General features: G+C 51.9%; 19 protein-coding genes, 1 long non-coding RNA gene and 1 pseudogene across 47 annotated transcripts; 12 read left to right on the top strand and 9 right to left on the bottom strand.

Moving 5' to 3' along the window:
* Positions 1-4,502: 4,502 nt before the first annotated feature.
* On the top strand, positions 4,503-7,424 carry NXNL1 (nucleoredoxin like 1). Its single transcript, XM_016157660.2, has 2 exons — positions 4,503-4,828; positions 7,106-7,424. The coding sequence occupies exons 1-2, from the start codon at positions 4,503-4,505 to the stop codon at positions 7,422-7,424; spliced, it is 645 nt and encodes a 214-aa protein (XP_016013146.2).
* A 4,346-nt stretch (positions 7,425-11,770) lies between these two features.
* On the top strand, positions 11,771-17,279 carry TMEM221 (transmembrane protein 221). 2 transcript variants are annotated; one of them, XM_036233911.1, is made up of 4 exons: positions 11,771-12,277; positions 13,383-13,468; positions 15,813-16,043; positions 16,707-17,279. In XM_036233911.1, the coding sequence occupies exons 1-4, from the start codon at positions 11,958-11,960 to the stop codon at positions 16,766-16,768; spliced, it is 699 nt and encodes a 232-aa protein (XP_036089804.1). In that variant the 5' UTR covers positions 11,771-11,957; the 3' UTR covers positions 16,769-17,279. The 2 variants fall into 2 exon arrangements, with proteins under 2 accessions (XP_036089804.1, XP_016013275.1); XM_016157789.2 differs by lacking the exon at positions 16,707-17,279 and having other exon boundaries at positions 15,813-16,700.
* A 3,477-nt stretch (positions 17,280-20,756) lies between these two features.
* On the bottom strand, positions 20,757-31,329 carry MVB12A (multivesicular body subunit 12A). 7 transcript variants are annotated; one of them, XM_016157792.2, is made up of 11 exons: positions 31,071-31,329; positions 27,432-27,554; positions 24,149-24,554; positions 23,960-24,058; positions 23,734-23,830; positions 22,616-22,742; positions 22,150-22,269; positions 21,971-22,077; positions 21,674-21,735; positions 21,283-21,339; positions 20,757-21,112 (listed from the first exon to the last, which is right to left on the bottom strand). In XM_016157792.2, the coding sequence occupies exons 3-11, from the start codon at positions 24,230-24,232 to the stop codon at positions 21,050-21,052; spliced, it is 816 nt and encodes a 271-aa protein (XP_016013278.2). In that variant the 5' UTR covers positions 24,233-24,554; positions 27,432-27,554; positions 31,071-31,329; the 3' UTR covers positions 20,757-21,049. The 7 variants fall into 7 exon arrangements, with proteins under 7 accessions (XP_016013278.2, XP_016013281.2, XP_016013284.2 ...); XM_016157795.2 differs by having other exon boundaries at positions 24,149-24,541; XM_016157798.2 differs by having other exon boundaries at positions 24,149-24,442.
* Positions 31,330-31,479: 150 nt separating this feature from the next.
* BST2 (bone marrow stromal cell antigen 2) lies at positions 31,480-33,968 on the top strand. Its single transcript, XM_016157800.2, has 5 exons — positions 31,480-31,846; positions 32,677-32,752; positions 32,965-33,025; positions 33,276-33,406; positions 33,619-33,968. The coding sequence occupies exons 1-4, from the start codon at positions 31,544-31,546 to the stop codon at positions 33,385-33,387; spliced, it is 552 nt and encodes a 183-aa protein (XP_016013286.2). The 5' UTR covers positions 31,480-31,543; the 3' UTR covers positions 33,388-33,406; positions 33,619-33,968.
* Positions 33,969-38,317: 4,349 nt separating this feature from the next.
* CCDC194 (coiled-coil domain containing 194) lies at positions 38,318-40,334 on the top strand. The gene is made up of 3 exons (XM_036233363.1): positions 38,318-38,647; positions 39,744-39,840; positions 40,198-40,334. The coding sequence occupies exons 1-3, from the start codon at positions 38,318-38,320 to the stop codon at positions 40,332-40,334; spliced, it is 564 nt and encodes a 187-aa protein (XP_036089256.1).
* Positions 40,335-40,411: 77 nt separating this feature from the next.
* Positions 40,412-41,279, top strand: LOC118612459. The gene is made up of 2 exons (XR_004954947.1): positions 40,412-40,481; positions 40,781-41,279. It is a non-coding gene; the product is annotated as an uncharacterized LOC118612459 (long non-coding RNA).
* Positions 41,280-47,972: 6,693 nt separating this feature from the next.
* LOC107517247 (plasmalemma vesicle associated protein) lies at positions 47,973-58,820 on the top strand. Of its 2 annotated transcripts, XM_016157779.2 has the most exons (7): positions 47,973-48,385; positions 50,891-50,987; positions 51,088-51,800; positions 53,693-53,750; positions 53,885-53,963; positions 54,309-54,351; positions 57,758-58,820. In XM_016157779.2, exons 1-6 carry the CDS (start codon positions 48,017-48,019, stop codon positions 54,310-54,312), a joined length of 1,320 nt encoding a protein of 439 aa, XP_016013265.2. In that variant the 5' UTR covers positions 47,973-48,016; the 3' UTR covers positions 54,313-54,351; positions 57,758-58,820. The 2 variants fall into 2 exon arrangements, with proteins under 2 accessions (XP_016013265.2, XP_016013264.2); XM_016157778.2 differs by lacking the exon at positions 54,309-54,351 and having other exon boundaries at positions 47,974-48,385.
* A 3,355-nt stretch (positions 58,821-62,175) lies between these two features.
* On the bottom strand, positions 62,176-65,672 carry GTPBP3 (GTP binding protein 3, mitochondrial). 3 transcript variants are annotated; one of them, XM_016157776.2, is made up of 9 exons: positions 65,560-65,672; positions 64,979-65,226; positions 64,801-64,887; positions 64,510-64,712; positions 64,296-64,368; positions 64,058-64,201; positions 63,699-63,864; positions 63,112-63,390; positions 62,176-62,923 (listed from the first exon to the last, which is right to left on the bottom strand). In XM_016157776.2, exons 1-9 carry the CDS (start codon positions 65,610-65,612, stop codon positions 62,698-62,700), a joined length of 1,479 nt encoding a protein of 492 aa, XP_016013262.2. In that variant the 5' UTR covers positions 65,613-65,672; the 3' UTR covers positions 62,176-62,697. The 3 variants fall into 3 exon arrangements, with proteins under 3 accessions (XP_016013262.2, XP_016013263.2, XP_036089802.1); XM_036233909.1 differs by having other exon boundaries at positions 62,700-62,923; positions 63,252-63,390; XM_016157777.2 differs by lacking the exon at positions 64,058-64,201.
* On the top strand, positions 65,668-78,031 carry ANO8 (anoctamin 8). The gene is made up of 18 exons (XM_016157774.2): positions 65,668-68,059; positions 68,809-68,919; positions 69,050-69,182; positions 69,361-69,499; positions 69,578-69,674; positions 70,276-70,392; positions 70,471-70,598; positions 70,685-70,846; positions 71,149-71,301; positions 71,413-71,539; positions 71,647-71,702; positions 71,786-71,860; positions 72,598-73,401; positions 73,643-73,834; positions 73,931-74,062; positions 74,156-74,266; positions 74,892-75,564; positions 76,360-78,031. The coding sequence occupies exons 1-18, from the start codon at positions 67,954-67,956 to the stop codon at positions 76,725-76,727; spliced, it is 3,684 nt and encodes a 1,227-aa protein (XP_016013260.1). The 5' UTR covers positions 65,668-67,953; the 3' UTR covers positions 76,728-78,031.
* Positions 78,032-78,958: 927 nt separating this feature from the next.
* DDA1 (DET1 and DDB1 associated 1) lies at positions 78,959-85,170 on the bottom strand. Its single transcript, XM_016157780.2, is given in 6 exon segments — positions 78,959-79,641; positions 80,605-80,666; positions 81,532-81,583; positions 81,801-81,881; positions 85,082-85,131; positions 85,134-85,170. Coding segments are annotated over 6 exon segments (378 nt in total). The 5' UTR covers positions 85,156-85,170; the 3' UTR covers positions 78,959-79,530.
* A 2,691-nt stretch (positions 85,171-87,861) lies between these two features.
* Positions 87,862-88,514, bottom strand: MRPL34 (mitochondrial ribosomal protein L34). Its single transcript, XM_016157674.2, has 2 exons — positions 88,359-88,514; positions 87,862-88,123 (listed from the first exon to the last, which is right to left on the bottom strand). Exons 1-2 carry the CDS (start codon positions 88,430-88,432, stop codon positions 87,910-87,912), a joined length of 288 nt encoding a protein of 95 aa, XP_016013160.1. The 5' UTR covers positions 88,433-88,514; the 3' UTR covers positions 87,862-87,909.
* Positions 88,515-90,326: 1,812 nt separating this feature from the next.
* ABHD8 (abhydrolase domain containing 8) lies at positions 90,327-96,259 on the top strand. The gene is made up of 5 exons (XM_016157807.2): positions 90,327-90,514; positions 91,704-92,454; positions 94,302-94,472; positions 94,614-94,830; positions 95,599-96,259. Exons 2-5 carry the CDS (start codon positions 91,712-91,714, stop codon positions 95,767-95,769), a joined length of 1,302 nt encoding a protein of 433 aa, XP_016013293.2. The 5' UTR covers positions 90,327-90,514; positions 91,704-91,711; the 3' UTR covers positions 95,770-96,259.
* On the top strand, positions 92,836-92,954 carry LOC118612554 (annotated as a pseudogene).
* Positions 96,260-97,522: 1,263 nt separating the features above from the next.
* ANKLE1 (ankyrin repeat and LEM domain containing 1) lies at positions 97,523-103,529 on the bottom strand. Of its 2 annotated transcripts, none has more exons than XM_016157805.2 (9): positions 101,871-103,529; positions 101,641-101,793; positions 101,107-101,212; positions 100,862-101,009; positions 99,800-100,573; positions 99,486-99,663; positions 98,950-99,109; positions 98,710-98,839; positions 97,523-98,462 (listed from the first exon to the last, which is right to left on the bottom strand). In XM_016157805.2, the coding sequence occupies exons 1-9, from the start codon at positions 101,930-101,932 to the stop codon at positions 98,290-98,292; spliced, it is 1,884 nt and encodes a 627-aa protein (XP_016013291.2). In that variant the 5' UTR covers positions 101,933-103,529; the 3' UTR covers positions 97,523-98,289. The 2 variants fall into 2 exon arrangements, with proteins under 2 accessions (XP_016013291.2, XP_016013292.2); XM_016157806.2 differs by having other exon boundaries at positions 98,710-98,764.
* Positions 103,530-103,657: 128 nt separating this feature from the next.
* On the bottom strand, positions 103,658-110,320 carry BABAM1 (BRISC and BRCA1 A complex member 1). Of its 2 annotated transcripts, none has more exons than XM_016157808.2 (9): positions 110,165-110,320; positions 108,911-109,223; positions 108,182-108,240; positions 107,372-107,492; positions 107,211-107,289; positions 106,396-106,420; positions 105,087-105,216; positions 104,831-104,917; positions 103,658-104,107 (listed from the first exon to the last, which is right to left on the bottom strand). In XM_016157808.2, the coding sequence occupies exons 2-9, from the start codon at positions 109,208-109,210 to the stop codon at positions 103,904-103,906; spliced, it is 1,005 nt and encodes a 334-aa protein (XP_016013294.1). In that variant the 5' UTR covers positions 109,211-109,223; positions 110,165-110,320; the 3' UTR covers positions 103,658-103,903. The 2 variants fall into 2 exon arrangements, with proteins under 2 accessions (XP_016013294.1, XP_036089801.1); XM_036233908.1 differs by lacking the exon at positions 110,165-110,320 and adding an exon at positions 109,816-109,893.
* A 1,748-nt stretch (positions 110,321-112,068) lies between these two features.
* USHBP1 (USH1 protein network component harmonin binding protein 1) lies at positions 112,069-119,914 on the top strand. Of its 2 annotated transcripts, none has more exons than XM_016157830.2 (12): positions 112,069-112,593; positions 112,688-112,833; positions 113,054-113,492; positions 115,120-115,245; positions 115,415-115,551; positions 115,721-115,861; positions 116,141-116,311; positions 116,889-117,138; positions 117,697-117,918; positions 118,679-118,782; positions 119,000-119,109; positions 119,367-119,914. In XM_016157830.2, exons 1-12 carry the CDS (start codon positions 112,540-112,542, stop codon positions 119,444-119,446), a joined length of 1,980 nt encoding a protein of 659 aa, XP_016013316.2. In that variant the 5' UTR covers positions 112,069-112,539; the 3' UTR covers positions 119,447-119,914. The 2 variants fall into 2 exon arrangements, with proteins under 2 accessions (XP_016013316.2, XP_016013315.2); XM_016157829.2 differs by having other exon boundaries at positions 119,000-119,122; positions 119,367-119,633.
* A 3,128-nt stretch (positions 119,915-123,042) lies between these two features.
* On the top strand, positions 123,043-132,842 carry NR2F6 (nuclear receptor subfamily 2 group F member 6). The gene is made up of 4 exons (XM_016157702.2): positions 123,043-124,016; positions 127,611-127,705; positions 130,335-130,901; positions 132,108-132,842. Exons 1-4 carry the CDS (start codon positions 123,733-123,735, stop codon positions 132,380-132,382), a joined length of 1,221 nt encoding a protein of 406 aa, XP_016013188.2. The 5' UTR covers positions 123,043-123,732; the 3' UTR covers positions 132,383-132,842.
* A 2,140-nt stretch (positions 132,843-134,982) lies between these two features.
* On the bottom strand, positions 134,983-137,934 carry OCEL1 (occludin/ELL domain containing 1). Of its 5 annotated transcripts, none has more exons than XM_016157705.2 (5): positions 136,647-137,926; positions 136,341-136,531; positions 135,963-136,128; positions 135,663-135,716; positions 134,983-135,486 (listed from the first exon to the last, which is right to left on the bottom strand). In XM_016157705.2, exons 1-5 carry the CDS (start codon positions 136,908-136,910, stop codon positions 135,364-135,366), a joined length of 798 nt encoding a protein of 265 aa, XP_016013191.2. In that variant the 5' UTR covers positions 136,911-137,926; the 3' UTR covers positions 134,983-135,363. The 5 variants fall into 5 exon arrangements, with proteins under 5 accessions (XP_016013191.2, XP_016013193.2, XP_036089798.1 ...); XM_016157707.2 differs by having other exon boundaries at positions 136,341-136,483; positions 136,647-137,267; XM_036233905.1 differs by having other exon boundaries at positions 134,983-135,716; positions 136,341-136,528; positions 136,647-137,934.
* A 1,690-nt stretch (positions 137,935-139,624) lies between these two features.
* On the bottom strand, positions 139,625-143,670 carry USE1 (unconventional SNARE in the ER 1). Its single transcript, XM_016157704.2, has 8 exons — positions 142,344-143,670; positions 142,008-142,057; positions 141,770-141,848; positions 141,521-141,673; positions 140,978-140,990; positions 140,517-140,544; positions 140,070-140,244; positions 139,625-139,829 (listed from the first exon to the last, which is right to left on the bottom strand). Exons 1-8 carry the CDS (start codon positions 142,644-142,646, stop codon positions 139,647-139,649), a joined length of 984 nt encoding a protein of 327 aa, XP_016013190.2. The 5' UTR covers positions 142,647-143,670; the 3' UTR covers positions 139,625-139,646.
* A 122-nt stretch (positions 143,671-143,792) lies between these two features.
* On the bottom strand, positions 143,793-219,929 carry MYO9B (myosin IXB). 9 transcript variants are annotated; one of them, XM_016157699.2, is made up of 42 exons: positions 219,837-219,929; positions 206,424-207,319; positions 183,074-183,168; positions 178,301-178,363; positions 177,681-177,780; positions 177,317-177,417; positions 175,700-175,829; positions 174,596-174,685; positions 173,178-173,294; positions 172,709-172,843; positions 171,498-171,619; positions 169,561-169,702; positions 169,065-169,269; positions 168,460-168,538; positions 167,307-167,396; positions 165,889-166,002; positions 164,497-164,536; positions 163,428-163,550; positions 162,484-162,564; positions 160,729-160,839; positions 159,461-159,583; positions 158,203-158,352; positions 157,957-158,123; positions 156,374-157,240; positions 155,651-155,723; positions 155,360-155,484; positions 153,662-153,795; positions 153,239-153,429; positions 151,883-151,981; positions 151,601-151,774; positions 151,447-151,488; positions 151,145-151,256; positions 149,998-150,071; positions 149,265-149,457; positions 149,014-149,142; positions 148,658-148,763; positions 148,372-148,503; positions 147,124-147,247; positions 146,608-146,655; positions 146,130-146,269; positions 145,322-145,461; positions 143,793-145,213 (listed from the first exon to the last, which is right to left on the bottom strand). In XM_016157699.2, the coding sequence occupies exons 2-41, from the start codon at positions 207,261-207,263 to the stop codon at positions 145,323-145,325; spliced, it is 6,120 nt and encodes a 2,039-aa protein (XP_016013185.2). In that variant the 5' UTR covers positions 207,264-207,319; positions 219,837-219,929; the 3' UTR covers positions 143,793-145,213; position 145,322. The 9 variants fall into 9 exon arrangements, with proteins under 9 accessions (XP_016013185.2, XP_016013177.2, XP_016013179.2 ...); XM_016157691.2 differs by having other exon boundaries at positions 145,334-145,461; XM_016157693.2 differs by having other exon boundaries at positions 145,334-145,461; positions 151,447-151,485.
* A 287-nt stretch (positions 219,930-220,216) lies between these two features.
* On the top strand, positions 220,217-239,976 carry HAUS8 (HAUS augmin like complex subunit 8). Of its 3 annotated transcripts, none has more exons than XM_016157817.2 (11): positions 220,234-220,361; positions 224,659-224,723; positions 227,661-227,716; positions 231,357-231,441; positions 233,705-233,800; positions 233,907-234,001; positions 234,602-234,667; positions 234,774-234,932; positions 236,193-236,334; positions 238,455-238,596; positions 239,636-239,976. In XM_016157817.2, the coding sequence occupies exons 1-11, from the start codon at positions 220,333-220,335 to the stop codon at positions 239,832-239,834; spliced, it is 1,134 nt and encodes a 377-aa protein (XP_016013303.2). In that variant the 5' UTR covers positions 220,234-220,332; the 3' UTR covers positions 239,835-239,976. The 3 variants fall into 3 exon arrangements, with proteins under 3 accessions (XP_036089791.1, XP_016013303.2, XP_016013304.2); XM_016157818.2 differs by having other exon boundaries at positions 220,235-220,361; positions 231,360-231,441; positions 239,636-239,834; XM_036233898.1 differs by lacking the exon at positions 233,705-233,800 and having other exon boundaries at positions 220,217-220,361; positions 233,835-234,001.
* Positions 239,977-254,933: the final 14,957 nt, after the last annotated feature.

Here is a 254,933-nt window from a genome sequence, read left to right as displayed (position 1 = left end):
GACCTCCTCCTCCACTGTCTCCACCACTTTCTCTGCCCCAGCCTACAGGCTTCCTCCCCTCCCCCTTTCTTCTCTCTCCTCCTTTCCCTTATCTCATTAACTTCACTGAGCCCAACCGAATGGTACACTACAATCTCTTCCAACTCTCCGTACTGACACTGAAGATATGAGTCCTCCATAAGAGATCCAAATGGCTCTGGAAACTCAGCTTTTACTTAAGGTGATGTCAGAACTCCAGTGAACGGACCACATACCTTGTGCTGACCCAGGCTGTTTCCAGTGAGCAATTGTCCCTTTTTATCCCTGTTTATCCCTTATTTATCCCTTTACATAAGGGCTACTCCCACACCCCCAGGGACATCACACAACACATGACAGCTTTTGTCCTCAGTTACTTCTTGAGATTCAAAAAATTCCTAATTACAAAACACATGTCGACCTTAAAAATAAAACAGCTATTTTACTAGTGAAAATTGATTTATTTGGCAACAGCAAAGAATTGCAATGTGGGACAAACAAGTTATAGCAAAAGCCATAGGCAGGTCCCACAAACAAAGGAAAGAAACTTCATTTTATGAAAAAGACATTGTGAAGGGTTGTTTTGTAAGGGCACTGGAGAAAAGTGAGAATTCAGGGAGATGACAGTTTCTCATTGGCTGGGTTACTGTGGATTTCTTGTGAGAGATGCAATGTACCTCTTTCCTGTTGGGGGTCTGTAATTGACATTAACTCCTGTAATTGACAATGCGTTGTACTGTGTGAAAGCGCCCCCTTATGGCTTCCCCACTCCTCACCACTCCATTTTTTTTTTTATCTCAGTGTTTATAACAGTACACATACAAATATGCATACATTGTGAGAAACTGATATACAGAAAGTCATCAATCAGACCATATGTAAAAATAGAATTTTGACCCACAGCCTGGTAACAAGGAGTTCAGAAGACAAGTTTTCCACATTTTTGCCAAGACTTATTATTTTCTCTGTCTTTTTAAAATTATTAGTTTCATAAAGTACATCGGTTAGACATTTATGTAGTTTACAAAATGCTCCCCCTAATTGTTCTTTCTCTCCTCTGGCTCTCGACCTAGCCATTCCATTAATACTAACTGCATTCTCTCTGTCGTGCTCCCCATCCTCGTGAGCATCTGTCAACTACTAATTGGTACTTCTTTAACCCTTCACTGCATTCTCCCAGCCCCTCAACTCCCCTCCCCTCTGTCCATCACCAGTTTGTCCTCTATATTTGTGAGTCTGTTTTTGATTCGTTTTGTTCTTTTTGTCCCTTAGATTCTGCACATAAGTGAAATCATATGGTATTTATCTTTCCATCTGACTTATTTCATTCAGCGTAATAACCTCTAGGTCCATCCATGTCATTGCAAATGGTAGGATTTTGTTTTTGTTGATGGCTGAGTAATCTCCCTACTCCACTTTAGTGAGGTTTCCCTTTACAGATTTTCATACACAACTGTCCCCAGGGATTCCAGATGAACAATTAAGGAATAATACTATTCTTACTTCGCAGAGGAGGAAACTGAGACCTGGATAAGGGGACAGAACACAGGCTTCAGCGATAAACCAGGTTCTGCTCCTCTCCAGCTGGGTGGCATTGGGCGAGTCACCTGTTCTCTCTACCTTGCTTGCCCCGTGGGTGATAACACAGGGAGCTGTGTATCAAATATTTATTGCTTACCCACTGTACAAAGGCTAACAGACAAGGGTCTTCTCATCTGGAGAATAAAGGGGCCAGGCACACAGTAGGTGTGGGCCACAGCCTGATAGGCATCTCCCTCTATGGTGTGACCCCAGAGGCCAGTAGGCCTCAGCAAAGAGAATTCCTCAAACTTTCCAGAAGGAGAGAAATTAAACATACATTGAAATAAAATACCAAAAGATCATAGCATGGAAATATCACTATAAGTAGAACATGAGTATCATGCGGGAATGAGCAATTTCTCTGCCATAGTCAAATACCACCACAGTAGGGGTATGAGCTTCCTGAGGCTTCCGTAACAAAGTACCACAAACTGGGTGGCTTAAAACAACACGAATTTCTCCTCTCACAGTTCTGGAGGCTGGAAGTCCAAAACCAAAGTGTCAACAGCTGCACTCCCTCTGGAAGTTCTAGGAGAGGATCCTTCCTGCCTCTGTCTTCACTCGGCCTTCTCCTTTCATGCCTGTCTTCTCCTCTTCTGTTGTCACTGAATTTAGTGCCTATCTAGATAATCCAAGATGATCTCATCTTGAGATCCTTACTTTAATTACATCTTCGAAAGCCCTTTTCCCAAATAAGGTCAGTCACAGGTTCTGCGGGTTAGGACTTGGTCATAGCTCTCTGGGAGCCATCATTCAACCCTCTACAGATGGATAAAGGGTTAGAGGAGTGGTTTTCAACTGCCCCCTGCAGACACTTGACAACATTTGTAGACATTTTAATTGTCACAACTGGGGAAGGGGAGAGTATGCTACTAGCATCTAATAGATTGAGGCCAGGGGTGATGCTAAACATCCTACGATGTACAGGACAGCTCACACACAAAGAACGTTCTGGCCCCAAATGGCAAGGGTGCTGCAGTTTGGAGGTTCTGGGGTAGATAACAGCCTCAGTCAGGTTGGAATTGGCTCTACAGCTCGACACACATCATTCACTAGGTGATTGGGCCAGGCGAGTCAGTTTCTCCAAGGCTCTGTGCTTCGCCTGTAAAATGGGATAAAATTACATGACACCTCATTAACATCATAGAATAGGTCCTCCACCATTGAGATGATTTTACTCTCAGTGACTTCTTGACTTCACAACAGGCTAGACTTCCCAGGATTCCAGCAAAGTGAGACAAATCTGACCGGGAAATTGTTTCTAAATGGAGTGAAACAGAGACTCATCTGGAATGGACCCATTCATGAAGCCTTGGCAACATGAACTATACTCTTGGGAATGAAGAATTTGCAGTTTTCTTTTCATCGTTTAAAGCCAATACTAAGTTCCTTTTAGAGTCTTTCATATTTTCCTGGACTCTGAAAAATTCTCTAGACCAGGTGTTCTGGTTAGCTACTGCTGCGTAACAAATTACTCCAAACTCAGTTGATCAACTATTTCTCAGGGTCCCATGGGTTGCCTGGGTGATCAGTCCTCTGCTGGTCTCACCTGATTCGCTCACTCTGTGACGTTCTGTGGGTGGCTGAGCTGGAGGATGACATATGTGGCAGTGGGACTGGATGTTGGCTGGTTCTCCATGTGAACTCTCATCCAAAAGCCTATAACGAGAATCTGCAAACCATAGCTCACAGGCCAAATCTGGCTCACCACGAGCTAAGAATGGTTCCCACATTTTTGAATGGTTGGAAAAAGTCAAAAGACTACTATTTCATGACACATGAAAATTCTATGAAGTTCAAATTTTGCATCCATAAACAGTATTTTATTTGAACCCAGAAAGGTAAATTCATTTACATATTGTCTAGAGCTGCTTTGCATGACGGTGGCAGAATTTAAAGTTGCAACAGACCGCAGGGGCCTACAAAGACCAAAATGTTTACTACCCAACCCTTTACAGAAAAGGCCTGCCAACTTCTGGGCTACATCAGCTTCCTTACTGGGAGCATCTAGAGGCAGCATTCCAAGAGAGTGAGAGTGGGAGGTGAAATAAGTTTTATCCTGTAAACTCACACCTTCTGCCACATTCTGTTGGTCAAAGCAAGTCACAAGCCAGCCTGAATTCAAGGAGAGGAGAACTAGTTTCCATCTCTTGATGGGAGGGGGCTGCAAAATACTGTGGCTATGATTTTCAACCTCGCATGCCAGGGTATCTTAAAGTGGGCTGTCCAGACAGAATTAGGGGGGAAAAATTCATCTTTACTTCCATTACTTTCATTAATTTCTCACTGAAATTTAGCATGCCCTCTCACATCCTGCCAAAGGAGGCATCGGTGGGCCCTGTGACTTTGCCACCAGTAGAAATTGAAGATAATTCCATATCACATCCTGGTTATGGTGGACACCTCAAAACACCACTCACACCTATCTCAACTTGGAAATCAATCATTGGTAGAGCCTTTGTGAATCAGGATTACTTAATCCATTCATGAAGAAGTGTATATTTTTACATCACATATTTTCACACCTGTATGTCAGTCTGACAGGTTTCCTTTGCAATCCTGTGTATTCTTTTATCTTGAATTTATTATTATTATTATTATTATTATTAGTGACATTGGTTAATGAAATCCAGTAAGTTTCAGGTGTACAATTTAATAGTAAGGCATATATATCTTGCATTGTGTCGGTGTATTTTTTTTTTTTAAATGCATTTGCATCTGCCCCTTCTGGGAGCCCCCGCAGAATCAGGTCAGAATCAGGTGGTGGTTTAGGCAGATTAGCGAGGTTCTAAATTGGCCTCCTAAGGATTTCTAATCCTGGGATAGCAGCCAGCCAGCCAGCCAGCACACCCAGGACCACACAAGGTCCCTCCACCCTGTCCCCAGCCCCCAACCAGGGTGCTATGGCCTCCCTGTTCTCCGGCCGTGTCTTGATCCGCAACAACAGTGACCAAGATGAGCTGGACACGGAGGAGGAGCTCAGCCGCAGGCTGGACAACCGGCTGGTGCTGCTGTTCTTTGGCGCCGGGTCGTGCCCGCAGTGCCAGGCCTTTGCACCAGTCCTCAGGGACTTCTTCGTGCAGCTCACAGATGAGTTCTATGTGCTGCGGGCTGCCCAGCTGGCCCTGGTGTATGTGTCCCAGGACTCTACAGAGGAGCAGCAGGACCTGTTCCTTAGGGACATGCCCAAGAAGTGGCTCTTCCTCCCCTTCGAGGATGATCTGAGGAGGTGAGGCGGGAGGGGAGGTCAGGGAGGGCTTCCTGGAGGAGGGGCTGTTTCTGCTGAGAGGGAAGTATTATTGATGCATCTGCTCCATCTGGAGTTGATGAGGAGCCCCTGTGTGCCAGGCCATGTACCAAGAACTGGAGGGTACACAGGAAGGTGCACATGCCCACGTCCATCAAGTCTCTGGGGAGCTTACAAGCTAGTAGGTGGACAGACATGAAACAAAGCCTCAAATATATAACAGCAAACTATAGTAGTGTTCTGGAAGACAAAGGAGGATGCCATGGGAGGCCCTGCTGAGACTTGGGTATCAGAGGATGCTCTCTAAGGAAGTGGCTTTAAAAAGAGACCCCTAAGGAGAGGGAGGTGGGAGGGTAAAGCATGAGGAAAGGGGAAGATTTCCAGGCAGAGGCCACAGCACAGAAAAAGGCTTAGAGGCTATCAGAGAAAGAACAGCCAATTCCGGTAACTTCAAGTAATTCCAGATGTGAGCAGTCAGCAGGCACCATGTGGAGCAGTGCCCCAAATGCCACCTTAATGGGTATAGATGTGATCCTCAGCGTAGATGGGAACCACGGAGGGCACTGGAGCTGAGTGAGAGATGGCTGGATTTAAGCTTTACAATGAGCAGCCCAATACACAGTGTTTTAGTTTGTGATCATTTCAGAACGTTCCCCTTTCCTGCAGTAAGACTTTCATTCTTTTTAATCCCCAATTTTTTGTGTAATTTTTCAAAGATACCAAGAAGCTGGAAGAAGTACACAAGGAAACCCACAGCCATTGTCAACAGTTTGCCATATTTGCTTTTTCTACATATGTGTGGAGTTTATGCTAAACCTCTTGAAAGTGAATTGTAGATTTCATGACTTTCTGATTTCATTTATGTTGTTACATAAGTCAGAAGTTTCTGGTCATGGAGACCTTCATTCTCCACCAAAGATTATCAGAGTTGAGATACTGGCTCACTCTCACTGCCCTTTGCAGCTGACAGGGTTCCTTCCCCAGAACTGGCAACATTGCTCTCCCCAGGGCAAAAATGTCAGCTGCCAGAGCATTGTAGCCCAATGCTGACCTTGTTTAAGGCAAGGTCCTCTCAACAAAACATTCACCCAGGCTGGTATGTGGACAAAGAGTGAGCCAGTCCTAACCCACCCCCAATCCCACCCACCCACATGGTTGCTAGATAAAATACAGGATGCCAATAGAATACAAATTTCACAAAACTATGAATAATTTTTTAGTATAAGTTTGTCCTACATACTTATACTAAAAATTATTTGTTTATGTGAGATTCAAACTTCACTGGGTGTTTTATATTTCTATTTGCTAAGTCTGGCAACCTACTTCTGTGAGACTTTGCAAGTGTCCTGTGTTCTCTGTGCGGAGGCCTGGAAAAGGGCCACCCAAGAACCCAGTGGGCAGAAATTAAGAACTGTGTGTGATGGACCCAGTCTGACAGTCCTCTTTATTCCATAACTGTGTGGGATTCTGGTCTAGATAGGGGGTTTGGTCTGGGGTCTTCTTGAGCTGTCTATGGCTTCTCACTGGCTTTTCCTTCATACTGAGAACAAAATTCATACTCTTGACCATGATCCTGGAAGACCTGTACCTCAGTCTCCCTCCCAACTCAGGGCCCCTGCATGGGCTGTGCCCTCTGCCTACTTCATCTCCTCCCCCCCCCCCAGTTCTCCCCCTCCTTCTCCAGCAGATATCAGCTCAAAGGTCACCTCCTTGGAGAGGCCTTCCCTTTTTGCCAGTCCCTCACCCAGATTAAAAAAAATTTTTTATGGCACTTATCAGTATTCATTCATTCCACCCACACACATTTCCTGAGCACCTACTCTGTGCCCTGCACTGTTTCAGGAACCGAGGACACCAGTGAATGGAGAAAGAAATCCATGCCCTGGCAAAGCTACATTCTATCGTGGGAGAAAATGACAAAAAGGAGAAATAAATAAAGTATGCAGTGTGTTGTTTGCTGAAAGGTGCTGCACAGCAGAAGGAAAGGGAGGTGTTTCAATTTGAGGTTGGGTCTCAACCAGCAGAAGTTTGTGGAGAATGCTCCAGGCAGAGGTCATGGCCAGTGCAAAGGCCCTGAAGTGGGAGCAAGTCTGGTATGTCGGAGGCACAGCGCAAAGGCCAGTGTGGCTTGGCCTGTCCAGGTCCCCAGGAGTCCCCAGATCCCAGCAAGGGCAGTGTACAGGGAAGGCGCTCAGTAAGTACTGGGAGGAGGGATATGGTGTTCCCCAGCTTGGGGTCACTGATCTGCCCACCGTGCAGGGACCTCGGATGCCAGTTTTCTGTGGAGCGACTGCCAGCTGTCGTGGTGCTAAAGCCCAGCGGGGACGTGCTCACGCTTGACGCGGCCGACGAGATCCGGCGCCTGGGCCCTGCCTGCTTTGCCAACTGGCAGGAGGCAGCAGAGGTGCTTGACCGCAGCTTCCTGCAGCCTGAGGACCTAGACGACCCCGCCCCACGCAGCCTCACCGAGCCACTGCGTCGCCGCAAGTACCGCGTGGAGCCTGTGGCGCGGGGCGCACGCGGGCCGCGGGGAGGAGACGGCCCTGAGGTGGAGGGCGGGGACGAGGAGCTATTCTGACCCCAGGGATGGGGAGGACCAGAATGGAGGTTCTGGGATGACACCCCTCGAGGAGGACCGGGAGGTGAGGGGGCCTGTTCTGACGCCCTGGTGGGCGAGAATAGACGGACAAGGCGCGGGTCTACCATACGCCCTTCCTCGCTTCTCTGATGGGCGGAGCCCGGGGCAGTTCTGAGCCCCCAGTGATGGAGCGCTGGCGGGCGGAGGGAAATCGTTGATGAGCCCCACCGGATTGGGAGGGGAGGAAATGGGACGAGGGGAGGAGACCATTCTGACTTCCAGCCAGGAGGTTGGTACCCCAGCACAAGGCCAGAGTAGGGGGAGGGTGCTGTTCTGAGTTCCCAGAATGCGGGGAAAGGCTGAGCGGTAGGGAATAGGGAGGATTTTCCTGAAACCCACCCCCAGAAGGGGATGGGGCTGTGATGAGATCCTGGGAGAAGCAAGGCGGAACCTGGGGGAGTGTGTTCTGATCTCCACGCAGTTGGCGTGTAGGACCTAGGACGGCACCGGTGGCGGAGGTTCCTATGTGAGACAACCCCTGCTTCCCCCAGGAGAGGGCGGGCCCAGGGCTTGTCCCGGTCCTCCAGCTGCACGTCTGAGACTTCCGGCCGGGGTCTCCAGAAATATTTTTAAGACCTAGGGGAGGTGGGACGGTTAATGGTTCCAAAATGGAAAACGCGAATAAAGTCGAATAACCTGGCTGAGAACGCCCAGTCCATCGTACATTAAATAGATTGCCCACATATTTCATACACAAAATTACAACAATTCTTTAATAACAGATTTATAGTTTATATGGTACGCATTTCAAGATCTGGTACCATGTATGCTGGGGTCCCGGACCGCCAGCAGGACCAGGAATCTCCCCGTCTCCGGTGAACCTGAAATATTCCGGAGGAGAGACAGCAGACTAAAAAAATCAAAAACTCCAGTCTGGAACAAATTCCTGGCTGAGTGGCTGTTCTCTCCCACAGGTTACCTTCCCTATCTAAGCCTTCTTTCTTTCTTCCGGAAAATGGCAGTAAGGCCAGGTCCTACCTGGCAAGTCATCCAAGAAGCCCGAGCTGGAGCGCTCTCCATTTCAAAAGCCCTTCGCTTTGCCTCGGGCGCTGCCTGGCAGCAAGACGTGTAGGGGCAGAGTCAAATATGTAAATGAGATGTAAAACTCTCCCTTTGTGCCCAGTATCAGAAAAGGGTGAGATGATGTTTCTCTGGGGCTGGGAGAGCTGAAGACCGGACAAGTGCTTCATTTCATGCTCACACTTAACCCCCAAGCTCTGGGTGAGGACACTGAGGATCGGATGGATGATCCCATCTGCTTCAGGTTCCAGCCACAGTTTTCCCTCTGTGGACCTCAGTCACCTGTGTATTGGACCCTGTGTGATAATGGCTCTTAAAATCTGTGTAGCTAATACTAGGTCACAGGCTTGCTGCTAGCTTTTAGAAGAGTTTTAAAACGTCCTTCTAGAGCAGACTACCCATCAATATCTTTACTATTATTCCTGCCAGCATCCAGCGGCCAGCCTTCCCCACCTGGGCAGTGAGGCGGGGAAACCACTCCCTGTCCTGTCAGGCTGTGTGAGTGGGCAAGTCGCTGGCTTCTCCGGGCCTCATCCTCCCTAGTAAACAAGAGTCATACCACCCCATCCCCACCCCCTACCTATCTGGGCTGTAGTAAGGAAGGGACAGCTTGGTGCCTGGCCAAGGCAGACGAAATCATCCTCAGACTGTCACCCACATGTGGGGTTAACTTTCCAAATTGAGTCCATACATCCCTAAACTAGAAAGTTACCCCCACATACAAAAGGAAAGGCCAGGTCTTGGTATTTGTGACCTTGCCCCCAAGCCTTCAACAAATAGTGATAAAATCTAAGACAGTGCTATAATGTCCTTTGGCTGTTGTATGGAGTTGTACCTTTACTTGTCTGGTTTAACGTGTGTTTCCAACTCCCTACCAGGCCATGAGTCCCAGAAGGGCAAGCTAGGCCTGCCTTAGTCACCACTGGGTCTCCAGAGCCTGGGAACTGATACAGTATGGGCTCCCTGTCAATGTTTGTCAAATGAATAAATGCAACTTTCTTACATCTGTGTGTCTCCAACACCTGGAACAGAGCTGGAGTTTTGTTCCAAATGAGTCGCTGACTCCAATTGGGGACTTCCTTACCTGAAAACATGGAAAATTCCTCCTAATTTTGGTGATGGAGAAAGAAGCCAAAGTCTGGTGAATAGATGAATGAGCGAATGAATGAATGATGAATGAATGAATGAATTTTGTTACAGATGAGGAAACCCAGAGAGGTTAAGGGACTTGCCCAAAGCTACACAGCAAAGGAGGATGCCACCTGAAAGTGTAGGGTCACCCCATAGTCTCCTCTAGGGTCATTTTATACATAAGGCACTGGGCTCAGGGCCTTCATACTCTTCCCAGAAGACCTAAAAAATTTGAAACTTGAAAAAGAAGACCCCCAAAATCAGAAAAGAGACCTGGAAATTCAAAACTAGTGTGTCTGTTAAATTGTATAGAGCAGTGGATTAGAGCCAGGCTGCTGGGTTCGAATACCACTCTGCCTGTGCTAAGCTGTGAGACCTAAGGAGACAGCGCACTTCTCTGCCTCAGCTTCCTCATCTGTAAAGCCCAGGTGAAGACCGTACTGTTTTTTCAGGACCGAATGCATTAAGACAGGGCCCTGCTTGCAGGAGGTCACATCAACTCATTCACCTCTATTTGAATCTATCATGAATATGTTACCTGTGAAACCATTTTCAGATTTGATATTTCATACTTTGCAAGAATTCCAGAGCAGAACTACAAGGTGATTCATTCATTCATGTGTGCAGCAACCATTGATTGAGGACCTGCTGTGTGCTGGGTGCAGTCCTGGACACTAAGGGAACATGTTCGTGGACCCTTGGGCAGATATCTTGCTCTCCTAGAACGGTCCTCAGCAGGGATCCTCAGACAGTGGGAAACCATAGGGATTCAATTAGGGAGATACAAAGTGCTTCCAGGAAGCAAGACAAACAACTGGATTCAAAAATAAGTAAAGAATGTGAACAGACATCTCTCCGAAGAAGATATATAACAAGCCCATGAAAAGATGCTCACAATCAGAACCATTAGGGAAATGTGAATCAAAACTGCAGTGAGATAACACCTCACACCCAGTAGGATTGCTTTAAAAATATATATGTGTGTGTGTGTGCGTGCGTGTGTGTGTGTGTATCTCAAGCAAAAAGAAAAAGATAATAACAAGTATTAGTGGGGGAATAAGGAAATTGGAACCCTTCTGCACTGCTGGTGGTAATGTAAAATGGTGCAGCCACTGTGGAAAATCGGCTGCCCAGGCAGTTGCTCAATAAGTTAAATATAGAATGACCATATGACTCAGCCATTCCAGTCCTGGTATATACCCAACATAAATGAAAAGAGGGACTCAAACATATCATGGTTCAAGAACATTCATAGCAGCACTAGTCACAAAAGGTGGAAACAACCCAAATGTGAACATAATGTGGTCTATCCATACAATAAAATATTACTCGGCCATGAAAAGGAATGAAACACTGACACACCACGACATGGATGAACCTCGAAAATGCTCTACTGAGTGAAGGAAGCCAGACACTATGGCCATATCGTATATAAATCCACTAATGTGAAATGTCCAGCACAAGCAAAAGCATAGAGACAGAAAATAGATTAGTGGTTGACAAAGGCTGAGGGAGGGAAATGGGAGTGACTGCTACTTGAGGACAAGGTCTCCTTTTGGGGTGATGAAAATATACCAAAACCAGAGGTGATGGCTGCACAACATTGTGAGTGCACTAAATGCTGCTGAATTGTTCACTCTAAAATGGTGAATTTATGTCATGTAAATTTCACCTCCATTTTTAAAACTTAAAAAAAAATAATGATGACCAAAAAAGTGCCTGTGGTTAGAACAAAGCCTAGCAGCGAAGGACAGGGATTCCTGTTGGGGATGGGTTTCCAAGAAGACCTCACATAGGAGGGGACATTTCTGAAAATCCTTGAAAGAAGGTGACCAATGGAAATTACTATTGCAAGGTCTACAGGTAGAACCAAATATCAAAGTGAATTAAAAACTTGTTCAAGATTCTTTTTTAAAAAAACAACAATAAAACAGATGAAAAAAGAAGGCAGCAGTGGGGAATAATTTAATGAGTTTAGGGACCTGTGGGGCTCCTAGATGGGGCCACCAAACACTTGCCCCTCTAGGGGCTCCTCCGCCCCTTCTCGGCCCCGCCCCGCGCCGGCCCCGCCCCCAGCACCTGGAGGCCGGGAGGGGGCGCCCTCAGGGTCCAGTGTGGGAGGAAAAAAGACTTTGTCCTAAGTTTTCGCGGAGTTTCATCCTTCCCACTGCGACTGGCACCCCGAGACCCCTGCAGCTCCCAACTTTCAGACACCCCTGCGACCCCGCCTCCCTCTGGACTACCGGAGTTCCCCCAACCTCCTTGCTCCTCGAAAATCTCACAGACTCCTCCACTGCCCCCAGGCTCCGCAGGACCCCTGACATGGCTCGCTCGTACGGCAGCCGGGTGCTGGCCGCGATGATCCTGCTGGGCGTCCCAGCAGCCGTGCTGGCGGCGCTGGGCGCGCAGCTGCTGTTCCAGCTTCAGGCGGGCCGCGCGGAGCTGCGGGGACCGCGGGCCGACGGGCTGGACCCAGAGCTGGGCGCTGGCCCGGGGCTGCCTGAGGACGCGGCTGGGGCACTGTTGCCTCTGGCCGCCGCGCTCGCCGCGCTCGCCCTGGTGCTGGGCCTCACTTGCCTGCTGCTTGCTGCACTCTGCGGCCACCTGGGCGCCGAGCTGGCCAGGGGGCCCGGTCCAGGCAGGTAGGAGGACTGGCCCCTCCGCCGGGCCGGCGGCTGGGCGAGCCCTGGCGAGCCGCTGCCCTTCTCTGGGCGCCAGGTTGAAAAAGAACTTCCCTCCCTCCCTTCCATCCGTTCCTCCCATCTCTTTATCTTCTCTCCATGCCTCCCTCCCTCCATCCTTCCTTCCCTCTCTCCCCTTTTCTTCCATCCTTGCCTCCCATCCTCTGTTCCATATTAGTTGAAAATTTACAGCAGGTGCCACCACTCCTGCATCCGACCCCCACCCCCCGCCCCCATTTTACAGATGTAGCAAGCAAAGTTCAGAGAGGGCCTGGGGTCAGCTAGCTCTAGTGTTAAAAGCGCTTGTCATTTATGGAACATTAAGCTCTAATTGCAGAGACCCGGGAGGAGGTCGCTGCACTGGTGGGAAGTGACTGACGTTGGCAGCTCTCAGAGCCTCCATTTTCTGATCTCACGGGTCTGGAGAAGGGACAGTGCAGAACACTGAAGGATATGGCACCGTGACAGACCCAAAACTAGGTCCTCAGTCAGTGTCAGCTCTTGGGAATCTGTTTCTATTATCATTGGTAGCAAGTAAACCACAGTTTCTCCCAAATAAGATTATGGCCTGTAAAATAATGGAAGTGAGGTATCTAGCAAGTGTCTGTACATAACAACTACTTCATGAGTGTTGGATGTTTGAATGGACGGATGTATATGGATGGGTTATAGGAGAGAGGAATGGATGGTGGATGGATGGGTGGACAGGTGGATGGTTAGTTGGATCAGTGGATGGTGAATGGGGGATGGACAATGGGTGGATGGACGGGTAGGTGGGTGATGAATGGATGGATTAATGGATGGATAGATTCATAGGGTTAAATGGATGGGTGGCTGTTGCTTGAATAATCAATGGATGGATGGTAAATGGTGGTAGACATTTACCTGGAAGGATGGATGAGTGGGTAGATGGACTAAGAGATGGACATTTGGGTGGATGGATGGTTGGATCCTCACGTAGATCTCATTTTCCCCAGAGCCACGCCACTCCGTCCTTCTTCTCCGTGGCCTTCCCCAACCAGCTTACTTCCTGAGCCCTTTTTCTTCCTGCCCCCCTCTTTCCCAGGTCTGACTGGTTTCTCTATGACTGCCGCCTCCTCAGACACGTGGCCCTCGGCCTCTTCTGCTGCGGGGTCTCAGTCTACTTAGCAGGTTTGTGCTGGGGAATAGGACATGGAGTATAGGGCCTTGGGTTGAGGTGGCCAGGGGTAATGGCCCTATAATTGGGATGGGCTCTGGAGTCACCCTGCCTGTGTTGCACTCTTGACATTTTATTGCTCTAAGACCTTGGGAAAATTCTCCTGTGACTCAGTTTCCTCATCGGTACAATGGGATAACTGTTTGTTACCTTATAGAATTGCTGAGAGGATTCTGAGTTAATCCCCCCAAAAGCCCACGGATGGTATCTAGTGGGGGGGTTCCATAAATGGTACTTATCTTCAGAACACTTCTGATTCATCAGTTTTCTACATTTGGTTTGAACAAAAGTTTCTATGTCCTTGGTGATTTCTAGAGATAGTATTTTGGAGGTCGGCCTTAGCAAAAACTGTTTGGGTTGCAAATATCAGAACTTCCAGCTCAAGAATGACTTAAGGGGGGAAAAATGCTTTATAAACTAGAAATGCAAGTTTAATCCCAAAACATAAGTGGAGTAAAAATAATCAGCTGAGTGCCAGAGGACACTCCACACTGTCTTTCCTTCCCTGACTTATAATAACTTTTCTTAGATCAATATTCTCTCACCCACACCTGCTGGTAAAAGCATCAAATCATCAAGTTTCTTTAAAGAGATTCCTGACATCTTATAGTTTGTTGTTGTCTTGAAAAATGTGATGATGGTATTCGACCCCATGCTGAGTCATATCAGATCCTTGGCAGCCCAATAAACAACTGTTTTACTGGAAGAAAAAATATTCAACTGAATGAAAAACAGGAATTTACTATCCCTTTTTTTTTCTTAGTCTCATAGAAATAGAAGTTTAAAAGATCTATTTAAAATATGTATTTATGAGATGTGAGCCTAGGGCTCATTGTAGGAATTTGTATATAAAATTCAGAGAACTCTGCATAACTTTTGTTGTTTGACTTAATAAAATGCTCCAGATGTAGGGTTTTGGTTTTTTTTTTTTTTCTTAGAGAGTGGGTGGGGTGACTCATGTATCTGGAAAGGTCAGGGGTTGTTGGCCTCAGGTGTAGCTGGTTCCAGGTGCTCAGATGAGGTCATCAGAAATCCTCTTGCTTCACCTCTTCACCTACTGTCCCCTGAGAAAGATGCCTCATTTTTGACATAATACCTACAACTTTCAGCCTTTTCACTAGATGACAAAAATGTTGGCGACTTGGAGAATAAAATGTCCTCATTCTAAAATAGGAGGAAACTCACAAAGGGCAGGAAAAGGTAATCATGTCAGCCTCATTAAGTGTTAAATTAAGAATTCATTCAACTCCCATTTAGATTTTTTTTGAGGTTAGGTGACCTCACTCAGCAAGAATTCCCCAGCATGTCCAGCCAATCCTCCATTCATTGCCAACCAGATCCAAAAGAATAATTATAAAGACCTTTTCAAAAATGTTTAGAGCAAAAAAAAGTCCTTGGCTTCACTTTAATGTCAGACATGATGCAGTGTGGATCTTTAAAAGCAAGTGTGCAGAGCCAGAGAAAATAATAAAAACAGTCCACATAGAGCCAAGAAGACCTCTGTCAGCTCCAGGCTTTTCTCCTACCAGTCCCCCAGGGGCTGCAGTAAGAAAATTCTTCCATCCCCCAAGCAAAAGTCCCAGGGTTGAATCTGATTGGCTGAGCTTTGGGTCATGCTATAGCCCTGAACCAATTGCTACAGTCAGGGGAAGCAATTATCTGATTGGCTAATCCTGTACCATACACTGTACCATCACTGATGCCACAGGGGTGGGTCAGAGCTCCTAGACTGGCTACAAGGGTAGGGGTAGGGACTGGACTAGCCGACCTCAATGGGGGCTGATTCTGCACCCCAGGGGACATTTGGCACTATCTGGAGACTTTTTTGGTTGCCAAAACAGGGCAAGAAGAAGGTACTACTGGTATCTAGTGGGTAGACACTGCTAAATGTCTTATAATGCATAGGACAGTACCTAGTAAAGAATGATGCTAACTAGATGCTGGGCAGAATGACAAGTACAAGTCTTCAAGGACAGGTCACCAACCATCTTGTTCAGATCAGCAAACCAAAACCAGAAAGGGCTGTGATTCACTGAAGGCCAATCACAGGAATTCAGAAAGCCTGAGATCTCAGTTGTTTTCATTGTGGTAAAATACACATAAATATAAAATTTAACCTTTTATAGTAAAATTGACGTCATGATGATGTATTTGTAAGGTGTGAGAGGGTTGTAAGGCAATCCATGTGCCTAGTAAGTTAACCATTTTGAATGCCTGTCCCCTGTTTGGGGAGCTCTCCCAGGGCTTGGGGAACAAGCATTTGTTGACTGAATAAATGAGAAACATTTCCTTCCCCAGCACTGTCTATCTACGCCCTGCTGCTCTTCGAGATTGAGACAGGAGCAGCAACCGCCTCCATCCTCGGCTTGGGCGCCCTGACCCTGGTGGCTGCACTGACCCACACTCTGCTCCGGGCTGCCCGGGCCACCCGCCGTGGCCTGCATGAACTGTCCCCACCACATTTTGAAGATGACCCTGTCCGCCCCGCTGAAGTCTCAAAGGCCAGCCCCAGGGCTCAGCCCCAGCAGGGTACTCACCACCGAACCCCCTATTCATTCCACCTAGAACCTGGGGACACCCTCAGAGCCACAGTCACTTCCACAGCACCTGCAGCCATGGGGGGAGGCTGGGAGAGCAGTCTGCCTGAATCCCGAATGCACCGGATGCTGTCAACTGGTGGGGGTCACTGGGAAGGGGTCACCCACGAGATGCGCAGTATGCTGAGCCACAAGCCAGGGGGTTCGGGGAAGGACTCCACACTGGTGTAAGCCTAGGGATAAAGGATAGAGAACTGGTATCAGGCAGCAGGAAGAGGACTCTATAGAGATAGGTCCAGGATCAGCCACAGTAGGAGTATAAATTGATTCCTCTTTCAGTTCACAGCATCCCTGGATTTGTCCTCAAGTTTGCCACATGGCACAAGATGGCTGCCAGGGCTCCAGCCTTCATCTCCTCACTTGGAGGGAAGGGCGTAAACCAGGGCTGGTTCAGTATCTTTTGGAAGCCTTCCTAGGAGGTCTTGGGACCCTTCTGCTTATACCTCACTGACCAGAACAAAGTTATATGGCCACACTTTGCTGCAGGGGAGGCTGGGAAATATAGCTGTGCAGATGAAATGAAGTTCTATGATAGGCATGAGGGGAGGGTGGGGCTTAGGCAGTAGCTTTCTAAATGTCTCCGTCCGTTTTACAGATGAGGAAACCGAGACCCAGAGAGGGGCAGTGACTCACCAGGGGTCCCCCGGCCAGTACTGAGCATCAGAATCAGGATTCGAACCTGGGTCCCGTAACCCCCATGCTGCTGACAGTGCAAGTCTCTGCGACTTCTTCCAGGCTGTGAGCATTTGAAACCTGTGTGTGCAGAGCTCAGAGCAGCCCGGGGCCACAGCATCCCTGGAGGGCTGCACCCAGACTCCCGGCTGTGAGTCCAGGGCTAAAATCTTCACCACTCTGTATCTCAGTTTCCTTGTCTATAAAATGGAGATGGAAGGGGTCCCTCTGCCTAGGGTTCTCATGAGATTCCGTGTAAGCCATTCTGGGAGCCTGTGTACAATTCATGTCCTCAATTCATGTCGGCTTGTGCTGCTGTCAGTTGAGATGCCTGGTGGCAGGAAAAGGAGGGGTTGATGGCCAGCTTCTGGGGCTCATGGAACTGACAGAGCTGTGGAGAGAATAGCTGGGAGCCTCAGAGGTCTCCAGAGGCCCTGGCCCCACTCCCTTCTGGCAGAACCCACAAATAAACTCCAACCTTCACTATGTCCTGTCACTTGGGCCACACCTGAATGTGCGGCGTGGTCAAACCCACTTGAGGTGAGAGGATGGGGTGACAGAAATGGAGGTGGGGAAGGCAGGAGTTGGGGGCAGAGGAAATACCCCTTGTAGACCTCAGTCTGGGACCTATCTCCCACAAATCTTCATGCTTATCAATTTCACTGGGGATGGAGATGGCCTTACCCTCCACCCCTACCCCAAATGGACACATGTCCCCTAAAATCTTCCAGCCTGTGTCTTCCCGGGCCACATAGGGACTCTGGGGCCCAGGGGGCAGAAGAGGCTCAGCCACACAGTGGCTTGAAGCCCCCCTGGGACCCTTCCCAATGAGCGGAGAAATGACACAACCCAGAAGGGGCGCTGGTTCCCAAGCCTGACCATGGGTAGTGACCCAGGTGATCACAGACCTGGGTGCCCCAACAACCTTGAATGCCTGGGAAGCTGCACAAACTTCCTCCTTGCTTGTGAAGTGGGATCAAGATTATGTACATGAGAGTCCCACGTGGTACCTGACATGTGGGTTCCCAATAAGCATGGGCTCGTGGAGAGCATGATTAATATCAATGAAAAGGATCAGATAAGAATAAATATCATATTCTTATCAAATGCCTGGTACCGTAGGCACGGGCTAGGTGTTTTCCTGACCTCAGCTAATCTTCGGGACAACCCCACTCACAGATAAGGAAACTGAGGTCCAAGAAGTGAGGCCATGTGGCAGCAATGGCTGGAACCCCATCACACAGGGACCCAGAAGGAGCAAGTACCTGAGGAACACTGGAGACTGCAGTTTCTGAGAACTCCCTGAGACGGGGCAGGTCTTGGGGACTCAGGGTGAGGGAGAGGGGAGAGCGAAGAGGAAGCACCCCTGTCTGGCTGCCATTGCAGAGGGCCTCATCTCCTGGACTGGTCAGGGAAGCTGGATCCCTTGGGCTCCTCCCGAGGGCCTGGATCCCTTGGGCTCCTCCCGAGGGCCAGGACTAGGGTGGAGATACAAAATTCGGGAAGCCTAAAAGAATTGAAAACAGATATTCAAACAAATCCTTATACATGTAATGTTCACAGCAGCACTAGTCACAATCGCCAAAAACCTGTGTCCACCAACTGATAAACGGATGATTAAAATGTGGTCCATCCACACAATAGAATATGACTCAGCCATAAAAAGGAAAGAAGCTCTGACACACACCACGGATGTGGATGAACATTGAAACCATCACACTGAGTGAAAAGCTACACACAAAAGGTCACAAGAGACAGAAAGCAGATTGGCAGTTACCAGGGGCTGGGGGGCAGGGATCGGGGAATGATGGGGTCTCCTTTTGGGGCGATAAAATGTTCTGAAAGTACAGAGATGTTAAATCACTGCTCAGGGGCACTAGGTAGTAAGCAATCGAGCTGAGACCACATCTCTCTAGAAATATCCCTCTCATACCTAGGTCTTTGAGATGCCTGGCTCTCAGCACCCAGGAGTAAGCAAAAGAAAGGAAAACTAAGGCTTCGGCTCCCTCCTCTGTATCCTGAGACCGAGGTCAGCTCAGCCTGGGACTGTTAGGGTTGTTGTGGCCCTAGCCCCTTCTGGAAGCTGTGAGGGTCGCGTCCCAGCAGGGCTCAGAGGGTTGGGATTTTAGTCATACGATGATGCCTGGTCCAGTTAGGTCCCCCGAGAGCCCCAGTCATACATAGATGCCCTGGAAAGTGATCCAGGGCTGGTTTCGGGGTGGCTGAGGTGACCAGGGAAAACAAACGGCCTTTGCTTCCCTGCCGCGTTGGATTCCCAGGCTGGCGCCAGAGCAGCCTGAGTGGAACCTGGCAGAGGCCGGCTGTGCCCAGAGGGGTAGATGAGGGAGATAGCACCAGAGGCCTAGTTTTCCCAAGGCAGCTGAGTGTGTGGGGGAGGGGGTATCTTTTGCATGATCCCCCACCCGCTCCAGGACATCTGCCTCCCCAGTCAGATTCCCAGAGCAGAGGCTTGCCTCCTCCCTCAGATCACAAAGGAACCCGCTTCCCTCAGACACCTGCGCAGGGAAGTCTGCCCCTCAGACCCCACAAGGGCCCAGGTTGGAGGCCTGTCTCTTCCAGACCCCGTGGGCCCCATTCTGGCCAATGAGCCATGAACAGAACTTGGACAAGATACTCACGGCCTGGGGGTTTAACTGACAGTGCAAGACCTTTCCGAGTCTGTCCCTGCTGTCAGGGTGAGATGGTGGCCACTCTCTCAAGTGTGTTTCCGGACAACTATGACCAGCAGTCTGCTGTCACCTCTCCGTGGGCCCATGATATGGATAAGAAATAAGTCTTAGGCTTTCTGAGCCAGAGATCTGGGTATGTTCCTAATGGCAGCAGAACCTTGGTCCCCCTGATGCTACAGGGACATGGGGGAGACCAGAGAAGGTCGAAGCACACACGTGGCAGGACAGCCCCGGCCTGGGGCAGTTAATTTCACAAATACAGTTGACCCTCATGATTCACAGGTTCTGCTATTTATAAGTTCTCCTACTTGACAAAATCAAGACTCCTGGTACTTCCATGGTCATTGGAGGACACGCACAGAGCAGGGAAAATTTTGAGTCACAGCAAGCGCAGGTTCCCAGCTGAGGTAGAACAAGGTGATGCTCTGCCTTCTCGTCCCTGTAAACGCAGCCTTTCGTAGTCTATTTAGTGGCATGTTTTTCAAGTTTTTGTACTTTTCCTTGGTATTTTGCTGTTTTAAAAGGCCCCAGAGCATAGTGCTGAAGTGCTGTCTGGTGTCCCTAAGCTCAAGAAGGCTGTGATGTCCCTTCCAGAGAAAATGCCTGTGAGATGAGCTTTGGTCAGGCCTGAGTTAATGCTGTGGCAGTGAGTTCAATGTTAACAGATCAGCAGCATGTATAACAAACAAAGTGTCCCAAAACACACAAAACAAAGTTATGTATTGATCACTTGACAAAAATGTGACCAGACTCATGGGAACCTACCCGTTTTCCCAAGGAATTCGATTCAGTTTTCACAACGACTTTATAAAACATAACTACTGTGAATAAGCGTCGACCGTCTGTATCCACAGCACAGAGGAAGAAAAGGAACGCAGAGGAGGAAAGCCTGCTGGTCGAGGGCAGGCTCTGATCTTAGCCGCCCCCTGCCTCAGTTTCCCTATCCGTAAAATAGTGACAAAGCAGGGGTTCCCCATGGGGCCGTAGGAGGACTGAGTGAGAGACCATACCACAGGTGCTTGGGACATGGTCCCTGTAATAAACGGTAGCTGTTACTACTATTACCGTTATGCACAAGAATAGAGGGGCAGGACCTGTCTTCTCCGTGATCTAGAATCCTGGATCAGGGCTTCACTGAGCCTGTTTCCCATTCTGTAGAATGGAAGTGGCAACAGGACCACCTCTCCTGCAGGATTTCACCCACTTGCCGGCCCAGCTAGTGATCCATGTGCAAGGTAAAGACCAGGAGCCACAGAGGACCCAGGGCCAGGAACAGGACTCTGGACAGCAGACAGCGCAGCATTTATTGCCAGGAGGATGCCACTCTGAGTTTTGACACAAATAACTTCAAGGCACTGGTTTCCGTCCAGCCCCCAACCCCTGCCCTGCAGGGCTCAGGACAGGAGACCCCATCACCGAGCAGCCAGGTCCATCCCCTCGTTCAGGGGCAGCAGCTCCACATAGCTGACAGTCCAGAATGCCTTGTGCCACCAAGGTCCCCGACATGAGGTGGGGTGGACAGCTGCCGGTCCAGGGTGTGTCAGGCAAGGGGCTCTTCCCTGGGGCTGGCAAGCGACTATGACACACTGGGAGGCAGGCGTGCGGCCGCTGTTTTCTCCACCACGAAGCCGTAGTTGTACTGGGGGAGGGGAGAATGCACAGTGAGGGAGGCTATGGAGGGTGCCCAAGAAATGGGGGGGTCACTTAGGGACTGAGCAACCTCTAGCCTTGGAGAGGTGGGGTGAGGCTGGGAGAGACTGGGGTAGTGTGGCGGTGGTCACAGGACCCCCTCCCCACCCCTGCACCCACCTCCTCCTCGATGTCCGCCAGCGACTTGATAGTAAGATCAGCAAAGGCAGAGAAGGCCTGTGGGAAGGGGCAGATTAGTTTTGGGTCTAGACCCCCACTTGGAACCCACATTTCCTTATCTTCAAGGGGGGCGCCCCTCAGTATTTGCCTGCATATCTCCTCCCTCTTCCTGCCACACCTCTACCCACCAGCATTCAGCTACCCTACCTGACTCCTCCATTCCGGACAGAGACCCTCCGTCCCCCACCCCCACTGGCTTCCAGCCTCCCCTAACACAGGAATGTGGGCCTCTGTGCTAGGGAGCTAAGTGAATGGATGACGCTCACTGCACTCCAGCACTGGAAAGGTGATGGGCGAGGCCAGACCCAGGCTCCCCAGGACCCAGACTCACCAGGGGGCCACAGCTCTTGCCCTCGAAACGGGGATGCAGCGTGAAGGGAACCCCATCCATGGCTGAGGAAAGCATGGTGCAGAGGGTAAGGAGCTGAGGGGCAGGAGGCTTGGAGCCTGGCCTCTGCCCATCCATCCCAGAGGCCATCCTGGAAAGCTCCCTTCCCCCTGCCCAGTTTTTATAAAATGGGGGTGGAATCAAGCCTGGTTCCAGTCTTAGCCCTGCCTCTTCCAGGCTGTATAAATTTCAGCCAGTCTCACCCTACCCTTGTGCCTCAGTTTCTCACTCTGCACTCACCTGAGATGCCATAGAGGTTGGAGGCCTCATATATGGAGTCACTTCTCCGCAGGGTGGAAGCCCGCGAGCCCAGTCTTGACAGCGTCCGCTCCGGGAGGCCACCCTTGCTGGTGGGGACCGGACAACCCAGGTCAAGACTGACCCCCATTACCACCTCCATCCCCAAGCCCAGGACTCACCTGGGTTTGCTGGGTGGGTCCAGGGAGAGGCCCTGCATATCCCGGCTGAGAGCTCGGGGCTTGGGTACTGGCCGGGGGGCCTTTGCCTTCTTGCACCAAATGGCAAAGCCACCCATATCCCTAGAAGAGGGAGGAGAGGAGGAGTTCTGGTGCAGCCAGGGATGAGAAAAGGAGAAGGAAAGAACCCGGACCTCTGAGCGACCCTGCCTTTTGGGGAATTTTCCTTTCGGCATCTCAGCCCACATCCTAAGCAACTTCCGGGTCCCATGGCTGTAGTGTGCACTTCAGACATATCAATTCATTTATTTCTCATGCTGGCCCTATGATCCTGTTTTAAGATATGGAAACTGAGGCACGGAGAGGTGGCAGAAGAAACGGGAGGCCTCAGAGGAGTCCCTAAGGGTCAGAGGTGTATATGTGGAAGCATAGGGCAAAGAAGGAGGCCAGAGGCAGGGGACAATCCTACCCTACTCGTAGGTATCCAGGCACAGTCTTGGTCTTCCCACTCAGCCGAATGTCAAACACAGCTGTGTCCGCGGCACCCAGGGGCACCAACTTCACACACATGCGCTTCTTCTTGGACATGGAGGCCTCTGGGAGTGAGGGGGCAGGGGAGTGAGAAAAAGAAAAAGCAGGGAAGGGAACCAAAGATGGCTCCGAGACGACACTGGCCAAGGTGCTGTTTAACGCAATCACCTGGATGGTGTTAGTGTGGTGGTTAAATCATAAACGGTACAGCCAAGGGGACTCCATGAAGCCTTTAGGAGTCATTGGGACAGGCTCATCTTTGGTGACATGGAGGAGCATTCACTGGGTGACCGTGTGTACCACAGCGAGAGTGGATAACTGTGGAATCAAACAGAACTGGGTGCCTATGAGCCAAATCCCACCCAATGTCCATTTTTGTAGGGCTTACAAGCTAAGAATTGGCTTTTAGATTTTTAAAGGATTATGGAGGGGAAAAAAAAAACAAAGAATATGCAACAGACACCACCTGGCCTACAAAACTAAAATATTTACTAACTAGCCCTTTACAGAAAAAGTTTGCTAACTCCACTATCAATAAATCTACCGTAAAAATCAAATATAAATGACAAGACACCGTGGGAGGCGGGGAGAGCTGGGTGATTAGAAAGCAATGCCGTGGGCGCCGCGAACACAGCACCGAGAGTACAGTGAACAGAAGGGGAAGAGTGTGGAGTATTAGCTAAAGTATTAGCTAATCCAAAGAGTAGGGAAAGGATGCTTCAATCAGAGGAATCGGGGTGTGCAAAAGCCTAGAAATGAAAAAAGAGAACTACGCGTGGTTCAGAGGACGTAGCAGTAACAACAATAAAACAGGTCGCAATTGTTACTCTAGTACAGACTGTCAATTGCACATTTTTACGCAGGGCAGGGTCCATCACTCCGCCCTAGAAAAGGGCTCTCTCTGAGTTCTCAGCGAACCCTGTCATCACCCAGTGCATTGAGGGAGCGGCCGAGACTCAGAAATCGCGCGCCTGTTGTCCCTCCACCCCCCTTCCAGATCCTCCATGCAGGGACTCAAACGCGCCCTCCGCCCCCAGCTTTCGACGCGGGCCTCACTGGAGTCCAAGGGGTCGCAGACCGGGGAGAAGCCCGGCGGGAGGGGGCTCTTGTCTACCAGGATCTGGATATCAGCCACCACGTTCTCCTGCGGATTCTGGGGGAGTGGGGTGGGGAATACAGGGAGAGTCACTCAGCGGCGGGGACGGCGCGCCTGGCATAGGGCCCGGCGAATGAACAGGGGAGTGGGCGGACCCTGGGGATCCCGGAGATGGGCGCTCCTTACCTCCAGATTGCCCAAGGTACTGAGACACAGGAAGTAGCCAGATTTCTGTGCGAAGCTCTTGCCGAAGCTGGCGGGCGCTCCCTCCACGGTACAAGATATCTACAGCGGGGCGCGAGTCAGAGCCAGGCTCCTGCCCTGCCGCAGCAGCCCCTGTCCCCATTCAATCCCCGCCCCCTCGATGCCGCTCACCGCACTGAATCCCCGCGGCGGAGCCGCCGAGGCTGACGACCAGGCCAGGCCAGCCAAGGGAGCTGCGTCGTGCCCGGAATCCATAGTCCGAGCCAAGCGCCAAAGTAGGTGAAACGCCTTGGATTTCTGAAACGCCTGTCAGACGACCGAGTTCGGACAGGAGTTCGAACTACAACTCCCAGATAGCTTTGCGAGGGCGGGGCCCATTAAGTGCCGTTTGCGCATGCCTGGAAAGCCGCTGGCCAATCGTGTGGGGATGCGGAGCCACGCCCTTCGTGCGTCACCCAGGTTGGTCTGGAAGCAGAGACGTTTGCGGAAATCTTACTCCCGTCCTTCTGATGTCCAGCAATTTCCGCCGGAAACGTAGCTTCTCAGAACCAGGGTACCGGCTCGCTGCAAAACAGAACTACGTTCCCCAGAATTCCTTGCGTTATCAGCGTGTCCTGTGGAGCCCGGTTCCGGGGTTCCTCAGAAATTTGAAAAATATGAAAAACCCACAAATCTCGTTCCGGAAAGTCATATCAAAGGAAACTTTCATGGGTTACACAGCGATTAGTTTAAATAAAGAAAATTACGGACCTCCATAAGCCATGAAATCTTGATATAACTTAAGGACTTGTTCAGATACAATTAATATTTTAAAATGAGATATAAGAGTATTTAATATGGAAACATGCTTGTACACCCTTCGGAGGGGAAATATGGAAAACTAGGGAACATGATATTATCTACTCTTCTATATTTTCCAAATTTCTACAATATCATGGGTTGGCCTGCTCCCTCTTTTTTGTCTGACCTGTAAGTTAGAAATGTTATATTTGTAAATGATTGGGATCAAAGAAGGAGAATATTTAGTGACATGTGAAAATTACATGAAATTCAAATCTCAGTGCCCAAAGGAAAAATCCCAGAAAAGATGACCTAATAATGAGATACAGACACGAACATCCCAGGGGTTCCCATTGGTCTCACGGCTTAGGAGAAATGTTGGCTGGCAACCTCAGGAATCCCAGGGTGAAATCTGAAACTGGGCACCATAAACAAAGGGCAAAAAGAGATAGAAGAAAGAGGCAGACCACTCCAGATTGGTAAGTGGCAGTTTAATAAGAATGGAAACTTAACAGACGAGGCTTGTCTTGGGCACCACAAGACAAGTACATCTCACACCACCTACCAGAATTTTAAAACTTTATATAGAAGCTTTAACTGGGCTGAGTCACATATACCACCCACGTGGGCTCAACAATGCATTACCCTCAAGGTTGTACTTTGAAGTGGCTCCTAGTGTGAAAAAAATTGGCAGAATGTACATTCCAAGGACAGAAAAGGGGAAGGAGCCTCTGATCGCCCTGGTCCACCTCCAAGATTAACTGGCAATCACATCCTCTTTATGACCTCCTCTAACACTGCACCTCTTGTGACCATCTCTTATAATCTTCCACATTCTCCTTCTTCTATGTGCCCTGAGTGGTCAACAAGGAGTTTCAGTAGCATGGAGGTGGCTTGTTTGGCAGCTATGGAGGCAGATACAATAGCAAGAATATAGGCACAAGCAAGAGAAAACATGGATTAAGATGATTCCAAAAATACTTCTTCAACCAAGAGCCCCATTATCTGAATCACTGATTCATTAAGTCGCCTAAGCTGGGGATTGGATCACTCAGAACTTTTATTCACTCGTGTCCTCATGCGATTTAATAACAATCATGTATTAGCAGACTCATCAGATATAAACACACAACACTCTGCTCAAATAATGGCAGAGGTGCCTCCTTGCGAGGCAGTAATAATGTCCAAAGCCATCCTATTTTGGAGGATAGCTTTGCTCATTAGAGATATTTCAGTATTCAGTAAAGACAGGCTTTGTCGGCTATCGTTTAAGGCTTGTTGGGTGAATGAACTAAGGGTTTCTGTGTGTGCTATAATATCCTCCAGGCCAATGGAGGGAACAGACACGGCAGCCAAATGACCATACCAGTGGGAAACAGAACGTGGCCACCTGGCCTTGAGGAAAGGGAGACTGGCAACTTTTTAATGCCAAGGGGAGGGACTCTTCCTGTGCCCAAGGAAAACCGTGTTTTCAACCTGCCCTTACCACAAAATGCTGTTCCTTTGTGAGGGGCTCCACCTACAGGAATGTCACGTACACTGCTAGGAGCCGATGCTCTATGGGGTATATCAGCTTTCTGCCCCTTTCCAGGCCTAGGACCAAAATCCTACGAGCACTCCCTCCTTCTGTTGTCTGTGCCACAGCACACAAATTTTATCTTTCCGAGTCACAGACACATCTAACTCAAGTGGTAGCCCTGCTTGAGAGATGCCCAGAGTTCCAATCTGCTTCACCAGTATTTTTTTTTCTTCTCAAAAGCAGCTTGCTGCTCTGATCCCTAGTCTCACATGTCTTTTTTTTTTTTTTTAAATCTGGCAGTATAAGGGGCAGAGGCACTGTGCCAGGTGGGAAATAAAAGTCTTCTAAAACCCCAAAATTCCTACAAAGACACGCATCTCTTACACATTCTTAGGGGTTGGATAAGCCTGTACCTTGTCAATTACAGACTCTGGGACAATGGGCACCTTACCCAACCATGTGACTTCCAGAAAATTTACGGCAGTGCCTGGGCTTTGAATTTTCTGTGGGTTCACCACGCACCCTCTCACTTGCAGATGCTTCAGCAAAGTCTGCAGAGTGTCCTGCACCAAAAGCAAGTCTTCAATATCAGCATTATCTCATCAATATAGTGGGCCAATTTTACTGATGTGGGGAAGGAGAACAGGGACGGGTCTCAGGCTACCGTCTCATGACATCTTGTGGAGCTGTGCAGGTAGCCCTGGAGAAGCACTTGAAAGGTCTGTTAATGTGCCTCCCATGTGAAGGCAAATTGATCTTGTGACTCATCGGCTAGGGATACACTTAAAAAAGTATTTGCTAAGTCTAATACAAGCTGGTACACTCCTAGGACTGTGAACAAGGAATCTAAGATAGTGGCAATAGATGGGAGGACACCACCTCGTTCAATTTTTGGTAGTTCACAGTCATCTGCCATGGGCCATCTGGTTTTTTCCCCTCAGCATACCAGGCTGGTAAAAGCACTACGGGCAGGGTGTACAATACCCACTCAGGCAGTCCTCACATAGTTTCTTTTATTTCCTTATGCCCTTCCCCCAAGACATTTTATACTATTTGACAGTTACCACTCTTTGCAGAGGTGGTAGACTTACTGGTTCCCAGTTGGCATTTCCCCTGAGCAATGGTTTTATCATTCTAACTGAAGGCAGAATTCACCTGTAGAGAAGTCGGGTAGGCTTACAGAGTTTGACCTTGAAGGATATCAATGTTCTCTGGTGTTGGAGATATGAAAACCTCATATTTTCAGTGCAGCTACTATGAAAAACAGTGTGGAGCTTCCTAAAAATGAAAAATAAAAAATAGAGCTACCATACGATTCGTCAATCCCACTTCTGAGTATTTATCTGAAGAAAAAAAAACACTAATTTGAAAAGTTATCTGCACTCCCATGTTCATTGCAGCATTACTTACAATAGCCAAGATATGGAAGCAACCTAGGTGTCCACTGATGGATGAATGGGTAAAGAAAATGTGCTGTGCAACTCAGCTATAAAATATATGTATATGCGAAATCCTGACATTTGCCACAACATGGATGGACCTGGAGGGCATTATGTTAAGTGAAATAAGTCAGACAGAGAAAGACAAATACCACACGATTTCACTTATTTGCAGAATCTTTTTTAAAAGTTAATAATTAAAACAAAGGAGAAACAAACACCAGGAGTAGAAAACAACCTAATGGTTGCTAAATGGGGGTAGAGGGGGAAAGATGGGTAATAAAATAACTTCATGTTCTCAGGGAGGAGAACGCCCAATTTGCAGTGTCAAAGGGATCTTCTTGGCCATAACCACTTGCTGAGCGGGCCAGGAAACTTCTGATGGTCACCATATATTAAACTACACTGAGCTCCAAGAGCCGTCATCTTGGTTTATTTCTTGTGGACTAGTGAATAGTGAGCTCTATTCACTCTGAATGACTCTCCCCCTGGAAGTGATCTTGGCCGTCATCCTATACCCGGGGTATAGAAGGCATCCATCCTGTATAGGATGGGAGCAGGCAGGGCATCAGGGATGGTAGGAAAGTGGGGCAGGTCTGAACTGTTGCTCAGGCTTTAAGGCTTCTACAGGCTGACTGACACAGGATTGTGTTGTTGGTTTATCTTTTCAGGTGCGGTCCCGACAGCAAGGAGGTCAAACCACATTTGCTTCCTGGTTACTGTTACCAATTCCTTTACAGCCCATTGGGATATCCTTTTGACTTCTAGAGCTCCCTCTCTGTCTTGGGGCTTCGCCCCAGATCAACAACAGATTGCTCAAAATCATAAATGTTTTGTCCCACAACTGGGCTCAGCATGGATATTCATATCCCTTACCAGGTGCTGAGATTGGACTGGAGTATCTTGGCTTTCATTCCTGCAGTGAATGTGGCCCAATTAGGGCCTTCAGAGACAGGGGCATAGATAGCCTGTTTCATTCCCAGCTCCCTATGAATTCGTTGTTCTCCCTCTATAGATTTCCAGGGTCCCACATGCCCAGGGAGGTCCCCCACATTCGGGTAAGCCTTCCTGCAGAATAAAATAATGCCATCTTTGAGAGAGTGAAGACCTTGAACCCCATGAGCGCCATGCAGGCACTGCCAGGGGTCAAGGTGACTGGTGACATTGCTCATTTTCTCTGCCTCCTGCTGGTCAGAGAAAGGCCATCAACCCCATACATCCCACAGCCACAGTAACGATTCCTGGATACTTCCCCAGGCCTTTTGCCAGAAGTTGGCCGCTATATCAACAAGCTCAGCTTGAATATATCCTCTCCTCAGGAATGTTTCCTGAATTGGGAGCTGCCCCACTGGCTGGGGTGCCGTTACTATTGACAGGAGCAGACTTTGCCACTCCCAAACTATATCTTAGGAGATACTATTTTAAGCTGGTTATTCTCAAGAAACAAAAGACTTGAGAAAAACCTAACAACTAACTGCCTAAAAGGAATTTAGAAGAGGACCTGCTCCTGGAAGAGAGAGATCATGGCAGATAACAATAGTTTAATAAACTAGGTGTGATAGGGAAGAAGCGAGCAAGGCCCTTTTGATCAAAGTTTCATTGCTAAAGACGGCCCAGCAAATATTTGTTCACCAAACATTTACTTTTACATGTCCACTTGAATTGCCTTCCTTCCCTTTGAAGTCTCAAACCACAACGCACCCCCCCACCCTTCTCCTTATCCCAGTGGCATCTGAGCCTCAATTGCTGATCTGTCCTGGGGTATCATATTCTTATGGCACCCCTGTGTATCGTGAGTAATAATGCTGGTTATTTTCACCTGTTTGTCTTGTACTAATTTGATTAGTAGTCTAGCCAGAAGAACTTAGAAATGTGGGAGGAAAATGTATTTTTCCACCTCTCGCTTTCCTTGGTATTAAGGGGTCCGGCGGCACAGATGCTGCATACATTCCATCATCAACGATCACAACACCCTCCTCTTCACAATCATCACTTTCCCAGGGATTCCACCTCTTAGCCTTCCAATCAGGCTTTGCCGAAAGCAGTCCGACCTCAATCTAAGCTAAACCCAGAATTGTGATACAACTGTTTTAGAGGGAAAACTCACAAAGTTTCTGTTTGCACAGCTGAGACTAGAGTGAGGGAAGTATGGCATTCGCTTTGGTTGCAAAATTTAGGGGAGCACCAAAAGGTTCTGTTATTATCATCCCCATTTTACAGCTATGGAAACTGAGGGCAAGAAGAATTTGCTTGCCTAGAGTCCCACAGGGAGGCAGCGCTGCTCACATACAGCCTTGGCCTCTGACCCACAATTGTGGCCCCAAGGTGACCCTACAATTTGAAGGCCAGCACAGTGCAGGTTGCATAAGTCGGCTTTACCCAGGGTTGTGTCCTTGCATCCGGGGTTCTGGTCAGGAAGGGAGGCCCCAGCTTACGGGACACGTAAGCTCTCCCAGACTTCTTCAGCAAGATAGTCCTCCCTCCCTTGTCATTTGGCTGCTGAGAGGCTTTATGGGGGAGTGTCCAGGTAGAGGGATGTCCAACTTGGGGCCCTGGGAGTGCTTTTCCAGGCCTTCTAGGAGTCCTGGACCCCAGGCCTTGACCCAGCCACCCACAAACACTAAAATGGCCCACCTAACAGAATCTGGGTCTCAATCAGCCAGCAGCAGGAAGCCTGCACTGCTCCCTTGGCCACATGGAGAGGAGGTCAATGTGGCCTGAGTCCCCTCCAACCTCCCTCTAGGGTCCAGCCCTCTTTTGGGGCTTCTCCCAGGATACGCCCCTAGGCATGTCCCAATTATCTTTCCTCAAAATGTGCTCCTTGCTCTGTGGCCATATTTCTGTGTTTTCCACCTCTCCTCCTCCCCTGAGCCATAGGCCCTGCCTGCTTATCCACTGAACTCCTACTGAATGCAATGTGTTTTACTCTCAACTCCTCATTGACCCTCCTCATGAGGCTGCTCTTGTTATTGCCCCACTTTACAGATGAGGAAACTGAGGTTCCAAGGGTTTACTTGGCCTCTTGGGATGGCAGAGGCAGCAGATTCTAGAAGAAGGAGGCTGTTTCTGCTGTAGGTAGAGGACAGATGCCTCAGTGACCCTGTCTGTTGGCTGGTGCAGCCCCTGATGGCCAAATGGTGAACTGCAGCCTAGGTCACATGGGCCCATCCAGGGACTCTGAGATTGAGCAGCCTCCAGTCCCTCCTCTAATACCCTCAATGGCTCCCTATGGTTTGCTCCACTATGGCAGGGATACTTAGTGAACCCCTGCTGCATCGCCATGGAGACCTCTGAACACAAAACCCAGCCTCTTAGGTCAGACCCAGGCCCTGTAGGTCCGTAGTCTACCACTTACCTCTCAGCCTCAGTCTTCCCAGCTGAGGACTGGACCAGTGACAGCCTCTGCCTCTTCAGATCGCAGTACAGAGGAACACAAGGCTGTCATGCTCTAGGTGTTCAGTAACTGCAATTGCCACCCTCAGGAACACAGGAGAAGGGCAGGGACTTGTGCTGGATCGTCCCAGGCATCTCCCCTCCCAAAGGAATTCTCCTGGCAGCACCCAGCCCAGAAAGGCTAAGACCTTAACTTGGCAGAAACTACACAGCTCTACTCTGGGAAACTGAAACTGAAAGCTTCACTGCCCTCTTCCTGCAAATGCCCCCTTCAGGAAACTTCACGTCAAGAGATTCTCTCAGAGCTTGTCATTGGTCAGGATGGCTCCTATGCTAATGAGGAGGGAATGGGGCCAGCCCTAACTTGTAGTAAGTGCTAGCTCCTTCCCCTGACTCCTCCTCAAGCTCCATATATCTATCTCAGTGCAGATCTGGATGGCACCCGCTTTGTATCACTATTTTCCTGTGCCCATGGATGACCACTCAGAGAAGGTAGTGCTGAGGAACCGAAAGATGCTGAAATGGCTGTGGATCCTGCCGGTCCTGGCGTTGGTGCTGAGTCTGCTTGTGGCCCTGATTGTCTTCGCCATCAAGGCCAACAGCAAGGCCTGCAAGGATGGCCTCCTAGCAGAGCAGAAGTGTCTAAATAAAACCCGCCTCCTGGAGCTCCAGCTGACCCAGGCCCAGGAAAGCTTAGTGGTGGCCGAGGCCCAGGCTTACTTGTGCAACCAGACTGTGGTAAGCTGCTGCCACTCCTAAAGAGGGCCCTGTGCTTGGGAGTTGGGGGAAAAGGGGGGACAAAGACTAGATACTTGGGGGGCCCACAGGATCTAGGTGGAGATGGAGATAAACCCTGAAACTTTTCCTGGGCACCTATATCTGGAGCTTGAATTTCCCATCAGGGTTTTGGGACCTCTAAACTCTCTCTGGAGTGCTGATGTGGGGGTGTGGCCTTAGAGCTCCCCAGAGCACCCAAATCAGGGTCCTCAGTATCCCCACTAGAATGTAGACGAATCTCCAACTCTAGAGTGTTGGTCCAGGGCAGCAGAAATCTCCTCTGGGAGTTGGGATGGGGACCTCACCAGACCATGAAGAAGGCAGGAGCTCTGATACTTCTACTGCATCCCTAAGAGACTAAAACTTTTACTTGGACCTTGATGAGGGGGTCCTTAAAACTCCTCCTGGACATCTAATTTGGGTTCGGAAATTTCCCTGTGTTCTGGGTTTGCAGAGACTTCTAAATCTTCTTGGGTAATAGCCCAGGGGATTTGAAAACTTCTCCTAGGGTATGGGCATGGGGAGCCTCCAAATTCCCATGTGGGAGGCCTTGAAACTCCCATTTCAAGGCTCACACCATTATTGGTGGTCCTGGGAGGGTGGGAGATTATGGCCATTCTTCAAGATGGGAGACTGAGATGGAGAGACAGTTGGAGAGAACCCTGAAAGGGGTTTGGACCTGAACCCCTCCGACCCCAGGGCCTAGGGAGGAGGTCCAGGGCACAGGGGTAGCAGCTAACTCCACAAGGGACAGAACCCATTTCAAGTGTCCCACCCCCTTTACCTCCCAGGGGACTCTGAAGTCTTCCCTGGAGATGGAGAAGGATGAGAGCCAAAAGCAACGGGAACTAGCACAAAAGCTTCAAGGTGAGAAAAACACAAGGGAGGAGGGGGAGGAGGGCCCAGGGATGGGATCAGGAGGAATGGGGCCGGAATCCAGTGGAGGTGAGGAGAAAGCACCCTAGGTTTCCAAGGTGGGCCCGGGTGAGGACAGGACTAGCCACGAGGTCCTATCCAAGAGTGGGGCCAGGCGAGGGGCGAGCCACGGTGCCATAGCCCCTGATTCTGTCCCGCCTTAGGAGAGAACGGAAATTTGAAACAGGAACTGGAGAACATGATGGCGGAACTGGAACAGCTAAGGTCAGGACTTCTCCCCCTTCATCCCTCCCCAAACCACTGAACCCACTCCCCTCGGAAAATTCCCATTGCTCTGGGGACAAAGTTTGGGTCTCTGTTTTGTCTTTCGTGTCACCCAAGCGTGGGTGGCAGCTACCCACTCTCCTCCCCAGCTACCTGGTAGGAGAGGAGAGGAGATTCTGAGGGGCGACGGGCGCAGCGCTCGGGGAGCCAGGCCCAGCAGCTGCCCGAATCGTCCCCATCTCCACCCCAGGAAAGAGCACGCGTCCGACGAGAAAAATGGCTCCACCAGCTCCAGGAACGCCAGAAGCTTCCTGGTAGTTGCTGTGCTCTTGAGTCTGAGCTTCGGAGCTCTGCTGGCCTGAGGTCTCAGAAAGTCGGCTGGTAAGGAGGGGGCACCGAGGAGTCAGGGCCTGGGGAGGTGGCGTAGCTGCGGGGTAGAGAGCGGGGCTCAGGGAAAGGCCTTGGGGAGCGACAGTAGAGAAACTCCAGTGAGGAAGGAGGGTCTCTGGAGCCGGACTAGGTTTAGGAAGGGAGCGGGGCCTTGTTCTGTCTGCGTTGAGTCTACCCTGAGTCCCTCTTACCATGTCTCTTAGGCCACAACCTGGACTGGTCCAGTTCCGGCTTGGCTTCCCTGACCTGACCAATTCTGAGGGGGCCACAAGGCAGCAAGTTTGGGGGAAGGGACATTTTGGGGGAGGGGAGATGACTGGGTGGCAGGGGTGGTTCATGGGGTAGCTCTGAGGTGTCCATGGGGCAGTCTTAGGGGTGGAGAAGCATCAGAGTTAGCCCATGGTTGTCTCTCCGACACCCTACTCCACCAGTTGGGCAGCTCATGCAGTGGGGGGTCATCTGCTTCTTGCTGTCACAGTTCCTGGAAGGTCACTTCCTTCTGGGATTTTTGAGCTCCAAAAATTAAACACCCCTTTTGGGAGGAAAGACCTTACTCTGAGGTTCCTGGAGTGTCGTTGTGTCAACCCTCGAGCGTCTGGGACCCGTTAACTTCTATACTCAGCTTTCCCCACTCCGGAGTGTTTTCAGGAACCCAAGGGGTTTGGGCAGGCACCACCCTGCTGCCGACACCGCCCTCTTCTCCACTGAGATCGTTTTAAAGGACTGTACGCTTTCGTCAGTGCTCACTGATGCATAGCCTCCTGCTCTGGTCTCCTCACTAATTTCCTGATGCCCATGGTTCCAATGAAAAAAACAGAATATGTAATCAGAAGGACACCTTATCCTGGTTCCTGATCTCCCCCCCCCCCACCGCCACCCCCCGTCCCCCGCCATGGCAAGTGCAGAGCTGGGATTCAAACCTGGATCTGCAGATACACCTAGGCAAGGCCTTTGTTCTTATTCATCCTGCAGTACCCAGTTCTGGGAACCCACCCCTTCCAGAGAGCCTCTCTGCTTCTCCAATGTGGAGAGCCACAGTCCTAATAGACCCTTTGTGGCAGGAATTACACCAGGACACCTCCCCAGAGCCAGCCACTAAAATGAAAAACAGCCTTGAACAATAGCTTTGACTTAGTGAAGCAGTTTTGCAGTTTAAAACTTCCTGCTAAAGCAGAAAATAAAGGAGATAAAGTCCCCAATATAGAAATGTGCAGGACAGCTAGTGTGACCTAGGATTCATCTTTGCTTCATTATGCAACCATAATAAATTAGTATTGAGGTTAAGGCTGTACCCATTATGCATTTGATGCCATGAGTTCTGAAAAACCCAAACATGGTCAGAAAAAGAGCATCTCCTTAATTCCATTAGAAAACCATTTTCCATGAAGTGACCACTCGAAATCATGAATATTCCACCCTTTAGTTAGATTAAAGGATAAAATCCCCAAATCCACCACGGATGGGGCAGCTCTCCCTTGAGCCTGTGTGTTCTCATCTGAGGGTGTACTTTCGCTTGGCAGAAGTCTTTGGGCTGACCACTTTTGGGCAAGCTTGCTCTCCCTTTTGAGAGTGAGCTTACTTTGCCTTCAAGGCTGACTGCTCCTAAAAGTGTACTTTTGCTTTTAATATAGCTAGCTTGCAACAGTTAATTTCTAGGCATCTACCTTCAATTCTTTGTCGCTAAGAACAGAGGTCCAGATGCTAAAAACAGAGGTCCAGAAGTTCCAGGACTCCCCAGAACTGATAACACCTTCACCCATTCTCTTGGATCCTTTCATGCCCCATAATCCCTTCTGTAATGTAAACACATGACACACGGAGAGAAGTTTCAAAAGTGAGCCTTTATTGGGAGAGGGCTCCCGGGGCGAAGTTCACTGGTCCCGAGAGGAGAGGGGCCAGACAGAGAAGTCTCGCCCTGGTATGGAAGGGCCTAGTTTTTATAGGATTATGTGGGGGTTGGGCACCTTCCTCTTCTGTTATTTTCTTCCCTCAGAGTTCTGGAATCCCAACTATTGTCTAGGCGACTTCCTGTCCATGGCACTGGGCCTAGGCGACTTCCTGTCCAAGGCACTGGGCCTAGGACCCTTGTATTTGCCCAGATTTCTGAACTGCCCCCGGGCTTATGGTCCCCAGCCCAGATGGCAAGTAGAGTCCCCCTCCACGTCTCCTGCTGTTCACCCAGGGATCCCCAAGCATTGTCCTTGCCACAGGCCCCCCGGCCCTCCTGTCCCCTCCCCTTGCTCATCATGCTTCACCCTCCATGACCATTTCTCTGCGTATGGACTGTCAATTTCCTTCCGGCCTCACTCTGACATTCTAGGGCAGGGGTTTCTGAACCTTGGCACTGTAGACATTGCGGTGGAGTGCCCTCTGCTGTGGGGGCTGCCCTGGATGGGTAGGATGTCACGCAGCATCCCTGGCCTCCACCCACTAGGTACTTGTAGTCTCCTACTCCCAGGTTCTGACAGGCTCAGATGCCCCGCTCCCCCACTTCTGTGTCCGCAGCTTGCAGAAGAATTCAGTAGGAGCTCATGGAGTCCCTTCTACCATGACAGCCATATCACTCCCCAACAGCCCCATCTAATAAATGAGGAAACAAGTCTAGAGAAGTGCCTGGACTTGCCCTATGTTCTCAGCTGCTCAGGCAATTGAACTCTTGGCTTCCGGCAGATTCCCTTGATTTACATACAGGAAGTAAACCCTTTGCATGTGACCAGGTGACCTCATTCTTTCCCCCAACTGAAACCAGAGGGAAACCAAGTCCAGGGCTCATGCTGCCTGCACATTCAGGCAATAGACAGGCACAGGAGTTGAGCTATTTAGGATAAGCATTATTAGAGAGTTGCATGTCCCGGAGACACAGGCAAGCTAATGTAGGGAGGAGAGAAAAGAACTAAAGTGTTAAATCAAGCTGTATTCAGAGATTGCAATATGCCCTGCAGCCGGACCAGGAGGAAACCTGCATAACGAAGGAAGATTTATGCTGGAATTGATAACCCATTTCCCACACCTGTGAAGGGAAAACAGGAAAAACCGTCGTTAAGGGGCACCCTACATTCATTCCCTATGGTTAAAACCAAGAACCCTCTTCTCTCTCAGTGCAAGGCTCGGTCTCCCCTCGCTTGGGAGAATTTGTCCAGTCACAACGGCCCAGGTATAAACTTCTATCTTTAAAAATGTCCCACTTCCCTTGCTGGCTGCGACCAACAGAGCCAGGGCTTGAGAAGTCAGGACTGAGGGGTCCCTGCAGGTCTGTGGGGAGTTCCAGCTCCAGCAAGAATCTGGCCATGACCAGTGGCTGCTGTATGTCTCTGGCCTGAGACTTGGCCTCTCTGGGCTTCTATTTATTCATGTGGAATGGTGGCCAGGGTGGACACCGAACTCCTAGTTAACAGTGTTCACTAGGCTCACACTTATGCACAACTACTGTGTGCCAGGCCCAGGTGGCGACAGTGGGTACGAGGCAGATGTGGGCTTTGATTTTTAGGGGCTCGCTCAGTCTGCTAGGAGAGGCAGCTAAGAATCAAACACAATGGAAAATTACAGCAGGGAGGAAGGAAGTGATCAAAAGGGGCCTGAGATAGTGGGGAGTAGGAGGGTTCTGAGAGATAAAGAGGGATTTTCCATTCAAAGGGCTAACCTTGTAATAACTCTGTTCCGTTTCTGTAAACATGCTTGCTTGCTGTATTTAGCTCCTTGTCCTGTTTCTGTAAACAGGCAGACCCACTCTCCCCTTAGGAATATTTTGTCTAGATAACAGATAGATTGCCAAAATACCTGTTACCCATAGCAACTCCAGAGGCTGAAGACAAATCAACCAATCAGCCCATGCCCATTCTAACAGTAAACTGCAACGGCGCGAATATAAAAACAAAATTGTCCCTGAGCTGAGCACCCACATCTTCAGAGCACTAGCTCCTCTGGGACTGCACGTAATAAAACTGAATTCTCCTCTCCGAATTGCTGCTTGGTTTTTCGCTGCACTGGTTTTGGGATTTTTCTGCAACAGAGACACAGGTGTGGATCTAGGGTGGGAGAGAGTTGGGCACGGAGGGAGGTGGGGGTGCACTGGCAGAGGAAACAGCCGATGCAAAGGCCCTGCGGTTGAAAGGCGCTTGCCTGAAGAGCATTGAGTACTGCTGGAGGGGCCCAGGAGGAGGAAATGACATCAAAGACATGCTAGGGGCCTTGCAGGGAGGGGGGAGGGGGGGTGACATCAGGAAGAGGCAAAAGGGTAGAGGATAAAATGGAGGAGAAAGAAAATGAAAATGGAGGACAATCAGGGGGAGGAAGAAGGGAGTAGGAGGCGATTTGATTGAGAGGGACGTTGTGAAGTGGCCTCGATCTGACTCACGGTGTAAGATCGCCCCCTGGCGGCCTCGTGGAGAACGAGTAGGGAGATGGGGCCGGTTCACCCTTGCACCTACCCTCTGGCCTTCACAGCTGGTCACAGAAAGTGTAATAGCTTGAGCCAGGCCGACCTAAGTCGGTCGAGTAGCCTCTTGTCTTCCAGCCTCGGTTTCTCCATGACTAGAATGGGGACAATATGCCCTTAGGCCCTCACCAAGCGCCCCTGTGCAGTTAGGTGCTTTGCATGGATGTACTCACAGGATTGCCACTAAACCCTCCTGGGTGGACCCACTACCATTTGCACTTCACAGAGGGGCAAACTGAGGCTTAGAGGACAGACAGCACACTGAGGCAGAGACAGAACTGGAGCCCAGGATGCCCAGTCCGATCCTGGGCTCGGGTAGCCTGGTCTGGTCCCCGACAGGAACCCAGTCCCTCCCAAGTGATTCGAGAAGCAGCGGCCGGGCGGGGCGGAACCGTGGGTGTCCCTGGCGTCCCAAGGTGCCAATTAAATGCTCGTGGCTGTCTGGGGACAGAGCTGTGGACGGCAGCATGGCCGAGCCAGGGCCAGAGCCAGGGCGCGCCTGGAGGGTGCTCGCCCTGTGTGGGGCTGCAGTGTTCCTGGCGGCGGCGGCAGCTGGGGCGGCCCTGCTGGCCTGGAATCTGGCCGCTGCGGCCTCCCGGGGGTCTCGCTGCCCAGAGCCAGATCATGGGGTCAACGCCACAGCGCCTCCGCGGGACCCGGTGCCCGAGGTCGAGGAGCTGCTGCGGCGGCTGGCAGAGGCCACCCAACGCGAAGAGGTTCTGACCAGGAAGCTAGACCAAGCTGAGGGTGTCCGTTGGGAACTGGAGGAGGCACTACGGGTCTGTGAGGGCCGCCAGGTAGGTGAACAGGGTTGGGTGCTGGGGCATCCAGTAGAGGGAGAGGGCATGCACCCCCCACCCCAGAGATCACCTCCATGCCGGGCCTTGGTTTCCCCAGTTCTTCACCAGTTCTTCAATGCGAATTAGAAATAGTACCACAATCCCTTTGAACTCCTACATTGTCAGTTCACCTTGAGTCCATCTTCTGATTTAGAAGTCCCCATTGTCCTCTATTTAATGGATAAATGGTGGTGGCTAGAGAAGCCTCAGACCCCAGCCCACCTGGGAGGCCCCGTTTTATTCTCTCCATCAGTGTCCGGCAGCCCTATTTCGGGATAGGAACATTCACGTCACCTGTAATTAGGAGGCTAAAGTTGGCTTCTTGGAGGATGTACCAGCCAGGTCCTCCCTTTTCCTCTGACCACTCCCTTCTCATTTTTTCTTAACCCTTCGTCAGCTCTGGGCCTCAAAGAAGAACCACCCTCAAAGTCCCAACCATTCACATTCAGTAACTACTGTGTCCCTCTATGTACCGAGCCCGAAAGAGGTTGGGCAGTATGTGAATTTTAGAAAGCAAAACAGACCCTTAACCCCTTTCCTGCCCAGCTGAGGGAAGAGCCTGGGGCAGCCGAAGTTAAGAGCAGCCTGCGCTGGCTTCAAATTCTGATTCTGCCTCCTGATGGAAGATGCTCTGAGGCCATGACAGTTGCTTTGCAGAATGTTTCACAGAGGTGACAAGCTTACCCCAGAAACCCAATCACTGTCAACCACCAAATGGGCTTGTGATTGTATGAAACCCTAGTGAGCAAGTCTAGATGTAGCAGGGATTGGAACCTGAGTCTGACTGCAGAACTTCAACTGTTTTCACATCCCAGCGGCTTGAGGTTAGGGGCCAGTGAGCCTGGGCAGAGACCTCCTTCCAGGCAGGCAGCTGTCACCACGCGGTACCCCAGACTTTTGCGGCCACTACTGTGTTTTACAACTACAGGACCCCAAAGGCCATTCCAACAAAGCTCAGGAAACACCAGTGTCCTTTCCCCTAGAGAGGGCAGGGGCAATTCACTCCTGCTCTCCCCTTCCCCTCTCATTTCCCCTCCACTTTTTCACTCTGCAGAGCCAGCTTCAGACCCAGCTGACGACACTTAAGACTGAGATGGACGAAGCCAAAGCACAGGGGACCCAAATGGGGGCCGAGAACGGGGCGCTCACAGGTGTGTTGGGGCGCAAGTGTGCTGGTTAGGACTAGAGGTGGGGGTTACCTAGAAGTTTCCTAGTGATGTAAATTACGCACAGGTGCAAACGACACTTATTAAATTGCACATAATATACAATGGTAACAAAAACGCAAATGCAACAACATATGCAAACGCCATATAAATAACTTCCAAAATCAGTGCAAACCTATGAAAAGCTATGCAAATGACACCAAAAGGCCATGTAAACACCACACAAATTTGATTCAAATAAAGCAAAGCACGCAAACAATTGGCAGACTACAAACTTGGACGCCGGCGCGCGCGGGATTGGGAACTCGGTCTCCCGCCTAACCGCGCCCGCTGCGCCCGCAGAAGCCCTGGCGCGCTGGGAGGCGGCGGCCACCGAGTCTGCGCGGCTGCTGGGAGAGGCGCAGCTGCGCGCACACACGGCTGAGGCCGAAGGCGGAGCCTGCGCGGCCCGGGAGGCGGTGCTGCGCGAACGAGTGTGAGTGAGGGGAGGGCCCGGGACGGAGGAGGGAGGAGGGGCGGGCCCATGTGGGCGGGGCCTTAGGGAGATTTGTGAGAGGAAGATTAAAGAGCGGGTCCTGGAGTAAAAACCTAGGGATGGTGGGCGCCCTGGGCGAAGGAATCCCCAGGTTGGGGCCAGCACTCTGGAGTCATGGGGTCGGGCGCATCTTTGGGGCCCTGGGAGAGCGGTAGAAGGGTGCAAAGAAACGAGGGTATCGAGAGAGGGACCAGAGGTCTGGAGCGGAGCTTCTGGGAAAGGAGCTGGGAATTCCTGGGGAGGGATCCTGGGATGGGCAGGGGTGGAGAAAGGATAGGGATCCTGGGGTATGGAGATTTCTGGGGAGTAGGGTTCCCCGGAAAGGCAGGAGTGCTGGGAGTTCTGTGGAGTCAGGTGTCCAGGTTTTGATGGGTCTCCCCTCCCCTGCAGTAAAGCCCTGGAAGCCGAGGTCGACTCCCAGCGCAGAGTGCCGCATCCCCGGCCCCGCTCTGGCTCCCGACCCCGGCCCAGCCCCCGGTCTCGTTCTCGCTCCAAACCTTCAGGGGGCTGCCGCCGGCGGCCGGCGAGGCGCACATGATGGTGAGTCAGTCCCCTGCAGGATGGGGGCTGGAGGCCAGAAGAACAGACACTGTGCAGATCCTGCGGGGGTATTTGTAGACGTGCCTACGCTGAAAGAGATGCCTGGTCGACACTCATCAACGCTCAGCTTTAGACCCAGGAGCCTCTCTGAATGGAAATGGTGCAGAAAGAAGACTGGACCCTCTCTCCCCTACCATCTAGTGCTTATTCTACAGAGGGGGAAACAGGGGCCCATTTGGTCGCCCAGTGAGATAGTGCTGATTTGGGACTTAAGACCCCACAAACGAGAGTGTTGTCCTAATCCTACAGATAGGAGAACTTTAGGTTCCAGCCCTGGCTGCGTAGTCACCTGGAGAGGTCATTTCTCTCTGGACCTTAGTTTACCTTGTTTGTAAAATGAATGATTGGAATCACGTGTAGAAAGCCGGCTTATCCTTCACACCAAAAATGACAAAGATGGCTCAATGAGAAACTATCGACCCCTCTTCCCATGAGGATGGTACAAAACTCCCAAATGGAATTTTAGCAAAGAGAACCAAGCAACACGTTTTTAAAAATATACCACAACAAAGGGACTTATGCCTGAGATGCAGGGATAGTTCAGTATTCAGAAGTTTGTTAATAAATTCACCATAATAATGGATCAAATGAGAAAAGTTCTAAAAAGGCCATCAAAATCGAGGCCAAGGGGAGGAAAGATCACTATCAATTAGTTAATATTGTTCTGGTGGTACTAGCCAATGCAATTAAACAAGAAAAAGCAATGTACAAATATAGAAAAGAGGAAGAAAATTTGTAGGTTGGATTATATGAAAACATTGTTTATACAGATCAAAAATAACTGAAATATCAATTTCATGTGACTCAATTTCATATTATTGTTTTTTACCTTTATATTTGACATAACTTCAGACTTACAGAAGAATAGGAAGGTGAATACAGAGAACTCCGAGGCACCCTTCACCCAGATTCCACAAATATTAACTTTTACCACCTTTGCGTTCTCTCTCTCTTTTATGAAAAACTTGCAGAAATGATGTCTCTTTACCCATAAATACTTGAGTATGGATTTCCTAAAAACAAGAAATCATCTTGCATAATCATCATACAATTATGAAAATCAGGAAGTGGATATTGATAAAATACTGTTATCTAACCTACAGACCTTAAACAGATTTCACCAACTGTCCTGATAACGTCTTTTATAACAAAAGGATATCCTGGCTCACACATTGTATTTGTCAGGTCTTTTTCATCGCTTCTAGTCTGGAACATCCCTCAATCTGTCTTTTTGCTTTTCAAGGTATTGGCATTTTTTAAAAGCCCAAGCCAGTCGTTTTGTGGAGTCTGAGTTTGGGTTTGTGTGTTGTTTACTTATGATTAATTTCAGGTTGGCATTTTTTGGCAGGAATGCATCAGAAGCAATTCAACTTAATAATATTACCTGCTGGGGGTATATTTTATATGTAGAAATCCCAAGAGAATTAACTGAAACTTTCCTATCAATAAAAAACTATCTAGAAAATCCTTTGAAAGAAAAGAAAGATCTATTTCAGATAGTTTTTTATACCCAGGAATAAAATTATTATATTTTATTATATAAGGAGCTCTTATACATTTTTAAAAAACAACTCAGTAGGAAAATGGACAAAATGGAGAGTCAGTTCATAGAAACATACCAAAAAAGGTACCCGACCACACTTCTAGAAAAGAATGTAAATTGAAGCAACAGTGTATTACCAATTTCTACTGATTAGTTTGGCAAAGACAAAAACAAAAGCAAATTAAAAGTTTGCAGATACACTGTGTTGGCACTGTCGTGGGAAAATGAGCAATCACACAGTGCTGGTGGTATAACCACTTGAGAGGGCAGTTTTCTAGAATCTCTCAGAATTAAAAGTGCACATACATTTTGACCCATCAGTTCCCCCTTCTAACAATTTTCTACAACTATATATATATATATATATGAGTACAAAACGATAGACTAAATGTAATGCAGAATCTTGAGTTGGATCCTGGAACAGAAAAACACCTAGTAGGTATATCGAAGAAAATCTAGAATTTAGTTAATAGTAAGATACTAAAGTTAATTTGTTGGTTTTGATAAAGGAATCATGGTATACATTAAAATGTTAAAAATGGATGAAGCTGGGTGAGGGCCATTAAGGGACTCTGTGGTACCTCTGCAAATTTTCTGTAAATCTAAAAGTATTCCAAAATTTAAAATGAACTTTTAAAAAGGAGAGGGAAGCATGAAGGCATTATTACCACATACTTGGTAATTGCAAAAAAACTGGAAAACTCCATGCTGCCAATTGAGGACTTTAAATGAGTGTCTATCCACATGGAATACTATGCAACTGTTAAAAAAGCTAAAGCAGATCTTCTCAGAGACACATAGATGTAAAAAGCAGAAGAGCAATAATTCGTGTACATTTTTTTAAATGCAAAGCCGAGGGAGACTTTTATCCAAATATTTCCCTAGGGAACACGGGCCACAGCTATGGCCTCTGGTTGGGAACCAAAGGCCTGGGAGGTTGGTTGGTGAGGAAAGCAGACTCATGTTCTCTGTATATCATTTTGTAAAGTTTGCATTTTAAAAATCATACACATGTATTTCTTTTTTAAAAATTAAATTTGGATTTGAAAAATTCTTAAGAGGCTGATGTAGGGGGAGGGGAGTGGGAGCCCTTGGAACTCTGATTCCCCCCTCAGCCAGTCTTGCTCGTTATCCCCCCACCCTCCTGGGGCTTGGAGGTACCTGATCAGGGTCCTTATCTGACAGGGGGCCCACCTGGAGCAAGAACTGGAGGGATCCTCTTCACCCCCCATGTCCCCGCACCCCCGGAGAAAGTGAGGCTGAGAGGAGGAATGAGAGGGTCTAGCTGCTGCGTTAGGCTGTCGGCCACCAGGGGTCGCCCCAGCCTGCAGTCTGTTTGCTGCCCTCTAGGGGTGCGAAGCTTGAGGCGAAGGGTGGGTCTGAGAACCGCCCCCAACCCTGGCGTAAATCCAGAAGTGAGCAGGAAATCGCTTCTCCCTCTGCAGTCTGCCAGAGCTGGAGACCAGGACACTGGCCTTTGTCTGGCTTAAGACCCCCCCTCACTGTGCAGCTGTGGGGTCCAAGGGTCGATCCACGTAAAAGGCTGGGCTCAGGGCTCTACGTGGGACGTAAAACATTTATCATTGTTATTCACTTATTACCATACCCGCGAGGCCCCTGAAACTCAGCTCTCAGGATGCAGGGAAATGGGGAGCCATGGTAGGTGTGTGAGCAGGAAGGGGGAGTCAGATCTGGTGTCAGAGAGAGCTGGAAAGGGAGAGAGGGCAGAAGTTGGGGGCTTTGAACTCCGGGGGAGGCCCATAGGTTTGGGGGTAACTTAGGGAGAACATGCCCAGGCCCCTGGTTGCACCAAGGCTCCCCAGCTGCCCAGGGGAGCAAACAGCAGTCCTTAGTGGGCCCTGCCACACAGACCCGCACCGGCCTCCCACCCCGCAGGGCCGGCCCCTAGCCTGACCTTGCCCTGTTCTGCCTCTGTCTCTCCACCTGTCTAATTACCACTCAGAGTCTCTGTCTCTCTGTCTTTGAGTCTCTCTTTATCTTTGTATCTCCACCCCTGTCCCCAGTACATCCTCCTGGGTCCCTGCCCTGGCCCCCTCTATCCATGGTCCCTCTGTAGCCTCCCTCCACAGACAGCCGCAGACAGCAGTGGGAGAACTGTATGGGAAACCTTGGCGTAGCTGCGGATGGAGGGCACCTAGGACAGCAGCGGCCTGACCTCGCTGGCCTCCCTGTTCCAGGTAAGAAAGTGGGTCACCTTTTTCTTAGCGAGGAACTCAGAGGCCCAGAGAGAATATGCTGTTTCTTTCCAAAGTGCTTTCTTTGCCTCCTCTGTCACCTCCAAAAGCACAGAACTTAATTTCACTTGAATTTAACCGAAACCCAAACACAACGGTGTAAACATGGAGGGTTTTCTGAACCTTGCTGAAATTTTTCTTCACCAGAAATTTTACTTCCTCGAAGACCTTCCAGAAGTTCTGTGAAAGTTTTTTAAAAAACCTCATGTCTCCAGGAGGACTTCAGTGTCCCTTTTCAGGTAGTGACATGAAGTTGACTTCCTCATGGAAGTTTCCCCTTCTCTGCCTAAACAAACAAATTAAACCAAATTGATTGTTTTTAATTTAAGAAAATCGAAGCCTAATTTGGGGATGACCTTCTGAGGGAACTCAGAGAGGTTCATGCACAAAATTTCCTGTGATCATAACAAATTGTTTTCAGGAAAAAAACACTCACATCAGGGCCGATGCACTTTACCTCATGTGAATCCAAGGACCAGTCACTCGCCTCCTCCCTCTGGAATTTTCTGTCCAGTGAAATAGTCAGAATGTGTTCAGCAAGTCTGTTTTTGGAGATTTTAGATACTGCTGGCAGGGATGTCAACAGAAACAACCTTTTCGGAGGACAAGTTGGTGAAAGGTGTCAAAATGTAAAATATGACTGCTTTGGAACCTGGTGATTTCATTTGTGGGGATTTGATATGGAATTTTATTTTGTTCATTAAATTAAAAAAAACATTTAAAAACCGTCTTAATGCCCACTGATAATTATTATGGAATTTATTACGTAGGGAAAACCTAAACAAGAGGCAAAAGGAATCAACAGATCCCAAAGACATAATATTGAGCAAATAGAAGAAACTACATCATTACTTCTTCCTTTAAAAAAAAAAAAATCTAGCTATTAAAACAAGTTATTCAAAAAGAAACATTACAAGTCAAAGATGTGAGATCAAATTGTCGACAAGAAACAATATTATTTTTGAACTTGATATAAAGACAGTAAACTCTTGTTCTGACATTGTAACAATTGTTCAGAATTGTAGCACATCGGCACCATCACATCTAGGGTGGCTTTTTACTTTTCTGGGAATTTATGGTTGCCTTTTTTTTTTTCCTTGACAACAGATATCATGTTCATATTTATACATATGAACACCTTCAATATATCATGAAGGATGGCCAGAATCTTAAGTACACACCTAGAATGTCACATGTCTTGGCTCTGGCCCAGGCGCTGCCCCCATGCCTGAGCTCCTCCACTGGACCCTTGTCACTCAGACTCTTCTCCTATCATTCCCCCGTTCCCTGTGCTCCCACAGGCCCTAGACAACAGTATGTGGGTGTAGTGCTCCTTCCTGGCGTCTCAGTTCTTCAGCTGGGCATCGGAGGCTGTGCATGATCCTGAACCTGCCACCTTAAAAAAAAAAAAAAAATGCCACCATCGATTAATTGCCAGGCACTGTCACAAGTGTTTTTAACTGGCTATGTTGCCTCCACTTTAGACAGGAGAAAACTGAGGCTCAAGGAGAAGTAACTTGCCTGAGGACACACAGTGGTAGGCGGCACAGCCAGAACTCAACTCCAGAGCTCTAGATTGTAACCATGAATTCGCTCTGCCTATATGGCCCCCATTAACGAAGGTGGAAGATGTCCTCCTCCCACCCACTGCGGAGTGGGGGGGACGACTCTGGGTGGGCCTGGCCAACCTAGAGGAATAGCTGGTTGGGCACCACTTGCAGCCCCCAACCCTCCTCCCTTCAAGAGCAGCTGGGAAGGGTCGGGAATCAGGAATCACGGGGTAGCTGCAAGGACCAAAGGTCAGACAGGGGTTTCCTGTCCACCCCTGGGAACTTCCTCCTTCCCGACCCAACTCCCAGCTCCTTGATGAACACCACCCTGGAGGACCCCTTCCCCCTGTCAACTACTCCCCCTTCATTATACTGGCTAATGGGGGGATGGGTCCCCCTGCTAGAGCTTTCGCCCTCCTGTACATCACACCATGCAGTGGACAATTGTGTTGTTACCCATCCAGGGTCCAGCCTCCTTTCCATCTCCTTGTCCCTTTTCCCTTTGCTCCTGTCCTTACTTCCTACCACGCTTTATCCCATGGGGCTAGGAGCTGTGTCCACTCTGTCTCCACAGGCTTGAGGGCCCCTTCTAGCTGGGCTTGGGCCTGATGACTTTTGGGGGACCTTGGCATCACCCAGTATGGTTTCCCTGGAGCTCCTGGATCTGGGGAAACGGACAGGAGGGAGCACCCAGAAGCCTCTGCTCCTCGGTTTTGAAATCTCCACCATGCTTCACTTGGGAGCGACCCCCAGTAAAGTTCAGCCCCCACCTATCGAGCACTTCCTGTTCACCATCTCACGGAGACCCAAAATAATGCCTCAACAGGAAATAATAATAATAATAAAAGCTCCCCCTGCCATAGCCCTGTGATTGGGCATTATGCATATCCTATTTCAGGGAGGGGGAGGGAGGGAATGAGCCACAGACAGGCAAAGCTACTCCCCCCCCCCGAGCTGACACAGACCAATGCAGCTCTTCCCAGCAACAAGTTCATTGCTGCTTCTCCCAGAGAACTTAAGCACCTATGTGAGCCAGGCATTGGGCAGTATGACAACTTGCGGAGTCCACATCACTATAATCCACAGATCAGCCCTCCATGAGGCTCTGATTGCCAGTTCCTGAGCCCTGGGCTAAGCACTCTGCAAAATATAGCTCATTTAATCGACACTGCCTTGTGAGGTGGGCACACATCTGGAGCCAACCTGCTGGGAAATGAGCCCAGCTCACTGACATAACAGTGTGAGGCCTGGGAGCAGTCCCTTCTCCTCCGTATGCCTCAGTTTCCTCTCCCACACAATGGAGATGATGACATGAGCTAACATGCAGCCAGTACTAAGAACAGCGTCAGGCACAGAGCAAGGGCAAGTGGGGAAACTGAGGCTCAGAGAAGCCAAGATATCTTAGTAACCCGCTCGTGCCCCACCCAGTGTTAATCAGAGAGGCAGCCAGCCTTGGTTCCCTCCCCCTTTCCCTTCACAGCCCGGGTGGGAGTGTTGAGATAACCCACAGCCCCCGTTTCCTCCTGGCCAGGAAGGAGCCAGGCAGAGGAAGTATTAAGAGGAGTAATATAAACACTCCCCCCAAGGGCGGCAGGGTCCAGAAGTGGCACAGCCGCCACCCAGAGCAGGCCGGCCAGCTGAGCAGCGCTGGTGCACCGGGCAGCAGGCGGGGGAAGAAATGGGGCTGGCGATGGAGCACGGGGGCTCCTACTCCAGGGCGGGGAGCAGCCCACGTGGCTGCTGGTATTACCTGCGCTACTTCTTCCTCTTCGTGTCACTCATCCAGTTCCTCATCATCCTGGGCCTTGTCCTGTTCATGGTCTATGGCAATGTGCATGTGAGCACCGAGTCCAACCTGCAGGCCACCGAGCGCCGGGCTGACGGCCTCTACAGCCAGGTCCTGGGGCTCACGGCCAGCCAGGCCAACCTGTCCAAGGAGCTCAACCTCACTGCCCGTGCCAAGGATACCATCATGCAGATGCTGCTGGGCGCCCGCCGTGACCTGGACCGGATCAATGCCAGCTTCCGCCAGTGCCAGGCCGACCGGGTAAGGTCAAGGGCCTGACACTGGCCCTGGGGACCCTGGGAAACTCATATCAACTCTCTGAGCTTCAGTTTTCTGATCCATGAAATGGGATAGTTGCAGACACTACATTTTGCTTGAGGAGCCCATGTGGATCAACAATGCATATTTTGTTAGTGTAAATATGTCGCATGCAACATTTCGGATATACTTAAGTAAAAAAAAAAAAAAAGTATTCGTCATCTATCTGGAATTCAAGTGTAACCGGGCCTATGATTTAATATGCATAAAGCACCCAGAATGTGCCAGCTGCAAATACAATGCAAATAAGAGCTGCCTAAATACTCAGAATTTGGTTCTTACTTAGTAATAAGTATGAATGGCTTATATTTGCCTTATGCTTATATTTCTAAAGGCATCGGCTTTAGAAATATAATCTCATCATTGAGCCCGGGAAGTAGGGAGAAGCTCTAAACTCTTGGGGAAATGGAGGCTTGAGAAGGGGTTGGCGTTCATGAGGGGGCGAAGCAGATGGCCCCAGGGGGAAAGTAACAGCAACACACGTGGGGGGTCTCATGGAGATTGTCACCCCCTAGCACTCCCAGCTGGTGTCAAACTCACTAGGCAATCGCTGTGTTCCCTCACACGCACGCACGTGCTTCCTCTGTGGAGGTCTTGGCGCCAGAGACAATGAAGAGGGGGCCCCCTGGGCCTCAGCTGGGATAGGGAGGGAAGCCAGATGGGGACAACCTTGGTTTTTCCTACAGAAGGGGTCCTGGCTGGCTGCAGTGTGGGGTGGAGGGCAGGGAGAAGGATAAGCCCTTGATGGATTCTCAGACCACCCAGACTTCATCACTGGGCAGAAAGGCCCCCATTAGATCTACCCCAGGAAGGGCCACGTCTCCCCTTCTCAGACCCCAGAGCAGGGCAGGTCCACCTCAGACCCCCAGGGAAGGACTCCTCCCTCATACCCCAAAACAGGGCAGGTCTTCCCTCAGACTCCCAGAATGGGATCTGTTCCCCCTCAGAACCCTAGGGCCTCAGGGCTGTGTACCCCATCAGATCCCCTAAGCCAGGACAGGCTCCCTCTGTCCTCTCACTTCATAGAATTAGCCCATTTGGATCATCCAGGACACACACCACCATCCCGCCCAGGAGCCATTAGGAAGGAATCAGGATCATAAAGTTAGACATTCTCACACATGCCGGAATCCTGACTCCCCATCACAGAAGATTAGAAATCTAAGAATCTGAATCTTTACAACCTTAAAATTTGAAAATCATGCTTTTATTTTTTTTCTCCCTTTGAGTTGACAAATTCCTTTAAACTGGAATCCCTCAGGGTTTTCTGAGAGGACCTTGGATCCCATGCCCCCACTCCAGGAGCAAGGTGCTAATGGCTGGGAAATAGTGCCCAGACCCACCCCAGCCACCCTCATATCTGACGGTAGCAGATGTGAATCTTGGTCTCTCCCTGTTTCTAGCAGTGCTAAGAAACATGATTTTTCTTAAAATTTCTGCAAAAATGCAACTGCATTTCTGGCCCTGGGATCCTGGAAGAGAAAGGAGCATTGAACTCAGTGATTTTTGGGGGGTCTGTCCCACCACCACCTGTGTCGAGGCTCCAGGAACCTGACCTAAGATGTGGCTGGACGTCCTGGGACCCCCTTTTGACACTTGCTTTAACTAGCAGATAACCTCTTTCTTGCTTCATGTTTGGACCCAACTCATTTTGTCTCCACCTGTAGTCTTTCCCCTTCTGTGGCGAAGTTTTTTGAAAGCAGAAGTCACTGGAACTTCCCAAGCTATTTCTATGCTCTCGCTAACTCCAGGGCATTAGCACAGGCCCAGCTTCCTAGGGAGGAAGGACAAGGAGTGGCAGAAAGACAAACCTTCTGCACTCTTTGTATCTTTACTTATATTTCTGCAGGGGCTTCTGTTCCACAGTTTGGAAGGCGCAGCCTTTGTTGAACCGCAAAAACTTAATTCACAAGCCACACAACTGACTCATTTAAAGCATACAGTTCAATGATTTTTAGTACATTCACAGAGTTGTACCGCCATCATCGCAATTAATTTTGGAACACTTTTTATCACCGCAGAAGGAAACCCCATTGCCATTAGCAGTCATTCTCATTGCTCCCTCGCCAGACACTGGCAACCACAAATCTACTTTCTGTCTCATACGGATTTGCTTATTCTAGACAGTTTATCTAAATAAAGTCCTACACTATGTGGCCTTTTGTGACTGACCTCTCTTACTCAGCAGCATATTTTCCAGGTTCATCCACATTGTAGTGTGTATCAGTGACTCCTTCCTTTTTATTGTCAAATTGTATTAATCATAACAACTTTTCAAGATCAGACTAGCTTTCCCTACAAAGAAGCCATGCCTTTGTGGACTGGACTAACCCACGCCATCTGGATGCTGGATCTGGAACCCCAGCCCCAAGGGTCTGGGCAGCCAGGGGTCCAGGGGCTCCACAGGGGCCAGACTCTTGAGTTCTGCTCTGTGTCCCATCTGGGCAGGTGGTCTATGTGAACAACCAGAGGTACATGGCCGCCATCATCCTGAGTGAGAAACAGTGCCAAGAACAACTCAAGGAGACTAACAAGAGCTACGACGGTGAGTGGTCTGGGCACTAGGGAGCCAGGGTGGCAGCCTTTCCGCCCGGTTCCCTGGCAGCGCCATAACTCTCCCTGGTCTTATTGCCCTGTACTTATAGCCTTGCTCCTCGTGCTGAACCAGAAGGCCAAGATGCTAGAGGTGGAGCTGGCCAAGGAAAAGGCAGTGTGCACCAAAGACAAGGAGGGTCTGGCGCTGGGCAAGCGGGTGGTAGAGGAGCAGATGGCCGAGTGCGGCAAGGCCCGGGAGCAGCAGCAGCAGGAGCGACAGCTGGCCGAGGACCGTCTGCAGAAGGTGCAGACCCTCTGCCTCCCACTGGACAAGGCCAAGTTTGAGACAGACCTGCGCAACCTCTGGAGGGACTCCATTATCCCGCGCTCCCTTGATTCTCTGAGCTACAGCCCGTTCCATCCCATTGGCTCAGAGGTGGCCTCCATCCGGAGAACCTGCGACCTCATACCTACCATCATGAACACCAAGGTGGAGGAGCTGACCCAGAGCCTGCGGGCTGGCATCGAGCGTGTGGCCCGCGAGAACTCGGACCTCCAGCGCCAGAAGCTGGAGGCAGAGCAGGCCCTGCGGGCCAGTCAGGAGGCCAAGGAGAAGGTGGAGAAGGAGGCCCAGGCCCGGGAGGCCAAGCTCCAGGCCGAGTGCAGCCGGCAGACCCAGCTAGCGCTGGAGGAGAAGGCAACGCTGCGGAAGGAGCGAGACAGCCTGGCCAAGGAGCTGGAGGAGAAGAAGCGAGAGGCTGAGCATCTCAAGATGCAGCTGGCTGTCAGCAACTCAGCCCTGGACACCTGCATCAAGGCCAAGGTGGGCTGGTGGCCCTGGATTTAGGTGGCAGTGGGGTTGGGTCTAGAGGCCAAATTGGTGGTAATATTGAACTTGGGTTTGAGGCCGATTCGAGGTCAGTTAGGACTTGAGACATTAGGATTGGGGCCAGGTTCGGGATGGGATCAGCACTGAGGAAGAGTGTAGGATTAAGACTGGAGTCGGAGGGAGGGTGGCTGTCAGGTCCAGGGTTGACTGAGGGGCGAATCTAAAATGTCAGTTGCTTTGGGATCAGGCTAGGCTGAAGCGTTGAGGGTGGATTTAGAATTGAGGCTGGGGTCACACATAGGTGGGCTGTGGGTCTAGAGTTGGTTTAAGTATTATGGTTACATATTCATGTAGGATTTTCTTGGCATTAGGATTGGGGTGGTTTGAAGTTGAGAATGACACTGAGAAAGAGTTAAGTGTTGGGGTTTAGGGTAATTGGATGGGCCTCAAAACTGGTTTAGGGTGAGGATCAGGGATTCATTGAGGGTTGGTGTCAGGGTTGGGAGTTGAGTTGAAGAATCAGGGAGCAATGGGTTTACGGTTGGGAGTGACATTAGGCTGAGAGTGAAGGTTAAGACAGGTCTAGAGGAAGGCTTGATATGGGCGTTGATTTTGTGTTTAGTTAAATCGCAGTGAGTTCTTGGTGACTTCCGTGTCTAGAGTTGGTTTGGGTTAATGTTAGGGTTTCATCTCATGAGTCTTAGAACTGGGCTTGAGTTTGGAGTTTAGATTGTAAGAAAAAAGTTAAAAGTTGGGTAAGAGTGGTTGTTGCATCTAGGGTTGGGTAAGAAGTGAATCCAGGATGTCAGTGGCTTTGGGATTGGGTCGAATCGAGGCACTGAAACTGGAGTTGAGGCTCAGGTCGGTGCAGGTGGTTGGTGGTCTAGAGATAATTAGAAGTTTGGGACCAAGAGTGGATTTAGGATTTCATGGGGATTAGGAGGGGCAGGAATTGGCATTGATCATGGGTTAAGAACTGAGGTTGGGTTAGGTTTAGGGTGGCTGGTTAGGGGTTGAGCTGGGCTGGCAATGGGATATATTTGAGGTAAAGGATTAGATGACCCTGGGTTAGGGTGGTGATATATTGGATTAGGGTTAGGTTCAAGGCTGGATCTAGAGTAGAAGCTGTGTTGATGCTGATCTTGAGGGTTTGTTTCAGGTAGAAGCTGGGGTCTAAGTTTGAATTTAGGTTGAACGTGGTCTTGGGAAGGTGTTTGTGGGTGGCCAAGATGGAGCCCAGGGTTGAGGCTAGGGGAGTGGGTTTGGGGGGATGGATTTTTCATAACAGTTGGGTCTAGGGGAGGGGTTGGGGTTAGAATAAGATCTAAAATTATAGTCAGATCAGGTGTGTCATTGGGTTTGGGTTTAGGTTGGGGTTTGATTCCAAGAAGTTCCATTTTCATGTTGGAATCGGATTTTAAGTGATTGAGTTCAGAAGTGGTTTTGGATTTCAGGTTCAGGGGATTGACTAAGGTTTGTTTGAGGCATGGCATTGAGAATCAAGGTCCACTGGTTTACAGAGTGGGCCGACTTCAGTCTGGAGAGAGGCTGGGTTGGGTGGATGAACTCAGCTAGGGTCATAGATTGGGGTCAGATTGGCAATGAGGCTATAACAGAGACTGAGGCAAGTCGACCCCGCACGTCTCTGGGGGACTTCCAAAGGAAGTCCGAACCTGCAGTCTCCAGTTATTTGAGGGCAGGTGGGTACAGGTGATTATATATCCATTACCATGTGTACCTTTCTCCATGAGTTATCTGTCTGCTTCTCCACCCCAGAAGGACCACAGAGCCAGGTCTCCAAAGGCATAAAGGGGCAGGAACCTCCCTGGCACTCTGGGTCAGGGGTCCCAGCTTCTGCCAATCTCTCTCTATCCTTCTTTCCACAGTCGCAGCCGATGCCTGTACCAAGACCTGTAAGCCCTGTCCCCAATCCGCCACCTATTGGTGAGTCAGAGCAGACCCAGGAGGGGGGGGGGGATCCTCCCCACCTTGTATGCCCGGCTGCCAGCCTATCCCTAGCCCAGGGGAAGGGGCTACTAAGGCAATATGTTGAGCCTAACCTCTCCCTCTCTCTGCAGACCAAGCTGGCCTGGAGGAATTCAAGAGGAGGATCCTGGAGTCCCAGAGGCCCCCTTCAGGCAATGTAGCCCTGATCAGGTGAGGCACTGAGGTTGTTTCAGGGCTTCGGTCTCAAGACTAGGGGTGGAGGGAGGCCTGTCTCACACTTACTGCTTCCTTAATTGAGTGCCTGCTGTATACCAGGCCCTTTACCGGGCCCTAGGGACACAGCAGTGACCAAAACACATACAGTCGTATTCATGAAACTCCCTGAATAGTGGGCAAGAGAGACAATGATAGAACCACGATAAGAAGAGTAACCAAGATCCTACAATTATTAGGAGCTAGTGTGAGCCGGGCACAGTGTTAAGCACTCTGCACTATTAACTCATTCAGTCCTTACAACCTATCAGTTGGTGAGCTACTGTTATTCCCACTTTCTAGATGAAAAGAGTGAGGCACAAAGAAGGTGTGCATGAAGCTCCAGGTAACACAGCCCGGGAGGGATGAGCTGGGACATGAACCCAGGCAATCAGGCTCCGAAAAGGCAAGGGAGGGCCTTGGTGAGGAGAGAACCTCCGAGATGGGGGATGGGCAGGAGCCGGCCAGCCCGGGGAGGAGGACAAGGGCAGCAATGCTCCAGGGGCATGAACAGCCAGGGCAAAGGCCCAGGTGGCCTAGACTAGGGCAGGGGAAGGTGGCTGGATGGAGGAAAGGAAGGAGGAGGAACAGTGTCTGAGAGTGACCCTCGGCCTCTCACTCCACCCCTGTCCCTGTGAGCCTCGCTTTTTACTTCTACAAAAATAGGGGCTTCTGAAGTGAAGGGCGTGGGAATGCTTCGCCAGCCGTAAAGTCCTGTCTACCAATGGCTGGAGCAAGGGGCCGGGGGCCTCAGTAAGGAACCTCGGGGTGGCTAGCACATGATCAGGTCATGCCTCAACGCCTGTGACCCCCTCACCACCTCCCGGGGACCGGTCATCCGTCCAACGACACCCTGTGCGTCATGGGGAAGGTGACTCAGGCTACCGCCCCAAGAACACCCTGTGCTCCCTCCTTGGTAGAGGCCACACTCCCTGTTTGGCAACGCACTACTGGCCTAGGACCCGGGGATTGGCAGTCTCATTTGCAGGTTAGGATCTGAGGCCCAGGGAGACAGCTGAGATTTTAAGTCAGATCCCGCTGACCATAAAGCCTGTGGCCTCCTTCAGACCGCCATCCCCTTAGATGCATTTCAGACTCAGAGTGCTGATCACAAGCCTTGGGTCAGACTTCCAGAGGTCTCTCGCCAACTCCTCGAGGTTCTCCACATCCACCTCCATCTCCACTATACCTCGTCTTACATACTCCCTGCACCAGGCGCTCACTCGCTTGCAGAACTGGTCCCCTTGCTCTGGATGTCTGTTCCAGGCAGCCCACAAAGCAGAAAGCAGGAGGGTAGGGAGAAGCCCCTACTCTGAGTAGTTTTCCTCTTTCCATCTTGGCCCGAAGCCATCATGGCAAGGAAGGAGGTTCTATTATTATCCCCATTTCTCAGAGAGGGAACTGAGGCCCCAAGGAAGTGATCGGCCCTGGGTCATGCGTCAGCAAGTCAGGGCCAGAGCCAGACCTGTCTGGGTTCCAGATGAGAACGGGGAAGCTCTTGACATTGTTTACTCCAAAGGACCTCGACCTGCCAAGAAAACAATGTGCACTTAAGCCTGGGCCCCTCCTGCTTCTCTCTGCAGGGTCGCAGGAATGGCCTCTGGCTCGCCAGGCTCCAGCCTTGACTATCCTTCCCCACAGAAAGGGGCCAGGGACAAGCGGGCCAAGACCATCAGCTCAGGGCTCAAGTCCTGGTTCGGCCGGCCACTCAGTGGGCGACTGTGGGCGAATCACTGGCCGTAGAATCACAACACTCAAATTTTAGGTTTTAGATGAACCCAATTAGAGGCTGGGACTGAGGTCCAGCATCAGCTGCTCCGCGGCAGCTGATTTCCTTTCTACACTTATTCCTCTGCACCTGGAGAAAATCCCCGCCGGTGCTAACTCAGCCTAACACCTACCACACGCATGCTGCTCTCTCGCGGTCACAAAGCACAGGCGGACCCAGGGCCCGGTTCACCAGGACTTGAGCACAGGTCTGTCTTCTTAACTGCACATTCTTAAGTCATTTTCTATTGATGGCAAGTGCACCAGCTTTCCTTTACTTGGTAAGATTCGGTGTCCTTTGGAGATCAATTTAATTAATTTTAAAAATCACAATTGAGATAAAGACAAATATTAAGTAAACATTGGCTTAGGGGCTATGTGGCTGGAGGTCGCAAAAGTTGTAATGGTGATGTGGAAGGCTGAAGATGGGCGTTCGGCCCTGACTGAGCCAGGCACACAGCAAGTGTTGCTCAAGTTCATCGCCATCACTATTGTCTATTCATTCTACCCATATTTCTGGATCCGCTGCTAGGTGCCAAGGACCCAGGCAGGAATAAGGCACAGAAACTTCCACTCTTTTGGGGCTCAGTCTCTTGGGGAGACAGATGATAAACCAGATGAATGAGTTATTATAGGGTTCCTGGGCAATGGGCGAGAAGAGATGAGGGAGTTTGAAGAGGTTTGAATTTTCCAGGGCAGGCTTCTCTGAAAAGATGACATTTGGGCAGAGAACTAAAGGAGGTGGGGGAGAAGCCATGGTGGGAAGTGGGTTCATGGGAAGGGTGCCCCAGGCAGCGAGCACGGCCAGTGCACAGGCCCTGGGGCAGGGCCATGACTAGTGAGTGAAGAGGCTGGTATGGCTGGAATGGAGCGATCACAGAGGGAGAGTAGAAGGGAAGGTCACGATGACGGGGACAGATCAGGCAGGGCTTTGTGGCTGCAGTAAGGACTTTGGCAGTCCTGGGCAGGTTGTGAGCCTAGGAAAATAAGATCCAACTCAACTCAGGTGTTCACAGGCACCTTCTCGTCACGGTTGGGGGGGAAGGTGGGAGCCAGGAACCAGTTTGAAGGCAACAGCACTGGCCCAGGCCAGCAATGGGGGCTTAGTAGCCTCCATCTGAAAAATGGTGAGGGGTGAGCCTCCTTTGCAGGCTGGTGGACGGGAGCGGGTGAAGCATGTGTCAGACGGTAGCTGGAGCCAGGGAGGGTGGACCAGAGCCAGACAAGGAACGTGAGGCTCGGGCCCCAGGGAAGAGCCAGGGAAGGAAGGGAGGGGGCCAGCGGAAGCAGGACTTGGCCACGGCCCCCTCCTCCCTGACCAGGAAACAGCCTCTGTGCTCTGCACCAACCCCTGACCCCTCAGGAGAACCGATGCCAGGCCAAGGAGGGGGAAGGGCATTCCTGACAGCAGCAGGATGGCTCCTGCAAAGGCAGGGGGTGGGGGCGGAAGCGAAGTGATGGTTCTTGGAATTTGGGGGGACTGTGGCAGGGTTTGAGTCCCTGAAGAGAAAGCCTGGAGGGGCAGAGTGGGCGGAACCTTCAATGCCAGATCGAGAGGATCTGGCTTTGTCCTGAGGGCGCTGGGGGGCCATGGAAAACTGTGACTAGGGGCAGGCTCATTAGAAAAACCACTCTGGGAATAAATCTGTGGGGAACTGGGGGTGGACAGGGGCTTTGAGGCAAACTCCCAGGATCCCCAAGGCCTTAGGGAGCAAAAGTGAGAGCGAGACAAACTGCAGCAGAGGCCTGGAGCACAAGGGGCGGCTTCTCTGAACTTCAGATTTGTACATGATGAGGAAGCACACACCTCAGTCCCACTGTCCCAAAGTTCAACACGTAGGAGTCTATCAGGGAGGGTGAACCCTGAAGGAGCCCAAGAGTCCTTAGTAGCAACAAGGGGCCGGGGTAGGAGGAGGCAGGCTTGGCAGGGTTTGTCCTTCTGCTTTCTGACTGACTATTGTATTCCTAACTCCTTCTTGCCCTAGTGGCTGAGGAGGCTCCCGGCCTGCAGGACTGAGGGGTGGCCCTGACTCGCCGATCTGCAGACACGGTGCAACAAGACGTCCACAGCACAGAACACGCCAGGGCCACACTCGGGCACCCTTGGCCTGCGCCCCACGCTCGTCACACCACCTAATACTCTCACAGACCCACACCTGCACCACACAGTCCCGCACCCAGATGCTGTGATGACATCCCAGAGACACAGCAATGCTGTCACACACACACGATGACGTCGTGGCTCACACTCGTCTGCCCAACCTTCACCCAATTTTACACCCCTCCATGCACATGGGCCCAGGCCTCCACAGCGCCCCTCACACCCTATGCCCTGCCTGTGCACCCCGCGCCTGTGCTGCCCTCCTCCTCCTAGTCCCTTATCTCTCGATGCTTCCTCACTCCCAGCGCTGCAGGCCTGGCGAAGTGAGAACAGGAAGACATTCACCTTCATCCCTGGGAGAGTTTCCAGGACCCCCTCTCGCACCAGGGAGCATCTAGTCAAAGGGTGAATGTAGCCCACTGGCCAGCCTCATGGCCAGCGAGAGCACTGACCCTTCATTCCCTCTCCCCCAATATGCGGCCCTGCCTGTGGTCCCTATGTTAGTGGCACTAAATAAATACTATTGATCCCTTCAAAAACGTCAGAGTTGTAATTTCTGCTTTGAAAAGGCACCTCTTGGCCTTCAGTGAGAAAAGATTAGAAAGAAGACCAAAGCTGCAGAACTCAACACCCTTCCCGCAACATCCTTGGGTCAGAAGATCCTTCAATCCAGAATAAACTGTGGGGGACACCAGCTTCCCCCAAGGTCTAGGCATCTCCATGTGGCAAGAGACGATATTGTGGTCTATTTCTTGTTTCTTTAAAACAACAGATATTTACAAAGCAGTTTCTTAAAAAGCAGATTACCCATTTGTAGCTTTCATTTTTCTAGATTTGCAAAGATTCCCCCAGGTCTTGACAACAATTGTTGAGGTTACCAAAGCCTGTCATGAATTGCAGGAACTCCTCCTCGCCAAAATTATTCCAGGAACAATATAATAAAAGTCTCAGGCCGTTTGTTTTGTTTTGTTTTGTTGTTTGTGGTGCGATGGGATGTCAGAAAGGGCACCAGCATCTAGTTTGGGAGTGCTTCAACTCCCCGATCGCTAGCTTGGCAGGTACATTAGAGCAGTGGTCCCCAACCTTTTTAGCACCAGGGACTGGTGCTCCTAAGAGAATCTAATGCCCGATGATCTGAGGTGGAGCTGAGGCGGTGATGCTAGCGCTGGGGAGCAGCTGCAAATATAGATGACGCTTTGCTGGCTCACCTGCCGCTCACCTCCTGCCATGTGGCCCAGTTTCTAACAGACCACAGACCAGTACTGGTCTGCAGCCCAGGGGTTAGGGGCCCCTGGATTAGAGGAACACAGAAAAATTACATTGTAGTCAGCAGACTATGGGGAAAAAAAAGTTAAAAAGCCTTAATTCCTACTGCTGGTAAAGATGTAGAGAAAAGGGCATTTTCCTACAGAACTGGTAGAAATGAAAATCTTGTCATGGCTCTTCTGGAAATTAGTTTGGCACTATTTAATAAAATAAAGATGTACTGATCCTTTGATTCAGCCACCCTATTCCTGGGACTTTATCCTGGAAAAGTAAAAACTCCAGGGAAAAAAAAGCAAATGGTTACCGAAGGAAAAACAATCTGAAAGTCGTGATCTAGAATCTCAGCTTGCCCCCACACCCTGGCCCTTGATTCCCTCCCTGCCCATCCCCTGGGACCCTGGATGGGGAGGGGGATGAGTCACGAGGACAGGGCTGGCAACACACGCTTAGGGCAGGCAAGTCTGGAGGGACAAAGGAGCGATACTTCCTGGATACGGAAACGCGGGTGAGAGACAGCTGCTGCAGGAAACACTCGGCTGGGGCCCCGCCAAGCCAGGGCAGGGGGGTCAGCCAGGCCAAGCTGCCCAGACGGCCCAGTCTGGAGGCCCCAAGGAAGTGGGGACGTCCCTGACCCTGAGCCTACTGCCTGGGCAGCCTGAAGTCCTAGAGACGACGCTGACGCCAGCCAGTCCCAGCAACCACAGGACGTGAGTTTAGATTTTGTAGCCAGACATCCCTGGGTTTGAATCTTGGCTCAGTCCATCTCAGCCTCCATTTTCTCATCTGAGAATTGGGTGCGATAATAATCGTTCTAAATTCTCTGGACACGTGGGCACAGGTCTGTAACTTATAGTTGGCCTCTTCCATCCGGAACATCCCAGGGTGTCATTCCTCCAGCCAGCCCCGCAAAAGGGCCCTGGCTCAGTCCTCCAACACCTAGATCTCAGCCTCCGCCTCCGGTATGGCCTCCATGCTGGTCCAAAGGCATCTTTCCATCATGGGATCTGATCACATCCCTCTCCTTCTCACATACCCTCTGCGACTCTGCATTACCCCGGGCACAAAGTCCACTTCCTCAGCTCTCCACTTCCATTTACAGTGCAGCCCTGGCCTCCATCCGTCCTGAATGTTTAGTTCTCTGACTAAAAACTCACTGACTCTTTTGGTTTTAATTTGTACTAGCCCTCAGACTAAATGCCTTTTTCTTGTCTGATAAATTCTTCTTTCTCCAAGGTCCAGCCCTACAGATTCCTCCTCCAGGCAGCCCTCCTGGATGCCTCAGGTATAGCTCTTGCTCCTCCTGGGGGCCTCCCCAGCCCATCCCTCATTCTTTCAGCCCTGATCCTATAGTTCTGACTTACCCAGGCTTGGCGGCTTCCCACAGGGGGTAGGCGTAGAAGGAATGACTGAGTATCAGTTGGGAGCAATTGGCAGACCCCCTCCAGCTGCCGGGTAAGGCTCTGACTCTTTGGGGATTTCCTGTGACCTCTATAAATAACCCCCACAGCTACTTCCCACAAACCACCTCACTCTTCTTGGAAAAAAGGGACTGTAGCCAAGGACCTCAGTCCAGCTAAGTGCCAGGGCATCCTGCCCCAATAGTGCCAGGCCCCAGGGCATCCTGCACCAATAGCGTCTCCCTCCCTACACGGACCCTATTCACCCCTTCTGGGAGCCCTCTGGACCCTCCTCACACTGTGACAGCTGGATGGATACCCAACCCCAGTAGATTCACATTATCGCTTTTCTGCTCTGGGTATCAGTTTGCTTTTCTGCAAAATGGGCATCATAGTAATATCCACAGACTTGGCTCATGAGAAACCCTTTCCCTCCAAGAGACCCCCATTCAGGGGCAACCCCAGTTGTTGAATAAGCGAAGAATTCAGCAAATAGTAACATATTGCAATGAAGTCCGTGAAGACTTGGGGTTGGGGTTCCCCTTTAGTTGGGTGGTAAGCACCTACTGAAGACCCCTTTGTGGGGCCTGGACACCTCCCAGCTTCTGCTCATGTGTCCCCTGGAGCCTGAGCTTATATCTTCAACCATGGGAGGTGGAAACAGTTTTCTGATTCTGGAAAAGATCCTGACTCTATTTGAGACTCGATTTCAGCCTCTGGGAAGGGAAGTTGACCATTCACACCCTGCCAGGTGGGTGTGGAAGCCTGGCTCCCTGGGACCCTAGATCTCTGGGACCCTAGGCGGCGGGAGCTCTGATGGAGGACAGACAGGCACCTCCCTTGTTAGAGCGAAGCGCCCTCTGCTGGTTTGTCACCACTATAGCAGGCCCCCCCATAAGTCTCAAAATTAAAGGCCAGACTATCAGGCCCTTCCTCTCCTCCAACTCACCTCCCTCCTGTCTTCTCCTCACTCACTCTGCTCCAGACACACTGGCCACCTCACTGTTCCTTGAACATACCGTGATGTTCACGCTCGGGATCTTTGCACATGCTGTGCCTGCTGCCTGGGACACTCACAAGCCTCCTCCACCTGGTTTCCTTCTTCTTACCATGCAGATGTCAGCACAAATGCCACCACTGCAGGGCAGCTAGCCCACAGTCCCTGACCAGGTCAGGTCCCCTAATTGTCAGTTTGCACAGCAGCCATCAAACCTCAATGGAAGTAGCTGTGTCTCTAACAAAGGCAGGGGTGATGCCTGCTCATTCTCATCCACGTTCTCAGCACCCTACACTTGGCCTGTTGCACAGAAGGCCTACAGTGAACTCAAATTAGAGTTGAACAGACCTATGTGCAAATCCCAAAGCTTGGGATCTCCAACAACCTACTACTACTCTGAGCCTGTTTCCTCATCTATAGAACTGTAACAAAATGCACACCACATTGTGCTATTATGAAAACCCACCAAAATGACATGTGCAATTCTAGCCTATACAGGCTGCTTGATAAATATTCACTGAGTAAATGAATGAATCAATGAAAACTAAGCTTGGAGAGGGAGTAGAGCCTCAGGATTTTACAAGTCACTTTTAAGGTACAAGAAACAAATTTCGAGATTAATATTAAGAAAGAAATGACAACTTGCAGAGCAATAAATAAACAGTGTATATAGAAAATATAAGACAAAATACGTATTTTACAGGTGCATCCACAAGTATGCAAACACTCAACAGTAAGTTCTGAAAGGACACAAATTAAGCCGTGACCCTGGTGGAGGCGGATTTCCACATTTGAACATTTCTAGATCACCTAAGTTTTTTATATTACTTCAGTATTTGCAAAATAAATCTAAAACTATGAAACAAAGACCCCTGAGACCCTCCTCCCTCCTCCCTCCCAACCATCCATTGTTATTCCTCTGACATCAGGCGCCCAATAAGACCTCTGTTCAGCCCCACTCCAGGGTCTGAACCCCCAGCAAGTCCCTGCAAGGGAATGTGGCCAGCTAGAGCTTGGTCACTGCCAGCAACAGGGAGCTCACTCACCGTTTTGGGGTCAAGTTCTTCCCTGAGGAGATAAGAATCTCACTTGGCCTAAGCTATTCCCAGATGCCTCAAGGCTTCTGCGTGCCCACCCAGCCTGGTCCAAATTTCAGCAGTCTCTTCACTTGCCCACGCAGAAGTCCTGGAAGATAATGTCCAGGATCTCTTCAGTGCCCCCTCCACCGGTGAGGTGGGCCAGGTGCCTCCGGGCAACCCGCAGTGCCTCAGCAGCCAGGGCTACGTCTTTAGCTTGCTTGTAGTGGCCAAGGGCATCAAGGCAGCACTGGAGGTGATGCTGGTGCCTTGCACGTGTCAGAAGTGGTGGGCCTGTGGATGGGTCCCCACACCTGGTAGGAACAAAGAACATGCTCTTAACCTTTGCCACCACCACTCGAAGAGGGGGGGATGAATCATACCCATTCTGCAGATATAGAAACTTGAGTCTGCAGTCAGGTACATGTCCCAGAGCCTGTGGCTTAGCCCCCTCTCGAACTTGGGTAGAGGGAGGCTGCAGGGGCATGAAGGGGTGGCTCACACTGCAGCCAGCTCCTTCCTCAGCGCCTCCAGGAGGCTGTCCAGCCCCTCCCCTGTCAAGCAGGACAGCAGCAGGTGTGGGGGAAGGTCAGGACTGGGGACTGGATCCCCAGGGGGCAGTAGGTCTGATTTGTTCAACACCAGCAGGAGACGCTGTCTGTTCCCATTGGGGCTCTGGGCTCCTGCGGGGCTGACAACCGTGTCCAGGAAGTTGCAACTGGATGGAGAGGCCAGGTCAGAGGCATCCAGCACAGCCAGAATGAGGTCAGCCTGCTCCAGCCTGGGGGAGCAAAGAGAACCAACTGAGCAGTGACCCTAGAATATGGCAATTAAGGGCACTGGGCTGAATGGAATGTGAAGGTGAGTAGCGCATTGGAAGCAGAGCAGAGCAAAGACAGCCAGGAAGAATGGGAGAGGTGGGGCAGAGCATGTGGGCAGAGGCCAAAATCTGCCCTCCCCAAATCACCCCACATTACAGTGTCCTCACTTAATTTTGTGATTTAAGAAGAAAGAAAAATACATGCAATATAGAGAAAGGGAGAGGAAGGGCCCCATTTCCTGCTACCACCTTCCTGTCTGCCCACCCACCTCTTGCGAGCACGCCGCACACCCTCCTGCTCCACCGGCCCTATGCCCTCCCGCAACCCAGCCGTGTCGCTTAGGAGTGCTGGGAACCCGGCCAGATCCACTGGAGTCTCCAGCACGTCTCGAGTAGTCCCTGGCTCCGAGGACACGATGGACACAGGCTTACGGCCTGGGAAAGGGGAAGGGGTCAGAGAAAAATGTGGTCAGTGAAGATGAGGGACCCCCTCCCCCAAGCTCCAGCCCCAAGCTGGACAGAGCTTTGGTACTCCCTGGCCTCTACCCCAAGGCTGAACAACTGGGTTCCCCAGCTCCTGACCCCGCCCCTACCAGTAGGCCCTGCCCGCTGCCCACCTCCCACCTACTGAGCAGGTTCACTAGGCTGCTCTTGCCGGCGTTAGGGGGTCCTGCGACCACTACGTGTGCTCCTGAGCGGAGCCTCTGTCCGCGCCTGGCATCCCGAAGATGTGCTCCAAGTGCCACTTCCAGCTCCCGCACTTGGCTGTCGGCTATGGATGGAGGAAAGTAGAGGGGAGGGAGTGAGGGGGCTTCTGGGGGCTGAGATGTCACGTGTCCCCACCCACCACCCCCAGACGGACCCACCTCGCTCTAGGACGCCCTCTTCCAGGTTGTCATCCTCCCCAAAGTCAATATAGGCCTCCACATGGGCCAGAGCCTGAGGGAGGAAAGGGAGGTGTTGTGATCACCCAGGAACCCAGCCCCTCATTTGCCCAAGTCCAGCCCAGCCTAAGGGGCCAGACTGAAGGGATGGACAAGTGGGGTCTCTGAGGCATACAGTGGGCAAATATGGACTTGCCTTAGTGAGAGTCTCAGCCCAGCCACGGCAGAGGTGGCCCAGTTCTCCGTCCAGCTGCCTCAGGGCCTGCCGCCGCTGCGCCTCAGTTTCGGCATGGATCAGATCCGCCAGCCCCTCCACCTCGGTCAGGCTCAGCTTTCCGTGAGCAAAGGCCCGCCTGGTGAACTCGCCTGCTTCTGCCGGCCTTAGTCCTGGCACCCTGCCTGCGGGACGGTCCCGGGTACTGAGCGCATGGTCCTCGCCCAGATCTACTGGCGGAGCCAGACCTTGAACCCAAGGCTGCAGACTCACCCAGGGCCTGCAGAACGCCGCTCACCACAGCCGGGCCTCCATGCACGTGGAACTCCGCGCAGTCCTCACCCGTGAAACTTTGTGGACCTAGTGTGGCAAGGAGTCAGAGAAGGGCACAGCCTGGGCAAAGGCCTGGAGGGGGTCAACTGTGTTCATGGGAACTGCAGAAGCCCCTCACCTGGGAACCAGAGCACTAGCGCGCGGTCCAACGGCTCCCCGGAGCAGGGGTCGCTGAGCAGACGCAGGCAGGCGTAGCGGGGTCGGGGCAAGTCGCGGGGCGCCGTGAGGCTCCGGAGGGCGTGGCTGCTGGCGGGGCCGCTGGTTCGAATCACTGCGATGCCGCAGCGGCCTTGACCGGAGCTCAGCGCGAAGATGGTGGACCCGGATCTGGGGGCTGAGGAGTCACTGCCCTGGCGCGTGCACGGTCTGGGACAGGAGAGGAGACAGTCAGTGCATCCGGGAGGCTCCGCCGCAGTGTGGCAGAGGGATCAAGAGTTCGATGGTCGGTAAATGCCCCAAATGGAGGCTCTGCGGCTGGGGAATAGACAAGTGGGAGGGCCTGAGGTAGAGGGTGACCTGATTGAGGACTCTAAAGCCAGGTGACCTAGGGCTCTGCGGCAGAAAGATGAGAAAATTGGGGTTTGGAAGAACTGGAAAGGTGGTTGTGCCGCAAGAAACTGGGCCTCCAGGCCCCAGGGATAGAATTTGGGGCCCAAGTAGCGCCCCACACTGTCTCACCCCTTCCCCGGGTAACCCCACCTGCGAGGCCCACGTGCCGCCCGAGCTGCCAGGGTCCAGGGTACCCGCCACATGGATTCACAGCCAGTGACCCGCCTGCCCACCCTGCTTGAGGGGCTTCAAGTCCTGGCAGGAGGCCCCGCCCACCCAGCTGTGTGACTGGTAAAATGCTCAATGGTTCTCGACTACCATTGGACTCCTAAAAGACGTACCGCCCACTCACTGAAGATCTTTGTTTCTATTGGCTAGTGCCAGGAAAAGAGGCTGGGGCTGTACTCCGCGGTGCAGCGAAATAGCTTTCCCCACAACAACACTAGACCGAATTTTAGGATCCTAGCTGTTGGGATGGAAGACATTGGAAATAAGGGCAGCAGGAAGGCAGGTACAGCGCGATGGGAGTTACAGCGAGGCGAGGTTTCCATTCCTGTGTTTTCTATCTGGCCATCTGTATTCTTAAGCAAAGCAAGAGCATCTCAGTGGCTCGGAAGAATGAGTTCCGAGGAACCCACACACTGGCCCTTGGGGAAATCTTGTCCAAACTTCTGGGAAGATGACTGCTTGTTTTTTCGGAACTCTCCAGGTTTTCGCCCCTCCCCAGCTTTCCCTCCCGCCGTTCCTTGGCCTGGAATACCCTTCCTCATTTAACAAATTCATTCTCCGGGCCTAGCTCCAAGGTCCCCTCCGCCAGGAACCTTTCTTGGTACCCTCGGCACAGTACTCTCTCCTTTCTGGGCTTCCCTGGCCTAGGGCTGCTCCTACAAAGCTGAGTGTCATCTGTCTGGAGAAAACCAGAAAGAGGAGTCTCGGAAATTACTTTCAGGTTAACCCAGGAGAGGACTAAACATTGGAATAAAGCGCTGATGGTGGAATTCCAAGCACTGGCTGGGCGGGGTCTCGAGAGCGCTTTTGCAGGGCTAATTCTCTGGTTCTTGGACGGAACGGGCAGGCGGTTCACCTGCACTTTGGGATGAATTGGTTTGTCAGGCTAGAGTTCTAATTTATCCCCGCCCCTTCACTGCCCCGCCGTGCTCAACTTTTAAATTTGTAGAAGAGGAACAATGACATTTATTGTCTCCAAGTTGCTCCATCTGTCACAAACATACATCAAGCGCCTACTGTTCGCATTCTGAGAACCAGACCCTACCCTGGCTGGGCTCTAAGGGAGGAGGCAACTCAAGATGGGCAGGGGTCCAGGTGCCAGAGAAAATACAAGCTACCCAGTTAAATAGGAATTTCAGATAAACAGTGAAGAAAGTTTTGTCCCATGTAATATTTGGGAAATACTAAAATTGTATTCAATTATCTGAAATTCACATTTGTGGAAAATAGTATAAACGAGCCACTTTAAAATGGAGTTGGAGATGCCATCTCAGAGAAATAGCTTCGCATCGTCTCATGCCTCCTTTGGGATGTTAAAATGGGGTAAAACAACCTTTGGACTGGGTCTGAGCTACATTATTTCCCAAAGAACTGTTTGCAAGGATAACAAGAAAGCGGATATTATGACTGCTGGACTGAAATTTTAAAACGTTGTTTAGAATTAACGTCACTGTTATGTTTCCTGCACCAATAGAAATTCATTCCTCTTACTGATTTTCCTTCCCTTTCTCATAAATACCCATTGCCTTTGTTTCCTAATTGCTACACTATTCGGGCTTCTGCCCTTACTAGTCCATCCAGAATGGATAGCTATTCTTATTGATATCAAATAAGAATACGCACTTTTTGATTCTCACTTTGAAAGGACTTTTATTTTTAGGTTAACTAGGAGGACTGTTATTTTTATTTGGTAAACTGGCAACTCTCGGTCCTCTCTGAGACGGTTACATCCTGAAGGCTGTAGGGGTGAATTGGATGAAGAGGAGGTGAAGGGTGTCCTAGGCAGTGTCCTGAAGCAGGACCTCCTATAATTATTCACATTCTAGCTGTGGTGAAGTTAATGTTACCTGGAATCTCTCAGGATTAGTCTTCCCCCTCTCACGTTTAGTTGTAGTCAAATCAAGACCACTTCAGATTCCAAACATGCCTTTTCCAGACTCAGACAGGGAGTCCGGGGTGGGCAGTACCGAGACCCGGAATCCGGCGCGGGCGGGGACAAGGAGGGGAAAACACTTTCCGTGCGGGCGTGAACGAGCACCAGAGAGCGAGGTGGGCGGGCGAGAACGAAACCCAGAAAACAACAAGGGCGGAGTCGAGAACCCGAGAGCGACGTGCTCTGGGCCGAGCAGGAGACTCGAGGTTCGGCGCGGGCGGGGACGAGAAGCAGTGCTCAGGCAAGCGGGGACCGCGGCTGGCGCGGGCGGGTGCGGCCTTTGTCTCCTCCTCCAGCGCGTTCTGCCGCTGCACCGGTCCCATGCGCCCGCGGCCCCCAGGAGCCCTGACCGCCCATAGCCCCTGACCTGCTCTGCCCTTGCCATGGCTGAGGCCGCCTCCGGCGCGGGGGGCACGTCCCTGGAGGGCGAGCGCGGCAAGAGGCCCCCGCCAGAGGGCGAGCCTGCAGCCCCGGCGTCCGGAGTTCTAGGTAGGTGTGCAGCGACTGGGTTTGTCAGGGTTGCAGGTGTCTGTAATGCAGACGGCGGCTGGACCGGGACGGGGATTGGAGTCAGCTGTTCCCAGCCTGGAGCCCAGTCGAGGGGCTGGCTCCTCCCGACACTGCGGCTGGGCAAGCGCCGGCGAGACGGTGCAGCCGGCGGGGGTCCCCGAGCAGAAATACGGACACGCCCCTCCCAGAGCCCAGGCTCGTGGCAGAGCCCCGTCACCCTTTGGGCTACCGGATCGCGGCTGGGCAGGGGTGCGCTTGAGAGCTCCTCTCCACAGAGGGAACAGAATCATAGGGTCTTGGGTTCGAACCCCAGCTCAGCTGTGTGACCTTGGGCGCGTGACTTAAATGCTTTGGGCCTCAGTTTCCCCACCTGCGAACTGGAGGTAAGAACCGCACCCAGCTGTGAGGACACGCCGACATAATGTGGTGAAGCTTTCAGGGCTGCTTGAGTTAGCGCCCCATTGATTGTGGTTTTGGAGGCGGAGCTGGGCCTCAAGAATGAGTAAGATTTGTAAAGGAGGGCCTGACGGAAGGACACTCCTGAAGGAGGGCTGTCTGGTGCGAGGACGTGAAAGGAAGGAAAGAAGCCTAAGCCAGAGCTCACCGGTCCTTGAATGCCAGGCTGAGTGCTCAGGAGCCCTGGCTGGTGTGTGAGCAGGGCAAGGGCTTGAAGCCAGGCTCCTGGTTTGGGAGTATCCTGACCCTGGCCTAACCCGCCTGCCCCCCAGATAAGCTTTTTGGGAAGCGGCTCCTGCAAGCAGGTCGATACCTAGTATCCCACAAGGCATGGATGAAGACTGTGCCCACGGAGAACTGTGATGTGCTGATGACCTTCCCAGGTACCTGTGCCCACCCGCCCAGTGCCCAGAGGGGACTCCCCTGAGTGGGGCTCCCCTGAGTGGGAGTCGGTCTGTAGGAGGCCTCGGACCCTTCAGGGCAAGAGCCATCAATCCTTGTGCTCCTTGGCAGACACAACGGATGACCACACGCTGCTATGGCTGCTGAACCACATCCGTGTGGGCATCCCTGAGCTCATTGTGCAAGTCCGCCACCACCGCCACACGCGTGCCTATGCCTTCTTTGTCACCGCGACTTATGAGAGGCAAGTCCCTGGCTCTGGCCTCTCGCTGACCCTGCCACTCAGCTCCCCACCCTTCAAAGTGCCAACAACGAGGTCCAGCCTCTTGTTTGTCTCAGGTGGCAGCCGTGTGCACCATCCCTAGCTTCAGGATGGTGAGCCAGGGTCCTCCCATGATCCCATCTCCCCTGCCCTCCCACAGCCTACTCCGAGGGGCTGATGAGCTGGGTCTGCGCAAAGCAGTGAAGGCCGAGTTTGGCGGGGGTACCCGTGGCTTCTCCTGCGAGGAGGACTTCATCTATGAGAATGTGGAGAGTGAGCTGCGCTTCTTCACCTCCCAGGTGCGACAGCTCGGCACCCAGCGCATATCCCTAACCCCCAGACGGCTACTTGCTGTGCTCACGCCCTGTCCCCTGTAGGAGCGCCAGAGTATCATCCGCTTCTGGCTTCAGAACCTGCGTGCCAAGCAGGGTGAGGCGCTACACAATGTGCGCTTTCTGGAGGACCAGCCAATCAGTGAGTAAGGCGGGGCCAACCCTCCAATCATTCGTGGGGAGTTGGGTGGGGCTCTCAAAGGACAACATATCAGGGCAGGAGGCGGGGCCTGGAGCTAGTCAATTAATGCGTTGAAGGGGCGAGGCCATAGCAAAGGGTGGAGCTTATACCCCAGGAGGCAGGTCCAAGAGAACCTTCTCTGAGTTTGGGATAAAGAAGGGGCAGAACCATAGACCACAGTCCATGTATATTGTGCTGTGTGGCCCTGGGCCTCAGTTTCTCCACTAGAAGGTGCAAGTTCACCTTCTGTCTACTTTGCACCATTCTTTAGACATTCAGAGCACTGAACTGAGGCTAATGGCTTTATTTGAAGATATGGTTTCCTACTGGGACCCCATCCTTCTAGGTTTCATACACCCTCCCCTACTTGTGCCTGTGCCTACACCTCCCAAATTTTGAAGGAGAACCAGATATTCCAACCACCCAGAACTCTTCCCCTGGGAAGAGCCTCTGCAGGTTTAAGAGCAGGCAAAAAGTTGTGAGTTAGGTTTCAGCCAAGGGTGTCTGGCCAGGCCAGACATAGGCAGAGGGGCGGGGATCACCCATTCTTGTCCCTCAACAGTCCCTGAGCTGGCGGCACGTGGGATCATCCAGCAAGTGTTCCCGGTCCACGAGCAGCGCATCCTGAACCGCCTCATGAAGTCATGGGTGCAGGCTGTGTGTGAAAACCAGCCGCTAGGTGTGGCCCGGGCCAGGGGTGGGCAGGGATCCCAGGAGGCAGGCAGGGCTAACCAAGAATCTCTTTTTCACCCGGCAGATGAGATCTGCGACTACTTTGGTGTGAAGATTGCCATGTACTTTGCTTGGCTGGGCTTCTACACGTCAGCAATGGTGTACCCAGCCGTCTTCGGCTCTGTCCTGTATACATTCACAGAGGCAGATCAGGTACCAGGCAGGGGCTGGGTCATCAGAGACACCCTCTTCCCTGGTCTGGCTTAGCCAACAGCTGAGCCCTCCTTTGCCACCCCCAGACAAGCCGGGATGTATCCTGTGTGGTCTTTGCCCTGTTCAACGTGGTCTGGTCGACACTATTCTTGGAGGAGTGGAAACAGAGAGGTGCGGAGCTAGCCTACAAGTGGGGGACCCTGGACTCACCTGGGGAAGCTGTGGAAGAGCCACGACCCCAGTTCAGGGTAAGTTGGGGGTGCTTATTCCAAGGACTCTGACAATGTGGGGTCGAAGCAGGGAGCACTGTAGGAACAAAGACAGGACGTGTGAAATCAAGCTGCAGCATCAAAAAGGATGTGCCAAGTAGGGGGCCCTCATTCACAGAGGAGAGGGGTGGGAAACTGGATTTGAGAGACTGTGAAGGGTGCACCAGGTGGGGACACCACACAAGCAAAGGCATGGTGGAAAGAAATTGACTTCAGAGGATTGGGAAGGGTGGGGGCAGCTCCTTCTCCTGATGCTGGGCCTGGCCCTCATCCTCTGCCAGGGTGTGCGACGCATCAGCCCCGTGACACGGGCTGAGGAGTTCTACTATCCACCCTGGAAGCGGTTGTTCTTCCAGCTATTTGTGAGTGTCCCCTTGTGCCTCACCTGCCTGGCCTGCGTGTTCCTGCTCATGCTCGGCTGCTTCCAGCTACAGGTGACCTCTTCCAGCCCCCAGCCCTGACCCCAACCTGGTGACCACCAGCCTAAGTCCAGCCTGAGCCAAGCCCAGCTGCCAGGATGATCTGTGAACCCCCTGTCCCTGCAGGAGCTGGTGCTGAGTGTGAAGGGACTACCCCGTCTCGCCCGCTTCTTGCCCAAGGTTGTGCTGGCCTTGTTGGTCAGCGTAAGTGCAGAGGGCTATAAGAAACTTGCCATCTGGCTCAACGACATGGGTATGCCTTTCATGGAGAGGTCTCTGCTGCCCGGGCCTTGGGGAGGGAGGTCACCTGTGCCTACAGGGAGCTCAAGCCGCCCCCTCACTTGTCCCCTTGGCCCCTAGAGAATTACCGGCTGGAGAGCGCCTACGAGAAACACCTCATCATCAAGGTCGTCCTGGTGAGTGGCAGCCAGCAGGTGGGGCACAGTGGGGATTACTGGGGACGAGAGCAACACAGTGAATGCCCTCCTGCTCCCCTCAGTTCCAGTTCATCAATTCCTACCTGAGCCTCTTCTACATCGGCTTCTACCTCAAGGACATGGAACGCCTGAAAGAGGTGAGACCCTGGCCCGAGGCAGTGGTCCCCATGTGTCTAGCGGGGGACTGGGTATGGCCCAAAGCATCCATGGGCTCTCTAGCTCCTCCCGCTTCCATTCTTTTCTCCTCTCTGTCTGTCCGTCCATCTATGTGTCCTCTCTCTGCCTGTCACCCCCCCATCTGTCCGTCTGCCTGTCCATCGGTCCCTTCACAGCTCCTGCTCATCCTGTCCCTGTCCCAGAGCCTCGAGCGGCAGCTTCGGGCAGTGCTGGTCCCGCTCATGGCCCTGAGGTTCCGCCTGCTCCTCCTCTCCCTTCGGGGCCTCCTGCGCCTGGCCCAGGCCAAAGTATGGGCAGGTGGCGAGCCCCAGGGGCAGGCAGTGTGGCTCTTCTGGGGGCTTCATGCCAAGCTGAGGGTGCATGCTGTGGGGAGATGGTGCTCCACTGGTTGGGTGCAGGTGGCAGGGGCCCCTCAAGTCCCCAGGCACACTGGCTGCTACAAGCAGGATGGCCCCAAGTCCTCGGCAAGTCTGGCTGGGAGTGCTGTGGTTGGGAGCAGGCAAACAGTGGTAGAGGCTGCAGAGGCTGGGGACTGTGTCCAGGGACATCCAGAAGGGCAAGTTAAGAATTGGGTTCAGAACCAATATCTGGAAACGTGCTCTGGGAGGACAAGTGCCCCATCCCAGCAGCCTGTCCCGGTGCCCAGAACCTCACCTGCTCCCCACGTGGCCTCTCTCTACCCCTTTCCTGCCCCCAGATGCTGGCCACTCTGCTGATCACCCGCCAGTTCTTCCAGAACGTGCGTGAGGTCCTGCAGCCACACCTGTACCGTCGGCTGGGCCGTGGCGAGCTTGGCCTACGGGCCGCTTGGGAGCTGGCCCGGGCCCTGCTTGGCCTGCTCAGCCTCCGGCGCTCTGCACCCCACCACCTTGAACCCCAAGCTGAAGAGGGTGGTGGCAGCGATGGCGGAGGGGGCCGCAGGTGTCTCAGCGGGGGCTGTGGGGCACCTGAGGAGGAGGAGGAGGCCACAGTGGAGCGGCGGCCAGCAGGGGAAGGAGGGGAGGTGGGGGATGGGCCACAGGGAGGCAAAGAGGAGGAAGAGGACGAGGAGGAGGATGAGGAGGAGGATGAAGATGAGGAGGAGGGTGAGGAGGGTGGTCTCCTGGACTGTGGGCTCCGCCTGAAGAAAGTCAGCTTTGCTGAGCGGGGGGCTGGGCGACATCGGCCTGGTCCAAGCCCAGAGGCCCTCTTGGAGGAGGGTAGCCCCACAATGGTGGAGAAGGGGCTGGAGCCGGGCGTGTTCACACTGGCTGAAGAGGACGATGAGGTGGAGGGAGCAACTGGCAGCCCTGAGCGGGAGCCCCCAACTGTCCTCCGCCGGGCTGGGGGCGAGGGCCGTGACCAAGGGCCCTACGGGGGCCCAGAGCCAGAGTCTGGCTCAGGTGACTCAGCCCGGAGGCAGCGGCGGCAGAACCGGTCCTCTTGGATCGACCCACCTGAGGAGGAGCACTCACCCCAGCTCACCCAGGCTGAGCTCGAAAGCTGTATGAAGAAGTACGAGGTGAGGCAGGCGTCTGAGGGCGGAGGCAGGAGGGCCCTCAGGGGTGGGCACACAGTCCGATGGTGGGGGTGTGGGTAATGCTGAGCCCCTTGATGTAGTCAGGAAACTGCCAGAGGGAGAGGCTTTGGGTCCCTTTAGGATCTTTTGAGGGAGGTAGGCTTGACAGAGGAAGACAATCTAAGATGGGATGTGTCTTGGCCTGAGAGAGGGCCTGAGATCACACCCAGGTGCCCACCCGCAGGACACGTTCCAGGACTACCAGGAGATGTTCGTGCAGTTTGGCTACGTCGTGCTCTTCTCGTCCGCCTTCCCACTGGCTGCGCTGTGCGCCCTGGTCAACAACCTCATTGAGATCCGCAGTGACGCCCTCAAGCTGTGCACAGGGCTACAACGGCCCTTTGGACAGCGGGTTGAGAACATCGGCCAGTGGCAGGTGTGGGAGGGCCCAGGGCTCCAAGGCGAGGTGCACAGGGAGGAGCATAAGGCCCAGGGAGGAGGGCTGACCCTTTCCTACCCTGTCCTCCTACAGAAGGTGATGGAGGCCATGGGTGTCCTGGCAATTGTAGTCAACTGCTATCTCATCGGCCAGTGCGGGCAGCTGCAGCGCCTCTTCCCCTGGCTCAGCCCCGAGGCGGCTATCGTGTCTGTGGTGGTGCTCGAGGTGGGGCTGTTGGCAGGGCTGGGGGGCCAGGCTGGGGAGCCGGGCTGTGGGTGGTGGTCCCTGAGCCTGCAGCCTCCTCCTCTGTTGCCTCAGCACTTTGCTCTGCTTCTCAAGTACCTTATCCACGTGGCCATCCCCGACATCCCGGGTTGGGTGGCTGAGGAGATGGCCAAGCTCGAGTACCAGCGCCGGGAGGCCTTCAAGGTACGCAGGATGGGGTTGGGTTCAGTTTACCCCTCTGGTCAGTGGGCCATCTCCTCCTTTCCTGGCTGGCAGTCGGCCTTGGCAGGAGGGCAGCTGTGCAAAGCCTGGTGTAATAATTAGCGCTCTTAATAGGCCCAGTCCCTTCTGGAATCCCAGAGCCATCCGGCACCAGGCTGGCACTCTGGACATTCAGTCACCGCCAGCTCATCCAGCAGTACCCTATTCAAGGTCAGGGACATGGCGGATGCTTCCAAAGCCCAATCTCGGGTGCATTTCTCAGGAATCTTCAGAGTGGCCAACATGCACTCAAATGACATTGCTGGCCAGAGTGGACTCTGGTCTGTGCCAGTCACAGCTCTGTCTCACCAGTCCTCCAGAAAGTGGGGAACCTCTGAGACTCCATATTCGTTTACACTCTCCCAATTCGTAGATGGTGTCTGGCACATGGCTGGGGACAGAGGTGATGGCCAGTAAACATTCTCGTCTTGATTCTCAGAAAACACCATCTTGGGCGTAGGGATGCAGTTGGTGCCCAATAAGTGTTTAGATCTCTCCCACTTCTGGATGTGGAGAGAGCTCACACATCCTCTCTTCCCAGTCCTCCTAATGGCCTGCCCGCCCACAGAGACACGAGCGCCAGGCTCAGCACCGCTACCAGCAGCAGCAGCGGCGGCGGCGGGAGGAAGAGGAGCGCCAGCGCCATGCAGAGCAGCATGCCCGGCGGGAGCGGGATTCCAGTGGCCGGGAGGAGGCGCGGGCCGAGGGCTCTGGGCTGGACCCCACTGCCCCTGAGAAGGCCTCGGCCAAGGCCAAGGGCAGCAGCGCGGGTGGCCATGGGCCAGAGCGGCCCAAGCGCCCAGGGTCCCTGCTGGCACCCAATAATGTCATGAAGCTGAAGCAGATCATCCCGCTGCAGGGCAAGTTCCTGTCATCGGGGTCTGCATCTTCCCTGACAGGCACGGGGCCGGGCCCTGCTGCCCGGCTGCCCTCTACCCAGTCGCCCACAGGCAGCGACACCCGCTTGCCAGCCTTCCTCAGCTTCAAGTTCCTCAAGTCACCCGAGACCCGGCGGGACCCCGAGCGCAGCCACTCGCCACCCAAGGCCTTCCACGCCGGCAAGCTCTTCCCCTTCGGGGGCACCCGGGCTGAGGCTGGGGCCAATGGGGCGGGCGGGCAGGCCCGACTGGACGGGATCCCCAGCAGTGGCAGTGGCAGTGGCCGGGCCCAGCGCAGTGGGCTGGCAGATGAGGCTGCGGCTGAGGAGCCAGATGCCCTCCGGCCCGAAGAGGAAGGCTCAGGTCACAAGCTTTAACTCGGGGGTGGGGATTCTGGGCCAGGCTTTGGGGGTATGGTGGGGTGGCCAGGCCTGGGGGGAGGGGCTGAAGGGGACAGAGGAGGTCCAGTCTCTGGTACTAGCTGGGGACTTGGGTCCATGGTATCTGAAGCCTCTTAGTCAGAGCTGGCTCAGTCTCTTTAGGACCCTGAAGCCTCATGCCAAAGCCCCCTGTCCCAGTGCTCTCTCAGGGCGCCCCACCCCCAGCATTGGTGCCAGCAGAGATGAGGGAGGCCCCTTTAACCATCTGGCCCAGCCTCTCCTGCCCACACCCAGCTCACTCTGGGGGAACTGGACCCCCCAGGCCTCTATGCAAGTCCTCACCCTGCTGCCCAGTGTTCAAGGAGGCCTTTCTGAGGTAGAGGCTGGGGCTGCCCAACTAGGAGTTTGGGGTAGCTGGGCATAGGCTGCACCCACAAATTTGTGCTAAGCAGAGGCGTAGGCCTCACCCTCAGCCTCTCCCACCACGCTGGTCCCAAACCCAGTCAGGGGTCCAGTAATGGTATCAGGGAGCCCAAGAGGTGGCAGCTGCAGGACCAGAAACTTAAGTCTGAAATCAGAGGGACTTCTTCAGACTGGCCTCTCCCTGGAGTAGGAGGGATGTAGTGCCTAGGCAGGGATGCACTAAGACACTGATCAGAAGCAATAAGGCCTTGATGTGCCTGGAACTCGGGAGGGAGTGTGGGCTGGGTCCCAAGTGGGATCCGGCAGCGGAGGGTGGGGACGGCATCCCCCGGAACGGCCCCTCTCACCTCCGCAGGGACAGCGCTGACCCTGGTGGGCGCTCCTACCCTTCGCACCCGCTGCAGCCGGAGCCCTGCGCCATCAACGCCAACACCACCTCCCCGACCCCCAACACCGCCTGCTGGCTGCTGGCAGTGGGATGGGCCATGGGGCTGTGGGGGTGAGGGTGCTGCCCCCCATCAGGCCCCTGCCACCAACACTGAGTGCCAGCCCTGTGCCCTAGCCGGGCCCCCACCTGCCCCCCAACCCCTGCCGGGGGATGCCAGCTTCTACAGCCTCGCACCTCCACCACTGCCACCATCTGAGCTCCCCGAGCCCCCGACAGCCTCACCCAGCTCCAGCCCCAGCCCTCAGGCTGTGTGCTGGCCCAGTGGCTGGCACTAGCTCCTCTGGGCGCCCTGCCTTCCTGTTCTCATGCAATAGCAGTCACGGACCAGCGGCTGCCACCCAGGAAATGCTTTGGCCCCCAAAACCCCCAGTATTGGCCACCTCATCCTGGAGCAAAGGCCTGGATCTCCCTATCTGCCGTTTTTTCCTTTCGATCAGGCTGGAGGAAACGAGAGGAAACGAGAGGAAACTAAAGGAAACACCCCCCGCCCCCAAACAAACAAACAAAACACAGAATAGGCGATTATTTATTTGTTTTTAATTTATTTTGTCATATTTTTGTAAAACGGCAGAAATGCAATAAAAAGTATATTTCAACAGTGCCCGAGGACAGAGCAGTGGAAACAGGGCTCAGAGGGCCCAGTGACTTGAGGCTGGCGCCTGGTGGGCCTGGGGCAGGAGCTCTCTCTGTCCTGTGGCCTTGGTGCCTCCTCCTAAGAATTGGGTCTTGAGGCCATGGATGGAAAACTCCAGATTGTGCTGCCTCTGAGACGCCCCAGATTTGGGGGCTGACTCCAGGCCTGAGGCCCCTGGGAGGAGCTGCAGAGCCTCAGGCCATGTCTTCAGCCTCCTAGACAAAAGAAGCAATCTCAAAGTGCTGAAAGGACTCAGCAGTTTGTGTGCTGGGCCTGCGTCAGCTTCAGCCTTGCAGGGTGGTAGTAGTGGGGGAGGGTTGACACAGTCCCTCTCAGCTGCACTTTCTGGCACACCTGCCTCCCAGGCCTCCATCTGAAGAATCAGGCAGTGGGAAGAAGTTGGGGTATGAAAATCGGAAGGCACCTTGCACCCAAGTTGAAATGCTGAGGAATTGGTAGATTCTGGGGACCCCTGGACAGATGGGGTGTTTTGGGGGAGTGGCTGGGATGCCCCACTGTGGCCCAGCTGTTAGACTAGAGTTGCTGGGACTTTTCCATGTGTGATCAGTGATGGATGTTAGTCTCTCCATGACTCAGCATGTCTATATCTAAAGTCTTGGAGCCTAAATGGGCCCTGCTCCAAGGCTGGGGGAGCATGTGTGAGGAAGGGGCACTGTAGGGGGATAGGAAAGTCAGGTTCACTGGAGGCAGGAGAGCAGCCTGTGCAAAGGCACAGAGGTGTGGGAAGGCAGAGTTAGGTGTCTGGAGGAACAGGAGTAAGGGGGCCCCAAAGGTAGGAGGTATGGGTGGAGGCCAGCTTCAGGACCTACGCCCAAGACCACAGGGAGGTCTGGATGGGGCACAGCCGTGGGACCCCTGTCCACCCACACCACAGACAGCACTTGTAGAATGAAAAGGCTGGGGAGGCAAAAGTGCAGGTGCCACCTGCTCCTGCTCTGCCACGTGACTTTGAAGCTGAAGTCCCACCAGCTTCTCAGTCACTAACAATCAGTGATGCTACAGACCTGCCCAGAGCTAGACTAGCCCCTGGGACTGGGAATTCCAAGCAGGTCTGACAGCCTCCAGGGACTCGGCCACCCCAACACAACCAAGGGCAAGCTTGCATTTCCTGAACACCTGTATTGCAACCACAGTGACCCAAAACTGTCCATGGTATGGATAACACCCAGAACTGGGAGGCGAAGCCCTTCGCCCCATGACACAGCTGGATGGCCTAGTCTGGAACCTGCCATCACAGAAGGATCTGGGCAGCCCAGGCCTGAGTAGTCTGACTCAGGAAGGGGTCCCCACCATAGGGACAATCTGGGGCAGGGACCCAATCCAGTTCTGTGGTCCACCCCCTGCCACCCTCGGCTTTGACACTGCAGCCCCTGCTCAGGGCTAGTGGGGGAAGCAGTGTTCCCCATGGCCCCAGGTCCAGTGCTCGGGACCTTGAACCTTCTGCCTAGAGACTGAAAGCCCCCTATGTTCTGCCGCACTCCACGTGCCTCCTCTCCAAGCTGGGGGCGTGTGAAGCCAGGCCACCTGGGCTGTTTTACACAGTGGTTGGTGGGCATGTCGCCATGCTTGCCAATGTCCAGGATATGGCATCTACCACAGCTCCATCCTTGGTGGCGTGGACCATCTCTTGGGGGTGTCATAATCCTCAAGGATAGTTGACAGATGAGGCAAAAGGGTGGGTCCAGGTAGGTCTTAGCTGAGTAAGGTGGCTGCAGCAGGCCCACAAGAGAATCCAGCTGGTCCTGGGGCCCCAGTGCTTAGGGGCCCCTTTCAGCTCCTCTTGGTGATGATGGGAGAACTCTCAGTGGCTCCGTCCTCTGGAGCTGAGGCACGTGGAGCAAAGACTCGAGGTCAAATAGGAAAGATCCTTTTATTGGGGTGGACATGGAGCACGAACAAGTCCATGATAAAATGACTTAAGAGAAAGATCCGAGAGGGCCGACTTCTGGTGGTGTCAGCTCAGAGCAGAGTCTGAGCATGAAACAGGTTTCGGTGGAACTCAACTCAAGGCCAAATCTTTAAGGCTGGACCGGAGGGTGGGAGTGGAAAGAAGGGCCCCACATCTGCCGCCCAGCTGAAGCATGGCCCCTCTCTAGACCCTCTCAGACACGCTCTAGTTCTTTGGAGGACTGGGGGGGCAGGAGAAGGGGAATCTGGGGCAAGGGGATGGATAACAACGTTGTTTTTAAAGAAGCATCTACCAACATCACACTACTGGGTCTGACGTCCCCTTTAACCATCGCTCGGTACATTTTACAGCATAAATAAAGACTCAAGGAAAATAAATACATCGGCTCCTATGAGGTTGGAAGTGGTGTGCATGGTGGGGTGTGGGTGGGCCGGCGGGATGGGCAGGGCGCTTACACACGGCGGGCGGGCAAGGAGCAGACAAGACAGGAGGCACCTATGGGGGAGTGTGAGTCTTAAGTGTCCTCGTGCATGTCTGGGCTGTCGGTCCGTGCAACCTTGCGGGGGGGTGCCGAGCTCTCACCCTCGAGGTCCACTTGCTCCTGGTCTCTCTTCTTGGCAGCATTCTGCGGGGCAGGGGAAGGAGAGGAGACACTGAGTCTTCTCTTGAGTGATCTCCCAAAATCCTGCTGCAGGGGTCACAGAGCTGGGCCCGGAACAGTGTAGTACACCCAGCGCCCCTGGCTAGGCAGCCCCTCGCACCACCTGAACCTGCCCTGCTAAGCCACAAGCACCTGGGGCTGAGGGCCTGTGATGGACACTGCAAGGAGTCACCACAGCTCACAACAAACCACATGTGGCCCAAGATGCTCAGAGGAACAATGCACCCTGCCAGGGGACAAACAGCCCTCATGAGCCCCTGGAAAAGCCCATGCCGTGCCAGAGAAGAGCAAAGTGGCCCTGGTTTTGGAAAACCACCTTTCCACTGGTGGAGGGGCCAACATGGGCCAGGGGCTTGGGTTGTCTGAGCAGTTGCTTCATCATGGGGTCCCCCTCCCACACTGCTCAGAACAAGCTGCTGTCATTATGTTTGATGTTAGGTGAAAAAACAAACTTGACTGCATTGTAAAGCAACACATAAAAATTTCTGATAAAATAAAACGTGTTAAAAAGGCAGCCTCTTGGGGGAAGGGTGGGAGAGGTGACTTTTCACAGTACCTACACCCTCTTGTATTCCCTGGATTTTAATCATGCACACGTTTCATCATTGAATGGATTCCAGGTAATCATGCACTAGAGTCCATGTGCCACCAGGGCCATGATGGCTGCAGGCTACAGGAGCCAGGCCTCAGAAGTCCAAGTCCCTGCCCATCCCTGAGTACCAGGGCCCTGTGGCCTCTGCGCAGCCATTTCCTCCTTTGGAACGCTCTTTCACATCTTAGATTGTCTGGTGAACTCCTATTCAGCTCTCAACATCCCACTCGAACACCCAGTCTCCCAGCCACCCATGTCTTTTCCCCACTCAGAGCCCACATGATGGGCACCACTGTGTTCCCTGAGTCCCAATACCTGAGCCCCCTGTGCCTTACCTTTTTATCCCATTGCTGATGTAGGTAGCGCAAAAGAATGTTTGTTTTTTCTGTCACAATGACTGAGGAGGAAAGAGGAAAGACAAAGTTGCAGGAAGAGGCTGCAAGAAGCCAGCTGCAGGTGGCCCAGCCTCCGACCTCCAATCTGCACAGCACTGCCCCTCCCAGGATAGTGTTCACCCCTTGTTGGCCTCCAGGCCATCTCTGCCTTGGGCGGCCTTTCTGGGACTCGAGTCGGCACTGCAACCCAGGACATTTCAGAAAGCCCAGTGTTTTCCCTCTTGAGCCCACAGGCACTGCCAGGGGCCTGAGCCAACTGCTCTGGGGACCCTGCTTCCCAGACAGGCTAAGTCCACTGCTGCATGAGGGTGTTCACCCAGGGGCAGGGGACGACACCCGGCACATAGGCTCATGCGTGTGTCTTCCCAGGCCAACCAGGAGCACAGATCTACACAGCTGTGCCCCAGAAGCCATCCAGCGGAGTCCACGTGGATTCTTTTTCATGGTTAAAATAAAACACCATGGCCACAATAAATAACCTCTTGCTCTGTGGGCTCCAGGCCTTTCCCTGCAGGCCCCCTCCACCTGGGAAACCTTTTCCAGTGCTGCCCACCTGAGGCTGGGCTGGATTCCCACCCCATAGTACTCATCTTGGGATCTGTGGCATGAAGCTGGCAGGAGACTCCTGCCTTGATGTGGAGTGACAGGGAGAAGGCCAGTGGATGACAGACGAGGGCCAACTGCGGCCCCCGCGGGACTGGATGTGGATGCTATCATGTGGAGATGAGAAGGGCTGTTTAGAAAGCCAGGCTTCCGCTGTTCCCAAGAGCTAGGAGCTGACTAGCATCCCACAGGTCACCTCCTACACCGCCCTCCCGCTCTTCCCCTTAGCAGCCAGGATGGGAAAGAAAGACAGAGGTCACTTACTCTGTTCAGATGGGTACTCCCGCGTGGGCAGGTAAACTGAGGGGCGTCGGTTCTGCAGGAGGGTCAGGAAGAGGTGGGTTAAAAGTATAAGTATACTGGGGTCCCCTCACCACTGGATTTGGTACCCACCCTCCAACACAGATCGAAAGATGTATGCAGATCTTGGGTGGGGCTGGGCTTGAAGATCAGCCCCTGTTCTTGGTAAGGCTGATGGGGGAGGGGTACACACCACCCTCAGTCCCCCCATAACACCCTGAACCTGCACTCACCGAGGCTTTACACACAGAGTCGGCATGAAATCGACTAAAATTGCTTTTGTTGTAGACGGGCAATCCTTTCAAAAAATCTGCCTAAAAGACAGGGAAGATGGTAAGTTAGAAACCCAGCAGGGGCCAGCCCTGGAGCACCTGTGGTGGTGGGCGGGGCTTCCAAGTGACTTCTGGTTTCCTTCTTTCTGCTCCACCCTAAGTTTCCCAGAACCCATGCTTGAGCTGGCTACCTGATGTACACTCACTGTAATCACCAGAAAAAAAGCAACCAACCCCAAGGGAAGTGCAGGTCGCACAACAGCCCTGAAATCCAGTGAAAGGTGAGGAAACTGAGGCTGAGAGAACACAGGTCACTTGTTTAAAGTCACACAATGAACGAGTACCAGGGAGGGGTGTCGGACCAGGCCATCCAACTGCAGACATGCCCTCTGTGCTTGTTGATTATTAAAATTCCTGTCTTGTTTCTGTTTATCCACCTTTAACAGAGACACGATAGAGAAAGTCTTATCTACCCTAAAAAACCCTCGGGGTCAGTGTGACAATAAACAAACAAGGGAGAAAAGCAGGAGCCTAGGTAAAGGGGATATGGTGGCTGGGACAAGGGGCTGCCAAGACACAGGACTGGGAGCCAAGGATCAACTAAGCTTCCTAACTCCAAGAAAACTCAGAAATCCAAGTTTGATATGTCAATGTCAGGTTTTTAGAGTTGGCTGGGCTTTTCATAAAGTGCTGTATAGACCGGGGTCAGCTCAGGGGCTGCTCCTGAGATCCCCATATCCAAAGGCCACCCAGTGAGGGCAGAAGGCCTCCTGGGGCCAGACACTGAGAAGGATCAGGCTAAGCTGCTCCTCCCTAATGCCCGCTGTCTTGGGCAGGTGGTCGGTGCTAGAGGTCCCCAAGGTGCTGGGAAGCCTGCAATAGAATTCATCTGGAGCCCAACTCCTGGAAAGTCGTTTGTTCCTGACACTCTGGCATCAGCTGCACGAGCAAGGGCAAGGGCTCTAGAGCAGAAGAACCCTGATTCTGGGGCAGGGAGTGGAGGGGGAGACTGAGTCTCAGCCACAAGATGAGGATATAAAGGCCAACAGGAGCTGTGTCCACCTCGGGAAACTGAGGCATGAGAGCCTGGGCGTGTGAGGGCAAGGATCAAGGCCTAGAGCTGGGGGCAGGGAGTGACTTCCCACCAGAACTGCTGGGGGCAGTTCGTTCTCCTCAGGCCTGGAGTAGAAGAGTGGGGGAGGGGTTCCCCATGTGGCCTGCCCTGGGCCTGGGGCTTCCTGATCTAGAGTCACCCTCATAAAGACAAGGAAACTGAGACCAAAAAAGTCATACTGTACTCATCCGAGGTCATCCAGCTCCAACAAGTAAATGAGGAAGCCTATCTGAATTCAGGTTTGTCCAACCTCAGAGGCCAAACTCCTATTGTGGGACTGCCACCACCTCAATTTCTCTGTCTGAAATCCAAGGGCTTAGAGCCCCTGCAGGCTACATTAACCACCGACCTCGGCAGAGGTCCATCCCCATGCTTGAGCCTGGTGCTACACCCTAAAGGAAGCCTCTGTTCAGGTGATCTGTCACCACCCTCTGGGATAGGTGGTAGCAGGTATCCTCACCTCTAGGGGAGCCCCAGTAGACCTCTGTGCAATGGGCTAGCCAGGGACACTGGAATGTAGGCAGGTCTCCTGCTCCCACACAGAAAGTGGCCCTCCCATTTGGGTGACCTACTGCTCCAGAGTCAGGCCAGAGCCCCACAACCCTGACTCCCCTGACCCAGGAATCCACCCCAGCTCAGCCCCAGACTGTAGCTTCCATACCACTAGTCGGGCTTTCTCAGGCCCCCATTATGTAGTAGGCTCATGCCCAGCACCAGGACACCAGGGCACCAGAGGCATGGAGGGTTGGGACATAGCAAACCTGCTCTTGGCCCCAGGAGCACCCAGTGCAGGAAACACAAGTGTGGATCGAAAGCAGCACAGTGAATGCAATGTGGTCCTGAGAACAGGGTGCCCTGAGATGCTGTGTGAGGCCCAGGACAGTGTGGGAAGGTCTGCTGCTCTAGGGGGTCAGAAAGGGCCAGCAAGAGGCGACATGCAGGGCCTGAGACCTAAAGCATGAGGAGGGAGGTTTCTGTCCCAGCTCAAAGCCCTCCACGGCTCTGGCTAGGCTTGGTCCTTGCTGGCCTCCTGCCATACACACCTTTAGCCAATACTGTGCCACCATCCAGGAATGCTCCATCTTCCTCCATGTGGGAAACACCTGCTAATCTCCACACTCAGCTCATCTCCACACCCAGTTCAACCCCCTCCCCACATGTTAGGGTTTTCTGCCAGAGCTGTACTCACACCCCAAAAAAAGTCACCTGTTTACATGTCTACCTCTCTCGCTGGACTGGCACCTTCCTGAGAGAAGAGGGCAAGACAAAACTAACTCCACCATGGGCCCCTGATGGGGTTCACACTGGGTTAGCGGAGAGTGGTGAGAGGTTCAGGAGCCTCAGACCTACACTCAATCCTGGCTGGGCCCCTCTTTGGCTGTGTAACCTCCTAGCCTGGCCTCCTCCCTAGTGAACCAGGGGTCGCAAAGGGGCCACCTCCCAGAGCTGTTCTGAGTCTCAGAAAGGCAACACAGGGAGAGAGCTTTGTACAGAGCTCCCTGAAAGGTAACTGTTAACATCAACACGTTTGTGCTTAATAAATGAATAAAGACAGGGTTTGGTCTGTACTTCCTGTCAGCTAAGCAGGGAAACAAGGCCTCAGAGAGAGAAAGCTTCACCTCAGCCAGACAAATCCTAACCACAGCTGGGCCCAGAAGCCATCCACTGCCCTAGTAAACATTCACTGAACATCTGTGTGCCAGTCCCCTTTTGGTCAACCCACCAGTGAACCAACCAAAGCAAGATGAGAAAAAGAAGTGGTGTGCCAAGGGAGGAGAGACGTTGGGGCCTCTCACAGTCATGAAAGGGCCCTCTGAGAAGGTGATGCTCCCAGGAAGAAGAGCATTCCAAGCGGGAGCAGCAGCAGATGCAAAGGCACTGGGGTGGCAGAGACATGAAGTGTGAGGACATGAAAACAAGGCCAGTGTGGCTGGAGCTTGTGGAGGGAGGGGTGGAGAGGGTGTATATGAGGTCACAAAAGTGGGCAGGAGCCTCGGGAGCAGGGGAATGGGGGAGGAGCTGGAGTTTCATCTGGGTTACAAGAAGCCCCTGCAATATTTTATAAATTAGAAAGTGTTATAATCTGATTTACATCTTTAAAAGCTCCCTCTGGTTCCAGGGGACTTACAAATTGCCAGAGGGCAGGGTGGAGGCAGGACTCCAAGCAGGAGGTGGCAGTCCTGGACCAGGGTGCGGACCCATGGACAGATTCAGGATGCATTCTGGAGAGGCAGAGCCAACAGAACCCTCTTATGGACTAGGACTGGGCCTGGGCAGTGAGGATACAGTGATAAATCAAAGGCAACACCCATGCTTGGGGACCCACACTCTAGGAACCCATTTTCCTATCTCCTTCCTGACCAGAAGTCTTTTTTTGCCCATCCTCCACCACAGCCAAAGGACTGTGATTTGTGGGCTGGGACCCTGGATCCAGGAATAATGGGGTTTTAACTTGTCCTGACAAAAGCTTCCATCAGCCCTGTCAGCCCTGGGCATGCCAAAGAGTGAAGGGTGGGGGGGGCCACACCTCAAAGAATCACTATACCCAAATCCCAGGATAAGCAAGTGGCCCAAAGGGGATTTCAACCTTCCAACTACCAGGTAGCATTATCCCCACTTCAAGATGAGGAGACAGATGGGAGAGGCTGTCACCCGGACCCGAGTCACCCAGCTCATCTGTTGAGTGTTCACTGTCCTAAACCCTTTACGACGTCGATTCCCTAAATTATCACAACCCTATGAAGTCCAGACTATTACTACCCTCATTTACCAGGGGAAGAACCTGGGGACTGGAGAGATGCAGTTGCTCCCCATTAGGGCAGGTCAGGGCCCCGAGTGGTGGAGGTGGGGTCAGGACTCTGGGGGACAGGACAGTCCGCGATGTCGCACTTCCTTTAGCGGCGACAATGCCCCGAATGTCACGATGTCAAGCCCCCTCCCCCACTCCGACGTCTATAGGTCGGCCTCCCAAATCCTCCCGAAAAGGAGATGCCCATGCCCAGCGCGCCCGGGACGGGGCCTGAACTGGGGGTTTCGAGGGACCCCCATCTCCACCCCAGGCGACTTCCGGGGGAATCAAGACCCGGAAATGAATGAGTTGTCAGGGCTTGGAATCCTAGATGGGTCAGGGGTCGGAAGAGCCGGGACGGAATCAGCAAGAAGCTCACAGCAGGGCCCGGAGGTCGAAGGTAATAGGTCAGAAAAGAGGGGCGGGGCCAGGCCTGAGGGGGCTGAGCAGGGAGGTGGGGGTCGCGGAGATTACTGGCGGTGGGTGGGCCCGCGGCGCCATTTTGTTGAGTGGAGGGGGAGTACGGGCCTTGCAGCCGCACTTACCATTTTCTGTTTCCTCCGTCGCCACCTCAGCTACCGCCTCAGCCGCCGCCACCACCACCACCACAGCCGCCTTCTTAGCCCCCGCCGCACTGTAACTTCCAGCCACTGCACAGCTCACCCTGATGGCGCCGCCGCCCTCCCGTCATTGGTCCGCCCCCTAGCCCCACCCCAGGATATGCGGCCTCTGCGATCTCTCAGTGGCCAGATCTGGGTGAGTCAAGCGCTCATTGGTTGCCACGCCTCCTCCCTTCGTGGTCAAGTTCGGTTGAGAGAGCAAAACTCCGCCTGGTACTTGGAGGCAGTGAGGCGGAGAAACGCGGAAGCCGGGGGAGGCCGCGCCCCCGAAGCCTCTTGGAATTTGTAGTCCGCAACTCCAGGAGGTTCCGCAGGTCTCCTCCAAGTTTGCTGCGCTTTTTAATATGGTATCTTATTGGGTTCCCACTGCAGCCCCGAAAGGTGGGAGCCCACCGTTAACACTCCCAGTTTCCTCTAAGGAGCCCCACCCTTAGGTTTCAGCACCAGCTCTTTGAATATCTTCGAACTGACAGACTTGTTCAAAACCTCTCGTGGCTTCCCAGTGCCCCAAGGATCCAGCCCTAACTCCTCGGCCCCAAATTTTGGGCACCGCTGGCCTTCTTCGTCCACCTTTTATCCTGACCCTTGTCTAATCCCTTCCATTTTGGACGCTCCCAGACCCTGCTATCTTCTCCAGGAATCCTCCCCTGACCGCATTCTTCCCAAGGCCAAGTCATGCGCCTCCTCTGGACTCCCATAGCCCTCACAATCTTCCTCCTACCCCTGACTCCGCTGTGTCCAAACTGGCAGGGTACAAATCAATGCCCTGTCCCCGCCCCTCCCACCTCCCCCGCAAACCTAGAGTGACAGACAGCCTGGTGAGAGCAAAGGACCCATAGAAAGTATGGAATAAGTTACTAAGTGAAAGCTAGTAAGTATTATTACTCCAAAGACACAACAAAGGAAAACAGCGCCTCATTTTATAAAAGCCAAAGGAGGCTCAGGGGGATAAAGTCTTGCTTATGGTCACACAGCCTATTCCCAAAGGGCAGGTAGAGGATTTAAACCTCTCCCACCTCCACACAAGCCTTTCCAGACCTGTGAAATTTAAGACATATATACACAAGTGGAAATTTAAACATTTACTAGACATTTAATGATATTAAGAAATTGTTGACTTTCTTTAGGTGTGAAAGTTTTGTGGTTAAGTTTTAAAGGGCACTTATCTTGGAGAGATGCATTCTGAAATATTTAAATAAATAAGCAGATGCCTAAGATTTGCTTCAAAACACAGGAGGGGTCAGAACGGTTTGTAGGTAATTGGTGGTCAGAGCTGGGTGGGTACACAAGATTCACTCACTGCACTATTCCGTGGGCTGTTGCCATAAATGTGAAATTCTTCCTAATTCAAAAGTGTAAAAAGGGACCTGGCCAAGATCTGACTTCCCACTCCCTTTTCCAGTTAACCCCCAGACTTCTGCCTCTGGGTCAACCCCACAATTGGAGGAGCATTCATGTCTGAGTCGTCCAACCTCCCCACAGAAAGCAGCAAGACAGGTCTGAGGCGAGGGAAATGCTTTAATGGAGGTCCCATCAGCAGCGTCGCACTCAGTGGCTCAGTGATTTGCGGCCCTTGAGCATGCGGCGAAGGATGACCTGGACGCCGGCTGGCGTGCTCAAGCGCTTGATCCAGCCGTGCTTGTGCTTGCGTTTGATGTTGCTCGGCTGGTACTCGTTCCCGCGAGCCTTGCCGCGGTTCGGCTGCGTAGCAGGGAGACCCCAGGAGTCGAGAAGCCCCAGCCAGGTCTGGGGTTGAAGCCACCTGCGGGGGCAGAGACGGCGAGAAAGGTCAGAAGGGTTGTTGTGCGACTTTAGCTTGGCGCTCAACCTCTCTGAGCGACAGTTTCTCCATCCCTGCCCGGACAGAGTCTTGCTGCAAAAGGCGCTCTGTAAGTGCGCAAGGTACCCGCAAGTCATGTGGCCGGTAAACAGCTGGTGCCGGCCCCCGACACCACTTAATTTCCAGATTTGGGGGAGGGGTCCCCCTGAGGACTCACCTAACATCAAGTAGCGCTGCCGACCTATTAACGCGACCCAAGAGACAACTCGGAGATCTGCCCACCAGAGCCATGTTTAGCCACGGGTCACGCCGCCGTCGCCCGCGACAACTATTTCGAAACCCATAGGCTACGCAGCTGTGGAACAGAGACTTCTGGGAAATGTAGTTTTCTACAGAGAAGCCCACATTGCCGCGGGGGCCTCCTGGAGTTGTAGTTCTACGCCTGCGCACCACAGGCGTGAGAGGCCATACCTTAAGAGGAGTGTAGTTCCTCTTGTGGACCTAGAGAGGCCAGCGAACAGCAGTTTCTGCGCGTGTGTACAAGCATTATATCCCGGGGTCCGCTGGGGGTTGTAGTTCCTTCTGCCTACCGACAGAGGGTGCGCTGGGGTGGCCGTGCACAGCTGGTGGCAGCTGCAGGAAACGGCTGGTTGATCCTCCCACCTCCAGCGGGAGCCCGGCAGATGGCACACAGCTGGATGGCAGCTTTCCTCGCCCCAGCCAAGTTTCCGCCCCTTGGTAATGAGCCCAAGAGACCTGAGTTTGAGTTAGCTGGATGTCCTTCGTATGAGCTCTGCTCCTCTCCGGGATCCAGTTTCTTAATCTGTAAAACTCATAGAATGCAAGCTTGCCCTTGGCAATCCCCTCATTTGGACTCTAGAAGAATTTTTCTAATATTCAGATCTGAGCCCCTTCCTTTTTCACACACCCTCTATGGCTCCCCATTGTCCCAAGGAAAATATTCAGCTCCTTAGGTAGGCACGTGAATCCGTCAACACACACACAGACACACACAGACACACACACACACACACACACGCATCCTAAACTTCAGACACGCCCTCCCCTGCCTGGTACTCCCTATTCATCTTTTAAAAATCCTTTTCAGTTAGTCCCTCTTCGGGGCCCAACTCTGCCCCACATGGGAGCCTAGGGGCCCCTCAAGAGCCAGGTTCGGGGCTGAGTTCCTGTAGGCACCCCAGCATCTCCCAGCTTTGGTAAGAGGGAGCGTTTGCTGCAAGAATAAACTTGTCTCTCAGGAGCACTCCAAGTGGGCAGGAGTGGGTGGCTGGACCTAATCCAGCTCTGGCCACAAATTCCAGGAGATGGGAGTGGGCAAGCCCTGTGTTCTGAACCCCCATCCTCTGAAGTCCATCCTACTTGCACCGACATTTAGCAAACTAATATAATACTACACCAGTACAATAATGCCAATAAACTATTGAGCGATTACCGTGCTATTTTACCTGCATAGAGAACCGATGAGAGGATTAATTTCATAGAGAAATAAATGGGAGTCTCAAGAAAGCAACTTGCCCAAGGTCACATATCTGTAAAGGGCAAACATTGCATTTGAACCCTGGCTTTCTGATTCCAGCTGGGAACACAGAGTTACCGGTTAAAGTGGCCGATCTGGGAAACTCCAATTCCCTAATTACCCAGAGGGCCAAGACTTCTGTTCAATGGTTTAACGAATAAATTTCCAGGACTTGGAATCATACAGCTGTGGTTCCAAATCTCATTTCTGACTCCCCTCCATTTGCCTTGTAACCTTGTGCCCTTTATGAGTCTCAATTTTCCCACCTGAAATTGGAAAGATCTGGGAGTCTCCAGACAGAAAGGTCAGCTAAGAGAGAGGGGTATGGGGGCTTCATTTAGACGGGACAGGACAGTTCGGAAGCAGGGGCTGGACGAGGGGATCCTAGTCGCAGCGAGGGGTTTCAGGCTGCCGCCTCTTGGAAGCTCCCCAAACCCGAGGTTGCGACCCCTCCTCGGCCCTGGGCCAGGCTCAATCCCTTCCTCCTCCTTAAGCCCCTGAAGAAGGCGAAGTATTTGCTTCCAGAGCCCGCCCCCATCCTGGAGATGCCGCTTCTGATTGATAGTGTAACTAGGCCAGGTCAGCCTGCAGCTGCGATTGGTCGAGATACCCGTCCGTCGGTACGTGGCTCCGCCCCCCATGCAGAGACTTAAAGGGCCGGTTTGCTCAGCCACGGTGGGATGGCCCCTCTCTGACCCACCAGGGCCGGCTCTGGCCCGCGGTAGACGCACCCAGTCCGACCCTGCGCCATCATGTAAACGGCGCCCGCAGGCAGACGGTGACTTCTCTGCCGGGGACCCCTCCGCCCTGCCCCGGGCCCGGCGGCCCTCGATGAGGTGAGCGAGTAGGGCCCTGGGAGGGTGATGTCGAGGTTCCCGGGGCTTCCACTTCTGAGGGGGTGACCACAAAGCCCGCGCTCGGACTTTTAGGAAGCTGCGGAGCCCCAGTGGCCTTGACCCCGCCACAGGGCTGATGGACACCCGGAAAGCAAGGACCTCTCTGGGGAGGGGACTGCTGTGGCGCACGTGTCCTCCTCCGCAATCTGGGGTAGGGACCCCGCCGGAGTAGGGGGATGCGGCCTGCTCCCCCTCCATCAGCAAGTACCGGCCACTGAAGGCCTTTGGCGTGCGTTATCCCCGCGGCGCCATGGATGGGCACAGGCGAGGGGTTGGTCCCATCTCCAGGCCCAAGACAATGGGGGTGTGCAGCGCGGGTATCCCCCTCGAGTTATGTAACTGCCTGTGGTTGCCATGGACACAGGGGGATTGGCCCAGGGAGCAGGATTGAGGCCTGGAAGACCCCAGGCAGAGTTCTTGCCTTCTCTGTCTTCATGTCCACCATTGGGGGTTGTGTGGCTGACCCCCAGAATCCAATGTCTGGGCCTCTGCTTCTTCAGTCTGTGAAACAGACCCAGCACCCCATGGTCTTGGAGAGATGGGCAGGCCTCTGGAGCTCAGTCCCAAACCACATCCCCAAGGGCCTCACCTTTCAGGATTCAGATTCAGAGATCTGGGATTGGGGCTCATTAAGATTTGCACATTTTTAAATGCCTTCAGAGGCCATCAAGACATGCTAGTTTAGTAACAGTGAGTTACTGAAAGAATGCATACATGAATGAATGAATGGATGAATGAATGAATGGATGAATGGGCTTAGGAAACCATAGCTGCTACAAATCTGAACTAGGGCAGGTCCTTAGGGCTGAACCACATTTGCTACAATACCCCTCCTCCCCTCCAGGAAGTCCTCCCTGACTACATGACTATGGATGCTCCTTATTTGTCAGCCATAGCCAGGTCCTCTCTAAGATAGACTAAGCTGGCCCAGGAGGGTACCTGACCACTTCTCGGGCACTGACCAGACAAAATATGTTGGTGCTTGGCTAGCTTTGGTCTTCAAAAACTGGAGCCTAGAAGTGGTGTCCCAGGGTGACTCACCTGATCCAGGTGTGGGAAGTAGATGCTGTAGAGGTAGAGGGCTCTCTGTGTCCACAGCCCCTGAGCTGGCTGTCACCCCTACTCACAGGACACATCATGCTGACCGGGGTGACTGACGGTATCTTCTGCTGCCTACTGGGCGCGCCACCCAATGCAGTGGGGCCGTTGGAGAGTGTGGAGTCCAGCGATGGCTACACTTTCGTGGAGGTCAAGCCTGGGCGTGTACTGCGTGTGAAGCATGCTGGACCCGCTCCGGTCCCTACCCCACCTCCATCGTCGCTGCCTGACACTGCCCAGGGGGACCGGTCTGGCTTGGTCCACTGCCAACGCCGAATCACAGTGTACCGCAACGGGAGGTTACTAGTGGAGAATCTGGGCCGGGCACCGCGAGCTGACCTCCTACATGGGCAGAATGGCTCCGGGGAGCCACCGGCCTCTCTAGAGGTGGAGTTGGCAGATTCAGCGGGCAGTGATGGCCACTCGGGCACGGGCAGTACCGGGAGCGGCAGTGCAGGGCGACGGCGGCGAGCCCGGCGGCCCAAGAGGACCATCCACATTGACTGTGAGAAGCGCATCACCAGCTGCAAGGGTGCCCAGGCAGACGTGGTGCTCTTTTTCATCCATGGCGTTGGTGGTTCCCTGGCCATCTGGAAGGAGCAGCTGGACTTCTTTGTTCGCCTGGGCTATGAGGTGGTGGCTCCCGATCTGGCCGGCCATGGGGCCAGCTCAGCACCTCAGGTGGCCGCAGCCTATACCTTCTATGCGTTGGCAGAGGACATGCGCGCCATCTTCAAGCGCTATGCCAAGAAGCGAAATGTGCTCATTGGGCATTCCTACGGGTGAGCCAACACTGGGGTGGGGGTAAGGGATGGGAGCTGGTAGGGACTGGACACCCCTTTGTAAAATGCTGATTTCCCTCCCTGAAAGATCCCATTAACATCTGCAACAAGACAGGGATTCCCACCACGAGTACAATTGTTTCACATTTTTTTAAAACACCATTTCTTGCTATTGACATTTTTGATTAGGTAATTATTTTCTATGCCCTGTAGGATATTTAGCAGCATCCCTGACCTCTACCCACTAGATGCCACTAACACAGTGGTCTACTGATGATCATGACAATAAAAAGTGTCTACGGATGCTGCCAAAGGTTCCTTGGTGGGCAGAATCACCCCAGCTGAGAAATACTGTCTTCAAATAACTTAAAAAATTTATCGGTCTATGGCCATACCACCCTGAATGTGCCCGATTCCATCTAATCTTGGAAGCTAAGCACGGTCGGGCCTCGTTAGTACTTGGATGGGAGACCATCTAGGAAGACCAGGTACTGTAGGTGTAAATGAAAAATAAAGGATTGTAAGATGACAAGGTCCTTGCAATCTGTGAGGTCAACCAAGGATTGCCTCACCTAAAAAAAAAAAAAAAAAAAAATTGTCACCCCGGAGAGGACTCCAAGGAAGGGCTAATTGGAATCCTGTAAATTCTGTTTATAAGGCACAGTTTGCTATAATTTACACCCCCTTAAAGACGTGATAGATAATACTATCTAGCATTTAGATGAGAGTCCACTCAATGGAAGGCTCTGAGCCTGGGTGTCTGATCACCATCAAGGGCTACTGCTCCTTCCTTTACCCAGAGGGAAAGGCAAGAGTCAATCAGCCAGCTAGGTTGAGAACCACTGTTAGCAGTTGTACCCCAAGCAATTAGACAAGAAAAATAAGTTTTACATAAATTTCCAGAAAAAAAGGAAGCTAGGATGGGAGGAAACAGCTCTTATTTCGTTTATATGATTACACCACAGTGGATGCTTATGCTAAATGATTTCCTCCAATTAAATGAACCCCCATCTGAGGTAGTTCCTGTGACCCCATAACAATGCTCTGAGGTCAGCACAGTTACTCTTTCACAGGTGTGGAGACAGAGGCTCAGAGAGGTTAAGCAATCTGCCCAAGGGCACACAATGAGTCACTGGTACAGTCAGGTTCACCTGATTTCTGCCTGTCCTATTGTCCCTCTTTACAGCAGAGATTGGCACATCTTTTCTTACAGGACCAGATAGTAAATATTTTAAGTTTGTAGTCATACATTGGTCTTTTTTGGAACTTCGCAGCTCTAATGTCATAGCAGGAAAGCAGCCATAATTGTAAGTGGACATGGCTGTGTTCCAATAGAACTTTATTTACAAAATATTTTACAAATTTACAAACTTGTAACCTTAGTTTACAAAAATGGGTGGCCGGCTGTAGAGGGAGTGAGGAGTTGGACTTGTGGGGGGGCTCCTCGGGCTGCACTCTCCCACCTTGTATAAGGCAGGCAGATATAGCACACCAGAGGCCAGTGAGAGAAGATCTTTAAAGGGAAGAGAGTCACAGGAAAGTGACCTTCGAAGGGCAGATGAAGGGTTTGTTTAATCAGGCTACTTTCCCAACACTTAGCAATAAGTAATTCTTACCCCTTTGGAAGTCATGGTGACTTTGAGGATCTGATGAAAGCTCACAATTTTGGGGCATTCAAGATGCCCCACACATCCTTCACTGCAGTCTGGTACCCATGGTCCCCAGGGGGAGAATCTTGGCCTTCAAAGACCTGCCTCTGGGGTGAGGGGAGTATATTAACTCCCTCACTGCCTGTACTCTGCTGACCACCACCCTTCAACCCTACCCACCACCCATCCACTGGGCAGTGTCTCCTTCTGCACGTTCCTGGCGCACGAGTACCCAGACCTGGTGCACAAAGTGATCATGATCAATGGCGGGGGCCCCACAGCGCTGGAACCCAGCTTCTGCTCCATCTTCAACATGCCTACGTGTGTCCTGCACTGCCTGTCACCTTGCCTGGCTTGGAGCTTCCTCAAGTGAGTGACCCCAGCCCTGGCAGACCGCAGTGCTCCCCCAAGTTGGGTGGGAGGGGAGGCTATACAACTGGGGCTGGCATGGGGGTCACCCCTGGTGGCCTGGATGGCACAAGGGGTCCAGCAGTGCCTCCCCACCACCAGAGCCGGCTTTGCCCGCCAAGGGGCCAAGGAGAAGCAGCTACTGAAGGAGGGCAATGCATTCAACGTGTCATCCTTCGTCCTGAGGGCCATGATGAGTGGCCAGTACTGGCCCGAGGGTGATGAGGTCTACCACGCCGAGCTCACCGTGCCTGTCCTGCTCGTCCACGGCATGCACGACAAATTTGTGCCAGTGGAAGAAGACCAGCGCATGGCCGAGGTAGGGAATGGGACCTCAGCCACCACACCCCCAAAACCCCCACTTGAAACCCAGGGTGACTCAGCTGTATTTTCCAACCCCAGGGACGTGAAGAAGTTAGATTGAGGGTCAGGTGGAATCCAGAAAGTGGGGCTTCCCTGGCTACCTGTTAGGATTATACATTCTCCCCAGCACATAAAAAGATACTTCGCATCTGGGATTTGTACAAGTGACCAGTAACAGGCTACAGAATTCTTAGAGAGGGTGGGCCAGAGGTCTTCAGGTCAGAGATTGCCAAAAAAAAATGGTCTTGGGATCTTTAACACTTTGAATAGCTCTGGACCAGCAGTTCTTAACCACTGATGATTCTGCTCCCTCACCCCCCACCCCCCGCCAGGGGACACTTAGAAATATCTGTAGACTTTTTGGTTGTCATGACGGAGGAGAGGGGAAGGTGCTACTGGCATCTGGTGTTTGGAGGCCAGGGATGCTGTTCAACACCCTGAAATGAACAGGATGGCCCCACAGCAAAGAAGGATCCAAATATCAATAGTGCTGAGGTTGAGAAATCCTCCTTTGGACATATTGTAGGAACTTAATAAATGTGGAGTGAATATCAAGTTGGGCTCCAGCAGGGTAACAGACCATCTTCCAGCTTCCTATTGGGCAGAAGTGGAGGGATAAAGAGTAGACTGCAAGAGGGACTTCCCCATGTTGCAGGCCATGGCTGGCTGGCAGGGAGGCCAGGGCACCCTGGCCCCACCCGCCCTGAGCCTGTCTCCCATGCAGATCCTGCTCCTGGCCTTCCTGAAGCTCATTGATGAAGGCAGCCACATGGTGATGCTGGAGTGTCCAGAGACGGTCAACACGTTACTCCATGAATTCCTGCTCTGGGAGCCTGAACCCTTACCCAAAGCCCTGCCGGCGCCCCTGCCCGTGGCGCCAGAGGAGAATAAGTAGCCGCTGGGCGGGCCAGGTATCACCAAGGAGCGAGGAACAGGACGGAAGCCGGCTTCAGGTCTGCAGCCAGGATCACCTGGGCGAGCTGTTCGCTCTGGTGGTGAGCGGGCTCAGGCGGGGGAGACAACCCTAGGCTGGCTGTTTGGGGCCTGGTGTTTGAGGGAGCTAGGTGGACACCACTCTCTGCCTGCGTCCTATGGGGCCCATCCCGTGGCAGCTGGAACGCCCGTGGAGAATGACCTTGTACAGAAGCCCCCTCCCCGCTCAAGGCCATGGCCAAGGCAGGCCGCCCACCCCGCTGTCTTCCGTGTCTGCAGTGCTTGATCCAGGGACCCTCGGGGTCCCACCCCATTGCCCAAGACCCTCCCCCTCTCCCCATTCCTCAGTGCTGGGAGCTGTTGTCACCCAAGGGGGAAGGGATTTGGGGGGCTGATGCCACTGAACCTGCACATCTCAACTTGTAACTCAATAAAAAGAAGTGACAATCTGAGCCTCCGGACCTGTGCTGGGTGACTGCAGGGTGGGGGGTGCCCTGAGGCCTATTTCCCCATCTACAAATTGGGCTGATGCTTCCCGCTCAGGGCCTTCCAGGCTAGCTTCCATGTTTCCCCTCCTTCCTCTGAATGCAGGGGTGCTTGGACAGTATTCCCAGCAGAAGACAGATAGTCATGGGGTGAGCTCCCAGTCCCTGGAGGGGAGGAGGTCCAACTGAGGTCCATGCAGAGGCCAGGTAGCCATAATTGAGTGCCAGCTGTATACGAGGCCCTGAAATGAGAGCTTGAGACCCATGGATTTACTGAGTCCCCTTCACCCCATGCCGCCCAGCAATTCAGTGCTTCTTACCATCCCATTTTATCTTTCAACTTGATTTAGGGTAGCTTTCGTCATAAAGATTATTTTTATTTTGAGGCCACCAAATCTTTTTCTGTCCGGTGGATTTTCCTACCCTATGGCCGTGTTCTTGCTTGTCTTTTATATTAATATATCTAGGTACACCTGTGGTTTGTGGGGACGGTGAAAGGAGACAATTGTCTTTGTTGTTGCCTCTTGCCTCCTTTCTCCACTGGTTTGTGAGCCGACCTTTTGTTTAGTCCAGGGGTTCTCGCCAGAGGCATGGCTGTCCCTGGTTTTGATTGTTACAACGAGGAGGGAGAGGGCCACGTCAGCCTTTCATGGGGGGAGTCCAGGAATGCCATCAGACACCCTACAACACAAAGACAGTCCTCATCCAAAAAACCATCTGGTCTCAAGTGTCAGTAGAGCTGAGGTTGGGAAACTAACAAATCTTTTCTCTTTCTCAGCCACCTGTTTGTGAATTCCTGGGCAGATGGCACGCTGTTTTAATTGCTGTCTCTTTACCAAGAGACTTGGCGTCTGTGTAGCTGCCCAGTTCAGAGAGGTTTCTTCAGTTCAGTTAAAGTGGGAGAGCCCAGACCCGGTCTAGAGGCCGGGTACCTAATTACAAAAACAGCCATTGTGGCTCATGGGGAGCCAAGGATCCCCTCAGTGGAGTAACCGACATGAACCTGCACCCCCTGCAGGACCTGGTTGGTTGAGTAGCAGTGACAGGCAGGTGGTGAACCCAATGAGGCAGCGGATCTCCCCAAGTCCCTAAACCAATGGACGCTTTGAAGAAGCAACTTCTGGAAAACTGAAGTGATCCCTCCAACACCTCACCAGTACCCTGGCCTGACATTTTACTAAAGCTCTTTGCATATTTGAATAGTTCGAAATCGCAAGGCATCACCAGAAATTAAGGTTATTAATTCCATTTTATGGTGGAAGAAACAGGTTCAGAGAAGCAACGTCAGGAAGCTTGTGTTGCACAGTGATCCCAAGAACTGGTGTCTCGCACCCACGCCCCACACCCTCCCCAGCCCTGGCCTCCTGTCACCACACACAGTCGGCTCTTCCCGAGCATCAGGGCAACTCCCTTCTCCTCCTGAGACTTTCCACTTGGGTCACCTCTCCCTCAGTGAAGGGCTCTGAGCCACACCCGAATGCATAACTTCATTTAATTGGATTACCACAATGACTTGTGAGATAAGACCTCTCACTGCCCCCAATGTACAACTGAGGAAACTGAGGCTCAAACAGACAAATTACTGATCTGAGGTACCATAGCCAGAAAGCAGCAGAACCCAGCTCTTGAGCTGGGGCAGGTTCCATTCATTTGGCTGAGGAAGCCTCCAGCCCACAGTATTGGTCCCCTGTGTCTGGTAGATAAAAGTGGACTTTGCTCACCCAGACAGGACCAAACTGCCAAAACACTGGAATATTTCAAAGTGCCAAATGTTCCAAACAACCCTTTGGTCTACTTGTTCTCCTCCCTGGGAGCTCACTACCTTTCCAGCAGTTCTGTCTGTAACAAAGTACTCTTGTAGCCTGAGGAGATCTGCCCTGTTGCCGGCTTCACCAGCCTTCTAGAGCTGGAGATAGAGGGATGCTCTAAGAACGAGGCTGCTGGAACAATTGAACACCCTGATTGCTACCCAGGCTGGATGGGTAATTTCACAGTGCTCAGCCACGGGCTTGGATGTCCTGAGGTCGCAACTCTCGTTCACCTTCAGCCAGAAAGACAAGGAGGGCACGGTGCAACAGATGTACCCCCAAGCGGCGGCGCCGGGCAGGTGGCCAGCTCGCCACCACTCCATAGCAGTGTCCTTGTTTCTGGTTGGTCAGCATCCGGATCCCTAGAGAGATTGGGGATGAGGTCACAGGAGTAGCCTCAGCAAACTTCCAGTAGACGTAGGTGACAGTGAACCAACCCACTGTGTATTGCCTTCAAGCAGGGATCAACCAAGGAACAAAATATGTACAGGTACGTTGCTGCTGCTCAATAATTGTTCACTGAACAAACAGCCCTGAGAGGGAAGGCATGAGAGAACTGGTAGATCAAGTACCCTCCTATGAACCCCATCCCACAAGCCAGGCACTCACCTAGAGCATCCACAAGACATGCCTCTCGAGTGTAAGCCTCCACAGCGATCACATGCTGGAAGCAATGCAGGGAGACAACGCCATGACCACTGGCCCAAATGTCCAAGATCTGGCGCACCTTGGGGCAGCCCTGGGGGTGGCCAAGGAAGGGTCAAGGGTAGGCCCCTCAATCCCCTCCTTCCTCTCTACCTGCCCACAGCTTGGCTGCCCCCACCCTGACCCTGGTCCTTATCCTCACACCTGTTTTCCTGGCCGCCCATGGTAGTAAAGGGCCTCCCAGAGGTGGACATTCGGCCGAGCCCGTGTCCCCTTGCCCACATAGAAGATGGCATGGACAAAAGTCCGAAGGCATTCAGCCAGGGTCAGTGAGAAGGCTCGGGCTGGCAGGTCCTGAGTCTCCCTGGATGAAATGGATAGCTCAGAGAGGAAAGAGACAAGAGTTGCCCTAGAGAAAGTCTCTAAGGTCACAGAACAAATTGAACTCACAGGGCAGAGTTGTGGCTGCTCCTCAAAGACACTCAGCAGCTCGAGACGGCTCTAACCACCCTTTATAGATAAAGAAGCTGATGACCAGAGAGGGCCAGTTCCCTTTCTGAGGACACACAGCACATAAGAACCAAACCCATAGCTAGGCAATACTTTTTGTTTTTTAAAAAATAAGCATTTGAACTTAATTACTTTAATTAAAATTAAATTATCTTTTTCAACAAACAAAAAAGAACTACTCTTAGAATTTTCCATTTCCCACCTCTGGGTCCCACTACTGCCCTGAGTACCTGGGATCCAGAAGCAGATATGTGAAACTGGACTTCGCAACTCCTTCCCGCCACCTCCTGCCAGGATCTGGCCGCTCAAACTGCTGAGCAAGTGCATCCTCGTCTGCCTGAGCGTCTGGGATTCGGCCTGTCCTCAGGGCCTCAGCTAGCTCTGGGCTGTACCCTGAAAAGTCTGGGCCTGGGAGGGAAAACTGAGTCAAGGAAAACAAAAAGTAGTGGTTCCCAGTGACAAAGAGAGAAGTGAGACTGAGAGCAAAGGGTCTCCAGAGATTCCTGGAGGCTCTTTGAACTCTGGATGCCCAGAAGGGACTAACCGGGAGCAGCCTGGGATTCTTCTAGTCGTCGAAGGTGGTGTTGCCGGGTAGAAGGCGTGATGGGGCCTGGGCTCTTGCCAAGTGCCCAGAGCCCTTGCGGCAGCTCCAGGTCAGATATGGTGGGGTCCGGCAGGCACCGGCAAGAAGGAAAGGGGTCCTTGCCACCTGTGGAACTTGCCTCATCCTCTGTCAGCCAGAGGGTGGCCACATCACTCTCAAAGGACACCTGGTCGTCTTTTAGGAAGTGAAAGTTGGAAGATCCAGGCAGTGGTTCTTGAGGGGGGCTGTGGGCTAGGCTTGCATCTGGAAGGGAGATGGCATTGGGGGAGGCATCTGGCAAGGTTAGAGTCAGGGCCTGTAGACGGGCATTTAGTTCAGCCTCTTTGAAGGCCATGACAGCTCCATGCGCCTGCTGTGGTGTGCCTGGAGACCTAGGCATCCTCTCAGATGGCTGGACACCAGGCAGTAGTTGCTGCTTGGTCTGGGGCAATGATACAGCCCACCAGGAAGTGTGGCGGGCTGGGTCTTCAGCGCCAGAGGCCTCAACTGCCGTGACAAAGGAGGCATCTGAACTGCAGTCCCACAGCTCTTGGGGAGACTCTAAGCTGTCAATCTTGTCAGCAATCTCAGAGTGAGCAAGAAAGCTGGGGGGTCTGGGGCCAGCTTCCAGGCCCATGTCCCTGTTGTCACTTCTGCCCAGTGCTGTGGAGTCCAGTGTCACATCAGGAGGTCCAAAGGGGCTGGTGTTCAGCCTCTTTCCCCTAAGGTTTGGGCCTGGTGCAGAGAATGAGAGTGGGGGTCAAAGAAGAGGGGAAAGGGAGTGCCAGAGCCAGAGATAGGAGTTGGATCAGATAGAGGAAGGCAGCTGGAATCAAAGGGAGGAGAGAGAGAAGAAGGCAGCTGGAATCAAAGGGAGGAGAGAGAGTGAAGTCAGACAGAGTTGACTAGAGAGATACTGGCCGTGAGAGTCAGAACCAGCAGTAAACTGTGGACATCAGTGAGAGACAATCCGATAAGCTGGTCCAGAGGCCAAACTCCTGTGGACGCGCAGGCCCCACTCACCGCCAGACTCAGGTTCTAGCTCCTCGGTCTCTGCCCGGGTCAGCCGGGTCAGGGTCGGAGTCCTGGTCAGCATCCGGAGCTCCCTCAGGACGTGCGCACAGTCCTGGTGCCCATGCTGCTCCGCCAGGTCCAGAGCACGGAGTCCGTCCTGCAGTGGCACAGTCAGCAGGGGGCGCCCGAGGTCCCTCTTCCCTCCCTACGTCCCTATGGGTCCGCCCGGTTGCTCCCGGAGCTGGGCCCCTCACCTGGTCACGCAGCGTCGGGTCCGCTCCCTGACTCAGCAGCAGCTCCAGGCCGCGGAGACAGCCCCAGCCCGCGGCCACGTGCAGCGGTGTCAGCCCCTCGGCCGATCTGGGGCAGGAGTGGAGGAGGGGTCAGCGGAGGAAGGAACTCGATCTCCGACCCGGAGCCTTGGCCCTTAGTCACCCATCCCCATCCGCCAGCCCGGGACACCATTCTTGATACCCAGATCCTGAGCCCTCGGGCTGAGACCCAAATGTCTGCTCTCTGACCCTAGAGATTCTACCCGCAGAACCGAAACTTTGATCCCTACTTTGGCCCCAGCGCAACCCCATACCTCATGCTGGGTCTGAGACCCTGGCCCCCATCCTAGAACCCTCAGGATCCCTCCCCAGATTCCGCAAGCTCCGCCCTCAGGCTTCAAGTCCCCATCCTTGGACCATGAGACACCTTATTCTGTACTCCAAGGCTTCGCCCTTGAACTTGGGAGACCCCCCACTGCACGGTAGATCCTGTCCCGGACCTAGGCCCCGCCTCACCGAGCGTTGGGGTCTCCGCCTCGACGCATCAGGACTTTGAGGCATCGCAGAGCGCCCGGGTGCTGGGCTCCTGCTGCCAGGTGCACGGCAGCCGCGCCATCCGGGAGCACCAGGTTGGGGTCAGCGCCACGGCGCAGCAGCTCCGCCACGACACTGCGATCAGGGGTTCGGAATGGACCACAATTCTCGCCTCCCTACCTGGCCCCCCCCGCACCAAGCCCTGCCCTCACCGCGGCTCCTCCTCCCGCAGCGCTGCCCGCAGCCTCCACTCCAAGCCTGTCGCTGCGCCCATACTGCCCGGTCCCCTATCCCCGCGGTGCCGTCTGCCAGTTTCAAATTTTCCGCGGCACCCCTGTGCGCACGCGCTGCCCCGCCTCTTGGCTCGGGTGTCCGCATCAGCGTGCGCTGCAGGTTACTCAGCTAGGGGTTCTCCACGCCGCACTCGCGTGTACTTCGGTGTTGGAGAGTTTCAGTGCCTCCCTTCCTGGGCTCGGTCCCTTAGTGGCGCTCAGGCGGGACCTGGAGCTGCCGATAAGGGCCCACGGGGTCGGGGGCGGGGGAGATGAAGTCCGCCTGGTGTGCCACTATCTCATCTCAAAACGGGAAATGCGAACGCACCCTTCTGGAGGAGGTGGAGCTACAACTGGGGGAACTGGCGGTGACTGCAGCGGAACCCTCTGTGGAAGAGGCCTCCGTTAGCGCGCACTCAACAGCTGCCGCCTCCAGACGTGTCGCGCATTTTCAGTCTCCCGGAGTTGGTAGTCCATGACTTTAGGCGCTGGGACTTACAGGGCCTTAGTTTCCCCATCTGCAAAAGGGGAGACTAATCCTTTCCAGGCTGGTGTGATGTTGAACGAGAGTTTCATCACAGGGGCCTGAAACACAGGTGCCCAATAAATGCTGGTGGGAAGGAACAGCTGTTGTTCAACGAAGCTATTTTCATTTTATGTAGACATGAGAATGTAGCTGGTGAACTTTTTTCACAATTGTTCATTTTCCAGAAAGAGAGTTGAATAGTGGACCTGTTATGTCTATCTTGTCTTCCTTTTTCTGAGGAGCACCCACACTATTTCCTGGTGGACTTGTAACCCTCCCTCAAGAGGCTTGATCCAGACCTGGACAATCAGAACATCCCTGGAGTTCTGGCCCATGGCCCAGGAAAGGTGTCTTATGGGGGTGGCTGGGAGCCCCCACTTTATTTAGGCTGGAATTTGGGGAGTGGTCACAGCTGTTAAACGAGGACAACAGGAAGCCCTAATTTGGGGTGTAGTAAAGTAGCCTTTACTCAAAACACCTCAATGTGGAGCAACACCATCCCCTTCAGCAACTGCCCTTAGTGTGTGAGCTCCAGCCAGAGATCCAGTCTGGTGGAAAAGGAATGAGCACATCCCAGCCAGAGAGGACCTGACATATCAAAGCCCCTTAGGCAAATGCAGACTCCAAATCCTCAGTTTGATTGGTCCCAAAAAGCACTGCCCTGATTGGTCAAAGATGCTCATGAGGGTACAGCTGCCAGCTCCAATTGGATGTTAGGGGGTATATCCATACTATCGGTTGAAATTCCAGAACTCCTTTATAAAAGTTGACTCAACCTACAAGTTCAGAGCAAAAGGCGGGCAGTTTAGTGCAGGCTTCTCCCTGAAGCTCTAAGCTCCTGTTCCTGTTTGGTAATGGCTGCTAGGGTTTTGTCTGTTTTTCCCCTTAATTTGAGCCCAGTTAGCTACCAGGAACCCTTATTGGTGGGTACTCTCTTTCCTGGGGTGGATGCAGCCATCTCACCCCTTTCCATAGGTTGGGAGGAAAGCAGAACACACTGAACACCAAACATGCAGGGTATTAAAGCCCACCCAGATGGCAACGTTGTCTAAACAGCTGGATACAGCCAAGCCTGAAGTTGTACCTTGGCTTCTCATCCACAAGAACCAAGACATTTCCCTTCCTGTTCAATGGGTGGGATTTCTTTCACTTGCAACCAAGGAGACCCCAATTAACACAAGGTGACTAGTCTGAACCTCACTTAGGGATTTCTCAGATTTTTATTCTGATGACAAAAACTGCACAAGGAAGAACAAAATTACAACTGATAAAGAGTGGGATGTGCACTGGGAAATACAGGGAATGGGTGCCCAGTCCCTGCAATGTTTCCTAGAACCCTGGGTGGCTCCTTGAAGAACCCCCAGGGGTCCAATGGGTGGCAGTTTGAGAACCGGCACTCTAGACCAAGGGTTTCATTGTACAAGAAGGCTGGACACACGGGGATGGTTCAAACAGTGGCCTCAACCTCGGTGGCTTCATCCTCCTCCTCCAGCAGGCTGTAGGAGGCATGACTCTGGCAGGGTCGCTGCAGTGGGTGAGCCAGTAGCTTGGCCATACAGTTGTGCAGTTCAAGGGCTGGCCCAGCCAGCGCTACCTCATACTTGTAGCTGGTGCCCTTGGTATCCAGGCTGCCCATGAAGGCAAACATGTCCTGTAGGGGGCCAGGAAGGGGTTCTTCAGGCAGGCATTCTCCTGATAGGCCCTCCATGCCCCTGGAGGATTTCCCAGAGGAGGGGGCAATAGGGGTGGGTTCTGAAGGATGAAGAAATGTTGCCAGGCAGAAAACATTCCTTCATTCAGCAAACATTCCCTGCGCCCGCCCACTGTTAAGGACACTGAGGTCTCAGTCCCAGAGCTCCCAGTCTGGAGATAGCTGGATGCAGGTTACCTTCTAGGCCCCATGCAATCTTCCCTGAGGAGCAGGGAAGGCTCCCCAAGGTAGCGATCTTTGGCTTGGATATCAAGGTAAGAGTAGAAGCTGGTCTCAACTCTCCCTGCTCACAGCTGGGTAAACTGAGGCTCAGAGAGGTAAGTGGCCCACTTGAGGTTCTACAGCTAGATCAGTGCTGGGACATGAATGACCAGCAGAGCCTGGGAAGGCAGGGAAGGAAGGGTGCTCCAAGCAGAGGGTATAGCTAGGGCAAAGGCAGGAAGAGAGAGAAGCAGATGTTGGGAATGAGGTGGGCAGGTCCCTAGGTACTCCCGGGCCCACTACCCCAACAGCTTCCATGAACCCCCCCAGCAGATATGTGGAAATGCTTGTTGAATGACTGAATGACCAGGATCCAGGAGGTGGTGTCCTCCAGATGCCAGGTAGACAGGTCCTGAGACATCCCATCTATACTCACTTGCCCCACACCCACCATAGCCTCACCTTCCAGCTCATCTCCTCCTCCTTCTCGTCAGCGCCATTGTGGATGTAAACAACATCAAAGAAGAAATATGGGCACTGGAACATTTTCTGCAAGGGAAGAACACTAGCCTTTGGGACTCAGGTTACCCTGTGCCCTCATGACCACAATTCCCCAGCTTCTGCCTTAGACTCTGGGAATGCGTCTGTAGGTGCCCTAGCTCCTGTGCTCAGGAAGTCCCTCCTAGTGTCTCACCACCCTCTCCCAGGGCTCGGTCACCTTCATGGGCTCAGTAAGGGAAAACTGGGGTTGGCAGGGTGGGCGGCTGTAGACAAGGATGGTGCGGACCACGTATGGAGGCGGGATTGTCTGCACGTTCTCTGTGACTGGCAGCTCCGTCTTCTGCTGGCTGCACGGTGGGGAGAAAGAGGACAGATCAGAACATATTTTGGGGGTCTCCCACTGTCATCACCCTTGCTGGGCACACAAGGCCCCATCTAACCCCTCCCAAGTTCACTGCTGCCTCTGAGTTTTCCCACGTGTTGTTCCCTCTACTCAGAGCGCCTCCCCAGCCTTACTCATCTGCTTGACCTCTCCTGCTCCATCCAGGAGGCTTTGCTAACCCCAAAGCTGGATGCTCTGGCCATCCTAAGCATCCCCCATCACTGCCTGGAGTTGGCCTTGTCCCACCAGGCCAGGAGACACCTAGCCAGGGATTCAATCTTATATGCTAAGTTAGCACACATTTCCCCACTCGGCCACAGCTAGATCTCATGTTGAGCCGACAGCACTAAGAAGAGGGCTAAGGTCCTTCCTATGTCAAAAGCAAAGTTGATCACAAACAACAGAAAAGCTGACTTCCCCACAGAAAAATAGGTAAAGGGGACAGATACACAAATCACTGAGAGAATATCAAATGGCTTAAAAATGAAGGAGAAAAGGCTCAAAGAAAACCAAAGCAGAACATGTGGCCTCTTCCGACAATCACACAGGCAAAGCTTTCATCAGCACGGTCCATCCTGGTGCCAGGGGAAGTAAACAAGGCCTAATTTCTGGAAAAGTGCTTTGGCAATGTCTAGCAAAATTTAAAAACTCTCCCTACTCCCTGATCCTGTATATCCTGCATTATGAATTTACCCCATGGGTTCTTTTGCAAAATTTTCTGAGAAGTTTGTACCAAGTTAATCATGATAGTAAAGGCAACAGAAATAGGTGTTGGAACTGTAGGGTCCGTGAACTAAAAATGGATTTGATATTTTTAAATGATCGGGGGGGGGGGGAAGAATATTTCGTGACATGTAGAGATAATATGAAATTCAAATTTCAATGTCTGTCAATAAAGTTTTATTGGCACACAGCCACACCCATTTGTTTTAGTATGGTCTGGGGCTGCTTTGGGAGTACAACAGCTAAGTCCAGTCATCATGACAGAGACTACATGGTCTGCAAAGCTGAAAATATTTACTATCTGGCCTTTTATAGAAAAAGTCTGCTGCCCCATTCCTCAGGGTTGACACCATTGAGTAGAGCCTCATAGGGTCGTCATGGGACTAACATGGAGAGGAGATGCAGGGAAGGGAGGACTTACATGAGGCTGAAGAGACCTTCCAGATCTGGCAGTAATGCTAAGGAGAAGGCTGATGGCAGAGCACAGGTGGGAGGGGTCAGTGGCTTCCCTCATTCTGATGCCAAGAGACCCTGGGCACCTCTGAGCCTAGTGCTATGTCCACTGTGCGGGAAATGTGCTATGTGACCCTAGTCTTGTCGCCTGCCCTCTCTGGCCTATTTTCCCCCAGGACAGATTATAAACCAGTGGGCTGGCATCAGATGTCCTGAGGCTCCTTGGTGATTGGAATCCCCCCTTTCCCTCAGGGCCGGGGCCACTCTCCTCACAAGCAAAGAGCCATCCATGGGTGTCCCTGTCCTCCTCCCGACACTCACCAGTTTTCTAATTCACAGGGATCATATTCTGTTTAAGTTTTGGGCTGCACATGAGCCTTTCATGTTAAAATTAGCATAAAGTGTGCTATAGTGGTGACTTTTCAGACACATATTGTCATTTATTGAGTACTGTCTGTTTAACAGGCCCTGCATGGAGTGCTCCCCCTGTGGGTGCTGTTTTGACACACAGGAGTCCAAATCAGCTGGTCTGCTTCTGTTAGGACTTTATCTCTGCAGGGACCCCATGAGGTAAGAGGTTCGCTGCCTCCCATTTTATAGATGAAGAAACTGAGGGTCAGAAAGGTGACTGGCCCAAGCTTGTTGTGGCAGAGCTGAAATCTGGATCTGAGCCAGTCCGAGCTGGCCACCTCCGAAGTTCAGACTTCCTAGATTCTGGGGATGATAGGACTAGCCAGGCCCTCTCTGCTGACTCCCGTAGCACACCCTTCCCTGGAAGGATACTGAAGGTGGAGCAGGAGGCTGTTTCCAGATCGTAAAGACAGCTGCAGAGTTCACGGGGGTCAGAGGTCAGGCCAGACAGCTGTGGGGAAGCATAAGCATCAGCAGAGTGCTCCCTTACCCCCAGGAGACCCCAGGGAGCCCCAGCCCTGCCCCAGACTCACCCAGGCAGTATCATCGTTCACCACCACCAGGGCAAACTCATGGCTTTTGTCAATCTTGTGTTTTGTCCGCACGAACATCTCAATCATCTTCTGGGAGACGTTGAGGGCATTGGTTTTAGAGCTAAGGAGGGACAGAGAGTGAGGGCAGTGGTTAAAGAGAAACCTCCTGACCTCAGGGGACAGCCCCTCACCCATCTATCCTGGGGAACACTCCACAGCCCCACAACGAGGCTGAGGCCCAGGACACGCAGCAGAGGGGTGGTGGAGCCCAACAACAAACCTTGCCCAGCTGACCCTCTCCATCTTTTGCCCTCTCCAAATGGGTCCCTCTGGCCAGCCTGGGTTTCACATCTGACCCTTGTGAGGTCTCCAATGACTTTTGCTCAGCCATGGGTGGTTAGGGGTGCCAGCGAGGGGAAAATGGGCTTGTCTTTACCATCTCTGTACTTCTGGTCCATGTCAGGCCCTGCCATTCCATCCCACGGATACCCAGCTGCTCAGGGAAAGGACTTCGGAGTCAGCTAGGCCTGCATCTGAATCCTGGCTCTGTCCATTTGTTGTGAGGCCTTGGGCAAGTCACTTTGCTTTACTGACTTTCCAAGTCATTAGTGTGTCATGGGTGTCATATGACAGCTCTCACACACTTAGAATAGAACCCAGTGAGCAGATGCTGTATTATTACCAGGTATTGTTGCTACACTCTGATACTGACAGGCCCCAGGCCAGACTCAGAGAGAGAGCCCTGCATTTTGGGGACCAGGCCCCTCCCAACCATGGCTACATATTCAAGCCCCAAAATGTCCCTCTCACCCGTTGAATGACTCCAACTTTGGCAGTGACATTTCCTCTGAGAGGTCCAGACAGATGATCTGCAATAAAGTTGGAGGGTGGTGAAGGCATTGTGACCAGCAGCACCTGGAGACTGGATGTTAACACCACCTCCACACGCTTGGCCCGCTTCAAGCAGCCCTGTCTAAAAAGGCAATAAGATGACCCCCAACTCCAAGCCAAGCCATCCAGTTTGGAATGTAGTGGCTCAGAAGAAAGAGCATTGGACTAGGAGTCTGACACAGACTCAAGGAAACAGGGGTACAGTGGGTTGAACTGTGGCCTCCAGAAGATACGCCTGCCTAGAACCTAAGGATATGACCTCGTTTAGAATTAGTCTTTAATGATATAATTAAGGTAAAGATCTTGAGATAAAATCATTTGATCCCATGACAAGTTTCCTTGTGAGACAGAAAAGGAGACACAGAGATCATATGAAAATGGAGGCAGAGATTGGAGTGATGCAGCCACAAGTCAAAGATGCCTAGAGCCACCTGAAGCTGGAAAAGGCTGGAAGTATACTCCCATCGAGGCTTTGAAGGGAATGTACATTTCAGACTTCTGATTTCTAGAACTGTGGGAGAATAAATTTCCCAGTTTGTAGTACTTTGTTGTGGCAGCTCCAGGAAACTCATATAAAAAGACTGTTAACCTAACTGTTAACCTAAAATCCCCTACAGCCTCTGAGCTCATGGCTGAATTCCCACTTACCACCTTCTCTGGACAGTTGACCCTTGGTGTCCGCACCTGGACCTCAGGGGCTGGTGGAGGCACCTGCCAGGCTTTGGGGCCGGCTCCCGGAGGGTTGGGAGTCCCACTGTCAGCACTGGCCGCCTCGCCCTCGCCCTCACTGCGGCTGCCCACACTGGCCTGGGCCCCCAGTGCCCGGTCCTCAGCCCCCTCGGGGTTGGAGCGTGTGCGGGGCCTTGGCTCCACTGACTGTTCTTCTTCCTCCTCCTCTTCTTCCTCCTCTTCCTCCTCAGTGGGGCTGCTGGGCTCTGTCACTTCCATGGCTCCTGAGTAGCTGGATAAAGTAGGGATAGGGGAAGCCAAAATCCTTCTCTTAGGGATTTTAGAAATACTTGGTTCCCAGGCAGGCCAGGGTACCAGCAGCTCACTGACTATAAGTCCCTCCTCCCAGGGTCTATTTTCTCATCCGCAGAATAGGTGCCTTTACAGTATCAGCTTGGCATCCACTCTGACATAAGGTAATAGTCTCTTATTTTTTTCTGTAGGGCTAACCCCGGCCCCTCCTCCTTGGCCAATGAGCACAACTGGCCACTGTGAATGACTCAGAGATGGGGACATGACCGAACACAGGCCAGTGAGGAGCAGCTCTGGGGCTTCCAATAGTGTTATTATTAGGGGAGAGGAGCTTGTTAAGAGTTGCAGAGAAGATACAAGCCAAGAGCTTCCAGGAGCCTCTTTAGCCTCAAAGAGGGTAAAGATAGCCTGCCTGAGTGATGCTCACCCCAAAACAGCAGACTCTGAGCACCTGGATTCAGCTACACCAGGAACCAGTCTTATAAGCCACTAACTTTCTTTTCTTGATTAAACCAGATTGACTTGGGTTTTCTGTTACCCGACACTGTTTCGGTGAAAAAAAGAATAGTAACCTCTGAGATTCTCTCCCGTGGGCCTTGGGAGTGTCTGCACAAGGGAGGGGCGCGGATCTGTGTATTACAGGTATCTTTAAGGAAAGAGAGGACACCAGTAGGACAGCATGCGTATCTGGGTAATGGGCTGCGGGCTGCCCGGGGTGGTCTCTGAGAGCCTTGCAGCCCCCACAACCTCTAACGAAAACAAAGCCTTAGCTGTAGTAAGAGGGATGGAGGCTAGATGTCGGAGAAACCAGGGCTGGAAAAGGAAGCTTCAACCTAGGCAAGGGGCTGTATCTCTGGGGCTACGGGAGCAGGGCCTCTAGAGACGCGCCCTGCACGCTTCCACCCCCCAACTTCTGCTCACCGTAGCCTGAGATTCGATCCTACTCGGCGCCCGGCTCACTAGGAAGCCGCCATCTTCGCAGCCCGCCGTGGTACGGCGCGGCCGCGACACCTCCTGGGAAATGTAGTTCAGCGGGCCGCAGTTCGAGCTGAGCTACGAGTTGGACGAAGCTGAAGAGTCTTGGAAGCTGAGAGGCTGAAACTGTGCTAGGGCGGGAGGCTGAGCGGGATGGATGTGGAATAGGATTGGCTAAAGCAAGATGAGGCGGAGTTTTGTTTCTGGCAGACTCAGACTACGCTGGTCAGCGCTTGTACCGTGATAGGCTGGGACGAGGCAGGGTGGAGTGGGGGTTTCGATGGACTAGGCTCAGAGGGATGCAGAAAGCTTAGTCTGCAATGTGATAAACTGAGGGGGACAGAATTGGGCGGGATTTAGAAGAAGAGGCGGGATTGATTATGGTGGGACTGATTATGGCGAGACCTCAGTGAGGGGCGGGATTTTTCGGATTGCGGTGGGCGTGGGCCAGGCCCCAAGACCTCTCCCAATTACTTAATTTTCCTTATTTTACATATATTTGTAAAAATCAAAAATACTAAGCCTTAGCTGTAGTAAGAGGGATGGAGGCTAGATGTCGGAGAAACCCTTCCTTTATCATGCACACGTCTCCCCTTAGCTCTATAACTATTTAAAAGTACTCTGAGCCTCAGTTTTTTTTTTTATTTTTAAGAATCAGATAAGCCTGCCCACATCAGCCAGGTTCTGATTTAATGACAATTAGGAGGGGCTATGTAGGCTGAGCCTTGAAGGATGGAGAATTTGCTAGAAAAACAGGAGGAAAGGCATTCCAGGTAGAAGGAATCTATCTGGACAAAGGTCTGGAGGCTTGGAAGAACCTTGGAGTGGTGGGGCCTCTCACAGGTTAATTTAGCTAGGGCATGGCTAAGAGTGAGGATTTCAATGCCCCGGGGTACCCTGAAGTCGGAGAAGTACAATTTCTCTCCGTCCATGAGAAGGAAGATTCAGCCTCCTAGGATCTGTTAGTGGGATCTGGAAGATTCCATGGAGATTCAGGCTACTTGTCGCTGCTCAGTTAATCCAAGTGCAGAAGGAAAGACAGGGTGTTTCAGGCAGAGCTTATAGCATGGGTAAAGACCTAGAGTGTGAGAATTGAGAACCTTCAGCCATTCATGGAGGAGGCCATCATGGCTACAGCATGGAGTATACACAGGTGCAATCAGGAAGCATAATTTTCAAGGGCCTTGAATGCCAGGTCGAAGAGCTTAAAATGTTTCCCAAGGGCAGTGGCCAACCATGGGGGTGTGCGAGCAAGGGAGGCAAATAATCAGATCTCTGTTTCTTGAGCCTGGGTGGGCAAAGGAGTGAATGGGGTTGGGGACTGGGGATCCCAGAGAGGGAGCTGGGCTGGCATCTGAGTGGGACAAGAGGGGCTTGGACTGTGACTATGAATGTAGAAAAGGAAGCCTATTAGAGGTGGATGCAGGAAAAATGAGCAGGACGTAAGGACCATCTAGGCTCTTAGGGATCCAGTATTTTTGCAGGAGAAACAACGGCTGGCAGAGGAAACAGAAATGGGACTTTCAAAGAGGTAATAGGGAACAAAGAGCGCTTGTCACAATTCAGATCCCCAATGGTGCCTGGCCGTGTGCAAATTGCTTGTTAAAACTCCCATGACACTGTAGGTCAGATAAGGAAACTGATGCTCAAAGGTGGAAGAGCCCTGGCCTTGGAGGCTAAGGTGAGGTGGGATGGATATCTCTGGAAGCGGACATGTGTCCCCTGCTGGGACTGGAGGAAGGCGCGGTCCTTGAGGAGGAAACTGCACAATAACAAATCATGTGACCAGGGGAGGGGGCTTCCTGTTTCCTGGCCCCTCCCAGGCCAATCTTGGCCAGCCCAGCCTGAGTAGACAGTGGCCAGAGTGACCCCAAGAGTGTCCAGGAACTCGGGCCTCTGACTAAGGTGCTCCTAGAGGAACAGAGAAGCAGAGAGGGCTGAGGGGACCCAACCCCAGGATTGGGGCCTGTGGTTCAGGAGGGCCCTGAGGAGGAGAGGGGACTCTTGACATTCTTGTCTTAGGCCAAGGATAGGGGAGGGAAGAGTGCACCAAGGAAGTGAAAGATAAAGGAGGCAAAGGAGAAGGGAGAGGTCAGGGCAACCTTGGGAAGTAGTAAGCTCCTAAGGTCACTGAAATATGCCAAATCAACCTTGACGACTCAAGATCCCTTCTGAAGAGGGGAAATCAATGCCCACTTCACAGAAGAGGAAATTGAAACTGTCATTTGCCCAGGACAGCAAAGGCAAGAGCTGAGATCAGGCTGTGGTTTAAGTAGGGAACGAAGGAGGAAGATTCAGAGGACGCTGATTTCTGGACAGCAATGAGTGCCCGGGCCACACGGCCCCGAAGCCGGCGAGGGAGGCATGCTCCACCTGTAAGTGTCCTCCACCCCTGCCACAGCCAGCTCAGTGGGACCCTTGGGCCAAGCCCTTCCTGGCTCAGAGCTCAGTCATGGTGACCATTTGCAGGGGGAGCTGGACCCTGTGGCAGAAAGTTTAGAGGAGGCTGAGGCAGGCAACGGAAGCTCTGCGCTGGGCCCTTTGCCATCTCAGGAAAGCTGCAAGCCAGAACTGCTGGGCCCTGGGGTGGAGAGTGGGCAGAGCCTGGAGAGCAGGTAAGACCCTCTTGGTCTGTGCCTCCAACTCCAGCTCTTTCCTACCCATAATGCTGCCTGTGCCCCTCCTGCTCCTGCTCACACACACACACACACCATGACTCCCCATTGCCCTCCTCAAGCTGACTTTCAAGGCCCCAGCCTTGACACACAGCCGCTGTGTGCCAGCCACCCCAGATGTTCCCATTTTCAGAATCTTCCATCTCTCACCTCTTCACAGAACTGAGAAAGAGGCTGATGGGGACTCTAGCAGGGGACTGACCCCAGCACCAGAGGAGCTCTATGAGCCTGCAGAAGAAGCTCATCAGGCCCCGGAGGCAGCCCCACGGGACAGGGAGACTGTCTCCTCTGGACCTGGGGCTCCTGACGTTTTTCAGACTCTCCAGCATGCTCTGAGCTCACTGGAGGCGGCAGCTGCTGCCTGGCGCCACCAGCCCCCAAGCTGTTCTGGGCCAATGGAGGCGGAGGGCAGAAGCAAGGGGAGACAAAGTCCCTGCCTGGAGCAGGAAGGGGCAGGGGGCTACCAGCGGGAGGCAGCCCGCATGGCCGAGAGAAACGCCTGGCTGCGTTTGGCCCTGGGAAGCCGTGAAGATGAACTAATGCACATGCAGGCCTCCTTGGAGGCCATCCAGAAGGAGAAGGAGATGCTGCAGAGAGAGGTGAGTCGGGCAGCCCTGCCTCCCAGGGCTCCCTGTCTGAGGGAGGAGGCAGCCTGGCATAGGCTATGTTCAATCGCTTGTTCATTTGAAAATTTTTTCAAATGCAGCATGGAATGCTGAGCCCCAACAGACACAAGTCCTGTACAATCTGAGTCAAGGCGATCAGGGAGGCCCACAGAGGAGGTGGCACTTGAAGGAGGTGTGGGAGGAACCATGCAAAGATCTGGGGGAAGAGCATTCCAAACAGAGGGAATAGCATATGCAAAGGCACTGAGCGTGATTGGTATATTTGAGGAACAGTGAGGAAGCCAGTGTGGGGTGAGCAGGAGGAGAAGAAGGCAGAGAGGTGACAGGGCAGTTCCTGCAGGGCTGTAGGAACGATTTGATTTTGCTCTGATTGAGATGGGAGCCTCTGAGGGTTCTGAGTAGGGAGAGGTGACTACCAAACATAGGCGTTCACAGGCACCCCCTGGCTGTCCTGGGAGAAATGGTGAGTGGGTGGCAGCAGTGGAATCCTGGAGATGCAGGAGGAAGCACTGGTCCAGAGGCCAGATGGTAGAAGTTGCGGAGGTGGCAAGAAGTGGGCAGATTCTGGGTGACGTTGAACGGGGAGCTGTCAGGCGTGGGTATGGACATAGAGGCATCCTCAGCATGTGGATGAAATCTAAAGCCGTGTGGCTGATGGAAGTTAAGGGGAGCAGGCCCTCATCTCCAGTTGACGAGACTGGGGCTGTGGAAGCCCAGAACAAGAGGCCTGTTTCCCTATGGGGCGGGGCCCATTTCTAGGATGGGAAAGAGAAGTTAGTGAGTTAGTTTGTTTTAATTTGGTCCCCGCTCCCCACCTCCAATCTATTCTTTCTACCTATGACTTCAGTGTTTTGTTTTATTTTTAGATTCCACATGTGAGATAGTATAGTAATTATCTTTCTCTGACTTATCTCACTAGCATAAGGCCCTCAAAGTTCATTCATGTTGTCGCAAATGGCAGGGTTTCATTCTTTTTTAAGGCTGAGTAATATTTCATTGTATATATACCACACTACATTATCTATTTATCTATCAGTGGACACATAGATTGCTTCCATGTCTTGGCTATTGTGAATAATGCTGCAATGAACATAGGGGTGCATGTATCTTTTCAAATGAGTATTTTCGTTTCCTTTCATGCCCAGAAATGGGATTGCTGGATCCTATGGTAGTTCTATGGGTAATTTTTTGAGAACCTGTTTTCCACAGTATTTATACCAATTTACAATCCCAACAGCGCACGAAGGTTCCCTTTTCTCCACATTTCACTAACACTTGTCATTTCGTGTCTCTTTTATAACAGACATCTAAATAGGTATAAGGTGAAATCTCTTTGTGGTTTTGATATGCATTTCCCTGATGGTTAGTGATGTTGAGCACATTTCATGTACCTGTTGGCCATCTGTATGTCTAAAAAAAGAGAAGTCCTGAGTGGCTGAGTGAGTTGCCCAAGGTCATATAGTGAGGGATTTGGTGCAGTGCGTACCTGGGGCTCCTGCCTTACAGCTAGGGCTCTTGCCACTGCCCCAGGAACAGAATTTAGGGAGGACTGGTGGTTATTTGGAGCTCTCAGGCCTGACATTCCTCATCCCGCCCCCAGGTCCAGGAGCTGCAGGATTCCCTGCTGAGGCTGGACCCCTTCCCACCTTCCTCCCAGAGCCAAGCAGGTGGCTCGGGCAGTGGATCCAGCAGCTCTGGGGCTGATGGGGAGCCCTGGGCTACTCAGGTGAGTGTGGGAGGCTCAAAACCACCATTTTGAGATCCTTCAGGTTTGGGGCAGTGAGACTCAAATCCAGGTCATGTGATCCATCATCTTCTACAGTTGGAAAAGCCTGAACCCATGGTGCTGAGCTCTTGATGACAATCTGGGTAATTCGAGTCCCCTCTTGCCACAGGACTCCTGCTCCCTGTCTCACCCCCTGCTCCAGCGCCTCCGGAGTGATTCCAGTGCTCAGAGCCTCGGATCTCTCTCTACCCAGCCTCTCACCCCCGAGATGCACATCATGGAAGTCCAGTTGGAGAAGCTCCGGGGGTAAGAGCCACAAATGCTGAGCTTGAAAGGGTACCAGCACCTCCTCAGCTGAGACATAAACCTGAGTCTGGAGCTGGAGTGGGGGTAGGGGAGGGGAGGTGGAAATCAATTGGGTTCTGACTGCCCTACAAGGCCTCTCACTTTCCCTCTTTCCCACCTTCGGAGGCAGGAGCATCGAGAAGCTCAAATGCTTCAACCGTCTGCTGTCAGCTGTGCTCCAGGGATACAAGGGTCGGTGTGAGGGCCTCAGCATGCAGCTGGGCCAGCGGGAGGCTGAGGCCACGGCACTACGTCTGGCCTTGCAGTACAGGTCTTTGCACCCCTGCCATGGTATCGCTGGCTGGGAAGGGAATGGGTGTGCTCAGAGGATGTCCCTGATCCACAAAGAGAGGCAGGGCCTCCGCGGGTAATTACTTTCCCCCACTACAGAAATTAATTTAAGGCAATTTTAGTCCAAGGGTGCTGAAGGGGTTTGCATTCCCCCCCTGGGGATGGGAGAGAAGTGAGGGATCCAGGAGCAAGTGGAAAGATTGCCTACACGAAAGATGGGGCTCAGTGTCCTGGAGCATTTAGAACCAGTGTCCCACAGTGAGCACTGTGAGGAGGCATATGGGGTCCTGCTCACTCTCTGGGAGGCGGACTCAGGAGCAGAAGAAGTCTCCAAGAGTGACCTGGAAGCAGCTGAGAAGGAGGCTCAGAGGCTGCTGGCCCAAGAGGAGGCTGCCACAGATGGAGGCACACTGTGGGATCCTCAGCTAAGGTACTCCTAGGAATCCCAGGAACTGGGAAGGCCAGTGAATGGGGTCCTGATTGGGAAATGGGGCTCCCAGAGATGGTCCATGGAGACCTGACTGGAGTTGGCTGGTTGCTATTCAACAAATTTGTCCTGGTGGTTAATAGCCATTGGGGTTGGTATAGGACCCACCAGGGTTGTCATGAAGATGGACGATGGTGTCACTGATTAGAATTGACATGACAGTGCTTAATGATGTTGGCATGATGCTGCCAAAGAGGTCTGGCAAACTGAGCAATGATTTCCATTGGCTTGGCGTGATGGCAGCCACCATGCTGGCATGAGCCACAGCGACCATTGGGTTGGTGTGATGGTGTCCACAATGTTCACATGAATGACAATACCCATTGGTGTGATAGAGTTCACCGTGTTGTCTTGATGGATGATGGTGCCCACCATATTGGTATTACGGCACCCGCACAGATGGTGTAGGATCCACCATGGTCAGTAATATGGAAGATGATGGAGCCCGCCAGGGTTGACATGAAGTTAGCACAACTATGCCTGTCAATGTCTACACAGGCCCCTCTTCTGTTTTCTGTAGCCCCGAGGGCAGCAGTGTGGATAGGCCCACACCACAGGAGGTATCTGCCCAGCTCCGAGGCTGTGTCCAGCGTCTCCGGGAGCGCCGTGCTATGGTGAAGATTCCCCCAGATCCTGGTCCCACCTTGGCACCCATGCCCACTGTGCCCCGTGCAGAAGCCATGGTGCAGGCTATTCTAGGGACCCAGCCTGGCCCAGCCATGCCCCAGCTGGAGAAGATGCAGATCCAGCAGGACCTGGAGGCTGCGCGGGTACAAATGGGCAGCGGTTACTGTGTCAGTCTTTCCTGGTGGGACAAAACGCTTTGCTGAGGTCAAGAGGGATGTGGTTGGGGAACTAAACAGAAAAGGAGAGTTCTGCTAGGCTGGAGTCAGTTTTCCTGGAGGGAGGAGAATTGGGGCTGGGGTTTTGAGGGATAAATAGGAGTTCGTCCTTTGGAATTCAGTTTCTCATAAGGCTTTGAATCTGGCTTTCCAAAATGTACTTTGTATGGAAAAGAAATGGGGCAGAGGACATAATCTCAGATTTGTATGAAAGACTTAAGGTTCTGGAGTTGGAGAAACTTCAGCCCCTTCCACCGAGCTGCTACTTGAACTTGTCTAAGATACTTGTCCTTTCTGAACTGTCATATCTACACTGTAGTTTTTATGGGAGAATTATATTTCCTACTACACAAGATCATGGTGAGGGTTTAAGTTCTTGCTTGATCAGCCCTCATTGGGTGCCTCTTGAGGCCCAGGACCCAGGAAGAGTTTCCCCAGCAGTTGACCCTAGAGGCACAAATTCTCTGCCCTCTCTTGGTTTTTCAGGAGACCCAGGAGGACCTGATGTTGAGGCTACAGCTGGTGCGGCGGGAGAAGCGGGGTCTGGAGCTGCGGGAGGCTGCCCTCCGAGCCCAGGGCCCCGCCCACATGCTCCTGCTGGAGCAGCTGCGGTGGGAGTGGGCTCAGCTCCAAACTGGTGGGGCCAACAGCAGTGGTGGTGACAGCAGTGGAGGCAGGAGTAGCGGAGACGAGGAGGCATGGTCCCAGGTGAATACTCTTACTGCACCCGGTAGGGATAGAAGTATACTACTGGCTAGGTAGCTCTGGCCAAGCATAGCCCCCTCTGAGCCTCAGTTTCCATTTCTGCACAAATAAATTAGGTGAATGGTAAGCTGCAAGTTAAAGTTCATACTTTGTACTTTGGGGGATCTTTCTTTGAGGGCATTGAGCCCACTAAGCCCTAAATGGTTTAGTGTCTTCCATTCAAACCTGTACCTCTTCCCCCACCCCCCAGGTCTGTTCATACCACCCCCTCTCCACTCTAATAGCCCCAGTCCATGCTTCCTCTCTTCCTAAATCTTGGTTCTAGTTCCCTCTGAGTCCTTCCTTTTTGCCCCTTGCTGTCTAATCATGTCTACCCTCTGCTTAAAGCCTTCAGCAGCTTCTAGAATGCTCCTTTGAATCATCTCTTCCACTTCCAAGACTTTGTACCTGCTGTGCCACTGCCAGATACACTAGTCACATCCTTCTTTGTTTAGTTAAGTCCTTGAACTTCTAGAGGTCTGAGCTCAGATATTGCCTCCTCCAGGAAGCCCTCCTGGACTGCCTTCAGATGAGATCCCCTGTTATTTATTTCCCTTGTTAAGGAGTAATTTTGCCCTTACTGGGGTATCTCACCAGACTGGGGACTCTCTGAGGGAAAGGACTATGGCTGCCACAGTCTGGGCATCTTCAACATCCAGCTTAGGTTGAGCACATACACTCAACCTAGGCCAATATCACGTCCCTTCCTTCTGCTTTCTCTCAGGGCCCTGCTATCCCTGGTGGCATCAGGGGCATCGATGGAGGTCAGGTGGGCAAAGTGCAGGATCGAGAGGAGCTAGCTCAAGAACTGTTGGCCTCACTCACTCGGTGTGTTCCTGGTTGGGGAATATTTGGCTAAGGAGGGGGGTGATGGTGGTATGTATGCAAGAGTCCGTGGGGGTGTCGTGTGCAGCAGTGCCAGGCTGGGTGTGCACCTGTGTACAAGTGTGTTCCCACCATGGAAACACCATGGGCAGGCGGGTGGGTAGAGGGATAACAGGACTGGCTATGGCTGTGAGCCCTTCTCTCCCCACCCCTGCACCAGGACCCTGGGCCTGCGGGAGCAGCTGCAGTCTCTGTGGGAGGAGCTGGAACAGGTGGCTCAGAAGGAGCGAGCCAGACGTGTTCAGAGTGCTGAGCTGAACAGTGATTTATGTAAGGCTCACAGGTGGGTCCCCCTTTCCCTGTACTTCCCCTGGCGACCTCAGAAGATTCCCTGGCCTGTCTGGGCCTCAGCTTCCCTCCTATAAGGTGGGCTGCAAGTTCAGTCCGTCCCACACCTCCCCTGGTGCCTGTGTGTCAGCCCCTCCTGAGTGATGCTGGGATTTCAGGAAGTCCCAATCTGGGAGTACGTAGCCCCTGTCTTGGTGTGGGGGGCCTGTTTCCGGGCTGAACCCCCATACCCCTTCTAGTGCCCTGGTCCTGGCGTTCCAAGGAGCCCGCCAGAAGCAGGAAGGGCAGCGGAGGAAGCTGGAACAGCAGGTGGCACTAATGGAGGCCCGACAGGCAGAAGAACTGGCTGTGCTAGAAACCACCGCAAGAAACCTGGAGAGGCCCAGTCAGCCCCGTCCGCCTCCCCAGCCAGGGGAGACCTTTCTGTAGGCCCTATACCTGGCCGTGTCTGGATGTGCCAGACAGTGGTGGCTGGCCATGTCATAAACTGTCCTGGAGTGATGTCATGAGGCGTGACTTTGCATGCTGAAGCGTGTTCGATGTGATGGAGGTTGATATACCTGTGCATCTTGGGCTGGATGAGGGGTTGGCTGGGCATTTGAGAAAGATTTGGTGTCTTTTTGGCTTGGCGCCATGGGGCATGTGAATGGGGTTGGTAGGGTCTTGCCAGAGGCAGCCTGGGCTGTAGAGATAGGGTCTCCAGGCCTGGTTGGGGGGAGTCAGAGGTCAGTGAGGTTACATACCCAGAGCTGAAATTCCAACTCTTACTTGTCTCCAGAAGCCCAGACAGGGGTCCACGGGCCAGGGGTGGGGGGTGGGGCGGGCGGGCAGGGCACACCTTCCTCTGCCTACTCTTCCTAGGGAGTTGTTGGGTTTGTCCTCAAAGATGCTCCCAAGAGGACGATGCTTATATCCCAGAAGACTGAGGACCCCACAGTTAGGAGTGTAGAACGTTAGCTAGAAGGGCGTATGCTCCAGGTGCATGTGTAGGGAGGAGGGATCAGAGGCAGCTTTGGAACTTGCACGCAAAGAATGTGGAGCTAAGGTAAAAGGCTTAAAAACCTGCATGCGGAAACTCAGGGGTCTATACTGCAGGTGCAGAGGAACTCAGAGTGCGAGCTCATGGTGAGCACCACACACATTCCGTCCCTTGAGGGCCTAGATGGCCCCTGGTGATGCTAAATTTTGGCTTTCACCGTTAGACCTTGGAAGCTGTGGGAAGCGTTAGTGTCAGGTTAATGACAGACATCTGATTAGCATATCATTTGCATAGGTCACACTTCTCAGCCCTCCCAACCGGGTCTGGCGGGGTCCTGAAAGGGGGGCTGGGCGCAACCCAGTCAGCTTGGATTAGGGGCCAGCTGTCCTCTCCTGGGCGGTAGCTGAAACCCAAGCTGGAGATTAGCAAGGGTTTTGTTCCTAGCCTGGTGGTGGAGTTGTTTCTCAGGCTGAACCTGTGCAGGTGTGTGCGGGGCGGTTACCTCTTGCCCAGAAGGGCAAGACGAACCTGAGGTCACTGCCAGTCAGCAGCCTGGACACAGTCCGGTTCTCCTGACTCACAGATGCCTCAGGCGAGAGTTGGGGCTGGTGACCTTCGGACCCCGTGCACTCTCTGTGGACCAAGGTCGGGTTGGACAAAAGCTGGGAAACTGTGGCGGGCAAGGTCGTCTGTGAGGCAGGGGAGTAGAGGAGCCGACCTTATCCCCTCTTGTCCCCCTTCTCTCTCCCAAGAGTGATCTTAGCCCTCAGTCCCACCAGGTTGCCAGTGGGGGTAGGGAGCAAAAGGAGACAAGGTCACCTGTTAGAGGGTGGGGAAAGATTTCGTGCTTAAGGAGGGGGCAGGGATCTGTTCCCAGGCCACCAGAGCAGGGGCTGGCCATTCCCACGGGTGCCCCTGCAGCAGATGGGTCCAGGCCTCTTTGTTCCTGGTCCGCGGCCGCCGCAAGGTCAAATGTCACCGCGGGGCCGCGGGCAGGGGTCAGAGGGGCGGAGCCGGTCCTCGGCTCCAGCCTTACCCCCGCAGACCAGCCCCAGGGCATGCAGGGCCGGTGGAGCTACTGCGAGGGGGCGGGGCATACGCAGAGTAGGACCAACTCTGGCGCCTTCTTTCCCCAGTCTCCAAGCCGGTCCCCAGCCCGTCACTTCTGGGCCTCCTTGCCCCAGATATGTGTCCCTCCCCTCCCTAAGTCCCCTCTCTGACTCCCTTCTCTGAGACTTTTCCCTGCTAAGTTTCTTTTTCTGAAACGGACCCCTTCTCCCACCAAAGATCCTGGATGATCCAGGCAGGGACTTAGGCCCTTGTCCTCACCCCAAATAACCAGCCAGTGCCCCCCACATTCCCAGGCAGCCCCAGAACCAAAGGGTCCTCAATAACCACCCAGGCTCCTCTGCTCCAGCAGGGATTACAGGGCAGAAGTCCACTGTAGTCAGACTCATGGAAATCTTCGCTCATGTCTAACCTGAGCCCTTCTTGCTTTCTGTACCTGCTAAAACCTTCCCCACCTTGCACTCACTCAAGCCCTCCTTGGGAGGCCCAGTATCTCTGGGATGTACTTGGTTGTGCTGGCTTTCCCAGAACTTTGGTATCCTTTGAAGTGTTGTAGGATCTCTAAGTATCTCTCCCCTTCCCCTCGTCCCGAGGGTGTCTCTTCAGATGTCATCTGGAGAGGAGGTGCCTTTTCCCAAGGCCCCTTCTTGAGAGAGGAGAACTTAGGAGCCTCATGGCCAGAGGGCACTACTCTCCTGCCCACTGCCTTCATAGGCCCAGCCACGTGGCCTCGTGTCTGGCTGAGTAGGCAGGCGGGGCAGGAGATAAGGCCAGGCGACAGGACCTGAGAGACTTCAAGGTGAAAGGTCACCACAGGAAGGGCTTTTCCAGCGGGTTAAACGTTAACGGGCCCAGAGCCAGAGGCTTAGGCTTCCCCTGTGAGAGAGGTCTGGGCGTATACAAAAGGAGCTTAATAAATGCTAAATACTAGTCGGCCCCAGCCTACGGTTTGGGTGGGGTTGGGGGCTGTCAGGCGAGCCGCAGCTGGGAAGATAGCTCGGGGAGTCTGGAAAAGACATCTGTAGTCCAGCCGGCCTCCTGGCCAAGCCCTTTCTATAAAACACAGAAAGAAAAGGAAATTAAAGGGGAAGGGGCAGGCCACGGCATGGGTGGTGGGCATTCCTACTGCCTCTAACCTCGCCGGCGGGTGGGCGCCTTGCCCCTAGAGGCCTGAAATCTGGTGAGGAAACCCCTGACCTCGTGCCCCCGCCAGCCGAGACCACCACATCCCTTCCCTCTGGAGATTACGAGCACCAGGTGTTCGCCCAAGCAAAGACAAGGGTGGGTGGGGGTCGGACGCGGCGACTTTCTGGAAGAGGAAGCAAACACAATCCATCTTGCAACTGTGCAAAGCAATGCCCCAGGGTGTGCGGGCGCGCGCGCGCGTATATGTTGCGCACAGGCATGCCCCCCTCCCGCGCCCGGGTGCAACTGGACTCCCATTATTGCTTCTGCCGGGAATGGGGGATGTCCCTGGGGCGCCTCGAAGGCGGTAAAGGACGCAACGTCCAAGGCCGGAGGTGGAGGGGAGTGCCTTGGAGAGATATGTTGGCGAGGCTGCAGAAGGGCAGAGGGCAGCGGCTGCCCATGATCCCGCCGCGGCTGGGCAGGGGTTAAGGCTGGAGCCTGGCGAGGACAGGGGCGGGGATGGGAGGGGAGGGAGGGAGGGGGGAGGGTCAGGCCAAGCGGTCCCGCGCTCCGCCCTCGTCCCTCCCGCCGGTCTGGGCGCCGGGCGCCGCGCACGGCCACCCATGCCCTTATAAGGGCGGCCGTCGCCGGGGCAACGAGCGCCCGCCCCCAGCCCGCGGCGCGCGCCCCTGCCCCCGCCTCCGCCCCCCTCCCGCCCCGCGAATGGAACGTTGTGTGTCAAACCGGCCGCAGCGCGAGGCCGGCGCGCGGGGTCGGCGGCGGCGGCAAGAGCGAGGCTCGGGCCCAGGCGCAGGCCCAGGCCTGACGGGCGCGGCCGCAGCAGGGGCGGCAGCTCGAGAAACGCCGGCCCGCGGCCCCGCAGGCCCAGAGCGGCCGCTGGGGGGACCCAGGGACCCAGGGGGCGCGGCGACCGGTCCCTGCGCGTGCCCGCCGCCCCTCCCCCTCGCCGCGGGCAGCCGCGCAACTTGCGGCCAAACTTCCCCCCGGCCTCCGGCTCTCGGATGGCGGCCCGCTAAGTTGGCCGCAGCCCCCGACCGAGCGGCGGTCAGGCCAGAGGGCGCCCCCTGCGCAGCCCGGGCCAGGCCATGGCCCCTGCGCCCCCGCCGGGGCCCCAGGGCGGCGGGGCGCGAGTCCCAGGGGCCCCGCGCTTGCGCTTCTAGCGTGCCCCCCCCGGCCCCAGGCCCGGCCCCGCGCACGCGTGGGAAAGTTGACCTGGAACCTGCCGGACCAGTTCCGCCCGGGTGCGCGGACCGGCCGCAGGAAGTTGCTTCAAAACTTTTTTGGGGGGTGCAGCCGGTGCCCCCCGTGCGCCAGGGCCGGATGCGAACGGGGTAGAGTCCCCCGGGCTGACAGGGGTGCCCGGAGGGAGGAGCGCGGAGGGGGCGCCCCGGCCCCGCTGCCCTGGGGCTATGGCCATGGTGACCGGTGGCTGGGGCGGCCCCGGAGGCGGCGGCGACACGAACGGTGTGGACAAGGCGGGAGGCTACCCGCGCGCAGCCGAGGAAGACTCGGCCTCACCACCTGGCGCTGCCAGCGACGCGGAGCCAGGCGACGAGGAGCGGCCGGGGCTGCAGGTGGACTGTGTGGTGTGCGGGGACAAGTCGAGCGGCAAGCACTACGGCGTCTTCACCTGCGAGGGCTGCAAGAGCTTTTTCAAGCGGAGCATCCGCCGTAACCTCAGCTACACCTGTCGGTGAGCCCCCCATCTGCGCCCCGCTGCCTGCACTCGGCCCAGCCTGGCCAGGGCCCTGACCTGCTCGGTCACCTTGGGCCTGGCGCTGATCTTCCCTGGGCCTCCACTCCCCTCCGAGATAGGGGTACAGCCCCCTGTCCTCCTCTCTATTACATTCCTAGGGTCGTGTATACAGTCGGCACCGTATGGATGCAGGTCCCCACATCAGGTGGTCCCTTGCGCTTTCTGCCCCAGTTTCTCGCTCCTCCTCCCACCCTTGATTTTCTCCGGAGAGGGGTCATCTCCGCACGGAGAGGGTTTGGGGTGCTATTAGGGGAACCCCCTCTCTTTGGAACGTCATCGCACGGGGAGCCCGTGGGAATCGAACATGGAACATGGTTTGTGAAGCTCGCAGCGTCCAGGGGCCATTGTCTGCGGCCGCGCGGATCAATACGGCGCGCCCTTGGGGTCAAATATCACTTCCAAAGTCGCCCTGGCCACCAAGGCGGTGGCGGGAGCAAGGCAGAGGTGGCACAGGGCGGCCTCCTTCGCATGGGGGCTCTGCCTTGGGGAAGGAGCTGGTCCTGCCCATGCGGGGAACTCCCCCCTCCCCCGGCTCACCCTGGGTCTTGGGTGACCGGAAACCGTCGCGGGAGGGTGAGGAGGGCAGCTAGATCTGACTGACCGCACCTCTGCTGCTCCACCCCCGCAGCCAGGAGTGGGAGCAGACCTGGTGCTCCTGGAAAATCCCTAAAACTTCGATGTCTCTGAGACAGGGTGGGGTGAATGTTTCCCGGAAAGCCTGAGCTGTCCTGGGTTGAAGTCCCCACTGACTGGCAGGGCCTTGCTAGCTTCTATGGTTGGAACTGGGGTTGGGTGTCCAGCTCGGGGTCCCCTTCTCACCACTCTTGAATGAGCATCCTTTTGCTTTATGGACAAGCCCCTACTCTGTGTCCTCCATGAGCATGCATGGGTTCTACAAAGCTGGTATGGGGGCCCCCATTTTCCGTATGTGTAAAACTGAGGTCCAGAGAGGTCCTTGTGTCTGTCCTGGGTGACCCAGGGAGATATCCTGCCCCAGTTGGGGCTCAGCAAGGGGAATTTCAAGGTGGGAAAGAGGAGGGTTGCTAAGTCAGGGTCAGGATTCACCCCAGGTAGGGCTTGTTGGTGAGGCCACTGGGCCAGGCCTTGGGCATCTGGAGTTTGGCCCTAGGTCTGGGGTCAGAGCATGTTTGGGGTGGCCATGTGTGTATGTGTGTGTGTGGTGGTGGGGGGAGCTGGTTTCCTCCCTCCTCCAGTGCTAACTGGGCCACCAGACTTTGGCCTCATTTTTACTGCTGGAATGACCTTCTGCTTTCTGGCTGGGTCTTTGGGGAGGGGCTCAGGAAGTTTTGGAGTCCCAGGGGCTCCATGATGGCCAGAGCAGGGAGCAGCAAGGTGGTGGACAGCGGGCATTGTTAGGGGCTGGCAGGTTCTTCAGAAGCTCTATGCTGCGTCACCAGGCGAAGTCACTGCCCCTCTCTGAGCCTCAGATTTATTCAGCAGGGTTTCCTCAGGGCTCAGACTGGGTGGTATGATGCCAGCCTCCCAGAGACCCCAGCTCTAAGCCCAGCTCTCTCCCAGTCTGGAGACACAGTGAGATGCAGATGCCCCAGCCTGTGGGGTCCCCTTCTCACCACTTTTGAATAAGCATCCTTTTCCTTTATTGACAAAATAAAGCTGGGCCAGAGCGGGGGATGAGTTTGGGGTCCCAGGAGGGAGCAAGAGGCTCTGCCTGAGGGTCAGCAAGGGCTGTGGTGTAGGGCCATAGGATATGGTACTTAAAGTGAGAAGGGTTTGACCCAAGCAGATGCCCATGGCAGGTTGGGGGGAGCAGTGTTGTAAAATGAGACTACTCAGGCATGGGTGGAGTTAGAGCTGAGTGGGCCTGAAATGCTGGACTGATGGCCACAGGGAGCCATGAAGTGTATGTGAGCAAGGGAAGCCTCTGATCAAATTGAACTAGAAGCCAGAAGCCTAGGGAGGAAACTGAGTTGGGCCCCATCGTTGGGCCAAGCATATGCTCTTTAGATGGGATGACAAGTAGAACTTTCTGTTTCCTCATCTGGAGGACTAGGAAAGCTGTCATGACTCCATAGCTGGGGAAGTTGAGGCAGAAGGTTCGGGGCCTCTCCTGAGGTCAGAGGGCCCTGAACTGGGCCCCTGCCTGCCCGCCTACCCCAGGCCTGGCTGTTTCCAGCCGGCTGCCCAGGACCCTCCCACTGCCTGCCTGCTGGGCTTTGTTCTGGTTCTGCCTGAGCTCCCTCTGCCCTAGCTTGGCCTCCTCCTGGGGGCTGGGGCCAGGCAGGAGCTGGAGGCTTGGCCTCAGATGCTACCACTGCAGGATCCAGGTACTTGGAGACCCCTCAAAGCCTCAGCTCTTCTAAAGCTGCCATTGGTACTCCCGGCTGGGTCCTGGGTCCTGACACTCTCCTCCAGAGTCCCTTAGATTCCCCCAGACCCAACATCCCATATGGAGCTGGCATCTGGCCTCCCACTTCCAAATGAGGAAACTGAGGCTCGGTAGAGAAGTTGTCACCCGAGGGTTGGGGCTGTGTGTCCAGCTGAGATGTTTGATTTTTAACTTTATTGAGTGTTTTACTCTGTGAATGTTTCTGGGTGACCTTGGTGCCCAGCTAGGACCTCAGGGATGTCTGTCCTAGGTTTGGGTCTTGGAGAGCCTTGAACCCAGGATAGAGGGAGATACGGAGGAGCAGGGGCCAAGGGGGAAAGGCGCTGGGGACATTTGAAGAATAAGTGTCTGAACCCTCTTACTTGGGGTCGACTCTGGATGTGGTGCTTACTGCCTTGCAGTTTGGAGCCACCTGTCTGACCCCTGGGAAAGGCAACAACAACCCCTGAGGGCCACCAGGAGGAAGCTTCTTTGGCTCAAGAGTTAGAAGTTCTTCCAAGAGGAAGGGAGATGGGTGTGGGTTCTTAAAGTGGGAACAGGAGTTCATTCATTCATTGGTGGCGGCCTTGTACAAGGTGATAATGGTGTAGCCCCACAGTGCCGTGACCCCACAGAGGACTTGGCCCTGGGCTGGCCTGGCTTCTGCTCTCTCAGTGAACTCACAGAGCTCTGCTCCCTGACCATGTACCTCTTCTGTTCTCACATTGCCCTTGGGACAAACACCCTACCTCTTAGCCTGAAAATGACCATGTAAAATGAAACCACGTAGGCTTCCATGTTTTCACATTTCCAACTTTTTGCTCTCCTTGTACTCTCTGGCTGGAATTGCCTTTCTTTCCATTCACCTGGGGAACTTCTATTCATTCTTCAAAATGTAATTTCGACATACCCTCACTGGTGCGCTCCTCTACTTTGCCACAGACTCCTATTCATCACCAGCTTTGCCACCTACTTTATTCATCTGTCACCATCATTCATTCTTTCCTCTTTGCAGACCTGCAGGCTTAGCCTCTGTGCCCCTTTGGAGCTACCTGCCCAGCCTGGGGTTGGGGCGAGCACCAGTGTTTTCCAGGTGCAGCCTTCAGAGGTGGCTCACAGGGTAGCTCAGGGAGCAGGCCATGGGTGTCACAGTGACCCCCATGGTGACCTCTGCATGCCTGCAGGTCCAACCGTGACTGCCAGATTGACCAGCATCACCGGAACCAGTGCCAATACTGCCGCCTCAAGAAGTGCTTCCGGGTGGGCATGAGGAAAGAGGGTGAGTCTCTGATGGGATGTGGCAGAAAGGGTATAGACAAATAACCAGTCTTTCATTCCTCTCGGGGTCTGGTTCCTGCCGACGTTACCGCTGATCCAAGATCCCTGTGGGCCTAGGTCTGGCTCTGGGCTGAAGGAATCCGATTATCTGTGGCTGCTTGGTGGCTGCACTGGAGCTGGGGCTGCAAGGGATGCCCTAACTCGGCCCCATATTAGGACTGTTCACTGGTCCCCCTGGCTTCAGAGGCAGGTGTCCTAGCCCTGGCATCTCAGTGACTACCCCCTACCCCCAGCCTGGCCATGGCTTTCTGAACAGGATATATTTTTTTATTTGACTTGCTCTCCCTTCCCCCTCCCCCCTTGCTTTGTGTTTGCCCAAGGCAGGAACTTACCCGATTAAGTCAAAGGGCAGCCTGTCCTTCCGCCTGACCCCGGGCCCTGGGAGCCAGAAGCAGACCCAGCCTTTATCCCTGCTCCAGGGCCTTGGGTGGACACGTGCTGGCAGCTGGGCACAGAACTCCACCCTTAGAAATGAAGTGGAACCTAGAGACTTCCTCTTAGAGCCTGGCCCCCATGCTGGGTGTCCTATCTCTGCCTGGACTCTCATAGGCCAGGCTGGCAGTTCTTCCCTGTATTTAACCTGAGTCTAAAGTTGCTTTCTTCTCTGCCAGGCTTCTAGAAGAAGCTGGGAACAGCTTCTCAGGCTGTCCGTTAAAACCATCTGATCACTCCCTTTGGTACTTTTAAGTTTGGGATGACTCTCCTGATCCCTCCCCCCACACCTGGATTTTGCTTCCACTTGTCCTTTTGACCTAAAATCCTGATGTACTTCAAATCAGGGCTTCAGATCTCTAGTCTCAGGTGTGGATATCATCATAAACGCAGCTCATGCCCCAAAGCACAGTTCTACTTAAGGGCCTTTGCACAGGCTGTTCCTCTGTCTGGAGTGCTCTTCCCCAAGACAATTTTGTGGCTTCCTCCCTCACTTCCATTAAGGTTTGCTCAAACAGCATCTCCTCAAAGAAGCCTTCCTGATTACCCTTCATCATCCCTCTTGATTTCACACCATCTACCTTGCTCTGTAATGTATTTGCTTCTCCACAAAAATGTCTGCTCCCCGAAGGCAGAGACTTCTGTCTGTCTTGTTTTCTGACATACCCCCAGTGCCTAGACCAGGTCCTGGAATACAGAAGGTGCTCAATAAATGATTCTTGGCTAGAATTGCTATCCATTTAGCCCTTACTGTCTGCCAAGTGCTGTTCTAAGTAAGTTAGATAGATTCTTATGTAATTCAATGATTGATATCATCATCATCGTCATTGTCACCTAAATCTTACAGATGGAAAAAGCACAGAGAAAAGAGAGGTGAGGCCATTTGCCAGGATCTGAGAGCCAGTAGAGTTATAGTGGGGGCTTGAACCCACGCAGTCTGGACTGAATGTGGAGAAAGAGCTGGGGAAGGGGTGCTCAGGAAGTGGAAACAGCAAGTACAAAAGCCCTGAGTTGAGAACATGGCCAGGGGATGGAAGAATGGTGGGGGTGGGGTTTAGAACTGAGTGAGCAAAGGGGAAGAAGGTTCCCCTATCCCCAAGAGCCAGGCTCATCTCAAGCCCTTGGCTCCCACCCATGTCCCCTGCCCTATCTGCTCCATGGCAGGTTGACCAGGAGTTCTTAGAGGTGATGAGACAGGGCATGCCAACTCATTAATGCTTATTAATTAGTCTCTGCCTGGCACCAAGCCCAGTCTGCCCTTCTTCCCACCCACCTGGTTACTGGAGACACTGGCCCAGGCCTGCAATGAGTCCTCCCCCTCCTCACAGTCAAGGCTGCTGATGGCAGCTATTGCTTATTGAGCACCTACTACTGTCCAGGACTTCATTCTCAGCACCAGGGTCACTACAGGGACCCGGACAGACAGATGCTCTTGGGGTCCATGACCTGGAAGGCCGGGCTGGGAGCTAGAGAAATGATCCCATCTCCCTAAGGGAAATCACTTATTTTAGGGACAGGTTGGCTAGGTGCCCCAAGTTCTAGGAATGTATCCCCTCCTTAGTCTCATTCTGAGCTCTGGGACTTCCATGATGACAGGTCTAGCTTCCCTGGCTGCTGATTAGAGTTCACACAGTCCAGTGGGAGGGGGGCCAGGTGTGAATGAAATTCTTCCCTTAACTCAGAAGGTTACCTAACCAAGGTTCTCGAAGGAAGTAGGGTGGGGGCCAGATAGGGGTGCAGGGTGAGGCCTGCGGGACCCAGGGCCCTTGGCCTCCCAACAAGCTGTGTGCCCATGGGGAAGGGTTGGAGGTCCAGGGAAAGGCTGAGCGTGGTGGGCCTTGGAGGGGAGGAGCTGAGTGACCCTGTAATGATTTTGCGTTTTCTCCTTTCTTTCTCCCTACCCTACTCCCATGACCTTTTGGATACCCCACTTTTCCCTGGATTCCTTTCCTCTCCCTCTTCCTTACACCCCTCTGTCCCTGGCTGACCTCCCTTTCCCCTTTTTGCCCTCCCCATGACCCTCCATCCCCTTCCTGTACCCATTTTTGTTATTCCTTTTCCCATCTGACCCCTCGTCCCTTTCCCTCTCCCCTTTGCTGCCCCTCCCCCTCCTGCCCATCTCCATTCCCCCACAACAGCGGTGCAGCGCGGCCGCATCCCGCACTCGCTGCCAGGTACTGTGGCTGCCTCCTCAGGCAGCCCCCCAGGCTCGGCGCTGGCGGCAGCTGCTGCGGGCAGGGACCTTTTTCCCGGGCAGCCGGTGTCAGAGCTGATCGCGCAGCTGCTGCGCGCTGAGCCCTACCCTGCGGCGGCTGGGCGCTTTGGCGCAAGCGGTGGTGCAGCGGGTGCGGTGCTGGGCATCGACAACGTGTGTGAGCTGGCGGCGCGGCTGCTGTTCAGCACGGTGGAGTGGGCGCGCCACGCGCCCTTCTTCCCAGACTTGCCGGTGGCTGACCAGGTGGCGCTACTGCGCCTGAGCTGGAGTGAGCTGTTCGTGCTGAACGCTGCGCAGGCGGCGCTGCCCCTGCACACGGCCCCACTGCTGGCCGCTGCCGGTCTGCACGCCGCGCCCATGGCTGCCGAGCGCGCCGTAGCCTTCATGGACCAGGTGCGCGCCTTCCAGGAGCAGGTGGACAAGCTGGGCCGTCTGCAGGTCGATTCAGCCGAGTATGGCTGCCTCAAGGCCATCGCACTGTTCACGCCTGGTGAGATGCGTTCCAAGGCGGGGCGGCGGGGGTGGGGGATGGGGGGGGTGGGTGCTAAGGAGGCCTTGTGGTTGTGCGGGTGTGTGTGTGGGGGGGAACCCTATAGTCCTCCACTCTGTGATCCCCGTTTGCCATACCTGCCATACCTGCGCCCCTGCAGGCTGTATGACAGACACCCTGATGCCCCACCCCAGATCCCAGGTTTCCTTAAGCTCTCTGGGTCTGGACGGGTGACTCAGGTTCCCACAACCACTCCCTTTTTCTGGGCTCCCTGAGGCTGCCCCCTCATCAAAGTGCTCTTCATGCCCAGCAGAGTGGGAGGAAAGGTCCCTGACACCTGACCCCCATTCCCTGATCCTTGGCCCCTCAAACTCTGACCCTAGTACCCCAGATCAGGGTGCTCTTCCTGAGAACATTTATGAATGAAAGGCTGCCAGGCAGGGGTGCCCTGACACCAGGTTCTGCGCTCCCCCTCCCTGATTCCTGTGACCCCAGACCTCTGACCCAGGGCCCCTAATATGCCCCCAGGGCAGGGCAACCTCCAGGTGGCTAGGGCTGCCTTGGATTGAGAAAGGAGCGGGGCTTGGAGGCCCTTCCCATCCAGGGGTGGGGCTGGCCTCATGCCCTGTGTCATTTGTAACCTTCCAGCAGCTAAAGCCCTACCTAATTTTAGGAACTGGTGGCACATCTGGCTTTACTCTGGAAGGTTCCAGGCCTCAGGGCTATGGTTGCAGAACCAGACCCAGGCTACTCTGAGAAGTGGCTTTCATCTGATAAATATGGGTTTGCCCTCAAGACTCCTCTGCCCTCCACCTTCAAGGTGCCCTATCTAGATGCTGTCAACACGCACACCCCAGGCTCCTCTAGGCTTTGCCTTTCTCCCCAAGTCCTCTCCCCAGCACCCCTTCCACTTGAGCTTGATTAGAACTTGTTTCCCTGACACAGCCTCAGTCGGGGCCACATCCGCCCTTGAGGAATCACTGCCTGCACCCTTACGACATTGTCCTCAGGTGAGGCCACCTTCACATCTCCTGAGGACTGACACTGCCTTAGATACCCCCATTTGTGCCTCAGGCCCCTATCTCCCACCTCCTGAGTGCCCCTCTCCCTCCATACCTACAGCCTTGAGCAGTGCCCCCAATCACCCCTGGGGCCTGCATCTTCCTGCCATCTCCTATCCATCTGACCTTGCCCTTGACCTCCCAGATGCCTGTGGCCTCTCGGACCCAGCACATGTGGAGAGCCTGCAGGAGAAGGCGCAGGTGGCCCTCACCGAGTACGTGCGGGCCCAGTACCCGTCCCAGCCCCAGCGCTTCGGGCGCCTGCTGCTCCGGCTCCCTGCCCTTCGTGCAGTCCCCGCCTCCCTCATCTCCCAGCTGTTCTTCATGCGCCTGGTGGGCAAGACACCCATCGAGACACTGATCCGAGACATGTTGCTGTCTGGAAGTACCTTCAACTGGCCCTACGGCTCGGGCCAGTGATTGGACAGGACCCGGGCACAATGGCCGGGTATGCAGACCTCAAGGGACATGGCTGCTTAGGCCTCAAGGGGGAACCCCAGATGGAGGACCCCAGCCTTTCTCCTCAGACTCCTGTTTTTTAAAGACTGTGAAATGTTTGTCTTTTCTGTTTTTTAAGTGATCATGAAACCAAAAAGTGACTGATCGTCCAGGCTTCAGCCTTGTTCTCCCCAAAACCCCTGGCCAAGATGGGAAGGACTGAGGTTTCAATCTTGGGATAGTCTTATACTCAGTGCCCAGACATGGGACGGTGGGATTGGCTTCCCTGGTGTGAGGGCCAGAGGCCTGACGTCTGGCCTGGAGGGGCAGCTGCAGCCGGGCAGGGATTGCGTGTCAGGCGGTTCCTCTGGACACGTGATCCACATTGGACACTACATGATGAACGAATCAAGGCCAATGATAAAGGTGTTTCCTACCTGCATAGCCTCTGTCATCTTTTGAGGGGAGAACACTCTACTCACCCCCAGCCATCTGGAATACCCACAATAGCCCTGCTTGCTGTTTTTGTTCATAGTGTTGTGGGAAAACTGAGGTTGTAGGTGGGGAGGGGGTTGTGGGGGGGGGGCCACAAAGGTCAGCTAATGAGTCTGTAGGAGTTAAACCCAACAGGTGGCTCAGGTTCAAATTCTGGCTCTGGCTTCTGAGAGTGAGCCTCATAGATTCACACATGCCCTGGACCAAACACTTCATTGTTTTTGTTCGGTCAGCCTTTAGTCATACTCTCTGGACCCCAGTGTCCTCAGGAGAAACATCTGGGGCTAGTTCTGTCACATGATCTCCGCCCAGACAGAGCCCTCCATTCCCCTGGCCACAGCAATTGGTTCAGGAAGGGCATGTGGCCCAGAGCTGGCCAATGAGATTGGATGACAAGATTTGGAACTAGGAGGCTATAATCAAAGTTGAGCCAAAAGCGGAAGACCAATTTTCCAAGATGCCTTAGCAGTCCCTGGATCAAGACATACCTGAAACTCTTGGTTGAAATGTTTCAGTTCCATGATCCCACACTTCTTTTGTGTCTGAGTCAGTTTGAATCATGTGTAACTAAAAAGCTTTTGGAGACTGGCATTTGGAAGAGATAGGGACTTTTTAAGGTAGACTTTGAAATATGGACTTAAATGAGTTGACATGGGGTGATTCAGGTCACCAGAGAACTTGCCATTCTGGCCTCAAGTTTGCAGCCCAGCTCCGGTGGGGAAGGCACTTAGAGAGTTACTGCCAGGACTGTGGTTCTAGAGGATAGGTAGAAGGGGCCTGGCTGGTGGTGGGGATGACATCTCTTGGCTTCAACCGTGGTCTTGATAGGGAGAGACAAGGCTTTCACCAAAGAGCCCCTTTGAAAACAGTGAGGGAAGAACTTGGGTCTTATACTGCAAGCTGGCCTAGTGCTTAGCCCTTAAGGCAGTGTCAGTCCTCCCAAAGGTCCCCCATTAGCACCACAGCCTCCCCTATGTCCATCTTGGAAGAAGCCTGGGAAGATGGGGAATAAGGCCATTTCCTGTAGAATGAATGAGAGTCTCATGGGTATGCCCTGCTCCCAGAAGGGGACTGAGGTGGAGGTGGGATGGAGAGGCTACTGGAAACCATTAGAGGCTGGACTGGTTCCTGCCCTGAGTCAGCATCTTCTGAGGATGTCCTGTGGGTAAGTGAATATATGTCCAAAGTTGAACTGGGCAGCAATACCCCATTTCTCAGACTCACAGGACATCTGAGAACCGAGCGAGACCATTGTGTTTTGCTTCCAGTCCCCAGGCCAGAGACTTGGATGTTTCTTTGGACTTGACTGCTAAACTTGCCCTCCTATAAAACCCTACCCATATGGCCCCTCCTACAAGTCATCTTGAGCCTCCCTGGTTGATTTGCCATCTAGCCCTCTGTTATTGCTCTGTCACACTGGGCTCAGGGCTGTCTTCCTTGAGCACAGGTTCCATGAGACCCAGTCTGAGGACTGAAGTCTCTCTGTGACCCAGTGGCTGTCACTGCTTTCCTTGCCTGCAGTCTGTCTTTCTGACTGTCTCTGAATGTGGCTCCCATGGAAGACCAAGACTCAAAGAAGGCAGTCATCATACAGCCCCATAGGGAGCCTTGCCCTACTGGTGTCTCAACCTACCCTGCCCAGGGAGGGCCTGGCATGTGGTGGACACCAGGGCATTCTTCCCTAGGACTAGGCTTGTAAATTGTGCTTGCATAGTGCCTGGCATCAATCACCACTCAGCCTGCAGTGCCCAGAAGTGGAGAATCACAGGGTGCCATTTATCTGGTCACAGCAAGGCCTCTCGTAGTATCCTGGGCTGAGACTGCCCCCTTCAGGCTGTCCCCAGCATCACACCCCATGAATTCTCCAGGACCCTACCCCAGCAAGATTCTAGGATTCTCTGCCTCCATTACTGGACCTGTAGAAATTCCTAGCTTCTGGGGCCTCCCCATCCCAAGGCTGGCTAAGGAGGTGATGCTGGATGTTGGCCTCTCAGCTTCCCATTAGGAGGGCCACTTGAAGCTCTCGGAGGAGAGGGAGGCCCCTGGACGTTCAAGGGTTCATACCACATTCAAAGATCCTGGACAAGTCCATATCAAAACCTTCATTTTTTTCCCTCTGGAAAATGGAAGAACAATTCTTTTTGTAACAGTCAAGTGTTAAGCAGCTATAAGTAGAATGTATTTAAAACATATTCCACTGGGATGGGAAAGCAGGACCTACTTCCAGGGGATGGGCTGAGATCTGGGGTCCCCATGGGGTCAGGGCTAGGGGTCCTGGAAGAGGTCCTGGGAAGGCTTCTTGGAGGAAGAATCATCAGAGCTGAGCCTCAAAGGCTGAGGCATTTGCAAATGGGAATCTACCCCAGGCAGGGGAAACAGCAAAAGCTGAGGCTGGGAAGTAGAAAGAGAAGCAGGGGCAAGGTGGGACCCTCACCCCAATGTCTCCCTTTGCTTGTCTCCTAGGACACTCAGAAGTACACAGAACCCTCACTGTCTTCTTGGTCATCAAATTTCTGGATCTGTGCCTTGAGGTGCCTTAGTTTGCTCTTCAGGTAGCGGCAGCGAGCCTGCTTATCCAAGAAGCTGGGGTCCTGGGCAGGGCGAGAGCCGGGGAAGTCCTTGTGGCAGTATGGCCTATGGCCCTTGAGCTGCTCCACCCTTTGCTCTTCCTCTCTGAGCCTCCGTTTTCTTTCTTTGAAACTGGGCACTTATGTGAATGTTGGGAGTATAAAGACCAGGCTGTGGGCCTCAGGAGACCGTGACTCACCATTCGCTTCTTCTCAAATTCCCTCCAGACACGGGTAGCAACTTGAGCCTCCTTCTGCAAAAGGAGGAGGAAGACTCAGGGAGTGCTGGACCCAGGGAGGGATGCAAAAACTGAGGCTCAGAGAAACAAAGTGGCCAATCTAGGGAGGACTTCAAGGGTTGATGTTTGCCCATGTGCTGTGGTGCCTGCCCAACCTGGAGGAAGAAGAGGTCTGAGATCTGGACCCAAGAGGTGTGCTGAAGGCCAAAGTCTAGCCACCTGGAAGGATTCTGGGGTAGGGGTTTCCACCTGGTTGCTGACCTGGCTTCGGGGTGGAGGCAGTGAGGTCAGCAGGGCCTCCAGCTGCTGGAGCTTTGCCTGTGCAGAGCCAACCTCCTGCTGGAGCTCCAAGAACTCTGCATACTGGTCCTGGAACACTGCAGCATAGCGGCTCCGTTCCCTCTCACTGCTCACTGCTGGGTACTTACTACGTGGTTGAAAATGGGGCAGTGTGTGAGCGTAAAACAAACCGGTGCCTTTCCCCAAAGCAGTGTAATTTGTTTTTCTTTGCTCATGCTGGGCTCCCTGCTCAAAATGTCCTTTTTCTCTAATTGGTCCACTCTTATTCACTTGTCAAAGCCCAGCCTCAGTGCCCCTTCCCTGTTCCCAGGCATCAGCAGCCACATGGGAGACACTCACAGCTCGTAGTCGGGCACTGGGTGGGGCGTAAGCATATGCCCCCCAGGGATGGACACGACAGGCTTCTTGGCGCCCAGAAGGGGCCGGGAGGGCAGCTCATCCTCAAATACAATCTTCCTGGGCCTTGCCGCATGGGCTCCTGTCTGGGGTTGGCACAGAGGGTAGGTTTCCAGGCCTCGAGGCACCAGCTGCTGCAGACGCCGCAGTTACAGTTTGCAGTTAAAGGTATCAGAAAACCGGGATCCTTTAAACTAGGGGAATAAATCCTTTGCTCGGCTTGGGGACCCTCCTCCCATTCAGACTCACCGGGGGCCCCGGGCCAGGAGGGCGGGTCTGCTGATGCCCCCGGCAGCCACGTGTCTGGGGGGGCTCCCGGATAGGCATCGACCTCCGGGAGGCGCCGCTCGGGCGTCCTGGAGCCGGCGGGCGGGCCCTGCAGGGGGTGTTGTGGCCCGCGCGTGGCGGGGGTGGTCGGCGGGCAGCCTGTGGACAAGAGAGAAGAACGCGCCTGGAGGCGAACCTGGCGGAGGACAACTCACCAGCCGCCGGCGGCGCGTTTCCCAGCCCCATTGTATTTGCATAGGCACACGCGATTGGTCCTCAGAGCAAGGCTGCGTAACCCGGAAAAGCGCTATGCAAACGACCCATGACGCCACCGAGTATCTCGAGCCAGGCTCGCGTTAACCTTTGCGATCCCGCAGCCTCCCTCGCTAAGGCGCACGGAGCCCACGGACACCGTCCTCGAGAAGTGCCCCAAGACCCCCGCCCCGGCTACGCGCCTCACGAAACGCTCCCTCCGGGCGTCACCTGTCCCAGCGTCCGGAGGCTCTGTGCCTGGATCCACTCTCAGGGCCGCCTGAGTCCGGATTGTGTATTAACTGCAGGTTGGACCCAACTGGCGGGGTCGCTCTGCAAAACGGGGGCGGGGCTGACGGGAGAGGCGGGCCTGGTGGTATAAGGCGGGGCTGACGGTGAGGGGCGGGGCCTAGCGACGAGCAAAGTACACGCACTCCTGAAGCGCAGGTTCGAGTCAAACAGAGACCCGGTCCTGCTGTGTTTGGGGTCGGTGATTTACCCTCTCTGACCCTCACTTATTTGTCTGAAAAACTGGTGGTTTTGGCAAACTTGCACTTATCTATTTACAAGGCAATTGTATTTTAAAAATACTTTTCTAAGTACTAGAGACATGTTTAGAAACTCCAAACAATAAATTTCTCACCTGCCCTGTCCCAGAAGCTGCACTTAATTGTGTCTGCTGGAAAGATCCTAATTTAATGACAAATATAGTTTCCTCACTGCAGATAATACTGTAAAAATATACACCTGCAAATCTCTTTGGCTACTTGTGGATTATCTGTGGGATAAAGCCTTAGAAGTGGAATTGACCTCGCAAAGGGACCTGTGGAAAGATACTGTCAATTCTTCAGTGAGGTTATGTTGATGATCTGACCAGCAGTGAAAGAAACGCTGGTTTTCCTAAAATCTTTGCAACCTTATGTTATCATGGTTTTATGCAAGTGTATTTTGAAAGTTTTAAATCTTGCCTAATCTAGTGAGTGAAAACATTTAGAAACCACTTGTATTTATTTTTCTGTTTATTTCCTGCAAATCATTTTTTTTTTTTTTTTAATTTTTAGGCAAGGCAACCCTTGGTTTAACTCACAGATGTTTTACTCCTACAGCACGTGGTCTTCCTAGGTGGTCTCCCAGGCAAGTACTAACCAGGCCCGACCCTGCTTATTAGCTTCAGAGATCAGAAGGTGTCAGGCTTGTTCAGGGTAGCATGGTTGTAGACTGCAAATCTTTTTTTATTGCTGATTTTCAGCGGCTCTTCCTATATGGAGGAAGTTAGTTTAAGCAGGAAGTGTATCTTTTTGTTGCTGTTGTAAATAGGATCTTCCAATATATTTTGCAGGTTTTTTTTTTTTTTTGCATATAGGAAAATAAATCTCATTAAGCCCCTTGCTAGCTTATTGAATTATTAAAATGGCTTTTTAGTTTGTCTTTCATATAGACAGTTGTATCATCTACAAATAATTTTGCCTCTTTTCTCATTTTTCAAACTCATTTCTTGTCCAGTTGCACTGACACCTCCAGACAATGTTAAATAAATTACTGGGGGAGGTAGGAGGACCATGGGCATCCCCTCCACATCCTTACTTTGATGGCAAAACTTCCAGTATTTGCCCATTAAACTCAATGCTGCCTTTGGCTTGAGATTTTTCAGTTAAATGAGAGAATTCATTTCTACCTTATTTTTTATTGAGACGTTGAGTAACAGATCTTTGTACTGTTCTGAAATAGTACAGAGTACCATTTCACCGTGTCTCCTCTATGGTTTTGTTTCCTGATGCATTAATGTGGCTATTGACAGGGTTCCTAACATTGACTTATTCCTGGGTCTCAGGCTTGAGCCTTTTTTAATGATCTATTTTAAAAAAGCTGCCACTAGAGCTTTTAAAAATCTCTATCTGGTGTTTTTGCACCCGTGGTAACAGGGCTCCACATGGACACCTCCATGCGTGTCCCATGGAGGTGTAAGAAAGCCTGCTCACACTCCCAAGGGTCTGGGAGGACAGACATACCCCTGTGCACCTGTCACCTGTTCACCCTCCCTAAGCTCCCTTTGTCACCGCCCTCACAAGTTTTGTCCCCAAAGTCTGAGTGGGGGTGGACAAAGGCCAGGAGCCACTCTTACCCTGGACTTCCACTCATGATTCCTTCCAGGGTCCCAATTCCAGTGCTCAGTTCTCGTCTGTAGAGATCAGACTATGGCCTGGGCAGGGCAGGGCAGGGCAGGGCAGGGCAGGGCAGGGCAGGGCAGGACATACACCGACCCTCCTGTATTTGCTGAATGACTGTGTGAAGCATCTGCAATGTCCTGAGAGCTTAGGCTGTGCTGAGTGCTGCCCCTGAACTATCACCTTCAATCGCAAGGAAAGCCCAGCACTGATGCCCCCTCCTCCAGGCTGATCTTCAGGCATGGCCCCACTCCTCCCCTACCCTCTAAGCTTCACCCTAACTCCACAGGGCTGAAGGTACTGTTCTGCTCTGACTCTACCAGACTAGGGGCCTCTAGGGATTCCACCGTGTCCAGTGTAGGGTAGATGCCAGGTGGAAATGGGGAGAGGATTACTGAGTTACCACCTCTGCCTGAAGGCTGATCTTTTTCTTCCCCTGCTCATGTACTCTCTGAAGCTCTTGGGGGCCTCCAATGGTCCCCATCTTGTTGCTCACTCCAATGGGTACCTCTGGACAGGAATGGAGGGCAGATAGAGGACAGATAGGGTACACCAGGCCAGGTATTTATTTGAGTTTGGGCATGATACGGATGAAGAGAATCATGCTGATGAAAATGAAGCAGACGATGATAAGCATAGCCCAGAGCAGCCAGTTGACTGACTTCTGTGTGTGCTGCTCTAGCCGCTCTGATTCTGTCTTTAGCTTCTCCAGGTTCTGGTCAGCCATCTTGAGTGAGTGCGACAGGGTCTGTGGGTGAGGTGGGGGAGATTATCAATAGGATGGGTGGAGTGTGGCTTCTCCCTAATGCCTTGATGCAAGTCAGCATCTCTTGGCCCTTGCTGGCCCTTTCCTCTGCTGGGAATATTTTTTTTGCCTTCTACCAAACTCCTATTTATCCAGCCAAGACCCAACCACAATGCCCCTCTGCCAGGAAACCTTCTCTGCTGCCCCGGGGCAGAAGCTGAAGAGTACCCATAGTTCTCATACCTGATTGTCCTTCTTGATGACGCTCTGGGCGGCCAGTGTGTTGGTCTTGAGGCTCCGAGCCAGGCCTAACATTTCTTCCGCCAGCTTCTCCTGGAGGTTCTGGTGTTGTTGCAGGACGAGGTCCAGCTCTGCTGCTGACTGCTTCTCATCTCCTAGCCTGGGCCCTGCCACCCCACTGACCCCACACATGGGTGGATGGGCGGACATGACATGGGGTGGAGAGGGGAAGAGACAAACATGTTCCCAGGGAATCCAGAGGTTATGGCTGCAGCTACTGCCCTACTTGAGGCTCAGTTTCCTCTCCTTCTTTGCTTTGGCTTCTGAGATGAGCATTCCCAGAAGTGGTAAATGATGGGTGGTTTAGACTTTCAGGATGGTGCCTCAGTGGCCCAAGGTTTGTCCAGCCCCCCTGACCCCCAGTGCTGCCCAAGGGCTGAAGACACTCACGTTCTCTTCCTCACATCCAGCTTTGACTCTAGAAGCGGAACAGGCCAAACACAAAGAAGAGGATTGGTTTTCTGTGTTCCAGCTTCCTGACCACTACCTGGTGTACCCTATCTGTTTTCTACAAGTCCCCATAAGGCCCTTTCCCATCTTGTCTGCTGTCCAGTGGGCTCCTGATCATGCCTCAAAGCTCTAGCTCAAATGCTGTCTCATCTGGGATGTTTTCCTCACCCCTATCTGGGCTTCCCCAGGCCCCAGGTCCCTCTCTGTTTCTTCTGGGGACCGCCTCCTCCCTTTCCAGCCCCTCCCACAGGCATGATGTGGTGATGCCCCAAGGACATTCTCCCTGGGCTGCAGAGGACACTGTGGGAACCAGATAAGCACAAAGGATGGGGGACAGCAAGGACACATGTCTTGTCCCAGGGAGCTGGGACTTGAGTCCTGTTTTGCTCAGGGTGACTCACCTCCAGCAGAATCCTGTGGGGAAAAAGGGACAGGCAGGAAGTTACCCATCTTGTTATGCCCCCAAACCTATCCTTTCTGCTCTCAGAACCTCTGCACCCTTAGTCAGGGACCTGGGCAAGTCCTGTGACCTCTGGTCCTCAACTTCCTCATCTATAAACTGGTAATGACAACAGCTCACATTTTGACAGGTTTAGTTGATTCATGTAGAGTGCTCAGAAAGGCATCTGTCAAACTGTTTTACAGATAAAAACATCTTTGACTCCTTGCAGCAAGCCAGGAGTCAAAACTTGTACTGGGCCAACTCTGTGGCTTAGCCAGGCACATACCACTTCTGCCTTATACCAAAACAAACTCCTATTCCTCTAGCAAGCCCTGCCTAAAGTGCCCCTCTGTTGGGAAGCCTTATTTTATGGACTAGGGCAGAGAATGTTGAGTTCCCTAGGGTCCTTGCACCTGCCAGTGTTAGTTGTTCTGACCAGTCCCAGGCACTGAACTCTTGTCCCTGATTGGAGGGTTCCCAAAGTTCAGGGAGGGAGCTCTACCGTGCCTAGCAGCTCACTCCGCATCTCGTTGGTGTACCGTGCCCGTGACTGCAGATGTACCGTCTTGGTGGCGGGTACCCGCTCTCTGGCTGTGGTTGGCACACGGCCAGGGGCCAGGAACTGGTTAGCTAGTGCCTTCTCTGAGGAGGAGGTCTGCAGAAGAGGGAGGAAGGGATCACTAAGGGGGTGGGTCCTGGGGACCCAGGAGAGTGTGATGAGGGCCGAGGAAGCAGAGGTGCCCCTTCTCACCAGCTTCTCAGCCTGCAGCATCCCCTTCAGAAAGTCTACCTTCCGGGAATATTCATTGATCACCTCGGAGGCTGGTTTGCTGGATGGCGAGAAGAGGAAAAAGAAAACCTGCTTGCTGTCTCCAGTTCAGGGAAGGGTTTAAGCAGAGACAGGAAACCAGGGGTTCCTCAACAGATGCTGGCCCCCTGGCCTCCACTTCCACCCCAGATGTGAAGCCCCTCTGGTCGCCTGCACTTACCTCGCCTGAGCTTTCAAAGCTTGCAGCATGTCCTCAAGAGCTCCCACGTACTGGGGAGGGAAGGTGGGTGTCAGCTGGGTCTCTACATTCCTTCCCGTCCAGCTCAAAGAGGGCCGAGCCAACGAGGGGCGGGACTAGGGTGGGGCGGGGCTGGGAAACCGGAGGGACCAGGTGAACCCCAGGTACCAAGAAGTAGCGGATGGACGTGGAGGAACCGACAGGAAGGGGCACAGCCAGGGGGGTTGGTGTGGCCGAAGAATCAAGCCCTGTGGCCACTACCCCTGGGAACTATCATATGAGAGTCAGGCTCTACGCTGCAGCGCGGACTCCCCTCACCTTCTCCAGACGCCACTCGTCCGGGTCCCGCTTCTCCGCGGCCATCGCCTCACAGCGGCACAGCAGCCGTACCAGGTTCAGCTCTAGCCTTGACGCGGCCATCACCACGCTGCAGTACCCCGCCCCTTCCGCCGGCGCCATCTTAAGGGAGGGCGGAAGTGTCTTCATTTGACCTTTTCCGGGTGGGCGTGTCCTGCTCGTTCGGTGTCCCGTCTTTGTTTGGGGCGGAGGTAATGTCTTGTTCCAAGAAGATACCATCCCTTCCATACTTAGGGCCAAGTCTCCTGCTTTCCTTGCGAGCATCTAAACCCTTTAGGAAGGGTTGAGACGACCAGGTCCTTCGGTATCATGCCCAGGTGCAACGCGTCCTCTGTTCATTCCTTTCCGCCTGCTCAAAATTCCTCAACCACGCTTTTTGTCTAGGTTCTTCCCACATTGAGCTCTCTGGCATCCAGGCAGCCTTCCCCGATTTCGTCCGGGAGTAGAGGCCCTGGTGCTTAGGGGCCATCCAAACTTCTGGGTCCTATCCCAGACTTTGATTCCATCCCCTGCTGTTTCTAGGCATTTCCTCCCTTGGAAAATGGGCAGTGGGGCAGTGTCTGCTTCAAGGGGTACACAGGTTAGCCCTGGGAGCGAGAAGTGGGGCTGGGTCACCCCTAAGGCTCAGACCCCATGGAAAGAACTCAGTCCCAGCGCACCGAGGTCCCCATGGAGCCGAGGCCCATCCTGGGAGCCCCTTCCCTGAAACAGGGTGAAGATGGAGGCTTCTCAGGGACAACCCTGCCATGCAACCCTTTTATCTTACCAGCCCTCAGGTCACCTGTGTCTCAGTCACACAATTGGGCCTGGTGTCCTCTCTGGATACAGTGGATGGAAACAAACCCAGGATGGGTAAAGGTAGACCTGGCAGGTTCTGAAACCCAGCTGTGCCCCATCCCAGCGGTGTGACCTTGGACAAGTCCCCCAACTCCCCAACTCTCTTGCATGTGTAGTCTGGAGTCTGGTTCTTCACTGTCTCCCACCTGCTAGCCAGTTCCCACTGGCTGCCCACCCTTACGGGACCTACCTTCCAGCCAGTTCCCACAACAGCCTATATGTTTGCAGCTTGGGAGCCTGTCTGTGGGGAGGTTGCTCCTGGTTCTGTGGGACCCATTGAGAACTACCACACCCCTTAGGGCAAATGGCTTCGGCTGGGAAGGCCGGGTGCCGAAACAGGACAACAGGAGGCCACTCCAAGGACAGCAGGCCCTTTTCACTGAATGCAACTCCAGGAACTCCCTGCTTCCCCTGGTTTCTTGATCAATATGCATGAACTTCTAGCAGACCCACCTTCCTCACTGAGGAGTACGTGAAATTCCAACAGTAACATTTGCTGGAGGATCAAGGCAGGTCTTCCTACCTGCTGGCCCATGCTCCTCCAACCCCAAGGAGGACTGAGCAGGAATCATATGCAAACAACTGACACTTTTTATTTCACATGGTGTGTGGGGTGCATCTCTTTCCATACCCAGGATCATCTGTCCAGGTGTCCAGGGAGTGTGTGGAGCCCGAGAGAGGGGATCCCCACTCTGGAGAGGCTCAGGCTGTCACTATTGGCCTATAGGGACATGCAAACCAGGCCTTGCTCTCCCAGTCTGTGAGCGGTCCTGAGTCAAAGGCTCCTATTCTGCCACACAGCAGGCAGTGCTGAAGGCAGCCTCCTCCAGCCTCCGTCATTCAGGAAACGGTGGACAGAGGAGTGATGGTCACATTTGAATCTCCCTGGACATGAGGTCTCTGGTGTCCCAGGTGGAGGCCACCCCTCCTACCTCATGTCTTGCCTTCAGCCAACAGCTTGGATCCCCATGGAAGGCTCTACTGCTCCTTTGAATGCACGTGGGCCAGCTGGTCACTGGCCGGGTCATAGGACAAATCCCAGACAGACTGGGGGCAGTCAGATGACCCCAAGTGTCCAAATCCCTGGTGCAGGGTCTTGGTCCATGGACGCCCCCCGAGCTGTCCTCAGTGTGGGCCTGAACCTCTGCGGTGGGGTGGCTGTATGGGCTTAGCTCTGAAGCCTTGTTTCCATGTTATAAGGATGAGGCAGGGCATTAATATAAAATTGTTTGTACATACACATATAAAAAAACAATTTGGTCTTCTGTTAAGGCTGTTACAGTATAAAGTTATGTAAACCAGGCACAAAGTAAGTTACTGTAAAACCATACAAAAGGGGGGTGGTGGGAGAGGCCAGGCTGCTTGCCAAGATTTGAGCTCTGGGCAGCACATCTGTGTGACCTCGGGGCTCAGCCCTGCTGGCCTCTCCCTGCCTGGATTCTGCACTTGGAACCGGTGCCCACCTCATCTCGCTCTTGGAGCTTTTCATTCTGGATCCTTCTCAGAGAGCCGAATGCTGGCTATGGAGCTCCAGCATGGAATTGTCCTCGGATGTGCTAACTCTGGCACTATGGGCCCTCAGCCATTATCCTGGCTTGAGGTGGGGGGCAGGCAGTAGGTTGGGGGGTCCGAATACCTCCGCTTGGCCCCAGGTGGCCGGTTGTCTTCGTCCAGGGGCTCCTGAGTGCCCTGAGCAGGCAGGTGCGCACTCGGTGTGATATACACAGAATGTACCTGGTCTGGGCGGCGGGCAGGTGGTTCCCGGCGCCTCACTGGGACGGCAGCCTCCTGGGCACCTGGTGCCCGGCCAGGGAGGTAGGAGGGTAGGCCAGGTGGGAGCTTGATGTTGGTCGTGGGCATGATGGGGGTCCGCCGAGGGGTCTTCACTCTGACCGTCACAAAGGATGACGGCCTTCGTCTTGGAGAGGCAGCCACCTCAGGGAGGGGGTTTGGGGTGGGCACGCTCGGCCTGGGGAGAGCAGGCGTGGGGGGCCCTTTTGGGAGACAGATGGTAGGGTTACTGCAGCTTCAGGGCCAGCAGATGGACCCTCACCCCAGGGCCTGCCAGGGGGAGATACGGGAAGGAAAAAAGCAGACGCTACCTTAATACTGACCTTCCGAGGTCCCCCGCCCAGCCCGCTCTTCTAATAGGCTCTCAGTGCTGGCTGATGTCTCCGAGTCCTGGTTCTCCTCATCGGAGCCCCGAGGGTCCAGCTCCGGCAGCCGGTAGGTGATGTCCTCCCTGGGGGTGACAGGGTCACATGTCCAAGGCTGTTGAGCCATGATGAAAGACCACCCCAAAGTGCCAGGATGGTAGGGGACAGAGCAGGTCATCTTGGTCCTGGATAGGACTCTCTGCCCCCAGAACCTTCTACTCTCAAAGCACACCTGGCCCAAAATGCCTGTGACACTGTGAATCTCGTGGGAAGATGGAGTCAGGCTACTGAGGGAAGCCAGGCATTGGCCCCAACACTGAGCAAGTGAGGAGCTTCTGCCTTGGGACCTCGGCATGCATTGTTCCCTCTGCCTGGAGTGCCCTACTCTGTGAAATTAGGTGGCCAGGTGCCTTGGGTCACACCCATTTTCCTGGCGTAATATTTTAATGGCACCCTCTTTCACGCATCTCAACTAGACAACAAATTGATGGTCACCCTAGCTAAGGCCATCTTCAGGACAAAATTTGGACATCACTCATTGCCCCTTCTTTCCCTGTAGGCCACCACAGTTCCCTGTAGTCAAGCACGGGGTTTAAACAGAGCCCTGGGCAGGAGCACTCCATGAGGTGGGTACTGGCTTGAGCCTGGCCCGTCAGCCTCCTAATGGCCAGGTCCCCTATGCATAGTGGAGGGGCCAGTGGATGGGGGATGGATGCTGTGGATGAGATTGGGAATGGGCTGGAGGAACACTTGCTTTTCCTCCTTGATGGACTGGATCCGCTCAATGAGGATCTCCTTCTCGCGGTCTTCGTCGTCACCGGCTGCCTCCTCCTCTGGCAGCACCCCCAGCTCCTCTGGGCCACTGCTGCTTCCCCGGGCTGTGGGGCTTTTATTCTGCAACAGAGAAGTGACAGGTCTGGCCAGCCCCTCCAGGCAGGTGGGGTCAGTGCTTGTGGGTAGGGAGAAGGTGGCGTGCACAGCTCTAGGGGAGATTAGTTCTGCTGTGGGCAGCGGGCTTAGTGAGGGTGATCCAGGGACCACGTGGGGACCGAGTGGCTGGTTAGTTGTCCTCAGCACAGGTGGTCATCAGGCCAACAGGCCTCCCCCAGCATGCACTTCCAGAAGTTTAGGACGTGCTGGGCCTATTCTACAAGGACCCCAGGGGCTGAGGGGAACCCCAGCATGCACTGCACCAAAGACATGCAGGGTGGGCCCACCAACCGTGTACATACCAGGACCCCCTCATAGGGGGATGAAAACCCCAGTTTGAGAGGCCATGGCTGGGGGGAGAGATGAACAGAGGGTAACCACATGGAGCCATGACCAACACACAGGTTGTATCATGGGTACCAAACCACATCTGATCATGGGGACTAGGACAGTGTCCTCCAATGGGAGCCCAGGACCCACCCTCTTATCCCCCACACTCTGAAGTCACTTTTGTGGGAGTCAGTCTCCTAAGGGCAGGGCTGAAGTCAGCAAGGGCCAGGGCTGGAAGATGATCAGAACTACCACCAAGTGGGTGACAGGTCCCTGAGAGGGGCAGCTGGTGTGAGGCAGAGAAGGTGGTAGTCACTTGGCTAAGGTGAGGAATTGGTCCTTGGCCAGGCTGCATATAGCCAGGGATGTGCAGAGTAAGGGATGTGAGACCCCGCCCTGTGGCCTGAGCCCCTCCCACAAGGCCGCATCCATCCACCCTACTCTGACCACCGCTCCTGCCAAGGCCCTCACCCAAAACATGTACTTACAGTGTTTTGTCGCAGGAGAGAGAGTCTGCGGAAGGCAATGCTCTCTGCGGCCTCCAGCTGGCTGATCTCCTCCATCTTCACCTTGTACTTCCTCATCTGTTCCTTGATCAGCATCTCCACACAGCTGTGGAGAAGGCCCACAGAGAGGGCCAGTTAATGCCCTCAGGAATGGTCGGCCTGGGGGCCCACTGTCCAGGGAGGTGCTGGCTGGAGACTGGGGAATGGTGGCCAAGGTAAAGACCCAACCAGAGAGACCAGGCACAGCCGTGGCTCCCAACTTGGCCCCAGCTCATTTGCTGTGTGACCTTGGATGACTCGCTCTATCTCTCTGAGCCTGTGTCCCTATCTCAACGAGCCTTGTTTGTAGGAAAATGTACCTACAGCCAGCTGGAGTGAACTGACCCCTCAGTCACCCTGCAGGGTGGGGATTATCCCATCTCATAGGAAGTATGAAGCCCAGGGAAGCTGGGTGACTTATCCCAAGGGCTGCAGCCCCAAGAGCTCCAGCATGTGCACTCTGACTAGCAGGTTATCTGCTTAGTGATCAGGGCCAGCCTGAGTGGTCAGCACTGGGTGGGAAGTTGGCCTGGAGCAGTCAGTACTGGGTGGGGGACTCAGCCTGGAGTGGGCCGTACTGGGAGGACTCAGCTCAGAGTGGTATCAGGGGGACTCAGTCTGGAGTGGTTGGTATGGAAAGACAGCCTGGAAGGAGAAGCAATCGCAACTCAAATTTTCCATCACCACAAGCACATTAAAAAAAAAAAAAAAAAAAAAAAAAAAAGGAGAAAAGACTGCTGGAAGAGGCCAGAAGCAAACCCGTCAGGTCACACCAGGCTCCTCTCCTAGCTGCCTGTCACTGTTCATTAATCGTGATGAGCATGGCCTGGGGACTATAATGTCAGGCCTTCTTGGTGTGTTTGCCTCGTGAAACCACTTACAGTGACAGGTTCTTGTTTTCACAAGTCGCCTAAACAACGTCGTCTTAGTGAACTAATGTCTGATGACTTTCTAAGTTCTGAGGAACTTTTGGAAAACTTTTACAGAAAGAAAGAAGAAACCCGGAAACTAGTGCTTTGGTTTGCTGCTGGTTCTCACTGCTGACGTGTTGGCATCATATCTGCCCTCTGCTCTGTGATGAGGTGTGAGGACTTTCCCTCTTTTCTGGTTCTTCAGCCTCAAAAGAGCTCAAGGAGTCCCTGGCAGGGCTGCCCTGAGCACGTGTGGGGGCGGGGCAGTCCTGGCACTCACGTGGTGATCTTGAGGACGTCCTTCATGCTGGTCAGCGGGTCTGAGTTGTCAGGACAGCGTAGGAGACAGGGTGCAAAGATGATGGCCAGTGCACTGGGTGACATGCGGTTCACGTCCTCAAGCAGAGCCACCCTGTATGGTGAGTGGCAGTTAGGGAGTGTTCTTTCCCAGATCCCCCAATGAGGACCCATGTCCTGGTGCAGAACCAGCAGAGAACACCCGCCTGGGAGCGGGTGGCCAGGATCCTGGCAGGGACCCCCCAAAGAGAGTGGCAGTGGGCACTTGCTTGACTAAGTGGAAGATGAGCCGCTCCAAGGAGTTGTGATTGGCTTCTGGCAGGTGCTCCAGGACGGCGTATATGGCAGCCAGCTGTTCCTGCTTCTCTGGTAGCTCTAGAAAGGCCCAGGTATCAGCTCCCCGTGGGCCCCACAGAGATTCGCCCTAGGGGAGCCTCCTGCCATGTGGGGCCTGGGCTGGGCATGTGGCAAGAATGCAGGACCACAGTGGGGTCCCAGCCTCACCCTAGGCCTCAATTTCTCAGCTCTGACTGGGTGGTCCCACCTCCCAGGCTAGCTAGTGTGCTTGTGGCTCTGACCCTAACCATGACCACCTGCCTGTCCTTGCTGCCATCACAGGACTCACCAACGGCACGGAGAAAGTCGCCATACTGGGCGAAGGTCATGAGGGGCTCGGGAAGCTCCCGCAGCCACTGCTTGAGCACCCCGGTGATGGCATGGATGGGGAAGTTCTCCAGCTTGACAGCCGCTGGGTCTGCGGGGAAAGTGTGCGGGGCAGGTGAGCGCAGGCAGGAGGGCTGTGCCTGGAGCCCCTCATGGTGCCCACCTGCCCTCGATTCCTACTTGTTTGCAGGCCCCACCTGCCCTAGCACCTACCTGTCTGCAGTGCCTGCCGGAGCTCCCTCGTGCGGTTAGCGGCACCCGACTTGCGGTACAGGCCCTCGGTGTATAGGCCATGCATCTCCACATGTTCCAGAAGTTTCTCTAGCACGATAGGCACTGAGGCCTTGTCACTGGTCAGGCTGTCCACGCACACACCAAAGTGGCCTGGTTCAGCACCTGGCTCGCTCTGCAACGTCAGGGGTTGGGGTAAGGCCTGGGTTGGCTGTCCTTCCTGGTTGCCCCTTGGGCCTCCTCTGTGGGCACTGTCCCTCTGTCCTTCATCCCCCCTTGCAGGTTGCTGGGTATGCTGGGCTGCAGAGGTCAGCTCAATAGCCACTGGGCAGGGGCTCGCTACGAGGAGCACCCACCACCCCTCAGAATAATCAGGCCTGGCTCCTGCTGCTGCCCCAGCACTTGGGACCCAACTTCCCTTCTGGGCAGTGCGGGGACTCTCTCCACCTGGAGGAGGGAGAAGCTGAGCCAGGGTCTGATATGCACACACAAGCTCAGTCCCTGCCTCGGGGGGCCTCGAGGGCCTTGGGCAGAACCAAGTGTGCTTGGCTTTGGGACTAGCCCCTCTTACCAGCTCCCTGCTCCCGCCTGATGCCTCCCCTTGGCCTTGCACTTAGCACACTCTCTCCTGCACACCTCTCAGGACTACTTTCTCTAGGTACCTGGTCTTGAACCTAGTGTTGTTCTGGAAAGTTCCTGGCCTCGGTGGGCTCACCTTACTTCTGCACGTGTAGGAGCAGTAGGTCTGAATCTTGTGCACGCACTTCTTGTGGCAGGTCATCTTGCACACTAGGAGGACATGGTAGGGGAGGGTGGTCATAGGCGGAGCATCAGGGGCCCCAGGCTCCCATGACTGCCTGTCCCGATGGCTGGGGGCCCACTGACCAGATTCTAAACTCTCATCACACAAATCTCTGCCCTGATCCCCAGGTGAGGGAGCCATGGAGGCAGGTGTTCATAGCTGGTCACTGTTAGTGGCCTCAGAGCCAGCCTGGCCAGTGAGATAAATGCAGGGGTTTAGGGGACCTATGCCTTAGTCCTGCCAGGAAGCAGCCCTAGGGATTCAGCCTATGATGGCGGTATAAATGATGTTGCTTTTGCTTCTCCCAACCACACCAAGCCCCAGACTAAGGGATGGCATGTATGGAGAGAAGAAATCAGCTATGATAAAAAGGAGGTAGTGTCTGGTGTGTCCTTATCTTGGCACAGTGACAACTGCTGGGGTATTTATGACAGAAGTGGGATGGAGGGGTGCTCCTCACACAGGACCGAAGGGGAGAGGAGGAGACCCTGGGTTGGAAAAAAAGCCAGGCCTGGCTGGTCCTGGCAAGAAAACAAGTGCTAGGGGCTTGCTGGACCTGACCAGGCCTCCACGGGCCAACTGGTCTCCAGTCTCGGCTTGACTACCTTTGGCTGTCTGACTGAGGGCCAGCTGGGCTATCCTGGGCCATATCTGTCTCTCTGGGTCTCCTGGTGGGGACTGACTAGATTCCCCTGGCACATGGGTGAGGGGCCAGTGGCTCAGGTAGTGGAAGCGACATGTACAAAGGCTGGCAGTAGGACACAGGGCGACCTGCCCAGGTAAGGGTTTGAGTGGGTGAGATGTAGCTGGGGCAGTGTTCTGGAAAGATCCACCCTGTGGCTGGGGTGAAGGCCCTGGTGCACAGCAAGGGGTTGGGGATACGGTGGCAGGGTTAGGAGGCACTGAGAGGGGTCAGGGGGTACAGCAGGTAATATGGAGATTTTGTGAGGTGTCAGGGGTTGTAGTGGGTGATGAGGGGTTTGGTGGAGGGTTGGGGGCATGATGGGGGGTTTGGGAGTTGGGAGACAGGGGGCGTGCAGTGGGGTGCTGGGGTACTCACCACTGCAGAGCAGGGCCTTGTCCATGAGCCAGATGTAGGAGAGGCACTGCTCACATGACTGCGGGATGCTCACCTGGTAGCTGGCAAACACGTGCCCGTTGTGCTGCTGGACCTGGGGGTCGTGTAGGAGGGCACTGAGCGGCGAGGGAAGACCCCCACAGGGCTGCCTAGTGTGGATGTTGCCTGTGGCATCTCAGGGCCTGGGGCCACTCATTCACGAAGGGTTCCTTAGGTCTAGGCAGGAAAACACACTCGCCTGCACACACACACATACATGCTTGCATGTGCACACTCATACTCACAGCGCGTTCCTGCTTTCGCTTCTTCTTCTGAGCTTTGCTCTGCTGTGAGGGAACACAAAGGCAGGTCTGTGTGGGTCCCTGGGGTACCCCCACCCCCAGCCACCCCTCTGTGCCATGCTGGTCCCTTTCCCCTACCCGGAGTGGCACCACCCACCTTGGGCAACTCAAAGTCATTCTTGGTGTGCCCACGGGTGAACTCGTCTAGCAGTGACTGGAAGAGGTTGAGGACCAGGTTGGGGTCCTTCTCGCCGCGCTCGGCCGCCAGGTTGCTCACGACAATCTGGTAGTTCTCCATCAGGTCCTTGTAGCCAACATGGATCTTCCCATTCTGTGGGGACAGAAGGTGTGATCACATTGCACAAATAGGGCGGGGGGAATCCTGGGCGGAGGGGTTGGGGATTGCCAGGGCACCCCTGGGGCTGAGGTCTACACGTACAGGAACAGAGTACATGGTCTTGAGGTTGCTCCTGAACTTCTCGGTGGCCTCAATGAACAAGCTCTCGATGGGTGTCTTTTGGGAACGAAGGTCGTTTATCTGGCAAGAGGGAAGGAGAAAACCACTGACCCTGTGTTGCCTCAGGCAGGACATCTGAGTGGACACCACTTTGCCCTGTCCCAAGTCCTTCTCCTGCTCCCCTGGGCTTGTCAGATAAAATCTGGGCCCTCTGGCCAATCCTGGTCTCCCCTGTCCCTTCAGTCTAGGTTCAAACTATTGACATTTAGGGTTGGATCACTCACTGTAGGGTTTGAAGTGGCACCCCCGGCCTCCATCCGCCAGATGCCAGTAGCACCATCACTCGTGATGACCAAAAACATCTGCAGATGTTGCCAAGCATCTGCATTCGACCCCTGGCCATGCCACAGGACCAGGGTGAATGGCTTGGTCATTTCACAACACGTCCACCTTTGCAGGATCCCTTGCTGCCCCTCTGGGAAGCTCCCAAATCCTGCTGTGGAACTGTCTGCAGCTGGGGCGGTGAACGCCATGAGCACAGGCTGTGGCTTATTCACCTCCGCTGTACACAGTAAGTGCTCAGTCAGTATTGGCCACAAGATCCGATGCATTTTTAATAGCTTATTCTAAATAAAGTAAGTACATGGCCACGGCTGAGCCACGGCGATGCTGCTGGACCTAGAGGCAGCCTGGTGGGATGGAGGTGTGTTCAGCGCCCTGCCTGGAAGGTTATTCTGGATCTCGGTGTTTCTGTTTCTTCGAGTGTGTGAAAAAGTGGGGCAACCATCTCCACGGGTCGCTGCGAGACAACAGAAGTGTCTTCTAATCGCAGATTGAAAGTATTGGGGGAAAAAACCTCCAGAAAGTTCCAAAAAGCAAAACTTGAATTTGCTGCACACCAAGCACTAATGTTGAGTCCACATGAGCGACATGTTGGCACACCCTGCTGCAGCCTGTGTGCAGACGTGAGGAGCTTGAGCATCCTCAGATTCTGAGCATCCGTGTGGGGGGCCTGGAATCAATCCCCTTTGGATACGGAGGAACAACTCCATCTGCGCCGACTGAGAGGAATGTGGGTTACAAATGGTCTCACGCGAGCCCAGGCCGGGTTTTACAGAAAACGAGTTGATGTCAAACTCAGGAACAAGTGTCAGGTTTTAGAATTTTCTGTGTGTTGGAACTGTACACCTGGACTTTCTGTTCCCGGTCTGCTAAGGGCTGTGATGTGGAGGTTCAGAAGACTGCTGGGTGGTGATGGCCCTCCTGGGGAGGCCCAGGTCTGAAGACTCGCAACCCCCGCCCCACCCAGTGTATCCCCCCTTCCCCCTGCAGGCCCACCTTGTTGAGTAGGAACTCATCCAGGTACTTGAGCTCATTGGCGTTGGTGATCTTGCGGAACACTGACTCTCGCCATTTCTCTGACACTGTGATTCTGCCAATTTTGAGGTTTCGGTTTTTCTTCCCTTTGCCTCCCAGCTCCTTGGTGTGTTTCTCGCCCGCAGTGTGGCGGTGCTGGTGGCTGGAGGGGGCTGTAAGGGAGAAGGAGTGGCTGGCGAGGGCGGGATGCTGGTCAGCCTCTCGAGGCTCGGTCACAAACAGAGAACCAGGACCCTGTACGGCTATGCACTGGGGCCAGAAAGTGCCCCCAGGGGTGGGGACTGGGCCTGAAGCCATGTACCCGAGGCCCCACCTGGGGATGGGGCACATCCTCAGGGACCCCAGTAGCTCTGCTGTCCGTCCCTGAGGCTGCGGGCGACCAACCTTCTAGATTCTTCTTCATGGCGGTGGCTTCCAGCACGACGTGCCCAGGGATCGCATTCTCCGTCTCCTCCACACCCTCTAGACTACCCTTTTTATCCTTGTTCTTATGCAGGAAAAGTCTTATAAATGTGGGCCTGAAGGAGAAAATAAGGGGTTTAGTTTAAGCCTCATGAAATGAAAACAGATGTGAGGCCAAAGAAAGGGTCATCTTACCATAAAGAGAGAAATAACACTTTTCTTTCTTATCAATGGAACGGGATGCTACTAAAAATAAGGTCAGGTGAAAAAGCAAGATGCTGAGTTGACACCATTTCCATATAAAAAGTATATAAAACCACCCTGTCTCCTTCATGTGTTTTTATGGCACAAGATTAGGAAAAAAAATCACAAAGAATAACACTGAATCATGCACTGTGGTGGGGTGAATGGTGGCCTCCAAAAAGCTATGTGCTAAACCTCATGAGCATGATCTTATTTGGGAAAAGGGTCTTTACAGATGTGACCAAAAACTATAGACTATGTATGTCTCCCCAAATTTATATGCTGAAGCCTAACTCCCAACGTATGATATTTGGTAGTGGGGCCTTTGGGAGGTGATTAGACTGTGAGGGTGGAGCCCTCATGAACGGGATTAGTGCCCTTTACACTCTTATAGAGAGGGCACCCTAGCCCCTTCTGCTATGTGAGGACAAAAGAGTAGATGCTGTATTAGAACCAGGAAGTGGGTTCTCACTGGACACCACATCTACTTGGCACCCTCGATCTCAGACTTCCAGCCTCCAGAACAGCAAGAACTAAATGCCTGTTGCCCACTGTTTAAACTGCTCAGTCTGTGGTATTATCTATAGTGGCCGAATGGACTATGACACTAAGTGAAAGATCTCAAGAAGAGATCATCCTGAATTACCCAGATGGGTCCTAAATCCAGTGACAAGTATCCTTATAAAAAACAGAAAAAGAGAAGATACAGGAGAGAAGAAGTTCATGTGACGACGAAGGCAAAGACTGAATGATGCATCTATAAGCCAAGGACTCCTGGAGGCCCCAGAACCTGGAAGAGGCAGGAAGGATGCTCCCCTTGAGTCTCCGGAGGAAGCGTGGTCCTGTGACACCTGGATTTTGGACTTCTGGCCTCCAGGATTATGAGAGAATATGCCTCTGTTGTTTGGAGCAACCCTGTTTGTAGTTCTTGCTTTGGGGGTGGGGTTTCCCCACAGTGGGGGGCTCTCTGTCTCCCACCACAGCCCATTCTTCACCTTCTTTGGCCTTTCTGGATCAAAGCTCCCTTGTCCCGTGGCCAATCTCTCTGCTCTGGAATGGACCAATCTGTAGCACTTGGGGGAGCTTTCTGGGAATAGAGCCTAGATTTTCTGAGGACCCAGAAAGGGTTCCTGGAGGTAGGGACGGGAGATCTGGTTCTGAGTCCATAAAAAGCCAAATGGAACTTGTCTGTCTGGACCCAGAGGAGGTGACCCAGATTGGCTCTAAGCTTCAGTGTAATCATTTTACCCTCATGTGGCCAGGACCCAGGCTCCACGTGAGCCTCTTGTCATGAAACTGCTACTGAGCAAATGTCTATCCGACTCAGCTTTGTAAATGCCGTTGGTTTAGGAGACGAGACCACTCGGAGACTGAAGACCTTGGCAGGGGCTCTGAGTATCCTCTGGTGGCCCAAGCCCACCCAAACCCCAAACTCACTTAGAGTCAGCCTGGGAACCTGGGGACAGCCCTGCATCTGTGCCAGTGGACGCATCGCTTGACTTCTTCTTCTGGATGACTGGCTTCTTCATGCTGGGCTCGCCATCCACGCCGTCTGAAGGAGGCTGCGAGAGAATGGGGCTGGGTAAGCAAAGGCAGGTGGCTTCACAGGAGGAAAGCAAAGGGTCCCTGTGTCACTGTGCGCTCTATCCACTGACTCCCCTTCTCTCTTAAGCTGCCCTTTGGGCAGAAGCAAGCATGGACCCTGAAGGGAGACAGCTGCAGCTTTACCTGAGACTTGGCCTGAGCAGGGGCTGGGAGGAGCCTGGAGACGTCGCTGGTGGATGATGAAATGCGCCTCTCCCTGCGAGATCACAGAAATGTGGCTTTGATCGATAAGAAAGAATTCAGAGATGTTTTGGTTGTCACATCAGAGGGTAATTCTACCAGCATCTGGTGAGTGGAGACTGGGGCTGCTACTCTGTACGCTGTGTGCACAGAACGGCTCTACCCCGAGAGTGAGCCGACCTCAGTCGCCTGCCCTCGCAGGAGCCAGAGTCCTCCTCCACGCTGTCCTTCGGCCAAGCGGGCCTCTGGGTCAATGGGCCGGTACTCAGTCACCCTCATTCACTGATGAGGAAACCGAGACCCAGGCAGGGTGGGGAGTGGGGCTTTCAACTGGCCTCCTTCCACCAGGCCAGAGACTTTCTGAGTGAACGCAGCTCGTTTTAGTGGGGGCCCCTAGGGTTTAGCGTTCCAGCCAGACCTCAGCAGGGCGATACCAGGCAGGTGGCTTGTCCTTGCCAGATCCCTCTCTCCCTCCGCAGGGCCCCACAGAGCTGCTCATGTGTTTTGGGACACCTGCACCCCAGAGTTCATGGGATGGCCCCACCCAGAGAATAAGTCAGCTGAAGAAGCTGTCATGTGAGGGTGGTCCTGTGGCCAGGCCTTTGACTATATGTCCCCTGCCCTGCCCACCCACTGTGCTCAGACAAAGGAGGGTGTAAGGCTTACTCTGTGGGTGTGAGAGTGGCCCCCATGGCCCGGTGCCGCTCGCTAAGGTCCAGGGACTGGCTCAGCATGGTGCTGGGGCTGGCAGCTGTCCGGTTCTTACCCCGCCATAGCTCTACAGCACTGGCCAGCCTCTCGGAGGCTGGGTCTCGGTACCGCTGAATTTGGGTGGAGCCTCCGGGGCTCTCAGGCCTGTCCTGTTTTCTTGGGCCACCACTTGGCTTGCTCTTGTCCTGAGGGGTCTCAGGGGTGAGGCTGGGGGCCAGTGTGCCAACCTTGCTGTCCAAGGCCAGGGTGGTGGGCCTTTCCACTCGGCTCTGGGGTGCCTGAGGGGTTTCTACGGGGACCTGGCATGCCAGTGTGGCTTGTGGTGGCCCCTTGGGCTGCTTTTCAGGAGCAGAGTTCTCCGTTTCTGTCCCTGTGTCTGAGGGGGCTTCATCTTCTTTGCTCTCCTTTCTGTCTTCGGGGAGGCCCTCCTCTTGATCCAGGGAGATTCTTCCAGAAGGTTCTCTGAGGGCATTCTCATCCTTACATGACTGCATGTGTTTGTTCTGGAGTTCCACGTGTTCCAGCCCCCTCTGCCTCCGAGACTCGCGCTTCTCCCGGCTGCTGGACACTTTCTCATGACTTTCGGTGGCATTTTTCTGGGGTGGGAGAAACTTCTCAGGGGTGGGGCTCTCCTCCTTGGGGTGGGAGCTCTCTGCTGGGGGCTCATGGCTCAGACACACGTTGGGCTCTAGTGCTGAATGCTTGCTGTCTTCTGATGGTTCTGGACCCAGCCCACTCGAGGCAGTTTCTTCCCTCGTGGCTTGCTGGGCTTCCCTCGCCTTCTCTTCCACCTTCTGCTTCTCTGCAACCATCTGGTGGAAGCTGGTGTAAAGGGAGTAGAGGGGGTGGGTTCAGAAACAAATGTCCCTATGGATCTCAGAATCCACCCGGGGTGTTGGAGGCCGTTGAGCCATGCTCTGGTGGGATCCTCATGCTGCTCGTGGGCTGGGGTGGGGGAGTGCAGGTGCCATCTCTGGCCCTCAGAGATACTTCTGGGAAGGTGGGACCTCCTCAGCCAGGGAAGGGGAATACAGAGGGGTGGCCCATTCTCATGACCACCTCTGCCCTGGGTCTGCTTGGCTAGTTCAGGGGTACATTCATTGTTCTGTTGTGGGAGAAATCTGTTAAGGGACTCCTCAATTCCTTTGGGATCCCTGACCTGGGAGATGCCTAAGCTCCATGTGAGTGTGGTGGAAGGAGAGCCCCCTGGGGGCCGGCCCAGAGTGGTCTGAACCCACTCCTTCTAAATCCCGGTACTCTACTGACTGGCCTGGGGTAGGCGGGTGTAGGGGTCCCTGGTGGGGACCAAGTGTGGCTGATGGTGATCTGAGGCTTCGCCATAAGCACTGCCCACCAGCCCTGGGGCGTCTCTCTAGGACCTATGTACCTAAGAGGCTGGATTCCTGCCAGTCCTTTCCTAGCCTCTATGTGTCCAGAACGATGTTCTGACAGTTCTGCCCATATCTCAGGCAGCTTTTAGGTGACTGAACTTTCTGGCTTCTGGAACATTCTAGGGGGTAGGACCCTGTTCTGCTCACCTCTTGCGCTGCAGGTGTCCCCGGCAGAGGCTCTGCAGGTGGATGATGATTTGTCTCTGGCGTCGGTAGGCTGCCCGCTGCCTGTAGCCCCTCCATGTGGCCTGGAGGTACACGGCCGCCTGTGTCCTCTCCAGAGCCCGCCTAACACGGTAGGATCTCCAGCAGGCCTGACAGCAGAGCAGAAAAGGCGTTCAGAGGCCATGCGTGAGCCACCCCTATACCCCAGCCCATCAGCCCGCACAGTACCTGGATGGTGGCTGCTGCCCGCCTCATCTGCAAGAAGTGCCGGCGTTCCAGCACCATCCGAAACCAGCTCTGCAGGAGCAGGATCTTCCGCACGACCTCCCGGTGCAGCGTCTCCTGCAGTGCCTGTCGCTCCGTCTCCTTTAGGAAAACCTGGCGGGCGCAGGCACAGGAGGGATCAGGGCGGCCCCCGGAACCCTTGGGTTCAGGAGGTCTGCACAGCAGCCCTGGGAATGAGCGCGATGAAGCGGGTGAGCTGACTGACCTAAGAGGAGTGTTTTTTGACATGTCCTGAGGTGCAAATCACATAACGTGAAATTAACAATTTAAAGTGAACAATTCAGTGGTATTTAGAACATTCACAATGTTCTAAATGCAACCACCACCTCTATCTAGTTCCAGATCATCACCCCAAAAGGAGATCCTGTCTCCATGAGCAGTCACTCCCCATTAGTCCTCCACCAGCTCCTGGCAACTGCTAATCTTCTGTCCCTATGAATTTGCTTATTCTAGATATTTCAATTAAATAGGATCGTATGCTATATGGCCTTTCGTGTCTGGTTTCTTTCATTCAGTGTAACATTTTCAAGGTTAATCTACGCTGCAGCATGAATCGGGGCTGAGCAATATTTCACTGTGTGGATGGACCACATTTTGTTCATCTATTCAACAGCTCAAAGACACTTGGGTTGTGTTTAACTTTTGGCTATTGTGGCTAGTGATGCTATGAACATGCGTGTACAAGGATTTGTTTGAACATCTGTTTTTAGTACTTCTGGGTTAATACTAGGAATAGAATTGCTGGGTCACATGGTAACCCTAATGTGTTGGGGAGCCATGAAGGGGTTTTTCATATTAGGTGAAGCCGTAAGACAGCTGACCTCGGCACTTGTTGGACAAGAAGCAAATGACACACCCCCAGAGGTGGGAGACAGTTCTGGAGGGAAGATGAGTGGAAGAAACCTGCCAGACACCGCAACGGTTACCGACGGCCCCTGAACGCCCTGTGGAATGGTGTCACTGTCTGTAGCCTGCGTGTGAGAAAGTGAGAAACAGGCCTGATGCCTGAGCCCAAGCCCAAAGGTGCATATTTCTGCCTTCCAGGGAGAAATAACATGCTAGGCCCCAACGAATGCACTTTCCCAGCAGAGCCTCTTATTTTTCAGTGTGTGACCCGGGCCCTTGGGCCATGGGAGGACCCTGTGTGCGACGGAAGGCAGGATACGGGTTTGCAGCTACTCGCAGTGGTGGGAACATTGACCTTAGTCTTTCCGATCTGGTAGCTCCTCTTGTCTATGTTCATCTTCTCCAGCAGGGCAGCGATGACCTCCCTGCAGGGATGGGCGTTCTTGGGCAGTAGCACCTGGAACTGCTCTGTGAAATCCTGGATGATTTTGGCAGAGAAAAGAGAATCCAAGTGAATGTTCCCACCACTGACAAGGAGATGGGGCTATGGCAGTTCCCTCGTCGAGCCGAGTTTCTGAAGCTGAAACTTGGTCTGACGTGATCAGTGTTGATGACACTAAAATCTTGGACATTCTGAAAAGTCTAAACTTAAGAAAGACAGTCGCAGATACAGAGCACTGGATCTTTCAGTCAGTTGTTGAGTAGCTATTGCGGGCCTGTGGGGTGCAGGCACTGTTGGGGGGCGAGGCCCGGAAGATGGGCCCACCCTTGGGGGTGCTCATAGTCTATAGCTCACTAGCAGGTTGGACCATAGCTGGGGATATGTGCTGTTTAAGTCAACGAGTATGTCAAATTTTAAGAGCCACACATTGGTAAAACACATCAGTATTTTCTCCCTTTTCTGTAATTTTTGCCTTTCTTATTTATATAGAGTGAGAAACATGATATTATCATTCTGTGGATAAGAGAGACTTGCCATGATGAAGCCAAGTCCCCGAGGCCAAAGGGTAAGCTTGAACAGAGATCAGGTGTTGCCACTTCAGGCTTTGGGGCTAGTGCTCACTCAAGCACCGAACAGCTGGTGCCAGAGAATGACTCAGCCCCATGCGTCAATGGTACTGAGACGGAGAAACTGTTCTAGCAATTTAGTCTTCAATAATTTGAGGTTACTAATGATCCCTTGTGCTTTGAGAATGTCCAGGGAGCCATTGCTGAGGTCGTCACCTCCCTGGGCCTCAGTTTCCATACTGGGAAAAGAGAAACCAGGACCTCCTTGCTGCTGGTTGGCAGAATAAAAGAGTTGGGTATAAAAGTGTCTATCACAGAAGGTGCTCGATAAAGAGCAGAGCTGTGCGGGGATCTGCTGGCGCAAATCCCTCATCCTGACTTGGTTCCACACCTCCTTATCCTTCAAGGCATGGCTTGGGTCCAGCTACCTCTTCTGAGGAAACTTGCCCCCTCTCTGACAGAGAATGATCTGGTACAAATCCCAGAGGTGCCAGGCGGAGAAGCCCTGGCATAAAGTAACATGCTAGGTTCATCTTTCAGAGCCATGCTCTCTCTGGAAGAGGGAGGTGGCTGGCCCTCAGTAGTGTCATGGGCAGCCACACACGTTCAGCTTACCTGGAATGTGTACTTGGCACTGTAGCCCGATCTCCGGATCCGCACAGTCTCCAGCATGCCCGTGTAGCGCAGCTGCTGCAGCACCAGCTCATCGTCAAAGCACAGCTCTCTCTGAAACGGCATGTGAGTGATCAGGGCAGGTGCCCAAGCCTACAGGTGGCTGGAGAGGGGGATCTGTGAAACAAGGTCCCATAGAATTCTAGAAATGGACATGGTCTGGGCACACACGTGGGCCCTGGCCGGTCTGGGACTGTTCCCTGCATATCAGCTATGTGCACCTGAGGATCCACCTTTCCTTGCTCTAAATGTTCTTTTTGGAAAAAAGAGACGAAACCAGTCAGCAGCAATGCTCAGGGCACTCATCTTTTCTAGAAAGCCTGGCATCTGATCTAATCTCTGGTGTCCAGGAGACAGATGCTACTTCTTACCCTAATCCAAAATGATGTGCTACAAAGAGTTCTCTCCTAAGGTACCACTCCTACTGTCAGGTGTTGAGATAAGTACTAGGGATTTGATGGAGAGATACTGTGGGCGTGGGAGCCACATGGATGCATAAAGGGGGTGAATCCTACTCGGGTCGGTTGGAGGTGTCACAGGAGAGGGCACCCTGGGCTGAGTGTTAAGGGCTAAGAAAGGTGGGAAAAGCTGAGTGAAGGCCCAGAGAAGGAGGGGGAGGCTGAGGGCTGACAGGGATGAGGGAGATACCTGCTGTAGGAGTGATGGGGAGGAGGGGCTAGGAATGATGCTGGTTCAGGGGGTTCCAAGTCTGAAGCTCAGGGGCCTGGCCTCCACACTGGTGGATGTTATTTTAAGTGAATGGAGGGGAGGGAATGGCATGAGGAGGTTGTCATGACTGGGCAGCAGGTGTTTCCAGTGTCTGGTGGGCTCTTGAGGCCAGGGATGCCGCTCAACACCCTATAACACACAGGATGCCCCCTACCCCATGGCAAAAAATACCTGCTGACACAGCCCTTGCCCAGAGCAGGTGCCGAGGGAGTGTTTCCAATTGCCCAAAGTGGAGAAATCTCTAGTGGAAGAAGAGGGGCCAGATTCTACTGCCAAAGGAATGGGGGCTAGAGAGCTTCTCTGAGACAGTACTGGGGGAAGTGGGAGGTAGGAAGGGAGAGGAGGAGAGGGCAAGACTTAGGGTCCCTGCTGAGTGGGCAGAAGCTGTGGAACCTGCCGGGAGAGGGCAGACTGGTCATCAGCAGAACGTCCCAGGAGCAGGGCAAGCCAGGGCAACAGAAAGAGTAGAGATAAAGGGGCTGGGAAAACAGAGCCACCAGGGTCCCCTGCCCACGTGTCACTTGCACTAGAGAAGAAGCCCAGATCTCATATGGCCCCCGGTAAAGTCCCAGTGGATCACGTGGATGAAAGAAGCAGAGCAGCTAGGGCTGAGCCTGCTGTAGGGGCCCCTCAGTGCTCTGTCTTTCCAGAAACTTCTGGATGAGCATTGGGCTCTGTGCTCCTGCTATACAACCTCAATCCCTCCCTTCCGGTACATTCTGTACTGCCCGTTTTTGGGTTGTATCTAAAGAGCAACCCTGACCTGTCCCTCCTCGAGCAAACCTGCTCTGGGGCCCCTCCATGTTCCAGAGGACGTCCCCACTCGTGGCTGCCCTTGTTGCCTCCTGCCAGCCATGGCACGCCAAACACTTGGGAACACTTAGTTCTTTGAGGCCTTGCGCCAACCCCAGCAACCCTGTGACCACCTGACCTTGGCCTTCACCTCCTCGGGATGCGGGAGCCCCTCACCTTCTCAGCGTTGGAGCGAATGCAGCGGATGAAGAAGGGCTCTGCCTTCCCCAGCGCCTCCAGGAGCTTGTTAAGGGATGTCTGGGGAAAGAGAGAAAAGGTGTTCTTCTGGGATCTCCCGAGGCATGCCTTTCGGTGGGAGGGGGTCCAGGTCACCTGCCTGCACCACCAGAGGGTACAGAAGGACATTCTGATTGGAGGCTGAGCTGACCCAGGGAGCCCCTGAGGGAGCTGTGGCATCCCTGTGGCTAAGGGCCACCATCTTCCCAGGGTTGCTCAGACCTCATCTTTGCTTCACATGGAAAGTGGGGTGGGGTAGAGGGCCAGACCAGATAAACTTCTAGGGATTTAAAACACGTGTCAGTTCAGAAAGGACCATGGATGGCATGATTTTGGTCTCTGGCCTACTGTTTCCAAAAAGGATTTGTGTGAGCCCCTACATGAGGTAATTGCAATTAAAGAAAGAAAAAAAAAAAAAGCTGAGGTAGGAACAGAAGACTCTGACTGAGGAAAGGGAGAAATAAAGAACCTAATGTGAGGGCCAGCAGCTACTGGAACCCCTAAAAAAAAGTATCCCCAAGCTTCCTAGCAGCCAGGGTGAAAAAGGGAAACATGACCTAAGGTTCAGTAGTTACATTAATTCACATATTGACTCGGGATATTTTTTAACTTGGTGGTTCTTAACCAGGGGTCATTCTATCCCCGCAGGCGCATTTCACAATATCTGGAGATTTTTTGGATGCCACGACTGGAGAGTGTTATGGGTGGGTGGAGGCCAGCAATGCTTGTCAACATTCCACAATGCACGGGACGGTCCCTACCCAGGAGAATGAATGATCCATCTGACCCCAAATGTCAAGCAGTGCCAGGTTTGGGAATCCCGGGGAAATGATCAGCTCCCCATGTTTGTTTTGTCAGAGCCACATGAGTGTTGCGCCACCCACCTGGAACTGGGCGCTGATGCTTGGTGGCTTCTTCTTCTTGTGCAGGTGCAGCAGTGACTTGGTGGTGCGGTCGTGCAGGGTCATGCTGATGATGAGCTTCAGGGACTTGGAGTCCAGCAGATTCTAGGACAGACACACAGGGTCCGGCCTGCCCTCCTGGGGCCCCAACAGGTGCCAACAGGAGGCACTGATCCTGGAGCTAAGACAAAGCCCCTGGGGGTGGCCGCTCTTGGATCTGTCTCAGGACTGTGCTGCTGGAGGGTTGAGGTAGGTGGGCCGCTGGGACTGTGCCTGGGCTGTGCCTTGTGAACAGCACCAACTCCACGAGAGCTGATTACAGCTTCTTTTGCAGCCCAAATACTGGAAGACAAGGGCCATGGAGCATAGCCTTCCCTCTGCACAGCCCAAGGAGTGCCAACCCTGTGTGGCCAGTGAGGGAATCTCACTGTCTCCTCTGCTGACCAGACTAGGGGCTGCTCTTATTCTTCTACAAACTTCATAATCTGTCCACATGCTGTACATGAAAATGGGACAGAATACCTGAAAGCCTATTACCCCTGGCTGGCTGCTGGGGTCTTGGCTGCCTGGAAGGACCATCCTAGCTGAAGGACTTCCTCTCCCTGGACACCCAGGAGTTGCATCCCCTGGAAGTGGCTCCTGGCTAAAAACCCCTGATGTGAGGTAGGGCAGAAGGGTCTGTTGCCTCTGAGCAGCATAAACTCTGTGGTGCTGTTCACGTTTCTGGGCTCCCCATCAACCAGGCTGAGCGTACCTCCTCGTTTAGTCCTTCCTCTGGCCCCTCTCAGGCTTATCACAGGAGTTCTCCTCTATGCCTCACTTGTACAAATTCCGGTTTTAAGAAACCCAAAGAAAGATACCTCCAAATCATCTCAACAGGTAACATTTTTGGGGGGGGGTGTGGGGGGAGAAGAGAGAAAAGAGAGGAAGGAAGGAAGCCAGAGAAGTTAAAAGCCCTCCCTCCCCACCCCAATTTTCCAGAAACTGACTTGAGCCAGGAGCTCTAAGACGGGCAAAAGCAAGGTGGCGTTAGACGGCATCACGTGTTTACCTTTGGAATGATCTGCTTTTGTTTGGTACCTTTACTTTTCCTGTCAAAATATTAAAAATGGTTTTGTGAACAGAAGGAACATGGGTCTAGATCTGGGTTAGTTCAGCAAGCCACGCTTGGCAGGTTAGACGGAGCAGGAGCAGAGAGCAGAGAGTCGAGACGCACAAGTGCAACGAGGCAGCCGCTACCACCTCTCCAAGGACCCAGCAGGGTGCTTCTGCTACAGTCTGTGCACAGTGACTTTCCCGGGTTACAGGAGCATCTGATCCGGGGGCCACCTAGATGTCCAGAGAGCAGGAGGGGGCGTGCTGGTAATCTACATGGCGGAACATGCATCTCCACAGGGCCAGCTATGGGGGAGGTGAGGGATCTCACAAAATGAAAGGGATACCTTGAACAGAGCTTTGAGGGACCCTGCAAGTTTCCAACACCTGCCAGGTGTCCTAGCTCTATTTGCTACATGTTGGCAAACTTGAAGCAGGCCCACAGAGCCAGCAGCAGGGCAGGGGTCTGCCCTGCAAAAAAACGAAATAGGGCCTGGGTAGGAGTGCTGTTTGGACTCGCATGGGAGCAAAGTTAAAAATGAAAGCTGATCTTTTGGCCGAGGAAGGGGGAACAGTCTCTACACTCTCAGACACTATGGAAACAAAAGAAAAAAGTTTTTTTAAAAATTGCAGCTTGGCTCATTTTTAAGAGCAGCCGAGGAGACAGGGCCTCACGGATCTGCAGAATTTGCAGCTGTGAGGTTCTATGTGTGTCAGGTTTCATCTTAATCCCCATGGGGTAGAGTAAGGCCTAATAAAAATGAATTTGGAAACTGGCTCCCTCGTGGGTACAAGCTGTGCCCTCAGCCAGCTCTGAGTGTCTGCCTGGCGCTGTGGGCATGAAAATCATCACCCCTGCGTTTGCAGATGGAGACCAAATGCTCAGAGCACTCAGGCCATGAGGTGAGTGAGAAAGGAGGAGTCTGGGTCCAAACCCAGTTATGTGGCTTCTGGGCCCTTTCTACCACGTCACGCCGCTCTCCTCACAAAGGAGGGCTAAAAATCACATGCCTCACTTCCGATGGCTTCTTTATGAGCTCACAGTGGCAAAAGGAGGGAAGGGAGCAAGCCTTGCTCTGCATGTTTAAGGGTAGAGAATTAGACACTTTGTGGGAGGCGTTTTCCTGTGAAGCTGTGTTGGGCACTGGGGAGCTGGCGGGGATTTGGGCCATACCATAGACACTGGGGTGGGCGTATGACGGCCACTGACTGACAGCTGGTGTGAGAACAAACTACGAGACAGAGCACAGCATTTGTAGCAGCCAATTCAGCAGGTTACAGGTCCCAGGAGCGAGGGAGGCGGTCGCTGCACTTTTTGGGGGGCACCCGTAACCTTGGGGGCACTCACAGGCCGAAGGTGTGGGGTTTCTGGAGCCGACTGAGGGACTGGAGAAGCCTACGGGGGTCCTCACCCTGCCAGGGCAATCCTTTGATGGTCTTGATGATTTGATCATGCAAATCGCTGAGTGAAGGGGTGGGGGAGGCGCAGTGACAGAGAAGAGACTGAGTTAGAGCAGTGGGCTGCCACCTCGGGGTCCCTGGCACAGTTAGGACTGTCCCCAGGCCACTGGAGCCAAAACATGCAGCTAGGGGAGCCTGCTAACCACTGCCTCTCCCTCCTGTACTGAGAAGATGGGGGCGTGGGGTTTGGCCAGGAGTGGCCCCCATTCCAAGGAGGCTCCCCTTCTCTGGGAGTGCCGCTTCAGGCCAAATGGATATTGCAATGTGAGGTTTCTCAGATCACTGAAAAAGGTCTCATATTGAAGAGTCTTTTGGAATCTGTGAAAAGCATCAGGGGGGTGCTGAAAATAGAAGGGGGGCTCTCTGTGGGAAGTAGATCAGCCTCTCTTGATTCTATGGCTACATGTCAGCTTCCTTGTCAGCTTCAAGAAAGGCCCTGGGAGGAATAAATTCAAATTCACACAGTGGTTCTCAGCTAGGGAGATGCTGTTTGGCTGTCATGAGCAGGGGGAAGAGAGGGGGATGTTACTGGCACCTGGTGGGTGAAGGTCAGGGACGCTGCTCAACCCCTGTGGTGCACATGATGGCCAAGGGAGAGCTTTAACCCAGAGAGTTCAATCTTATTGGCTCGGTTTTGTTCAATGACTGTAGGTTCAGGTTTCAGGTTTAGGTCTGCATCCCTTCTAGGCCCAAACTCTGACACCCATGTGTGACAATGAGAATGGCTTAGAGGTGAAAATCAAATGCTCTGAAAATGAGTATTTGTGAAGGACATCTACATGACAAATGTCTCTGACAGAACTTTGGGAAGCGAGGTAGCAATGACTAGCTGTAGGATGAAGATGAGAGGTTCGAGGTTTTTGCTTTGTTTCTGTTTTAAAAATCTCATTCCAGTTATTTCAAATGCATGTTTAAGCTCTGGGCAGTTGGCCTGGAAAGACCCCGACCGGCAGCCCCTCCTGTGTTCCATGCACCATGCCTGAGCTTGATGGCTGTACTTACCTCCACTCCCTCGCCCTCCAGGGAGGCACGGGGAGCAAAGACAACAGGGTGGTCACATTCACTTCCACACCCTGAGCAGTCAGTGCAGTGGCCAGGGTTCCAGAAAAGGCCCATGGCTCCGGCCCCTAACCCCCCAACTTGGCTGAATATGCTCAAAGTGCCCCTTCCCTGCCAGGACCTGAAGCCCCTTGGCTCGCTAAACCCCTCTCTCCTGGCCCTGGACACTGCGCCGAGTGCCTCGGGACGCTGGCTCCTCTGTTGTGCCTCCCTGGTCTTGGGTTCGAAGGCCCTCGCTCTACTTACTTCTTGCTTTCATAGAAAGCAAAGATGTCCTCAAAAGCGTTAATATCGAACTCCTCAGAGCCGTCAACTGAGAAATCTAGCATTGAGCAGCTGAAAGGGAGAATCTGTATAAACTAAATGCTCTCCTGGGTGGGACCCACAGCCCGGGGACATGGCTCTGGGAAGAATGACATCCCATCAGTGACTGCCGGTCAGGGGCCAAACTCAGTCTTTGCAGGAAAAAAAAAAATAATAATAAAAATAAAAAACTCCACAAACAAATGGGTGGGGGAACACTTCTTTTTTCTCCCCCTGCTTGCCCCTTTTGGATGAAAAAGCTGACATAAAAACACACCTTTTTAAAAGCAGGAAATCGAGACACCATGCTTTCAGACAAACGGCATTCAGCCACTTACTCGGGTGCTAGTTCTACCTTCACATACACACTTTTATGCATTTGAAGTTTTTATTACCAAGGGCATTTGTGAGTCTTGAGAAAAAAGTCAGGGACTTGGTTACTCTAGGGCCTTGGCATGTGTTGAACACACTGCTAATACACCTCTCCAGTCTCGTGTAGCTCAACTGGCCCCTCTTCTGGCTTTGTCATTGCTGCAGATGACTGAATGGTGTGTGGCCTTTTTCACCCCACCTTCCTGGGTGCACATGCCAGCTCACTTTTACACTTAGTACAAACTGGGGTATGTGAAGGGCCCTCGGTAATTGCTAAAAGGCCACAAAACACCCCACGTCATTTTTATGTGCAACAAGGAAATGTCAGTGTTTCTGACTGTAAATGAAGTAGCTTAGCAGATCCTCTTTTGGGACATGCTGGCTGGGCTGAGAGAGGAAGTGCCCTTAAATCAAGTCTGTCTCTCAGCAGGACCAGTGGCCCCTTGGCCCCATCCACCAATGGCCACAACCTGGCCATTAAAAGGATCCTTTGTAAACTGAGCTGCCCCAAGTATTCCTAAAGCAGATGACACACCAAGTGAGGACTGCCTTTCTGGGTGTAGGAAAGCGGCAGCCAGATGTTTGCTTCTGGGTCTTTCTGGTTCAAGTGACTTCTGCATAAGGTCAACCCCAACCTGGGCTCAGGGTGTGGGCTTTCTGGCATCGTTTTAAATAACGCTGCTGCCTACTGGCTATGGTTGGGACAAATCAAGGTCTCGCTCACCGGTACAACTTTTCTGATGGGGTGCTGGCTCCTCTATGCAGCTCTCCCAGGGGACTTCGGGGGCCAGGGCTGCCCAGACCTGCCAGGGACACAGATAAGATGGATTTGGGGGGTGGGTTCGCCTGGAGCTCAAAGGCCTTTGTCTTTTTCATGAAGCTGCGATCCTGACTTGAACCTATCTTAAAAACATGGCCTGATACTCAAATGTGGGTAGAGCAGGGAACTGAAGTGTCTGAGCCCTAAATAGCACCATTTACTCCTACTTCTCATAAGGCCTATCCTTGTGGTCCTCCTTTTAATCAATGCTCTTCAAAAAACAGAGCCACGCAGCTGATGTCTGGGGCTCAGGGGCCCTAAGGAGCTACTTAGTTGTTCTGGGCCTCAGGCTGTCAAAGAAAAAACGGAGACACACCTTCCCGCCTTGTGAGGGGGATAAGGTCAAATTATAACCTGGTAGTTTCTGTTTGGAACGACAAAAGAGCTCTGGAACTAGGCAGAGGTGGTGGCTACACACCATTGTGAATATGCTAACTGTCACTGAAAGGTGCACTTTAAAATGAACTCTGAATGTCCCCCTCTCGAAGGTGACACAGGGCTTCCTCTACCTGCAGCCTTCTCAGCCCTCTCGGCCCGCAGGCGCCCGGCCTCCCGGAGCACGGCCATGGCCCGGATAGCAGCCCGGAGCACAGCCCAGCGGAACACGGCCACTGGGTCCATGCCGATGAGCTCCCGCACATAGGAGCTGTCACTGCCCCGCAGGAGCGCCACAATGTCCGGCCGCATGTAGTCCATGTTCTTCTCCCGGAAGTCCTGGTGGGAGCAGAGGTGGGCAGTCACTCAGTGCCAGCACTGGAAGGGCTAGTGGTGGGGTGGAACCCATCACAACAACAGAGAGTGTTTTCTCCTGCTTGTGGAGCTAATGACTTGGGGCTGGGGATTTGGGCTGGCGATTTGGGCTCAGGTATTTGGGGCTGGGTCCGAGCACCCTGGCAGCTCTCCTGGCACAACTAATAAAGGGGATGGACAGAGAAAGTGCCAATAGGAAGGGGCCTCCAGGTCACCAACGTGATCCCTTTCAGGCCTCCCAGGCCTGACACATACCTTGATCTGATATTTCACCTTCCCTGCAAAGTGCTGAATGATGAACGCAGGCTCCATGACGGGGGTGCCGAGGAAGTACCTGTTGTCTTCATGCTGCTGTTTGAACTTAGCCAGCAGGGTCTGGCTCGTGGCGTGGGGGAAGCTGGGGTGAAAATTCAAAATCATTAGCTCCAAGAACAGTGGTCGATCACCTGTTCTGCATGGCAGCTTGCAGGCCTTCCACTGCCAAGATGGGTGGGTGGTCAGTGCTCAGGATGCTCTGGGTGGTGGAGCTGAGGGCTGGGAACCTGCTGCCTAGTATGAAGGGCCCAGGGCAAAGGGAGTGAGCTCGGTAAGGCAGAGCAGTAAGACAGGAACCTAGGCCTATCATGGGCAGCTCCAAGGAATGATCCCAGGACATTCTGGCCTTGGATCCGTGTGTACCTAGATGCTATGTCTTGGAGGGTATTTTGTCCAGGCTTCCTTGTTAGAGGGAGGGATATGGGGGCAGAATAAGGCACCCATTGTACCTGGCTATTTCTGCCTCCCATGAAGGGTATGCTGTAGCCGGCTTTGACCCACCTACCTGTGCCCAGCCTTGCTGCAAACACAGCAGCACGACGTGCTTCTGAATTCCAACACCCATGGCTTAAAGGGTGGGGGGCAAAGGGGGAGGTCCTGTAGCTGAGCTATGAAGCAAATCTTTCTAGTGTCAGGGAAAGAGAGTGGACAGCGAGCATCCCGCTCACATGGCTGTCAGTATACACAACATTTTAATGCACTATTTTAGAAAATCCAAATAAATAAATATAAAAAATCCACGATAAACCAAAATGGATAGATTTTAAACAAAGACAGTTCGAACCCTGCTGGGCCAGGCCCTTCCTCATATGCCTCCCCCAGGTGTAGCTCCGGGGGTTTCCTGGGGGTGACAATTTAGCTGTTCCTAATGCCCTGCCCTTTCTCTTATCTGAAGGTTCTCTGCCTGGATTCTAGTATGAATAAACCAGTTTGTCCCCATCTTGGATGGGGATTTGATGTGAGGTAGGAGGTGAGCCTAATTGCCCCAGCCCCACAGAGGCCTCAGCAGCACACAAAGGTCCAATAAACAGGTGTAAATAAAAGACATGTCCTGATACTTGGAAGCTATGAGTGTCACCTTATTTGGAAATAGAGTCTTCGCAGGTGTAATCAAGTTAAAAGGAAGTCACAAGGGTGGGCACTAACCCAACGTGACTAGGATCTTTATAAGAAGAGAAGATGAAGAGACAGTGATATGACTGCAAAGGCAGAGATTCAGGTGATGCAGACACAAGCCAAGGATACCTGGGGCCACTAAAAGCTGAAGGAGGCAGGAAAGATTCTCCCCTAGAGACCTGGGCGGGAGCATGGCCCTGCCGACACCCTGAGTTCTGCCCACTGATAGTGATCTTGGACTTCTGACCTTCAGGTTGTTTTTCACTGTCCCCTTTGTGGTCATTTATTACAGCAGTTGCAGGAAATGAATTTGGTAAGTGAAATTTAGTGACTGAGATTCCAGTGACTACAGCTGGGTGACCAAGCATGAGGCACCTTATAAATATCCCTTCTAGCCTTCACCACATCCTGTGGACAAGGGATGCCAGGCTTGGTAGAGTCTGGTGTCTGGGCCCCCAAGTCCACACACTGCCCTTTGCAAGAGTGCACCAATCCTGTGCCCAGATTCTAGACACAGGTCCCATAATCCTCTCCCAATAACTCCCAAGCTGGTGTATTTCAGAGTTCAGTTATTGCACATGTTAATATTTCTGTGGTGAATGATACGTGCACTTTGCAAATGTGAAGTCAGGATTTATGGCCAAATGAATCTGAGAAACTCAGAAGTTCTCAGGGTGTTTGGATTTGGGGTAAGGCTCTGAGGGCTACAGAAATGGACCAAGTGCCCAGGTGTGCAGATGCACCGGGCCCTGGACACTCACTTGCTCTCTTCGTCCAGCAGATAGAAGAGGCCAGTGGGCTTCTTGCTAATCAGATGGATGCAGCCGACGTTGTCTGTGTAGTCGATGTTGTGCCATGAGATCCCTTCACTCTGGTACTCCTCCTGCACAGTTTGGGGGGGTATCCAATAAGTTCATTATTTCATTGTTGTGCTAACAATTACATAGCTTGTTACATATAAATGTGTTATATTTATGTATGCATGTACACATTTAAATGTAGCTGTGTAAGTAACAGAATATATATTATATCAACACAAATGCATTAATAATTGTGTAAGATTATTACATAAGTTAATAATTAGCACTATGAAATAGAATGTACATTCTCAAACATCTATCAGAGCAAGGAGCTTAAAATAGTACTTAAAAGTCACCCAGGAGTCAACAAACTTTCTCTTTAAAAGGGCCAGGCTGTAAGTATGCTGAGCTTTAAGAGCTATGTGGTGTCTGTCACAATTACTTGGTTCCACTGCTGTTACTTGATATGTAAATAAATGAGCATGTTCATGTGCCAATAAAGATTTGTTTATAAAAACAGGTAGTGGGGCTGGATTTGACTGTTGGGTTCCTGCTCTGGAACTGCAATGTCTATAATAGCCATATAAGTGACCTATGTAACTTCGAATTTTCTGATAGCCACATTCTAAAGGTAAAAAGAAACAGGTGAAGATAACTTTAATAACATACTTACTTTAACCCCGTATTTCCAAATCTTTGCGATTCACTGTATTTTACTCTTCCCTCACAACTCAATGGACAGACAGCCAGAAAGCGTAATAGTGAAATCAGCTAAACGTTTATATAACTCATCAGTTGATTTCCCCCATCAGAATCATCAACATGCAGGGTGACATATGGCTAAAGGTAGCTGAGTATTTAGTAGTGAAAAGGCATATAATATAGATTATCGATATCATTGACCAAAGGAAATTCTTATAAGGCAACTCCATTTCTTCCATTAAACAACTTTCACATTTGAGCAGAGAGAAGGTATAAATACGACCTGTGGCCAAAAATATCCCTGACAGTTTGCCTCATCCCAGGCTGGGTGGGATTTTCCTGGACTTTCCCTTTTTGCAGAGAAAAATTCTGGGGGAGGTTTGCTGACAAACTGGGCCCCCAGGGAGATCCCAGTTCTAGCTCATTCCATCCTCTGTCAGGCTGGATGGGTAACGATGGCACTTCCTTACCTGCTCTAGTTTGAAAATATGCTGGTTGAAGTAATACTGGAGCTGCTCGTTGGCATAGTTGATGCAGAACTGTTCAAAACTATTCCTCTCGAAGTCCTCAAACCCAAAGATGTCAAGGACCCCAATGGACAAGCACTGGAGAGACAGAAGAAACAGTTGTTACTGGTGGGTTCCCCCATGGGAGCACCTGTTTGGTCATAAGGGCCCTGTGCTTGGCTGAAAGCTCTGCTGTTGCTGCCTTGGAACGTGTAATACTTGAACAAAAAGCCCAGTGTTTTCATTTTGTGCTGGGCCCTGAGAATTGTATCCTGTCTTGTTCTCTGGGCTAGGAGGAACTGGACTCTGGCCTGACACTGGCTACAGCCGCCTTAGCTCCCAACGTCACAGACCATCCACCTGTGTGGCACCATGGGCATGGCCTCCCCTGGCATAGCTGGGCGGACAGGTGAGCTGGGGGTAGGACACTCACCGAGACAGACTCTTCCATGTCTTTCTTATTGAGGAGGGCATGGTTGATGCGCAGGACAATCCAGTCGAACAGGGCACTATACAGAGACTTGGCCATGGAGTCGCGGGCGGTGATGGCCTGTGGGTACAGAGGGGGCGTCACAACTCGGCAAGGCAGGCCCCGCACTGCACAACCCCGAGGTCTGCACACAGGGGAAGTTGAGGCGGTAGCTTTAAATATCCAACTCATTTGACATGCCCCTTCTCACTTTGCTTACCACCCTGTGAGCTCGGATGCCCTTGCATGCCAAAGCATGAACCACGAAGCCCTGACCCAGGGGCCTGTGGTTCAGCCGAGTCTTTCTCATGTGCCAGCTGGGGACTGATGAGGTTAGAATGCAGATTCAGGGAGGGCAAACTAGCCAGGAGGCCAAGCTAGTTTCAAAGCTAGGTCCCTTGCTGTTCTGGGAACACCATGGGGCTAAAATTATAAAAGCAGTAATTGGCTTTAACCATTTTTTAAAAGGTTTATGGAGGTTTAGTTTACATACAAGAAATTCCTTTTTTTTTGGTTTTCTCTTTCTCAGGAAGCCATGAAAATGGAGCCGCGAGGGATACAACCCCATGCCTGCTGTCTTTCACTTAGTACGGTGCTTCTAGGGGGCGGCGGTGCTGCTTGGGTTTGAGGGGTTCTACAGAAACTTTCACGTAAAATTGCAGGGTGCCTTTGCCCCTAGGCGCTCAGACTGTGTCCATTTGTGCTACCCAAGTAGCTTCCACCAACAGCTAAAAATCCCCTCAGTGGCTAGGTACTTTCCTGCTGCCGTCCAAGCTGCAAGCTGTAGTCAGTATTGCTCTTGAGAAATAAAACACAAGAAAAACACACCACAAACATCTAGACCGAGGCAAAGGCCAGAGAGAGGTGCCTTATCAAGATTTAGGGACCCACATAATGGTTGTAAAGGTTATATTCTAGTTCTGGGAGCGACAATTTTTTTCCTGCAAATGGCCGGAGAATCAATATTCTTGGTTTTGCAGGCCAGATGGTCATTGTTGCAACTACTCAGCTCTGTGCTGCAGCAGGAAAGCAGCGGTAAACAAACAGGCATGGCTCCATGCCAATAAAACTTTATTTACAAAAGCAGGTAGTGGGCCAGATTTGGCCTGTGAGTTGCAGGTCTCACGTTCTCTGCTGGTAAGAACCAGCATGCCCACAGGGGAGCCAGGAACACGGAGATGAATACATGTGGCACAAGTTCTGACTCTTAGACTGCAGTGTGCTGTCTCAGCTGGTCTGTGCTGAGCCTGAGCTCACATGGGAACCAGAGTTCTCTGTCACTTTCAGTGCAGGAAAGAGACCACCCGCTCTGTTTCCAAAGGATCTCTTTCCACTCGTGTTTTGGGGCCCAGAGCCCTGCACAAGACCGGGGCAGTGCTCACCTCGCTGAGACTGTAGGGAAGGATGAGCTTGTCATTGGCAGTCACTGTTTTTCTTTTGGTCAGAACCTCCACCAAGATTTCTCGCTTTACCTGTTTCAAGGTCAAGGAGGAGATAAGGGGGTGGTGAAGAACTTGTCCAGTGGGTTCTCGTGTCATTGAGATAAGGCCTGAAGCCAGAGGAAGGCAGAAGGACCCCCAGAAGCTATGCCAGAAAGTGGGCCCAAAGCCCATCCTCACGGCTGCCAACCAGCGAAGTGTGTGCTATGCTCAGTGCATTTCACAATGGTCACACCACAGGCTTGCTCAGTGCCCATGGCTGACAGCCCTGGGTATATGGCTGCATAGGTATGGGTGTCACTGTAGTCCTTGGGCACACATGTTGCCCAGTGACCTGCATGTATAGTTGTTCCCAGCCTACATGCAGGGGCTGGTGAGGGGCTTGTCCCTCCCTGACTACCAAGCCCCCTACACAAGCCAGCAGCGGTCAACAGTTGGGGCAGGGGAAGCTGCCTTAAGTCTGGGTACGTGTGTTCACTCATCTTCTTGAACACAACAGAAGCCAGGGCTCCTTCTTTAAGAAGAGCTACAAAGGGAATGCATGCTTTGAAAGCAGAAAGACTGAGGACAGGGCTTCTTAGCCTCGGCAATACCGACACTCAGGGCTGGACCATTCTTTGTTGGGGGTGGAGGGTGTTCTATGCATTATTTAAAGTCAAGTGGCATCCCTGGTCTCTACCTACCAGAAACCAGTAGCCCCTCATGTTGTGACAACCAAAAACACCTCCTCACATTGTCTTTGGGGTTGAGAAACAGACAAAGGGATGGCAGACAAAGGGATGGCAGGTGCAATGAGAAGATGACCTCGCTGACCAAATTATGGTTTTAAAGAGCTTTTTACATGAGGGACAGAGGTGGGAGGTGACCCTGTCCAGGAGGGAGTCCCTCAGAAATGAGGAAGGGACACGGCGAGATTGTGGAGAGGAAGTAAGTGCAGGCCTGGGTTTATAGAAGCATGGCCAACGCAGAAAGTTCTGGATCCTCCAAGGCCATAGGCTCTGCGTTGGCCCGGCATGCCCCGCGGTAGCTAAAGGCAGGAAGCGTTACCTTTAGGAGCTGTGACAACGTGTCCAGCACCCTGGGAGGCCCGACCTCCAGGCCTTCATCTCGGCCCGTGGCTCTCTTCTTGTATGTGACGTTGCCCAGGTATAGGATGGCTGAGAGGACAGAAAAAATCCTGGGAAAGAAAAGGAGCCTCAATTGGTGTGGTTTATCCAACTGTTAGATGACGGAACCTTCCATGCAACTGGGCTGAATTTTTAACACCATCAAGTTCTAGTCAGAACACACGAAGTTTGAAAAACACTGAATCCCTCTGCCGGGGGACTCTCTCTGTGGAATGTGACTTAGGAGACAGATATCTCTAATCTTCTGTTGTTGTGGATGCTTAAAATTTTTTTTTTTTATGGAGACACAGCATGCAAAAAAACCCCCATGATTCCCAAGTGTAGAGATGAATTGTCATACAAGGTATAGATCCTCGTTAACTAGCATTCACTCAGACCAACAGAACATTTCAGGCCCTGGAACCATCCAATCCAACAGAGAAACTACTGTCCTGATGTCTAACACTGTCTGTGAACTTGATGTCTATGAAATTATATGGACTTGTATCTGGACTGTCGCTGAACAGCTGTGATGTGGAGGTACAATGCATGTCACTGCACATAGACTTGGTGTGTTCACCCTCAGTGCTACAGACTAGCATGTCAGCCTCAGCGCTGCTGGCATCTGGGGCCAGACCATTCTTTGCTGAGGGGGAGGGTGTCCTGGGCACTGTGTGATGTTGAATAGCATCCCTGGCCTCCACTCATCCTGCCTCCCACATACATGTAGTGTGTGACAACTGAAAATGTCCCCAGACAAGGCTCTGTCCCCCTTGGGGACAGAAACTCCCAATCCCCTGCCATGAGAACCACTACCAGGTGCGGAGTAGTCTGGGAGTTGGCAAACTTGGGCTCGTTTTTATATGGCCCCTGAACTAAGTTTTGGTTGTTTTTAAAGTATCGTTAAAAATGAAAATGAAATGCAAAGAAAAACATGCAACAGTGACCCTGTGGCCCATGAAGCTGAAAATATCTACTATCTGGCCCTCTCCAGGAAGTTTGCTGACCTCTATATGGATCAGATTGCCATTTATTTATTAATTTATTTAATCTCCTGGCATTTGGAGGTGGTTTCCAGGCTTTGGGTCTATTATAAAGGAGGCTGCTGTGTGCATTCGTGTGCATATCGTTGGGTGAACAAATGTATGCATTTGGTTGTACATGCGTAACTGTAGTAAAAAGGACCAAATGGTTTTCCAAAGTGAGTGGCCTGATTTGCACCTTCCTAGTTCCTGCTGTCTGTCCGGCAGGTATGGAGAGTACCCTCTGCGGTTTTCAAAAATTAATGGTGGCAAAATACACGTCACATAGAATGTACCTTCTTTACCATTTTTAAGTGTACAGTCCCACAGTGCTAAGTATCTTAATGCTGTTGGGCAAAAGCCCCTGAGGTTTTAACTGGCGTCTCCCAATGACTAAGATGAGAGTCCCTTTCCATGTGTTTATAGTCACCGGGCTGCCCTCCTTAGTGCTGGGGCAGCCGTCATATCTCAGAGTGACCAGTTAGATCTGGGAGTACCGTGTGGGAGATGACAGGATGGCTGGCCAGCCCACTTACTGCTTCTTGGTGGCAGGGAGGAAGCCCACCATCTCCATGGCCTGCTTGAGTCTTTCGAAGTCATGCTTCAGGTCTTCGCCATCTTCGATCTTCAAGTTATGCTGGAAAACAAAGTTGGTGACACTCTGGGTATTTCTGGGCCAGTGAGGGTGGTGTGTGAGAAGGATTTTGGCTGGAACAGATGGGGCGGTGCCCAGGATGCGGGGAATGAATGGGCCCCTTTATGCAGTCTCCTCTTGGCCTCCCTGGAGCGGGTTTTGGGGCTGGAGGTGGCCAAAGCTGCCTGCCTCTGACCTCCCAGAAGCACGTAAACAGCCTGAGGGGAACAGAGGCGGCATTTGTGGCCCGGGTTGGGGCTATTTACCTGGTTGAGGTAGAAATAATCTTCAGGCTGCTTGAGTTGAAATTCTTGTTGCTCTTCCTCGCTGACACCAAGTAACAAGTAATAAAACACGTGGTAGTTCCTGTGGGTCAAAATTAGGGGAAAAAAGTCATTTTTGGAGGCCAAGCAACAGCTACTCTTCAAATCACTACTAATGTTGCTTTGGAGACCAGGGAGGAAAAAGCACCTCAAGTCCACACAAATTTGAGACAATAAGTTGATTCTTATTATGTCGTAATAAAAACCCCAAAACATGAGCTGCTCCAGTGAGATTTCTCAGGGGTCGGGGTGGAGGGTTAGGCATATGTCTCACTCACTGGTCAATCAGAAATGCCTCTAATGTAACCACTTATGGCAGGAATCTGAGCATCTACTCAGGGTAAAAGCCCCAGGGAGGCACAAAAATAAACACAAAATAGTGACTTCTGAGGTGTGAGCATAAAGCTCAGGGCCACAGGGCAGGCCTTGCTCCCCGGAGGGCTGTGCCACCACCTCCCAGGGGAGTTTCCCGATCTCAGGATGTCTGCTCTCTCCTCTCAGGATGTCTGCTCTCTCCTCTGTAGGGAAGGCAGACGTGGTGGCTTGCCGAGACCTCGTCCTACCTCTCATCCTTTTCCTGAGAGACCAGGCGAGACTTTTCAAGCAGGTATTTTTCAACAACAGCTCTGTCATTAAAGGAAAAAGAAGAAGTAAAATGTTACGTTTTAATATTGTTTCCTTATAGTACTAGAGGAATTTATTACCATGGTAAAGGCAGCTGTGGATGAACTTCTTTAAACACAAGGTAAATAACGATATGTACATATAATCGCCCTAAATGTCATAAATATAGTCACCTTGAATGTTGTAAATACAATCATACCGAATGCTGCAAATACGATCACCCTAAATGTTCCCCTTCTTATGACTACTACTACTATCTATAAAAATAAGGAACCTGGGTTGGCCACTTCTGCTCCCCCGGCCAGATTCTGGGGGACCGCTGCACAGAAGCCCGGGTGGCATCATGTGGGACCTCCCTCCCAGGGTACAAACAGGAGCGATTGTACCCATGTGTTCACTGATGATATAGGAAGACCTCCCCCTGCTCCCACCATCTCCCCAGCAATTAAATGTTTCTCCAATTGACAATCTGAATATAAGAGATTCATTTTGCTATTCTTTTTACAGCTTTATTGATTACTGATACATGATAAACTGCACATAAAGTATGCAATGCGATGTGTTTTAACCGGATCCTTTCATAATCCACATAATTTTTAAAAATAGCTTTATTAGGTTTAATTGATGCATGAAAAACTTAAAGCATGTGATCTGATGAGTTGTGACACATGTTAACGCCCATGAACCCAACACCATGATCAAGACAACGGACATATCCCTCACCCCAAAAAGCTTCCCTGGGCCCTGTGTCATTCCTCTTCACCACCCCGCCCAAAGCAGCCACTGATCAGCCCCACTTTAGTTTGGATTTTCTAGAATTGTAAAGAAATAGAATCATTCTGCATGTCTGCCTTCTCTCTCGGCACGACGATTCTGAGGTTGAGCTATGTTGTAGTACGTATCAGAACTTCATTCTTTTTTATAGCTGAGTAATATCTTATATATGTGGACACATCACATTTTGTTTATCCATTATCAGTTGATGGACACTGGATGGACATGGCCCCATAAGGCTGTGTGGGTGCTGGGGCACGGACCAGGAAGCTCTGCAGCCACACTATCAACACTGTCAGCAGTGATGGCAAACGTTCCAAGCACTATTGTGTGGGATTTAATACCTTCAGTCCTTCCGTCTCTCTGGGGTGGGCACTATGGCTCCTGCTGATGGACAAGGTACTAAAACTGAAGAGGCTATATGCTGCTGGGGACCCCACAGGAGGGAGGTGGCCTGGCAGGAACCTGAGCCTGGCATGAGCCTTCCTCCACACCCATGGGGGCTGGAGGAGCTTGTCTCTCATGGGATCCAATGTCACCGAGTGTGGGAGCTGGATGGGGCTGCAGGTCAACCTCATCCAAACCCGTCCTATTTTAGAGCGCCAGAGGCAGCTGGTGCCCGAGGGGTGGCAGCGCCAGAGCCCTGATCCGGGACTTGCTGGATGCGTCTGCCTATCTCTCCAGGACGGCAGTCTTCTGTCTATAGCCTTGCTTAGGACACATGCACACGCACAACACGCACAAATGGGTTTCCTCCCTTCTTTCACACCCATGTTTTCTTCTATTTCTGCCCCCTCTAGAAACTATTTTCATTAGCAGCAGTTTGTTTTCCTGGGGAGGGAGACTGCATCTGGCTCTAGAATCTGACTCCTGTTGGAATTTCAACTTGTGGCCAATATTCCTTGGGTTGTGTCGGCTCATAGGAAAGGACAGTGACCCATCACCAGGCCGGAGCTGTCATTTCACTGATGACAGTCTCTTTCCTTTCCTGATCATCTAGAAGGCCCTAGGGCCCAATGAGGATTAGTAGGGGGCTAGGATCCTCTGGCACTGAGCCCTTGAACCCATAAGAAGATGAGGCCTTGCAAATTGGGGAACTAGGGGAAGGCTTGGACTACCCCTGACCCCTGGCCTCAGCAGGAAACAGCATTGAGAAGTGTCACCTGCCCAAAAGCAGAACCAGGTCTGGGCCCACTCCTTGTGAGCTGGCTGTGGCTGTTCTTTGGACAGGAAGTGTGCCTCCTTCTTTAGAGTGTGGGCAGGCCATGGTCGTGGGCCAAAGGGACGCTTCCTTTCCTGAATTCAAGGCCACAGATAATACTCTCAAAAGCTGGTCTATGAGATCTGACCACTCAGGGCCACTGGCTTTGAGCTTGATGGGTGCCTACAGTAGGAGGGGCAGTCTAGACCATGTGGCTGAGGGCCAGCCCTTGCTGGTGCGCTGGGTCAAACAGTGGCCCCCAGGAGATATATCCACCTGGAACCTGTGACTAGGATCTTATTTGGAAAGTCTCTGCAGATGTAATTAAGTAAAGGATTTCAAGATGAAATCATCCCGGATTATCTAGATAGGTACTAAATCCAATGACAAGTATCCTAAATGACAAGAGAAAAAACACAGAGAGACAGAAGGGAAGACTGTGCGCAGATGGAGGCAGAGATTGGAGTGATGCAGCTACAAGCCAAGGATGCCTGGGGCCACGAGAAGCTAGAAGAAGCCTGGAAGGATCCTCCCCTAGAGCCTCTGGAGGGAATGGGGCACTGCTGATACCTTGAGTTGACTTCTGGCCTTCAGGACTGTGTGAGAAGAAATTCCTATTGGTTTAAATCACCGGTTTATGGTGCTTTGTTACAACAGCCGTAGGGCATCAAATGGAGACCACACGGAGAAGGAGAGCTGGGGGGAGGAGGAGGGGAACAGTGCCCACTGGGAGCAAAGGCTCTGGCCTGGGGCCTGCGGAGCCAGTTCAAGACCCAGAAAAACGTGAGGCGGCCTCCTGGCACCTCTGCTCCCCCCAAGATAGTATGTTTTCGTATAGTCTGCCTAGTCAGATACTTTGGGCATCTCCTGCTGGACCACTGGGAGAAAAAAAAATTTTTTTTCCCCTCTTTAATCAACCCCCCCCCCCCATGTTCCACCCCTGACCTATGGATGTTGCCTTGTCCCTTTTTTTTTTTTTTTTAAATAATTGGACCTCTGAAGGTGGGGCATCTCCCCCTACACGCTCACGGTGCGTACCTGGGGACCCTGGGGCCTGGCGCACCTGGGGTATGGTCCATGGCTCCACCCGGGGCACGAACCCAGGACCTTTTGCATGTAAAGCAGACATGCTAACCATTACACTATGGATATGCCCCCAAAAAATTTTAAAGAAGAGGTGAGGGTCTTTGTGAAGAAGAGGCCAAGGCCCATGGGACAGGTGAGTGGCACCAGGTGTCTGATTAATTATGTGCGGCACACACTATGGGTGGGTGGTAGTGCCCACACAGGTGTTGAGCTGGGGCCCAGGAGCACTCAAGGAAGGACAACTAGATGGCTGGAGGAGAAGAAGGGCCGTGGGGAGAATGACCAGCTTCCGAGCACCCCTGAAGACTGAGGGGCCAGAGGAGACCACTTATTGAAGGCCTCTCACCCACACCACTACCCATTCAGAGCCTGGGCAGCAGGAAAAAGGAAGGAAGCCAGAGGCTGAAGGATTCACAGAAACAACATTCCTGTTCATGTTCTGAATGTGAACTGTCAACTGGAACGATCATTAGATGGACAAAAGAATCGAGATAGCCCAGTCCCTGTCACACTCGAGGACCTGTCCCTTCCTGAAATGTCTTCTCTCGGCCTCCAGGAGCCTGTTGCTCAGGTCCACCCAACTCTAACATACAGGGCTTCTCGCCCTGCTGCTCAGAGCATCACCTGAAACCTTTACGAATCCTGCTGCCATTGAAAACTCCCACGCCAGATGTGGAGGGGGCAGGATTTCTTCAAGTGACCAGGCAATGGGCTGTGCCAAAATATCTTTTTATTCTTTTACTCCAAAATAGTTTTATTGGCTTATAAGAACTTCTTTGTAAATAAAAAATACCCCAGAATACTACAAAGTATTAAATCACAATATATTTTTTAACCAATTGAAATGACAGAGAATATACATTTTTTAAAGAAAAAAAATCTTACAGAACTGAATTCTGAAATAATGTTATGGCTTAAAAACTATAACAAATAGATAATTCCTTATAGCGTTAATTTATTGCACAAAGCTGTCAGATGTTTTCATAAGTATAACTATTGCCTTGAGTGCAAATAAACACAATTTCAGTGTTACATTTGGTTGCAGCAACTGTGCCTGCATCTGAGGAACTCACATTTCTGGCACAAATGTTGGTTTGTTTAACTTCTTCTACCAGGCAACCACTTCACAATCCAGTTACCACCTACCCACTTACCCATCTATGCATCCACCCACCCACCACGAATCTATCCATCCACCATCCACATAGCCATCCATTGATTCCCTGACCCATCCAAGCATCCATCCATTCTCCCATCCAACTGTCCATCTGTCCATCCATTTATCCATTCATCCACCTGTCCACCCTTCAGTACTTCCTTGGACAACTGCCTCGCTTTGTTATCCAGTATCACATCTCCGTCTGGCTAAAGGGGCACATGTTTGACAAATGCCAGAGTCTACATCACCTCTGCTTGTGCTATCCAAGACTGACAAAATTAGGAACCTCATCAAGACCAAGAAACAGGTTGATGTGTTCTTGCCTGTTCCACCTATACTCCCAATCTCAACCCAATGCTCTGACCTTCACATCGAGGACTTAAACTCCCACTGCCTTCCTTGTATGACTCACAAATGTCTGTTCTCAGGCTGGCTCCCTTCTGCAGGGACGCCTAAGGCTGGAGCACACAACTCAGGCAGCTGCCAACTCACCCTCTCACGATGCCGCTCTCCAGGTAGTTGACCTGGATGAATTTCCCAAATCGGCTGGAATTGTTGTTGTGGGCTGTTTTGGCGTTCCCAAAAGCCTGTGAGGAACACAAAAATAGGTTTTCAGATGGTGAGGATGAAATTTCTACAGGCCTCAGTCTGTAGCCTCAGAGCTCCCTCTGGGCATCACAGACACTCATGCAGTGGAAGTCACTCAGCGGCCCAGGTGACGACTAAAGAACACAATGGTGTGCAGTCCAGGTGCACTCCAACAGGTTGTGGGAAGGAAGGGCTCCAGTTTTAAGTCTGGGAAGTTAAAAATGCCAATTATCAGAACTGTTTCCCAGTTATAATTTTCATATAGCAAACTCCAGCCTGTGGGCCGAATTCAGTTTGCTGTATGTTTTTTTACTGCCTATGAGCCAAGAGTGGTTTTTACATTTGTAAATGGCTTTGAAAAAACACTAAAAGAAGAGTAATATTTCCTGACATGTGAAAATTCTATTCATGTCTGTGTCCATAAATGAGGTTTTCCTGGCACATAGCCAGGTCTGTTCATTTATGGATTGTTCGCGGCTGCTTCTGTGCTGTGAAGGCAGAGAGGCTGTGACCGAGACTGCCTGGCTTTCGAAGCCCAAAATATTTATTATCTGGCTCCTTCCAGAAAGGCACCAACCAGGCTGGGCATGAGGGAGCGGGCATGGAGCTAGGTGTCACCCTGGAAGGGTCCTGCAATTCTATGCGATGACAAGCAGTTCACAGCAAATTATTATTTTTTAATTGGGGTAAAATTGACATAAAACCTACCGTTTTAAAGTGAACGATTCAGTGGCGTTTAGCTCACGATGTTGTGCAACCACCACCGCTAGTTCCAGAACATGTCTGTCACCCCAAAAGGAGGCCCTGTCCCCATGAGCAGTCACTCCCCACCACCTCCCCCGGCCCCTGGCAACCACTGATCTGCCTTCCGTCTCTGGATTTGCCTGTTCTAGACGTTCACATGAGTGGGGGTGTACGATACGTGGTCTTTGTGTCTGGCTGCTTTCACTAGGCATGTTTTCGGGTCTCACCTGTGCGGTAGTATGACTCAGGGCTTCATTTGCAAAATGGAAAGTATACGTAGTGCATGGAGCATGCAGCCTGGTGGGGTCCCTCCTGGGGCCTCCCATGTGACCACCAACCAGATTATGACAGAGGACACCCGCTGCCCCCCACTCAGGTTCCTAGGGTTTTCCCTTCGCATGTCGTACCCACTGCCCCTGAAGGATTAAGACAGGGAGAGGGTATGATGGGGCCTTAGGGAAACTCAAGGCAGGAAGATGCCTGGGGGTTGGGCTCCCTCTTTTAGGGAGAGGTAGAGGTGGCAGGGCGGAGGGAGGGGTAACATGGGGGGAGTGATGCTCCAAAGCCACATGGGCAAAGGGAAGCTTGGTGGCAGCAAAAAGGGTATCAGGCTGATAATGTTGCTGTTTGAGGAGGCTGAGCTGCATGGGGAGGTGGGGTAGGGGCAAGGGCAACAAAGAGGAGGTGGCAAGGTCACTACCAAGGTCTGATGGGGGTTTGGGGGGAGAAGCGGTCAGGCTTGCAGGGGAGTCAGGAACGAGATGTGCTAACATGGAGAGGAGACTGGGTTTCCTTGAAGGTCTCATTCTGCAATGGATGAATGTAGGTGAATCACCGATCAGAGCTCCTGAGGGGGCAGCCTGAAGGCAGAAGCCCCATAAACGAGCATCTGTGGGAAGGCCCAGGACACTTCCTTGGTGAATAGCTCCATTCATCAGGGCCTGAGACCAGGATGGGACTCCGAAAGGGCCCATGTGCTGGTCACACTCCTGGGGTCACGGGATGAGTGAGTTCTTGCTTCACTGATCCAGGGGCTCCAGGCCTGGGGAGCAGACTTCCCTGGAAAACCTGAGTCAACCATCAAGTCACCAAGTGGGAGAGTGACCATGGACGAGAGTCCCTGGGGAGGCGACCTGGCCCCAAACTGGGGGGAGGGTCTGCTCAGGGTAGGAGTATCAGCTGGGTGCTTTGGGGGTTCCACATGGCTGTGCAGAGGTGGAACCCAGTCCAAGGAGGCACTTTCCCAAGTCAGATGGCGGCCACGGAACCGAGCCTTCCTCTTCACAAATGCCGCCTTGGGACCCATCGGCTGCTGGGTTTTGAAAAAGTGTTTGTGGGTTTGATTAAACACTGGGCTCATCACCAGGTCCTGACGGGTTGGACCGAGTTGTTGGCCGCTGGCTGTGCACCAGCTGCTGGGGACAAGGCCTGGGTCCACACGGCTTTCCTGAGTGTTTCTGGAACCCAGTGCAGGGCTCTGGAACTCGGCCCTGCTGACACTTAGGGCTGGATCACCTCTGGGGTGGGACTGTCCTGTACGGTAAGTATGGGGTGCTGAGCAGTGTGTCCCTGGTCTCTACCTGCCAGATATCAGTAAACATGGGACAACCTAAAACATCCCCAGAGACGGCCAAATCATGCAGGCTGAGCAGCACTACTGTACACAGATGCAAGTACACAGGGTTTGCTGGGCTGGGCCGTCTGGGCCTCACTGGACTCTCCCTTCTGTTCTGAGGGCCCTCGTGTGCACTGTAGGTGCTCAAGGCTCCTCTGGGAAAGAAAACAGTCTTATCAGGTTTAATTTCAAGTTTCTCCTAAGTTTAGCCTTAGAACTGTGTATGTTGTTTGAGACAAAGCCTGTGAGCCCTCGAGGTGCTGCTCTGGGAAACAGATAGCGAATCCATCTTCTTTCATTCCACGCTTGCCAGAGCCTGTGGGGTGGCATCTGAGCCAAGGACGGCTTGCTCTGTGCTAAAATGACTCCTGTGGGCAAGCCTGTGAAGTCCTGCCTGTTCTACACACGAGCAGATGACAAAGCGGCCCCAAGTGGGCTCCCTCCTGGGGTAACAGGCCTCTCTGTGACGGGGTCCCTGCAGCGCCCAGGTCTGGAGCCTGACTCAGAGGCACCCCAGAAATGCACATTTGCACCCCAAAGAGCCACGGTGGTCCCTTCTGAACTCGAGACAAGTCTCCATGGCGATTTCTAAGGAAACAGGCAGGCCTGGCATGCTGGAAACAAGAGGGAATGTCTTGGGGATGTGGGGCCCACTTGCACTCTGGTTCTGTGATTACTAGTGCGGGGCCTGGTGACCTCACGTGTCTGGAATGCGGTCTCAGCACACTGTGACTTTTCAAAGCCAATCTAAAAATATCCGGTTGGTGCTATTATACATCGGAGGAGGAGGAAACACTGGTCTGGCGCTTGCTGCGAGGGGAGCTATTGTGTGGCTGCTCCTGGGGCTGTACGGGGGCACTTGTATGGCCTCCATGCATGAGGGCGGCTGGTGTGCTTGGTGGTTCATGTGGGGCCGGGGGTGGACAGCAGGGAGGAAGCAGGACCCAGGCGCCAGCAATGATGAGATGTAATCTGGCCCTGGGGCTGGGGAAGCCACATGTTTATGCCATCTGCCCACCAGGCCAGAAAACCCAAAACCCTGTTAAATGCTATGAGGGAAAGGCCTCTCTACTTTCTCGGAAATACTTTTTCTCCTTTTATAATATAAAATACACTTTCCTAATATAAGTTGTATACTTTGGGGAAAAAAACCATAAAGAGATGGCCCATATTCAACCCTGCCCTGGGTCATGGTTTCTAGGTAAAACTAATAAAGAAGCTGTACCCACCTTCCTCGGACAGGGGCAGACCAGGCCTGGGCTGGGGGGTGGTGGGGGGTTGCTGTGTGCCCATTAGGCGGCCTCCACCCTTCCAAGGATGCTAAGGACCAGGCAGGGGATGTCTAGCTGTCTAACTGCCCTTGTCTTGGAGATTCTTTTGAGAGATTCAAAGAAGTTTTTAAAATTGGAGACATCCAGGGTCGAGCACTCCACTTACATATTTCGAGAAGGTGCATAAATAGGATAGTTCTTCTCTTGGTTGAAATGTACAGTAATTATTTTAGGAAGACTGGCGATGACAGCATCATACCATGACCATGGTGTCTACCAGCCCCACACCGGGCCTGCTGTCGGCTTCCCACTCTTCCTTTTTGCTTGCATGACTCTAAGAGACAGATGTGCAACCTCCATTTCGGGTGAGGAAACTGAGGCACAGAAGTCAACAGACCTGCCTAAATTCTGAGAACAGTTTTGAACCCAGTGTCCCCATTCCCAGCCCATGCCTCGCCTGTTAGACTCTCAGTTCCTGCAGCCTGGGCTCCGTTTTCAGACCTGTTCTCAGAGCCCAGGGCCAGGCAAGTGGGCCTGGGGTTTTTTAGGGTGCCTGCCTGACAAGGCCCAAGCCCTGAGTTCACCACACTTAGCCTCTCCCACGTATCACATGAAAACCGAACGAGCCTTGAGATAGATCACATTAGGCAAACAGCATTTTGATTTCAGATGTCAGAACCCAAGGCCTGTGGAATAAGCTCGAAAGGCAAACATTCTCACCTGTCTCCTATATTGACAGGTAACCCCTAGGTTAGGGTCTTCTGGAGAGAAGTCCCCCAGCCTCGCTGCACAGGGCAGTCATCCTTCCAGCCAGGCTGAAGTGGCCAGACTTTGGATAGCTCTATCACCCCCAGAATTTCCTGAGGCCATTCTTTCCTGGAGGAAAGTTCTAGGTCATTCTAGCGGCTTCATCTTGGTTGGCCTTCTCTGTTTTCCTGATCTTCTAGCCACAGGGACTTCACTTTCCAAGTGTTTGTGATTCATTTGTGGTTTCGTTCATTCACACACTCATTCATTCACTTGACGACAACACAACAGCTGCTGTGTGCCTGGCACTGTTCTAGCCACAAGAACACCCCCTTCTCCCGTGGGGCTCTGCCAGGGATGCCCCACACATCCTCTTTGGGTGATATTGGATGTCACTGCCTGTGGGAGCATCCACAACCCATCTGGGCAGGGTGGGCTGCCTGCTGCCTCCTGTGGCCTTGATGCTGCCCCTTCCTCTGCAATGCCACCTCTGGGTGAAGCCTCTGTTCCCCGCGCCATGCAGGACTTTGGGATCTCTCGTGTTTGGTCAGGGACAGGCACTGATACAAAGGAGCAAGCGGTGTTGCTGGGACAGGCTGAGACTGACCAAAGAACACTGGCAAAAATTAGGCCACAACAGAGCCTAAAGATGGGGCTGAGAGAGATCGTCCCCCACGCCCTGGCCTTCCGTTCCAGCTGGGTGGGGAGAACTCGACACTCAAGAGTGACTGGAAGCTGGTGCTGGCACAGCAGCCCCACCACTTGGGACTCAAGTTATTCTTCTCCCAAGTGTTTTCCATTCCTTTGTACCTTTCTACATGAAAAACTACTCAGCCCACACCTACTGATAGGAGCTGCCCATCTGGGGACATGGATGATGGTCAGACCCTGCAAGAAGAGGCCTGAGGGCTGTCCCATGGCTGTGCCAGGCCTACATGGAGCACAGGAGCTCCACGGGCAGTGACCCCACCCAGCCAGCCTGTGGACCAAGTTGCCCAGAGGATCTGCTCTGCTGTGTCTGCTGAGCAGACAGCCCCGGGGCATCGAGTCAGAGCCGGGGCTTTCCTGCATGGAAATGCTGGAAAATAACCCTTGGCCTGCGTGGGAGGGCTGGAGGTGCCAGGCTATCAGGTATGTTAACTGGGGCTAACTGGTTCCAGATTTCTCTCTTGTAAAATTAGGGAGAAAACCCTTGCCTTCCAGGGTTAAGGATGAAATGCAACTGTGTGAATTAGGGGTCGACAAACTTGTTCTGTGAAGGGCCAAGTGACAAAAATTTGGGCTCTGTTGCCAACAGCTCAACTCTGGCGTAGCATAAAGCAGCCACAGATGATCTGTGCATGAATGGCTATGGCCATGTGAAGGATGCTCTCTTGATGCAGGGGCAAGCTCGGACTTTGACACTGACCTCTACTGGGGTCAGCAAATGACAGCCAGCCATATGTTTCTGTATGGCCTATGACCTAAGACTGGTATTGACATTTTTAAATGCTTAAAAAAAAAAAAAAAAGAAATCAAAAGAAGAACATTTCCAAGCATGTGCAAATGATATGAAATTCAGTTTTCGGTGTCCACAAATAAGGTTTCGTTGGTGCACAGCCATGTCTGCTTACATATGGTCTGTGTCTGCTTTTGACTAAACAGCGGAGTTGAGTTGTCATGATGGAGACTGGCCCGGGAGAGCTGAAAATACTGACCCTCAATTTGGCCGTTTATAGGAAAATTGTGCCACCAGTGAATCAGGGGCTCTCAGTTAAATAGCCCCTTCTCCCCAAGGTGCCAGGGGCTGGGAGAAGACGCTGACACTCAGACACATGATGGGTGAACAAGAGAGGGCATGAGAGGGTGTGAATGTTGCACAGGCTGAGTAGTCTCCCCTGGGGCACAGCTGGGACATTGAGAAGCCAGAGACAGACACAGAAGCCCGCTTCCTGGAAGCCGGAGGGGGCGGGAAGTGGGGAAGTGAGCAACACAGCTGATGTGCTTTCTACAGAACTACCATGGAGGGGGCACTGGGTTTAGGAGGGGGTGACCTGTTCCAAGAAGGGAGGATGCTGTGTGAAGACCAGGATGATGATAGGAAGGAGGGGGTAGCATGACGGGGGTGAAAGGAGGCAGCTGTGTGGCAGGAGACAAGAACCCTCAACCCCCACGAGCCTGTGCAGGTGGCAGCTGCAGGCTCAATGGGGCTGTGGGTGCAGGGCAGGAAGTGGAGGAGTCCCCCGCAACCTCATGGCTCCCCGACTTATAGATGAGGAAGTGGAGGCTCTCCGGGGCCTTGTTGACACCCAGCATTTGGCCCAGTTTTGTTCTCTTCCAGTTGCCCGTGAAGCTTCGGGCATCCAGCAGGCTCCTGACAGCCGGCCACTAGCTGGTTGGCTGGACAGATGGAGGGGCTGCAGGAATGTGCAGAGACCTAAGTGACATGACACTCGCCCCACCGCACGTTCCCATTACATAACAGGCTCTGTCACTCTTATCCAGAACACTACCGTCAGCCACAGACGTGGACAGAAACATGGAAATGCAGCAAAGGCTCCTGGGGCAAAGATGAGGCCCTTAGAAAGGGATAGATTCTCACCAAGGACCAGTTTCAAACCCTGTCATGGTGTGGGTCTAGGGGAGGTGGGGCAGGGGAATCTTAAAAAACAAAAAAAAACCCAAATATGAAACAAGTTATTATATCTCATCTTTCCCTAAATTTTGGTTTAGGTGGAAACCATGTGCTAGATCACAGAAGGAATAAAAAACAGATCAAGCTTTAATGGAAGAAGATCCTGCTTGGTTCTTATTGCACCAGAAATATTTGAGGAATGCATCAAGATCCCTGGCTCATCCATCTGACACCCAAATCATTCTCTTTGGGGTTTCCTTGGTTCTTTTTCTCAGGTTTTTGAGGTGGAAAATTAATACACTTACTTTCATTCATTCATGTTTATGAATGTAAAGTGTTTATGGCTATGAAATGTCCTCTCACAACTGTTTTAAATACATTTCGAGGATTCCGATAATATATTGTTTTTGTGACTTTTAAAAAATCTGTAATTTTGGTTTGTATATCCCCTTCTATCCAAGAATTGTTCAACAGAAGTTAACTTTTTAAAAAAAATTTCCATGTAGAGGGGACTTTAAAAATTAATTCCTAGTTTTATCACATTGTTAAGAATGTTGCTTGTAATATTTTTACTGTTAGAAGTTCTAGATGTTTTCTCTGTGACCTTATAAGGAATGAATTTTGTGAACGTTCCGTGAATACTTAAGGTTTATTCTTATGATATGGCCACAGGATCTGCCTTAAGCACATGATCTGGCCATCTTACATCCTTGCCTTCTGCTGTTCACTCAGCCAGCCTTGTGCTTTGTGTTTGTAGCTGTTTCTGCCGATATCTTTTATAATTTCTACTTTGTAAAGGCAGTGACTACGTTGTTTGGTGCATATATAGAGACAACTATTAAACCTTGAATGTAAATTGAGGCTTTTGGCATTATGATGAATCTTCTTCATCACATGTAAAGTTCAGAGGCTCGATTGCTACTTTCTCCACGTTGGAATTACAGCTTTGCTCCTCCTGTTTCTACCTGCCTGTTCTGCCCATGTCTTCCCTTTATTTTTAGCTTCCTGAACCACTTTGGTTTAGATGTGTCTTGTTCATGAGGCATGTAGTTGAACTCTGCTTGTGAGCCAAGTTAAAAATCCTCTTCTTTCAATAGGTGGATTACACCCATTTAAACTTAGCAGCACATAGACTCATTCCATCCATCATTAGCTCTCTGCCCTCTCTGCTGCTTGTAAGTGTGGGCAAGTGACTAGGGGTTGCAGCAATTCTCCAGGTCACTTTTGATGACTTCCTGAAATCCTGCGCCCTTTGCAAGACTCACTTTACAACTGATTTGCATTGCATTGGCTCACGTGGGGAGAGAGGACTCACTGTTTCTGGTGGACAAATAAGAAGGAGCTGCGCTTAGGCTGAGCCAAGAGGGGAGTGAGTGAAGGCCTTGTTCTGTAAGTGGGTGACTCATTATGGAAGGTTTCCTCTTGAGGTGATGTTTGCTTCCCTACACCATTCCATACTGTAAAGACTCCGGTGCTGATGATAACAGCCAAGGACTTCTGGTACATTCTATGCAGCAAAACCAAGCCTTTGCACGCATGAGGAAAGGTGAGGTCCTTGGGGCGGGCTACAGGGAGAGTCTATGGTCTCCAGAATACCCACCTCCCTGCAGGCACTACGGCCTCTTTCTACACCTTTGGAGAAGGGGTCACCCTTTCTACCCAGGGTTGGCAAATCTGTCATCCTGAGGCACCCTGACCCACAGCAGGGGAGAACTGCCCAGGGGAACTGCCTATTTCCCTCAGTGAGTCACCACTACCGTGCAGCTCTGCAAAGTCGGGGTGAGGGACAGAAAGTTGAGAATCCAAGTGTGGGGTGTGGGGGCTTGTTAAGGATACAGTCTTGGGCCCCATCCCAGACTTGCAGAATTTCTGGAAAGGTTGAGAAATCTAAATTCTTAAACCAGAACTGGATGGGGTTCTTCTGATTCCTGGAAGGGTGAGAACTACTTCTCTAAGGTTTTTTATTTTTATTTTTAAAATTTTCCTCTAGGATTTATTATGAGGGTCTCTGGGAAGAAATAAAGTAAGAGGATATCTACTTCTCTATTTCTGGAACACCTGGAGTAAGGGTTGAACTAGTCAGGGTGAGATGGAGCAAAGAGCTTCGTTCTCCATATACTTAGTTTAATCAGATTGATTTTCTAATGCACAGAGGTGGGAAACTTTCATACCCCAGGGCCTCACCAAGATTAGCCACTCCCCACCTGCACCCCACACCAGGTGAGGCCAAATTCTACCTGCCACACGATGGCCTTGTTCTGTCAGGTACAGTAAGGCAGAGGGTCGAGGGAGGAGAAACCAGGTTCCCGTGATGATGCAGAAAGAGCCACAAGAGAAGTCATCGCTGAGAGCCGCTTCTTAGCTCTGCATTCTCACAGCCCTGAGAAGCAAGGGCTCATCTGCCCATTAGACAGGTGGGGAAACTGAGCTCAGAGGCCTCAGTCAACTTTCCTGTGGGGGGTTGTACTGTATCCTAATGCGGACCCGGCCAGAAAACGGGTGTGCTAGACACCACCCCAGCAGCAGAACACTGTCACCTGCACACCCCAGCAGGGCTACTGTGGCTCAAGCCCAGGCGGTGGTGGGAGATGTTTCAGAGGAAGAAACAACGGGATACGGTGACAGTGAGGAAAGACCAAAGACCACTGACAATGGCACTGTGGACTGAAATGGGGAAGCGGGAGGGGACGGAGGTGTGTTAGGTTAAAGTTCAGTTTGCCATGACCTTACCTGCCCGAAATTTGCTTTACACACCTCATCAAGTAGTGGGAGTCTGTCTAAACCAAGGGTCTGCAGATTATGCCCCACGGACCAAATCTGGCTTGACACCTTCTTTTTTTTTTTTAATAAACTTTTAATTTTAGATTTATAGGAAAGTTGTGAGACTATTAAAGCCGATTTCCATGTACCTGGCATTCAGTTTCTCCTGTTGTAACATGACGACGGTACATTTATCATGACTAAGAAACCAATATTGATTGATATATAATTATTAACTAAGTCCACACTTTATTTACCTGGAGATCTTCAGTTTTTCTCTAATCTCCTTGTTTTTGAGTCCTTAAAAGTTTTGAGGACTGGTCAGGTAGTTTGTAGAATGTCTGTCAATTTGGGTCTGTCTGATTTTCTCTCCCACTGCCTGTTTTGTAAATAAGTTTTATTGGCACACAGCCTTACTCATTCACCATGTGCAGTCTGTGGCTACTTTTGCTCTATGATGCAGAGCCGAGTCCTTGCGACAGAGACTGTAGGGCCCTAAAATCAAGAAATGCTAATTACATGGGCCTCGACAAAAACAGTTTATAGATCCCTGGTCTAAGCTACTCTATGAGAGCTTCAACTTAAATTGCTTAATACAGGATGTATACTTTGGGAGTGGCTGCCACAACCCACTCTGGCTAATTTTATCACTCAACATCAGAAATTTCATCAGTGAGCATAATGAATGTCCAAAGTGGGCTTCCATGGATGGAAATGGTGATGATGTTCAAGACACGTGGGCTGGATAAAACACTTTGAAGACACTTGCCACCCTTGTTGAGAAATTCCACCTATGGCCTATTCCTTAGGGACAAGGCTTAAGTTCTGACCCTGAAGTAGTCCCATGTTCCACTGCTGGATCAGGGGCTCCAGCTGGGCTCAGAGAGATGGTACCCATGGCGACCAAAGAGGCCAAAGCCGACAGAATCGGCTCCAAGAAAGTTGGGCTCCTGTTTGCTAATATTGTACATCTGATGGAACTTGATTAAAACTTGCATTTATTATAACCCTCCCTTCTCTAGCTACTGATATCAGAGAGACACGAGATCTATGGGAAGAAATCTGAACGCTGGACGAGGCGTGTCCCAATGGGGAGTATTCCAGTCATATAAAGTCCACTCTGCATTTCTGTTTTAATTGTGCTAAAGTTCACATAACATAAAATTCACCATTTTAATGTAAAATTCGGTAGCTTTTAGTATATTCAGTATGTTGTGTAACCATCATCTCTCATCTAGTTCCAGAACATTTCAACACCCCAAAAGGAAACCCTGTCCCCATGAGCAGTCACTCCCTGTTCTTCAGTCCCTGTCCCTGGCCATTACTAATCTGCTTTCTGTCCCCATGAATTTATCTGTTCTGGACATTTCTGGGATTACAGGCTATGTGACCTTTTGTGTCTGCCTCCTTCCACTTAGCATAATGTTTTCGAGGTTCATCCATGCCTAGCGTGTGTATTCTTTCCTTTTTATGGCTGGTAATCCACTCTGCCTACTGAATAGGGGCAGTAGGGGCAACAGCCCACTTGCCTTGTCACTCTATTTTCCTTGGGCCGGGGAAGCCAAGGCTGGTGCTGACCTGAGCCGAGGAGGACCACTGGATCCAAAGGCCCTGCAACATCCCCAGTGGTTGGGGTAAAGTGCCACAGGCCACCTCTTTTTGGGGTGGATACAATTTTCTCTTTCACTTTCCACCAGAGGCCTGCTTCTAGCCTTTGCTTCTTTGGAGGCCTCTCCCTGCATCTTCTTTAAGGGGAAGCTCTGAATGGCATGGAAGCTCAGCCATGCACAGGAGGCCACCCTGAACTCTCAACAAGGTGTCCCCTCATCTCGGCACTCACTTACTCCCTGCTCTTCTGCAGATGACACACAGGGCTTCTGAGCTAGACTAGCTTGCTATAAGAACCAAATGACCCCTGAAGACCAAATGGCCCCTCAAAGCCTCAGGGTACAAAGTGGCAGTAACCACACTGTGTTTTGGCTCTGCTGGCTACAAGACATTCCCTCCTTTGACTCTCCCAGCAGGCCTTGGGGCAGAACTTAGTTAGATGCTGGTGGTGAGAACATCACAGACGGAGAGTACAGTATATGCAAAGGCCCTGGGGCAGGAGTGATCAGGAGGTAGAGCAGAGATGTTGACTTGCTACAGGTTACACAACAGGTGGGCAGCTGACCTGGGGTGCCTGGTCCCACTTCTGACTTCTTGGCAGAGGTTCTGCAGGTGGTAAACTCTGGTAGGAGGGGCGTGGTCACATCCTGAGGGGCAAGAACCAACCCAGGTACTTGGCCGAACTGGAGATGTGTGTCCTTGTCATCTCACCCCCATTCCCACAATCTCACCAATATTCACCAACGAGCAGCTCTATCCAGGTTATGGGCTCTATAGGTCTTCCTGCAGACTCCATCCAGAGTCCCAGGCCAAATTTTCAATTGTGCGTCCTACAGGGGCCTAAATTAGAGCAGGTTTCTCAGCCTTGTCATTGCTGGCAACTGAGGCTGAATCATTCTTTGTTGGGGGAAGTGGGGCTGCCTTATGCACTATAGTATGTTGAGCAGCATCCCTGGCCTCTGCCCACTAGACACCAGTCTCCAGATAGTGCCAATGTTCCCTGGGGGCAGCATTGCCCCTGGCTAAGAATTGAGCCTTAGACTCAGTTAAGATCACTGTCTTGGAGATCCCTGTGTGGTCAAGGGCTAAATGGGGCTCTACATTCTCACAGGTTGTTGTGACTCACTCTGCCATAAGGGGTGGTACCACCTAGTCTTTCCTGAGAGCCTACCCCATGGAAGGCTCTGGGCCTGGGTGCCTGACCACTGACCAGTGGGTCAAGCTCCCCTCCACCCAGGAATAGCCAATCAGCAGCCATGATTGAGTCTCACCGGGCTGGTCAGTGGCTGGGCAGGTGACTACGAGCCTCAGATTCAACACCTTGGCTTTTCCCAAAGACAAGCCACCTCTGGGGACCCCAGATAACTGGTGTCTTGATGGGTAGCTGACTAGCAATTTCAGAGGGAAGCTTCCCAGTGACTCTCCATCCTAGATAATCGCTAGGAAACAAATTGGCTGCCAGACTCTGTGGTTGCTCAATGCTGAGCTGTGTTACTGCCCAAACAGTGAGGCGGATATGATAGATGGACGGACACCCCCACCCACCGCCCAGCTCTGGTGCAGCAAAGAAGCCAGAACATTTGGAAAGGGCGGTGGCTATGGCAGGGATGTCCCGGGCTCGAGTGATGCTTCGCCTTTTAATCATCTCTTTGTGCAAATTCCAAAGAGGCCTTTCTTGGTGCCTAAAATACACCCTATAATTTTACTCCTCTTAGATTCAACATTCCCAAAAATATAACTTTCCTCTTTGTCTAAAATAGTCTTAGATCGCTGCAAAGCATCAGGGTTCTGTGCTTTTTACATAGCAGGCCAGAAAGGCAACCTTGCAGTTCTGCAGGACACAGGAGGGGTGGGAGCGCTGGCGGGCCCTGCCTTCCAAGTGGCCATCCTTTCTCTGGTGCCCCTCGACATCCTAATCCTCTCCGCATCCCCCACAGACACCCTCTCATCTTTCTCCACCCTTTCCCACTCTGGTGTGGTCCCACTTTTCACCTTGTCTGTTCCCTCATTCTGATCCAGGTGGCTCCTATAGCTAGCTGTTCCCCCAGTTTTCTGCATCTTGCAGCATCCTCATGGTGAGACGGGAATACCTGTACCTGCTGATGTATATTAGGGACTGGGGCCGGGAATGCTGCCACCTCTACCCTGGAGCTTGAGAAGCATGTCCTTATGCTATTTTCTCTGGCTAAATTATTCCCCCACCTTCATGAGCTCTAAGCATCCTCCTGGTCATACATCTGACACCAAAGATGCCAGCTTCCCCTGGGCGTGCCGTGACCTTGGGTCTGCACTTCCGGCCTGGCCCTGTGAGCCCCAGCAAGATCATGTTGCCTCTCTCAGGAGCTCATAATGAATCCAGGGGTTGGTAGGGAAGGCGTCTGGGAAATGCTGGGGTCTGGCTTGGTGCCCTCATCCTGTCATGCCCCTGGCAGACTGCGTTGCTCCACAGTCCGGATACAGGTGGCCTTAGGACCCAGGGCACAGCTTTTTGTGAGGGGACCCCACATAGCCCCTGCCACTCTCAGCCCGCCCCGCTGGGATCCTACAGGACATCAACAACCCTCACAGTCCTCCTATCCCAGACCTCCAGGATCGCTTTAAGACCCTATGATCCTAACATCAATTCCGATGGGTGGTTTTTTTCCCCCATGCCGAACAATCCTCTGACACCAGCTGGGTGTCCTACAATTTGACTTAATTCTGACACCATCTACCTAAAGGTGGTGTCATATCCCACAGGTTACAGGCTCAGTTTCCCAGGACTGCCTCCCACCTCCCCTTCAGATGTCAATCACATGTCTAGGTCATCACTTGTACTTTTGACCAACTGGCTATAAACTGGAGGTTCCCGTGACCACCTCCCTGGGTCCTATTAATTTGCCGTAATTTGCTGAAGCAGCTCACGGACCTCAGAAAACCAGTTTATTTACTAGATTACTGGTTTATTGTAAAAGGATACAACTCAGGAAAGCCAGATGGAAAATACACCATAGAGTAAGGTACAGGGAAGTGGCGCGGAGCTTCCACGTTCTCTCTGGACCCGCCACCCTCCCAGCACCTTCACGTGTTCAATACAGAAGTTCCTTAAACTCTTTCCTTTTGATTTTTTTTTTTTTTTAATGGAGGCTTCATTACGTAGGCATGACTGATTAAACTGGCTGTTGAGTCAACCTCCAGCCCCTCTCTCCTTCCCCGAGGTCAGCAGGTGGGACTGCAAGTTCCAACCTCTAATCACGGGGTTGGTTCTGCAGGGAACCAGGCCCCATCCTTAGGTGCTTTCCAAGTCACTCAACTAACATAACAAAAGACACCTTTATCACTCTCATCACTTAAAAAATTCTAAGCGTTTTAGGAACTCTGTGCCAGAAACGGGACCCAAACTCCAATTATATTTATTATAAATCATAATATCACAGACCCCTATAGATAGATGTTTATGGATATATGTGTCTATAGGTTGTGGCATGGATATTAAAGCAGAAAGATTTGAGTTGGTGATACGAGTTTGGAATGAAGGTGAGAATTTGGTTTCCTTACATTTAGGAAGGGAGAGCTGAGCAGAAGGTGAGAGGAATGTATGTAGAAAGTAACCGTAGAATGTTCTGGAATGTTCTATGTGTACACAGAGCTAGGAGGGCTCAGTAAACCTTTCCTGTAAAGGGCCAGACAATAAATATTTTCAGCTTTGCAGGCTATAAGGTGTCTACCCACAACTGCTCTGCTGAAAGCCACCACAGACGATATGTAAATGAGTGGGTGTAGCTTTGAGGCAAAAGTTTACAAAAGCAGGCAAGGTGATATGTAAATAAGGGGCGTGGCTGTGTGCCAATAAAACTTTAATCATAGAAACAGGTGCTGGCAGATTTAATCTGCGGGCCGTAGTCTGCCAATAGTTGGTATGTACAAAAAGAAACCAAACTTCAAATGAGAAAAGAGGCACTAAAAATAAACAAAGCATTATATGAAAAAAGCAGGAAAAAGTTCAAGAGAGCACTCAGGTGGGACCAAAGGTGATAATAAAATGAAGCATATTTTTGCCAAAGTGGGGCGGATAACCTTGCGTGCTCCCCAGTAGCAAAAACCACCACGGCGGCTCTGGTTTGTTTCCTGTTGGGGAGACGCTTATAGGAGAGCAGTTGAACCACAGCTAACACCCTGTGTTAGGTTCCGAAAGTCACCTTAGGGAGACAGGAGTGGAAGGGTGACGAAATTCCAGTGCAGAGGAACCAGAGAACCACTGCCTCAGAAAACCACTAAAAGCACTTTCATGCAAGAAAGTATGCAAGAAAACCTGTAGGAAGCATGTGACTTCTCAGCTCTGGGGGTGCTCAAATCGGCCACTGCACTTCTGGGCATTAGAGAGTATCTCTTAAAATAACATTTCAAGATGTCGCTCAGTTCTCCCGGAAGACCAAACTTGGATGGAAAAGTCAACCTTTGCGCCCAGGTATGCTTCATCAGTGATGGTAAAAACACTAGGACATTTCTGGTTGTGGGTGGGCAGTGACCATTCTCTTGGCTGTGGGGGCGGGAAAGAATAACACCAGCCACCTCTTCCTGGGAGTGAATGAGAACACCAGCTGGGACTACTGCCTGGCCTGCCAGCCACCCCGAGATGCGGACAGCACAGAACACAGTCCGCTGAACAGTCAGTCAGGTCGATGTGTAACAATAGCAAGATGTTGCCAAAAAAATCTGAAAACTATTTAGGCACAGAACATAGAACATCTGTTAAACTGAAATGGGTTGGTCTGAAACTTACTCTCAACTGGTGTGGTTCTCCCCCTCTGGGAACACTTGGTGATGTCTGGGGACATTTTTGGTTCTCACAACTGGGGAGGGAGGCGCTATTGGCACCTGGTGGGTGGAGGCCAGGGCTGTTGCTCAGCACCCTACAGTGCCACAGGGCATCCCACCCCAGAGAAGGACCCACCGGCGCCGAGACGTTGGCGGCGTGGAAGCATGGCCTTTGTCCCCCTGTGTTTCTGTGAGGTCTAAAGTCGACAAAAGGCCTCATTCATCTTCCACTCCCTTGTGCCATTTGTCTGTTCCTGTCCTTTTCCTGCCCCAGGTTCCAGCCTTAGCTCCTATCCTTTGGGCTTCTCTTTCAGGGCCCCCCCAAACTACTTCCCCAAACATGCTGGGGAGGCCACACCGGGACAGAAGCAGCCAGAGAGTCTATTCCCCATCCCTGCAGCAGCCCGACTAGGGGCTGCCTCCCATGTGTGTTCTCAGCAGCCTGGCCTCCCGGCCACATGGCACCTTCTCCTCCCATCCCTACACCACTGTATCTCCCTATACTGTCCATTCTCCTGGGATCCCACCATGGGCTCTCCCTCTCCTGATGATGGGTGACCCCGATGTTCCTATCACTGACCTTCCAGCCAGCCACCCAGACTCCAGGATGGCCCAAGCCACCCCTACCTAGCCTTGACCACTGGCCAGGGGCTGGGGGATGACTTCTGAGAGTTCTAAAAAGCAGACTGGTGGTTGCTGGGAGCTGGGGGGAGGGGAAATGGGGAGTGGCTGCTAATGGGGTTTCCTTTTAGGGGTGATGAAAATGTTCTGGAACTAGATAGAATTTCTGGTTGCACAACATAGTGAATGTGCTAAAAACACTGATCTGTTCATTTGAAATGGGTAAATTGTATCTCGGAAAAGCTCTTAAACAGAAACTCTAATTGCAAAGGCACACCCCTCATTCTAGAACCTTCTATATCTGTCATCCTGGCTGAGTGGCTTTGCCTGTGTGCCCCCAACATGGCCCATCAGTGCCCTGTGGGAGAGAAGGATATAGCCTGGGCAGGTGTCCCTGAGGGCATAGGTAAAATGGATGATAATGTCATGTGGTTCTGGGTGACCTGCCTGGTGCTGATAGAAAAGTAACGGGAACAGACCTAGTGGCCCAGGGAGGGGAGAGGGGCCGAGGGCAGTCTGTGGTCACGTGACACTGGGTCTGTGGGGCCCTTAGAGGGGCTGGTGTTCAGGATTGAAGTTTGCACAGATCCTAGTCCTTCTGGGCCCCCAGAAGCAGACTGGAGGCAGCAGAAAGCTCCGTGTCTTATTGTCCCAGGTCACTGACCTATGGGTGTGTCCATGGCTCAGGGCATCACTATCTTTCGGCCTCTCTCTGCATGGGCTAGAGCATGGCAGCTACATAAAGGCTCCAAACTCCGGCACACAGCAGCCTCTGGCCACTTGGGAAAACGGCCCAGCTAGCAAGGATCCTCATTTCATTTCTGCTTTCAAAATTAAAACCCTGTGTGCATCTGTAAACGCCAGTGGCATTTGTTACAGTTCAGGAAAGATGAAGAGAATACAAGCCTTAAGACCCCCACCCTCAGCTTTGACGCCGACGTCTGGGACTGAGGAAGAGCTGCATGCCCTGGGCACAAAGTTTGTGGCCAGCCCAGTGGCAGATGCATGGGCTGCTGCATCTGGAGTGGTGAGGTTCTCTGAGGGTACCTGGGACGAGCGACAGATCCCAACGCTTAGGAAGGAGCCCGGCCCGCTCACCGCCCTGGTGAGCCTGCCGTCTGCACCTTTAAGTATTTCTGCACTCAGATAACAGTCCCACACACGTGGTGTTTTGGGGGGAGGGTGATTCAGAGGACAGGTTGCAGCACACTGAGCACAGCCAAGTGACAGCGGGTGAAACTATGACAGTAGCAGTTAGCTGCAGCAGGCGACGGATCAGCTGATTAGAACCAGCTTTCCACAGTGGCCCCTTCCTGTTTTCTGGTCAGCATTGCACAGTGAGGCTGCAACCCGCGTCCGGGGGGAGCGCTTGGTGACACCCAAACCTCAAAACAACTCAACTTCTCCTTTCTTGGAGTTGAGAAAAAGTCCCAGATGCTGCTAATGGTGCTGATCTTCAGCTGAGGTGAGAGAAAATCTTTCATAAAGATGGAGGGAGGTACCATGAACTCAGGCTTGAGCTTCGGCTGGCTTCCATCCCCAGTCCAGTCATGGCTGCCTGTGGTGTGGCGTGGGGAACCCAGACTAGACTAGGTTGACTTGTGTCGCCCTCTCCCTCAAACATGTCCAAGTCCTGATCTCCAAAACCTGTGAAAGGGACTGTATTTGGACAAAGGGTCTGCATAGATATAATCAGGGTGAGGATCTCGAGGTGAGATCATCCTGAATTTAGGGTGAGCTCTAACTCCAATGACAGTGTCCTCATAAGAGAAAGAAGACTAGAGACACAGAGACAGAGGGGGAAAAGGCCATGTGGAGACAGAGGAAGAGGCTGGAATGATGTGGTCACAAGCCAAGGAATGCCAACAGTAGCTGGCAGTCCCCAGAAGCTGGGAGGCCTGGGACCCGTTCTTCTTCAGAACCTGCAGAAAGAACCAACACTACCTAGTCCTGGATTTTGGACTTCTGGTCCCCTGAACTGTGAGAGAATAAATTCCTATTATTTTAAGCCCCCTGTTTGTGATGCTTTGTGATGGCAGGTCTAGTACATTTTCACATCAGTGCGCATCTCTGCGGCTATCTTTCCTCATCTTTAAAACGAGCAGAGCTGTTGTAATGACTCAGAGAGATACAGATGGAAACAGTGGCACCTGAAACCTGACACCCAAGTGGGCTCGAAGGCTGATAACGAATTATTCCTATTATTAGGAAGTATCTCTTGGCTTAGCTTAGAATGGCTGGGACGTCCTTATGGACAATTTGTAAACGGTCAGCACCTGAGAAAAATGGTGACTGGGTCTCATGGGATCACAAGCTGTGACTATAAGATAGCTGTTCTCACCCAGGGGAGATTCTGCTCCCAGGGGACACTTGGTGATGTCTGAGGATATTTTTGGCTGTTATACTGGGAAGAGGAGGGGGCTACTAGCATCTGGGTTGCTGCTTGGTACCTGCAGTGCCCAGGATGGTCCCTCCCCAGAGAGTGACCTGGTCCCAGACGCCAGCAGTGCCTCGACTGGAAAGCACAACTCTAAACCAAAAAGGCCTACTCTCTTTCCAAAATGTTGCCCCAGGAAGCACGTTTATGGTCCTAACATGGATTTGGCTCAAGAGGGTTTTGGAAGTCAGTGTGGGCACCGCCCTCCAGCAGATCTTAACCACTGGGGGAATTCGGCCTTGCCAGTTCTCGCCGAGGCTCAAGGGAGGCAGCCAGGCGTAGTCGGAGGCATCTGACTCACATGGAAGGTGACTAACGGCCCTCTAAGAATGTGCCAGGATCCCTGGGGCAACTTCAGGGGAGGAGCAAGGAGGCCCATGGGAGGTACTGTGGGCCCCCAGGATGACTGCTGAGCTGGGGTGGCCCTCAGGAAAGAAAGCACCAGACACCACCAGCTGTCACTCAGCAGCGGGTGCTGTAGGCTGATTTGTGTCCCCAAAAAGAAACGTCCACACTCTAACCCCCCCCGAACCAGTGAACATGGCCTTAGTTGGAAATGGGGTCATTGCTGACGTAATTAGTTTAGATGAGGTCATCCTGCATTAGGGTGGGCCCTAAATCCAATGACTGGTGTCTTTATAAGAAGAGAAGGCCATGTGGCAACAGAGGCAGAGGTTGGGGTGATACAGCCACAAAGGAATGCCTGGAGCCCCCAGAAGCTGGAAGAGACAAGAAGGTTCCTGCCCTAGGGCCTTCAGTAGGAGCAAGGCCCTGTCAACACCTGACCTTCAGAGCTGTGAGAAAGTATAGTAGGCCCTCCAAATCCATGGGGTTTCTACCTGGGATTCAACCATCCTAAGATTGAAAATATTAGGAAAAAAAAAATCCCAGAAAGTTCCAAAAAGCGAAGCTTGAATTTGCTACATACTGCGCACTTTGCTAAATCTACGTGAACAAATGACATGTAGGCATACCTGGCTGCAGCCTATGTGCAGATATAGGTTATCTGCAATTACTACACCATTTCACATAAGGGGCGTGAGCATCCGGGAATTTTGGTATTTGAGGGGGGACTAAAACCAATCCTCCATGGATACCAAGGGACAACTGTAAACTGTTGTTTAAAGCCTCCCAGTCTGTGGTACTTGAATATGGCAGCCATGAGAACCTCATTCAGGTACCCTGGATGGTCCCCAGCTAGAACAGGAAATGACACCATGGTACCACTCCTGCCTCCTCACTGTGTCTTACTGAGATCTTGGGCTTGGCATCCCCACCAAGCACAGGCACACCCACCTGCCTGCCTGGTTCTGAGTGGTGAATGACCACTTGGCAAACATTGAGTCTGCCCTCTGGTTCATGTTCTTAATTTCTGACATCACTGACAGCCTGCACCACGTAACCTGGGACTGCAGTGCCAGGCACCAATGCATAGGTCTACACAACCTGTCATGGCCCTTGGCCCTTGTTGGGAAGACAGTGGGGCCATCGGTGGCTTTATAAGCAGCTGAGTTTCAGAGCTGGGATGAAGCCAAATCAAAAGTGGAATATCCTTTTTAGCTCCCATGTCACAAGGCCCTCCTTGTGGGCCAAAAGACCATGAATGATCTGACTGTCATCTCTCTGTCCCCATCACCTCCCACGCTGCTTGCTCATCCCACTCCAACTCCTTTTGTGCCCTCTGGGGCCCTTGCCTTTCTTCCAACACCAGCCGTGGTCCAGCCTCCGGTCCTTTGCACTAGCTGTACCCTCTCCAGACACTGCACAGCTCACCCCACCTCCTCCCAGGCCAAACTCAGCATCACCTTCTTACCTCCTGCCCCCTCAACCTTTCTTCATCAGACCTGCTGGCTGTTCTTATTACAAGGTCCTTTGTTTATTTCTCTGCCTGCTCCCTCATCCCTGGAGTGACAGCTTTGTGTAGGTAGGCCTTTATCTATTTAGGCCACCACATAGCCCAGTGCCTAGAATGGTGCCTGGCACACGGCAAATGTGTACACAGAATATTTGCAGAATGAACAGATAGTCAGAATAGAACAGGAAACGCATGCACGGTACACAGCATTAAAGAAAAAAAATGTCCATTCTGTGGCTGGGTTATTTAGTCGTAATATTTGCACAAAAAATGATAATTAATCTTTATAGAAGACAGACATAGGTTACCTATGTCAGTATAGGGCCAGGCTGTGCAGCCCCAATGGATTTCTTGCTGATGATCTGAGAGATCATCAAGGAGGAAGAGGAACTGAAATGTATTCAGGAGGCGCAGCCTAGATGTGATTTCAGTGAATTTGCACAGCAGCCCTCTGAGGCGGCTGCATTACGCCCTCGGCTTGGGGAGATCAGCAGAATCTGGAGGTCAATGCTCCAAGACTGGTGAGACCTTCACACTCCCAACTCTACAGAAAGGGGGTCTGAAGTCCTATGGACAGACAGACTATGGCACATCCAGATAACAGGGTGTTACTACGTAAATGAGGTCTCAAGCCACAAAGACAAGGAGGAACCATACACGCATATCTTTGAGTGAAAGAAACCAATCTGAAAAGGCTATAGACTGTATGATTCCATCTATGTGATATTCTGGAAAAGGTAAAACTACAAAGACAGTGAAAAGATCAGTGGTTGCTAGGAGTTGGGAGGAGGGAGGGATGAACAGGTGGAGCACAGGGGATTACAGGGCAGGAGAACTACTCTGTATGATACTGTAACAGTGGATATGTACATTTGTCCAAACTCATAGAATGTACAACACAGGGTGAATCTTGAACCTGAATGTAAACTATGGACTTCAGTTAATAATATGTCTATATTGGCTCATCATTTGTAACAAATGCACTAATGGCAAGGGGAAGTATGGGGGTGAGCAGGATATATGGGAACTCTGTACTATTTGCTCAATATCACTACAAACCTAAATCTGCTCTAAGAAATATGATAATTTATATTATTATAGTTAATAAAACTACTTAAGTTTAATAAAATTACTTGTGTATTATTAATTATTATAAAATGTTATTTAAAAAAGAAAGAAAGCAGAGTCCTAGATGCCAAGCTCAGGGGCACAGACCTCTGGGCCCACATATTGCCCTAGCCGTTACCAGGTAACGACGGTTACACTGTTCTGACATGTGGATGCCTCTTTTCTTAAGAGCCGGAGAGGGAGGGACACTGTGGTCACTTCCGCTGCCCCGTGTCCAAGAGGCTCACTCATAGCAACACGTCAATGGCTTCCATGGGGTTTGGCCAACGCAGACACTGGACAGAGGGTGCTTCCTCCCCTGCTGACTCTATGTTGCTGCCAGGTGGCCCCATTCCTTTGCTTTAATGTCCCCTGGGCCTGCACTATGCCTCGCTGGCTTCTCCACACTGCAGCCCTGCCAGAAGCGCCCCATCATGAACTGCCTGGTTTGGACATGCCATTCTTTTCTTTTTGGGACCTAGAGTATAGATTGCTGCTTCCCAGATGGCAAGAACATATTAATCAGGCCCTTTTGTTTCCTATAATCTGATGTTTTGACATCTGGGGCCTGGCTGATCCTAGAGGGACTGCCAATTCCCCGGGCTTAGCCAATTCCCACAGAGGGCAAAGGACCTGCCTGTGAGCATATCGTCCATATGCAAACCGACCCAGCCAGAGACCACGCTACCACCACCTCCTCTATTAGGCTCTCACTCTCAGGGCTCCCATCCACCTGCCCTGATACCTCAGGGCCAGGTACTGGACAGTCAGGTACCCTATGCCCCAGAGCCAAACCAGCCAATACTAAACCTACCCACCTGCCTCACACATTTCTTCCCATGAAAACCACAATAGGGACTTGGTTTCCTGTGTGTTTTTTTTTTCTTGCCCATGGTCTTCCCTCGCTCCTGCTATGCCTCACTGTCTCTGGTGCTTCCCTGCATGGCCCTATGCGGGATGCAGACCCTCCTGTTTCTAGGGAACTGTGAGTATAACAAATTGTCTTCTTCATGACAGACATGATAATAAAACGCATGTGGTAAGGCAGAGGGGCCCTCCTGCCAACTGCCCCACTCACCTCCAGCACGGGGCCGGCGCCCAGGATGGTCCTCTCGACACCGCTGGCATAGCCCTTCTGGCTCAGGGCGGTGAGGCAATGGATCAGAAAGTTGGTGGTCTGCGTCTTGCCTGAGCCGCTCTCTCCTGAGATCACGATGCACTGGTTGACGCGTTTCCGGAGCATGGCGTAGTAGGCCACGTCAGCCAGTGCAAACACGTGTGGCTCCAGCTTGCCCAGCTGCTGGTTCTCGTACATCTTCACGTACTTGGGGTTGTAGATGGGGAGGAATTTGAAGGGGTTGACGGCCACGAGGATGCTTCCTGCGTATGTGTAGATCTTCTGTTGCAGGAAGCGGTGCTTGAGGTTCTTCAGGAGGTTGGCCTCAGTCAGCTCGGGAAGGTTGCACAGGTCATCAAAATCTGCCTGCTGCCGGGGCAGGAGGCCGCGCTCCACCAGGCGCCGGGTGGCTGTGGCCTGGGATACCAGCTGCATGTGCACATACTTGATGGCCCCATCTGCATCACGCTCTTGCAGCAGGAAGTAGTAACCATCCTCTTGCGGATGCTCATCCTGTGCCCGTCGTGGCCACAGCAGCACGCGGTGCACGGGTGAGTCGTTGGCGTCCAGCACCCACTCCTCCCCACCTGTCTCCTTGACCTCCACCAGCACATAGCGCTTGGTGCCATCCAGTTGCAGGCTGGTGATGGCGTCCTGGATGACGTCGGACGTGGTGCTGTCCTTGGTGGCTGTCACACAGCACGAGGCCTGGCTCTCGCTGGTGGCCAGCTGTGGGTAGATGTGCAGGTGGTAGGCTGCCTGCCTCTGGCAGCCGGAGCTGCCCACCTCGTTCATACTCATCCTGCCGGCAGCCTGGCCTCAGCATGCCTCCCAGGCTTGGGGCGCACGTCCTGGAGCTGGAAGAGAGGGGGTGGCATGGTCAGAGTGGTGGGGGGTAGTGGTAGTGGATGCTGCCACTCACCCACATGAACAGCCTCAGACCTGAGGCCAGTATCCCTTGCCTTTGTATCTCGAAAAACCAAAGTGTGGGAAGAACTGTCTGTCCTTAAATGTGACTGACCACTGACCCAAGGATTATGGCTCTTGCGGAATGACAGCACCAGACTCTCCCCGCCCCCTGCCCAAGATCAAACCTTTCCTATGGAATTTGCTCAATTCCAGCCCCCATTCCTCCCCACTTAAAGTCAGCCTCTCAACCCACAAGTCCAATGGCCACAGCCGTGTCTCGCCTAAGTCTTTCCCAAACCATATCCTTCCTGGCCTCTTCTCTTGGATAAAACACACCCAGGCAGCTCCCCAAGCACATGAAGACTCAGCCCCACAGGTTACATCCCCCCAATACAGCAAGGGGAGCAAGAGGTATGGGTGGGATAAGCAAGAACGCACCTGCCCTGAAACTCAGAGACGCCAAAAACCCGAACAAGGAGGATGAAGTCCGGGAGAGCCCCCTCACCAAAACTTGCTAAAGAGAACTTCTCAGAATGCATTTGTTTCTAGAACTTACAATCCCAGTCACCTGCGAAGTCCTTCCTCCCAAGACTACCAAGGTCACAAGAAACAAGGAGAGACAACGGAGGCATCCCAGACTGGAGGAGACATGATGACTAAACACAACAGGGCTCCCTGGATGGGGTCCTTGACCAGTAGGAGGACACAGATGGGAGAACTGGTGACATCCGGATAATGTCAGGTTGGTTAACAGCAGTAAGTACCAATTTCTTAGGGTACAAATGTGTATGGTAATGTAAGATGGTCATGATAGGAGAAGGTGGTGAGGGGTACGAGAGTCTATACTACCTTTGCAACTTTTCTGTAAATCTAAAATGACTCCAAAAGAAAAAGGTTATTTTTAAAAAATGTATTTGCTTCTGAAGACATTGAGGGGAAAAAGAAAATGCAGCCAATTTCGTGGAGCAAGAGACATAAATGCGTGTGGGTCACATGCAGGCTCACTGTGTGCCAACCAAGCATGGCTGAGGATACAATGATGAACCAGACCTTGGCTCAAAGCCCAGTGGGAGAAACTGACATGCAAACAAATGTGAGAGCATATACATAGGCACATGTGTGTGAACATATACTCTCATATGAACACACCCACACTTGTGTACACATGCAAGCACATGTATGAACATGGACACATGAACATGCAGTTTTGTAACACGCCCATGCTCATGCATGCTCACATGCACACACATGAAAGTAAACATGAACACCCATGTGTGCATAGCACTTTCACATGACCATACACATGCACAGAGCCAGGGCTTCAGGCAGAGCCATCCCTCTGTGACCTGCACTCATAGAGACATGGTTGATGTGCACTATGACTTCTAGAGGTGCAATCCAGCTCACAGGCTGGGGGCTTTGTCTCACTCAAGCTGCGTGGACGTGGACAGCAGAGAGGTCACACAAATGTGCCTGCTTTCTCCTTCCAGCAGATACCGACTCAAGCAAGAGGTCATCAGAGCCTCTTGATGTGATCCAGATCCTGAGGACTCTGCCGGGTGCCCTGATGAAGGTCTGGTTGGAGCTTGGACAGGTTGAGGGCTGCGCAGCCAGCTGCACTCTGGGCCACCCCATGTCCTCTAGGGAAAGAGAATCATCAGGTGCTCTTGAAGTCCCACTATGAATAGAGGTACGGAGGGTACATCTGCAGCTCTGGGCCCCTTGGTAGGAAAAGCAGGAGACCCCATGCTCAGAGACTGGGGTGCGGGGGGGGCTGGAGGGGGGCCATTATAGGACTAATGATGCTCACCCCACCCCAGGCCAGGAGGAAGTAGATAAGGCTTACTCAAGACAACTGCTTACTGCCAGGGCTGCAGGGGAGCACAGGCGGCCGAAGGGAAGGGACAAGCCAAAAGCAGCTGGGGCCGCTGTAGGAGTTCCTGCAGGGTCCACCTGACCGCCTTGCTGCATCTGCCTCACAAGCCATCAGAGCCCATCCTGGTCCACCATGTCTGCATCCTGGGAAATTCCTCTGCTGGACCTGTCCAGGTGGCCCTCCCCACCCAGGCAGCCTCACCTGGCCGTTCTTCCCAGAGACCAGTACTCTCTTCCCGGATTGGCCTCTCTTATCCCCTTTTCCTGGGAGTTCATTGGGGAGGACCCTCCCATTGAATGGCTCATGTGTCTTAAAATCAGAGATACTAATAGATCTTTCTTCAGCCCAGGGCAGAGCCCAGTAACTTCTTCGTTTCCACACAGCCTAGAGCCAACCCTTCCCACTCCCACCTGGCCACCAGTCCACTACTCCACCCCATGCCATATAAACCACTGCTCCCTCCTCCCAGAAGATGCCACCAAGCTCCACTAGTCACACCTGCTGCCAGTGGCCTCTCCCGGTCCTGCTCACTTGCTCTGCAGCCCTGGAATGGCAGCATCGCCTGGATCTGATTCTGTGCAGGGGCCTCTTCCACCCTGCTCCCCAGGATCTGTGCTCCCACCAAGGATACCTGCCCCACCTCCAGCCTACCATGGCCACCTCTCCCTGACCTGCCTCAAAGGCCTAAAAGGCTTGTTCTCTGCTCCTCCCACTGACCACATCCTGTCTGCTGTCAGCATATCCCCAGAACTGCTGTCTCTTCTCACCAGCCAGTCAGGAGGGGCTCCCGTGGAGCCCCTGGATGCACTGGTCTAGATTTAGGTGTCCCAGCACAAAGCCCCTCAGGGGCGCCCCACGGCCAGCCCTCAGAGCCCCTGGGTATCAGGCCCAATACAGCACAGCCATCCCTTGGTCCCCACACCAGCTGACTGGCATGCTACGGCCACTCCTCACCCAGCCCAAGCCCAGGTTCATGGGCCGGACCCCGCAGGGCCTCTCCAGCCCAGTCAGGGAGAGGCTTCCCAAAGCCCCTGACCCACAGGAAGTTGTTTGGTTCTCCGGCTGGGGGACATGCCCAGCAGGCTGGCCATCCACCCACCTATCCCCAGACCCGGTCCTCCCTTTCTCGCATCTGCAACTCAGATGAGTTTCAGCCCCACGCTGCTGCCTCCTCCCAGTGCAGTCCTTGTTCTCAGGATGGAATGCCCCTCAAACCCCTCCACCAGATCCCAGGCAGCTCAGCTCCCAGTGCAAAAATCTTAGGGTGCACTCTCTCTGACCCAGTGTCCCCTCATTCCATAGGTGGCACTATTTTACCTACAACACTCAGCTGATTGGATTCTCATTGGGCACAAAAGAAAATCTTGCCAATTATACATCTTCAATTGTTGGTCTGGAGTTTTTGAAAATTATGTCTATTGAGCAGCTATTTTTCTGTTTCTGTAAGTTGTTCATGTCCTTTGCCCATTTGCTCCCACTGAAGCATGACTATTCGGCTTATTTTTTTGGAGAAGCTCTTTGTATAGGAAGGTATCAGCTCTTTACCATGTTTTATGAAACTAATTCATAACAATTGACTTTTGCATATGGTATTTTTTGAGACAAACATTACATTTTCCAGGTAGTCAGATCTGTGGGTCATTTCTTTTATGATGTCTACTGCCCATTCCTCTCCCAGGTCTGACTATCATTGCCTTCCTCTCCCTTCCCAGATTTATTCTTTCCATTTAAGCCTTTATCCATTTAGAAATTCTTTTGGAGGGTTTATGAGTTGCCTCAGGATGCTGTAACAAAGTACTATAAATCAGGGAGCTTACAACAACAGAAATTTGTCTGTGTGGTACCATGCTGTTTTGATGATCACAGCTTCAGAGCTGTAATAATTCAGATAACTGTTAACTCATTGATAATTCATTGTCCTTAAACAATGACATCTTCCTTGGAGGGGCTCGGCCATTTTCTCTGGCTCTCAAGCACATCTTCCCCACTTAAGTCTTAATGGAGCCTGAGACCTGAAAGTCAGTCATGCTGTGGCTTAAGGTTTTTGTCACAAGTGGATATGAAACTTGTGCCTCGAAAATTCCCTGGCTATGTCTAGAATGAAAGGAAGCAGGTTGGACTGAGGAACCGGGGCAGCAGGTCCTGGGGGTGGAGGGTGGGGTGGTGGTGGGGAGGCAGCTTGGTCAACCAGCAATCACAGGTTGCAGCTGTGTGTAAGGAGCAGCAGGTCCTAAAGACCTACGTGTCTCCTTCATCCAAGTCATTTCACCAAAACCCCCAAGTTAAAACATCCCTTCTAGCCTTCAACATATGCTCGTGGAGATGCATGCAATGTGAATGGAAGCAAAACACACCCCCACATTAATGGGAACTGTCTCCCCAGGACTCAGAAGGACTACATATGCCCTTGTTACCAAATGGAAGACAAGCTAGCAGACTATAAAATTCACACTGAGAGAAACAAAAGAAATGAAATGCCCATCAAAGGGTAAAGAATAAACAAAATGTGGTCCATCCACAGAGTGGAATATTACTCAGCCATAAAAAGGAACAGAGCACTGACACACGCTATGGCATGGATGAACTCAACATGGAGGAAACATCACACTAAGTAAAAGAAGCCAGACACAAAAGGCCACATAGCGTATGTTTCCATTGACATGAACAGTCTAGAAAGGGCAAATCTTTAGAGACAGAGGGCAGTTAGTGGTTCTCAGGGACTGGGGGAGGGGGATGGACAGTGACTGCTAATGAGGCCAGGGGGGTAGAGAGTGGCTGCTAGTGGGGACAAGGTTTCCTTTAGGGGTTATGGAAACATCTTGGAACTAGATAGAGGTAGTGAATGTGCTCAATATTACTAATGGTGAATCTTACACAGATTTTCCATGATAAAAATAATTCCCACTAAAAACCCTGAACCGTAAAAAAGTAAGGCTTTGCTCTGCAAACGCCACTGGGTATATTTTCTGCACTCAGAGAAGACAAGAACCTCAATTCAGAGCCTTTCATGAGAAAGAGGGTACCGAAAAGAGGGAGAGCCAACTACAGATTTGGCACCAAGGATAGGTGAATGGACAAATGTGAATGAGCTGCTCTCAAGGTCTGGCCCAGGCCCTGTGCACGAAAAAGAAGGTTCTACCACTCGGTTTGGTGAGCAATTTGGAATTTACTGGAAAATAAGGCAAACGGGGCCTCCAAAAACTGTAGTGTAGCCGCTTCGTTTATGTAAGGCCGTAATTTGCAGCCACATGTTTATTGGATGAAATCATTCTCGAGCTAAAAAGAGGAGGCTGGCATGACTGTAGAATCATGTACGATGCACCACTTAAAGCACAGCGTGTTTTCACGTTCCTATGGGCATGTCCGTGAGCCTACCGGGTTTTTTAGGAAGAAATGATCATGTGAAGATATCTGGAAGATGAATGCACTGAGAAATAGCTATGAAAGAAGTGTGCTCCTCAGTTAAGGCAGCTCAGAGCTGAGGGACAACTTAGGGTTCAGAATGGGGTGATGCAGCCATAAGCCATGGAATGCCTGGAGCCCCTAAAGCTGAAAGAGGCAAGGAAGAGTCTCCCCTGAAAGCTATGGAGGGGCCCATGGCTCTCCTAATGCCTTGATTTTGGACTCTTGGCCTCCAGAACTGTGAGAGAATAAGTTTCTATCGTTTAAGCCACTTGGTTTAGGATACCAGCATACAGCAGCCACAGACAGGAATCCAGAAGCCCAGTATTGAGGTTACTGGATGCTCTAAGCAGATACCCTCTCATGACTGTTGCCTGAATAGATCCCTTTCTTCCCTAAGACAATCCCCTTGGGCCTTCCAGTCTGGCCCAACCGGTCTGAGCCCTGGAGAAAGCCCCTCCCCCAGGCATATACTGGAGGGGGGTGCGGTATGGCTACTTCCTCTGGCAGGTTCCATTTATCTGTCCCTCAAGGCCTGTCCTTCTCCCTGGGGTCTGTGGCTTCATCCTTCAACATCTGTTCAGTCAACAAATGTTTTTCCAGTGCCCACCCCCGGCCAGGCCAGTGCCAGGCACAAGGTAGAGTCAGAATGTGGAGGTGTCTAACCTTTGGGGGAACTCAAAAACAAACCAACCTACTAGCAAAGAGGCATTTCCAAGGATGGGGAGATGGTACATCACATCTGGGGCAATTTTGTCCAGCCTCAGGGGGCACTAGGAGATGGCTGGAGACATTATTGGTCATTACCACTGCGGGGGGAAGGGAGGTGCTACTGGAATCTAGTGGGTGGAGGCCAGGGACGCTGCTCAGCACCCTATAGTGTACAGTATGACCCCCGCTGCAGAGAATGATCTGGCCCCGGATGTCAGTGGTGCTTCGATGGGAACAGAAACTGACCAGGGCAGGGGGGGGGGCGGTCATTTGGGACCAAAATGCAGGGAAGCTCTGAATGAACAGTTGCTGAGGCCTGTGCAAGTGAGGTGGACAGGCCGAGTGCTTGGGGACAGCAGCCCAGGCGAGCGTGGGGAACGCTAAGGGCAGAGGCAGCCTCAGAACAAGGGGACCAGTGTAGCAGGCACAGAGAGGTTGGAGGAGGAGGAGCCGAGGTCAGGGAGGTCAGATTGCATCCAGTAGGGTCTAAGGAATGTGGGATGGAGTTTAAATTTTCATGCAAGTCTGATGTGGAAGACTTGGCTGGTTGGGGACAGGCAGCATCAGGACATGAGTGATGCTGGGAAGGGGTCAGGTAGCCTGTGTGTGACAGGTGGAATACAGGGGTTTCCTATTGGGTGGCTCCTACAGTCGTGTGCAGGGGGTACTGATAATGGCTTGGGTAAGGCCAGTGGGATGCAGGTGGTTTCTGGTTATGGGGTAAGGCAGAACTTCAAGGCCCTACAGGGCTGAGCTCCAGGTCCTTCCCAGGTGGCCTGTGGGCTTGTAAGGACATAGAAGGCTGCCAGGGAAGAGGGCCGGCAGAGGAGTCCCCTTTGGGATCTCCCTCTCCGAATCACACAGTCTACCTTAAGAACCTCCTGAGGGTAGCAGCCCCTGGAGAACAAGGAAGCCTTGCTCTGCTTTTAAAGGCAGCTCTGATCCTTGAGGACTCCAAGATCCAGTCAGGGGGAGTTGGGGGAGAGGGGCTTCTGTGCCAGCCTAGTCACTCAATGTGGGTCAGCTGCTCTGGTCCCACAGGAACCCACCCCCTGAATCCAGGACATGTCTGGGGCACCTTACTTGAGTGGGTCCTGCCTCACTTGTTACAATGCGGGATTTGGGCAACAACCATGGAGCTATTAGTCTCATGCCTGGAACTTGGAACTACGTAGCTGTTCGATAAACACTGGCCAATTCTGAGCTCTTGCAAATGAGCTATTCTCACAAAAGCCACTGGCTGTCTCCCACCGAGAGTCCCCTTTCCAGTTTCTTCAATAACCATCCCTTGGACTCTATCTTAGAACATTCTCACCATCTCAAAGAGACCATGAACCCTGTAGCCATTGCCCTGTCATCCTAACAAGACTCACGCATGCATCCTGGTTTTCCATTCCTGTGGAATCTGCCTTTGTCACCTGCCCTATCCCAACAGTTTGGAATACTCTCTGCCCCTGAATTGCCCCTTCCCATCTGTATGTGACCCTCAGCTTTGTGGCCTTCACATCAGCAGGGCTTCCTCCTCCTGCCCACGAAGCCCATCCCCTGCCCAGTTTCTGTCACAAGGACCTGGTTCCACTTTTAGACCCAATGACATTTCCTATATCACCTGGGTGGCCAACGGCCCTGAGTTTTGCCCCATCAACATCTTTGGTCCTGGCCACCAACTGGCTCCCTCCCTAGCCTATCCATACGCTACCACAGAGACAGAGGGTAAAGGTGTCCCTGTGGGCTGGCTATGGGCTTGGCAATACTGAGGGCAGAGACTCCTACATGCCCCAACTATAAAACTTGACTGGTGCCCCAGAAGGCATGTACACATGTACGCGGCCTCCTAGGCCTGGTTCTAAACACACCCCTTGTAGGGCTCCATGAGATCTGTCCCTTCCTGAGCCAGGTTCTTGGCTCTCTACAGTTACTCTGAGTATAAGGACATGTGCAAATCTGGAAAATTCCCTAACAGGGAGCTTCTAATGTTGATGTGGCTGACCTGCCCACCTCTCATAAAATGTTCATTTAAATGAGTAAGACAAAACACTCACTATTAGTATGACTATTTGTCCAACATCTCTTTACTAAATAAAAATAAAAATAAAATTTGCCCTTTACTCACTGTTATCAGCTGAATTGTGTGTCCCCATCACCTCCAATTCAATATGTTGAAGTCATAACCACCAAGACCTCAGAATGTGACTGTACTGGGAGACAGGATCTTTACATAGGTGATTAAATTAAAAAGAGGTTATTAGGGTGGGCCCTGGTCCAACATGACTGGTGTCTTTATAAGAGGAACTCTGGACCCAGACAGATGATGTGGGGACATAGGAAGAAGGTGGCCACCTACAAGCCAAGGAGAGAGGCCTCAGGAGAAGGCAACACTGCTAACATCCTGATCTTGGACTTCTGGCCTCCAGATCTACGACAATCAATTTCTACTGCCTAAGCTGCCTGGTCTGGGGTACTTTGTTACAGCAGCTCCGGGAAACTCACATACCCGGCAGCGACAGCACTGAAATGCCTGTGGCTAGGTTCCCTCTCGCACACACAGTCCCAAGAAGCAGGGCAGAACTGGGATATAAACGAATGAGTCAGACCGGGCCAGCTTATTCATCGCTCTGACAAACCCACAGACCGAATGCTTGAATCACTACTTTATTTATCATCGGGCTCAGAAAGTCTCGATGAGGAAATGAGTAGAACCCAAACTCATCGCTGTGTTTCTGAGACATGCCTAATCTCTGAGGCCTCTTCTGGGCCAAAATGAAAACTAAGGAGGTGAAGTGACGGGGCTCTGCACTGCAGCCGGCAGCCGGCTGGCTCTATGGGAACCCGGCAGTGTTCAGACAGAGCCTTTGTTCTGCAGCTCTCTCCATCCAGGATGAGGGCAGAGAGACAGGCCTGTCTTGCTCTGAAGGGAGGCCGAGCAGGGGCTGCCTGGCACAGTTGGTTAGGGACTTGGGGATGCACAAAGAGACAGTGGGTGGGGAGCCCGGGAGAAGGGACAGCACCTACAAAGGGGTTGGAAGGCCCCAGAATGTGCATTTCCTCTCATGAAGTTAAAGCAGCAATGTCACCGTCATGGAACAAGCAGAGAAGCATGCACAAGGCAGAAAAGTTAGACAATCTAAATTTTTTTTTTTTTTTTGTCCGGAGGATGGACTAGCATCTGTAGCCAAGAGGGTGAACCGGAGAAGATAATGTGGGTTCAAGGGCCATGCTGATCCAGAGGCACCTCCAAAGCAGCTCTTGAGAAGAGAATTGAATACCTCTAATCTTAGAAGAAAAGCAACAATGTGTGCCAAGGCAAGGACAATTCCTGCAGAAATCCAGGTCAGTAGAAAAACAAAAAAAAGAAAGACAATGGCATCGCTGTCTGGGCAAGTGCAGACAGCCCCGCTTATCTCCTGTTCCTCCTCTGCTGTCCATTCTTGGGGCACGTTGTCCAATTCCCCCTCGGTCCATTCCCAGTGGTGCCTCCTTTTTATCAGGACTCCAGATTAAGAACTGACCGGACAAAATTCAGTTGCCGGTCTCTTTTCCCCATGCCTGATCTTGGTAGCGCTCATGAGGAGCTCAGCTTACACCAAAGACCCACTAAGGCAATGGTGGGCCTGGAGCAGGAGCCAGATTTTACTACAGACAAGAGATTCTGGCTGGGGATGATTCTTCCTCCAAGGGACAAAAAGTTAAGTCTGGAGACATTTTTGGTTGTCACTATTTGGGGGGAGGGTACTACCGGCATCTGGTGAGTGGAGGCTAGGAATACTGCTTAACATCCTATAATACATAGGATCCTCCAACTCCCTGGCAAAGAACAACCCAGTCCCAAATGTCAATGGTAATGCCATTGAGTAACTGCTCTAGAGGTTTAGTCTCTCGTCCATTTGAGGTTACTAATCTCTTGAGTTTCTAGAACACCCAGGGAGCCATCTGAAGTTATCACCTCCCTGAGCCTCAGTTTCCATATTGGGAAACTAGAAACCAGGACCTCTTTGCTTCTTGTTGGCAGAATAAAAGAGTTGGGTATAAAAGCATCTATTGCAGAAAGTACTCAATAAAGGGCAGAGCCACGCAGGGATCTACTGGTGCGAATTCCTCTTTTCAGCTTGGTTTCACACCTCTGTATCCTTCGAGGCTTGGCTTGGACCCAGCCACTTTTTCTGAGGAAACTTGCAGGAACCCCCAAGCCCTGAAGCTTGCACTGGTCATCCCTCATTCCATAAATCCTGTGGAGCGGGGCACTAGAATGTCCCTCCTCCAGGGCACAAAGCTCACCAGCCCCCAGCAAGATCAGCCCTTGCTTTATGGAAGACTGGGCCCACCCAAGACAAAGGACTTCAAGGAAACAGGGAGAGGGAAATGGCAAGTTAACAAGCTCTCACTGGGGACAGAAAATGGGTCCTATAGCCAAACACAAAGGGGAGATTCCTATGTCCCCATCTATTTCTCCAAGTCATGGGCATGGACCTGAGGGAGGGTCTCACCGAGGCATTTCCAACCACAAGATGCAGCTGGAGCTTTGGGAACAGGTGTGATGTGCAAAGTACATTTGGTATTGGAACTTTCCATTTGGAACACAAAAGAACAATAAAAAAATATCATTTTTGGATATAAACTGTAAAATGGAAAACGGAACCAAACTGGGAGCATTGTAGCAGGGAGAGGTTCAACAGTTGGGGGCCGCATAAAATCCAAGGGGCTGTGTACTTGAGATGCCAAGATTATCAAGAAGGGTTTTGAAATTGAGAGATGCTGATTGACGACAATCCATTGATTTTCCATGTGAAGAAACAGACAAAGAGACTTGACAGAGGTCAGAATCTCCAACACAGGACTCTCCATGAGAGCCCACCTGACCACGCTCCTGGTGGAGAAGGGAGAAAACAGCCGGGGCTGTGCAACCAGAAGATTCTGGTCCTGTTTATTGGAGGCTGTCCTGGCCAGGGGAAACCCAAACTATATGACTGTGGGCTCTCACTGTCCTGGCACTACTTTCAGTAAGGGCCAGAACATTCTGGAAGTAAAGGGGGTGGTTATCTCTCTGTGTCCCTCTTTACATGCGCCTCCTGCATGAGCTATAAATCCAGGTTCCCTGGTCCTCTGGCAGATCCCAGAAACGGATCCCCACGGTAGGTAAAGGAAAGAAATTAATGCTGATCAAAATAGCCCATTACAAGGCCCTCACCAAAGCTAGGCCCATGAAATGCTGAAACAACTCTTTAGCTTCCTGTGTCATCTCCCACTGCTCCTGGATGCCTTAAGTCTGGAGACTCCCAGACCAGAACATACTTCAGCAAGGTAGGAGCTAGGACCGTTTGACCATAAGGCACAATACCCCTACCAGCTCCCACCTTAGAAAAAGAGAGGCTTTCACTTAGAGACCCCTGACCTACAGGGCACCAGGAGAGAAGGCAGGGCACATGGACTGACTGGGGCTGAGCTCACAGCCGCCCGGGGACAGATTTCCTGTATGTCGTTTTACCCATTTAAGTCCAAGGATGCAACTCTGAGGAGGTGGTGACAACCTTGCACACATGGGTGCGTGTACATGCACTCCCTCCCCTCTGAAACCCAGTTCCGGCCCCCTAGAGGCCCCGGAGCCTGCTTGCGTGCTTCCTTGGACCCCCAGGCTCCAGCCCGCCCAGTCTTAGGAGAGTGGTGTGGTTTTCCAGTACGAAATCCTGGAATACCCGCCCAGAGGGAGCTGAGACTCGCCCTGGGCCACTCAGCAGTTGGGGGTGAAATCGGGAAGATGAATCAAGAGAAGAACGGCACCCTGAATCTCCATGGGCTGCACCCCAACATCCAAATGGGGCCACTATAGTCCCTTCCATCCACTCTTCCCCAGGCCCTCCTTGTACATGCCCTTGGTTCCTGCGATGGCTTCTACCCACTTTTTGTCTCCTTCCACTCCCCATTTCCCCCAGTTCCGCCGGCCACAATACCAGTAGGTTCAGAACCGCTCTCATTTATGAACAACCACTGAGTCCCAGGCGCCGCCCTAACTCAGGCACCATTCCTCCACCCCTTTGACCGTGGGCAGACGCCCACCAGGCTGTCTTACACCCCTTCCCCCGATCGCACCCTAGCTGTCCCCCCAACCGGCCTTGTCCCTCTCCCCCAGTCTGGGCCTCTCAACACCGCCTCCTTGCTCTCGTCCTCCCAGCCCCGTTTCCTGCGACCCCCCAACTACCACTTAAGCCACGTCCTCTTCAGAGAAGCTGCTCAAAGCCACAAGACCTACCCCCCCACACCCGCCTGCAAACTCCCTCACCAGGCCCATCCCACCAACTTTCTTCTTATTCGTCCCGCTCGCATATCGTCTCCTGCAACCCCTCCACAATCTCCAACCCCTTCTCGCCCCTCAGACTCCTGTATTCGTGCCCCTCCATTACCCCTCAGCATCGTCCCTTTATACAGCAGCCGGCTGATGCGACCTTCGAGATCGAACTCCACCCGCGGCCAGCCGCACTCACCTGGGCCTCGGTCGCCGCGCGCCGCCGGTCCCGGGCCGGGTCCCCGGCCACCCGCCCGCCGGCCCGCCGCTCCTCGGGCAGCTCCGTCCCGCCCCGCCGCGCCCGCCTCGTCCGCCTCGTCCGCCTCGCCCGCCGCTCCCCTGCGCCCTCCCGCTTCCGGGTTCCGGAGGGGCGGGGCCGGGGCGTGCCGCCAGCCTGCCACGGGGGCGTGTGGCCACGAAACCCCGCCCCGCTCCGATGGGGCCCCTCCCCCGCGCGCTCCCGCTTCCGGAGGGCCTCGGACAGGCCTGGGCCACCGCCTCCTGCGCTGGGTGGGCGAAACCAAGTGTGAGGGGAGGACTGAGGGGCGGGCGCGCAGGGTTGCCCGCTGCTCCTGCAGCCACGCTCCCTGCTCCCGGCAGCCACCCCTCCTGCGGGGCCGCAATACGGCTCGGCCGGAGGCGAGGGGGCGGGGACTGGAGCTAGAAGAGCCAGCCTTTGAGTTGAAGGCGGGAAAATGGCGGATTCGTCGGTGCGGGGTCTTGGGTGAGTAGAGGCGCCGCGGGTCTGCATTTTGTAGATGCCGGCTGGAAAGCCATGGTCAAGGGCTGGGGGCAGAGGGACAGCAGAGTTAGGAAACGAGGGGTCTCTCGGGATGAGTCCAGACATGATCCCTCTAGGAACCATCTAGGATGAGCAGGATCCGGGAGGCCCGGAATGAGGTCTCTGGGCATCTTCCGAGCGCGGGCGCTGGAGAAGACCGTAAGTTCGAGTCCCAGATACGCCGCTTTTATTCAGGGCCCTCTCGGGCAAGTGGCTTAACTTCTCTGTGCCTCGCTTTCTTCCCCTGCGAAACAAGGCTGATGACATCGCAATCTGTAGGCCTCCTATGAGGCTTTACAGTGCTTACCACTGCGCTTGGCCCGTAAATGGGATCTGTCGCTGTTAGAATGATCATTTTGTAGTAGGCAAGTGCTAGGCCACTAAAGTATCTCCTTCAGTCCTGCTACGCTCCTTCTGCTGCGCTCGCCATTTACAGAAGGAAGTTTAGGGAAGGAAGATCATTTTCCCAGAGTCGCACAGCAAGAATAAAACAGGCGTCAAACACCCAGTGCCAGGTGTAACTCCGGGCTGTTCATTTGGCTAATGCGTATTGTGCGTGCCAATGCAAATGAAGATAGGCTAGCTGAAATTGTTTCTTCCACAGCCCTTTACTGTAACTGTGAGATTGACTTCAAGGTGTGGTACTGGGGAGGTACCCAAGGCTGGCACAGGTGTAGTGACCTGTTACTCCTAACCCCAGGTACCTGCAGGTTTTGCCTGAGCCTATTACATTTGGCTCTAGAGCGCTGGCTTAGACCCCAGAGGGAATCTTTGCTCTGTCCCTTTCCAGCTCTGAGACTCACTAGGAGTGACCTGTTTAAGCCTCCAGTTCTTGTTTGGAAAGCAGGGATAAAGCAGGTCAACAGTGATAAATGCATTTGTAGGGTTAGAGGCACTTCCAGCATGTCCTGGATCTCACCTTGGGGTCCTTCAAGTCAGTTACACAGGAGATGGCTGCAGTGAACTGAGCAAGGTGACTACCGCTGCTGTGACTAGTGGAGCCTGTCAGCAGGAGTCACAGTGCCCAGGCCTCAGCTTGGCTCCTCACGTTGCTCCTCCTGCATGGCTGGTCTCTATTCCTGGCGTCCTGTCCTTTTCTGGCTCTTCCAAAATGGAAACCTGGGAGACATTCCAGACTTTCCCACACCGCCCACCGCCCCCAGTTGATTTGTCAGCGATTTCTGCCTCACTGTCCCCTCTCACATATTATGTTAGGCTTCATTCTTTCTTTTTTTTAATGTAAGGCAAAATGCACAGGACTTCAAATTAATCATTGTAAAGTGAGCAATTCCACAGCATGAAAGCATTTGCAGTGTTGTGCAACCACCCTTCCGTCAAGCTCTAGAACATTCTCTTCAGCCCAGAAGGAAACCCTGTATCCATAGTAGTCACTCTCCATTCTTCATCCATCTCAGTATGTTCCTGGCAACCACCAATCAGTTTTCTGTCACTATGGATTTGCCTGTTCTGAAAATTTCATGTAAACGGAGTCATACACAATATGACCTTTTATATCTGGCTTCTTTCACTCACCATGTTTTCGAGGTTCATTGTTTTAGTATGCATTAGCACTGCATTCCTTTTTAAGGCCAAATAATATTTGGGCTTTGTTATTTTTTCTTTTTCCTCTTTTTAAAAATTGAGATATAATTGACATACAACATTAGTTTCAGGTATACAGCACAGTGATTTAAGTTTGTGTATGTTGTGAAATGATCACCACAATTAAATCTAGTTAACATCTGTCACCGTAGAGTTTTTTTTCTTGTGATGAGAACTTTAAAAATTTACTCCCATAGCAACTTTTAAATATGCAATATGGTATTATTACCTGTAGTCACCATGCTGTACACTACATCTCCATGACATTTATTTTATAATTGGAAGTTTGTACCTTTTGACCCCCTTCACCCATTTCACCCCACTTCCCTGCCCCTGGTAACTACCAATCCGTTCTCTATGAGTTCAGTGTTTTGTTTTGTTTTGAGATTCTACATGTAAGTGAGATTATACAGTATTTGTCTTTCTCAGTCTGATTTATCTCAGCATAATGTCGAAGTCCATCTATGTTGCAAATGGCAAGATATCCTTTTTGATGACTGAGTAGTATTACATTATACATATCGTATATCACTATATAGAATATATAACATATCTTAGTCAGCAGTCCCCAACGTTTTTGGCACCAGGGGCCGGTGCTCCTATGAGAATCTGATGCCTGATGATCTGAGGTGAAGCTGAGGTGGTGATGCTAGCGCTGGGGAGCGGCTGCAAATACAGATGAAGCTTCACTTGCTCGCTGCTGCTTACCTCCTGCTGTGCGGCCCAGTTCCTAACAGGCCATGGACTGCTTGGGATAAATAACCAGAAGTAGAATTGCTGGATCATGTGGTAGTTCTATTTTTAGTTTTTTGAGGAACTTTCAAACTGTTTTCCATAGTGGCTACACAAATTTACATTTCCACCAAAGTGCACAAGGGTTCCAACTTCTCCATGTCCTTACCAACACCTGTTATTTATTGACTTTTTGATAATAGCTATTCTAACAGGTGTGAGGAGGTATCTCATTACATTTCCTTGATACTTAGTTATTTTTTATAGTTTTGCAGCAGCCTTCCAAGTTCTGTCTTCAGTCCCGTGCTCCTGATCACCCATTCATCTTGCCAGGGGCTTTCAGCCTTGACAATAGACGTCTGAGGCTGGATCATCTCTGTGATGGGGGCCATCCTATGTATCATAGGGTGTTGAGCAGCATTTCTGACCTTGACCCATTCCAATAGCATCCCCCTCTGTTGAGACAATCACAGATGTCTTCAAATATTGCCAAATGTCTCATGGGAGTCATAATTGCCCTTGAGTGAGCACCCCTAAGTTACTCATATAAATCAGATGTTTATCAAATGCCTCCTGTCTGCCAGGTTGTTATAGACTGATGTTTATGGTGCTTCCCCCTTCCCACCACCCTCTGCCCTCCCAAATTCATATGTTGGAGCCCTAAGTACCTCTGCAGCTGTATTCAGAGATGTAGTCTCTATGAAACTAATTAAGGTTAAGTGAGGTCATAAGGGTGGGGCCCTGATCTGAAAGGATTGGTGTCCTTATAAGAGGAGACACCAGAGAGCTTGCTGTGTGTTCTAGCTCGCTCTCCCTTCCTCCCTTTCCTTCCCCTTCTGCAGGAGGCCACCTGCCTTACCTGTACCTTGATCTTGGAATGTTGTTTAAGTCTCATTTTGTGATGGCAGCTTGAGCAGATGTATACATAGGCACTGGAGAATGGTAAGGAGCAGGCCTGGTCCCTGTCCTTCTGGAGCCTTAGAGCCTGTCTTCTTCCTAGCTGTCAGTGGTCTTCATGAAACATGGCTGACAGTGTTCATTCATTTCCTGTAGCCTGAGAGCTGAAAATAGTTTGTACATCTTTAAATGGTTGATAAAAACATCAATAGGAGACGAATGCTTTGTGACTCATGAAAATTATATGAAATTCAAATGTCACTGTGTATATAATAAAGTTTTATTGGAACATAGTCACGCCCATTTCTTTCTGCATCATCCGTGCTGCTTCGTGCTCCGAAGACAAGGTCGAGTAGTTGTGACTGCGAACACATAGCCCACAGAGCTGAGAATATTTAGTCTGGGCTGTATTTAGCTCTGGGCTATAGGACCAGGTCTGAGCCCTTAAGTTGGGCGTTCAGAACTGCCAGCCTGGCTTAGCGTTCTCTCTTGATCCCATATCTCTCTGTCTGCGTTCTCCAGCTAAGCCATAGGTATGATCAATTTCTATTTCCACATCATTCTTCTCTGCCTCTGTGCCCTTGGCCTTGCTGATCCCTGTCTTAGAACATCCTTCCCCTTGTACCCAAGCAAAAGGCGATTTGTCGCCCCTTTACTTGTCTGGGGCACCCTTCACACATGCCCGACAGGGAAATGCTGCTCTTCCCTCTCATAGGAAGAGCTCTATCTCATTCACTGCATATCCCCAGCAGCAAACAGCAGGCACATAACTGCGTGCTGAATTAATGAACCCGTGACATAAGTTGAGATCTTTGAGTCTTGGCAAATATGCTCGATCTTCTCACTCTTGGCCCTTCTCAGTTCAGGCGTTGGGCTACACTGTGTCATCCCAGGTGACAGGGCTTCATGTCCCTCTTCCTGTCTAGGTGGCCTAGAGATCAGAAGCCCAGGCTTCTCCCTGGCCTCCCTCAGTTTTGACTACATTAACAGAACTCCCTCTCTCTTTTAGGAAGCCTTCCGCAGCGGGTCCAGGTACTCCTAGTGGCGCTAAGGCGAAAGGAAGAAGAACGCAAGGTGAGTCAAGTTAGAATCTACTTCATTTTCTAGTAAGTGCCGTTGGGGGAGAAAAGTCAGAGCAGAGCTGGGGAATGACTTTATCTTCTTCCTGTCACACCTTGGGGGATTTCAAGTCTGGTCACCCAACTCTGCCTGCAGGCTCTGCCTGTATGACAGGGTCTGGTGGGGTTTATCTAGAGCAGTGGGCCCTTCCAGCACTGGAAGTCACGGGCTGTGCTCAGGACTTGTCACTTGGAAGTGTGGGTGAAGAGAATGTGAGTTAAGTTCATTATGAAACAAAAATTTCCTAAGTTGCCTCGGTGTGAGCGCATCAGTCCTTTAGGGGTGCCCCCATGTCCCATGTCCGCCTGAAAGTCTAGGGTCACTGTGAGCAGCCCTCCTTGACTCTTGGCAGTACCCGGTTTGGTGGCAGACTCAAGCCTCTGAAATGATGAAGTATTTTCCTAAAGTGTGCTGTGCGGCAGTGCGCATCTCAGACAACTTAGAGCAGAACCTCGTCTCTAACATCTCTTCTATTCCACACACAGTCTGGTTCTCGAACACATTATATCCTTCACTATAACGTTGTCACTGTGGAAAACCCACCACTGTTTAAAACGAACAGGTGCATTCTAGTTTTCCGGAAACCTGAAACTGCTTTTCACCTGCCCCAGGAACTCAGAACCTCGGCTCCTTCCTAGGTGTGAAGACTCTTTGCTGACAGTATTAGAAAGACCCAGCGTAGGATGGTCTCTTTCCTTTTGGAACTGGTGGTGTCCTTCATCCCAACCTCTTACCCTTAGGGTAGCTTGACTCTCCCCCAGACCCCGCCTGGTCCTGGCCTCAACCCCAGGTACCTCCTGCCTGAGCCCACTCTCCCTGTAGGCATGGCTCTTCCCTGCCCGGGGCACGCTCAGGACAACCACCGCCTCTTTGGCCTGCGCCAGGCTCCCCGTTAACTGGGTACGCTTCCTTTCAGGGCGGTGGCCGCAACCCCAGTCTCCAGTGGAAAATAAAAACACTGATGTGAAGATAGGGTTGAAATCAGTCTGTTTAACTGAACTGTGGGGCCCTGTGACGTTGACCATGTTGCTCTCCCTGAGTAAGAAGGGAGACCCCGAGCGCAAGCGGCACCTGGAAGAAGTGCGGAATCATGCATCGGATGCGTTGTTGAGCACCTGCTCTCTGCAGGTGGCGGAATGCAGCAAGCCAAACAGCCATGAGTCCCTGCTCTCAGGGAGCAGGCTGTCTGGGACACAGGTGGTGCCACTAGTGGAGAAGGCCAGGGTGTGGAGGACAGTGACAGATGCTGTGGATAAAACAGCAGGATGGGGGAGCTTCTGGGTCCAAGGGAGGTGCTAGCTGAGCAGAACCGGGAAGGGGAGCAGGCGTGGAAGCTGCCGCTGGTTGGAGATTGTGGGAATGGAGTGAGTGAGGGGGCAGAGGAGGGGAGAGGTCAGAGGGGTGCCCCGAGTTGTGGTGCGGGATCTGCAAGGTGCCTGGAGGAGCTCAGGCTTCACCAGCTGGTGGACTGGCAAGACAGCCTGTTGTCAGCCGTCAGGGGGACAGCCAGCCTAGAGACCCGCAGGATGTTTTAGGAGGAAGGGGCAGGTGAGCACTGTGCCCAGTGCTGCTGATGGCTCCGGATGAAGACTAAGAGTGCCTGGTGGGCTTCAGAGCAGGGAGGTCTCAGTGTCTTGCTGAAATGAGTTTCTTCCGTGCAGTGGTGGATGTGAGAGCTGGGGTGGGGGATGGGAGGAGGGATTCAAGGGCAGAGGGAGGAGGAGAGGAGGAAGCAGAGAAATGGGGGTGAGTCTGAGGGTTTGGGGGGGAATTAACAGTGTGACTGTTGGAGAGAGGAGCAGGTGGTGGGGGGAGGGGTTGCCAGAGCAGTTTCCTTGTGGGGTGAGAGCTGGGTGCTAACACCCAGAGTGGGGCTTTGCTTTACCCCAGAACACAGAGGTCTGTCCATGTGGTTCAGAGGCTGGGAGGTGTCTGGATGCCAAGGAAGAAGGGTCTCTTGGGGCCACTGCTGCCTTTCCAATGAAGTAGGAGGCAGGTTCCCAGCTGACCAGAGGGATGGGCCCAGAGGAGCAGGGATGTGGGAGGGTCCGGGAGGAGATGGGGGACAGAACAGAGGACTGTGAGTGATCACTAGGGCTGCAGTGAGAGCCCACTGAAGCTGGGAGGACAGATATGGTATTCTCCATCCACATTCAATGCCCCAGGGGCAGGAGTGGAAGGGGACCTGTGGCTGGGCTGTCACAAGGGATACTGTGTATCTGAGAAAGGCCTTGGCATTGAGCGTGTCCAGGGGAGCTGTCCTGAGCTAGGAGAATTGAGGTGAGGGGACATGAAAGGGTGTACCATCAGTGGGTCAGGGACAGTGGGTGAAGGAGTGTTTGGGGTCATGACTCTGGGGAATGAACTGGGGAGGAAGGAGGAGGCAAAGAGGTCGCTTTCTATGGAAGGTCTTTCTTCCTTTCCCTGCCTGGCCCCTGAGTCCCTTTTCTGCTTTGACCTTTGGAGCATAGTCCTTGGTCTTTCTTGATCATAGCTCCTGTGGATCTTGGTGGCTCTGCCCCAAGCCCAGGGACTTGCACATAGTAGGTATCCCATACATGTTTTTGCATACAGTAGGTATCCTGTAAATTTTCTTGTACATAGTAGGTATCCCATACACATTTGAAATACAGTAGGTGCTCTAACATGTTTTGTCATGCAGTAGATATCCCATAAATGTTCTTGCATATAATAGGTGCCTCATACATGCTTAAGGTGCTGAAGGACAGGGTTGGAGAGGAGCAAGGGGAGCATCTACCCCGTTCCTGCTGTTGATCAGTGAGGGCGGATGGCACCTGCTTCTGGGGGAGGTGGTGCAGGTCCTTAGTGCATAGTGCGTCTTCACACACCCATTGCAGTTTTTGTTACAAACTAACAGTATGTCCCTCACAGGTGGAAAAGTGGTGGAGTCCCGATACCTGCAATATGAGAAGAAAACCACCAAAAAGGTAACACATAACGTACGTTTAAAACGGTTCTGAGGCAGTTCTGATGAACTTGGAAATCTCTTGAGCCAGATAGAAAGAACCTGCTTCCGAAGGCAGCATTTTGAGGACTTTGCCCTGCTGCCTTTGAGGTCATCCCACCCTTTTTGGCAAGTCTCTGTCTTGAGCGGCCAATTGCTTTGACAATCCCTTTTGCAAAGCCATTATCTCTCTTGATACCTGAAATTGTTTCTGCCTTTCGACCTTATAATTCTTTTTCTGGATTCTGACCTGAAGCAGTTGTGTTGAGTGCCCAGCACATAATTCCTGGCCTTGGCTGGTATTTAAAACAAAACAAAACAAAACAAAAAACAAAAAAAAACACCTGCAGGGCTTTAGAGAGCTGCTATGGGAAACACAATGTGCCTGAATCACCTAGTGTTAGAGGAAGAGTTTTGTGAACTACCTGTAGCCACACCCTGAAAATTATGAAACCATTGAAAATGAAGGCACGAAACACTTAACATCAGAGCATGCTTTGTCTGATGCTTAATGAAAGCAATCAGTATGTTACCCAATTATGTGTCTTATTTCAGTGTGCACGTACCGAAAATGTGGTGAGGTGAAGGTCACGTTACCCCTCTATTTTCCAAATTATTGTGGTAAAACTTAGTTAAATATTCATTTTTGCTGGGATTTTTTTTTGTTCGTTTTTTTTGTTTGTTTGTTTTTTTTGTTTACTCTAGATAGGGTGAATGGGAAGTTCTTAAGAATGTAACTTAATATCTGGCCTGAGGAAAGATAGCTTTGTACAAATTGTTCGAAATGCTTCTGGGAGTGGTTTTCTTAAATGGACTTTATTTTTTTAGAGCAGTTGTAGGTTCACAGAAAAATCGAGCAGAAGGTACAGAGATTTCTCATATACCCCCTCCAGCTACACTTGTGTATCCTCCCCGACTATCAATATCCCGCACCAGTGTTTGCAGTCAATAACCCTGTGTTGACACATTATCACCCATTATCTACAGTATTGAAGTGATTTTCAACAAAGAATCATAGACCACACACACTTCATAATTTTAATGTTGCCTTTCAAACTTGGTTATAGCGTCCCCGTGTGTCTATATGCCATATGTAGTATTTTGGATCTTTAATAAGAGTTTTTCATTTTTTTCATCTTTGAAATTAAGGTATGGTAAATCCTCACGTAACATTGCCAATAGGTTCTTGGAACTGCAATGAAACGATGCATAAAGAGACCAGTTTTACCACAGACTAATTGATATAAACAAGAGTTAAGTTCCTATGGCATCTCATCCACATTATAAAGAAATATTATTTGAGGACCTGCTGCATAATTTACACTCTTTTCAACATCCAGTTCTGCAAGTTTGACAAACATTCAGTTATGAACTCACCACAATTGAGATACAGAACAATCTGTCACCCCCAGATTCCCTTGTGCTCTCAATAGAGCTGGTCCCTCCTCATCCCAGGCAACCCTGATCTGTTTTCCATTCCTGTCTATAGTTTTGCCTTTTCCAGAAGGTCATTTAAAAGGTATCACACAAAGGGTCTTGTATCTTCCTTCTTTCACATGAAGAGCGCATGGAGGTCCCTCCCTGTCATTGCCTATAACAGTGTTGGTTCCTTCTGATGGCTAAAGAACATTCCACCATATGGATGGCCCACAGAGTGCTCAGCTGGTACAGGATGTTTGGTTTGTCCTGTTTTTGGCAATTTTGAACAAAGCTACCTTAAACATTTCTGCGCAGGATCCGTGTGGATGGTCCTCATTTCTCCCAGGAGAGAAATTACTGGGTTATGGTGTGAGCATGTGTTTGAGTGTGAGAAACTGCCCAACTGTTATCTGAAGTGGTTATACCCATTTACGTTCCCACCAGCCATTGAGAGTTCTGGTTGGTACTTTAAGATTGAAGCCATTCTAGTGGGTGTGAAGTAGTATCTCATAGTGGTTTTAATTGCATTTCCATAGCAACTGATGGTATTGAGCGTCTTTCCGTGTGCTTACTAGCCATTCCTATATCTTTGGTGATGTGTCCATTTGAATCTTTGGCCCATTTTTTCAGCAGGTTGTTTGCTTTGTCATTATTGAGTTTTGAGAGCCCTTAGTATATCTTGGATGCCACCTCATTTAGTAATTGGCAAATATTTTCTCCTATTATGTGGCTTGTTGTGTTTTCATTCTCTTAAGTGTTTTGTGAGGAGCAGAAGTCCTTGATTTTGATGAGGTCCAATTTATTAGTTTCTCTTTTTATGGACTGTGTTTTTGGTGTCTCATCTAAGAAATCTTTGCCTAACCCAAGATCAAAAAGATATTCTCCTGTGTTTTCTTCTAGGAGTTTCATAGTGCTAGGTTTTACATTAAGGTCTGTGATCTATTTTGAATTACTTTTTGTATCTGGTACAATGATGGAATTGACGTTCTCTTGTTCCAGTACCATTTTTTAAAATGACTTTCATTTCTCCATTGTATTGTCTCATCACCTCTGTCAGAAACCAATTACCCATATATGTATGCATAATTTCTGGACTCTGTTCTTTTCCATTGTTCTATGTGTCTATCTGTAGGCCAGTTCCACACTGCTGAGATTATTGTTAGCTTTGTGGCAAGTCTTGAAATCAGGTAATGTGAATTCTCCTACTTTGTTCTTGTCTAAAACCATTTGACTCTTTTAATTCCTTTGCCTTTCCATATAAATTTTATTCTTAGCTTGACATTTTTTGCCAAATCTGCTAGGATTGTGATTGTATTGAATGTATGCATTAGATTAGGAGAACACCATCTTAAAAATACCAACTCTTTAAATCCACAATCATTGTGTAGGTCTTTGTTTCCTTAGGTCTTCCTGGATTTCTTTCAACAGTGTTTTGTAGTCTCCAGCTCACAGACCTTCCCTGTGTTTTGTTAGGTTTATCTTTAAGTATTTGGTGTTTTTTAGTTCAATACATGGTACTGTTTTTTAATTTCCATTTTCAAAGTCATTTATTGCTAGAAATATGATTGATTTTAAATACTTTGACCCTCTATTCTGCAACCTTGCTAAACTTACTAATTTTAGTAACATTTTAAAATATGTTTTGGAATTTTCAACATGAAGAATCATGTCTGCAAGAAATGAATTTTATTTCTTCCTTTCCTGTTTGCTTTTTATTTCTTATTTTAGGACTTCCAGTACAAAGTCAAATAGGAGTGGTCTTTGTGCATTGAAGTATTCTTACTCTTTATGAGGTTTCTTTTTCTTTTATATATTATAATGGCTTGCCAGCTCTGTGGCTTGATTACATTTTTAAGTTTTGAAGATGAGTACCTGTATAAAAACTGTTTTTCCTGATGTCCAAAGTAATATATTCTGTCTATAAAACTGGTAAATACTAAACTGTATACAGAAAATCGGTTATCTGTAATCTGCTACATCAGAGATAATCATTGACAAACATTTTGGTGGTTTCCTGTGTTCCATGCACGTGAGGGTATCCTTTTTTACAAAATTAGTTTGTCCCATACTTGCACAAATGTTAGAACTCCTTAAGTCTGTCCCTTGCCTCAAAGTAAGAGCAGATACAAACTGTGTGGATCACGAAGGGGCCCCTTCTCATGAAGGGGAAGTCTCTTGTCCCCTGAAAATCATGTGTTTTCTAACAGGCTCCTGCAACAGATACTTTAAAGACCAGTGAGAAGATGCCTGAAAATGGAAGGAAACCAAATCCACTCCAGAAGAACAAAGGTGCGTAACGCTGGAGGGGCATGTGAAATGGCTGTGGAGCTCAGGAAACGATGAGCATGATGGTGAATTGTGTTTTCAAGTATGCTGAGTTAAAACCCCCTCTTTTCTCTCTTGGAAGCATTAGAAGGAAGAGCTAGGCAAAGAGTTTCAGTGTAAGGACAGATTCGGGGCATCTGGGGAGCTGAAAGGGGATGGCAGGATAGTGGGGGGAGATCATTCCTTCCTCTGAGTTGCCATCATGGCTCTCCTTAATCACATGGCATCATCAGTTTCTTAATCACATGACCATTTCTCACCAGAGCTCAGAGACCAAGACTCCCAGAGAAGGTGTGAGGCCTCATCCTGCCTCTTACTGCCTTGGGTTGGGTCTTCCTTGTAATGGTCTCCCCATATCCTTTTTCTAGAAGCTGTTACCAAAGTGATAAGAAAAAAAATTTAGTTTTTCTGATTATAGATATGACACGTGTTCATTATTTTAAAAAAAAGGAAAATGTAGACCAGGAGGAGGAAGCTTCCTTACAATCTGTCACTCAGACCATCGCTATCGGTATATTTGGTATTTAGTTCTAGGCAGTGTCCTCATCTAGAATGTAGGGGGGCCTCTCCCACTGTAGCACTTCGTCTAGTGTCTCATGTGCCCTCCTCTTCAGCAAGAGTGGGCAGCTCTTTGTTTGCATGAGAGCAAGTCACAAAAAGCAAAACTTTTTGACCTCTACTCCCTTGTTCAAAATAGCAACAGCTTTGACTCTCATAGGATAAAATTAAATGTTCTTTTACCAGTTAGATTTCCTACTTTACTGTTCAAATCAAGGGTCAGAAACCATTTTCTGAGCCAGATGGCAAATATTTTAGGCTTTGCAAGACAGACAGTTTCTGTCACAAAGACTCAACTCTGCAGTTTGCAGCGTGAAAGTAGTCACAGACCATACATACCCAAATGGGCATGTCTGTCCCAATAAAACTTTATTAACAAATACAGGAAGTAGGCCAGGTTTGGCCTGTGAGCTGTGTTTGCTGATCCTGATTTATATGTTTGTCAGAACTTGCACTGTTCCTTGAACCAGGTATAATTGAGAAGCAGGCACATGGAGCCTGAGCCAGGCTTCTGATGTTTTCTCAATGCAGTTAGTTGAGGGCGGTGCATAAATCTGAGAAAACTGACATGGTCTGAGGGGTCAGAAACTGGGCCTGCCACATTAAAAAATCAGAGTTCTTACCTGGTGCAATTCGGACCCCAGGGGACACCAGGCAATGTCTGGAGATAGTTTTGGTTGTTGCGATTGAGGGCGGAGGTATGCTACTTGAAACTATCTAGTAGAGGGAAGTCATGATGCTGCTCAACACCGTACAGGGCACAGGACAGCCCCATGACAAAGACTCATCCAGCCCCAAATGTGCTAAGGCTAAGAAACCGTGATACAAATGTAACCATGACTTAGAGGGACTGCTCTTTGAACACCAAACATACCAATAGGAAATGACTTTTTTTAAATGATCTTCTATACATGCAGGTTACAAAACATTACCCCGTACAAAAGCCATAGCAATGAAAAGTCGCTCTCTCCCACCTAGGATTTCCAGCTCCTTGCCCAGGAGGTAGCTGCTCTTGAAAGATTTTTGTTTATCTAGAATTTAAAAAATAAATTCTAGCACAAATGAGTCTACACACTACACATTATTATGACTTTGCTCTGTTCATGTCCACAGTCGTTTTCTCAACTGCACAGTCATTCATGAAGAAGTTTTCTGTTTAGTTCATAACATAACAGTGTACCATCTAGTCATTTTGCAGTCCTCTGGGGTCCTTGCTTAATTGAAGCATACAGTACACCAGTGCCCATTATAGATGGTATAAGGCATAATTTCACATTTTTAAGTAGAGGCTCAAAGATGAAGGGAATTCCTAGAGAAGATGAACAGAGAAAGGAGGAAGCTACTAGAGAAAGCCGAAGAAAGAGCTGAGGGCAGAATAAGTATATGGCATGTATTAGAGTCTTATATTGTCAACAGAACAGCTCTTATTAAACTAAGCAGAAAGGCTTATTTCTATCTTTGGGTTGTAAAGAATGCCTCTCTTTTCTAGTTTAAATATATATAAGTCGATGGCTGGAAATTTCCAATTTTTCAGCCTTCTCTACTACTTAGCAAGAAGCTGAGTTTTAGAAGAAAGCGGCATTGTCTAAAGAGGTTGCCCACTTCCTGACTTGGGTGTAGAGCATCCTGGTGATATGCTGATTGCCTGGGGTTCTCCTTGGACCCACAGAGAGCAGCGCAGTCTTCGGCAAAGGAGACCTGCAGTCCACATTGCTGGAAGGACACGGCACCGCCCCACCAGACCTGGATCTCTCGGCCATTAATGGTAAATCGTTCATTTCACTTCTTTTCCCAACTGGGAGTTGCAGTGCATCTCCGTTGGCTTCCGAACTGTGCTCTTCTCACCTTAAAAACGGTTTTCTTGGTCTTAGAGAAAAGTGTGCTCAGAAAGACCCCACAATTAGAAAAAACAATATCAAAGAAAACTGAGTCGACATCATTTTCTGCCTCACGGAAAAAGAACCCAGTAAGTGTCTGAAGGGAGAGGGAAGCTGCTAATGGGTTGGAGAAATCTGATTTAACTCCTGCCCTGCGCCAGGTGTCACTCAAGGACTGGGGCTCCAGGAACAAACGAGTCAGCCGTGCCTTTTAGGACAAAAACCAGCCCATGTTCTTATATCATGTGTAGAGTTTGTTTCTGCAAGTTCATGTGCAGGAGTAGATAGAAATGTGGGATCACGTGAAAAATGAGATTGGGACCTTGTTTGCGGTGCCGTGCTAGGTAGGGAGCATGCTGAGGCTGGCCCTGTCCCTCAGCGGGAGGATGCCCCCACTGTGGTCTTATAGGGGTGGAAGGCTCAAGTTCTGACTCCAGTGTGGCACCGAGTGGGCAGGTGCCCTCCAGCTGGCTCTTGACCACCCGGGGCCAGAGCATCTTCTCCCTTCTCACAGAGTGCCCAAACAGACTAAACAAGATAGAAACAGCAGGTTGTAATATAGTAGAGAGTTATCCAATTATTGAACTAAATAAAGTATTTACGGGTTAGGGTTCTTTTCCTCTCAGGGGAGAGGGCTGGATTGACACCAGTTCCTTGGGAACCCAAAGTATCTTTTCCTTCTCCTCAAGGATCTCTTCGAAGCGATGGAAGTAATGGAATCCCAAACATTACTCCTGACTCTACTGACCGTAAAGGTGAAAATGGAACCATGTTCACATGTGATTTGGGTGGAAGGGTGGCCTCTGTCAGCCACAGAGATGGAGTGCGCTCCGTCCTCAGCTCTTGCTCTGCCCTTAACAGATCGAGAACAGTCTCGCCGCATTTGAAGAAAAGGCGGAAAGGAATTTATTAATGATGTGCCAAGAGAAGGCAGAGCTCCAGAAAAAGGTCCACGAGCTGAAGCGCAACCACCTCCTCTGTCAGAGGAAGCGGGAGCTGTTGGACATCCTTGACGCACAGGTCAGCTTTGACCATGGTGTCTGAGCCGCGTGTCCCAGCAGGGTCAACGTGGCACGGGTGTGTGGAGGGAGCATTTATACTAGATCTAAGTCTGTGCTCAGCTTTTAACACCACCAGGTGTTGGTATGTGACAGTTTATAAGAGGGTGAGCCTGTCATGTTAAGTACCAGCCAGCAAGAGGGACCTGTCCCTTCAGTACACACATGCACATGTTCTTCAGGGACCCTCAGCTTGTGCCCAGTAACATGAAGACACTCTCCAGGCCTGCGCAGGGAGCCAGGGTGTTGGGGCGGGGTGGGGGGGGAGACACAGTCTTGGCACCATGTAGTCAGTGCTGGGACAGAAGTGTCTGCGCCAAGGAAGTCATAGAACAAACCCTTGGGACCTAGAAGGGCCAAGTGGGGGATATGGCTCTTGATGCAGTGGGTGTGTGTCCTGGGGCTGCCGTCAAAAGTCCCACAGACTAGGTGGCTTAAGCATCTGAAATGTACTCTCTCTCAGTTCTAGACGTCGGAGGTCTGAGATCAAGGCGTCGGCAGGGTCGGCTCCTGAGGGCCGTGAGAGGCCTTTCTCGTTGGCTTGTAGATGCTGTCCTCCCCCTATGTGTCTTCACTTGGCGTTCTTACTATGCGCATATCCGTCTCCAAATCTACCCCTTTTATAAGGACATCAGGCATATCGACCCTTCCAATGACCTCACCTTGACTTGATTCCCTCAGTAAAGACCCTGTCTCCAGATCAGGTCACACTCTGAGGTTCTGGGAGTTGGGACATCAGTAGAGGAATTATGGGGTTAAGGGGACACGTTTTGGCCCATAACACCCAGTGCCTTCTCTGTAGCCAGGCCCTAGGCTTAAAATGGGGTCCCCATCTTCACAGAGTTGAACAAAAAGGAATGACAAATAATCCTTACGAAGTCCCATGCAGACTGGGAAGAGGGCCTGGTGGCATCGGCCTTGTGCGGGCCGGGCATTCCAGCTCAATGCTCCAAAGCAGGAGGGCCCAGCCTTCCTGGGTTTGTTATGGTCCCAGCTGAGTGCCAGGCCTGGACTGTGCTGTAAGGCAGATGTATATTTATGGCAAGGTGGGCAGCCAGGACTTAGGGGAAAGCCCACCACACCTTTGGAACCTCTCAGAAGATTCCCTAGGAGATCCCGAAAGAGCAGCCTGTGTCTTAACCTTACATGTGCCATCAGTGAAACTCCTCGGGCGGCAACTGCAGGGTCTCGTCTCACAGGCCCCTCTCCCTCCTGCCCACAGATCGAGATTCTCAGCCCCTACGAGGCTGTGGCTGAACGCTTTAAGGAGCAGTATAAGATGTTTGCGATGGCCCTGGACACCACGAGGCATGAACTGCCCTTGAGATCAATCCACCTGGATGGAGATGGACAGCAATTCTTAGGTAGGAAATGGGGCGTCTGCCAGGCCATGAGAAGGAGCCACCAGCGTCAGAAATTCTTATGTGCCAGGCATCTTTATCCCTTCCTGTCACCTTCACAAGCATCCTCCTAGGTAGATGGTATGACCTGCACCAGATGGCAGAGGACATGGGGCGCCAGTGAGACTGTGGTTAGTCCAGGGTGCATGCTGGGATTGGGATCCAGGTCTGTGGGCTCACTATCGATTTCCCACCCTGCTGAAAGGCATTCTTGGGGAGCAGCCTGTATTTCTTCTGCCTTGGTGAGGGGCTTTACACAGGTGCTTTGTTGGGTGGGGCAACGACAGGGCTGCTGACCCCCACCCCGTCCTACGTTCTGTGCAGAGTCACAGGGTCCCTTTCCTGCAGAGAGGTCCCACCTAATGCTTCACTTGAAGAAATTGGCAGGTGTGATGAGTGCTGTACTTTTACTTTAAATTCTCTAGAACAGGCATCTTCCTGAAGCAAGTTTTCTGCTGCCCTGGAGTTTGTTATTTCTGAGCGGAGCTCTTATGAGCCTGTAAATACGTTTGTTTGAGGCTGATGTAGTAAAACACTGCCACCTAAAATCAGGTGGACCTTCACTCTAGAACTTTCCACAAACACAGTTCAAGATCGCAAAGGGTGTTGCTGTATTGGCAGTCTCAGACAGAGATGATTTAAAAAAACTTTTTAAAATGGTTTTATTGATATATAATTCAGATACCATACAATTCATGCGTTTAATACAGCTCACTGTTTTTTTAGTATATTCGGAGGGATGTGTAGTCATTCCTACAATCTAATTTTAGGACATTTTTTTTCCCCCAAAAGAAACTCAGTATCTTCCCATCACCACTCCTCTCCCAGCCCTAAGCCACTGATTAACTTCTAGACAGAGACGATTTTAATAAAATCAAGACTTTACCAATGTGAGATAGTAGATGACTGATGTAGAATCTTGAAAAATGAGCCTTTTTGAATGATTCTCTGTGTCAGGGTTTCCAGTTGTATAGCTTTGCAGTTCACAGCTCATCTGTGACTCTTGGACTCCATCTCCAATAAGTTCCTTAGATAATTGAGAGGAATTGGGATTGGGGGCTGTATGAGTTTCGTGTGGCCGCTGTAGCAAAGTACCACAAACTGGGTGATTTAGACAACAGAATCTTATTCCCTGCCAGTTTAAGGGGCCAGAAGTCCAAAACCAAGGTATGGGCAGGGCTGGTTCCTTCTGAGGGCTCCGTGGGATGGTGGGGTCTGCCCCAGGCTCCTCTCCCCAGTTCTGGGTTTGCTGGTGACCCTTGGCCTTCCGTGGCTCCTGGCAACATCCCTCCTGTCTCTGCCTCTGTCTTTTCATGACCTTGTTCCCTGAGCACCTCTGTTTCTAAATTTTCCTCTTAGAAGAGCACCAGTTATTGGAATAGGCCCCACCCTATGACCTCATTCTAACTCAGTTACATCTACAAAGTCCCCGTTTCCGGTCAGGTCACAGTCACCAGTACTTGAGATTAGGACCTGAGCATGTCTTTTCAGGAGGGTGCAATTCAGACCCCATGAGGGGGGAAATGATGTGTATTTGTAGGAACCTGTACAAGGTTCCCAAAATGTTACAGTGTCCTATTGTGAAGTGTGTAGATGTGTAGCTGGTAGATGGGATGTGTGACTGAAGCAGAGAGATACTGGTTTTCCTAGAGCAGGTGCAACACAGCACAGTTGTGGGCAGCTCTCCGCTGGGGTCCGTGGTACAGAGATGCTGACATGGTGAGTAGGTAGCCATGGGATTGTTTTAAAGCTATTCGCAGCACAGGCTTTCTCCTCCTTTTGCATTTATTTCTGTTGGAGACACTGGAGTGGCATTCCAGGTCTGTTCTCATAACTGCCTGGACAGTAGACAGGTGTGACCCATGATCTCAGGCTGCCATGTCCTTAAGCAAAGGGACATGGAGGTGGTACCAGTACATGGATGTCTTCCTTCCCGACTCTTTCTGCCTTTGAGCTCTTCATGATTCCAGCATGACATGAGAGTGCCCCAGCAAAATGAGAAAAGTCTAGTCAGCCACCCCCTCATGCTTGAGTTGCTGGGGACACCCCGAAGCCTATGGCTGACAACTCCTTTATTCCCCCAGATGATTTGCAGCAGGAATTGATGGCCACACGCCACCTGCTGGGAGAATTTGGAATTGGCAGTTCGGACGAAAATGGGAAAGTATTGGACCTGTTGAGCGAACTCAAGGAAATCACCCAAAAGAAGGATCTGGAGCTCCGAAGGTATTTCAGAAAATATCTTAAGAAAAAGATAGCACCTCATCAGGCAGAGATAGGCTGTCGATGGTTGCACTGTCCAGAGAGTGGGCAGCTCTGGCATTTGCAGAGGCCAAGGGTGCCAGAGCCCAGGCAAAGCAGGGACCAGGGCACCGGCAGAAAGTCGTCAGCCCAGCTGAAGCCCCGTGTGAGTTGTTCAACAGCCAAAATAGAAATCGGTGATAGTATCATCCCTCCTCGTTTCCTGCTTCAGAGCCACAAGGCACTTTCGGTGTCCTTGGATGGGTCTGTTCACATTTTCAGTGTTTTCCAGGGTAAAGGCTTGGGGCAGTCTTTTCGGAACCTCTTAATAAAGTATACATACATACAGAAAAGGTGCAGATTGTAGCGGTGCAGCTTGGTGGGTTTCACCGACGTGTGCCTGTGTGGAACCAGCCTCGGGTCCAGCACAGCCCGCAGCCAGTCCCCGGAGCCACCCTGGCTTCCTTTTCTGACTCTCCTCCACGGGGTTTCTAACCAGGGCACTTTCCTCCACATCTTCCCAAAAGAATCTTTTTTTCGTCTCCTTTATAATGCTCAACATACTTTCTGAGATGCCTAAAATATTTGAAAGGTGCTCATGGGAAACAGCTGACACCCACTGTGGCATTTCCTCCTCTGTGCGCCTTGAGTAAACCAGGACTCACCAAAGGAATCTGGATTGCAGAGGTCACAGGTTCAGGTAGTTAAACACCCTCGTTTAGTACCTGTTTTCCACTGCCGTTTATGTCATGAGAGGGCTGGATGTTGTCCCTTTCATAGCTCTGTCACCTGTTCCTAACATGGCATGGATAGTCCCTAAATATTTCCTGAACAAATGAATCTTTCCTTTCATGCTGCCTGGTCCTGTTCTTGGAGCCTCCCTGTTTGTTCCTTCCCACCAGCACGTAGGAGGAGTCGGCCTGAGCCCACAGCCTTCCTGCTGCTGCTGCAAAGTCACGCACTTTGGCTTTGTCCGGCCCTGGGGCGCAGAGTGAAGTTGTCTTCTGTCCTGTCTTTTCTGCAGGAGCTTTGTCCAGGTGCTGGAACTCTCTGCCGGGGCGAATAAAGAGGCAGCCTTAATTAACCAGGACGTGTGGGAAGAGGTCCAGGGCTCTGCGGCTTCCCGCCAGTGGTATTTCAATGAGGAGGGGGCCTGTGGGGAAGCTCAGGGAGGGGCCAGCAGCCCCCTCGTCTCGGGCGCTGTCAAGCCACATGCACTGTGAGTCTGTACGCAGGCCGTGTCCTCAACCCAAGTGAGACCTATTCTAGAAACTCAAGCACTTTAGTCACTTAGTTCCACAGTGTACCTGTTTTTGTATGATAATCTTATTTGATATTTAAAAAATAAATCTGTTTGGCAGTTGAGCCTTGGTTTCTGCTTAAGGGGGAGCAGAAGGCACGTGTTTTCTCACGTTCCTCTAAACAGCTGGTTCCGAGCCTTGGGACTTCTGAGACGTATTTTGCTTTTAGGGTGATTCCTGTCCTTCAGTCACTGGGCTGTTCTGTCTAATATCTGACAGCAGGTTAGGAGTTGGTCCTCAAATGGGAATTCTCCTGTCCCAGTAGTAGTCGCTGGGAGGCACCTGCGGACTTGCCCCATAGCTGCAGTCTACACTCCACACGACCGTGCCACAGAGATGTTGCCCAGGCAGCTCGCCAGCTTCTGTCTGCGCCGTATAGGCGCCAGCAATCCCGGTGGCTCCCGAGGACGTGCCTCCATCAGCATTTACTGGTTTCTGTGGATGACACTTTCTGCGTTACGACACCAGGGAGGGGAAGAGCCCCCAACGAGATTCAGTATCCAGCCTCATCATGCATTTCGGGATGAGAGATGCAGCCACTTGATCTGAATCCTGTTCGAACAGGCATGCTTTATCCAGCTTCCTTAACCTAACTTGGGCCTCCTGGAAACTTCGTCAGATTTTAGATATACAGTTGCAGATAGGGGAAGCAGTACCTGGTTAGACACAATAGCCATTCCCACCAAACATGCAGGCCAGGGAGACATGAGCACCTCCCATCAGGCCAGTTTAAACCTGCAGTTTCCACTCACACAACCCACCTTTCGTTTCCATGGTTTCCTAAGTCCACTGAAGCCCATCTCATTAGGGATTCCCATCGAGCTCCTGTATCAGAGTCCCAGAAACTTCTCTACCCCCCGATTTGTGTGCGCAAAGCTTTGGGTCCACAGGAGGGGACACTCCAGGTACCCTGGTCCTTTTGTCAGTGGTTATCTTCATTAATTAGCCCAGTTTAGTGCCCAACGTGATTCCAGGTCAGGCTTTTCATTATAATCTCCGCCTTCTAGCATTTAAAAATTCCCCGAACTGGGGTAAAGGCAGCGGACTTGTTTGGGGTCCTTGAGTGTTCAGGGGCCAGCAGGGGTGCCTTACCCCAGCACACTCTCATAGACCTTTGCTTCCACCCTATCAAAACGGACAGTGAGTGCTGCATGCTTCAGTTAAGCAGGGGCTCCAGGTGCTGCAGAGTGAACAGATGGTATGTCAAATATGCTGTCGTGCTGGGCCCAAACTTAAAACTACTTAAGGAACAACTAACTATGTATTGTGAAAATCACCTGGAAGGATTGCCACAATTTTTAAAATGAAAACAGGTCAAAATAATGGGTACAGAACAATTTGTATTAAAACTTCTAAAATCCTGAAAAAAATAAGAATGTGCTGAGAGAAACTGTCTCCAGGTTGGACGGTGGGGGCGAGATGGGTGGGGACCCTGATGTGGGTGGGGCGCTTGCTTTTTATTCTTGCTGCTTTCACATTCTTTTAACATTTTAGTCAAATATTTTGTCATCTGCGTGCATCACATTTTCACTAAGAAATCCATACAGTGGAACTCAAGCAGGCAGGCTAGATAAATAGCCATGCTCATGTTTAAGTTGTGGTGTCTCAGCCTCGGCTCTGTTGATGTTTGGATCCAGGTCGTTCTTTGCAGTGGGAGCCGTCCTGTGCATTGAGGGATGCTGAGCTGCATCCCTGGCCTCCACCCACCAGGTGCCAGTAGCAGCCCCCAACCAAAGATGTACCTGGACATTGCCCGGTGACCCTGTGTGAGAACTCCTATGATGCTTCAGTCCCAATCTCTGGTCCCCACTTCAGCAACACCATTTTTTGCAGTTTAATTCATTGAACTCAACCTGATTTCTGAAGAAAAGACCAAAAGGCACCTCCGTGTGACAGCTTCTTAAACATGATTGGGCTGAGAGTACAAATTCTGACAAAGATATGAACCAGAGTTGGCAAACTACAGACCTTAGGCCAAAACTAGCCTGCTTCCTCTGTGTGTAGTTGTATTGGCATACAGCCATACCCATCTATATACACGTGTCTGACTGCATTCATGCTGCCAGTGGCAGAGTTGAGGCTTTGGAAACCATCTGTCCCGCAAAGCCTAAAATCCTTACCATCTGGCTCGGAAGAGGTTTGCTGACCCTTGAGCTGAATAATAAAGTAGAAGAGTGAACTTGTAAAAGAACATATTTAATGTTTTCCTATGGGACTCATTATTTTGAACAAGGTGGTGAGGGCTGAGAAACAGTTTTGCTTTTTGTGAATCGCTTTCACGGAGAAGAAGAGCTTCCCACTCTTGCTGGAGAGGCGAGCACGTGAGGCATTGGATGAAGTGCTACCCTGGGAGAAGCCTCCATAGACTTCTAGAATGATCACGCTGACTAGAACTGAACACCAACAGCAATGGTATGTGAGTGGCAGATCTTCCCCCTCCTGGTCTCTATTTTCCATTTTTTATAGTCAACACATCACGTCCACAATCAGAAAAACTACAGTTTCCTATCTGGTGACTTTCTTAAAGGAGGTGTTGGGGTTGGGCATCACAGCAGAGGGGAGACGAAGACGCAACCAAGGCAGTGCGTGCATCCCCTCTGAGAACTGATGGATGAGCTGATGCCGAAGAAACTGATGCCGAAAGGCAACGCCCTCACGGTGCTGCGGCTCTTCTCTGGAACACGGGGGAAGAAGTGACTGGCTCTGTCGGGAGGTGTCATAGCTCCCTGACTTCCCCAGTGGCCTCCCCACCGTCACCACCTATTGCACCCCAAATCTGCCATCACATCAAAACGTTACCAGCTCCTCTGACTTCCGATAAGGAGAGGGAATTAAAACTTCACGTACCTGAAACAAAATTTACCACTACGTCCATCACTTCCTGAATCAGCTGTTTCACACCCTCTGTCGTTACACACCTTTGCAGTTCCACTCCTAGGCATATACCCCAAAGAACTGCAAACAGGCTGTCATAGTCTGTTCGGGCTGCTATAACCCAATACCCTAGGCTGGGTGACTTATGAACAGTAGAAACTTTTTTCTCAATTCGGGAGCCTGGAAGTTCAAGATCAAGGCACTGGCAGGTTCAGTGTCTGATGAGAACCCTCTTCCTGGTTCATGGATGGTCGTTTTCTCCGTTTCCTCACATGGCAGAAGGGGTGAGTGAGCGCTCTGAGTCCCTTTTATGAGGGTACTCATCCCACTCATGACTGCTCCACCATCCTGACCCAATCACCCCCAATGGCCCCACTTCCCGATGTCATCACCTGGGGGTTTAGGGTTTTAACATGTGAGTTTTGTGCAGACACAAAACATCCAGTCGCACAGGGACTCAAAAACTCGCACACTCATGATTATAGCCGCACTATTCACAGTAGCCAGAAGGTGGAGACAATCCCAATGTCCGTGGGCAGATGAATGGATAAACAAAATGTGCCGTATCCGCACAATGGAATATTATCTGGCTATAAGAAGAGAAGTGCTGACACACTGCAGCGTGGATGAAGCTTGAAAACATCGCACTGAGTGAAAGAAGCCGGACACTGAAGGACAAAGATTATACACTTCCACTCGCACGAGGTCCCTAGAGTTGGCAGATTCATGGAGACAGAAAATAGAATCGAGGTTGCCAGGGGCTGGAGGAGGGGGCTGGGAAGTCATTGCTTAGTACAGAGATTTTGTTTGGGATGGTAAAAAAAGTTTGGAACTAGATAGTGGTGATGGTTGTGCAAGATTGGGAATGTATTAAATGTCACTGAACTGTACATTTAAACAAGTTAAAATGGCAAATGTCACATATTTCTCTGCAATAAACAAAATATTAAGAGAGGAGTGAGTGGTTAGTGGGAACCCAGAGCAGGCACAGCAGGGGGGGCCCTTCACACGAGGCATGTTGGAAGGGCCGAGCAGAAGGAGATGAGAAGCAAGTGGAAATGCCCCAGGTTGGAGCCCACCAGCCCATTCTTGCCGCTGCCGCCACCACCATCCTCAGGAACTCCTGCTGCTACTTTGGAAAAGACTGATGGCATTTGGAAGTCCCCTTTGGTTGTCTGTTCTCGCTGGGACTGCTAGCAGGAGCAGAAAAGAGGCTGGCCTCTTTCTCCCTCCTGCCTTCCATTCACCTGCCACGCCTCCAAGGATCCTGCTGGAATGGGGAAGGGCTCAGAGCTTCCAGGCCTCTGCATTGGGAGGAGGCCGGAGGGGAACAGACTAGAAGGAACTATAGGCAGAGGAGAGGAGCCCCAGGCCCCTGTCCCTGGGCTGTGCTGTCAGATGCTCATCCCTCCTGCTTCCTTGCAAGAAACGCAGCTGGCTCGCTGTCCAAAGAAACTTAACATGGATGTCAAAGATGATGCCCATGGCTAAAGTCAGGGTTTCATTTAAAGTCCACACCCTGTACTGTGTAGCCTACACCCCTCCCTGCTTCCATGAAGCCAGCAGTCGGCATGCTGTTCCATCCAAGGCTTCAGCATGGAGCATTTCCCCCCAAAGAAACTAGCCCCAGAGCAAAGGCTTCCACCTCCTATCACAGAAGGTTCTCAATAAAAAAATACCCATATACGCCATCGTGCTGAGCACCCTCACCCCCACTTCCTGCCTGTGCACATGCACATACAGCATTTCGTACCAATATGGACTCATTGAATCAAATCTCTGGGTATCTTAAATCCTGGGAAAGTCAAATAGGGAATGGGAATGAAACTGCTCTTAAAGACATACACGTATGTTTGCATTTATAAAGTAAGAATGAGATGGTATGAAAAAATAAGTATTGGAAATTAGAAAAAAATATATCAAAAAACAACAAAAAATCCAGTAGTAGGATTGGAAGATAAAATAGTGAAAATCTCTCAAAGCAGAATAACAAAGGTGAAAATGGAAAAGAGTAGAGGTGTTGTTGTTGTTGTTGTTTTTAACTAAGATTTCATCCAAGAGGTTTCATATCCAACCAGTGGGAGTTCTAGACAGAGGAAACAGAAGAGGAAATTATAAAAGAAATTGTACCAGAAACCATCTTAGATATTGCAGAGGGCCCACTGAGGGCACAGCCCAGGAATAAGAAAACCCCATACTGGGTGTATTAGCTACTTATTGCCATGTAACAAATTACTCAAAAGGTAGCAGATCAAAACAATACACATTTATTACAGATTCTCTGAGTCAGGAACCTGGATGTAGCTCAGCTGGGCCCGTTTATTCATGGTCTCAGGTGGCTGCAATAAAGGCACATGCCAGGGCTGAGTCTTATCTGAAGACTCAACAGGGGAATCGTCACCTTCCAAGTTCATCTAATTTCTTGGTGGAATTCAGCTCCTCATCGAGGGCTGCTCCACTGAGGGCTGCCGTCTCTTGCCGGCTGTTGCCGATGTCCTTTGCTGGGCGTTCCATGCCAGACACCTCTCCCCAACACTGGAGCTTATGTAAGAAGGCCATAAGGACCAGGAGATGGAATCTATGGGGGCTGTATCAGAAGCTACCTGTCCCATTGGACGAGTTAGCAGACATTTCAGAACACTCAAGATTAAAGATTTTCAAACTTATAGAGAGAAAAAACAGGCATCGACATCAGTGGTGTCCAAATCCTCAATAGCGACATTGGGAGCTGGGAGACGGTTGGAGCCAGGCTGCATGTGGGCGACATTCAGGTTATGAGAACTCCATGGACAGGGGGTAGAACCGATGAAAAATAGAACAATTACCACATGCAAATTTATGGTTACTCTCGGAAAAGAAGTTACAATCAAGGAGCAGCCGATTCCTTACTATAAGTGGTAGGGACATAGTCGTGGGTCTATTATTGCTTTTTAGCCTTTACCTACGTGACAGTCCCATTGGGGAGACAGCACCCAAGTCAGTTGAGAGGTGAACAAAGGACTCAAGGTGGACGGTGGCCCTGCCGGCGGCGGTTGGTGGGGTAGGAAAGCATCACTGAGGAACCACGGCTGGGCGAGGTCTTCCATGGGGAGATGAAGTGGCAAGGGTGGGGGCGTCTCACAGAAATCAGAGCACTGCACAGAAGGAGTCCTACCCACCCAGCCCTCTGTCTGGCTTTAATGAGCCCTCCATCTTCCATCTTCTGGTCCTGGCGCTAGAGATGCTCCCTTAGGCCTGTAGGGGGCAGCAAGTCCCTGGCTCGCCAGTGTCCTGGGGCATCAGACCTCTGCTCAAGTCTATCCAGCACGATCGGTTCAGATGAAATTGTTCCATGTCTTTGCATATTTAAAAAAATAAATAAAGTATCATCGCTCACAAATTGCATTAGTGTTTTAATATTTCATTTTTATATCTTAACGCACTTCTTTTGACAAGTTCATTGTAGAAAATTGAGATAATCGGAGGAGAGTTACAAATCATCCAGAGTGGTTAGTGAGAGATTGGCACGATTGCCATTTTGGAGCATATAATTCTAATCGAACGTCAGACAAAGTGGAGTGGAATTGTATATTCGTAACCTGACTCTCTTTCATCTGAAATATTGTGGGCATCCTTTTGAGTCAAGTAAAATAGAATGTGAGTGCTCCTGATGACATAGCACGCTTGGGTTTGCATTTCAGTGCTGCACCAGCATCGTCCGGGGCAGGGTGTGAGCCCCACCTCTCCCGGAGTGCAGCCCAGGACTCTGCACTCCTAGCCTTGTCCAGACTGCCCAGCTATGTCACGTGGAACATTGGCGTGTGTGTTATGTGTGGCAAAGGCTTCAATTCTGGGGTTGTTGGTCTTCCAAGAGAATTCCGCATCATGAGAAAGTTGGGTCTGTTTGAGGCACTACCTGGATTGGGGTTAAAGAAAATGTGATTTGCCCAGAGAATTGATAAGACTCAAACGAATTTCAAGGAGAATGTGCTCAGGGGCTGTTAGTGGGGTGAATGGTGGCCCCCTCAAAAGTTATAGCCACATCCTGATCCCCTGGAACCTCTGACTGTGACCTTATTTGGAAAAGGGTTTTTGCAGATGTAATTAAGTAAAGGATCTTGAAAAGAGCTCATCCTGAGTTATCCGAGTGGGCCCTAAATCTAATGACAAATGTCCTTGTAAAAGAAAGGCGGTGGGAGATTTGAGACAGAAAACAGGAGAAGGCCATGTGAAGACAGAGGCAGAGATTGGGGTGATGTGGCCACAAGCTAAGAAACTCTGAGTGGGAGCCCTCAGAAGCTGAAAGAGGCAGGAAGGATCCTCCCCTAGAGCCTTTGGAGGAGTACAGCCCTGCTGACACCTTAACTTCAGACTTCCAGCCTCCAGAACCATGAGAGAATAGATCTCTGTTGTTTGTTTGTTTTTTATTATTATTATTATTATTATTATTATTATTATTATTATTATTTAGATCTCTGTTGTTTAAAGGTATTTGTTGCAGTGGCCCTAGGAAACTCGGACAGGATCCAATCTGACAGGAAGGAGCTTCTGTGGGAAAAAGAGGGTGCTGTGGCTTTCTTTAGTGCCAGGGATCACCCCTGCTTCTGGGACTGACCCCGTCGCTGCACAGACGGGGGGTTACTCTGGACGAAGATTGTTTAGTGAGTTTGGACAAGAAGCAGCTCTCAAACTCCTCCCAGGCTGCCTTGATTTCAGGCAGGAGCTGTGGCCACTATGTGCAGATACCAGGATGATTCGGGGAAGAAAGGACCCTACGTGCAAGAATGCCTAAAGCTGGATCGGGCTATCTTAGGACAAGGCAGAATGAAGGATCCGGATCTGTACCATGTCATCTCCCGTAAACTCAGGTTCAGACCCCTTCTGGAGCACCTGCCATGACCAGGGGACCAGGACATGTACATGTTGGCAAATCACAGACTCCACTTGACCCTGAGGAATGACTATGAACGTGAGTGAGGGTCAAGAACCTTGCAGCCATAGGCTGTGCTCCAAGTGGCATTGGGATAAATGGTGCCGTTTTCCTGGACTGCACATCTGTCCCTCAGAAATGGGGAGAGTGGCAGCCGCTTTCAAGGGAGCTGGCTTCCACACCCAAGTGCCGTTTGGTTTTTGTTTTCTTCTTAATTAAAGAATGTGTTATGATAGAATCTATACGTAGCATAACATTATAAAATTTTACCAGTTGCAAGTGTACAATAAATGTCACCAAATGTATTCAGTGTCGTGTGACCATCTCCATTCTCTGTACCTAAATTTTTCATTGTTCCGACATAAACTCCTTGCTCTTTAAACACTAACTCCAACCCCCCTCCCCCAGCCCCAGTAACCTCTATTTTACTTTCTGTCTCTTCGGATCTGCCTATTCTAGGGACCTCGTCTGAGTGGAATCATGCAGTATTTGTCCTCTGTCTGGCTGACCAAAATGTAGCTTTTGAATGATGGAATTAACTGTAAAGGGTGGTGTTGCTAGGCGACCTGGCAGCCCCACTGACCACGACGCCTGGGTCTCTTCCCTGCCTCCCCGTGGCCTGATTCCATGGGGCTTCCAGGGCCAGGCCTCCTCTCCTGCAGAGAAGCCTTTCCCCCTGCTCTGGCCCCAGCCCACATTCCTCACTTTTGGCTAATTGGAACTGATTGGTTTCCACACAGTTCAGGAAGTTCTCCCTCAGCGATCTGAGAGACCCCCGATGTTTGAAGATTAGTTCAGTGAACCTCCGACCCTGAACGATTTGGAGCATTTGCCCACACTGTGAGCACGGCCGCTGGGAGCTGGACCCGGAACTTGGGCCTGGGCGCCCTCGCCGCGGGCCCGGATGGGATTTCGTTTGTGCAGGCAAATGCCTGTGTCCAGCTCCTCCCCATCACAAGGGACCCAGGCCAGCGTTCATCTTTCCTCTTCCTCAGGTGTCCTCTTTCCCCTCCCCGTGCTGAGGTGAAAGGTTCTGGTGGGAAACCTACGGGAAAGAGTCATTTAGTTTTCCTCTCGCCTCTAACATTTGAGCAAAATAAGACCTTTTGAGAATGCTGCCTTCTCCCCCCCAGCAGTCTCCCTGTACAAGAGCTCCCCACCTTATCTGTGGGTTCACTTTTCAAGGTTTCAGTTACCCCTGATCCGAAAATATTAAGTAGAAAATTCCAGAAGTGAACGAGTCATAATTTTTCAATTGCGCTCCTGCTCACGTCCGTGAGTTGCGCCTTCGTCCAGCGTCTCCGTGCTGTATTTGCTCCCCACCCTTCAGTCACTGAGTAGCTGCCTGGGTTATCAGAGCGACCCGCTAATGTTATTTTAATGGGAAAAGGGCCTTTGCAGATGCGATTACATTAAGGATCTTGAGATGCTAGGGAGATTACCTTGGATTTGCAGGTGGGTCCTAATTATAATCCCAGGTGTCTTTATGAGAGAGAAGCAGAGGGCAGTTTGACATGGGAGTAGTAGATGTGACAACAGAAGCAATCGGTTGGGGTGGTGCAGGAAGGGGTCACGCACCAAGGAACTCAGACAGCCTCAGACGCTGGAAAAGCCCAGGACACGGATTCTGCCCTGGAGCCTCCGGAAGGAATCAGCCCTGCTGACACCTTGACTTCAGCCTGCCCACACTCATTTCAGATTTCTGGCTCCAGAACTGTAAAAGAATAAATGTGTGTTGTTTTAAGGCACCAGATTGGTGGTAATTTGTTACAGCAGCTACAGGAAACTGATACAGACTGCTTTTGTAGCAGTTTCTTTCATATAATAATCTGTCACGTATCTTGCCACGTCAGCAGTGATGGCTCCTTTGCTTTTATTGTCAGCTGCCTGATATCTCATCGTGTGCAGGTTACCTTACTTACTTAGCCATTCTCCTGATGGATTTCAGGCATCTCAAGGCTTCGATGTCGCCCCGCCTGACTTCTAAAAGTGTTTCATCACAGCATGGTGTCCAAGCATTCATTAACTGCATTTGGTCTCTCTTCCTCTTTTTGATTGATTAAAAATGACTCATGTGTGTTCCTAATGCAAAAGGCCTTCTCTGCCCCCCACCCCACACCCTGTTCCCTCCATGACCTCAGCTGGGACCTGTTCCCAAACAGCTCACTCAGCAGATGCTTGATGATTTCAGAAGGCAAAAGGGTCACAGGTCATGTCCATCAGCTCTCTGCGGAGTCCCCTCGGACTGCGCCCGCCCTGTTGGTGAGCAAAGCCAAGTTGGGAGTGTTGCCAACATCGTGACCACATGGCTTTCAATTTTACTCTCTTCAATCATTTTTGCAGTGGGTTAGCTCAGCTTACAAACCAAACATATTCTTTGCCGTTGGCACCACACTTTCCCCTGAAGAGCTAGAAGTCTGTGGCCTCTGGATCCAGAGCTGACCTGGCTGTGGGCCAGCAATTCATGCTGTCACACATTGGCGTTCACACCAGCCTCCCAGAGCTGCCTCGAGGGACATGGGGACACGAGGCTGTTAGGGACACCATGCATAGGTTAGCGTCAGGGATGTCAGGATAGGGGATGGATATATGGAGTTTTAAGGGGACCCGGACAGTGGCTGAGCAAAAGCACTTTGCAGTTACAAAGCAGAATATTGCTTAAAGACTTCTGAAGACATTTTATGCAAAACAACTTGGAAAATGACATGGTGCCCCTTGAATAGAGAGACAAACCTTTATATGCTATCCTTTCTAAATGCCTGTGATCCAATCGCTAGGGGGAAGACACACTGGGGAGAAGTTTTTTGGGGTGCACCCAAGGCTTCGTTCCAAGCTTTTTCATGTAATTTTTCTTCACCTCACTCCCAAAGTCTTTGCATCTCATGCCTCTCCATGCCTCATCTGATAGTGAGACATCAGGGTGAGCCATGCGCCGTGGAGACTGGAGACCTCATTTCCAAATAAAGTCATATTCACAGATTCCAAGGCAAAGATTAAGATTTGGACATAATATGGGGGGGACACACTTCAGCTCACCATAGGAGCCAAGCTCTTTTTCCCCCCAATTATAACAGCACTTAATTTTTTACTGACAACATTTTCATAACAGCAAATTAATCAATGATTTTATAAAAGAGATCATTTCCGGATTATTAATGGTAAAGAAGATATTTTTTTTTCTTAGAGTTTTGATTCTTAGAAGGATTGGGAACTGAGTTATACTATTCTGGCAGGTTAAACAGTCAGCGGATGACTTAAGCTGCAATATGAAATGCAAAATTTGGTCTGTGCACTAATACCAGTAGAGGATTTAAAAAAGTTTTTAAAAATATTCACAGATTACCACGTTAGACAAAAAACAGTACTTTGTCTTTTTTTTCTTTTTTGGGCATTTAAGTTGGGGCCAAATTCTCTGCCTAGTGCTGTCCCAAGGCTACCATTTTGGGAATCCCCACAGATGGGAGCAGCCTCCAGCTGTCCCCCTGACCAGGAAGGAACCAGCCATGCAAAGGCTGCTGGGAACAGCCTCCCAGGCTGAGAAGGGAGGCTCCCTGGGGCAGAAGGGAGGCTCGTGGCTCCTGGGAATGGGACAGTGAGAGCTCAGCTCTGTCGCTTGGCACCCAGGGTCCCGAGGACCAGGGTAACAATCATCCTAGCTCAAGGTGGTTGTGAAAAAAAACAACAACCCACAATGCATGCAGGGTACATGGTGTTCACTCTGTAAAGGCCAACCATTATTATGGATGCTGTTGTCATCATCGTTCGTCTGTCACGTCAGAGACTTTGGGGCCCTTCCCCGTTCTTAGCGGAGCCACTGTTGGTTTTCTCCACCAAGTTTGTAAAGCTGTGAAGAGTGACTCTGGAATGAACCTCGAAAACATCATGCTGAATGACGGAAGTCAGTCCCTGAAGCCCACACAATGCATGATCCCATCGATGTGAAATGTCAAGAGCAGGCTGGTCCGTAGAGTAGAAAGTGGGTTAGTGGTTGCCAGGGACGGTGGGGGGAACAGGGAGGGAATGCCTATGGGGACGGGGTCTCCTTTGGGGGGTTGATGGAGATGTTCTAGAATTAGGTTATGGTGATGGTTGTATAACTCTGTAAATGTACTAAAAACTATTGAATTGTACATTCTAAGTGGGTGAACTTTATGGGAAGTAAATTATATCTTGAGAAAGCTGTAAAAAAAAGAAAAAGAAAGAGTGCCATGATAGAGGAAGAAGGGGCCGAGGCCTGGGGTCTGCCCCCGGAGCCGGAGTCCGAAGGAGATGCCCAAGTGATCAGGGATGGGCTGTGGGATGCCAAGAGCTCCTGGTGGGGTGGGATGTGGCCTAGGGAGCCAGGAGGGAGGGGGAGCCTCAGAAGGTTTGCAGGAAGGAACAACAAAACATCTCTTTTTGCAAAGCAGCCCCGTGGGAGGTAGTGCCTCCTATTCCCAGGTTGCCCGTCCCCAGTACCTCACCCAGGAGGCCTATGCCTGTGCCGTGGGAAGAGGTACCCTACATGGACCATCATCTATGCCCTGGGCTTAGGACTGGCTTTATATCCCGGGTTCCAGCCCCCACAGGTGCCCTGTGATGTAAGTCCTTCTGTCGGAGGTTCCAGAACTCACCTGCTGGAACTGATTTTCCTAAATATTGTGAGAGGCTGAGGGCTGGTGCATCTTTGAGCACCTGGTTCACCTGATGGGCAATGTTCATAGACATTGGATGAGAGAAAGAAAGAAGGGAAGAAAGCAGTTACCTCACCTGTGGGCTGCTTACATCTGTCCACCTTACCCAAGGGCTGTTTTTACCTGTCCACCTCAGGGGGCTGTCTATACCTGCTCACCTCACCTCGAGGATGTCTACACCGGACCACCTCAGCGGCTGTCTAGACCTGTCCACGTTACTTGGTGGCTGTCCAAACCTGTCTGCCTCACCTGGTTGGATATACGTTTGGCCAGATGGCCGTCCCAGGCCTGCCCCTTGAAGATCCATATGCTGCAGAGCCCATTGAGTTCACCATGGGGAGCAGAGGGTGGGAGCCCCTCTCTGGTCCCCAGTTTGTGCTTGGAGCTGATGGCCTTCTGCTGCCTCTTCAGTCCTTCCTGTTCCAGGGCGTGTCTGGAACATTCCTGGTACTGAGCTGGCATCTTCCCCAGGACATAAGCGGCAGGCAGAGCCGAGGTGGGCCAGGGCGTTCACTGTGGCACTTTTATTTCCAGCCTGTTTGCCCAGAAGGCGGAAGTGGCCAGGGTGCCCATTTGGGGCTGAATCGTCTGGGTTTCAGTTTTCTCATCCATCAAACCTCAGAGCTGGCCCAAGTGCCATCAGAGGCCAGTCCCTGCTCTATTCTCACAGGGCCTCCAGGAATGAATGATTGAGTCCAGGTGGCAGCTTAACGGATGGATGAAGGTACCCAGAGGTGTCCTACTCCAAGCCATGCTAGGGGCTTTGGTATTGGTAAGAAGAACTGTGCATGGCACCACTGTGCTCCTCCTGGGACAGACACACCTGCACTCAACCTGCAGGTGCACAGCTCCAAGGTGAGGTGCGCAGGTGCAGGCAGCCCCCAGGCGCCGTGGTGGGTGCATGGCCCTCCAGGGGAGGTGAGTGGGTGCAGACCATGCATTACAGAGTCTCGTTGGGGGCACAGCCACCCAGCTGAGGGAGCCCTCCAGGAGGGGCTTTATAATGATGAAGCCCCTGGACAGGATCAGAGGATGAGAACGAGTCACATGGAAGCAGAAGGTGGATGAGTGAGTGGCCTCCCCAATATTACATGGGATACACTATGCTAAAATATTTTTGTCATTTACTTGAGATTGAAATATAACTATTTTTATTTGCTAACTCTACAACTAATTCATGCCTTTTCTCTGCTGAAAACATTGCTATTTAGCCTGATGCTTATTTACAATTTCTCCGTCTTTGATGGTAGTGCTGGATCATATGGTGATTCTGTGTTCCACTTTTCGAGGAACTGCCAGGCTGTTTCTACAGTGGCTGCACCATTTAAATCCCCGCAAGCAGAGCACACGGGTTCCAATTTCTCCACATCTTCACTGACACTTGTTATTTATTTTTTAAAATAATACCATTGTGTAAATGGGAACCGGTATCTATCTCATGGCGATTTTGATTTGCATTTCCCTACTGATTAGTGATGCTGAGCATCTTTTCACATGTTTGTCATCCATTTACATCTTCTTTAGAGAAACGTTCAGTCTTTGCCCCCTATGGAACTGGGTTGCTTGTTTTTTTTGTTGTTGTTGAGTTGTAGGTGCTCTTTATATATTCTGGATATCAATCCCTCATCTGATATATAACTTGCAAATATTTAGTCCTATTCATTGGGTTGTTTAAAGTTCTGTTGTTTAAGGCATCCAGTTTATGATAACTTGTTGTGGCAGCCACAGTGAATTTATTCTGTGCCCTTGCTCCCATGCACCTGCCAGACTGGGAACACGTGTATGTTGTGTGCGGATACACACACACGCATGTACATACTCACACGTGATACATTTCAGTTGTCGTTGGGGAGGGCGAATGCTCACTCCTCTCCACGTGCAGCAGAGAGAGTGCTGGGTAGGTCCCAGCCAGGAGTTTTCTCCATCTGTAAAGTCACCCTGGAAGGTGCTTTCCTGTTGCTAGGAGATTCCCAGCAGCCTTTGCACCTTGCTCCTAAGTAGCTTTTCCTGCCGGCTGTCACTCTCTTCTAGACACCTCAAAGTCCTTAAGAGGATATTGAGGTTGGCTCCCTGGACTCTGGGTTTGGGAGAAACCAAAAAGTCATCTTGCCCATGCTCTTTGCTAAGATCAGATGTCTAGCCAAGGAGCCTCCCTCGAAGCCCACCCTGGACCCCCAGGCCCTAGGAGTTGGCTCACACTGGCTATGTGCAGAGGCCTCTGCTCCCTCCATCATGTCAGCAGCCCTGGTCCTCACATGCTGGGGGCATAGGAGACATAGTGAGTTGCTCTCACTCCCAGGAGACATGGTGCAGGAAGAACCCCACAGCCACCCACTCCCTCTGTACCTGGTCGTGTTCCCCAGGCAGCAAGAGGTGAAGAAAGCCCTTGGGTCTTATGGGAATCCCCTCTCTGCATTCCTCTCCCTACTACTGTCCCTCCCCTACCCCACTGCACCCTACCTGTCCTGCTTCGTGGGGATCACACGTAGTGCCTCCTTCCTTCATCTGTTTGACTCTTGTGCCGTTGATAGCCATGTAGGCTGCTTCTAGTTATTCCCTCCCCTA

This window comes from Rousettus aegyptiacus, unplaced genomic scaffold (assembly GCF_014176215.1).
Source record: "Rousettus aegyptiacus isolate mRouAeg1 unplaced genomic scaffold, mRouAeg1.p scaffold_m13_p_16, whole genome shotgun sequence".
Taxonomy (NCBI): domain Eukaryota; kingdom Metazoa; phylum Chordata; class Mammalia; order Chiroptera; family Pteropodidae; genus Rousettus; species Rousettus aegyptiacus.
Note: the sequence above shows the minus strand (reverse complement) of the source record. Positions and strands in the feature narration are given on the sequence as shown.

Bases quoted from the DNA above. Each gene is read 5' to 3' on its own strand.
- GTPBP3 (XM_016157776.2), bottom strand. From the start codon at position 65,612: ATGTGGCGGGTACCCTGGACCCTGGCAGCTCGGGCGGCACGTGGGCCT. The intron at 64,713-64,800 runs GTGAGTCTGCAG...ACCGTCCCGCAG, and splicing joins CGGCGTTCTGCAGGCCCTGG to GCAGGGTGCCAGGACTAAGG. The intron at 62,924-63,111 runs GTGAGCCACCCC...TGTTCCTACCAG, and splicing joins AGGAAGGAGCTGGCTGCAGT to GTGTGGGGACCCATCCACAG.
- BABAM1 (XM_016157808.2), bottom strand. From the start codon at position 109,210: ATGGAAGTGACAGAGCCCAGCAGCCCCACTGAGGAGGAAGAGGAGGAA. The intron at 105,217-106,395 runs GTAAGTCCTCCC...CCCACCGTGCAG, and splicing joins GAAGGTCTCTTCAGCCTCAT to CCAGCAGAAGACGGAGCTGC. The intron at 104,918-105,086 runs GTGACCGAGCCC...CTTCCCTTGCAG, and splicing joins CCCTTACTGAGCCCATGAAG to AAAATGTTCCAGTGCCCATA.
- ABHD8 (XM_016157807.2), top strand. From the start codon at position 91,712: ATGCTGACCGGGGTGACTGACGGTATCTTCTGCTGCCTACTGGGCGCG. The intron at 94,473-94,613 runs GTGAGTGACCCC...CCCCACCACCAG, and splicing joins CTGGCTTGGAGCTTCCTCAA to AGCCGGCTTTGCCCGCCAAG. The intron at 94,831-95,598 runs GTAGGGAATGGG...TCTCCCATGCAG, and splicing joins AAGACCAGCGCATGGCCGAG to ATCCTGCTCCTGGCCTTCCT.
- HAUS8 (XM_016157817.2), top strand. From the start codon at position 220,333: ATGGCGGATTCGTCGGTGCGGGGTCTTGG. The intron at 234,668-234,773 runs GTGAAAATGGAA...TGCCCTTAACAG, and splicing joins TGACTCTACTGACCGTAAAG to ATCGAGAACAGTCTCGCCGC. The intron at 236,335-238,454 runs GTAGGAAATGGG...TTATTCCCCCAG, and splicing joins AGATGGACAGCAATTCTTAG to ATGATTTGCAGCAGGAATTG.
- ANO8 (XM_016157774.2), top strand. From the start codon at position 67,954: ATGGCTGAGGCCGCCTCCGGCGCGGGGGGCACGTCCCTGGAGGGCGAG. The intron at 71,302-71,412 runs GTGACCTCTTCC...CTGTCCCTGCAG, and splicing joins TCGGCTGCTTCCAGCTACAG to GAGCTGGTGCTGAGTGTGAA. The intron at 75,565-76,359 runs GTCACAAGCTTT...TCACCTCCGCAG, and splicing joins GCCCGAAGAGGAAGGCTCAG to GGACAGCGCTGACCCTGGTG.
- MRPL34 (XM_016157674.2), bottom strand. From the start codon at position 88,432: ATGGCTCTGGTGGGCAGATCTCCGAGTTGTCTCTTGGGTCGCGTTAAT. The intron at 88,124-88,358 runs GTGAGTCCTCAG...CTGCCCCCGCAG, and splicing joins GCAGCGCTACTTGATGTTAG to GTGGCTTCAACCCCAGACCT.
- MYO9B (XM_016157691.2), bottom strand. From the start codon at position 207,263: ATGAGTATGAACGAGGTGGGCAGCTCCGGCTGCCAGAGGCAGGCAGCC. The intron at 151,257-151,446 runs GTGAGTATGAGT...CACGACCCCCAG, and splicing joins AGCGAAAGCAGGAACGCGCT to GTCCAGCAGCACAACGGGCA. The intron at 146,656-147,123 runs GTAAGTACATGT...CTCTCCCCCCAG, and splicing joins CTCTCCTGCGACAAAACACT to CCATGGCCTCTCAAACTGGG.
- MVB12A (XM_016157792.2), bottom strand. From the start codon at position 24,232: ATGGATTCCGGGCACGACGCAGCTCCCTTGGCTGGCCTGGCCTGGTCG. The intron at 21,736-21,970 runs GTGAGTGCAGAG...TGCTTTCCTCAG, and splicing joins CAACCTCTATGGCATCTCAG to CCATGGATGGGGTTCCCTTC. The intron at 21,340-21,673 runs GTGAGTCTGGGT...CCCTTCCCACAG, and splicing joins GCAAGAGCTGTGGCCCCCTG to GCCTTCTCTGCCTTTGCTGA.
- ANKLE1 (XM_016157805.2), bottom strand. From the start codon at position 101,932: ATGGGCGCAGCGACAGGCTTGGAGTGGAGGCTGCGGGCAGCGCTGCGG. The intron at 101,213-101,640 runs GTGAGGCGGGGC...CTCCTGCCCCAG, and splicing joins GGCGGAGACCCCAACGCTCG to ATCGGCCGAGGGGCTGACAC. The intron at 100,574-100,861 runs GTGAGTGGGGCC...TCTCTGCACCAG, and splicing joins GCTAGAACCTGAGTCTGGCG to GCCCAAACCTTAGGGGAAAG.
- USE1 (XM_016157704.2), bottom strand. From the start codon at position 142,646: ATGCTCGCAAGGAAAGCAGGAGACTTGGCCCTAAGTATGGAAGGGATG. The intron at 141,849-142,007 runs GTAAGTGCAGGC...CTCGCCATCCAG, and splicing joins GCTTTGAAAGCTCAGGCGAG to CAAACCAGCCTCCGAGGTGA. The intron at 139,830-140,069 runs GTATGAGAACTA...CCTCACCCACAG, and splicing joins TCATCAAGAAGGACAATCAG to ACCCTGTCGCACTCACTCAA.
- USHBP1 (XM_016157829.2), top strand. From the start codon at position 112,540: ATGAGTGCCCGGGCCACACGGCCCCGAAGCCGGCGAGGGAGGCATGCT. The intron at 115,552-115,720 runs GTAAGAGCCACA...CTTCGGAGGCAG, and splicing joins CAGTTGGAGAAGCTCCGGGG to GAGCATCGAGAAGCTCAAAT. The intron at 115,862-116,140 runs GTCTTTGCACCC...AGTGTCCCACAG, and splicing joins CGTCTGGCCTTGCAGTACAG to TGAGCACTGTGAGGAGGCAT.
- NXNL1 (XM_016157660.2), top strand. From the start codon at position 4,503: ATGGCCTCCCTGTTCTCCGGCCGTGTCTTGATCCGCAACAACAGTGAC. The intron at 4,829-7,105 runs GTGAGGCGGGAG...CCCACCGTGCAG, and splicing joins TTCGAGGATGATCTGAGGAG to GGACCTCGGATGCCAGTTTT.
- CCDC194 (XM_036233363.1), top strand. From the start codon at position 38,318: ATGGCCGAGCCAGGGCCAGAGCCAGGGCGCGCCTGGAGGGTGCTCGCC. The intron at 38,648-39,743 runs GTAGGTGAACAG...TTCACTCTGCAG, and splicing joins GGGTCTGTGAGGGCCGCCAG to AGCCAGCTTCAGACCCAGCT. The intron at 39,841-40,197 runs GTGTGTTGGGGC...CTGCGCCCGCAG, and splicing joins CGAGAACGGGGCGCTCACAG to AAGCCCTGGCGCGCTGGGAG.
- BST2 (XM_016157800.2), top strand. From the start codon at position 31,544: ATGGCACCCGCTTTGTATCACTATTTTCCTGTGCCCATGGATGACCAC. The intron at 31,847-32,676 runs GTAAGCTGCTGC...TTTACCTCCCAG, and splicing joins ACTTGTGCAACCAGACTGTG to GGGACTCTGAAGTCTTCCCT. The intron at 33,026-33,275 runs GTCAGGACTTCT...TCTCCACCCCAG, and splicing joins GCGGAACTGGAACAGCTAAG to GAAAGAGCACGCGTCCGACG.
- LOC107517247 (XM_016157778.2), top strand. From the start codon at position 48,017: ATGGGGCTGGCGATGGAGCACGGGGGCTCCTACTCCAGGGCGGGGAGC. The intron at 48,386-50,890 runs GTAAGGTCAAGG...CCATCTGGGCAG, and splicing joins GCCAGTGCCAGGCCGACCGG to GTGGTCTATGTGAACAACCA. The intron at 53,751-53,884 runs GTGAGTCAGAGC...CTCTCTCTGCAG, and splicing joins CCCCAATCCGCCACCTATTG to ACCAAGCTGGCCTGGAGGAA.
- OCEL1 (XM_036233904.1), bottom strand. From the start codon at position 136,910: ATGGGGCTGGGAAACGCGCCGCCGGCGGCTGGTGAGTTGTCCTCCGCC. The intron at 136,532-136,646 runs GTGAGTCTGAAT...CGGCGTCTGCAG, and splicing joins CTCCTGGCCCGGGGCCCCCG to CAGCTGGTGCCTCGAGGCCT. The intron at 136,129-136,340 runs GTGAGTGTCTCC...TCAACCACGTAG, and splicing joins CCAGTGCCCGACTACGAGCT to TAAGTACCCAGCAGTGAGCA.
- NR2F6 (XM_016157702.2), top strand. From the start codon at position 123,733: ATGGCCATGGTGACCGGTGGCTGGGGCGGCCCCGGAGGCGGCGGCGAC. The intron at 124,017-127,610 runs GTGAGCCCCCCA...GCATGCCTGCAG, and splicing joins AACCTCAGCTACACCTGTCG to GTCCAACCGTGACTGCCAGA. The intron at 127,706-130,334 runs GTGAGTCTCTGA...CCCCCACAACAG, and splicing joins GGTGGGCATGAGGAAAGAGG to CGGTGCAGCGCGGCCGCATC.
- TMEM221 (XM_016157789.2), top strand. From the start codon at position 11,958: ATGGCTCGCTCGTACGGCAGCCGGGTGCTGGCCGCGATGATCCTGCTG. The intron at 12,278-13,382 runs GTAGGAGGACTG...CCTCTTTCCCAG, and splicing joins AGGGGGCCCGGTCCAGGCAG to GTCTGACTGGTTTCTCTATG. The intron at 13,469-15,812 runs GTTTGTGCTGGG...TTCCTTCCCCAG, and splicing joins GGTCTCAGTCTACTTAGCAG to CACTGTCTATCTACGCCCTG.